General features: G+C 40.3%; 1 protein-coding gene across 1 annotated transcript; it reads left to right on the forward strand.

The window, feature by feature from the left end:
• Positions 1-36,081: 36,081 nt before the first annotated feature.
• Positions 36,082-195,104, forward strand: CNTN1 (contactin 1). Its single transcript, XM_053405202.1, has 27 exons — positions 36,082-36,345; positions 62,765-62,890; positions 81,674-81,725; positions 140,232-140,346; positions 142,153-142,185; positions 142,770-142,805; positions 149,724-149,850; positions 152,114-152,292; positions 155,445-155,540; positions 157,459-157,665; positions 158,233-158,329; positions 160,618-160,799; positions 161,192-161,316; positions 163,189-163,306; positions 164,036-164,186; positions 165,526-165,653; positions 167,151-167,326; positions 172,511-172,631; positions 174,344-174,502; positions 175,890-176,039; positions 179,003-179,073; positions 183,673-183,907; positions 186,854-186,957; positions 187,728-187,914; positions 188,358-188,470; positions 190,304-190,460; positions 192,069-195,104. Exons 4-27 carry the CDS (start codon positions 140,286-140,288, stop codon positions 192,146-192,148), a joined length of 3,093 nt encoding a protein of 1,030 aa, XP_053261177.1. The 5' UTR covers positions 36,082-36,345; positions 62,765-62,890; positions 81,674-81,725; positions 140,232-140,285; the 3' UTR covers positions 192,149-195,104.
• Positions 195,105-217,501: the final 22,397 nt, after the last annotated feature.

Here is a 217,501-nt window from a genome sequence, read left to right on the forward strand (position 1 = left end):
CTCACAAAAAAAAAAGATGATAGCAATATGGTTGCAAAATGTTGAGCTATGGCACTAAACATTATGGGTCAAGCTAGTGGTGATGCTAAATTCATCATAATGAGGCACTATAAGGGTTTTTTTTAAAAAAAAGTTGGAGGCATTGGTCATTGGGACCGCAGTACATAGAGAGGAGAGACTTAAACTTTCCCTCCCCATCCATGATTCTGACTATCTTCCCACCCTCCAATAAGAGCCCTAAGAGGAAAGCTCTCATTCGCAGTTGCCATTTTCATTTCCCATAATTCCCTTAGGAATTATACTAGATGATGGCAAGCCATTTCCTGCTGCACCTTATTACAACCCTCCTTCACTACCAGTGAATGAACAAAATTGGATTGGGCTTTGTATGGGCATTGTATGTGGCTTCGAAACACAGATCAAAATGTTGTGGGGAGTAGGGGGCTGTTGCTCTCCTATATGGGATGTTGGGGAAATTATTCAGAGCAGACTTGACTGAAGATGAAGGAATCATGTGAAAGCTATGTGGGGCCAGGCACATGGGACCATTATTGACCATTTTGGGAAATAACTCTTATATACTGACCCCCTTCATGTACTCCTTGTCCTGATAATTGCTAAGAGCAAATCTTTCAGCTAAGATCAGAGTTGAGAGATGCTTCCCATTTAGATCACAACATTTTTCTAGGAATTACTTCAATAGACAATTGTTTTTATTGTCAAAGTATAGCACCTTGGTATTCAATGGTAACACTGCTGCATGGAATGAAAAAACATTTCTCTAGATATAATTTAAGGAGGACTTTGACTTTACTGGGGTTACAACAATTGGCCCTGTTAAAGAAGAGTGATATGAAATGCCTTTCAGTCTACATCACTGTGGTTTCACTATGTTTCACTGTTATTTCAGAATAAGTTTCTAAAGAAAGTACCATGACATGTTCCACAAGGAGATTTCTGGTGCTACATTTCCCCTGACAATTGTAAACCTACGACAAAAATGCTTTGGCTCTCATATTGTGATTTGTGACCTTGATTTTGACCTTGATCTTTGCTTGATGTGGGATTGTTTCTTTATGTGTTTCTGTTACGTTGTATGTATTTCTTACTTGCTCATTGCTTAACTTCTTGCTTTCCTGTGTTGCGCTTTGTTTTAGCCTGCAGCTGAAACAATTAAACTTTCAGGAAAGACATAGAAAATACAGTTCCCATCCTGCTCCTCTATTTTTCTTTCCCACACATTTTCCAAGGAGCTCAGGATGGCATATATGAAGTTATCCCATCTTATTCTCTGTGAGGTAAGTTAGGGTGAATGTGACATGTTCACACTGTGTTTCATCTGAATTAAATGCAGATTCCCCTCTCCTGGTCTAAATGCACTGTTCACCCAACTCGCACATTGTAGGTGCCATATGTTTGTTTTTTTCTGAATAAAATGTTTGAGCGCCTGAGATAGCCAAAAGCTGCAAATATCCAGGGAAATTGGTATGTAATTAAAGAATGTGGGTTTGTGGCCAATTAGCTCATATTTTGTGGTTCACTGGAAAACCCCTAACCTCAGACTGTTTCCTTGTAACTGGGTGATACGCTGCTTCAAGCAGAATATGTAAAAATGACACAGCTAAGCTTGTGACATGCCTCGAATCCAAAGTTACACTAGCTAATTTATAGGTCAGTAGTCCATCCTGTTCAGCAATCACACTTCATCTGTTTCAAAATTTGTCACAGCTATTCAGAGGGCAATGGCAAGCATGGAGAGTGAAGCAGCGTTGTAGGAAGTAGATGGAAGTTTAAGTCCCTACTGACACCATTAATGCAGAAACAAAGATCAAAATAGTCTTTGCTGTACCTTCTAGGCTTGCCAACCTTTTATTTATGATTGCTTTTTATTTAGATGATTCATAACCTGTTCTTTAAAATCAATCCCAGAGCACGGTACAATGTGCAATAAAACAATATTTTAAAATATTTTAAAAGATCAAACCGCAGCAATAATGAATTGAAAGTACACATCAGCACTGAGAATGGCAAAGCACCTCCCTCAAATCAACTAACCAACTGCCTGAGTCAATAGAAATGTTTTTACAAGATTTCTAATAACCATCAGGGTTGGTGTCAACTGAATATGTGAAGGGAAGGGCATTGATCCAAGGCTCACATCCTCATAGATCCTCGTGATATTTGCATAGGATGCTGAAGCAATTGCAGTGGTACCTCGGGTTAAGAGCTTAATTCGTACTGGAGGTCCATTCTTAACCTGAAACTGTTCTTAACCTGAGGTACCATTTTAGCTAATGGGGCCTCCTGCTGCTGCCGCGTGATTTCTGTTCTCATCCTGAAGCAAAGTTCTTAACCTGAGGTATTATTGCGGGGTTAGCGGAGTCTGTAACCCGAAGCGCCCCGTAACCCAAGGTACCACTGTACCACCAAGTCATGGAAGACACCTGCCATCACCATTTATGTTTGATGGTGGAGGATCTATCTTTTTGTGCATGTCAGTGTTGGAAAATGATGTAGTTCCATTGCCGAGCATGTAGAAGAAGAAGAGTTTGGATTTGATATCCCGCTTTATCACTACCTGAAGGAGTCTCAAAGCGGCTAACAATCTCCTTTCCCTTCCTCCCCCACAACAAACACTCTGTGAGGTGAGTGGGGCTGAGAGACTTCAGAGAAAAGTGTGACTAGCCCAAGGTCACCCAGCAGCTGCATGTGGAGGAGCGGAGACACGAACCCGGTTCACCAGATTACGGGACTAGTGCTCTTAACCACTACACCACACTGGCTCTCACTGTAGAGCTTGGTGCAGTGTGAGGCCAAACAAACAGAAGAGTCTCTGAGATATGCTTAGTAGAGTCAGCATACGAAGTCAAATCCATTTTGAGGGTCACGCAATCAGCAGTCCACATACTCAGACCATCCAGTGGTCAGGGAATCCAGTGGTCACAAAGTGAAGGGTCCAGCTGGAAAGCACAAAAGAGCAAGGTACGGTAATTTATAGGTCAATAGTCCATCCTGTTCAACAACCACACTTCATCTGTTTCAAAATTTGTCACAGCTATTCAGAGGGCAAAGGCAAGCATGTTTCCAGCATCTGGTTGCTGCTGAGAGCTCTGTTTAAGAAGGCTGAAGCCAGCTGGTTCTCATCAGTGCCTTCTCCTCTGTGTCCTTGAAGGCTAATCAGTTGCAGGTGGAGTCACTCCACCTTCTCCCCCTTCAGGCTGCTGTGCAGCAGCGAAGCTGAGTGCTGGCCCATGGTCTATGATTCTTCAGGTTCAGTCATTGTGGACAGGTATGATCTCATGGTGGTTTTGGGGGGGTGGGAGGAGACACATAAAAGCTTCCTGCAATTCTGCAATTTAAATTGGACCTGTTTTGTGGGATCCGGTGTGTGTGTGTGTGTGTGTTTTTCATGTGGCACCCCATTTCTTCTTGGCCACTCTGTTTTTCTGCTTCCAGGCTTCAAGATTGTTTACCTTTTCCTCTTGTTCTCTCTGTCACTCCACTTTCTGTTTGGCTGCACAGGTGTCATCTGAGCCTTAGAAAGCATAAATAGCTGACAGAGGAAATGGGCAGTCTTTCTCTAACATTTTGACGTGGGAAGGAAAAAATAACTCTCTTCACCACCTCATTGTTGAGAAGCTGTAAGCGCAGAGGGGTGGCACAGAGGTTTCTTGGGTGCCAGGGGAAAGTCTCAAGATTGCCATTGCACACTGGCAACCTCAGATTTAGTCCGTAGGGTAAGTCAGGAGTTGTCCCACCCCTAATGTCATATGTGATGTCAGGTATGAGGCAGGTAAAGGCATGGCTACCAACACTCCAATGTTCTTTTGCAACTGTTTGGTACTGAAACTGAATGGTGGTGTTTTTCAGCCTTTTTCAGCTGATAAATGTTGACAGACATCACATTGAAGTCCACTTTCAAGCTGTTTCAATGCAAACTTCTTGCAAAGGGACATCAAAGGCAGTGCCTATCAGCACCAGACTTCAAAATTATGTCTCTCAGCACCCCTGAATGCTGAAAGGCAATGTCTTTGAAGTCCCTTTGCAAGCACGTTCAAGTTGTCACCTGATGTCATTATGATGGCAGGCAATGGATGTGTGTGACTGCACCTACCTGTCAAAGTTGTACTATAAGCCAGATTTAGCCCTGTGCTAGCCTGTTTACAGGTTCGGGCAGGTGACACTTAATTCCAGATTCCCCTAATGACCACTTCTAACGGTTTCATATCAATGGTAAACAGCCCTGGGGACAAAATACAGTCCAGCACAAATGCTAGGAGACCAAAAAAGCATACTTCCCAGTGCTGCTTTCTGGAAACAACCCTACAGTAGTGCCAGAACCACCATAAAATAGTGTTCCAACACCCAACCCACATAGCATGAGCAGGGGGTCCCCATGGTCAATGGTATCAAAAGCTGGAGAAAGGTTCAATATAAGAAGGAAGCTCACATTCCCCTTGTCCCTTTCCTGACAAAGATCATCTGCTAGGGTGACCGCAATAACCAAGTTAATGGATTAATTAATGTCTGATGTTCTATTATGTTTTTATGTGTTGGTGGCTGGGACAACCCAGCCAGATGGGCGGGGTATAAATATCATCATCATCATCAGTGCTTTTTTCTAAAAAAAATGTTTAGGGGTCCTCTCATTTTCCTACTCATATTGAAATACTACCCCTCAATGAGGCCAAACTTAGATTCACAAAATGTTTAGGGGTATGTGTATCACTGCGTCCCCCCAGAAAAAAAGCACTGATGATGATGATCATTGTCATGTTGTTGTTGTTGTTGTTGTTGTTGTTGTTACAAAGCTGATTTGGTCCCAGAACTAAGTCTACCCCTTTGACACGTTACTTATTACAAGATGCTTTGATAAATGTAGTTTGATAGTTTAAACAGAAGTCACCAAAGCATCCTTTCAGGACGTATTTGTTTAGTTTATTGATATTCTTGTATCTGAAGCACCCTTTATTTGTATCTGGCTGAGAACAATGAAATCAATTTGCTCTGGAATGTCACTTTGTCAGCCTGCATTACTTTCGCTGGCTATCTGCCTATATGCCTTCCTGTCTAAGGGCATCAGAACCCTGCTATTCTCTGCATAATGAGAATCTGTCTCTTGATATTAATACCCCTACTGGCTTTGGGTGATAAAATGTGTCACGGGGACACAACTCTCATGATGCGGGTAAGGAAAACAGGAAAACCTGTTACTGAGAGGGACACCCAAATACAAATTTGGTGCTACTGACAGCCTGATCCTATGTATGTAGGATGATAATGTAATGATTATAATAAATAGGGCTTTTTAGTATTTACAGGATTGAAAACACTATGAGCTATTTATTTATTTATTTGCACATACCTACATGCTTGCATATATGCACATAACTTGCTCATTACTAAATGATTCTGGGGTGAATTACATAAAACATCACAATTTGAAACAATATACCATTCATTAAAACCATTAAAGTAGCTTCACATATACAGTGGTACCTTGGTTCTCGAATGTAATCCATTCGACCTCCGAAACATTTGAAAACCAAAGTGCAGCTTCCGATTGGCTCAGGCATCCCAGAAACAATAGCCAACAGCTGTATCGGAAGTCTGGCTTCTGAAAAATGTTAGAAAACCGGAACACTTACTTCCGGGTTTTCGGTGTTTGGGAGTCGAAATGTTCAAGTACCAAGGCGTTCAAGAACCAAGGTTCCACTGTAGTATTAAGTAATTTTGATCTTACTATAACCCTGTAAAGCAGTTCTTGTTGTCCCTACAATGCAGGCAAGTGGCTGAGAGACACAGTTGCACAATGGAATGCTGAGTTGAAGTGAATCCTAAAGTTCTGGCCCCAGGAAATATGAAGGGGGGCTCCTTGGTTTTCCATAAGTTCTGGGCAATATCTAAATTTTGGGTAGTTTCAAGATATCTTTGAGGGTGTCTATTTTTGTTTGTATCAGTTGTATATCAGTGTCATGAACTGGCAGCACAATGGGGAGAAGCAAGAGGGTACCGGCGAGGGGTGTAGCCGGGATAGGGACACACCGGGGCAAGCTGGGGATGGGGAAGGAAGTACTCACAGGATGACAGAGGATGACAAAGGGATGGGGCTCAGTGCACAAGAATCAGATCAACAGGACCCATCAACAGAGCCAGAGGGATCCCTGGCCGCATGAACATGATGGATTCTGAGTCACAGGGAGAAGTGGAAGTGGCGCTCCAGGAGGGTGAGGCAGGCAAGGGCCCACAGCCCAGCTCCCTAGCTGGCCAAGTGTGGCTCGCTGGGTCAGGGAGGAGGCGTGTGATCCCTGACCTGGAGTAGGCTCAGAACAGGTGAGGGTCACCTGCCTCGTCAAGCCCAGATGGCTAAGTACCAAAGGGGAGCAGAGCTGAGGTGTTGTATCTACTCAACTGCCCATGTTGATGGACCTTGGCTTGGATGCTCCTAGACATTTATGGGACTGTGCTTTGGGTTTAACTCTGGAGTATATGCTGACTGCTGAACTTCAGACTTGGCTTGCTTGGATTGACCTTCGACTGCATTTCCTGACCTTTGGACTTAGAAATTTGCTTGCATGGATTGACCCCTAGACTTTGAACTCTGGATATGACTTACTGACTTGCCACCAGGTAGGCCTGGGGCTCAAAACACCTAACGCAACTAATGTTGGGCTCTGATGTCAGTAGGGCCAAATAGAAGCTGGGAAGGGGAATCCAGAATCAGAAGAATCTTTATTTGCATTGGCCACTAGCCATAGCAATTTTTTAAAAAAATACAATGTACTGAAGATAGAGGTAAAAACTTAACTATACAAAATACATTCTGGAGGTTTACATCAATAAGCTGGGAAGGAGAATCCAAAGGACTCCTAGACACATAAGTATATTTCAGAAACTCCTAGAAACTTTTTGTTAAATGAACACAGTTGAAACTAGTCAGATTTACTTCTTGTTCCTATTCACTCTAATGGGGCTGGGAAAGAAGAATTGCCCTGTGCAAAATGTGTACATTTTTATGGTAAGGAAGATAATTTTTATACATAATAAATTCTACTGGCTTGTTATGAAGGTCTTCAACTGCTCAACTGATTTGTTTCCTAGAGAGGATCTCAACAGCTAAGGATTCATTAATTTTCTGTGTACATTTTCTGTTTCAAGCAAATGTTAAATAATTACTCAGGCGTGTGAATAATTTACAAATGATTTTGAAACTGACACAGAATTAATAATACAATAGGTGGCCCAAGTTATTCCTATTGATCACACAAATGTAATCTGGCATTCCTCACAGCAAATTTCATTCCGAGGGCAAGAGCTACAGATCATGGTAATCTGTAGGGTCACCAAGAGAACTAGTTTCACCTTATGTTAACTATCTCCAACAGCACAGATCAGGGAATTAGGATTGCATTGTAACACGGGTGCTCCACACTGACACTGGAATCAATAAGTGCTCCTAAAAATAATGTAACCATATTCCCCACAATGAATATTGTAGGAGTGAACAGGGTTGGTGGTGCCATACTTTGCTGGCTACAAAATAATAAATTTAAAGTGGTTAGAAAATGCAAAATCTCAGAAGATCGGCTTCTAGAACACCAGCTTGCCACTATTCTTACAAGTTTTCATACTTCCAAGGCATTTCATCTGCCTTATGATCTGCAAGCGCTGATCACTCTTATCCGCACACACCTGGTGTTTTAAATGCTGTTGGAATAGATATAAGGAACATATAGGTCCTGTTGGATCAGGCCCATCTAGTCCAGCATTCTGTTCTCTCATTGGCTAACCGGACTCATCTGGGAAACCCATAAGCAGAACCTGAGTACAAGAGCACTCCCCCCATTTTAGATTCCTCCCAAATGGTATTCATAGGTATGCCGTCTCTGGCAGTAGAAGTGGACCATAGCTATCATGGCCAGTGGCCATTGATTTGCACATCTCATCCCTAATATATGACTGTAGATCTTGGGACATGATGGGTTGAATTTTTGGTTCAAAAGTCCATATGCTCAGTGTTCAAGCTGTTGAAGGCTTACTTATACATTTGCTGATTGCAGCAATCCTATTAACAAGCATGCTGTTTTTGTACAAATGTAGTACCAGAAAACTATTTTTTTTAAAATATATGTCACGAAACCAACAGTCTTAGGGCAACTTTGTACATATCTACCATTTTTATTCTATGCACAGCCTTTCCCACCATCTGAGTCCACAAAAGCTGGTTAGAAGAGCACTTAATCGTTTCTATCAGCGTCTATTATTGATCCAGAATTAAGGGGAAAGCATTTAAGCATTTCCTTTGTAAGAAATCAAATGTCCAGAAACAAAACTGGTTTCTTAGCTGCATCAGAATATACCCAGTGGGAATTTTTCTGCCATTACCACTGAAAAATTCAGTCGACATCATGCAGCGTATACGTGCTACAGAGGGGAACAGGACACATTAAACAGCTCAGGACAATATCCTGCCCAGAAGGAGACTCACATCGTTGCCAAGGAATAAGACCTTCCCATCTTTAGCAACACACACACACACAAAATCCCCTTCATAGAAATAATGTGTTCATCACGAACATTTTACAACTTCGAACCAATAAAATAACATTTAGGGCAATAATATATTGAGAGAAATATTATTACTCTCAAGTGGGAAGAGTAATTAAAGTCTTAAAAATAGCAATCCTTCCCAGTAATTATTTTGGGCCTCTGGGTATACATGATCCACCAGAGAAAATCTGCACACACTGAGGGGTGATATGTTGCCAAGGGAGACTCCTTTGTTGCTGTGGCAACCACCTAAACAGAGCAATGCTGGGCAGGCACAATCAGTAGCAACATATTTCTAATTTTCTCTTTCTAAGCACTATATATATAGAAGATAAGGGAGATTCTGGAGCCTAGTGGCTATGTAGCGTTTTGCTAGAATCTCCTGTTTAGGATAACTGAGCAAGATGATGTGATGGCCCCTCCACCTGGATGCCACAATTCAGGCCGCTGTTAGAGCACAAAGCACCCATTTATATTGTCACCTCTTTTGATTAATTTATCTGTTCCATTTGGAGCAGCTTACCGTATTTTATTATTGTAACGATTCTATCCATTTCTGTAACTGTCGTTTTGTATTGCAGTAACTGCAAGGCCTTGGGACCTTGCAGTGAAGAGAAATGGGGGGGGGGAATATTAAAAATAAATAAATTCATACATAGTTAATCCAGGAAAAGCTCATATATTGTGCCAGTGCATTATACTTGGCTATCTTCCCAGATGATGATAACATAGTCATATCAAGGCATACAAACTAGACTTCCCACAAATACTCATTTGATCAGTGCAATTATCCAAGAAACATTCATTGCTTATGCTTAACTTTACTGAAATAATTGGGATGGAGCTTAATGTGCAAGGACAGGATCTCACATTAGGTGTGATGGTGTGCAGTTGTTGGCCTCCCATGGTTCCAACACATGCTATTCTGATAGCAGGGAAATGTGACTGGTGGTGGCAACACAGTCAGTGAATTAGCCAGTTGAAAGCCACGCCATTAATAAACTTTAAAATCAAGGGGGCTACCTCTTTGTTTCATTCAGTTGTTTCAACTATTTGTAGCCACTGGTTGCATGCTCTTTCCATGCTGGGGGGAAAGTCGGGATCTAAATATAATTATATAATTAGAACCCCCCATGCACACACATATAGTCAAAAAAGAGCAGTGGTAGCTGACTAAAAGCATATCTAACACCTTAGTTTAGGATTTTTTTTCAGACAAACTCAGTACTAAGCCTGTTGTGATCAAAATAGTCGCTTCCCCTACTTGGGGGTGGTTAGCAGTTGTGGCCCGTCACGGGCTTCCCCTCCGTTCCTAGTGGGGAGAAATCCTATATTCATGGCAAGCTGTTGGGTTTTCCCCTGGCCAGTCACTTTGGACAGCGGGATAGCCTGCCAACTCTGAAAATTTGAACTGCCCAATCAGGGGCAGGCAGGGAGGTGGAGCCTAGGTGGTGAACCAGAGTCGAGAAGTCTTCAATCTGGTCCACCACCTGGGAATAAAAGCCAGCTGCACCTGAGTCTCAATACTCAACACTCAGCCTGTGGTGATCAAAACACATCCCCTTATTATTGTCAAATATGAAGAATGCATAAAGACTTTTCAGGTGTTCCCTCATTTGATTTACAGTTATGCTCCCTGTGAGGTTGTGAGGGTCAAGTTTGTTGAGAGCTGTGCCACACACACACACACACACACACACACACACCAGCCACAGGGTGAGTGTGTTGGTGGAGAGATGTGGAGTTGTATTACCCCAGGTGTTTTGCGGAAGTGAGAATTGGGTGGATGGACTGATGTGATGGGTACAAGGAGAGTCTGATTGTTGAATGAGTGGGTGCGACAATACGGTTCTTGAATTCCTGATATGCCGTTTTTTGGTATATAAGTCAAAACACGTGAGGAGTGCTGTGCTGTGATGTGTGGGCCACTCTGCCCCATTGCGTCCCCTTGCCAGCCCTGCCCCCTGTACACCAACACACTGGGGTAATATCTGAAATTGAGAAGCTCTCTTCATGATCTTGAACCCTACACAATCAGAGTCCCAGAGAGACCCTACATTTCTCTTTGCCTGGATGGAAGTGAGTGGGGCTGGCAGTAGACATGTCAGTGGGGCTGGGCCCCATCAGGCAACCAGTGTAGTCCAGCTCAGTTATCCTCAATGTGTGATTGCAAATTGGATGAGGGAACTCGCCTAAGGAGGACTTCAGATTTTCTTAATTTGTAGCACTTCTCGCAACCTCAGATCAGAACAGTGTCTTTAAAACTAAAAACGCACATTCTTCTCATTTAAATTCCATGTCTCCCTCATCTCTCCTCCTTTGATTTTCCTTATGTCCTTCCCTTTCCTTCTGCACCGCCAAAGAAAATCTGTTCAAAGGCCGTCCATTGCTAGAGGGAGATTCACAGCAGTACATCACAGCAACTGTCATCTGATATGTGAGGCAGGCAGAAACCACTTCAAATTAACAGAATATGATGGTTTAGTTTGCAAGACTGGGGGTGGGGGGGGGAATGTTCCCAGAAAATGCAACTGAAGTGTTACGCTTTGTGAATGATCACACAGTAATAATGATAAAATGATGGTGTCAAGAGCAAACACATATGTTGTAAGGTGACTCTCATTTCTTTCCCATGTTTCAAAGTTATATATAGTGGTACCTCGGGTTAAGAACTTAATTCGTTCTGGAGGTCTGTTCTTAACCTGAAACTGTTCTTAACCTGAGGTACCACTTTAGCTAATGGGGCCTCCCGCTGCCGCTGTGTGATTTCTGTTCTCATCTTGAAGCAAAGTTCTTAACCTGAGGTACTATTTCTGGGTTAGTGGAGTCTGTAACCTGAAGCGTCTGTAACCCGAGGTACCACTGTATTGGGAACTGATGACATGTCTATGCAATTTTTCAAACATATGTAAGAATTTTAATAAATCTCTGTTTTTAACCAGGGAATCTATGTTATGACTTCAAAAAGACATCTCAAAAACTTGCACATGGGTTTTGAAAAAACGCACAAAAACACGTAGTGCAATGTGTCAATCTCAAATGAAACATTGCTCCTATTGGAACGACTCCGAAAAAAGAGATTAGTAGTAACTCAGACAGGAAGTAATAAAACCAATTCCGCTCCCCTCTGGGAAAGGTAATATCACAATCCTTGCGATGTTCCTGAGATGATAGAACACCAGGCTGGCAAACAAGCTGATCTGATTGATAAAAGATAGACTGGAGCCTTTCCTTTCAAAAAAATTCATTTTGACTAAAAAAAAAAGAAAGAGAAAGAGAAAAAACATTTCTAATGAAGTAGCAGAAGAGTGCAGCTGTTGTGTCAAAATCTTATCTTACCGGTTTAAAACACAAGCAAAAAGTTCCATCATTATTTCAGTTGTGAATGCTTTCTAAAAGCATGTTCAGACACTAGATTCTAAATTAATTCAAATCATCTTAATTTAAAAACTAACAGTGTCTGCTGTGAAGGATCTCCCAGTTTATTTTTCTCAGTAACTGTGGCCCCGTGAGCTTGTCAACATCATCTGCTGGAGTGTGATGGTTACCATGGCAGGACTATGGAGAGGAGCATCACCCCCTACTTGTAAGGCTTTGGGGAATCGACTTCCTTCCCCATGGCCGTAAATGAGCAGATCAAATGAAAGGGAATTCTTACCAGTTAGTTTCTTTAATAAACACAGAAAAGGATAAAAGATAGCCTCTAACCAGAATGGTGGTGCTCCTAAGTAAGGATCCCACCCCCTTCTATCCCTATTAATCTACGTCACTTCTAGGTCTTGTAAGAGTTTGTACCCTCTGTGCTTTCTGCTCTGTCAATTTCTGAGCTCTCTGTGACTTTGGAGAAGGGGGGTGAATGCTGTCCTGAGACTGTGAATCTGTTAACCCCCTCTATTCCAGTGTTTCTTTTGCTAGCTGTTCCCCATCCAGTATTTCCCAGCTTCTGCCTTCTGAACTATGCCCCTCTGCAAACCACTGTTCCAAATCTATACTGTCCTCCTGCTCCTGGGAAGATTCAGGATCAGGAGGAGGGGGTGGCTCCCACCATTCTTCCTCAGTGCAGCCCTCCTCAGCACGGTCCCTGACATTACAAGATCTCAGCAGGCCCTGCATCTCATGTGGCCTAGTGGGAACTCACCAAGGGACATGTTGATGAGAACCTTCAAAAGGTTCTTCTACCTTCCTGATTTCCCTCTTTGACTCTTCAGCAGCAAGGGGAAACTTTCCCAGCCCACCCCCAGTTCAGAAGCCCCCACTGCAGCTGTCAATGCCTCCTGGTTAACACTGTTGGTAAGGAATTTTACTCTCATCCACAATGGCTTTTCACCCCACCCCCTCACAGTTTCTTTCAATTTTGCCATTCAAGTCCAGTTTTCCACATTTCTGCATCAGTGTGTGTGTGTGTGTATTCCTCATGAAAATTCATCAGCATTTTAATGCAAATTTCTCCTAATATACACATTTGTTGTATAATTTTCCCAATGTAGGCACTTCTGCAAAGCAATTTCCTCTAATATAATAATGATTTGTTTCAGTTTCTTACCTGCCCCACACCATATGGCCCCAGGGCAGGATACAGCAATTTAAAAGTACAATATTAAAAAAAAAAGGTTAAAACAGATTATGGGCACAAGAGTAGGGTTAGTCCTAAATATATAATTATGATAGCTCGACCTGTTCCTCAGGGAATTGAGAAAAGCTGCTGGTGTTTGAAGGCTAATGTGACTAGATCTTTATTTTTAAAAATAAACTTTGTGGCACTTTCATGCCATCAGAGGTTCAACTCAGACTTGAGCATCTCGTCTATTCCCCCTTGGGAGGGGTGCTCCTAAGCAGAAGAATTTGCATCTACCTCAATGTATTTAACTAGAGGGAAGTGAGAGGCCACCAGAAGGAAGCTACAGCCTTTCTTTACCATGGGGACAGACGGCAGGTACCCTGGGGCAAAATGAATTTTATCATAAATTCTTAATGCTGCATAGCAGCACTGTGTTATATATACCAAATTCCTGACACAAACATCTTGGTCTTTCACAATGCTTTTGTTTGGGGCCTATTGCTCTTCCAGAACCCTGCTGCATTCCACTCTATGCTATTTTGCATAACACAAAAACCCACTTTGCTCTTCTGTATTTTAATATTCTGTTGGAAGCCGCCCAGAGTGGCTGGGGAAACCCAGCCAGAGGGGTGGGTATAAATAAATTGTTGTTGTTGTTGTTGTTGTTGTTGTTGTTGTTATCTTTCCTTACCTTTTCAACTGTTCCTGCTGATTTCTTTTTGTACTACTGTGTACGACAGTGGAATTTGCTGCCAAGGAGTGTGGTGGAGTCTCCTTCTTTGGAGGTCTTTAAGCAAAGGCTTGACAACCATATGTCAGGAGTGCTCTGATGGTGTTTCCTGCTTGGCAGGGGGTTGGACTCGATGGCCCTTGGGGTCTCTTCCAACTCTATGATTCTATGATTCTATTCTATGATTACTGTGAAGACTCCACAGTTCTTTAAATGCACATGCCCTTCGCTACCCCATAAAGACTTCATTGGATGTCACCCTTGCTTAATCCACCACCTTCTCACCGCCACAATTTCTACCAATTTCCTTTGCAATAGGATGATCAGTGAATATATTAAGCAGTGTCCTTTGTTGAAGTTCACATGTCTCGCATGGGTTTCTTTCCTGTATTTCTATTCAAATATTTCCTCTGCTTTGTTTTAAAAAATGTATATGCCATTTTTTATTTATACGTTATAAATCTCAAAGTAGTTCACAATATAAACATGATTAAAATCAATAAATAACCATGATTAAAACGTCCAGGTAGTTGTAAAGCGTAACACATAATTTCAGGAACAGGAACAGCCAGAGCAAGCAAGTAAACAAAAAAGAACTCGAAGTTAACTGTCAGCAAATTCCAAGTGTAAACAGAATGAGTGGTCTTTGGTAGATAGGGGAAGGGGAAGGGGAATTTGTTGCTGGACTCCAACTTCCATCAGCCCTGAACACTGGCCATGTTGGCTGTGGTTGATGAGAGATGAGGTCCAACAACATCTGAAGGACCACAATTTCCCCATCCTTGACTACTTCCCTCCTGATGCTTGAGCTCTGATCTTGTTGCCACTTGGGATGCCACCACAAGCTCCAACAATATGACAGAGGAATGTAGACAGCGCAGAATAATAGAGAGAGAAGCAGGAACTAGAGAACTGAGGTGTTTAAAAGTGAATTGAATGGGTTTAAAAAGAATAGTAGAAGAAAGAGGGAGCTGATGTAAAGAGGAAGGAAGACTGAACATGGGCTCAGTACAGACAAGCAGCTTAACAAATGCAAAGGGCTTCTATCACAATTTTGCCAGATAAGACATCTGTATTAACAAAGTGAAGTATTGTAGTTTTCGTTCTTCTTTTGATCACATGTTCTAATGTGTGGCAAAGCTGGAGGGTCTTTTCGAGTGACAAAGTTTCCTCATACCTATTAGCTATGTTGGCTGTCCATTTTCACCCACGTTTGGTAAGTCAACTGTAGTTGTCTCTTTTCCTCAATTCTCTGTATCATTGTACATTCTTATGTGGCATCATTTTTTCCACTATAAGGGGTGGGTGGTAATAAACAGTAGTTACAGTCCCAATCTGTGTGTGTGTGTGTGTGTGTGTGTGTGTGTGTGTGTGAGAGAGAGAGAGAGAGAGAGAGAGAGAGAGAGAGAGAGAGATGATCTGATCTGCCTGGCTGTAATTTGGATAGTAGAAGCTATGTTCACTATACATAAGGAGGTACTCTCCTCTGCCTATTCACTTCCAATAATGAATTAGCTTTCTGCTTAAAGATTTCCAGGAGAGAAAAATACATCAGAAGTTCACCTAGTATAACCTTGCTCCAGGAAAGATTGCTAAAGAGAAGAGGCTTCAAATACAATTTTAGTATAGGTTGCTGGCAGGAATAACAATAAGAAAATGAATCGTTTTTCCCTATCCCAATGGTGTGCTTTGGGGAAGAGTGTTACAGTTATCAAATTACAGCAGAAAATAAGTACCTAATCACTGTTATTTAGCAGCGTTCATGAAGCTCATGTACGATGGTCCAAGTCAATATTTAAATTTCACACATTTTGGTAAAATGTAGAAAGCTTTTTATTCATAAATGGTTAGTTTGGATTGAAAGGAGTTGGTATGTGTGAAAGGGATAGAGCAGTGTTTCTCAACTGGGGGCCACAGGTGAAAATCGCATAAATGGGGGGCCGGGGCACAAGACTAGGCAGCCACAGAGAATTTGCAGCAGTTAGTGATGAATTGAAAGATGATGAAATAATTTTGTATGTGAATCATTTGAAGCAGCTTTATAACAATATGGAATTTTATTTCCGTGATAATCTGGACTGGGTAGTTGATCCATTTGCTGTGAATGCTGCTGATGTTCATGTTTCTTTGCAAGAAGCCTCAAAGAGCTACAGAGCAATCAGAGTAACTTTCAGTAAAGAAAACACAATTTTTTGATAGAGTACAATCTCAAAAAAGTACCGGTATCCACAGCTTTGGGATAAATCAAAATGGTTTTTCATGGCATTTCCTACTTTGTATTTGGTAGAATTAGGTTTCAGTCATGTGAATTATTTACTCTGCCTAACGTGGAATCACCTTAACATAATGGACAGAAGTGATCTTCGGTTATCCCTCACATCAATCGAACCAGATATATTTAAAAAAAAGCTTGTTTCTGGTCATCAAGAACAAGGGTCACATTGCCACATTAATGGAGAAATAATTAAAGTATAACATTTAAATACCCAGCTTTCTACTGGCAGGACAGAGGGGGGTCACAGGAAGGAAACTAGGTCAGAAGGAGGCGACAGTCAGAAAAAGTTTGAGAAACACTGGTCTACAGCATGGGCTTCTTCATTATTTAGAAGCACTCTGTTGTTTCATGGAAAATTTCTAATGGAAATCAGAAGTATTTGAAGTATTTATGTGTTAAATCTCTAGAAACAGGAGAGAAATTTAAAATTAGAATAACACAATTAGATAAAACATACTTTATTGTTTTGAGCGTAAGTAGACTGGAACAGATGATGTTCTTCACTGTGGTGGCCACTCTGGCTAGTGTTTGGCAACAGAACAGTAGAAGCTGAACAATAGGATTGTCAAGACCAAAGTGGAAAAGCAAATGATCTACATGTAAAAGATACCAGGTTTACTTCCAAGAAATCTCCAGAAGTGACTGAAGATGTCCCTGCCTGAAACTCTGGGGAGGTGCAGTCAGTCAGTGTAGACAATCTGAGCTCAATAGACTATGTACCAATTTGACTCTGCATAAGACATCTTCCTGGGTTCCCAAATTCACTTGGTCTGAGTGATCCTTTAGCTAACTTGACAGGTTAGGAAGATCCAGTAGTTTTCCTATCTCTCTTGTCAAGGAGAGGTAACCGGACACAAGAACTGTACTATGAACTAAGCTTATGTAAAAAATAAATGCACAGGGAAACAAAGGATAAGATTTCAAATTTCAGTGAGAGAAGAGAGCAAATATATTTCAGTCAGGGGAGGCAAGATTCACAGCTTTAAAGGCTCCCTCTTGGATAGTCATAGCATGAACAGTGCAATCCTATACATGTCGATTCAGGGATATAGGATTGTAGTCTATACTGCACACACACCCAAAAAGAATCTGCCAACCCAAACGCAATATATTTTAGCAGCTTTCGATTACCTCATAAGGCAACAGTATCCACAAAGGACACTCACCTTTGAAACAAAGGATTTGCCCAGAGTGCAAAGAGAGTCTGCAAACCTGTGTGGATAATTAAAGCTCAATGTATAGATTCGGTTATGAATAACCACATGAAATTTGAAGCCTCCCAGAGTGGTTCCCTGACAGCTGAAGGGTAGGTATCAACTGGTAGGTCAGTGTGCATGATGCAGTTATCATCCGGGGAACAGCTCCTGGGAGCAAGGACAGAATACAACTTCTGAAGTATATTTTGGTTCCTATGTAAGACTCTTAAGAATGGGAAATGACAGCCTCTGTACCATGCTATAACTTCATTCTCAAACGCTGATGGATCTTCTTATAGATCCAGGGAAATTGCCAAGAAATTATTAGGTTTCTGATGATGTGACTTTTCTGAGCTACCGTTGGGCTCTATTGTGCTTCAGATATAGATTGGAAATATTATGAACCCATGTGTAATTTATGACTAATGTATAATTAAACTTGGTTGGAATGGAGAATATTAAACAGTGCTTACTTATAAATTAATGCCTCATTTTGCAAATTTACCAAAAAGAAAATCATACGATGAGCTAATGATGGCATCTATGTTGGCCAATTGATCTGTGTAGTTAATAACCAACTCTTAATACATTGCAGTCTCCTCTTGATGATAAATCAGGGTTGCTATTATTAGCTTCCTGTTCCAGGGTCCGGGGACATGTAGACCTTTTATGAATATGAACACTGAGGGCTGATTGATAAGATGAGTAGAAAAATTGCTTAAGGCCAGGCGGAGCTATGGCTTTGGAAAAAGAAATTGAACCCTGAATTGATTATATGAATTAAATCCAGCCTAGAGAGCAAAATAATCACGTTCTGTCCCTGTCGATTCAGGTTGTTTCAGGACAGCAAACATCATTTTCTCTGTGGCATGTTCATATTAGCTCCGCCATAAAATGATGATGCCCTGACCTGCTGTAAAACTGATACAGCATCTCTATTAGAATGGCTGTTTGTCAGCCTACTGTTGCAGATCAGATTTCAATTCTATTTTCTGTCTTTAAAAAGTATTTAAAGACACAGTTTTAAAAGTAGTTTAGAATGCTCCAAGCTCATTTGCTTGTCCTATAGTTGTAGTATTATGTTCGGTAATATGGAGACTTTAATTTTCTTGAAATGTCATGCAGCTAGCCTACCCTGCAGGTCTGGCCTAAATAAAGATATTTCTATTTCTATTCTATTTCTATAATTTTGCTTCCTAAGATGAGACAATAAATGATGCCACCACTCCTGAAAGTACCCGAGGTTATTTTGGCAAAGTTACTTTGGCATCGAGGGCAGAAAATCCCACCAGCAGCTCTACCTGGGAGTAAAATATGATAATTATAACCAAGGAAATAATTAACAAACTGCTTTGCTCTCATGACACACAAAATCAGCTGCCTGAGGCAGCCTTCTCATTCTCCCTAAAGCTAGGGCTGGCCGTGCTATCCTGAACTCTATACTGAACAAAGCAAAGATGGCACTTGTATCATTATTTAAAACCTTTCTTCTTCATTGCAAATGCAATTCCAGAGCAGGCTACGGTATAAAATACAAATACATGTAAACAGGTTACAATATGAACTACAAATCCATGTAAACTGCACAATCAGATTAAAGGAAAGCAAATACAGTGGTACCTCGGGTTAAGTACTTAATTCGTTCTGGAGGTCTGTACTTAACCTGAAACTGTTCTTAACCTGAAGCACCACTTTAGCTAATGGGGCCTCCTGCTGTTGTCGTGCCGCCGCTGCACGATTTCTGTTCTCATCCTGAAGCAAAGTTCTTAACCTGAAGCACTATTTCTGGGTTAGCGGAGTCTGTAACCTGAAGCGTATGTAACCTGAAGCGTATGTAACCCAAGGTACCACTGTAAATTACAACTAAGCAGTAAAAATGCACATCCATCCTGGAATGGAACACCATCAAAGGCCTTGGTGAGCACCCAAAGACTATGCAAGTTTTTACTGCAGAGGGAGTGCAACCCCACCCAGTACAAGCATCTTCCCAATTCCTGAACCCAGGAGCCACCCACCAACAGAACCTCCATCTTGTCAGGATGCAGGTTCAGCTTACTGGTCCTCATCGAGCCCCTGCTACACTGATCTAGAACTTCCACAGCTTCACCTGACTCAGCTGAAACAGAAACAGAGGGGGTGTCACCAGCAGAGTGATAACACATTGTTCCAACACCCCCCCCCACTCCCAATGGTTTCATAAACAGCATTGGGGAATAATGGCACCCCATGGCCTCAAAGCCAAGGAGGTTGAGCAGGTGTCACCCAACACCACTCTCTCATAGTGACCATGCAGGTCAAAAAAACAACCACCTCCAACTCTGATCCCATAGAGTCACTCCAGAAAGACACCGTGCCGGTTGTCCCAGGGTATATTGCAGCCTGTTTAACTAACATGCTCACATGCTACCAAAAATGAAAAAGCAATGCATTGGCAGAAGATGGTGCTATTGTCTAATGGTGATGTTTAGGCTCAGTCAAAAGGGTGCTCTGCTGTGAGCATCCCTTCAGGCAGTGACTGTGATGAATATATGCTTGACGGGTGTTGTAGAGTCTGCAGAGAACAGTTCAGCTAAAAGGATAGCTTTGGAGACAGAGGGAAGACTGATTTTAGTCTTGCGGCATGCAGAGATAATCCATTTTTTATGGATTCTACTTTTAAGTTACAGAAGTAATTACTACTATCCAGATGTGTCATAAAATGATATAGATGTAATTTTACTGTGTTCTTGTTGCAGGGGATGTGCACATTATATCTCCAGGTCTCAAAAATGAAGCAGCGAGTGTCTGTTTAAGTAATATATAGATTGCTCAACTACTCTGAAAATAAGTTGAGAATACATTTTCATATAGCCTTAGCTGCTAGAAAGCTCAGTTCTAAAGTCTTCTGAGCAGACTAGTAAAGACTCATGGAGTTTGTCTACAGCTAGGGTCCCCAAGGTGCCTGCATGATCTCTAGTGTTCTCCAACACCCACCTGGTGCCTTCCATTTTTAAAATGACCCTTTATTTATTTATTTAAAAAGCTTGTTGGCTCTTTTTTTTGGTTGTTTAGTTGGGGGTGTTGCCTGCTTTTTTCTTTTGGTCTGGGCTTTACTTGCCTCCTCCTGTAAACTGAGTATTTTGTGTGGTGTGCACAGCAGTTTTTAGATATCCAAAAAGTCTATTGGTGAACCTGGAGTCCTGCAGTTTCTGGTGGGCTCCAGCAGCTGTAACTATAAAGATAAACACGTGAAAGCTTGAGACACCACCTTGACATAATTGCAAAACCAACATTGTCTATGATATAAGAAAGCCTTGTGGACTGCTTTGAAAGTTGAGGACCACTCCACTTTGTTTCTAGAAATGCACTGCAATATTCCCCTTAGACGAAAATTTAGCAGCGTTTGTAGAACACAACTTGATGCTTTTAATAAGACTTATTGCTGTACAGTTAATAAAACAGCAATCCTTTGGAACTCCCTCCTGCCCACCTAGCAGTTCAAAAGCACGTCAAGTGCAAGTAGATAAATAGGTACCACTCTGGCGGGAAGGTAAACGGTGTTTCCGTGTGCTGCTCTGGTTTCCAGAAGAAACCAGAAGAAACAAGGTCATGCTGGCCACATGGCCCGGAAGCTGTCTGCGGACAAACACTGGCTCCCTTGGCCTATAGAGCGAGATGAGCGCGCAACCCCAGAGTCATCCGCTACTGGACCTAACGGTCAGGGGGTACCTTTACCTTTACCTTGACTGAATTAAACAAACCCCCCTCCCTGTTGAACTTCAGGTGCCTGATGAAGACTTTTCTATTTCAGCAGCAATTTTATCTGTTTTTATAATGGATTTGAATTCCTCTTATTCTTTGTATATGGATTTGTATAATGGATTTGAATTCCTCTTATTCTTATTTCCTTTTTATGTACTCCACTTAGAAATTCTGCATATTAAGGTGCAAATCTGTGTCTTAAATACTAAGGACTAAGCCTTTAACGTGGCAGGTCCTTGCCAGTAGAGGTTCAGCAGGAATAATTCCTGCCTACTTTTAGACATCTTCTGAAAAATAGGGTTATTCAAACAGGCCTCTGAAATGTAAATTTATTTTTACCAACTAGTATTTATCAATTTTTCTATTGATTATATTGTAAAGTTGTTCTTTTTATGCTGTATACCATCTTGCTACATTTTTATGAAAGTGCAGTCTATAAGTATGTAATGTAATGTATTACAATACAATATATCCCATAGTTTGGCTCTAAGTTATCCTAGTAAGTTTGATCCTGGGAAGAGATTTTGACCAAGCACTTCCAAGGTCACACTCTTATGCACGAGAGATCATGGCTACAAAGCCCCTTTTTTTGTGCGTGTCTCCCACGGATTGTCAGATGTAAGTACGGTAGCTTATATACATTGGTATTCAGAAGTCCATTGAGTTCAATGATCTTAAAGGTAATGGTAAAGGGACCCCTGACCATTAGGTCCAGTAGTGGCCGACTCTGGGGTTGCGGCGCTCATCTCAATTTATTGGCCAAGGGAGCTGGCGTACAGCTTCCGGGTCATGTGGCCAGCATGACTAAGCCGCTTCTGGCAAACCAGAGCAGCACACGGAAACGCCGTTTACCTTCCCGCCAGAGCGGTACCTATTTATCTACTTGCACTTTGACATGCTCTCAAACTGCTATGTTGGCAGGAGCAGGGACCGAGCAATGGGAGCTCAGCCCATCACAGGGATTCGAACTGCCGACCTTCTGATCGGCAAGTCCTAGGCTCTGTGGTTTAACCCACAGCACCGCCCGCGTCCCTGCCCTGCAATGAGCTTACTCCTGGATAAATTGGTATAGAATTTCAGCCTTGAACACCTCCACTTCCCACTGAAATGCCTGTTCAGTCATTTCATCTTCTGACATCTGCGGAAATCGTAGGGGTATACAACTGTAGAAAGATCACATCTGCAGCTGGTTGTGTAGCAGCTGTGAGCCGAATAATATTACATCAATTTAATGCCAATTGTGATTAATTTAGCAGTCATTATTTATACCACTATAAATGGCAGGATTGTGAAAAAAGATAGAATTAGACATTAGCCTTCTAACTGCTTGTTTGCGTCCCATGATATTTTTCTATTTGCAATGAATAACATTTTAAAATGCCTTACTATTACTACTACCCACCAGAGTTAGTAATTGCCTTTCCTAGTTGTTTCCAGGTTCCTAAAATGGCATTCTGTCAAGCTAACTAAGGCTTTACTCCTAAACACATTGAACATAGAAAGTCATACTTCTGTTGATAGGATTGCGCTATGGAAATACTTACAGGATTTATGCAGAACTGGACAGTGGTCCAAAGATACTTGCATGGAATTTAGGTTTATTGAATGGAAAGAGTTTTCTTCCTGGTGGCCACCAACTTGGATGGCTTCAAAAGAGGATTAGACAAAGTCACCATTGGACTATCATTGGGTACCAGCCATGATGCTTCTGTTCTGCCACCACTACAGTCAGAATGGACTGATTTAAGTTGCAGCAGCTTGAATTCTTGATTAAAATTGTTAAAATCGTCAAGATAAATAAGTGGTTTAATTAACTCATCTTTTTCCTATAATTTTTATTAAATTTTCTGTTTTACGTTTTAGAATGTGCATTTAAACAACCTTAAAATATCAGTGACTTCCCTTCTTCTCTTTTCATGGTTCATTTTGCATAACATAAATCCCTGCATATTTTACTTAAACTAAACCATTCAGTATTCCATTATTACATCCATCAAATCTTATTTACACTGTTGAATTTATCCTAATGCTGCCCATGTTTTCAAATGTACACAATTCCCCTCCCATATATTCAATAAATATTTTCCAATCTTCTTTAAATGTATATTCTTCTTGTTCTCTTATTCTATATGTTAGGTCCACAAGCTGCACGTATTCCATCAGTTTAAGTTGCCATTCTTATTTAGTTGGAGCTTCGCTCATTTTCCATTTGGGGGCTAACAAAACACAGGCCATAGTAGTGGCATACATAAATAACCTTTTTTGACACCTGGGAATTTCTGTCTGAATTATCCCCAACAACAAGGACTCTGGGGTTTTTTGGGGGGAAGTACTTTTTCAATTCATTATGCATTATTTCCCAATACTCTTTTACCCTTTTACAGGTCCGCCACATATGATAGAATGTATCCTCAGTCTCATTGCATCTCCAGCAATGGCAGGGCTGGCCCAAGACATTTTGGCACCTGAGGTGAACCAAAAAATAGTGCCCCCCTCCTCACCAAAGAAGAAGGGGTGGGTGAAGATCTACATCAGGAACAAGAGGGAAATAAAAGTATCTCAGTCAGTAGAACATGAGATTCTTAATCTCGGGGTAATGTGTCCAAGCCCCACGTTGGGCAGAGGATCCTTGCATGGCAGTGGGTTGGACTAGATAATCCTCATGGTCTCTTCCAGCTCTACAGTCCTATGATTCTATGATCTGCATCAGGATCTGCTGCCCTTGTAGATCCAGCTGCCTGAGGAGGTCACTTAACGTTGCCTCATGTATTAGCATGCATGTGAAGGGATCATCACAACTTCAAGTAATCTGTTCCCAACTAAACAGAGGCTTTATACTAACCACAAACATCTCAAACTCTGTGTGCCTCCTGTGCCTTGTGCAGTGCAGTGGTACCTCTGGTTACGTACTTAATTCGTTCCGGAGGTCCGTTCTTAACCTGAAACTGTTCTTAACCTGAAGCACCACTTTAGCTAATGGGGCCTCCTCCTGCTGCCACGCCACCGCCGCGTGATTTTTGTTCTCATCCTGAAGCAAAGTTCTTAACCCGAGGTACTATTTCTGGGTTAGCGGAGTCTGTAACCTAAAGCATATGTAACCTGAAGCGTATTTAACCCGAGGTGGCTTAGTCATGCTGGCCACGTGACCTGGAAGCTGTACACCGGCTCCCTCAGCCAATAAAGCAAGATGAGCGCCGCAACCCCAGAGTCGGCCGTGACTGGACCTAATGGTCAGGGGTCCCTTTACCTTTACCTACCACTGTACAGAATCTCTGATGCCAAGGCAATCCCCTCAGGACCACAATAGAAGAGGAAAGCATTAAGTTTCTTCTCCCTCCAGTTTCAATACTAATAATTGTCAGCTCCATCCCCACCCTGAGGATGTTATCTGCATTTTTTTTATATAATTTTTTTTTATTAAAGGGTTTTTTTTTTATAACAACAAAAACATAACAATACAATACAGTAAACACAACAAACAAACATAAAAGAAAAAACAAGTACAATTTCATATCTTATTCTCTTATACCTTACTTCTCCGACTTCCTCATGCCTCCCTTTTCTGTATTCCAATTTCTAATCATTTGTTCAGCAAATCTTCCCTTATTTTAATTTAGTTTGATCTTACTTATTCTCCTGTTATCTGCATTTATTATTATGACTTGAGTGTCAGGACTGTGGGTTAGAGCCCCATGTTTCGCAAAAGATTCGTCCTCATGGTCTCTTCCAACTCTACAGTTCTATGATTCTATGAAGTACAATTCTCAGCCTCTCTCTCTCCTAATATATATATATATTTCTATACTTGCTTTTGTTCTTTTACTTTTGACTCCTTACTATTTTACCTACAAATTTAAAATAGTAAAAAGTAATAATAAAAATTGAAGTACATCACTCTTCTTTCCACATTCTGCCCACACCAAGTGAGGATATAAATATTCAGATATTCCTATAGTTCTGATAAATCTATATTCATTTGCTCATATGCACATGCGACACAGCATATGTGACTGTGTTGTTGTTTACAACTTTACATCTTAACAAGAGGATAGCCACAATCTGTGTAATATTTTCACTTCCTGAGTCAGCTGAGAATTAGCACTTGCTGTTCATAGTTCTTCAGAGTTTTGATTTTTTTAAAAAAACAACAACAGACTTTTCCCTTCATGTTTTATTTCAAAGTCCTACATTTTACAAGTTTATTATGTACCAATATCCATGGTTACTTGTGCTCTCATTTCCTGTGACAACAATAATCTTATTTTCTTGTCTGGCTGTAGATTGAATCTCCAAGCATGCACTATACATCTTTACAGCAAGTCACCAGCTGAGTTTTGTTCTGCTGTAAAATATTTTGATTACTTAATAAAGTTCAAAATAAGATAAATAAAATGGACTAATGTTCTGGGTTAAGTTTATTCTTCAGACTTCCGGGTTAGCGCCATCGGCTAATGGCGGATTCCCTCCGAGCTCCGGAGGGAATCGGCTCCGTAGGAGTGGGGTCTTACCGCGGCGGCGACGCGGGGACCCTTAGAAATCACAGGCGGTGAAGCCTGTGAACCTGGGGACTCGGCGGGCACCATTAGCGCCCCCCCGACCCACGAAGGAGCCTTTTTAAAGGCTACGGAACGGGGGACGGGGTGAGTGGCGCGGTGCTGAGAGTCGACTGCTTCTCCTGCGGAGTGAAGCCGCGTTGCCATGGCCGGAGAGCGCTGACTTCTTCTTGTAAATTGGACCTCAAAACAACAACCTGTGAGTAGTACGGAATTTGGATTTGCAAAGAAAATTTTCTTTGAATTAGGCACGATCGGGGAAGGCGTAAACAGGAAGTCCGTCTCCCCGTCTTGTAAACAATCCAAAACAAGGACCTGCTAACTAAGGTCATGAGAATTCCTTCTCTTTATTGGGCAAAAGATACTAATTTCACGATTTGGCACTACAAGTAATTGTACTGGAGGATAAGAGCTAATTTTGGGAGCTGAGGTACCACCCCCCCTCAGACCCGGGAGTGATCCGCGAGAGAGCCTGTTGGAAAGGTATTGAAGATTTTGACAGCTGTCAAACTAGCTGTCAAGACGGAAAAAGGGAACTTTGTTTCTACTGCTTCTGCTGGCTATATCTGTGACAATTTGATTATATTTTGTCGAAAATAAGGAAGAACTGATACAAACTAATTTGATTTTGGGATTGAACTGGAAGGAATACTAAGTAACCAAAATCCCTCTAGAGGGGGTTTTGGGACATTACAAGAATGGCTGAAGGAGGGGAAATTCAAGCTAAGTTGGACAGAGTTTTTGTTCTCTTGGGAAAGCTACAAGGCCAAGTTGATGTTTTGGCTACAAATGTTGCAACTCTGGACTTAACAGTAAACAAATTCATTGAATTTGATAAGGATTCGACTCAGGAAGCTTATGCAGCTGGCCAAGAAGAGAAACTTGAGAGATTTGAGAGTGAGGGGAAAGAGGTATATGTTGTTCCTGAGGAAAAGGAAGGAGGAGCTGCAATGTTGTCAAAGATAAAGGAAGGCCAGAGGCCTGACACGATGGCTACAAAGGAAAATAAGAACTCGATGATGAAAATCTGGTTTGAATTGGGAACTGAAAAATGGAGGTATCTCCTTATGTGGAGATCTGAAGACCTAAGGATTACAAATTTGATTAAGGTGGAAGGTGGAGCTTTGGGGACATTTGGACTTGAAAGGATTAAGAAACAAGATTCAGGCTCCACTTTTAAATATGGAGGTCTGGCTGGAGGAAACATGGATCTTATTGGACTAGAGCTTCTCCGAGATTTGGTGTTTAATACCAAGGACTATAAAAAAAACCGTCAGAGAGGAATTGAGAGAGAATTAAGAGCCTCGGACGTGAGATCTCCAGGCTGATAGTAGATGGACTGATGGACGTTTGTTGGGGATTGAAACCGGGAAAGGGGGGGTGGAGTTTGGGAATCCAAAGGGTGTATAATTTAACCTGTTCTGTTTTTATTTTGTTTGGATATTTGTATGAAAATTGGGGAAATCGTGGAAGGGAATTTAGGCCGACTTTAGAAAAAGGTTTAAAGAATAAGCAATGATGTATAAATATGAAGTCTATAAGGCAAAATTGGTTTTTTTTAAAAAAAGAACTAAATATAAAAAGGTTTAAAAATAGGGACAAGAACTTGTTGAACCAACAATCTGAACTGTAATACAAGAGGGAGAGGTGTGGGGAAGTCAGGAAAATATGTTATAGAAAATAAGGATTGTGAACTTTATGTGTTTTTAAACTTTTTTTGTTTTTTCTCTTTTTTGATTTTTTATTATATTATGGTGAAAATCTTAATAAATATCTTTTTTTAAAAAAGTTTATTCTTCGACAACTAAATAAACAACAAAGAACACGAGTTGTTCGTGGGGGGGGTGTAATTCTGGGAAACGGTATTCCTGGAAAATCAGAAGTAAAAAACCAAAGCACCAAATTCCAGTTAACAAATGATTCAGATTTCAGTAACAGATGTTCTTATAGTCAAATGTGCACTGCAACAATATATTGTGGGGTTTTTTTGTCAGTTCTTATATGTTAATTAAAAACACAGCCAGAATCTTTCCAAATTTCTAGTCCAGGGTTAATAACATGGTGCCCTCCAGATGTTTTGAAATGCAACTTCTATCACCCCTGACCACTGGCAATGCCAGCTGGAGCAGATGGGATATGCTGTCTAAAACATCTGGAGGGCATGATGTTGACTGCCTCTATCTGAGCAGGCAGTGGCTTCTCTGCCAATCTTTATCAACCCTGTTCCATTCCATAAGAGACAGCAAAGATGGAATTTGGGCTTTATGCATGTGCTCTGATGCTATACTATGATGCCAGAACAACAGAACTCTGGTCTCAGAGTAGAGTTTCTATTTGCTATTCCAGCCCACAGTACAGCATCCTAGACCACCTCATGCCCACAATGATTAGAATATGAGTATAACAGCACCCTCTTCACCCTCTGTATTCTGCAGGAACAAGTAGTCAAAGGAATACTGCTTCTGAACTTAGAGTTAATATACAGCCGTTGTTTCCAGTAGTCATAGACAGTCCTATCCTAAATGAATTTGCCCCTTTGAAACCATCCAAGTAGTCAATGCTCTGATAACCTCCAAGTTGGACTGTTGCAATGGGCTCTATGTGGGGCTATGCTGGGCTCCCTTTGTAGGAGGGGTGGGATAGAAATTTAATAATAAAAATGAATGCATCATGGAATCTGCAGCTGCTATGGAATTTGTTGTTTGGAGCAGTGAGGTGATATCATATTATATGGATCCTAAGGGAACTTGTACAGTTGTGCACTTGTACTTCAAGTTGTTGGTGCTAGTGTAGAAAGTCCTTAAGGCCTTAGGACCCAAGTACTTGAAGGAGTACTGAATGTATTACCAACCAATCCAGAGTTTGAGACTTTTTGGGGTTGCCCTGCTTCTGGGGCTGTGAAACACCATATAGCAGGGCCTTCTCAGTGGCAGCACCACATTTGTGGAACTCCCTCCAAGTTAAGGTTCAGCTGTTTCCCACTTTATATTTAGTCAGGAGACAGCTGAAGTCCAATTTCTGCAGGCCCTTCAGAGTATATCAGCAGTGGGCCTATTTATCTGTGTGAAATGTTGCAGTTACGTTATTTTGCAACAGATACTGTTACAACTTTGTTTTTAATGTTGCTTTTTAAGTGTTGTGAGCTACTCTGGACTCTGTATGAGAAACGCAGAGCTATAACTAAGTAGCAAGCATCTTGTGGCAGTGAATCAGCAGAACTCAGTATCAGTGGTACAGATGTCTTGGCTTTTTAAGGTTTACACCCCATTTGCAGTATTCTGAAAGATCGTATGTAAAGGTTTCGAAATGCCAACATACATAATCATGTGATAAAGTGTAAGACATGATGCTGCAAGTGAAACCACACTTTCAAAATTCTTTCCAGGAACCATAAAATGATAAGCTTTGTAAGAGTTGTGTGCCTGTTCTAGTCAGTAAGCAGATGGGCATAACAGAAGTAGAATTAGTCCAATAAAATGCGTCATACTCTAAGAGATTTGACAAGTGCACCTCATGTGCTTTACTGTAAAGTGTCTGTTACTGTAAACAATCACTCATATTCCTGTAGCCATGATGGAGTGCATATGCACTGTTCTTTTTTAATTGCATAGAATGCATCTGGTCAGTGGACGAGAAACATATTTGGGCTGGGGAAAGTGCCTGGAAAAAAAGGACCTAAGATAAAGACCCCTGCTGCATCAGAACAACCTGGTGCCCCCCAGATGTTTCCCATTCCTTCCACCATTGACCACGCTGGCTGGAGCTGATGGGAATTTGAGTTAGCATCATTTGAAAGGTCACAAGTTCACAACTCTGCTCTATATATAGCATGGCAAATTCCATTTCGATCACACTTTAAATGCAGATTTTATTAGGCTTCAATGAACTTCTGCCAGCAAAGCATCCCGAATGAAAGAAGTCTTTATCTGCTGATTGGAAGAAATTGGTTACACTGGAGAGGGGGCAGGAGATCACACTTGGGAGCGTGACCTACATCTTAACAGAGAGGTCCGCGTCCGCTGAGGAACACTTCTGCAGACTTTCACGATCATCGGCATCTCCATGGCAATTACTTTAATTGCTCACATGCTAAAGAATGATGCTGGGGGGGCGGGGTATGTTCAGGGGACATTTTAAACTTCCCCTTAATGGAATTTAACAGTTGGATGTAAAGTGTCATCACTATGTGGCCAGCCAGCTCTCTGCAGACCACACATTTCCAAAGTGCTGTGTGCAGGTAGATGGTGCAAACAAGCAATGATGCCTTCTAGCAATTTTTTAATAAGTTTGATTCTCCCATATATATTTTTCAAACCAAACCTGGAATCCAATTGAATTGGCTTCCTTGGAACTCATTAGTAGATTCTGTCAGCAATAAGGATAAACTCCCTGAGGACCCCAAAGGAACCTCCCCCCCCCTTTTTGGATGGTTTTGGTTTTTCTTTTCTTATCAGTTACATGCTGTCTCAGAGGAAGCCCTGAGGGGTATGTGCTAAAGACTATCCTGAATGCAGAAGGTCATCTGCTCAATCCCGAGTTTTTCTAATGAGAAGGATTCCAGGTACCAAGGATGGAAATACCTCTTTCTAAGACCTTGGAGAGCTCCTGTGAGTTACAGCGACAGTACTGGTCAAGATGAGCCAGTATAAACTATCTTCATATGTTCCCCTTGTAGCAAGAGCAGTTTCATCCAGAACAGAAAGTGGGCGGAAATGTTTTGTGCATACAGTGTTCTTTTATCTTAGTCTGCCTGTATGTCATAGTCCATGAAGCTTTTGAATACATAACAAAATATGAATCTTACAAATATGTGCATAATGTTGCAACAGAAGAGGGCATTTTAGATGTCGTCATCTGCCTAGGTAAGAACATGTCGTGATAGTACTTTTAAGGAAACCAAGCAGTTTTCAAATAATGAAATGTTTGCTTGCAATGTTTACAGACAAGGGCAGCTGCTAAAATAGCAGACTCATTTAGTCAAACATCTAATTGGTTGCCTGTTTTGGATGTGTCCCAGTTATTTAACTTACTATCCGATGTATGTTTCAGTAGATCAAAAGCCTGCATTTAAATAAAATAAAAAGATTTATAGCAAGGGCAGAATCAAAGTTGTCTTGACTTATGCTAATAAGGAATGAGACTGGTCAATGTTTCCAGATTTAAGCCTTTTATTATTTGCATTTGTATTTTGCATCTCTTCTACTGATTTGAAAAGGCAATAAGGCTGGAATCTAATACCCACTGAACTTGGCAGGGCATAATTCTGAGTAAACATGCATATTGCTGCATGCCACCCCACTCTCCGAAGGGTGTGAGATTCCAGGGGTTCCAGGCACTTACCCAGGGTTTGGTTTCCTCAGAATGAGGGACAACGGAGACTGTGGTGTCTTTAGGCTATATGGCTTATTTTTACACACACACACACACCCTAAACCTGCGATGGAGGGGCTCATAGCATCAGCATCCCAAGAGAGCCTTGCTTCTCCCATAGACACAGCCTTGGAATCCAGCAGAAATCGGGCATGGCTTTGTTTTGCAACTGCCCAGCCTGCAGCCTTGCTTCTGCCTTCTAGCTCACAGCTCTGGTCTCTGTCTTTCTAAATACCAGTTGAGTTGAAGGAAGGGAGGGGTGGAACCCATTTGCCGTGAGGACACAGAGCCACTTCCTTTCTTACCATAATGGCCCATTACCTCACCAGGAAGACAGCCTGGCTGTTCCAGGAATTGAATCGGTGCTGGATCCAGGAATTAAAAAGGGGCACAGGCATACAACTCATAACAATATGGTTGCACTGTTTATCTCTTGTGCTTATGTCCACTTCACAAGCTTCCCACAGGCATCTGGTTGGCCACTGTGAGAATAATGCTGGAGTGGATGGGCCATTGTCCTGATCCAGCCAGCTTGTCCTACGTTCTTATTTTTTTAGTGCAACCTGCCGTTACCCCCTCTCTTGTAGCAGTATAAAGGTAAAGGTAAAGGGACACCTGACCATTAGGTCCAGTCACGGATGACTCTGGGGTTGCGGTGCTCATCTCGCTTTATTGGCCAAGGGAGCCGGCGTACAGCTTCCGGGTCATGTGGCCAGCATGACTAAGCCGCTTCTGGCGAACCAGAGCAGCGCACGGAAACGCTGTTTACCTTCCTGCCAGAGTGGTACCTATTTATCTACTTGCACTTTGATGTGCTTTCAAACTGCTAGGTTGGCAGGAGCAGGGACCGAGCAATGGGAGCTCACCCTATCATGGGGATTCAAACCACCGACCTTCTGATCGGCAAGTCCTAGGCTCTGTGATTTAACCCACAGCACCACCCACGTCCCTGCCACAAAAAGGCAATATATATATATCAGATCTGACCTTCAAAGCAAAGTCACAAAGAATATTAATTGTTTCAACATGTATTATCTACACTTAAGAGGAATGACTGCCTGCCCAAGGAGGAAGAGTAACACATGGCTCTGTCTCCCTGTTTACAAGCAAAGTCCCCCTTTCAAATAAACAACCATTAGCGAAACAATAGGGGCTTCTAATCTTATTAATCCTCTGGAAGATTGCAGTGATTGTGTGGCATGAATAAAGCAACTGCTGGCTTGTGTCTCTGTTTTTTTTTCCCCAGTAAAAAAGGGAGAAGAAGCATATGACCCCCTTTCCCATCTCATGTGGAGTGGAGCATGTGAATAGATTTGGTATAGGATGTGTAAAAAGGTTACTGCTTTGAGCTGCTGTCCTCCAGCTAGTGCTGGATAGACAGATCCACATGTTCCCTATGCAGGACTCGCCTCTCAATGGACTGCATCTACTCCTTTCAGGATCCTTCCTAGCAGACAAGTAAGTGCACTCTAAAATATGCATGAGGGTGGCATGTGGTCTCTGTCCATAATTGTCTATAGAATTACAGCGATCTCTGCAGAAATAGCTGGAGTGCAGTGTGGGCATGACGTATATTGTAAATGGCAGATCATTATTCTGAGCACACAATGCACTGTGTGTTGCCTGCTTGTGTGCCTTTTGTGCTTCTCGAACTAGTCCTCACTCTGAAGAGACGGAGAAACTGTTTGGGTTATGCTAACAGATTGGGAGGGAGGCATGATAGTACGCAGTGCAGAGAAAGTCACTGTCACACAAGTGGTAGCAAAAAAAGGAGGGGGGAGATACCAGCCTTATAATATTTGTGTCAGCCATCTTAAGTCCTGGCAATGAAATCTTCCCACTGCAGAACATTCACAGAAAATGTTCCACATTCATTATATTATATTATATTATATTATATTATATTATATTAATTATATTAATTATATTATATTATATTATATTATATTATATTATATTATATTATATTATAATTATTATATTGGCTTAGGTATGACACAGTCTACAGAAAGTGACCACTTTCCTGGAATATTTGAAGGGGAAAACAGGAGGCACTCTTTCAGAAAACACCTACCTTAAAGTTTTCATCTAAAAACCAGTGGAGGGAGCATTTTTGTGTGTGCTATGCTTTGGTGCTTCTGTGAAAGTACACACCCATTATTTTCCACCTTCTCTTTGCCTGTAACATGCATGCCCACAGTGAACATTTTGCTGCAGAATAAACTTCCACACTTGCATATCTCCACACATTAGTTGGCACATTCACAATCAAGAAGTTACAGCTGTGCTTCAGGGCTGCACTTCCACAGAGAAATTTACAGAGATGTGCACAAGGCTTACAGAAGTCACTGGCTATTAAAAAAAACTCCTCTCACTACAAATCAGAAAGGGTAAATGGTTTGGCAAAAAATCAGTGATAGCTTTCCCATTTACAAAGCAATAAAATAGGACAAAAGATTCTACTTCAAGCACATTTGTGAAAGGCGGTTTGGTCATTTCTTGGCACCATTTCAGTCTGGGGTTTGCTTGTTGCTTGCTTCATGATTTGGTAATTTAATTGAAGTTGGGGGTTTGTGGCACAATCAAATTCTGCGGATATGAAAAAGTATGGATTCGTTTTTTGTAAACAGTTCGGTTACGTTTTCTTTGGGGAATTTGGAATCAAATTTGGTTTTGCCTATGCACGTTATATTTCTAAGAGGCACATAGCTTATAATGCAGATTCAAGAACCTAGTCAATGAAAGGGATTGAGGTCACATTTGGATTATTGCACTGTGTGAAATCCATATCATCCATTCATATGGTGGGAGATGTAGGAGTGTTTTAAGTCGGGTAAAGTCGATGGAATGACTCAGTAATGGAATTGGATGGTGCGGAATAGGTCAGGAAGGGAAGACTGGCCACAATGGCTGTGCTGTCTCCACTGTCAGAGGCAACATGTCTCTAACTGCCAATTGCTGGGAATGGCAAGTGGGGATAGTGCTCTTTTGCTCAGGTCCTGCTTATGGGTTTCCTATAGGCATCTGGTTAGCCACTGTCAGAACAAGATGCTGGACTAGATGGGCCATTATCCTGATCCAGAAGGTGGTTCTTATGTTCTTAAGACTGCAAACAAAGTTACAAATAAAAGAAATATCAGGAAGGGATACCAAGAGCAAAGAACAGCCTCCTCCCTTCCCAAAAGTTCCTTCTTGAGAGAGAACACAAAATAAGTGAATGTATGGTGAATGTGAATATGTGTGAAGTCTGTGCATTCCGAATCAGTAGGCTTGCAAGAGACAGCCAAAATCTGGAGGACAAAATTTTTGGATGTGCAAGCTAGAAGTATGCTGAAGTTGGGGGGGGGGAGTCATGGCCATGTACTATTCTCAAATCTTAAGCCAGATCCCTGGATATACTTTTGTCACCACTCCCAAGCACCAGATATACTTCTATGGCAGTGCAATGGCTGGATTCAGGGAGTGAATGCAAAAAGCGAACCTTGCATGTCTGGCTCATTTTGATATCTAAAAGATTTGGACTGGAATCCAAGTCATTTTTTTGTGGTAACTGGAGGCTGGGTATAGAACTTGTGTACAAAGAATGAGCGAACTGTGTTTATTTTATACCTTGGCACAACCATATTTGATATAGATAAATGTTTTAATGGGTCAGACAATACAGGTGAGCCCTAAATTTCCAAAAGAATAATTAGAAGCATGCAGTGCTACTACCTCTGTTTCTCTAGGATGGAGCGGTTAATCTACCAGATTTTGCTGAACTCCATCTCCCATCAGCCCCAACCAGCATTGCCAATAGTCAGACTCCGGAATTGTGGGAGCTGGAGTCCCAACAACATCTGGAGGGCCACAGGGTTCTCCATCCCTGCTCTAGGACATGGGAAGAGAGCCCTCTTGCCACAGGGTAGCTATGGAATCTGAACCTATATGTTGCTGTTGTTGCTACTGTCTTTCTATTGAAATCGACCACTTCTAAACGGTGAAAGAAAACCACGTTTAATACCCACGTTATGAAAATGTACAAATTAGATATGATTAAAAGAGTTCTGGTTCTGAATCCTTCTAAGGTTGAGAGAAGGTTAACTGGTTTGGGTGTCAGTGGAGCTTACAGATCGCAAATGTGGGGCAAAGCACACATTAAATGCGGGTTTGCATTTATTTATTTTTAATCGCCCCTGTATGCTAAATGTGCGTTTAGTATTATGACTGTATGTGTGCGCGCGCCACTAGGGGCATACATTTCTCTGGAAGAGAAGAGAATCTGGAATGCCTTGATGCTATTATATATTTTTGCCCAGGCTCATGGAATCCTCTCCTTAGAAGGGGTAGGGTGTGTTGGGAATGGGGCGGAACCGGACTTTCCTGCAGACTGTGGAATTTTCCCGAGTGGTTGCATAATGATATGCCAGGTTAACTCCCACTCACCCACACTTACCTTATTTTCTTCTCTGGGCATCCTCATTTGCCTGGCCCTGCTCTCACCTCCTGAAGCCTTCCCCCCACCCCACATAACCAACCCTTCTTCGTTATCCCGCTGCTAAATCTTCTGTTCCGCTGAGCATCACTCCCTGGACCCTCGTTTCAAAATCTCTCAGCAGCACCTACACGGACAGCAGCATCCTTTCGCCCTTATCCTTAGAAGCTACTGGCGCAGGCGAGAGCGCCAAGGGAACTCCGGGTAGGGCAGGAGCTTCAGTCGGGCTTCAATTTGGCACTGGGCATGTGCGAGGGGTCTGTGCCCGCGCCAGGGAGGCGGAGCCAAGGCTGCCGCGCGCCGCCTTTGCACCTGCAGTAATGTGTCACCGCGAATAGATAGGCGGGCGCTGCCGAGCGCCGCTTGCCTCGCCTCGTCGTTCTCCGGGGTGTCGCCGCGGAGTGTCCCCCCCCCTCCGGCCGCCGCCGCCGCCGCCACCGCCACACGCCTCCTTCCGCGCCCGCGGCTCCTTTGCAGCTGTGAGGCTGCCGCCGCTTTCCCAACCCGACGAAGCCCTTCCCTGACCCAGCAACGTTTCCCTCGTTGCCAGGCTCGAGAGTGACATCACCCGCGACCAATCGCTGCCCGGCGCTCTCGCGCTCCGCCACCGCCCCCCGGCCCCCCTCCCGCTCTTGCCCCAATCAGCTCGGTTCGCCCACAGCCCCCTCAGGCAAAGGCGGGCAACTGTCAAGGCGTTTTTTGGGGGTGGACTTCGCTGAGAAGGGAGGGAGGTGGGCGCGCGCGCAGGGGGCAAGGCAGCCAAGCCTAGCCAAGCCAAGCAGGGCAGGGCGCTCCCAGGTGCTTGCGGCTGTACGCGGGAAACCTCCAGCTGCGCAGCCCCCTCCCGCCCGCCGCACCTCGCGCGCGTTTTTCCCTCAGCAGCGCGGTCCCCGCACAGGTAGGACTTGGCTTCTTATTGTCATCCGCACCCAGGGAGATTTCGAAGAGCTGGGTTGGGTGTTTAAATCCATCCCTGGGGTGGCGAGTGGAGTGAGGGGGGCTGGATAGGTTGGGGGGAGGGGGCTGCTGCCTGCTGCCGCGAGCTTTTCTGAGGGAGTGTCGCTCTGAGGAAGGAGATGTGCGCGCCTCCAAAAGCGTCCCCAGGTTTATGGGTCGTTTTCAGTCGCCCTCTTATGGGGAGGCAGAACCTGGCCGAGTTGCCGCCGCGCGCGCAAGAGAAGGATGAGGCAAGTTTCCTCTGGGAAGCTCCGCAGCCCAAGCAGCCCGCTCGATTTAGCAGCAGCAGCACTGCAATACCCAGAGCAATTAGCTCGGCTGGAAGGACGCAGCCGGTTTGGGGTGGGGGAAAGACGTTGCTCTGAGATTATACGCTGCCTCATCCAAAGTAGTTGGCCAATATATTTCTCTTGCTTTCCCCAATGTATCTCCCACCCCGCTTCCCACCCCACCTCCCGCGCTTCCCAACCCACCGTCTTGGAATATCAGAAGTTAAAGAGAGGCGATTCTCACCTTTCCATTCCACCCTCCCAGTTCCAGCCACTTCAGTGGTGTAACGCATTTGGCTGCTGCTTCTTTTTCCTTTTTTGCACGGGCTGTGATGATGGGGGGAAAACAAATCCATGTTGCCGGTGCAGATGGCAGGAATGATTTTTATTTCTTTCTTTCTGAGCTTTCCCGTTTTCTCAATTGCGCCACAGCTTTTAGGAGCACCTTGTGGCGATCTGCTGCTGCAGACCGGGAAACACCAAGGAGAAAAGAGAGGGGAGATCCTTTAAGCTGGGTCTCGTAAAAGATCCATGTCGCCCAGGGGTGACATTTTCAGTGGGGGGGGGGGTGATGTTCACACAAGCATTCCTAATTAGTTGTTAATTTACTAGGTCTGAACTCAGGGGAGTGTTTACTGGGGAGACCCAGCAGGAAACTCGCTTAGGATTTTCACCCCTGTAAGGAAATGATCCATTGGGACAATATTTGTTTGATGGGAGGCAGGTTGGTATGAAAGGGTTCGTTAACCAGTGTTAGAGGATACAATGAAAGGCATATTACAGAAATTGGTAAAATGAGTGACAAGGCAGATGAAATGGGCTGTTCGAATTGTTATTGCTACCATCCCTGAAGGGAATCTTCAACACATCCTCATTGCTGCTGTTAACATTTCAACCCTAAAGGAGCTGCATATACAAAGCAGGAACTGGATCATATAATTCAACATAAACTTTATTTTTTAAAATCCTGTTACATAAAATTGGCCTGGGCTGGCACAAAAATAGTTGAGTTGAAGGAGCCTAATACAAGGGATGCAGTTCTCTTTAATGTCTATGATATCCTCTGGTATATAAATGAATGATGCAGCATTAATGTAATTCGCACATCCATTTTGGTACTGCTGTGGTGGTTCTGCAGGCATCTTGTGTAGAGGCTGCTTGCATTCCAGAAGGCAGGTTTGGTCTCTATCTCACTTTTTTTTTGTCCAACGTTTTATATGTCTTACATAATTTGCAATTTGCATTTGGATGGAATTTATTTTCTCCCCCCCACACACTTTTACTGTTACTCTTTTAAAAATTGCCAGTTAGTGCAAACGTTGCAGTGTATATGTTGCAATTCACCTTGATTATAGTAACACCTGCTGGAGAGAACAGAGACATTGCTTCCAGAATCGGCTACTGCTGAATTTCAGCTGCACCACACTCATACTAAATAAGTGCAATACGTAGAAATAAGCTTAAATGGCTTCTGTATAAAACCTTTCCAAATTACTGTTTTCATCTCCAGTCAAGACCATGGGCTGTTAAGGGTTGGAAGCAGTAAATGATGACCTTAGAGACAGGGGGAGAAACACTGTGCCACACAAGAGCTTGTTGTTTTCATATGAAGGCACTAGGACATCCAGAGTCCTTTACCTGGGCCTTCTTCTGCTGGTTGCCAATGTGCTATTCTTTGCCTTTCTCCTCTGGAATTCCTAAGTTCTGTCTTCTACATACAGTTATGACCTCAGAAAACCCAATATTCTCTAGGGCTCTTTAAGGTTTTTGTGTGCCCTGAGAAAAGGAAGAAGTAAGGAATCCTGGGTCAGGGATTCCCTCCCACCATCAGTCCACTGGTGAGGACCTCTTCTGCATTTTATACCTTTCGTTTGTTTGGGTGTTTTAAAATTGTAAACTGCTTTGACGGGAATCTGGTATATAAATGCAGCAAATAATTAAATGAAATGCCATTTTAAAAACATGAAGGGAATGCTTTGTTAGCAGGATTATGCAAGTAATTTTTGGGGGGGAGGGTGTTTCAATTTCTTTAAAAAAAGGAAACCCCATTTCGGATGTTTATTTGAAATTCTGATTTTCTGCATAATGTGTCCTGCAACTTGGAAGCCCTGTAAACAGAACATGTTCCAATCCAAGCTAGAAAAAATGCACACACATGAATCCCATAAATGAGCAAACATTGAAAATGCAATCCTACGTATCTTGACCATTTATGCAATTGCCAATAAGTTGGGTAAGAGTGATCACCTTGGATTCATTATATTGGATGAGAGCTCATAGAGCCATAAGGAAGGATCATTCATGAAGACAGCCAGTGAGGTGTAGTGGTTAGAGTATTTGACTAGGACCTGAAAGACCAGGGTTCAAAGCCCCACTCGGCCATGAAGTTATTAGGTGACCATCAGCAAAATCACTTTCTATTAGCCCAACCTACCTCATAAGGCTGTTGTGAAGATAAAATGGGGAGAGGGGACCATGTGCGCCACGTTGAACTCCTTGGAGGAAAGAAGGGATAGAAATAAAATGAATGAATGAATGCACCAATTCCTTTAACCCCCTCCCCCATCCATCTGTATAATAATAATAATAATAATAGTAGTAGTAGTAGTAGTAATAATAATATTTTATTTTTGCTCAGGGTGGCTAATAATAAAGACTGTAGCATTCTCCAGGTACAGAACAGGGACAAGCAAGGTTATGCACAAGTCAATAATACTGTAACTACTGGTTGAAAGGAAGGTGGCCTTACTAGTCACCTATCTGAGTGGACAGAAAGGGATGAAATGGCAAATAGATCCTGAGCATAAAGAAAAGCCCACATACTTTACCCAGCATTCCAAGGAGCCATACCTATGATAGCTTAATGAAAGTTAACTATTTTTTAAAGTCATCTTGGTATACTTGCAAGCATGGAAGCTGAATGGCAGTTGTCTTCCACACTTCCAGTGCATGCAGATACGTAAACTGGGGGTGGGAGTCTAACCATAACTGATTTGAATGTGGAATTAAGGTGTTATACTTTTTCTGATTGTGTTAATTAACACTGAATACAAGAGTGTGGTTTTTGCATGTAACTTTAGGCCCACTAGCACAAGTCTACCCCACACACAGCACCATGATTTGATTGTATTGAGATTAGAGGGAGAGTTGGTTCTCCTGAGCACACTACTATAACTGCTTGGGTATTACTTCTGAGCATTTTGGAAGGAGTAGTATCCCAATCTGTGTCTTCTCTGCTCATATGACAGCCTGTCTGGGATAGATGGTTTCAGAGGGAACTTCCCACAAAACTCATTCTGTCTTTTGCATTTGTATCTTGCGCTCGGAACGACGTACAGTGGTACCTCGGGTTAAGAACTTAATTCATTCCAGAGGTCCGTTCTTAACCTGAAACTGTTCTTAACCTGAGGTACCACTTTAGCTAATGGGCCCTCACGCTGCCGCCGCACAATTTCTGTTCTCATCTTGAGGTAAAGTTCTTAACCCAAGGTACTATTTCTGGGTTAGTGGAGTCTGTAACCTGAAGCGTCTGTAACCCGAGGTACCACTGTACATTAGTTTCTCCGAGTTTTTACCCTTATAGCAGCTTTGTGAGGTAGTATAGGATGGGAGATGCCAAAAGGACATCTGGTAAGATTTAAACCTAGGCCCCTCTTATCCTAGGTCTAACACTCTTTATCATACTTCTTCAGGCGTTATCAACATTGAATATCTTATAGCTAGCCCCCCTGAACATCATTCTTAAAAGGTCACCTACTTGGAGAATAAGTTCTTAGTTTTGCTATGATGCCCAGATGAAGTGGAGGCGGGAAAAAGAGAAGCGTGAAAAGGATTTGCCCTTGTAAAGTCCCATAATATTAACAGATAACGAAAAGATCCACCTAGTTTGGGTTTTAAGTGTTCAGTCATACAGCCAATGACTCTTAGATATTTTGGAAGGTTCCAAGATTTAATGGAGCTCAGTGCTGAAGCCTAAAGGGATATTGTTGAGGTTTAGAGAAGTTGAAATCTAGATGTAACAATAAGCGAAGCACAGGGCATGAGCCATAAACCCCTAAATTGGATATCGCCTTTAGCATCATCTCACTTGGTGGTCTTGGAAGGCCAGCCTTGACCTTTTTCAATCTCAGTTTGGGGATCATAACAGTCACCAATCACACAAAATCATGTTGTGTGTTTGGAATATTCTAAAGCACCATACAAATACTATGCTACTATGATGACTTAAACTTGTTTTGTAGAGAAGGTGGGATCCTGTGGGATCCACTAGGCTTCTCAGACCACAAACCAAATGGGTTCTGGTATTTTTCAAGAATATTCTTCTTTCATATTCCCAAATGAGACAGGAGTAGAAGATTTTATGGCTTTAATTTAGTGTTTGCAGTTCCATTAATGTAATGCTTTGTTGCCACAGCTTTCAAGGGAATTCCTTGGGTTTTCCATTTTTAATAGTTATAAATAGACATCTCAGAGCCATTACTTCTTGCACTTACTTTGAATGAGCTGCTGATACTAGAGCCATTTTTCTCTTAAATAAATAATCTCTGCTTGCGCTAACAGATTTTATTTCTTCACCACAAATTGTGATCTTGATGTATAACTCCACCCACTTTCCTGTAAATACAGTTAATGTATTCTTATGTATAGTTCCTATGTATTCCAATCCTGGTTACTTCTGAAACTATCATTATTTTCTGCAATTAATTAAGAACTATATCAGATATATTTTGTTTGTGTGATACAGCTGTATCATGTCATAGTATGAGCCCTCTTGCCAAATCTCTTTCATTCCATCTTTATTTTTATTTAACCTTGGCTGGTTTTATTTTTAAAGTTTATATTCTGCCCTTCAAAAATAAATAAAAATAAAACAAATATAGTAAGACCATGGCAATATTAAACATCATAAAATCAGCATATAATTTTAATAAATGAATGCTTGGGAAAATAAAAGCATATTTGTCTGCTTCCTAAGATAGCTATTAGGCAAATCTCCCTTTATGGTCTTCGATTTCCACTCTAACCATCAGGTAAGGTTGATTTGACCCTCTCCTTTCACTTTGTTCCTGATGTAGATCTTCACTGACTCCTTCTTCCCTTGGTGGGGAAAGGCACCTTTCTGTGGTTTGTCTCAGGTGCCAAAATGACTTGGGCTGGCCCTGTTTATTGCCCTGCTGTAAAGAGGTCCATGCCAATTTCTGCATATCAAATAGATTTTTTTGAAGGCATGGGAAGAGGATACGATAGCTTTTGTCTGGCCACTTGGCAATTTAAAACTTCACAGTTACTAAGTAGGATGTCTGTAGGATGAACAGAATCTATAGGTGTTTCTGTAGCTGCTGTTTGATCTGGTGCAGTAGTAAGTTATATAATATTTATCTGCAAGGTGTGAAAGCTTAGCCTGTGAGTTGCAGCAGGTATGGAGGCAGCTACATCCCAGAGCAAAAAGTGAACTCCCAATTGTCTCTTTGCAAGTAGTGCTCCCTGTCAGCACCAGTGAGTGCCACTGCCTTTAAGAGGCTTGCTGTGAACTTAAAAGTATAAGGTATCACAATACAGTGGTACCTCGGTTTAAGAACAGTCCGGTTTAAGAAGGATTGGGTTTACAAACTTTGCAAAACCGGAAATAGTGTCTCGGTTTGAGAACTTTGCCTTGGTCTAAGAATGGAATCTGAACAGTGGAAGGACACCAGCAGCGGGAGGCCTCATTAAGGAAAGCACACCTCGGTTTAATAATGGTTTTGGTTTTAGAACGGACATCCGAAATGGATTACGTTTGTAAACAGAGGTACCACTGTATATCATTTGTTGCAACTGAACAATACAGTTACCAATCTAGAAACTGGTAGGCCAGTTGACAATCTAGCAATCTTACAATCTTCCTTTCCCTTCAATGAACTTCCTGTGGAAGATTATGTAGGGTTGCCATACACCCAGAATTTCCTGGACATAGCCGGGATTTGGCTGTCGGAAACAGTGTCTGGGCAGAAATCGTTGGAATGTCCGGGAAGATCCGGATGTATGGCAACCCATGTCAGAAGTTTAGATTTTGGTGAATTTTCTTTTAAAAATAGCTCAAAAATGTCTTTTTTTGTGTGTCCAGTTTTCACTTTTTGAAATATGGCAACCCTAGATTATGACATTCCATAAGAGATTAGAAATGTTTGCAACTATAGTAGTGACCTGCTCTTAATTGTATAAAGGACACACTGGGGTAGACTTGTAAATTGCAGCATATGTCAAGGGGAGTTTTATTGAATTTGCATAATGAATAGCCTTTAGGAGAAACTGATCATTAAGGTTGTAATCCTAAACAGACTTACTAGGGAGTAAGTGCCACTGAACTCAGCAGTGCGTCTAGATCAGGGGCAGGCAACCTAAGGCCCGGGGGCCGGATGCAGCCCAATTGCCTTCTCAATCCGGCCCACGGACAGTCCAGGAGTCAGCGTGTTTATACATGAGTAGAATGTGTGCTTTTATTTAAAATGCATCTCTGGGTTATTTGTGGGGCATAGGAATTCGTTCATTTATTTATTTTTCAAAATATGGTCCGGCCCACCACATGGTCTGAGGGACAGTGGACCAGCCCACGGCTGAAAAAGGTTGCTGACCCCTGGTCTAGATCTCTGCATTTTTAATGATGAGGGGTAAATATGTATACATGTCTGCATTTTTAAGGATGAGCTGATTTTAAGGGTATTTTTCCTCTTTCAGAAGTCCAAACCAAACCTATTATAATGTTTCTGCTTTACAATATATATGTTTTCCTTTTCAAAACCTTATTATTGTGATAAGCAAAGCAATAGAAATGGAGAGACCGATCTGTACTTCATTATAAGGATGGGGTGGAGCAAAAGGCAAACTGAATGTGACTGAAGCATACTACTTGAAATGAGGACATATTACACATTTCTCTGAATACTGCACACGTTTAAAAGCATAAAGAAAGGTTTGTAACTGAAACAGCCCGGGGTTTGTGATCCAGCACAGCTGTTTCAATTCCATTCATACTCTTGCATTGTCAAATGTTCTTGGGAATTTTGCAAGCAGCTGACCCTGTTCCTTAAGTGTGGTTCATCTGTACAAACCTGTACTGTGTTGGCATATTATACTGAAGAATTCAAAGGAAGTGATGAGCTCTATTCCTTGACAGGTTTTCTCTTGATGAATCTTGCTACAGAAGCCTCCAATGTCAGTGTAGTTTGCTGTGCTGAGTTGCTGCAATTTACCATTTAGAATTACATCAGCATTAAGTGTGCACAGCTGGATAATTATTCCCTTTTTCACACCCTTCAAACAAAATGGTAAGTCAGGATAAGAACAGGGTTTGTGAACAGTTTTAAAGAGTTTTGCACATGATGGTTGTTTTAGGTTTTAGAGTCTAGGAGCTGATTGGAGGAACTACAACCTTGCCTTTATCACCTCAAATCCATCTGAAAGTAAATTAGGCAGGCAGTTGCAAGATAGAGATGAGAGATGGAGGTTAACATTAGGTCCATAGTCAATAGTTTAGACTTCCTCAACCTGGTATCCTCCAGAGGTTTTTGAATGCAACTCTTATCAGCCACAATATCTGTACAAGGTTAGTGAAGGCTGGACTGGTGGCTATTTTCTTGCACTGAAACCTTGGAAATTTAGCTTCCAAAGCTCTTAGGAATGTTGGTTTTCAAATTTCTCATTGGTAGCATTTAGAGAATATTAGTGTCTGGCCATTCCTTTAGGCATTAATTGCCCAGTCATGAACATGTTTACTTGGACCATCAGAGGGACGTGCGTCATTGTAATTATACTTAATATTGTAACCCACAAGTGCCATCAAAAATAATTCTAATAATAACAATTAAATAAAATATAATGTGTTAGAACACATTGCTGAACACATGTTCAGGCAACAGCTCTTCAGATTGCTGTTTGCCCCACTAGGAGAGGATTTAAGTGAAGGATTTATTGGCCCTGCTGGGTGGAAAATGTGGGATGTAACATAAGCAGTCAAGTACAACACTTCCTGTTTGCCCAGAGTGGGCACAAAGGGGGATGTTACTCCAGCCAGGAGGACTTCCTGTCACACCTGGTCTGGAGCATCCTCCCCCTGCGTGTGATCAGGTAGATGGGTGTGACCCTGTGAGACCCTGTAAAAGGGCCAGTCACGCAGCCATCTTCCTCTTTGACTCTTGATCTCGATGCTTTTGCTGTCTGCTGGCTCTCAGCCAGCAGCACATGGGCTCAATCCTCATATGGCATGAACTCAAACTCTATTCTGTAACTACAAGCTAAAGTTTGCCTTCGGGGAACCTTCTGTGAACTGAATATAAGTAAACTTTTTATTACTTTTAAAGAAGACTGTTGTGTCTTTATTCTTTTTAAGAGGGAACAAAGGGGACTTACCAGGAACAAAACCCAATCTGGACAAGCCAGAATGGATTGCTTAAGTAGATTCAAACGAATCTACTAACTAGCTTCCTGCAATATATTGGGGTATGTACTCTGCTACTGACTCACTAGCATGAGTGAGGAAGGATAATATTTAATCAATATATCCTCTCCTACTATCCACAACATTCCCACAGAAAATAAGAAGAGCCTTGCTGGAAGAAGATGCTAAAGAAGCAACTAATTGAGCATCCACAAAGTGACCAGGGGTTTGTGGGAAGCTCACAATCAGGGGAAAATGGGAGTTGTGGTCCAATGACATTTGGAGGGCCACAAGTTTCCCACTAGTATAGTGTATAGTATAGTATAGTATAGTATAGTATAGTATAGTATAGTATAGGGCAGAGGAGAGCAGGAGGAATATTTTGCCTTAAATGCCTGAGCCTAACTGTGATAGAGGACATGATCTGGAATCATTTCTTATATTAATCAGAGTGGCTGAAGCTATCTAAGCAAAGCAGCAACTGTCTATCTAAGCTGGAGACAACTATAAATTTGCCGAAAAGTACAAATAAATGTTGGTTTACAAAACAAAACAAAACCCCACGCGGACTAATTTCTGCTAACATATAGTCGTAGCTAAATATGAATTTTCAATGTGACTGAGTTATTAACTACCAATGGTAAAGACAGATTTAATTTTGGATCCTTTTTTAGAACATTGTTTCTTTGTAGCTATTAGGGCAATGTTCTGCAGTAAATATCCTATATGTGCCCGTGTGATTTTTTAAGAGGGTTGGTTGTTGGTGTCTTTTGGGGGCTTTTGCTGTTCTTAAAAACTGTTTCCCATAATTTGAGTTTCCTATACAAAGCTGCATTTCTGTGCTGTTTTTATTTACCCAGTAGAAATTGGCAGGTGCTTCCTCTTCAAATGCCCAAAGAAGTAAGACTTGTAAGTAATGCTACTTGGGAATTGGCAGAGGATTCGGGTAAGGAAATTACTCCCTTGCCTCATACTACAATATTGTCTTTGAGAGACAAGTTCTTGTTGTGTTTCCTCTTTGGGAAAAGCATCAATTTGTCCTTTCCCCCCCCCCCAAAGGGTAAAGGGAAGATATAAACAGCCATAAGGCCATAGAACTTTATGTGCTCATCCACACCAGCTGAGGAGTGGGTGGTTGCCTCTGCAGCTTTTCAGAAGTAGTTTTTGAAAGAAGAAAGGACTGAAAATACTTTCTCTTGTTCAGGCTTGGTGTCAGGGATTGTCATTGTTAGGCACTTGCCCGGGTCCCCAGTCTAGCTGGCCAACTCTTCCTCTCCCACTCTTCCTCCATTGCTCTCTGGCTGTTCACACTTTTTCTGAGATCATGGAAATAGAGCATCCTATGCTCATCTTGCCCGCTCTTTCTGGGCAGTGGTGCAGACTGGGCTCAGAGGAATAGAAGAAATGAATGAGCTCAGAGGAAGAAGCTCACTCTAGAAAGTGCACCCACTGAAAGAGTCCTTCCTAAGGGCCCCAGAAAACCTGGAGCTGTCAGTGCTCTTGATTTGCAGCAGTAAAGAATGAATGGCAAAACATATCATACACCTTGAGAGGTGCTATTACACAAAGCCCCTTGTGGGGAAAAACTGAAAGGTGGGGGAAGTTGCCAGGTTGGCAGAAGAGGCTTTCCAGGTGGGAGGAAGTAGCTATGATAGTGTAATGACCAGGTGGGTTGCTGTTGCTTACTGGGAGGGGTAAGGTGATGGGGAGGTCTGGTGCTCCTGCTGTTGCATTTGCACCACATCAACCTCCCTGCTGCCTCTCCCACTAAGCAACAGTGACTCATCTGCTGGAAGCTAGCACAGCAGATCTGCCCCACCCAGCAAGCTGTTTCTGCAGGTTGGAAGAGGAGGCAGCACAATGCTAAGAGCATAGTGGTTAATCATCTACACCACTGGTCTTCATTTGATGGGTCACAGCCTGATCCTGTAGTTCACAACAGGAGAACTACTACCATGCAAATATATGGTAAAGGGTTAAGAAATGGGTTTCCAAATGCATGTTTGGGTTAAAAGTGGGCCCTGAATTTGAAAAGGCTGAAGATGCCTGATCTAGACAACATTAAATGCAATAAACATATTTACCCCTTTCTGCTTTTGTGACTAGACTACTGTATCAAGTTCAAAACTGCATTTTTTCTTTTCAAACTATTCTCTATTTGATATTGCCTATAAGTTTATAATGGGCTGTTATGTTGCAAAGGAAGTGTAACTGGGGACTTGCTTATCCAGTTTGAAAAGCTGAGATTAAATTCCTTTAACTTCGGTATCTACGGTATATCTGTTTACAAGCTGCATTTGGTTCTACTAACTTGAATTACAGGGTATGTCATTTGGATGATATGATTATATTATCTCTAGTATGAAAATGGCAAGAGCAAGGTCTCATCATGGGGGCTATGCAAAAAGGTGCTGCTTCCTTTCAGGAGAAGGGAGCGTTTGATTCCCGTACGCATAGAACTTTCTAAAGTGAATGACCAGTAAAACCATAACATTAAAATAAGAGTTAAAAATAAAAGCATGAAAAATTCAGCAGCTCAATTAAAATCTGTAAATCATGAGAGAGCATCAAGGAGAAAGGAAGGAAGTTTTCAGCACCTACTTAAAAGCCTGAAATGATGGGATTTCCCACAGGAACAGAGTTAAGAAGCAGACGGATGTTTAAGTGAAAACAAATTCAGTGGCCTGGTTCTCATGACATAGTAAGCAAAACAATGGCTAATGGGGCTGCACAAATGTGTAAGCTCCTCTCTAGTACCCTACACTTTCGCACTGTCCCAGTAAGCCAAAATTTGGTTTACCAGTGTTCCCTCCCCCAGATGGCTTACCAGTACGTAACTTTTGCAGTCTGGAAATACAGTCGCACCTTGGTTTTCGAACCGCTTAGTTCTCAAACGTTTTGGCTCCTGAACGCCACAAATCCAGAAGTGAGTGTTCCGGTTTGCAAACTATTTTTGGAAGCTGAACGCCCAACAGGGCTTCTGTGACTTCCAATTGGTTGCAGGAACTTCCTGCAGCCAATCAGAAGCCACACTTTGGTTTCCCAATGTTTTGGAAGTCGAATGGACTTCTGGAACGGATTCTGTTTGACTTCCAAAGGTACGACTAGATGTAATTTGTATCTGTAGTATAATCTGTAGTATCAACATTCTATAATGTTGATTTTGCTTTGTTATGAAGGACTGCAGAATTGGATACTGCAATCTTTTATTTAATTTCTCTCTGAGATGCTATCTAAATAGCCAGTATTTGACAGATGGTGTCCTTTGTGGTGTGCCTATGGATGCTCTTTTCACAGGGTTATAATTGAGTTTATCGTGCTGAAAGTGAGAGGATTGTGTTTGTTTTCTTTTTCTGCTCTTTGGGCAGTGATCTATCCCTAGAGAGAAATCTCAGGTTAGCACTAGAAGGAATAAGTGGGGACTATAAGATCTGAAAAGTAGGTCATTTTTTCCTAATGTCCTGCTTTGCATATATCTGCCACTAAAGTAATAGAAAAGTCAATATGTATCAGAACCTGAGGGCATCATTGGCTGTTGCTGATACTGTCAAATGGTGTAATCTCACATGTCCCTGATTAAATATTTGCATGATTGAATTTTATGAGAGAGAAGCTGATAATAATGTGGTTTGCCATTTTTATTTCTATAGAATTCTTACAAAACAAATGTCCATAGTCCTTTACATTTGCAGTCTATAAAAGGAGCAAGCAAATTTTATACAATGGCACCCCTAAGCAAAAATGATTTACAGGAGAGCTGGATATGGCAGTGAATAAATTTCCATAATTTTATCAAATATATTTATAAATTCATTATATTTACTTGTTTTGTGAGTTTATTTGGGACCTATCATCCAGCTAAATTGTATGCAAAAAGATGGGATTGGCCTATGGATTGTTTTAGCTGTGAGATGGATATTTGAATAATAATCTTAGGAAAGTAAAGCAAATTGATATTTTTACAAAGATGGAATTCAGAAGGGCTACAAAATTATTTAAATTTATGTAAATCCTAAATGGACTTTATCTGTTAGGTTTTTCAATTGTGAAAATGTGGGTATCTTATTTTAATTTTATAAATTAAACAGCTTTCTGTTTATAAATTGAGGAAAGTGGCAAGACTGCTGCATAATCTCACTACTTTACAAGCAGGCATTGTTGCCTAGCAGCAAGAAGCCTTATTTAAAAGGTGTTTTATACTTAAGTGAACATAAATAACTCATCACTCCCAAAGTTTTGGGGGGACACACAGTAAATTTTTTTAAGGCAGTTACATTGTTAAAAGCTGAGAGGTGCTTTAAGAAAACCCAGTTCAAAAATGTGAATACTTAGGGAAACAAACCTTTCCTTTTCACATAATTGCTTCAAGCTACATAATTGCTGTTTGTCCAATGAATCGTACAGTATGTTAAAATTTTTGCCCTGAGGTTGTTTTCACACTCTTAGGAATTGATCCCCATAATTTCCAGCAATCGGATCTTTAAAGTATGTTTATTTGCAGAAACACCTTTTGGGCATTCTGAGCATAAATCTCCATGAAGTTAATTTTGAGTAGTTCTGTTTAGTCTAACAAGTTAAGGTAAAACTTGACAGTGATTTGGATCTTAGTGTGTGTATGTCACACCCTTCGAATTGCTTATCTCATGTCACTTTGTTAGCACTGAATTCTTATCTACCCTTTTCTCTTGCATGCCTGAAATAATGACCTATGTCTGTGCTCTTGTTTACATCAGGGCAGGTGTTCTTGCTCACACCAGGGGATCTTTATGTCAGGATGAAAATCAGGTGGCTTGCAGCATGATTCTATTCAGCCCCCAAAACGTGGCCCAGGTGATTTAGATACCATCTCATTGTGAGGCGTGATACACAGAGGAGAACAATGTAAGGGGAGAAGTGCTATAGCTTCCTTTTCCAATCAGCCTCAGTGAGGTTAGGATTCTCCTCAGCTTTTTCTTCAACCTGCTTGTCATTTTCTACTCTGGCTGCATATAAGAACTGGGTCAGATAGTAGAAGAGAGGAAATAACTTATCCCTTGTGGAAGCTGGAGAGAAAGGCAATACATTTTAGCCCTGGTGTACTTGGTGCCTGAGACGCGGGTGGTGCTGTGGTCTAAACCACAGAGCCTAGGGCCTAGACCACAGCACCACCCTCATCCCTGAAATGTAACTAACATTAAGATTATGGAGCGCAGTGATACAAAATCGGAAATGCACCCAAACCATCATGCAGGGAGCCAGTTTAACTAAAATGCATTAAGTGGAAGTTGATTGGCATTTTGATAATTGTATAATTTGGGAATTCATTGATATTGTTATAATTCAGCTATTATTGCGGGTATATTGGAAAACTAATAAAAGTTCTAGTTTGAAATTTCACACTGGTGTCTCTCTTTGAAATTCTTTTAGATCATTGGAACTTGTGAATTAAATTTTACTGAAATTTTGTTGATACTTGAAAGATTTGCTTGTGGGCCTTGCATATCAGATTCTGGTTATAGGAAAATAAAATGAACATGCTGGTGAAAATCAATGGATAAATCAACTGTTCAGTGGGGGCCACAGGTTCTTTATCACTTGCCCAATAGACAACAAAGTTGTCCTATTAGCATAAGGACTCCCACCCGTCCAGTGGGACTTCCTCTTCCTTCCCTCTGCTCATGTTCCGCCTGCAACCTCTCCATCTGTTTTGGAGATCCTGGGAGCATGCAGGGAAAGCAGAGGAAGCCCCATTGCATAAGTCATCCTTGTGCTAAAAGGACGGCCTTTTCTCCAGCTCCAAGGGCTTTCTGGCAGTACCCTCGTTGAGAGAAATGAGACTGCAGGGAACCAGGCAGAGCTCCTTCTTGATAGTCATGCCTGCTCTGTGGAACCTCCTCCCATCAGATGTCAAGGAACCTTTAGAAGACACCTGAAAGCAGCCCTGTATATGGAAGTTTTAAAATAGAAATATTCAAGCACAGTGAACCCTTCGGATACGAATTTAATTTGCTCCGGGGGTCCATCCACAACTCGAAAAGTCTGTAAGCAGAGGCGGCAATTCTGCGCATGCACATGGCACAATTGAGCACTTCTGCGCATGTGTGAAATGCGCAGAGCACTTCTGCACATGCGACGAAACCTGGAAGTATACACTTCCAGGTTTGCCATGTTCATAACCCGAAAGTTACATATCCAGAGCAGTACGTAACTAGAGGGTCCACCGTAAAATGAATGGAGAAGGCAGAATTGGAAAGCATGCACTTATGTATCAGTTGTGAAATGCTAAGTGGTTACGATGTATTGGTGCTGTCTCATGGCATAACAAAATGAATTTCCTTAATGGAAAATGTCAGAAGAATGTTGGTGGGGACCATCTCCTCTCCTCCCACCAGTGGAAACTTCCATCAGATCTCAGTCTCTTTCATGAATGTTAGGAACTCTTCTGCTTCTAGAAAAAGGTATTCTGGATCTAATCAAATGTTTTTTGTTAATTTCGACCATTGCAGGTTTCTGATGTGTATAATTAAAAAACAGAAATATAATTTTGGGAGTGGCAAATGAAATTTATTATTTATTTAGTGTCACCTTTATAGTCCACTTTTCTTCTCAAGGAGCTTAAGGTGGTATGTATACATGGTTCTCCCACCTCTCCATTTTATCCTCACAACAACCCAGTAAAGTAGCTTGGGCTGAAGAATTGTGTCTTGCCTAAGGTCACCCAATGAGCTTCATGGGTGAGTGAAGAGTTGAACCCTGTTGTCTCCCAGAGCCTAGTTCAACACTCTAACCATTAACACTGGATAACATAATACAGAAAGGAATGATTTATACAGGAGCGGTTTGTGTTGTTGTTTTGTCAATGGTGATTGAGCTGTTGGGCAAATAATGTTAATGTCCCTCAGTAAGTAGTACCAGGATAATAAAGAATAAACAGTACATTTTTTTTGTAATTGAAAAAATGTAATTTTGCTGTAAAGATCGACAAAGCCTGATGACTGTAGGCATGTTTAATATGATGGTGATTTAAATTTATTTTTTAAAAAATGCTGTATTTAAAGCCAGTGGCTATGAGGCAATGACAGCAGATGTGAATACTTGTTAGCATACAGAAAATCTTGTCATATAAAATATGCATCTATTTTGAAATAAGGAATAGTTTTCATATTATTCTCTCTCAGTGCTGGAAAATAATTGGAAAGCATACTTGCCCTCCCTGGGCAATTTGAGCTCATTGATGATGATTTTTATCAGGGGTTTTTTTCCCCTCCTTCCTCCCTCTAAATTGGTCACCCCCTGTTAGACTTGCTATAGGGAATATGTTCTTAGGTTTAGGAATACCAGATGGGATTAATCAACATAGTGCCTTTGTTCTTTGTGTTTTTCACTACCAATATCAGAGATGCTGAGTTCATTGACACACGTTGTTTCAAGTCCCTTCAGGCTTTTGGGGTACTGGAAAAAACGCAATGAAAGTCTAGTTAGGGTTTCTTTACTTTTCATGTAAAGCCCTAAAGCCTGGCTGTTGAGCACAGACTCGTATGGGTTTTGGTTTTGTTAGATTTACAAAGGATGAGGATTCTATCTGGCCATGTTACATTCAACAATAACCCTTTGGTCTGAAAGTTAAAAGCCCTGAACATAACTGCTATGTTTTGGCATTTCCGCTTTACTACTCCCTCTAGCTCACATTTTTCTGACCTAAGTGGACTGGCAGGAACATTTTAATTGGGTGTAGATCATGATTCCTATGAAGAGTGTATGCAGTACTTCATCAGATGCCCCTAATGAGACGCACAGATGTTGGGGAAGGCTTGGATAGAAATGCCAATGGGTTCTAAAAAACAACAACCTGATGACATGGTCTGAAAGCAACAGAAAATGAGCTCCTTTATGGAGCTCATACTTCTGCTAATGAATATTGAAATTTCATGACATGACATCGTAGTCTAACAGTGTTACTGAGAATTGCTTGTGAGGAGATATGAAACATGGAAATATGTGACCTATGATGTACATATGAACACTAAATAAACATGCTACATTAAACTTTGTAATATTCCCTGTGCTTTCTGCATTTGTAATTGTGTCTAAGGAAATTGGATTAAAATGCATGTATTGCCTAAAATGCTATTTCTTTTTCAATCAATACCAGTCATCCTGAAAGATGAATGCCTTAAACAATGGCAGAAAGAGATTTTAAGATTTATCTGGGGGGGCAAAAGGCCAAGGATAAAACATAAAATACTTATAGATGTAAAAGATAGAGGCGGGTTTGCCCTCCCAGACCTTAAATTGTATTACGAATCTGCTTGTTTGGTATGGATCAGGGACTGGATGAGATTGGACAAGCAAGAGGCACTAGAACTAGAAGGACATGACAACAGATTTGGTTGGCATGCATACTTAGGGTATGGAAAAGGGAAGATTCATAGAAGCTTTTACAACCATCATTAATGAGAGTTTGGGAGAGATATAAAGACTTATTGGAACAAAAGACTCCGTGGTGGCTTTCACCACATGAAGCATTACTGCTCAAACCACTTGGAAAGAAAGGAAAATGGCTCACATATGCTGATTTATTAAAGGAACATGATGGGAAATGTAAATTAAGAGATTATGATGAGATCAAAGACCACTTTCAGAGTTGGTTGCATTATCGAAAATTACATGAAACATATAAAGAAGACTGTAAGAAAGGATTTAGTTATACTAGATCTAGGTTTCAAACGGAAGTGATTGAAGGGAAAGTGAAATTACTGAAGGCCGCATATAGCATACTATTAGAATGGGAGACAAAAGATGAAGAGGTAAAATCAGTTATGATTAAATGGGCACAAGATGTAGGTCACAATATTATGATGGAGGATTGGGTTAAATTATGGAAAACTGACTTAAAATTTACAGATTGTTCACTATTGAAGGAGAACTACATGAAGATGATGTACAGATGCTATACAACACCAGTGCAGCTAGGGAAAATGTACAAAACTAGCTCAAACATATGTTGGAAGTGTAAGGAAAAGGAGGGAACATTTTATCATATGTGGTGGGATTGTAAAGTAATTAAAAAATTTTGGGAAATGATATACAATGAACTGAAGAAAATGTTCCATTTAACATTTGTTTAAAAACCCGAGGCATTTTTGTTGGGGATTGTAGGGAAAGACCTGCCAAAAAAGTTGAAAAACATCTTCATGTATGCAACAACGGCTGCGAGAGTTCTGGTAGCACAAGGATGGAAGACTGAAGAAACCCCAACTAAAGAATCATGGCAAGAAAAATTGATGGATTATGCAGAACTGGCAAAATTGACACATAAGCTATGGGACAAGGATAACTGTGACTTTAAGGATGAATGGGAACCTTTCACAAAGTATTTGAAGACGCAACAAAGTGAACTGGACTCCTTGGCAGGTTTTGAATAAACATCCACAATTTTTTACTGATAATAATTAGCTGAACAGTTGGAGGATCTATACAACTCTATAACATGCAGAAAATAGCATTATTGGAGAAACCAAAGACTGGAAGTGAGGGAAGTCGGGGGGTGGGGGAGATGGGTTTTGTGGGGGGTGGGGGGAGGAAAAATGGGGGGGGGAATAAGGATATGTTTTTGGAAAATATGTTTTGTTATAACTTTGAATAAAAAAAATTAAAAAAAGGAAATTGGAGACTGACATATTTATACTCTTTTTTAGAGCAATGCTGAAGCTACTGTTGAATTCTAATGTATCATGTGTTGCAACAGTACTTATGACAAACGGGAAAGAGAAAAGTCATTATACTTGAGATCACAACTACTGAAGACTGTAAGAGAAATAATCTCAGATACAGTGGTACCTCGGGTTACAGATGCTTCAGGTTACAGACGCTTCAGGTTACAGACTCAGCTAACCCAGAAATAGTATCTCAGGTTAAGAACTTTGCTTCAGGATGAGAACAGAAATCATGCTCCGGTGGCACGGTGGCAGCGGGAGGCCCCATTAGCTAAAGTGGTACCGCAGGTTAAGAACAGTTTCAGGTTAAGAACGGACCTCCAGAACGAATTAAGTTCTTAACCTGAGGTACCACTGTATTGAAAAGAAAATAAGGTGGCTAAATGCCTATCACCTTGAAAGTGAAATGAGATCACTACAAATAGAGTTGTGGTTTCTACATACCTGTGACACCTGTGACACCATGAATGGCATAGTGCTCTTTATATACATATCTGAATATAGATCGAGAAAATAATTATCAGCCTTGTTCCTCTGTTTTGAAATGGAAAACATAGTTAAAATTTAGCTCTTTCACCATAGTATGACAGTGATTGTATTTTCATAATTTTAGTTGTCACTTCTCCAGGTAAAATAAATATTCAACATTTTATAAGTATAATCCCATCTATATGGTCTAAAGCAGGGCTGAGGAAGCATTGGCCTTCCAGGACTCCAACAACATATGTAGGGTCAAAGATTCCCCATGTGTGATCTAAATCACTTGAGTGCATAGCAGAAAAAAGTGAATGCAGAATGTTGAAAAGAGTGTAATTGATGGGGAGGGGAATCCTTTTGGCACATCTTCCTCCATGTTGGCTCCAAATGCATGTGTAGCTTATTCATTATGGGAAAAATGTACAAGCGCTCTTTCCGCATATTAGCAATAAGTAGCAGAAGCATGAATATACATTCTTTTTTGCTTGAACATCTTCTGTTTGACTGATTGCTGTTTGTATGGGGCAACATGACCTTACCTTGGTAGGATGGCATGATTTTTGGTAAAATGACCACCAAATTTTGGAAGATATTTATTGTATTTTTGTAAAGGAGGGAGGGGCAAATTAAGGTCACAGTAGAGGAACATCTGAATTAAATGAGATTAAATTAAATCTGCAGATTGTGCGCCATAGTTAAAGATAAGGTGTGTTGAAAAGCAGCACTAGTATATTTCTGTTATGCTTTCCTTCTATAATTGCACATAGCTTGGCTGTTTTGGCAAAGCTGGCAACAATTTTAATCTTACCGTACTGAGACTAGCAAGATATCTGATGACTTATGTCATCTGGCGCATATAGAGGCAGCAACCAGAGATGATATTGATCAAAATTTGAAAGAGCTTTATAGGTCAAGACGACATCTTGAATTGAATATCAATCTGTTTGGCAGGCAGTGTAAGTGAGTCCCAGTGGCAATATTTGGTCTTATAAAAATGATCAAGAATTGCATATTGATGTGCTTCTGTATTTGTAAATGGATAGTTTGATTGGAGTGAATATTTGAGCAAGATTTTTACAGATGGAGCTGGGATAATTTATATATATGGAAAGGTTATTAAAGTTGTCAGGGTGTGTAGAATGATATAGATTCCGTATAGAAGATATTTCTTTAGCATCTCTCCTCAGGATGATTTGATGCTCTGCATTGCTTGAGCTGCAGTCTTATACAGTGGTACCTTGGGTTACATACGCTTCAGGTTACAGACTCCACTAACCCAGTACCTTGGTTTAAGAACTTTGCTTCAGGATGAGAACAGAAATCGTGCTCCGGCGGTGCGGCAGCAGCAGGAGGTTCCATTAGCTAACGTGGTGCTTCAGGTTAAGAACAGTTTCAGGTTAGGAACGGACCTCTGGAACGAATTAAGTACTTAACGTGAGGTACCACTGTACTCACTTGGGAGCATATTCAACAGGACCCACTTCTGAGTAGACCATGCATAGGATGGTGTTGTAAGTGATGTCCACTAGAGGGCTTCAATGAGAATTGAAGCAAGAGAGGTGAAAAACACATTTTTTTCTTTGTCTAAAAAAAAAGAAACAAACCATGACTGCATCGACTCATTTAATTTTGTTACTGAGAATTAATCGGAAAAGTCCTTTTAAAAGATTTCTTCTGCTGGTTGCTCTTTTCGATCTGTTCTTTCTCACAGCAACTGTGTATCCATCTAATAGTTTTCAAATGCATGTGCCATTCCAAATAAAAAGAGAACATTATAGTGTCAGGTGAGGTAGCTGGATTATTCATTGTTATGCTTGTTCGCTAAGCCTGGAAATATGCAGTTGTCAGAATTTATATTTTAAAAATTTAATATATGGTAAAACTATTGTAAATGGCTGATGAATTAATTCCAAAATGTTAATGAATGAAGATACTGAAGTAGTTTGACCTTCTAAACCGACTGACTCCTTGAATTGGCTAAGCGTATTGTGCAGTCGGTGTATTTATTTATTTTAAAAAAACCTTTTCGGTTTTGTATCAGTTTATCCTTGAATCTCAAAGCAGCAGGTTGACATGGAGGAAATAACAGCTCTCACACTGGAAAAACCTTTAAGATAAGAGTCTAAATGGAAATTTAAATTACAGAAATGTCTCTTTCCTGCTGGGACTTAAATATACAGGCTTAGTATATTTAAATTCAGCCCAGCCTATAGTTCTATACCTGACATACAGTGGTACCTCTGGTTACAAACTTAATTCGTTCCAGAGGTCTGTTCTTAACCTGAAACCGTTCTTAACCAGAGGCACCACTTTTGCTAATGGGGCATCCCGCTGCTGCTGTGCCGTCGGTGAGCCATTTCTGTTCTCATCTTGAGGTAATGTTCTTAACCCGAGGTACTATTTCTGGGTTAGCGGAGTCTGTAACCTGAAGTGTTTGTAGCCCAAGGTGTTTGTAACTTGAGGTACCACTGTATGTGCCTATAACAGTGTCATAAAGCTGATTCCATCATTGTAATGTGATACTACGGTGACCTTGTGCTGGCACAGGAGTCAGACTGTCTATGTAGAGACACTCCATTCTAAATGGTTATTGCTTGGTTATTTCCATAGGCTTTTTGGCTACAAAGCATTTTGTAGCTTGCTCCTAAATTGTAAGCCTGAAGACGCATAGTGAAAGAAGTATGAACTGTGACTGCATTGATGATTATCCCAAGCATCAGTATTAAAACCCTGTGATTTTTTTTTCTGTGCTGAGTTAAGCCTAAATAACAAAGACTAAATAGCACAACATGAGTCACTCAAGACTGCTAATAAATAAGTGCAAGGCGGCGAAGGACAAAGGCCAGGCTCCTATTTGACAATTAGAAATTGATTAGAAAGTTTTGCACTGACCTGCTAAGTATCTGGCCTGATGCTGCATAGTGTGAGCAGAAATAAAAAAATTGGGGATGCAAGTGAATATCTGTAGCATGGACTGATAACTGGATGCTCAGAGGCAGCCGTTCATGCATTTCTGAAGTGACAGCATAGATTGTTGGTGGAAATAAGTTTACACACAAAACCAGTCCCTATCAGAATGCCTAAGGACTCATTCAGACTTCCTTCTGTGCCATTTCTGTTTCTAGACATAGGTCCCTGCTTAAAAGCTCTGTGTCTAAGGGTTGGGTTTTGTTTTGCTTCCTCTGCAAAAATGCACTCTTTACTGCTGAAAACAACTCCATGGAAAACCCAAGCTGTTGTATGTTCAGCATTAAAGAGTGGGTTTTTCTGGTGAAAGCAGCACGGCAAGAACAAAACAAAACAACAAAAAGCACTTGGAGATGGAGAAAACACAGGGCAGGAGGTAAGTGTGGGTGAGGCCTAAGCAGATTCCTATGTTCATAATACTACGCTGTGAATAATACTATAGTATGCTACTTTGTTGTTGTTGTTTGTTTATGTCCCTCCTTTTCACCTGATGGGATTCAAGGCAGCTTACAGTTAAAAACAAGAATATCTAAAAACACAGAATAATAATAATAATAATAATAATAATAATAATAATAATAATAAATAAATAAATACGAACCAATTTAAAACAATTATATAAAACATTAATCACATGTCATAACTTGCTTAATATGGAGCAGCAGAAACATTAAATCACAGGCCAAGAATTCTCCCATTACGCCAGGGCAATCTAGTTTGTCAGTTCTGTGGGTTTGGTGTTTTTTATTATTAATATCACAAGGCATAGTTAACATGGGTACCCAGATGCTTAGAAAGTCGAGGTAATTTTAATCTGTTTAAGCATTTTAACTTTTGTGTGTTTTAAAGTAGAATTGTGATTCCCCCCCCCTTGATTTCACTGCTTATCTTTTGTAAACTGCTTTGAGATTTTTTGTTTTGTTTTTACAGTCAAGCAGTGTATAAATTTTATGAAATAAACAAATAAAATGAGTAATGTTTGGCCCAACCAGATGTAGTTTGGCACAAAGTGTTCTATTTTGTCGTTTGTTATAGTGGATAACTAGAACTTAATTTTTTAGCAAAGCTTTAGATGTCATATAGAATCCATTCCCTTTTTGTTTTGTTTGCTTAGTTCTTAGATGAATGCTAGTATCTACCCCCCCAAAAAAGGTTCATTTACATTTTATACAAGAGTCCTTGGTATTTTCAGCTTTTAAGAGCTTCTGAGTATGATGAATGACTTCCAATCAATGCACTTGCATTGTGGCTGATTTTTTATTTTTGTAAAGCAAATAATTTACTTAACAGATACTGATTTGGTTCCAGTGTGGCAACCCCATTAAAATGATTGAATACTAAATAATGCTAATATAGAGTCACAAAGAGGGATATCTAAAACATTTACTTTTCACCTGTGTCTTATCTAGTAATTATGGTCATTCCTGAGAAAATTATGGATACCTAAGTCCTATTGACAGCAATGTGGCTGAAGCATCTAAATATGAAGTCTGGTTGTTGATTTCAATGTCAATTAGGCTCACCTAAATTTGTCTGGATTGCACCCTAAGACTGCACTTCTAAACATACTAGAAAATAAGCTCCATTTAACACAGAACTTAATACCTGTAAATACCTTGTATTCTAAATAGTGCTACAGGAGAATAGTATCTTGTGTTTTGTGCAGAAAATTACTTTTCACTGATAATATAGCTTCCATGATACAACTTGTTGGAAAGGATTCAGCATATCTTATTCTTCTTACTCAACCAAATATGATGATGAAATTTTATACATGTACATTACAATTTAAATGGTCATATTCAACTTTCATTGATAACTCTGTTTTCAGCTGAGAACAAAGAAGCCACTATATCCAATTTAGTCATGTGTCTGTAAATGATGAGCTTCTGGTGCCAATGACTGTCTTGTTTTTGTGTTCGTTCATCCATGCTCTAGTATGCTTTAGCTTGTCCTGAATTTACTCAACTAATTGAGAGGTACTCAACTAATTGATAGTTTGTTCTCTACCTCGACCATTTTCAGCAGCTTAAAAACAGGAGGATCTTCAAAGAAATGCGTACTTTTCTTGTTTTCAAAAGAACTTTAAATATTTAAGCATTCATGGTGTTCATTGTCTTGTACTATTCCAATAATGATGCTGGGTTGTTACTACAGCTATTACGCAATAGTACACAGCATCACCCTTTGACCTTGAGCTCAATCTACATTACTAGGCTTTTGTTTTCATTCTACCAAGTTGCCTTCCAAATGATGGTCATGTGTAAGAAAACATGATGAGAAAGATAAGTTGTAGGTGAGTGAATGCCAGTTACAATTCTCCATTTGCCTACCTCTGTCCTTCCCTGTCACTCAGTTATATTTACAGAAAGAAGCTTTCTTGGTTGTTGAGCCTTTCTGGTGTCCACGTCCAGCCTTTGAATAACTGTTCCTAAGACTTTTAAGAATACCACTATTTGCCTCTCTTCAGAGGCGATGTACAGCAGTACCTCGGGTTAAGAACTTAATTCATTCCAGAGGTCCGTTCTTAACCTGAAACTGTTCTTAACCTGAGGTACCACTTTAGCTAATGGGGCCTCACGCTGCCACTGCGCGATTTCTGTTCTCATCCTGAAGCAAAGTTCTTAACCCGGGTTAGCGGAGTCTGTAACCTGAAATGTATGTAACCTGAAGCATATGTAACCCGAGGTACCACTGTACCTGTGACACGTATTCTGTCCATGAATGGCATAGTGCTCTTTATATACATACCTGAATATAGATCGAGAAAATAATTATCAGCCTTGTTCCTCTGCTTTGAAATGGAAAACATAGTTAAAATTTAGCTCTTTCACCATAGTATGACAGTGATTGTATTTTCATAATTTTAATCCGAGGTACTATTTCTGGGTTAGCGGAGTCTGTAACCTGAAGCGTCTGTAACCTGAAGCGTCTGTAATCCGAGGTACCACTGTATTGGCATACCTAAGATATATGTGGAGATAGGAATTGCATCTGCTGGCTTCAGAAAGAAACTTGATTCTCCATAAAGAAGTTGATTTTCCATGCAATTCCTAAATGGGAAGGTGTATGTGTATTGGTGTCTCAGAGGCAACAGGTTGACTAAATGTAAGCTGTTACCTTACCTCCCACTTTTCCAGCAGTACCCCCCACCCCGCTTCATTCAGGAAGAAGAGTTTAGCATAGCAAAGACACTGACTTATAGAGGTGTTGGCCATGATCTTGGAACAGGCATGCACAACTTGTGACCCATCAAAACAAATGTAGCTTAGTAGCTACGTTTTATGGCAAGGGCTACTCCGGAGGGTGCAAGAGGGCATTGATTGCTCTTCTGACCGGTGTTTGTCGCATGCTACACTGTTTCTGTTCTGCTGCCATTAGGCTTCTAAAAAGGCAATGTTGTTCATTTTGCTGTCCACTGGAGTGGAATTTTACTAGATTTATTAATTATGTTCTCATCACACACCTTTCCTTTCTATGCAAAGGAAATGCACCACTTATGGTGGTGCAGGGAAACCACCATCAATTATGCATGGTTTGAGGACTGAAAACAACTGTGAATACCAATCATAATTGGTCATATTGATTTTCGTTCCAGACATGGGGCGAATAAGCAACCACAGGCAATTTCTGTTTCTGTTTCCATCAGAATTGCCCAACATCCCTATGTCTGAGGGCTGCATTCATACTTGGCCCATCTGCCTGTGGGCTACATTACAGTGCTGGGTATGGTCATCCCATACATGCACATACAGATCAGTAGGGGAGGGGAGGGGGTTATTGCAACATCTCCACACATCATATGGTCAATCTGATTACTGAGGGAGGGTATTTGCAGTGTCTGTGTGTCTGCTATTGGTGCTAAAATTGGTGGGATCTGGATAGGTCAGAAAAATGTTCAGGCTGATAAACCGGGAGTTAGGTCCTCAGTTTTATGGCCTGCCAGTTGATTGACAAATCATGCTGTGCCACTTGACAGCAGAACCCTGTGGCTGACAATCTGCATTCAGCCTGGTGGCCCACAGGTTAATCTGACTTTTGTACATAGTGATACGTGCATTTCACTCACTAATTGACTTTTACTTCATTTATATACATTTATATACAATGATTTGTTTAAGTTGTGAACACAGTCTATGATCTATGTTCCCTTTACTGTATATCTTTTCTACTCCAGTTGTGTGTTTTAAACCTGGTGTGCAAGTCATTTTGGAAATCTTACTTTATCTCCCTCCTAAAGCAAACCACTTTAGGTATTGGTTAGAGATAAGCTCTTATTAAAGATTAAACCTCATCTGATAGTTTTGGGACATGATGATCCAATGAAAATGTTGAGCCTGCTTCCAATAATGCTGCTGTATTTATACAAGCATATTTGGTTAAGTGGTGGCTTGGCATGAGTTCATTTCTACTGTCTTACAAAGTTCTGGTGCTTATAAATAGACAGACAATGCGTAATTATAGTACTACAGGGGCTTCTGTATGTGAGAAGAAATGTAGTCATTTGCTAGGGATAATAATTGCTTTCATTTTCAACAGGGTTCCTCACTGTTATTTAGGAAGAAGCGATCGGCACAAGGATTGGAGAGCACCAAGACCAAAAAGAGAAATTGCACTTCTTCGTTTGTAATTTTGAGCAGCTGAAGTCTTATCCATTCACTTTCAGTAAGTTCCATTTGTGTGATTTTTATTATATTATTCCAACTTTCTTTTGAAAAGATTCTGTATATAATACACAGTGTCTTTTTATGAATATTGGGAAATAATACGTAACAAAATTAATTTTCCTGGAAAGTATAACCTTATTTCATAGAAAATTACAGTGTGCAAATTATCTTATCTTCATCTTATTTAGCTTTGAATGCCACATTGAATGTCTAAATCAAATTAGTTGTGATAACTATAATTATTGGACACATGTGTATTTCTTCGTGAATAGCAACAGGAGGAGCCTTTTAAAAATATATCTAGGTAGACTTTTAAAAAGTAAGTGCTGGCTCACACTTGCAGGTTATCCCAGCCACAGATAGGTCTGCCATAAGCATGTGGATATGCTGCCATATGACGTTAAGTGGCAACTTGACACAGGAAATAAATATCTGGTTGCTGAGATTTCCTTAGTCACAGACATGCTGGAGAAATTCGTAAAGGGTTCATCCTGCCTGGAGTTCCCCAAGGGAACACCAGTAGACACAGGCTTAAAGAGAAAAATTAGGCCTTTGTTAATACCAACGTACCTAGGGGGTCAAACAACCCATTGGAACTGCTCTAGTACGAGTAGTTTTAGCTTCTGGAGTTGGCATGCCAAATGGGTCTTACCTCCTCACCCCACACCCCCAAAAGCAACACAGACAACTTTTAAGCTCTCTGCCTTGCTTACCAGATTGTAGGAGGCTCTCGTGAGATCTTGCAGGAGTTTCCACGTTCTTGCAAGAGCTTCCCACAGCCCATAAGCAAGATAGAGAGCTTAAAAGCTCTTTCCACAACAGGGAAACCCTGTGTAAAAAGAGCTTTTAAGCTCACTGCCTTCACTGTGTTTAATTTGTGAGATTTCATTTAGACGGCCATCAAGCGCATAAAGTTGAAACTGCGTAAGTTAAATGTGTAAGTTGTGAGTTGTCTGTAATAGAGGCTTAATTTGCAGTGTTGCAGCATTTTTTATAATATGTTGCCCATTACTAACTGATTCATAAATCCATAACAAAATATAAGCACGTCTTATATTTGGTATATACCTGTTGGATCACAGCATCTCTTTCAATGCCCCACAGGGTTAATCATGCCATAATTCTACAAAAGCACAGAACCACCAGCACCACCCAAGAATCTGATATCAGGGACATGTATCTCCTCTCTCAGACACTCCATTGCCTCATTCTTCTGATATCTCTGGTATCACACTTTCATTCTATTTTCCTCCTCCTCCCAGTCTCCTATTTTCCTCCTTTTTCTTTCTTGCCCTCTCAGTTGATTTGCTTTCTTTTAGCAGCTCTGATGCCAAACTGGGCCTTGAGAAGCATATGAAGCTCAAAGAGGGACTGGGAGAGATAGTTGTTGTTGTTCCTATTTTCTCTTTACCTCTGTGTGCCTTTCAGTGGAAGAAAAAAGAACCACCTTTGCCATCTCAAGGCAAATGGATCTTTTAGTGGGGAGAATGGGGCTGAGGTATTGTGGGCACCAGGAGAAGTCCTCAAGGATGCACAACAACCACAGGTACCACAATGGAGGCCCCTGCTCTTGAATATGCATTAGGGGTGGTCAAGAAGTTCTTAGCTTTTAGGGCAAATTAGATGTTGTGCTGGTCTGCCCTCACCACATACCAAAAGCCAGGAGTAGGTGTACAATTTGAAGGAGTGCACAATTCTCCTTATGCCCACCACTCTGTAGTACCTTTCATTTGTGCCCGTTCTTTGAACTCCACTCTTTGTTTTGTATGTGATTGGTGGAAACTTGCATTTTAAAGAAAGATATTGGTCCGAAGTAGAACAGAGATGAGCTTGGAGTTGGGCTGAAAACTTTTAAGCCCTCATCCAGTCAATATTTAAAGCATTTCAACTATTAATGTTGTCTGATATTGATTTATTTTACACTGTTGGCAGGCGAAGGGGTATGTGATGTGATGTCCTTCCAGCTGGCACACTTTACATTGAATTTTCAATCCTGTATGTTCCTGTACGCACTCCAGGGAGATTGATTTGGGAGTTTGTTACAGACATCTCCTGGAGTGATCTGCACAGTATCTTGTACTCTCTTGGTGCAAAATACAATGATAACACTAATAGGAAATAATGCACCAACAGTCCTTGTCCCCACCCCCCACCCCCAAGAAAAATACTCAGGAAATTGAAATAATAAATGGCATTTAATCATGGGGGCAGGGTTTGACTTCAACCAAAGAGAAGGGGGTTATTACAACCATGTTTCATCTCCAAGGCTCCTGTTTTATTTTCTTGCTTGTTCTCTGACTAGTGTGATGCTTCACCTTTCTCTGTTAACCTTGTTTCTTTTCTCCCTTGACTTTATCATGCATAAGCACTTACTCATGAAAATACTTCTCTTGAGCTCAAGGGTGCTAGCCAACAGGAGAATCTTACCACACACTTCTGCTCATCCCTACATCTTTTTCTCATCTCCAGTTCCTGAACCCTACTCTGGAGTATGGAGGCTTTGGCAACATCGGGATACTGCCTTAAATCACTACACAAAACCTTCCCAATTTTTGCTTATGTCTTTGTACTAATATTCAGGGAAATGTGTGTGTGTGTTTAATTGAAAGTATCCCTTGATTGCTGTTCAGATGTCATTGGAAAAAACTTGTTTCCTTATATCCTTGTTAGTGACAATGTCTGCATTTTCTCTTCTTTAAAAGGATAATTAGGTGGCAATGCAATTAATCTATCACTTCTTGAGAGAAGAGCATGTCACTGAGATAAAATTGAGAACTAATCAATTTACTTCCTGCTTTAAGGATTCACTGTCTTTTATCTGATTAATTGTTCATGATCTGAACAAAAATGATATTTTAAGGGTGGTTTGCAAATACTTTTTGAAAACAAAGGTATATACCATGTAGAAGATTTTTATATTCTGACCCAATCCACATTAGGTATTTCAAATAGTAATATGTGAATTTGGGGTTGGTAGACTGGATTCAGACTAAAATATATATTTTATTTGAACAACTGAATTCATAGTGGTGGTAACATCACTACACTATCTCTTCCTCCCGATGACTATACCTGTTTTGTCTTTGCTTTTCAATCATTCATTCTTCATATCCTGTACAACCAGAGTGCAATTATGTGTTATATTAATGTCTTTCCAGTCATGGAGGTGCAGTGATGGGGAAAGATTCAACAAGTTTTGAATGATTTGCAGGTGCTGAAGCCACTTCTTTTTTGGCAGAGGGTGGAGAGGAGGCTGCAATTCTTGTTTACTATAATATTCTTGTTCTGGCATTCACCTTAGCAAAAATGCAGTGCTAGAGGTTTTTTAAAACTAGGACATTTTCTAATTGTTTCAGAAATTGATAGTATTGCTCAGTGAGGCTTCCATATAAATGTGAATAAGATTGCAGCCTAGATATTATAACTCTTAAGTCTGAAGTGTAAAAAAAAAATATTTCATGGAATATTGATATGATACAGTCCAAGGCCAAGACTGGGCATTTAACCAATTGCTGAGAAAGTTGTCTTGTCCAAATAAAACTTGATGACTCCAAGGGATGCTAAGCATCTTGTTAAACTGGCTAGTGCCATGATATTGGTTCCCCTTTAAACAATAAATTTCAGATTTTCTTGATTTAGCAACTGCAAATGTTTCTGTACTATATGGAGGATCTTGGTCTAATCCATTAGAACAGTTATAACAGAAGAAGAAGAAGAGTTTGGATTTGATAAACCCAAAGGAGTCTCAAAGCAGCTAACATTCTCCTTTCCCTTCCTCCCTCACAACAAACACTCTGTGAGGTGAGTGGGGCTGAGAGACTTCAGAGAAGTGTGACTAGCCCAAGGTCACCCAGCAGCTGCATGTGGAGGAGCAGAGACACGAACCCGGTTCACCAGATTAAGAGTCTACCACTCTTAACCACTACACCACACTGGCTCACAGTCTTCTATCTCCCTGCTCAGTCAAAGCAGCAGATAATTCTTAAGTTATTTGATGTCCAGTGCCTAAGTCTTTTCCTTTAGTTGACCCATAGCTTCTCCCAGCAATTCCCAGTAACTCTCCTTTCTTTACCAGTGCTTAGCATTTATTTTCTCTCTACTCAGCACACACAAGACACCCCAGCTATTTCAGTTTGGATTGAATTCTGTCATCGCATCCCGCCGATCAAAATCAGGACTCTCATTTTTTTGGTTCCAGGCTCTTGCATGAGAACAAAAATTGAGTGTTTTTTGGTTCGGCACTCTGGCGCATGCCAGCTGGACCAAAAAAGGGAACACCCTGGGATCCAATCAGAAGCTAGGGTGGCTTCTGTAAATCTAGGATGTTCCACTTAAATTGGGATGGTTGAACAGGACGCCACATTAGTTTGTGCTATTGTCCAACAGGATGAAGCAAGATGTCTACTGACTGAGAAATTTGAGTTTACCAGCTTCTGTTGCTGGTTTGGCAGATTGAAAGCATGACAGTTTAACTGTCACTCAGGCCTGTTGCTGGCCCACCACTGATAAACCATCTCCACAACTCTCAGCAGATACTCATAGCCATTTAGAGGCACTATATTCAGTTATGTATAAAACCCTTTAAACATTTCAAAATTTACCTCTTAAAAAAACATGATTTCACGACAAATAACATTGCAGTAATACTATAAAAATCCCTTTTTTTGAAAGTTAGTTTTATTTGTTTGTTTAGAGCAGCGTTTCCCAAACTTATGTCTCCAGCTGTTTTTGGACTACAGTTCCCATCATCCCTGACCACTGGTCCTGCAAGCTAGGGATGGTGGGAGTTGTAGTCCAAAAACAGCTGGAGACACAAGTTTGGGAAACACTCATTTAGAGCATTTGTTCCTCCGTTGTTCAGCAAAAAAGGCCCCCAGAGTGGCTTACACAAAATCAATTAAGCCAAGACAGAAATGAAAAGACATGGCACTAAGGGGAAAGAGACAGGGGGAGAGAAGAAAAAATAAAACTTGATTACTTGCATCATTGTTTTTATAATGACCAACTGGGACAGTTCAAATATAGGAGGTTGGACTAGGAATAGGCAGTATAAGACTTATGAGCCTATTGAGTCTGCTAACTTTTCCTTTGCTTGTGTAGGAATGACTTTTCTGTGGGCTAAATGGAGCAGTGGGTTTTTAGGAGCAATATGAGCTAGATATGTGCTGTGTTTTGTTGCTTGCTCCTCATCTAATCCATGCTATTATAACATTTTAAAATGCCAGATAATAGTTAACATATGAATAACAAAGGGTTAACATTAGGAAGCCGGGACTGAAAACTATGTTTGTATAGTCGACAAATGTGGTTTTCGTTGTGTCCTTGAAATATTTATCATGCTTTATTGACAACCTATTATTTTCCTGTCAGGTGCTTCAACATTTTAAGTACTTTTTGAGATCCTCTGGCAGGGTTGTCACAGAAGAAACAGTCGTCTTCTTTTTTTCAATTCACTTTTGGAACACATTAGACCTTGTTTTAAATTTGCTTCCCTTCAATAACTTGTCAAATGACTGCTTCATACAGCAATTACAAGTAAACTACAAGGTTCTTTGGAAGGAAGGGCAATCGTAGCATCAGCAGACTTTGTAGGGTTTCCTATGAGAATGGGAAGAAAATAATTTCTGAGTTTGTGTGCAAAATGCTTTAGGAGTTCATTTCTTCTTTTTTACCTAGTTTTTCCCCACAGGCCAGAGTTACATCTCACAATAAGCCAGGGTTTCCATCTTATTGCCATTTACTTTGAATAAGCAATGCTCTAAACACATGGCCTGATTGCTCCTCCAAGGCAAGCAATAGGAAAAAAACCTGTGAAGTCACAATTAAGCTTGGATTTTCATGACATCCAAATATGAGGTCCTGGTTTGTTGCTTCCAAACAAGACAGGGTTCCTAAGTCATCACTAAAGTATGGCTTAAGGATGGTTAGTAATTCAGGCTTGTTAGGGAGAAACAAGCCAAGATCCCAAGTTGGGCTGTCATGACAAGCGAAACATAGATGTGGTTTCCTGGTTTGTTTCTTCCATTGCTCCAGGAGAGGAGCGAGGTGGGTGGGTTGGGGCTGTGGGTACTGGCATACGGTAAGGCTGCAATTTATACTCATTTAACTTGTGCACATTCAGCTTTATACGCTTGGCGAAAATATTTCTAAAAATTAAAAACGGGGTGGAAAGGGGGAGGGTGTCTAGAAAAAATAACTTTCCACCCACCATTGAATACAATGTGCTTTGATTATAAGTGATTTTGGCTTTAGGTACCCCAGAACGTAACCCCCACATAAGTTGGGAGCTTACTGTACTATTCACTCAATGTAAACCACAGTAAACTATCGATTGTGGCTTATTGCGACATGTGAACACAAGCTATTCTCTTAGTTTTAATAATACATGTCATATGGTTGTCAGTATACTTTATGCGCATTTTCTCTGAAATTCTTACAATACATTTATTCTTGTAAATCAACCAGGATATATTATCCCTCGTATTAAGGGGGGAACTGATGCATAAGAGTTACCACCTAATAAATTTATGCTGATGTAGACTTTGAACCACAGATCTTCTGACTCACTACACCACTTTTTATTATTGAAAAACATGTGTGAATGAAACAAAACTTACAACTCTTTATTAAAAAATGTATGTTTTTGAAATGGTAATGGTAGAATTCTATATGAAGATATGCTGATGGGGGTTGGCGAGAACAGATGAAATAGAGATGAATGAACTTCCTTCCACTCATATTGTATCTATACTACTAATTGTAAACCTCATCCATGAATGATAAACATTTGTTTTATTGATAATTCTAAGTTGGCTCATAATGCTTTGGCAATGCACATTCTTAGAATGCTGCTTTTAGAACTGTACTGTGAAGGCAGACAGACTACTTTAACTTTTCAAAATCTGTCATGCAATATTAATTGTTGCATTGAAAGGGGATGCAAGTTTCTTTAAAATCATTGTTGTGTTTGGCCAGACTTTAAAACTAGTTGGTTGGCTTGTTTAGAAAGGAATGTTTTATCCACCCACCCACCCAATTTGGTCACAGGAAGCCACTAAAATATTTGATTTTTGTAAATATCACTCTGCGCCTTTGCATGAAGCTTGCCCTACCCTACATGACTTTGCCAGGGCCCCATTGATTAGATTGCTGGACTGAAGGTGGGGCTGGGCCAATGCTCAATAAATTATAGTGCCATTTTTAAGAAAGTGAGTTGATTTCAAATTATCAGGAAGGATGGATAGTTTCTCAGACCAAGTAAGTTATTAAAACAATCGAGTTCTGAGCATGAATCTAATAACAGCTTATGGCATTGCTAGTCTGGTCTTATAAGTGCTAATGTGCAGGGGCAAAAGCAGGGCATCAACACAAAATATCAACATAACCAAATAAGCAACAGCTATACCATAACAGGGGAGACACGGGTGGCGTTGTGGGTTAAGCCACAGAGCCTAGGACTTGCCGATCAGAAGGTCGGCGGTTCGAATCTCCGGAACGGGGTTAGCTTCTGTTGCTCGGTCCCTGCTCCTGCCAACCTAGCAGTTCGAAAGCATGTCAAAAGTGCAAGTAGGTAAATAGGTACCACTCCAGCGGGAAGGTAAACAGTGTTTCCGTGTGCTGCTCTGGTTCACCAGAAGTGGCTTAGTCATGCTGGCCATGTGACGCAGAAGCTGTACGCCGGCTCCCTCAGCCAATAAAGCGCAATGAGTGCCGCAACCCCAGAGTCGGTCACGACTGGACCTAATGGTCACAGGTCCCTTTACCTTTTTATATCATAACAGTCAACACTGTTCCTGTGATGGTGTCAAACTATGCTTTCCCAACCTGCGTAGAATATTAAGCTCCTACAGGTGCCTCCGAATTCCTGTAAATATATAGGCTGCCAATGTGGGATTATGCTTTAGGAAAAAAATATGACATGACAAATTTATCTGTCTTTAAGATGGCACAAGACTGCCTTATTGTAAGGGAGGCAGTTGGTTTGGTTTCTACTGATTCAGCCTAAAGACCCACCACACCATTTGGGATTGATAATTCAAGTGAATTTTGGGAAGTGTCTTCTATTGCAAGGTTGCAGGCTATTCTGCTTGTTATTTATATCCATTACTAGGTGGCAATTTTGTTCAGTGCTCTTCAACACCTCCACTTCAAGGGTTTGTGAGAATGAAAACTATCATTTTTAAAATTGAATTCGGTTCTTCAGTGTCCAAACAGTCCCTTGCCATGATTTTCCAGATTTCTGTGTTAAGCACCATCAAAGACACTCTACTTCCAATACTGACATTATCAATCTTGCCCAGATAACTCAGGGTGTTGACTAGCCTATAAACACTGTAAGTAAACATTTCATTTCCAACACAGAGATTTTCACTATGTATCAAAATGTGGTAAAGTAAACCTGAATCAGGAATTGCGCTTTCAAAAGCAAAATGTTTGTGACAAAATAATAATAATAATAATAATAATAATAATAATAATAATAATAATAATAATGGAGAATCAGTGATAACAATTAAAGGAATTTGGGTCAGAATCTGAAATACCAAAAAAGATCAAGAATTAATTGTTGTGAGCCTGCATGATGCCTGAGTCCCTTCTAATCCCTTGGGTCCTGGATCCAGCAAGGGTTAAAATCTAATGGAGGAATCTATTATTGAATTAGCCACGCAAGGGTCTTTATTACCACCTAAGTATGATTATTGGTATAACAAAGTAGTTTGCTCTGGCTGGTAGTGAGGAAGACAAAAGCCAGAGATGTGTGTGATGAGCTGGGTGAAATCTCTGGAATCTCTTACTGCTCAGGCAGTGCCGGATTTAGTATAAGCTAAACAAGCTATAGCTTAGGGCCCCACTCTCTTGGCCCCCCCAAAAAAAAATTTAAAGGAAAAAACCTGGATGTACATTTCCAATTGTATTTCAGTTCAACAATTACTTTGATAAAATATGTATTTTGTTATGTGCAAGTGGCTTTAGATACCTATTAGGTCCATAAATTACCATATAGCATATATAGTATTCAACACAAAAAAACCACGACAATTTGTTGTTAACAAAAGACAGCTCCAGTAGCTTAGGGCCTCATCAAACCTCAATCTGGCACTGCTCAGGGTCTGAGGTGGTGTACAACAGTATTAATATTTGTTTTGGTATTTTGGATCCAGATTTCTAGTTTAACTGTATTTAGGCATCACCACTTCTCCATATCTTTACCACAGCCATTTTACCATGAAAAATTTCAATTCCTAGTTTATAGTTACAGTACTATTTAAATTCTTGGAGGGTTTTTTTATCCACATTTGCAAACCTAGGCTAGTTTTAATCATTCCAGTTACAAAGCCATAATTGAAATAGATTTGCATTCCCCCTTCCCTTTGCTCCAGCTAAAAGTAAATAATTAGGGCATGACTGACTGCTTTTTTAGTTTACCTTTTTGTTAAAACGGATAAAGGTTATTTTCATGTGCAGTCGTTGCTGGCTGATCACTCTGTTCCATGTCAGAGGAAGGCTTGAATAATCTCTTTGAAGGCAGCATTGAGGCAGAGAATTAGCATTCTTTCCAGCTGTACTCCACTGCACTCAGGTTGGTTACTCGTTTGCCATTGCAGAGTTTTCATTAGATCAGCTGAAAAGATGCATGTCCCCCCCTTGGAATACAAAATTAGATGCGAAGAAAAGAAAACAGAGCCAACAAATAAGTGTGGAATAATGTGTATCAATTAACCATGAAAACATCTATATTGTAAATTTTCGAAATGTGCATGCTGCTTTGTTTGCGAAAGCATTTTATAAATACGGGGGCTGCCCCGAACAAAGATTGGCTTGTAAAGTTAAATTGCTATTTGGCTTATAAAAGGCACAGTAATTAAGAGAGTGTTAGAACTAAAAGGCATAGGTAAATTGCTTAAACCCTGCACACTTCATTCTGTTGTAGAGGTATCTGATCATTGTATTTTGATTTAAAATAATAATAATACTGTGTACATGTGGCAGAAGATCTTCAGATCACCTCCAGACTGGATTATTGTAACTCGATCTACGTGGGGCTGCCCTTGAGACTGACCCAGAAACTCCAGCGGGTGCAGAATGCTGCAGCGAGACTCCTTACGGGGTCCTCGCTGCGAGATCACATTCACCCAGTGCTATACCAGCTGCACTGGCTACCGGTGGAGTACAGGATCAGGTTTAAGGTGCTGGTTTTAACCTTTACAGCCCTATACGGCCTAGGACCCTCATACCTATGGGACCGCCTCTCCTGGTATGTCCCACAGAGAAACTTACAGTCTTCAAATAAAAACATCTTGAAGGTCCCAGGCCACAGAGAGGTTAGGCTGGCCTCAACTAGAGCCAGGGCTTTTTCGGCTGTGGCTCCAATCTGGTGGAACACTCTGTCACAAGAGACTAGGGCCCTGTGGGACTTGACATCTTTCCGCAGGGCCTGCAAGACAGAGCTGTTCCACCAGGCCTTTGGCCAGGGCACAGCCTGACTCCCTCCTTCGGCAATCTTCGCGGAGCTCTGGCCCAATGGTTGCCATTGGCTTGATTTGAATTAATTTTAGAATGAATGATTTTAGAGTGTTGTGTTGTGTTGTACTGTTTTATTGTTGTTAGCAGCCCTGAGCCCGGCTTCGGCTGGGGAGGGTGGGATATAAATAAAATTTATTATTATTATTCAGATAACAATATAAGTTTCTGGATGTGATCTACCTTGGGTGGATTCCTTCCCCCACCCCACCCCCACCCCAAGCTCTCACTTCCAGTCTCAGCTGCCCCACAATATAGAGCAGGCATAGGCAAACTCGGCCCTCCAGATGTTTTTGGACTACACCTCCCATCATCCCTAGCTAACAGGACCAGTGGTCAGGGATGATGGGAGTTGTAGTCCCAAAACATCTGGAGGGCTGGGTTTGCCTATGCCTGATATAGAGGCACCTTCTGGTAGGTGGCATTTCATGAAAGGAGTCTGGGTAAGAAGGGAAAATTGGTAACCTGCTCCCCCTCTCCCATATATGTGTGTGTGTAAATATATATGCACAGTATACACAAATACACAACACACAGTCCTCCTGGGATCCCATCTTCCCCCCAGATTCTAATGCTGTGCTCTTGTCTATCTCTGTGTGAACTGACCCCTGTTCACTAACTCTATGGGGCTAAGGACCCTACAGCCCCCTCCCCCCACATGTCCACTGGGTCGGAGCTCAGCTCCCTCAATCGCACAGGAGACCTGGGGGGAAGTCGCCCCAGGTGGCATGGATCATCGTGGCCTGATGGATGAATGTCGCATTTGGGAGGAGGCCTGGTTGGCCTTTCCCAATGCGACAGTCATCACACATGCAATGCATGATACACATGACATTACACGCATGCACATTGCACATGTAACATCGGCTTCCACCCCAATGTCAGGCGCAACTCGGCACCTCTGCCCCTGGTGTACCTTGTCAGATATCTTATGCTGGACCTGGGAATGATTGTTTTTCACTGCTTTCCATTGTTCCTGGTTCATCTGTAAGCCACCATGTTGGAGAAAATAAATATATAATTTTAATAAAATAAATAACAGGAAGCAGACCGACAAGCATGCTTTCTCCAGTCCCTTTTGTTTAGGAGCCGATTTGAGGTCTTGCTGGTTTGCAAAGCTTTGAGGAGCCACGGAAGGATTACAGGATGCTCCCTTCAGTAGCTGAGGAGAACCATTAATTCAACACACACAAAAATGGACAGAGACCATTGTAGAGACCTACTGTACTTATCCATCTGGAAAGGCCTGTTGGAGCAATAAATCTTCATTTGGGAAAGGAAGGAGGCAGGTGGAAGTTTGTTTCCTACGCTAAGGAAAGAAGGAAAGTTTGGAACTCATTTTGAAGGGCATTTTTTAAAGGTGTAACAACCTTACTTTGCCACAAATTTTGTCATTTTAAATCTTTGCTTTGGTTATCTCACCAAAGGGTACTTGCCCCAAACTTGGATCTTGGCATCCAGGAATTCTCCTAGATACAGTGTTTGTGTTTGCACCAACAACCTGGAGCAATGGTGGCAAGAAAGCAAGTGGAAAATTAGATTACATATCAACTTCTATAAGTGGTATAATTCAGTATAGCAGTTATGTTTAGGATGTAACATAAACAGAATAACCTCTTTAAAATATCATAATTCATTCTGCCACATTTAGAATACTGTGTTTACTTTCCATGTCTAGGGATGCTGACAGCCATGCCAGAAACATGTATCTTAAATATAGCTATAATATGCTTAGGCATATTATAAGCATTTATAAACATGCATTTTGTCAACAGATGTTTGTGACATGAACTGATTTTTAGCTTTGTGCAACTGTTTCTATAACTTTCATTCTGCAGTAGATCAAATTATACTTTTATTACAAGATCGAGGAAAAAGGAGTTTGAGTATTACTTAAATCACTTACAGAGTTGGACCCAGAACTTTTGCAATAGGCAAGCAGAACTTTGAGGTAAAAGCAGTTAGTTTCACTGTTGTAGCAGAAGTGACTGTGCCTGAGCCCAACAAGTCAACAAAGGTTTTAAACAGGGTTCTCCATAATCTACATAAACTACCTAATCTAACCTGCAATATGGATCCCCATTTGACCTGTGAATTTGTTTTCTCCTAACAGTCACAAAATATCTATTTGCTAACATTTGCACACACATTTTCTTGTGTTTGCAGGCAGTTTGAAAGTGGGGGAAAACATGAAGGCTCCCTAGAGCTCTTATGACAGCCAAGGAATTGATTTATCTTGGCTTAATTCTTTAATAGACACTTCCCGTCAAAATATGCTCTCCCACGATCTTCTGGCCTTCAGCAGAGATATATAAGCTGGATCAACGTTTCAGAAAATAAAGGTATCTTTAAGAGGTTTAATTAAATCAAAGTTTACTGATAAGCTTTGCAGAAATGGAGTTCCAAGTCTTCCTTTCTCATGCAAACTAGTTTCTTATTAAGCATTTATCTAGTAGCAAATCCAAAAGGAGATATTTATTTAAATTTCTTCCATTTGATGCAAAATCAAAAGGTAATAAAGATGTGTAGCTTGTTTCCTGCACTGTGGTGTTAATAGCCATTAATATGAATTTTCTCTTCCTGCGCAGTGTTCTTAATCTGAGCCAATTTGGCAATGACTTTCTTTTGATAACTGTGAATATGAACAAGCATTGCTTAGGACTTGCAGCTGATTGAAATGCTATGCAACATCTAAACACATTGATAGGCCTGTTTCATAAACCTAACTAGGGGGAAATGTTTTTTTTCTTGCATACAGGCCAGATATCCAAAGCACATTTGTTAGAGTAAACATCATCCAATTGTGTTGTTGTGCTCAGCAATTCTGTTGAGTTTTCCATAGTAACCAAAACCTTTTCTTTGACCTGGTGATTCCTCCACAGGTTTGTAGTGTCAAAAGCAAATTCAAGTGGCTTGAGTTAACTGTGGGGTGTTTTTGTTTTTTAGTTTTGCTTCTTCTATTAGTGCATTTGCTTGCTTCAACTTTAATGAACCTGAAATAACAATATCTTTTTTTAAAATAAAAAACTCTGTTCTCTGTTAGTAATATAAGTTACAGTCTCCACTTTACCTATAAACATGTGTTTAAAAGGCTGGGGGGGGGGGATGAATGCATCTCACACTGGCTAACTACCTTGAGTACAGTAAATTGGTTCATGGGTGCCATTGCAGTGTCTAATTTTATAATTCAATAGCCGTAATCAGTTTGAGATCATATGGGGGGAAAGGCTGCATTTCCTAAAATAATAGTTCAGGCAAATGCTTCCTGTAAAATCACACTTTCACTCTCATGTGTTCTCAGATCTACCCAGTCAGTTTTCCATTTGCGTGGACAGGCGGAGTCCCCAGATCCCGAGCGGTCCCCCCCGTCATGTGAAATAATGACTCAAGACAAGGTGCTATGGGATTAAATTGGCCACAACTTTATTAAATTTCAAATGTGGGTAGACCTTGGCTCAGGCGTTGGGCGTTCTCCCTCCCCAGTCCCCAGCCGGGGACCTAGGGAGCTTCAGGGTTATCCAGTGTGTGTGGGGGGGATGGGCCGGCTCTGGAGAACATATGTTCAAGCAGAGATAGCCGCCCCTGTTACGCCGCCGCCACAGGGGAGAGCAATGACTACCTTTCGGCGTACGGTCAAAGCCTCCCTTCAGAAACCCCTTTAACGGGGAACCCTGGTATCGCCGCCGCAAAGAGGAAGATGAACTAAAGGATTCCACCCAAGGCCTGATACCGCCAAAGTTGTGACTTTTTGCTACGGGAAAGGCAAAACCTGCCAATGTAGGGAAATTCCTTTCTGGCCCTTTAACAGCGACCTTAACGTAGTAGCGCCCGCATACCTGTGAAGGAAAAGTTAACCTGCAAAACCTGTGAAGAAAAGTTAACCTGCGAAGTAAGACATTAACTGAGGGTGGGTAGGGTGGGAGAAGCTCTGGAGCCAAGTGAGGATTCCCAGGTAAGATCCTCCCTCTATTGTGTGGGCAGGTAATCCCTCCCCTACCTGGCCTGATCTCCTTGGCAACACTTCCCCCAGGTGGGATTGGACAACTGACTGGGGTAGGCGGAGACCTCCAGGTATCCCACCTGAGGGAAGGCAAAGCCAAGCCTATGCTGATGGAGCCGCTCCAGATCCAGGGGCTGCGTGCGTCCACGCAAAGGGCGCCCCCCATTTTATGCGGGGAGCGGTCATTCCTCACACTAGCCAGCCAGAATAGCCAGTGGTGAAGATGGAGCTGTGTCTGAAATGCACAGAAGATGCATAGCCTCCAATTGCCACGAAAATTGCCAGGAGCTTCACGAAAACACTTAAAAGTATCATTTTGCCATGCGAATTCTGGAATTCCCAATTGTAAGCCTTTCCTTCCCCTCCCACTCAAAAAACAATCGAAATTCTCTCCACCTTTTCATCCATTGCTTCTTCCATCGCCTGGCCAGGGAAAGAGAGAAGCAGCAACCTACTTCGTGTTCTTGTTTGCTCAGCAACATTGCACACAACAGGGAGTGTCTGCTTTGCATCCAAATTTCTTAGGTCCCTGCCCAGTTTATTTGCATTGCTGCCTTACCTTTTGTTGCCAGTTTCATTTGGGGACCTGAAGTGCCACTGAGCCACTGCCACCTGTGTGTTTAGTGGGCGTTTCCTCTTTGGTGCCTGCTTTGAGAGACATGCAGAGAGATCTGATCCTGGAGCTTGACTTTCTCTATGGCTTAAAATAAACAAGACTAGATTCCTAGAGAGGAAGGGGATTTGGAGAAATGGGGAAGGGGTCCTCTGGAGCAAACACACTTCCCTCCAAAGCCCCTTCCTTCCTGCATGTGGATGCAGAAAAGGCATTTATTTCTCCCATGAGCTGAACTGGTGGCGTCTCCCTGTTTTGTGCATTTGGGTGTCCTAGGGCAGCTGGGGGTGGGGGGAAGCCGAGGTTTGTGTGTCTGTGCAGCTGATCCACCCAGGATTCACCAAAGCACCAGGATTCTGCAGTTGCTTACACATTCCTAATTTGCTCAAAAGTTTTAAACCAGGCTTCCTCAACCTCAGCCCTCCAGGTGTTTTTGGCCTACAACTCCCATGATCCCTAGCTAGCAGGACCAGTGGTCAGGGATGATGGGAATTGTAGTCTCAAAACATCTGGAAGGCCGAGGTTGAGGAAGCCTGTTTTAAACACTAAAAAAAGGAGGTTTTGTATCCCCAAACTCAAAAGTTTATATTTCCCTGTACCCCAAAATAAACACTGGGATGCCCCATATCATACACCTGCACAACCAGCAATAATGGTTGTTCAGAGTTATCATGCTTCCAAAATACTCATAAATGCATGAGTCTCCAGACACACACATAGTTAGTTGCATTAATTGATATGGGCTTTTCATTTTTCCTCAGGCTTTCCTAAATACCATACATAAATTCAAAGATTTCTGTGTTTCAAATTCTGTGGTTTTGTATGATTCCTCTAATAGCTTTTGTACTTGACCATGGGGAAATGTTCAAGCAGTGATACTGATGTATAATAGAACGTCCCTTTTATCATCTGAAGAATATTAGAGAGTATATGATATGCTGGAAGAGACAGATCCCCAGTTAGCTACTTCGGGCACTGGTTTTTATGCCCAGGGATCTGATTTAGTATAAGTCAGCTTCCTGTTTTTCCATATTTATATGATTCTGCAGAATACAAAAAAGGGAGAATATGCGTCCTGTCATGGACATTAATTAAACTTACTAGTCTATAACTATAGGTCATTGAAAACCTGGAAATTGACTGGAGGGTTCCAGATGGAGAAAGTAGAATAGCACTGTTTAAGAGACAGAGTCTGATTAGACAGCCAGGCAGTTTTTGAGATGCTCATCGGTACTTATGAAGAAACCCTGAAAAACAAAAACAAAGGACAAGTCTGAGAAAGACTGAATCTGGAAGTACCATCAGCCAGAGGCGTAGTGAGAGTTCAGAGAGGACCTGGGAACTGAGAAATCCTAGTGGTGGCTGGTATTTTTTTCTTCTTCAAAGGAGGGAGTCAGTGCTTGAAAGCTAAAATCACTGATGTCAGACGCTAAGAAGGTTTACAAAGAGGGGTGAAAGATTCCTGGAGCAGTTATTTGGGATGAGCAGAGGCCAGTGTGCTAGTGATTGGCAGTTGATTTGAAGAAACACTGCATTCCTGACCAAAGATAAGAACTATTGTAAAAGACCTGGTAAAGTCTGAAAGGCAACTGTGGGGAAGAGAAGCTGACCAGAGAGAAGAACCATAGAATCATAGATTTTTAGACTGGAAGAGACCCCAAGGGTGTAGTCCAGCTCCTTGCGTTACAGGAATCCTGCCCACAGCTATCCCTGGTTGGGCTCCAACCACCACCCTTCTAGTTAACAGCTAGATGCACTGGTCCATTGTGCCACAAGAAAGTGAATACTTCAAGTGAATAATTTATTTTGAGTTCACATCCTAATCTCCTGGTCCGCCTTGTCCCGCACCTATACCCAGCAACTAAATGAGAAAGCTATATAAATGTATTATTTATTTGAATCCTAATGGTGGCAGCAGGAAGATAAAAAGGGATTGTGATAGCAGGTACTTTTAATGTATGGTGTTTCTGGCAGGGATCCTGTATATAATATACTGGCAGAAGTAGTGATTTATTTCAGAATGCATAAACCACTCTACATGCAATATTACTCACACAGTGTACAGAAATAAAATATAAAACCTAATAGCAATCAATAACAATATTAAGACTATAAAAACCAGGAAGAATGAACTACAGAAATATAATAGTCCAATTTGGGAAGACTTGGTAGAAGAGAAAGATTTTCAGCAAGCATCAAAAACATAACAATGCGTGGATTTGCTTCACTTCTATGGGTAGAGAATTCTAGAAAACTCATGTCACAACACTGAAAAGACATGTCCAAGTCACAGCATGCTTTACAGCAGGGGTTTGTGGCATCATCAACAGATTTTCATCCTCTGTCCAGGTGAATGCTATGTAAGTCATGGTCCAACACTTGCAAAACCTCATCTGATTTAGAGACAGAGATAGAGAAGGAGACCTGAGTATCATTGGCATATTGATGGCCCCACACACCAAAACTTCAGTTGACTTCCTCCAGTAGCTTCATAGATGTTGGGGAAACAGAATGGAACCCTGTAGGACACCACAGCCCAAAAAGCCATTTGTCGAAGTAGAAATCATCCAACAACACCTTCTGGTACCATTCTCTCAAACAGGAGTGAAATCACCACAACACTGTATTTCTCACTTGCAACCCTCTGAGCTGCTCCGGGAGGTAACCAGGTTGATGGTATCAAAAGCCATTGAGAGATCAAGGAGAATCAACAGGGACCAACTCCCTCCATCCCTGTGAGATAGCTGCAGACAATCTGTTTCTTCCAAGCATATCAAAAGTTAATCAGACACCAGATATTTGCTATCAAGGAGAAAATATGACTTTCAGAACATGTAACAGAACACATTTCAGGTGATTTTTTCTATGATGATTTGCTTCTAGGGAGGAAATATTTTATTTTACTTCATTTGCAAACTATTTGAATTATCAGTTGAAAATATTTTGGTACTTTAATGTCGCAATGTATATTTGCAGGAAACACTTAGCATCAGCAGCAAATTGACTTAATGAAGATTTAATTTACAATCATTACATGAAAGAAATAACATACGGTGCTTTGTGGGTTTTGCTCTATCCAGTGTTTTAGGAGTGTGGTTGGGTTTGGATGGGTCCCAAGGCAGAGTTTCAATTATAATAGGAGATCCATCTTTGATGTGAAACAGATACCATGCTTGGAGGATCCAGGAAGGCCTAATTTTCTGCCCCCCTGTATGTTTTTAGGAGGAATGGGAGGTGTTTAATGTTTCTGTTGCTAAACCTTTTAAGCAAAGTTGTGGCCATAATTTAACCGGCTGTGGTCACTAGGAGACATGTGTGGGAACAAAATGATTGCCATTAATTTTGATGCTGCTTTCTGGTTTATGCCATGAGAGAGATATTTATCCCTTGCTTCATGGGATAGGACAACGAATGATCCAAGATGACTCATTTCCGGACGATGAGCTTTAACTATTGGTTGGCTAGCAGAGCTAGAGCTATGAGCTCTGGATGTAGCTTCAATAATATTGTATTGATTTCCTGCCATGAGCAAATCACAGAGAAGAGAGTGGAGAAGAAAATAAATTTTGAGAGTTTGAAATAATGGCACTGGGATGGAATTATACAATAGATTCTGACTTCTGTACTCTCTCTTCATCCATTTCCAGATAGCTGCAACAGACAAAGAACTTTTAGGCTGCAACATCTGAGGACCATTTGGTAAGTCAGGATTGTGTTAAGTTCATAGACCTTGTTTTTCTCTCTGTGCTGCTGCTACTTGTTGCTGTTATACCATTATTAGCAGTACCATCATCCTTCCATCTTTTAAGATACATATCCTTCTAAAGTGACAGACAAGTAAAATCAATATGCATTAATAAAATCAGAATGAACAATATAAAAATATAGCAAGCCATCAGACCAGTCAGTGGTAGATGGTCCAATGTAGGAGAGAAAACAGTCCAGCTCAAAGGTACTTCACCTGCTTTCCTCTTTCTCCTGGAATTCTTCATGTATTGTTGTTATAATTAACAATACATGAATAAAAAGTGCCTAAAATGCTTTGAAGACAAAAAGTAAAATGAATGGGTCCCTATCCATAAGCACTAATCAACACAATGAAAATTCAAAGCATAGGGAGAGAAGATGAAAACAAATTCTGTGGCATGAAGTTGCAAATAAGGTTGCATAATTACTAAGTGGAATTAGATAGATGGGCAAGAGAAGAATGAAATAGCAGCTAGCTCTTGACAGTATAAATCTGGTTTAGATGTAATCTTAAACTTTGACCTTGGGCTTTTGCTTCCCTCCCACCCCATCTTCCGCTGGAATAGCCACATGGAAGAGAACAAAACTCCACAAACCATGGCATGAAGGTGGCTTGTTTCACTAACCATGGTTAAGACCAGTCCTTTTTTCTGAGGGTTCTCAAGGGTACTCAGTACCAGTACTCCCCCCATGTTAAAAGTATGGCACTTACTGTAACAACTTCATGGTGAGTACCAGGACCTTTTCTTTCTTTTAAAAAAACCACTGGTTAAGACTAAGCACAATTTGTCCTGGTTTGGACACAACAGTAAACAGCAGTTAGTTAAAAATGGAAGTGAAATCTTCCAGTTTCCTTGCAGCAGCACTATGGGTGGAAAGGGAAATGGAAGAGACAAATTCTAGGTTCATTGATGCAACACCAAGTCAATACAGCTGAACACAGCCATAGCGTATTGAATATCAAGTAACAGCTATCCATCCACATATTGTGCCCGCCCAGAATTTTACTGTGTGAAGTTTAGGCTGTTAATTTTATTAGTCCATATTGCCTCATTTACTTCTTCCCCTGAGTCACAACATCTGAATCGGGAGTTGAAGAGACTGTTCTGTACCTCCAGTTCAGACCTGAATGCAGTGGGTGTTTGATGAGGGTGAGATTTGGTAAAGTCTTTGTGACCAATGATGGATGAGAGGATGGTGTGTGGGTGTGGAAATCATTTTTGTAATGATCTAAATGTTTGAATAGATCAGATAGATAGTTTTAATTCTGTTAATGTTTAATTGTTTTTAATGTTGTTGTTTTCCTGTTTTTAGCTATTTCTGTTTTATTTGTAAGCCACTTACAGCCCCTGTCAGGGAAATGAGCGGGATATAAATAAATATAATAATAATCCTTGCCCATCAAACTTGATAATTTTGTAACAAGTATTTTATAATGCATACCAGAGTCCATTGGGGAGACAGATTTAAAGAAAAATCGTATTCAGTCTTCATTGTAACAGACAGCATTTGTTTAATATTTATGACATGTAAGACATAGAAGAGATCTTTGGTTCTGCTCTTATTGTTGATTCCCACAGCATCAATAATTCTCTTTTAGAGGCTGGCCGGATCCATAGATTTGTTTGTTAAAACAGCTTTAATTCATTTGGAGCCTATCTTAGTGGCATCATACCTTTCTCATCTAATAGCTGGCTTTTTGCTTATGGGACATGAGTTCGTTTCAAAATGGGATACAAGTTGGACTACTTCCATAATGACTAAAATATATTTGAAAGTGTATAAAACCCATGGGTTACTAACAGTATAGTCCATTCTCTGCCTCCAGAGAAAGAACCAAGGCAGGCTAAGGCATAAAGAGTGAGCTCTCTACTAACTCTCCCAGAAGACTGATATATTTCAATTTGAGTACAGGGATGTATCCCCTAATACCTGTGCCTTTATCTTGTAGTTTTTTGATTAATAAATGATGAGGTACCTCTCCAAGGAATTTCATGAACATAGGGATTTCTGAAGCAAAAATTGTGTAACGCACAATAGAAAATGTGTCTCTGTGTGTGTGTGCGTGCGTGACATACTACTACATCTACACTGTATTCTCAATTAGCTCAGGTCTAAGAAGTGTTTTGAAAAATGCAGTTACCTTTATATACAGCTGTATTAAGGATATCCAGCTAAGGAATTCAGTGGCTAAGGAGTTACTTGGAAGTTTGACTGAGCATGTCCAAATCAGACTAAGTTGTTTAGAAAATGAAACGGAACATGGATTTTGATAAAAAAAAAATATGTGAGAGAATTCAGTTTGACTGGAAGTAAAATTCCACATTATCTCTCACATAGCAACTTGAGACAAGATTAGGCAGCTGAATGAGAACGGGTCTCAGGAAACAGGAAAACTACAGAAGTGTGTTGCCAAAGGCCAAGAAGTAGGGTGAAAAGTTCTGCAGTGGGCAGAAATCCTGTTTTCTAGTTGCCACTCTCAGGTAAGGTGCAGTGGGTGGAAACTAGAGAAGGACTTTTTCAATGGTGGCACCCTAGCTGTGTAATGCCCTCAACAGAGAGATTCACCTTGATATCATTTCAGTGCCAGACAAGTAGCAGCTCAAATCTGTTTATATAGGCTATATATTTTACACTGCTTTTATTTTTTATTTAATAGTAAGAATGAAATATACTGTACGCTTGTCTGTCCTTAAAGATGGCTTGTAAACTTCTACTGGTCCAGAATGTGTCTGCCTGAGTACCTTTGGGCGCCAGATGGTCAGATCAGGAATTTATTGTTTTTCCAGCTCCAGGAGCAGTTAAACTGGCAGGAACAAGAAAGAGGGCATCCTCTGTGGTAGCTCTACAGCTTTGCAATCAGGGGTGGATGAAACAGCCTTGATCTGGCCCACTACCAGCAAGTCTATCCCATCCCAACTCCATGTAGAAATTATAGGAAAAATCCTAATAAAAGCTACCTGCTCTTAACAGATTGAAATTTATCTGAAGATCTTACAGGGTAGTCCAAGGGCTTTCCTCATAATATCTTTCTTTTAAACCACCAAATATCCCAGTAACTAGAAAGTGTGGCCCTTACTGTGTTTGTTGAAAACATTTGACTAAAAAAAGCCCCTGGAAGTGGTGGTGTGATGTCACCTCTTGCGTAATTGTACACAGAAAAAATGTGGCCGTGGGGTTTGCAGTGAGCCCCTTGGAAAGGGCACTGTCATCTGACAGCTTCATGAAGTTGTCTCCTGATGTCATAGTTGCAGAAGGTGATTGTCCTTGCCTGCTCTTCCAGGAAGCCATTCAATAGAAATATGAGAATTGTGGTCCAGGTCTTTAACCACGTGGTAACTTCTCAATGGATGTGCAGCTATCTGGCAACTAATTGCAGTGGAATCTCCATGGGGACAGTGACACACCCAAAAACATTCTATTCTCTTTTGCTACCTGTTATCTTGATCTGTAAAGCTTGCAGCATTGGACAATATTACAAAGATGATACTGGACAACAAGGTAGTATATTTTCTAATAAAAATCCACCCCATCATAGACTGTAATCTGATTTTCCTTTTTTATTAGTTTACCTTTGAGAAGAAATCTTTGGAAACGGCTACATAAATCATCTGTTCCCAGCATGTAGCTGATTGAAATAGATTTTTTTTCTTGACTTGGGAGAGATTTAAGTTTATAAAGGATAGTCCTTGAGTGAATAAATCATCTTCTCCTGACCACTTTGAAGAGATAGATTTATTCATACAGTCATACCTCATGTTGCGGACACTTCAGATTACATGTTTTCAGACTGCGGACCAAGGGAAACCCGGAAGTACCAGAACAGGTTACTTCCATGTTTCGCTGCTCGCGCATGCGCAGAAGCGCCAAATCACGCCTGTGCAGGCGCGATGCTTCAGGATGCGAACGCTGTGGGTTATGGACGTGCCTCCGTCACAGATTATGTCCGCAACCCGAGGTTCCACTGTAATTCATACATATAAGATTCTTCTATAAGCTTATGTACTGCATCATGTCTTGTCTACCTGTTTCTGAATGTTGACCCAAATAATAAAATTGATGTAAAAAAAGAACCAGGAAAGAAGCACTGCAAAGTCAATCGCTTTCCCCCCCTCTAGTAATAATGAGAGCATAACTTCTAGAAAGAAATCTGGAAAAGTTTAAATTGAAGACTTAGAAAAATGTATTTTATCTGTCAGGAAACTAATTATTAATATCGGCTCTACAGATGTTGTTGGACTACAGGCCCAATCATCCCCTGATCACTGTCCATGCTGGCTGCGCCTGATAGGAATCCAGCAACGTTATCCACAGTGTGTCTGAGGGATGTGAGTGTTCTTTCTTTGAACTTTCAAAGAATCCCTGACCTGCCCTCTAGCACACTGCAGACACTCCCCACCCCTCATCTAGCATGTGTACATGGAATGCATGTAGGAAGAGATCATGGTTTAATGACCACCCTGTGCTTTCCAGGGAATATGCTGGCAAGGGAGGCTGCAGAACACACAAGGACTGGGTTTTAAAAGTTTAAAGGAGGAAGATTCATGCTCCCCTTGGCCAGCTTCATAGTGATTATGATTATAGGAAGAGTCAGTGCTATTTTTCAAGGGGGGGAAAGTGCTAGAACTCACCACGAACACCTCCCTTGTTCTCTTATAATGGCAATGGTACTGGAACTGAGTTCTGGTGAGTTCCAGATGAAAAGAAGCCTTGGGAAGAGTCAACGCCCCTGCGTGTTCCAAAGAATCAGGAGAAATGGTCACCGCTTTCTTGGAAGTGAAAAGTCTCATTAAATTGGTGGATCATGTTTCATAGAATCATTTGTTGTTGTTGTTTAGTCGTTTAGTCGTGTCCGACTCTTCGTGACCCCATGGACCAGAGCACGCCAGGCACCTCTGTCCTCCACTACCTCCCGCAGTTTGGTCAAACTCATGCTGGTAACCTCGAAAACACTATCCAACCATCTCGTCCTCTGTCGCCCCCTTCTCCTTGTGCCCTCCATCTTTCCCAGCATCAGTGTCTTCTCCAGGGAGTCTTCTCTTCTCATGAGGTGGCCAAAGTACTGGAGCCTCAGCTTCACGATCTGTCCTTCCAGTGAGCACTCAGGGCTGATTTCCTTAAGAATGGATGCGTTTGATCTTCTTGCAGTCCATGGGACTCTCAAGAGTCTTCTCCAGCACCATAATTCAAAAGCATCAATTCTTCGGCGATCAGCCTTCTTTATGGTCCAGCTCTCACTTCCATACATCACTACTGGGAAAACCATGGCTTTAACTATACGGACCTTTGTTGTCAAGGTGACGTCTCTACTTCTCAAGATGCTATCTAGGCCTGTCATTGCCCTTCTCCCAAGAAGCAGGCGTCTTTTAATTTCGTGGCTGCTGTCACCATCTGCAGTGATCATGGAGCCCAAGAAAGTAAAATCTCTCACTGCCTCCATTTCTTCCCCTTCTATTTGCCAGGAGGTGATGGGACCAGTGGCCATGATCTTCGTTTTTTTGATGTTGAGCTTCAGACCATATTTTGCGCTCTCCTCTTTCACCCTCATTAAAAGGTTCTTTAATTCCTCCTCACTTTCTGCCATCAAGGTTGTGTCATCTGCATATCTGAGGTTGTTGATATTTCTTCCGGCAATCTTAATTCCAGCTTGGGATTCATCCAGCCCAGCCTTTCGCATGATGTATTCTGCATATAAATTAAATAAGCAGGGAGATAAAATACAGCCTTGTCGTACTCCTTTCCCAATTTTGAACCAATCAGTTGTTCCATATCCAGTTCTAACTGTAGCTTCTTGTCCCACATAGAGATTTCTCAGGAGACAGATGAGGTGATCAGGCACTCCCATTTCTTTAAGAACTTGCCATAGTTTGCTGTGGTCAACACAGTCAAAGGCTTTTGCATAATCAATGAAGCAGAAGTAGATGTCTTTCTGGAACTCTCTAGCTTTCTTCATAATCCAGCGCATGTTTGCAATTTGGTCTCTGGTTCCTCTGCCTCTTCTAAATCCAGCTTGCACTTCTGGGAGTTCTCGATCCACATACTGCTTGAGCCTTCCTTGTAGAATTTTAAGCATAACCTTGCTAGCGTGTGAAATGAGTGCAATTGTGCGGTAGTTGGAACATTCTTTGGCACTGCCCTTCTTTGGGATTGGGATGTAGACTGATCTTCTCCAATCTTCTGGCCACTGCTGAGTTTTCCAAATTTGCTGGCATATTGAGTGTAGCACCTTAACAGCATCATCTTTTAAAATTTTAAATAGTTCAGCTGGAATACCATCACTTCCACTGGCCTTGTTATTTGCAGTGCTTTCTAAGGCCCATTTGACTTCACTTTCCAGGATGTCTGGCTCAAGGTCAGCAACCACACTGCCTGGGGTATAAGAGACATCCATATCTTTCTGGTATAATTCCTCTGTGTATTCTTGCCACCTCTTCTTGATGTCTTCTGCTTCTGTTAGGTCCTTACCACTTTTGTCCTTTATTATGGTAATCTTTGTACGAAATGTTCCTTTCATATCTCCAATTTTCTTGAACAGATCTCTGGTTCTTCCCATTCTGTTGTTTTCCTCTATTTGTTTGCATTGCTCGTTTAAGAAGGCCTTCTTGTCTCTCCTTGCTATTCTTTGGAAATCTGCATTCAATTTCCTGTATCTTTCACTATCTCCCTTGCATTTTGCTTGCCTTCTCTCCTCCACTATTTGTAAGGCCTCATTGGACAGCCACTTTGCTTTCTTGCATTTCCTTTTCATTGGGATGATTTTCGTTGCTGCCTCCTGTACAATGTTACGAGCCTCCATCCATAGTTCTTCAGGCACTCTGTCCACCAAATCTAAATCCTTAAACCTGTTCCTCACTTCCACTGTGTATTCATAAGGGATTTGACTTAGATTGTATCTTACCGGCCCAGTGGTTTTTCCTGCTTTCTTCAGTTTAAGCTTGAATTTTGCTATAAGAAGCTGATGATCTGAGCCACAGTCAGCTCCAGGTCTTGTTTTTGCTGACTGTATAGAGCTTCTCCATCTTTGGCTGCAGAGAATATAATCAATCTGATTTCGATGATGCCCATCTGGTGATGTCCATGTGTAGAGTCATCTCTTGTGTTGTTGGAAAAGCGTGTTTGTGATGACCAGCTTGTTCTCTTGACAGAACTCTATTAGCCTTTGCCCTGCTTCGTTTTGATCTCCAAGGCCAAACTTGCCAGTTGTTCCTTTTATCTCTTGCCTCCCTACTTTAGCATTCCAATCCCCTATAATGAGAAGAACATCCTTCTTTGGTGTCACTTCTATAAGGTGTTGTAAGTCTTCATAGAATTGGTCAATTTCAGTTTCTTCAGCACCAGTAGTTGGTGCATAAACTTGGATTACTGTGATGTATTCGTATTGAGATCATTCTATCGTTTTTGAGATTGCATCCCAGTACAGCTTTCGCCACTCTTTTGTTGACTATGAGGGCCACTCCATTTCTTTTACGGGTTTCTTGCCCACAGTAGTAGATGTGATGGTCATCCGAACTGAATTCGCCCATTCCCGTCCATTTTAGTTCACTGATGCCCAGGATGTCAATATTTATTCTTGCCATCTCATTTTTGACCACCTCCAACTTACCCATGTTCATGGTTCTTACATTCCAGGTTCCTATGCAATATTTTTCTTTACAGCATTGGACTTTCCTTTCGCTTCCAGGCATATCCGCAACTGAGCGTCCTTTCGGCTTTGGCCCAGCCGCTTCATCAGCTCTGGATCTACTTGTACTTGCCCTCCGCTCTTCCCCAGTAGCATGTTGGACGCCTTCCGACCTGAGGGGCTCATCTTCCAGCGTCATAACTTTTATATGCCTGTTGTCTTTGTCCATGGAGTTTTCTTGGCAAGGATACTGGAGTGGCTTGCCGGTTCCTCCTCCAGGTGGATCACGTTTGGTCAAAACTCTCCACTATGACCTATTCATCTTGTGTGCCCTGCTCGGCGTAGTTCATAGCTTCTCTGAGTTCTTCAAGCCCCTTCGCCACGGCAAGGCAGTGATCCATGAAGGGGCATAGAATCACAGAAATGTAGAGTTGGAAGAGTCCACAAGCGTCATCTTGTCCAGCCCCCTGCAATGCAGGACTCTTTTTACCCAATGTGGGGTTCAACCCATGACCCTGAGATTAAGAGTCTCATGCTCTACCAACTGAGCTATCCCACAGGGTAAAGGTGATGTTTGATACATCACTAATTCACACTCATTTTTGGATTAAGAATAGGGACAGGGTAAAAAAACCTTGTTGATTTTCATGAACCCCTGAAGTATAATGGGCTAGAAGTTGAATAAACTAAACAACAAATAAGCAGAAAGACTTCATAGCACATTTGTCTAACAGGCCCTTTTTGCAGTAGGGGTTATCTAGATTCAGTGTGTTCGATCAGAGACATCTGACCTTCCTTTCACATAGTTTCTTTTTGAATTTTAACCGACTGTATCTCTTATTTGGTTTTCCATCCATTATATAAAAGATTCAGATAATTCAATACCATTAGGATCACTGTGTGGCACCATATTAATTTACAACTTGATAGTTTAAACCAGATAGGGGCTGGCTGTAGTCTAAATCACAAAATACTTTCAGTCAAAGCAGGATAAACTACAATGAATGGTAATTTTGTGCGGAAAGATGCATTAATCGCAGGACTATGCCAGATGTTCATAATGAATATTTTTGGTTTAAAAGGGAGCTTTTAAGATGGATAAAATGTTACCTGAATGATATCTAAAACCATATTTGTGTAACACTAGTTTGTTGCTGTTTGTAGCCTTAACCAGCTGTGGCTTTTGTCATGTTGTTTTGTGTGTGTTTTTTGTTTGTTTCCAGTGTATCTTCTTTCTAGTAACAGTGACACCATCATACAGTCAGTAAAATCTGGATATGTAATGTCACTGTAACAGCAAATGAAGCTGATTTTGACATCCCTTGTTTAGCCTGATGAGAATTAGATGCATATGTATGAAGGATTTCTGGGGGTTTTCTGGTTTAGATTAATTGCAGTTTGCCTGGTTGTCCAAAACCAAAATATGGTGGCCAATTTTAACTATGGTTCTTTGGAAATAACCCAGCTTAAGCCCATGGGCAATGGAGTGTGAGGCTAGTGGTTACTAGCCAGAATAGCTAAGATATACAGCTACTTCCGGGGAGACAGCTGTTGTGCTCAGCTCCTGCTTATGGACTTGCCAAAGGCTTCTGGTTAGCCATGGTGAGAACAGGATGCTGGACTAGATGGGCTAGAACTCTTTTCTGTTCTTAAGAAGCTGACTTGTTTAAGCAAACCATAATCAACATTATTTAGAGTTTAGGGACACTGTAAAAAAAATGGTTAATGGTTACAGAAAGGAAAAGCTTCCCAATGTCTCATGGCCATGGTGGAGGAGAAGGGAGGTGGGGATGTGAAAACCTGTAAATTGTTATGTCTTGACCTTGTTGTGCTAAACTATGGTTTAGCAGCCACCTTGACAAAAAGATTGGTCTTCTAAAATTGCTTGCATATCTTCAGGCATCTGAAAATACGACATGGGCCTGTATTTTAAATCCCATAATGGCTTTGAAGTGATGCTAAGCAGCACATGGAAAATTCAATTAGCCCCTAAACCAACCATTTAATTACTAATTGGTGCTAAGAAATGACAAATTAATGTGTCTCTGCTTGTCTACTGCCATTTAGAGTTCTCTGATAGATTCAGATGTGACATTAAGCTTTTTTTCTTTTCTTCTTGTAAGCATCCAAAGCAACCTTGGCAATTCTGGTGAAAAGATACTGAATCTAGTAAAATATATGTTCCTTATCCAACTTCTTTATCCAACTCCTCATGGTGTTGATGCAACGTGGGGTATACAATATTATCAAAATGAGTCGCATTCTCCATTTACACAGGGATTCTAGTAGTTGCTTGGAAATCCATTTGTACTTCATTTTGTAGAATGACCCTTACATTATCAGAATGCTTTAACTGTTAGCCCACTTCCCATGTAAATCTGGGAATTGTAGCTCTGTAAGGGGAATAGCTGTTGAGGGAAATAGCTCTATTGAATTTCAGGCACCTGACAAAGGCCTTTCTATTTTAGCTGGCATTTACATAAAGTGAATTGGTTTTTGAACAAATTTTATCCATTGTATGCTTTTAACTTTTTATGTATTGTATGCTTTTAAATTTTTATGTACACCTCTTAGGTAGCTTTGGTATTTATATATAGTTTAAATAAAAATAAAAAGAGTAAGTGAATAAATAAACAAACAACCCTTTGACTTTAACATCAATAAATCCTGAAAGTTCTATTTTTAAAAAAAATAGAAAGAGGAAAATGAATGCTTAATAAGCAGCCATGAGAAACAAGCACATCCCTTAGATTGATAATTATGATGAGTAATGGCCATCATGCAGTGAAAGGGGCGTTTTTTTGTTTTTGTGTGTGATGCCTGTTTATGAGCATTCCTTACTTTCTCCTTGTTTTAATCCACTGTACATTTAAATGAGTGTTTAAAAATGCCAAGCAAAATTACATTTGATTTTTTTAAAAAAATTATAATTCAAAGATAATTCTATGGAGGAAAAAGGGGTTGGGGAAAATAAATAAAAGGATTGTTTGACATTCATATGCCACAGTTAGCATTCTTCTGTTTTAGAAAGCAAGCCTGACTACCAGCTATATGATTTTTTTAAAGGGAATATCACTTTTTCCTGTGTATCCTGGCTTCTTCAATACATTTAAAAAATAATTACCTTTTTGATGGGGGCTTTATTTTTCCCTAATGTTGTGCCCAGACCATTTTTGCATAAATAGATTCATTATTAAAGATGCACAGCTGTTCAGATTACTTTTCTATAAAGTTATTCTGCTTTAAAACTCATGCTGTATCCGGCAGTGTCTGTATTGGTTGTTAAAATGTGAATTCAATAATTATGACATATCTGACATTCCCACCAAATATTGATGACATCTGTATGATGAACGCTACGCTTCTAACATTTAAATTGTGTTATTGAAAACATCTTATTCAGCCTAGTGGGTGTCAGATACCATTGAAACAGTAACTTATGTAGTGCCTCTTACACCGGCAAACTTAACAATACTCTTTTCACTGAAAAGCACAATATATCTTGTTTTTGTTTCTCAATTGTCACACCAAGATCTCTTTCCCATTGTGTCTTGAATTGTTGTCTGTTCATGCTTAAACTTCTAATTAAACAAATAGTCCTTGCAATTAACCCCTTTACTGCTGTGTCAGTGTTTAATATTTCCATGAAGTCGATTTACTAAATGAATAATTAGGACCACTAGAGTTATAGAAGGAAATTTAAAACATGTAACATATGGGAAATTTTGCATTCCTTATTACTGATGTTAAATAGGGGATTGAGGAACTTGATTTCTCTTTACTTATCTTGTTTATTAGGGAGTTGTTCTGAGATTATCTCCCCCACTTTCTGTTTTCTGATCACCTCTTTTTTCCTGTCAACAAAAGCATCTTAAGGGGGATGTCAAGATTTTGCTATTTTAATATATTGAACTTTCCCTACTATGTATCATTCCTAGATGTAGCCACCATATTTGTAGTTTTCTAAACACTATTCATCACAGAGTTTAATCCTAGCTTGGGTAATGGCCACTCTTCTTTTAGAGTACACTTCTGTAACTTATGACATGTCAAACACAGGCACTTTAATCTTCCAGCAGCAACAGTATGATTTCATGTGTTTTTGGTGTTCAAGGTAGGTGATACAGTGGTCACACCTGTTTGGGAAAACAATCTATTGGATATATTGTTGGAAACTTCTTTCATTGGAAAGAATAATTCCATTCATATCTATATGGATGCAAAGCTAATTAAACCAAAGGTCTATTAATAGTTAAAAAAAAATCAACACATAAGTAAGGCAATAACAATAAATAGCATAAGTTGATTGATGATGATTCAATTTCTATACTGCTTAATATATTAAAAATATCTCTAAGCTGTGTACAGAAAACAGAAGCAACAACAGACTACTTAAATGAAATATTATAAAAATACACAGTTACATATAAAATGTTACATCAATAAAAAGTTACTAATATATAGGTAATATATCAATTCATTTTAATTCAGACACATCCACCCTCTCAGCCACTGAGTTCTTACTCAAGGTCCACCAGACTCCCTGCTCACCCATAAGTTAGAGTATAACAAACCACACTCAGCTGCAGCTTAACTACCCACCAAAACTGAAATGTTTTTAAGAGACCCTAATGCAGCAGTGTAAAAATTCCAGTCTGCAAGCCTAATTAGGCCTGACAATCTTCATTTCACTCATGAAGCTGTTGCAGCCAAGCCTCAGCTACCTGCCTTAACCTGACATCATATATGAAGTCAGCTGTGGGTGATGCAGCTCCTTGCCGAAAGTGGGGTTTGCAGGCCCACTTAATAGCCTGCAAAGCCCCTTGTAAATGCCACAGTGATCATCTGCACTGAAGCTGGTTTCAAAGAGCAACTAGGGTGACACTGATTTGAACACACACAATGTTGGTTTCATTCAACTGTAAAATAACAATAAAAAATCTACTTTATGTGTAACAAAGTTGACGATAAGTTCGGGGGTTAAAATGGACACCATGAAACATAATTTTGAATTGCTGGTGTGCATATGTATTGTAGACTCTTGCGGTGGCAAATTCCACAGAGAGCTTATACACTGTGTGGAAAAGTACTTTCTTTTGTCTGTTCTGCATCTTCTTCCAATCAGCTTTATATAAGGGCCAGTGAAACTCCGTTCTGGTTATCCCTTTCTCCATCTTGTGAAGAGTGGGGAGAGGAGGAAGAATATGCTCTCACTGTTGTGGACTCTATCCAAACATTTGCTGGAAGCTATTTCGGTTTTAACTGAGTACCTCTCAGAGCTTACAATTCCACACAATTGTAAGACCAGTGCTATTTTTCTAGAAAAAGAGGTGCTAGAACTCACCTTGTTCTCTTATAATGGCAATGGCACCTACCTGAAAGTTGCAGTAACTGAGTTCCTGCTGGAAAAAAAAACACCTGCCGCAGACCATGCTATTGAATAAAATTGCACATGCAATAACTGTTGAAGCACACCACTTCCAAGTTTCTGAAAATAATTTCACATATTCCAATTCATTCTTTAAGGTTTGAATATATGAATATATATGAATATATTCATTTATGAATATATGAGTTTGACCAAACTGCGGGAGGCAGTGGAAGACAGAAGTGCCTGGCGTGCTCTGGTTCATGGGGTCATGAAGAGTCAGACAACAATATGAAAGTATTTTGGATATACACAAACAAAAATGGTTATAATAAAATTAGGCAAATGGGGACTGCTTTACTGATTGGTTCCTTTGTAGGCAAACCTGTTTCTGTAGTCCAAAAACTTTGAGATGTATCCTTGCAAAAGGCATAAACAAAGTATAAAAGACACTTTGTTTCCAAATAGTAGATTGATGTTGAAGTATTTGTGCCAGCCAGTACAGAGAGACCAATCGTGTCTTATGCCTCTCAAGAGAGATAAATTACTCAATTGCCTCTCTCCTGCTGCTTTCAGTGTTATCTTTGAACAATATAACAACAGTGTTTTACAGAATTACTCATGTAAAGAATAAATAGAAATCCATTTCTTCTAAGATGATGGAAAATTCGATAATAACACAATTGTGTAACATTGTCATGTGTTAGATCCCATGAGGCTACTTAGGAGGTATGCTATGTTAGCCAAAATTTGACTTTGCTTTGCTCTCAAGAAGTTCCAGTAACTATCTAAAAGCTATATTGATAGAGGATGCGAAAAACACTCTACAACTTCATCAGAGGAGAAATATAAGTGAACCATTCCTCATTCATCCACAGGCTTTCTTAACCCTATAGCTGTCAGTGAAACACTGAGAAATTTAGGTCTGAAATTGTAAGAAATTGTCAGATTCAGATTAAGACTTTGTGCAAACTACACCTTTATTGCATATTCAAAGCATATTCTTCCCCTCAAAGAATTCTGGACACTGTAGTTTGTCCCCACAAAGTTGCAGTTCCCAGTGACCCTTAACAAACTACAGTACCGAGAATATGCTTCAAATGTTTTTTTAAAGGTATAGTGTGTATGCAATCAAAGTTAGTTGAACTTAGTTCCCACTGAAACCAATAGAGCTTAAGTTCAAGTCATGACTGATTTGTCTGGACAACCTAAGGATTTTATTCACTGGAGGGGTAAAATTTTGGAATATTCAGGAACACTTCTTGCAGCCAAGAGTCTCTTTGGATAATAGAGAACTTTGCTGTGAGATTTATTTATTTATTTTAATCATTTTTATTAGTTTTACATATAAGCACATTGCGTAACAACATATCCTCTTATTATATCTCTTTGGCTCTACTGAGCCTAACGACTTCCCTCCCTCCCACCTAATGGTTTACAAAATTAAATTGTGCACCCTTGCATTTCCCTTCCTTTCCTGTTCTTGTTATGACATTTCTTAAAATATTACATTACTCAACCTGAATAGGTAATAATTTCATTTTACAAATCTTCAGATAACCCTGCTAATGATGTTAATTGCTTACAGTTGTCTTTCAAATATAATATAAATTAGTTCCAGTCTTTTTGGAATGCTTGATCTCGCTGGTTCTGGATTCTTCCCATCGGTTTTGCCAGTTCTGCAAAATCCATAAATTTCATCTGCCACTCTTCTTTTGTTGGTAATTCCTGTTGTTTCCATTTTTGGGCTAACATAATTCTTGCTGCAGTTGTAGCATATAAGAACAGTTTTTTATCTTGTGTCAGTATCTCTTTACCCACTATACCCAATAGGAAAGCTTCTGGCTTTTTAACAAAAGTGTTTTTAAACATTTTCTTTAACTCATTGTATATCATTTCCCAGAAAGCTTTTACCTCTTTACATGTCCACCACATGTGGTAAAAAGTACCCTCCTTTTCCTTACATTTCCAATATTCATTTTTTGTTCTATACATTTTAGCCAATTTTACTGGTGTTAAATACCACCTGTACATCAAGAGATTTATTTATTTTTAATTCCCACCTCAAAAATTCACTTAACTTCAAATTGTTTTTTATTTTTGCCACTTTCTTCACAGGGATTGCCACAGTCTAAGTAAAAATGGTTGGTGCACGTATATCTATAAGCAAATCTCTTTTTGATGTGGCTTGATTTAATAGCTTTACATCTGATGGGATATTGTCAGTGGCGACTGTATGCGGAGTAATGAACACATTTACTCAGATTGATTAGGAACTTGTTTCTGCTTTCACCTGCAGTATTTGGTTTGGCTGACTAGCATAAATCATAAGTAACTTTTGCTGTGCTCTGCAAGCACCTGTAAGCTGTTGACTTGTTCTATGTAATTTGGATTGAAAATGAAGATTCCTCACATCAGAGTGGGAATTCCCCCCCCACACACACACTTACTTCTGACATTTTTATTTTCTGCTACAGGGACCTGTTAAAAAAACAGTGCATTTACAGTAATTTTATTTGTAGACACAGTGCTTTCTCCTTTACTATTTTCTGTCATGCATTACCTGACTTAATATATTGAATTTCTCACTGACATTCAAACATAGCTTGGTTAGTCAATCATGGTCATAATGGAGTTGAGACTTAGAATTATGAGCAAACATATGTTAGGAATTCCATATATCAGGAGTTGGAAGCCAATCCATGTATAAATTAAGGATGGATCTACTGATAATTGCTTTTGAGGCAGATTTTCTCTATGTGAGTTGTACTCATACTCTGCAGACACACACTGATTTGTAGCTTGATAGCAGATTCAGCTATGGAATTCTGTCTCTCTTGTGCATCCCACATGGTGTTTATTTGTAGCTAGCACTGATTTGTGTAATTTAAGGCAGTTTTTATGTTCCTATGATTCATTGTGTGGAAATGCCAATATATCCATAACAGTATTTGGGTCATAAACAGAACACAAATATTTGCTTATGGTTATAGACCTTTAATAGAGAACAGGTCATATTGAACTCAGTAGGGGTGTACTTCTGAGTAAACATGAACAGGATTTGGATGCTATAAGGGAAACTTGAATATTGCTTAAGATGCTAATAAATTAAATGCTTGTAAAAATGACATGTAGAATGTAAAATTGCATCTGTAAAAGTTGAAATCTGTTGCAGTTTATGTGTATCTGTCTACATGAATATTCATGGATGACTGTTCACTTGCACCAATGTAATACAAATTACAATGCAGTTTATTAATGAAGTGTAGGAATGCGAATACATACTGTAGATCTTCATCTGGATCTTTGAAAAGTACAGTTTAAATAGAAGAGAAAAAGTTTGAAAAAATGTTCATTAGTCACAATTTCAAACATTAAATGTGTAGTTAGTTCCTGCTAAAGGTAGCTGTGACTAAGTCTTATTGGTGTAATGTATTTACAACTAACCTTAGCTAGAGTGTAAGCATGGTGATTGGTATTCAGTTGAGTTTTATGCAGAGCAGACCCAGTGAAATTAACACACCTAACTTAGTTATGTTGATTAATTTCAATGAGTCTAATATATTAGAATTTAGTAGAATAGCATTCATATTTTTATGATACTCTAATTCCATAATTGTGTGGAACTAATGAAGAAGAATGAGTTTAGGTGAAATAGACTATGGAAGTATTTGCGCTACCACTGTTGGTTCAATTTCAGACATATTCTGTCTGGCATGCTATGTATTTCCAAAAATACATAGGCAAGTCCTCCTTGCTGGCTACTTGATTTTACTTTATTCTAAAGTTTACTAGTAGCCTTTCCTAGAGAATTAGCCTAAGGAGTTGTGGCAAAATTAAAAATGAAAGCAATAAAGATTGACTCCATGACATATGTGGGAAAATGTATTGTAGGAATATGTGGAAGTTTTCATATAACCATGATGGTAAATGTAACTTTTAAAAAAAGTAAGAACAGGCTATATTCGAGGTAAATCCAATAAATTTAAAGCTCATAGGGTTAAAGCTCATAAATTGCAAACATGAATGCGCTCTATTCATCTAACTCATAGATGTGTGAGACATCTTTATATGATATTCTTAATCCGCTGTATTCCAAATTTGCATTACACACCCTTTGTTTTCTTGTGATGTGTGATATTTCTAAATCTTCCACATTATAGCACTGCTTGGAAAACCCTTCCCATTTACTTTAAGGAAAGAACCTGATTCATATCAGCATGGATGGATCTCGTCCCTCTATTGAAATGAATGATGAAATCTCTGAGAATTGCTGTTTGCCTTGACTGTTTCCTTTGAGTTTTTGTTTAATCTTTCTTCATGACATTATAAATAGAAATAAATTCATTAATAAAGTTGTTCTTTTGAAGAGAGCTATGACCAAAAGCTCAATTATATGAGCTATCTTGTCAAAGTTTTGAGTGTTCCAAGGAACTAAATATTTAGGCTACAATCCAGCCAACCACTTACACATGCTTTTAGAAAAACATCATGAGCTGGTGCATTCCCTGCAGTGATTATCTTAATTTACCAAACCACAAAACAGCCAGGTTTCAAGTAGTTAAGCAAATGTTTAATTGCATTCTGTTTTTAATCATGATGTAAGAGCTATGTGTGTGAGTTAACGGTTGATTTTTTAAAATGCATCTGCATTAACATGAAGTCTTTCATAGGGCCAGTGCTTGGCTAATTACAAAACAACAAAGAATATTGTGACACTTTAGAGACTAATAGGGAAGTCTTTAAAGTAGTGCAAGTCTCTCTGTTCATGCTGTCACATATTGACATATATACTTCTCTCTAATTTTACAAGGCGAGACACATCTACTGGACAAATCTTTGCAGCAATTCTTGCATAACTTGTTCATAATGTCATCTCTTAGGCAGTGACCCCTGCATCGATTTAAAGATATGTATCATCCTTCCAAGCACTAAGGGAGATGTTGCTGCATACCAGGTGTGGTCAAACGGTTGACTGTATCTCCCCTATGTGTCCTTTTCTTATTGCATGCCATATTTATTGACGTTTCTCCCAAAAGGCTAATTTACATTGTAGCAATAGTTCATCAGACTGCAAATTCTTTAACAGCCCAGCCAGGTATCATTTCATCATGACAATGTAACTGATGTCTTGGTAACACAGTATCAACAAACTTCACAGCAATTTGGAAAGACAATAACTTTTCCAAGTAAACAGTTACATGTCAAGTTTATTTTTAAAACCTGGACATTTCTTATTGAAGCTGTTAAGTACAATAGGTGGTTTGCTTTGGGAGGTGCGGAGGAAATTGGGAACTCACTGGATCCCACCAACAGCTGTTAAGTCTACAAATAGCATCTGGATATTGAACAAATTCAGCTACAGACTGAGTATATACTATAGAAAGTTATTTGAGAGATCAATGACTTAAATGCATTGGGGCTAAATGTATTTGATAATATCACTTAGCTCAATGCCATTTAGGTAGAGAGAGTGTTCAGAAATAAGCTTCTTAGTCTTTAGTCTGAAAGTGTACCTTGTATTAATTAGCTTATTCTATGGTTGTGTGCTTGCACACATGCCTAAATTGTTCCTGTCCGTGGATTTGACACGACCAGTTTTCCTTACAACTCTTTCAGCACTGGCTTTCTTTGGGTCAGAAAGGACCTGTGCTCATATGCATCCCTCTTTATACATTCACCCATTTGAATCCAACGTAGCAGCGGTTTTATGGGTTTTATGTACCATCTGTTGTTCAGTGTCAAAAGTAGTGGTGACATGAAACAATGTACGCAAATTAGCTGTAGCCATATTTATAACTGGAGGTTAGATTGATTTGTCTACACACAAAAAGACAATCTGGTCTTCTGAGCTTTCTTCCCACCTGTCAGGCTAAGGAAATCGACTTCCTCCCCCGTGGCAGTAGATAAGCAGAACAAAGGAAAAGGAGTCTTCTTACCAGTTAGAAACTTTAATAATCACAGCAATAGAACAAAGAACACACCTGCTAGAATGGCAGTGCTCCTACTAAAGGATTCCACCTCCTTCTGTCCCTATTAATCTACATCACTTCTACGTCTTGTAAGCTGAGTTTGTACCTTCTGTGCTTTCCACTCTGCCAATTTCTGAGCTCTCGGTGACTTTGGAGAAGTGGGGTGAATGCTGTTCCGAGACTGTGAATCTGCTAACCCTCTCTCTTCTAGTGTTTCTTCTCCTAGCTGTTCCCCATCTGCCTTCCGAACTATGCCCCTCTGCAAACCACTGTTCCAAATCTATACTGTCCTCCTGCTCCTGGGAAGATTCAGGATCCGGAGCAGGGGGAGGGGGAGGCTCCCACCATTCCTCCTCAGTGCAGCCCTCCTCAGCACGGTCCCTGACACCACCCCACACAAGGTCTGCCATCATGTTGAGAACCACCCATGGACTGGTTAGCCTAGGTACGCACATACTTTTTTGAGGGGAAAATATTTGCTTTTCCAATAGCCCTATGTCTCTTCATTGCCTATTACTGCTACAGAATACTAATTTATAAAATTCTGCAGGAAGAACTGTCTAGTCATTCTGTAGATGATTAGGGCATCAAATTTATAATACTGTAATTCACTGTTTCTCATACATTTATCAACCTCTGAATTCACTAATCAATTTGTGTTTTGTTTTTTCCATTACAGTCTTTTGTCAGACTGTTCGAGAATTTCATTCATCCCTTCCCCCCCTCCCTCCCTCCCTCCCTTACCTTTTCATTTATAGCCTAAATTTATTTATGGCTTTATGTTTTCTTTAAAATTAAATGAGCACTTTCTACTCTCTTACATTTACATCCATTATTTATTTATCCAGCACAGCCGTGACTCTTCAATCGTGGTGTACCAAACTTCAATAAGTTATTTTAACCATGTTACCTGAGAAGAACTCTGCCTTCCTGGCTTCTGTTTGTTTTCTACAGATTCCAGAGAAAAAGCACATTTTCTAAAGTTTCACCTTCCTCTTACAGTCCTAGTGTTGGTGCAGTCAACAATCAACTTGCAATCAACTTGCAATCAGCACAGTTCATCATCTCACAAATGCCACAGGAACAGCAATCTGGCACACACTGGGTCAAAGCAACACCTTCTTTGAGTTATCCTCCACCACCTCAATAGTTATTCTATAGCAGGAATAGGGAACCCTAGGCCTGGGGGCAACATTTGATACTCCAGGGCTTTCTGTCTGGCCCATAGGAATCTCCCCAGCACACATACCCTCCTGAGTCAGACCCCTCACAAGTCCTGCTTTGCATCCTCCTTGATGGTTTTTGCCTAGCTGGAATGGGTCCTTTGAATTTTGAAAATGCTGGAATGCTGGCTGGAAGACATTTGTGAATGTGGTAAAACTAGCCTCCTATACAAAGGCAAAGTTCAAATTTATTGCTCTTCTCTCTTTCGTGTGTGGTCCTGCCCCAATACTAGGATGTGGTTCCCAGAAGCTTGCCAGGAGGAAATATGGTCCTTAGGCGAAGAAAGGGTTTCTACTCCTGTTCTATGACTTGCAGTGGAATCAAAATCTAAGACAGAAAAGAACCTTGGGAGAGAGGAAAGAATCATAAACTGAGCATTACCAGAAGCTGAAGTTCATATTCTGAGCCAAGGAATGACAAAACTCAGTGAGACCTCCATCACTAAGTGTCTTAGGGCAAGAGTTTTGCAGAAAGATTATTGATTGTAGCTTTTTAGAGGGCTTCCAGAACATTTATGTACACGTATTGCACTCATACAGGATCATTACCTATATTTGGAACCATGAATTCAATATAGTCAACAAAACAACTGTTTTCTCCACATTCATTGTGAATTTAGATGCATGTACCTAACAGGATGGTACAGACATGATAAAAGCAAGATCGAAACACTGCTGTTTTTCCCCCTTTGCAAATTTCTTGGCTTGGGACACTAAACTCACCAGAACAAAGAACAACAGAGAACGAAAACAAAATAATGTGCGTTCAGCAGCCTGAGTGAACAAAAAGGCCTTTCAGTACAGTTGAAATTCTGTCAAACTCCACTTCTGATAGATAAGGCAGCAGGTTCCAAATGAGGCAGCTCATGGCTATTGACTGGGAAAGCTGTGCCATTGCCCTGAGAAACCACAGAGCCAAGCACAAACATCCCAGAGAGGCCAACAGAACTTTTGTGGAGCATAGCGAGGGTTCAGCCGTAGGGTTGTGAAATATGTGTCTTTTGTGCGAAGAGAAAGAAGACAAGATCAGAACTGCTTGTTTAAGAGAGGACAAATAAAGAAAGCTTTGGATAGTGGGATGTGCAGCAAAGGAGAGTTCAGAAAGCATAATCCCTGCTACTTTACATAGATGGTATTCTGATTGACTTCTTGATGAACATCCAGCAGGTGTCATGGAAGACTCAGAAGACACACCAGCCGCCAGGGAGATAGGTAATTACTAATCTTCAAGAAGAACAGTAACAGGAAACTCCTGACTCCTCAGATACAATTATGTTCAGTGCCACCTGCTGAATAGATTATAGCCTTGTTTCAGCATTCTGCTATCTGATTTCATGTAAAATGAGTGGGAGTTGGCATGCTAAGCTCCACCCTCTGTCACCATCCCTGTCACTTTCCCAGCTCATAGACGACAAATGTCTGAAACAGGGAGCCGTATTTACTTATGGAAGGGCCTAATGAGATTTAGAACCCTGCATATTTGATGTGAGCAGTGATGCATATATCTTTTGATGAAATACTTTGCAGCTTTCAAATCTTGTTCCAAGCCTTCTCTAGATGCTGCTTCTAAAGTCTAGGAGAGACAAATGATTTACATTTGCTAAGAAAGCAGAATAGTGATGTCCAGGTAGGCCTGTTCTGGTCTACTGTTTCTTAGAGGTGTTTTGGACATTTTCTTCTTATGCAGAAACTGAGTCGATCTTATTTATATTCTGCACTTCCTCCTAGGAATTTAAGACTGCAGACCTGTTTTCTGGTACATTCTGTTTCTATGCAGAATAATAGAGGGGGGGGGCGGGAACAGCCTTTTCATGTCTCACAATTGCTTTCAACTTCTACAGGCAAGCTAGCAGCTCTGCCTCCTATCTGTATATGCAAAGATTTTACTGCTTGAGTGCCATTCTTATACAGGAGGGGCAAATGTGGGAAATTAACATAGGTTTTTATGCATCAATATACCATCAGAACCTGGTGTCAGACTCATGGCAACAGGCTGGAGCCCCTTCTTAATTCACAAATAAATAATAAATAAATTTGGTTCATTTCTCTGGATGCTATTTGCAGCAGGTTTCCCGGCATGCCGTAATATTTAATAGTCTTGTACCCTTGAATATTCCAAAGGATTCAGACTCCCGCATCTATTTGCAGTCTCCGAAAGCCCAATAATTTCCCATTACTTTGGCGCCAGTCTTCTTTACTTTGAAGGGAGGATGTAATGATGTCACTGATTTATGCCAGATATCACTCTGTATACCAGATAACTGTATTTTGCTTATCTGAAATTAAGTCTTTCTGAAGTAGTCTTTCTGCGGTTCATTTAGTTTTAGTATTTTCATCTAACTGACCACAGATAATGAAAGGCTATACTGTACTTATATTTATCATTCTGTGATGGTTAAACATGTAAAATCTCAAAGCATGCATATTTTTTAGCTCCCCTCGACTGATCACATGATGCTTTCATGTTCATAAGAGCAGAAACGTTTAAATTCAGGTTTGCAATGTGTATATATAAATATGGCTCTCTGATATGTACCAGTGTAAATGCTATACAGTGGTACCTCGGGTTAAGAACTTAATTCGTTCTGGAGGTCCGTTCTTAACCTGAAACTGTTCTTAACCTGAGGTACCACTTTAGCTAATGGGGCCTCCCGCTGCTGCCACACTGCCGCCGCGCGATTTCTGTTCTCATCCTGAAGCAAAGTTCTTAACTCGAGGTACTATTTCTGGGTTAGCGGAGTCTGTAAACTGAAGCGTCTGTAACCTGAGGTACCACTATAGTAAGAAACTGTGTTGGGATGGAATGCTAGACCAAATCCTGTAGGATGGGCTCTCCTCTGCATTTGACTTGTACAGCTTCTAATATTACTTTTGGAAGTGGCCAGGAAGTGACCCTCCCCCTGCACAATGCTGCCCCACTTCACTGATATGGGTCCTACCCACTCCCTGCCCCTGCCATTGTGTCTGTGCTGCCAGCAACCCAACCATCACAGCTGCACCCTGGCCTGAAGCTGCGCCCACACTGCTGCCACAACACAGGTGCAGTGTTAAGGATAATGGCACTGTGCTGATGGCACGAGTGAAGCCCTGGCAGGGTTGGCAGCATTGCAACAATGGGGGACGGAGGGGGGTCAGGTCTGCCACTCAAGACAAATTGCTTCACTTTGCCTCATGCATATTTGCTACAGTTTTTGATTTGTGTCTTCTCTTTCACCTTTCCAATACTTATATAAACACATATGACCCAAAACTCTCACATTAAGATTTCTTGTTATGTTGTATTTTTTAATAATAATAATAATAATAATAATAATAATAATAATAATAAAAAATGCACTAATATGAATCAGTAATCTGCTAGTAGGGGGACAAATGAATATAGGATCTCAAAAATTGTGGTGAACTACAGGCATAGCAGTGGGAACAAAGTCCAACTCAAAAACTGGAGAAAGCTGGGTTGCTAATGATTCAGCACCCCAATAACTGAAGATAAATTTGGATGGTAAACTTTAATAAATGTAGTTGAAATCTGGCTGTTGTGCAGAAACAATGCAGATGTGAGATCTTCTACAGTCCAAATTCCTTGATTAGGTTCCTTGCAAGCATAGACTACTGGATAAATTTTGTTAGTATCTTTACAATGTCTGTTTATTTATAAATATAAAAGACAAGAAGGGACAACCAATCTCAAGAAGAATACATAGTAGGAACCAACTACTGGTAATTAACGCGGGAAAGAAAATAAAGGAGGCGAGGGGAGGGGAGGGAATTAGGGTCAAGTTGTGAAGAAGGAAAAGTTTTCCTTCAATGCAAAATAGCTACATGTTACTAATGTTTTAATTTAACCAGAACCCCCCTTTAAAAACAAAAAGATAAACCTCAATTAAAAGAAGTTTATTTCACAATGCCTATTTTGATTTTGGTTCTCCAATAATAAAGGGTGGATATTCTGTGTCAAAACCAATATTATGGTATTTGCACCTCTCTAATTGACCTGCATTTTCTGAGACATCTCTTATATTTTATACACATCATGCTGTGTTTAGCTGACAGGAAGCTGTTGCTGTCATACTGCATTTAGTTGATAAGGAGCAGTTGCTGTTTCTCATTGTACCAACAAGTGGAGCGACTGTGATTAATTGCCATTTGAGCATCTTTTTAAAGATACTATTGGAATGTGCGACATTCCTTCATTCCAGTTTTCATGTATTTTGTTTGCTTGGTTCCCCCCCTCTTTTTTTACTAGATACTATTTAGTGCAATTCTAGTAACATTTGTCTAAAATTGCTTTACTAAAAAAAAAATCAAAAACCTAGCAGTGGACAAATGTATCATTTCCCCTCTTTAAGTCAAAATAGGAGTCTGTCAAACAAGGCAAGTGATTTCAGAGAAGTGAAGCTTAAATAATGAATCTTAAAACACAATTGGCTACTGTCTTACTCATTTTTTAAGGTTGCGTTGGGTATATTTTACTTTTGCAGTAATTTTGTGTTTTATCTGTAAGCATTATTAAAATGGAAACCTATTGGCTTTTACGGTGATATCCATTTTAGGTAGTATCTCTTAATAATGCACAGGAGCTTTATTTCCTGTTTGGAAACACTGAATTTGTAATTTTCTCTTCCTCCTCAACCGAATCAAGATAGACTGTCCTCCCTGCAGCAATTTTCTGCTAGGGAGTATAGGATTTTTGAAAAGGGTCTCTAAGTAAATATTGTGGAGAAAATCAGAATTGATTTTTCTCCACATTACACATAGCTTCTAATTTAAGACAGCCTTTTGCCAACCAGGTGCCTTCCAGATCTTTCAGGCTGCAACTTCCATCAGTCCTAGGCAGCACAGGTTGTTGTCCAAAACAACTAGTTGATCACGGTGAGGGTTTGCCAAATGTGCCTTCCTCTTAGCACGTTTCTCTCTTTCGTCTTGAGTTCAAGCATCTTCAAAGTCCATGACACCGTTGGTAAAGGCTGTTCTCCAATTGGAGCACTTGCAGACGTTGTCAGTGTTTATGCTACATTTTTTGCCTAGAGTAGTTGCTTTGGAAGACGATCATCAGGCATCTACACAACATGACCAGTCCAATGAAGTTGATGTTGAATAATCATTGCTTTGACACTGGTTATCTGATCTTTGCTTCTTCCGGTACACTAGCATTAGTTTGCCTGCCTTCCTAGGACTTACTAGTCGGGTAGGGGAGCTGAAGTATATATATTTGGCAACCAATGCATCCTTTTGCTTTCAGATAGTATAGCCCTCTAGCAACTATGGTGGCCCATTTACCAGAAGTAATGTATTTAGTGTTAACTCTGGAAATGCATACTCGATTCTGACCCAACTAAACCTCCTGATGTATGTTGTGCCCTTGGAGGCTTAGTTTGGTCAGAATCTAGTAAGCACTTCCAGAGTTAACGCTAAACACATTACTTCTGGTAAATGAACCACCATAGCCACTAGAGGGCCATGAAAATTTGTGTCTCAGACTTTTTGGACTCATCTACCCATGTACTATCTGAAACCAAAGGGGTGCATTGGTTGCCATAAATGAAATATATTGGCATTATTTTCAGCTGTCCTACCCCACTATATAGGAGGATTTCATGTATGGCTCTAGAGACATAGTGATATGAATCTTTTGGTCATAATTTAAAGCTGTAGTTGTATGATTTATAGGGAAATACATGGGCTCTGTTGCTGAAGTGCCAGGTTTATATAGAGACATTGAAGTTTACCATCAAGAGGGTTTGGTGTGAAGGTGCGATGGATTGTTCCCTCCATACCACCTCTATTCTTACCATACTCTTGCCATTCTTACTTGTAAAAGGATGGGTGATAGCTCAGTGTGGAATCTGCTTTGCGTGCCAAAGAATCTTAGTTCAATCCCCAACATATTCAGGTAAAACTGGCAGAGAACCCAGCCTGAAATCTTGGAAAGCTGTCAGTGTAGACAATTCTGAACAGCTTCCTGTGTTCCCAATAATATATTTGTTCTCTTTTTCATACCACTCATTTTAGTAGTCAGTTGAACTGAACTGGAAGAGAAGTAAGTTCCTTCATCATCCTGCATGTCTCATGATGATGATCTGGTGGTTTTTTCAGAAATATATGAAACACCATTACAAACCATGTTTTACAAAGAATATACACTCTTATAATCCCATCCCAAACTATAATCTACCCCAAATGAATATACCGTATGTAAGGGCAATGATTTTCTGTTCTCTTTCAAGGTGGAATTGCTGGGAGTGGAATATTTAGAAATAAAAGGGGGATAAAACACGACTGATCTTTCACTAGTTACTGTCAGTCTGATGGGAAAAGGAATAGTTTAAGGTGGTTTTCAAAGTATTCAGTGAAAGGGCAACTCATTACAGTGAAGTATTCCTGAAAGGTTTGAAGTAGAAAACAAAATATAGTTTGATGATTATGACTATGTTTTGTGATTCCTGGAGGCTGCTATGCTGTGACATTGGACAAGGGAATTATAGGGCCACAGTCTTTGGCCTATGTTAAGGGTGAGTTGGATGAATTGCATTCCATCTTTATGATCAGAAATATGAAGGAGAGGTGATTCTCTAGCCTATAGTTAGAAATGATAGCTTTTGTTAATATTCTGTGGCTGTTTCAGTGACTGAACAAATTTGGGATTTAGGTCCATCTCTCAGCAGAAAAGTTGGATCTAACAACATACCATACCAATACATATTCCATACCAACTATGCCATACCTATATTGCCTGCATAATGCTTCTATTATGGTCATGGCCCTTAACAGCTGTAATTCTGAAGCATGAGTGAACATGGAAAGCCCTTAACACAAATGTTAAACTGTGAGGCTTTCATTAATTGAATCATACATATATCTTGTGTAGTTTAGAGTCAGTACTTGGAATAAACAAAGTGGGAGCAGCAGAAAGCAGTTGATCAGCATTTTTTCCTCTGAAAGAGAGAGTAATAGATCCCAGATGGTGAGGCGAAAATATAAATATACCATTCCATGCATGTTGGCCTCTCATTTCCATAAGGATGCTGTAGGGATAGAAAACTGGATCTGCATCTGAGTCTGGGTGGAACAACTGTTTGCTGCAGTGAGTCAGTTCCTCATCTTGATTATTTTAGTGAGCTGATCAATATATTCCCATTACTGGCTGCAACACTGCCTGCAGGAAGTGCACCGGATATTTTAGTGAGCGTATTATGCATATTGTGCCCATTGTTTTAGTCTCTGTGCTGAGAGGCAAAGATCTCAACATGATGGGATGATCTTTTTCCAGAAAGTGACTGCAGTGAAATGCTTCATATTGCCAGGAGCACAAGGCAAGGCTATGTGGGACCGGCCTGTTTAAGAAGATATAAATCCTTGAGCTTACAGTATGCAGAATGCTTGATTTGAAAGTGTTGCAGCCATCAAGAAAGCCAGTTTCCCTGCTGTCTCGTCTGTTTTCTACAGAAGGTTGGCGGAGAGATAACGGCTGTTCTTTGCTCTGAGGTCACAGCTTGAAATCTCCTCTCTCTCTCCCTCTCTCTTTTTAATATGCTTTCTGCCGCAGGAGAGGATGCTTGAAGTTTATTGGTGCAACCCTTGTGTGTGCGTTTAAAAATATAAACTTGAGGCACTTGTGATGGACAAAAAGGCAAAAGGGAAGTCTTCATCTAAGGTAATATATACATATATATGTTTATATCCCTACAAAATATGACAATTTAGAAAGGTAGAATGTGCCGATACTGGCTTGTGGTGAGGCAGGGTTTGCAACGCTCTTTCAGATCAGATCTCTGTATCAGAATGCAGAGTCAGGTTTTTCAGACAGCTATTGTTTGTGAATGTGAAGGACTGAGTTACTTTCTGAAAATGGCTTATTATGTTATAGGCTTCTGAATGGTGACTGCAGTGTGGCAATCTGCCTCTTTCTTTCTAAAATATGTGTTTACGGTCAGTCTGTGTTTGCTGTTGATGACTGTATCATGGGGAGGGGCAGTCCTGTAGGGCAAAATCAATAGGGAAAAATGATCTACTCATCAGTAACCCATGCAGCATAATGACATTGGCATATCATGATTTCAGTAGCAGTGCCTGTCCTGCTGTATTTTATGCTTTTAGTGTAGACACTAGGTGAGCTCTGAGAATCTGCTGCCAAAATGGCTTGCAATGATGTTCGAACTGGCTAAAAGTCTGAACAGAATAGCATGAAAGGAATGCATATGTTTGAACTGGTTCAGAATAAATAGCTTTGACTGATGATTTTAAAGCATGATATATCTCTTTCTGGTGGATTCTTTGCATTCTTTGGAAGAAATATGAAATAGGTATGAAATTGTCTGCTACAGTATTGCATGACAATAGCACATATGATAATTATAACACAGTGATGTGATGTGATGGGAATAATTCATATATCCATTTATATTGCTCTTTATAACAACTATTAAAAGGCAGCTGTATTTTTCAAAACCATTCATTTATATATAATTGAATTTGTAGGATTAGCAAGGGAATGACCTAGACTGATATTTCAGTACTCAATAATCCATCATGCATAGAAATATGTATTTACCATTTAAAAGATGGAAATGTTACCTATCTTGACATGTAGTTAGTTTTTTTTTAAAGGCTATTATGACAACTAATAAATTTGTGTATTTTCTGTTGTGTGATCTGAATTACTGGGATGTTTGTTGACACTGTTGCTAGATACCTGGTCATTAGGTTTGAATAATAAATTATATTTATTTAAGAATTTATAGTCACCTCCCAAAGTGGTGGCAACAAAATAAGAATTTGTCTTATCCCATCTCCTGGTTGGCATTAGCTGTGTCATTATTATTCCTATCCACATCATAAATCAAAACTCTCATCTAGCTCTTCCCTAAATGTATGCAAATGCACCATTATTTCACGCATAATAAAAAAAGCTTTAAATACATCGAGAAATTAAAAATCACCCTGCAGCTCCAACTTCTGCCTGTTTTCTCCTCTACCTGTTGCCTTCAAATTTCTGGAGGATGCTTTTTTTATTATTTCTGCTCCACTGACTTTCTCTTTCCCAGTTTATCCAACATGGTTTCTACTTCTGCACTCCAGTGGAAGTTATTCATAAGAACCTCTATTTCCCCATCCAAATGTATCTATCCAAAAGTATCTCCATCGTCCTTGTCCTCTCTACCACCTTTGAAACAACTGATGACTCTCGCCTGCTCAATTGCTTTCATGCCCTAGATTTCAGTATTTGTGTCCTTAACTAATGCTCTTCCTGCCAGTATGATCACTTATTCAGTGATTCCATAGGGGAATGTTGATCATCTCTCTCTTGCTTTGCCTCTACACATTGCCACAGGGTGACCTTATCAATTTTAAATTGTGAACCGCCCTGAAGTCTAATTTAATAAATAATAATAATAGTCAGATCCCATGGCTTTCAGTGTTGCCTATATGCTAATGACATTTGGTTCTGCCTTTCAACCCCCAAATCCTCCCCTTATCCAGTTCTACGTATCCAACTACTTGTCTCATACTTCACCGCTGCCTAAAACCCAGTACTGTATGTTCAACGTTGAGCATTTTCTATTAACAGCAATGCTGCTGCCCACTCTTCTGCACAGATCTTTGGGTTTATCTTTGACAGATCTTCTCCCCGCCCCCAATATGAAGTTTCTTGCCAAGTAGAGCTCTTCTCACATTGAAAAGATAGCAGAGCTACAGCCTTTCTCCTCTGCCTCCACCTTCTTCTGATAAAAACTCTGATTCCTGCTTGAGTCATCTCCTACACTTTGTTGCACATGCTCTGGAGCTCTCTCTTCTTTTCATTCACATGTTCTAAAGCTATGCTGTGACATTAAGAAATTTCCAGGGGTAAGCTGCATATAGATCTGTAGAAATACAGGTTATAATTTTTTAAATTAATCACTATGTTTTATGGAGATTTTTTCCATAAAAATGAATATTTCACATCATGTTATGCCCTACATAGTCCCTAATAAGCAGAGCAATGGCTTTATGGTAGTTGCAGTCAGGATTCTTTAAGAGAACCCAAGTCTGGGACTTGTTCTGCCTTGCTTTAATTAATATCGCAACTTGGCCATATTGATGAATATAACCTTTAGATAATGTGTTCATTTGTCTCTTTTCCACATTGGGTTTTTGAGCCACTTGAGAGGTTGGTGACATGCAGCTTTTGTGAAAAAGAATTACTTGCTTGTGTTTTGAAGGCCTCTTCTATGCTGAGTCACTGAGATCATTTCAGGCAATGCTTGCTTGCCTGCTGGCAATATATTATTCAGCAGCTCTTGCAGTGAAATGAGAATTGTTTACAGAGAAAGGGAGTAGGGGAGAAATGTGTGGAAGAAGGTAAGCCCAAGAAATTCTCACCAGCTTAAATAGTATCTTAAATTAAAAGCGGTGGTTTCTAACACTCCCCTGGCTGTGTTATATTCAAATGTTAAGTGAAAAGACATCATCCTGTTGGGCAAACTAAAGTAACATGACTACACAGTGCTGACACAATAATAGTAAATAAAGGGGAACATATTAGTTAAACTGTTTGCTGCTTTTGTCATCCTTCCCTCCACAGACATGCATTTGGGGCAAAAAACTGACAGTTCTGGGTCATAATGCAGTTTTATTTTCTACAGTGTTTTCCAAGGGGAGGTAATGTAAACCATAGGTAATAGCTAAAGGATGGCCCATACTTAAAGCTTTCCTAGAAGCCTATCAGGAAATGACATGTGGGAAATTGGGGCCATATTGAAAGCTACTTGGCCAACACAATGGACATAACTGAAAATATGTCGGTAAGAAAGGCCTGAGCAGATACCAGCTGTGTGCAATGGATGACCAGATTTCCCCCTGACTAAGACAAATTCAGAAACCATCTGAACATACATTCCCCATTTCTTGGTGATGTTGTGTGCCTGTAATCCTTTTTGCTGCCAGACTGAAGCAGAGTAACCAGAGACTATTTCAGGAATAGAAGAAAGAAAAAAGTGATAAGCAATACACAAAATTGTTGGTTTAATTTGGGGGAGAAAGTGCTTGGTCCATGCCTTGAGCAGCCCACACCCCACATCTCGATTATGTTTAGAGCATGGGTAGGCAAACTAAAGGCCCGGGGGCCGAATCCAGCCCAATCACCTTGCAAATCTGGCCCACGGACAGTCCGGGAATCATGTCTTTTTACATGAGTAGAATGTGTCCTTTTATTTAAAATGCATCTATTGGTTATTTGTGGGGCCTGCCTGGTGTTTCTACATGAGTAGAATGTGTGCTTTTATTTAAAATGCATCTCTGGGTTATTTGTGGGGCATAGGAATTCGTTCATTTATTTTTTTTCAAAATATTGTCCGCCCCACCCCCACCCCCAGGTCTGAGGGACAGGGGACCAGCCCCCTGCTGAAAAAGTTTGCTGACCCCTGGTTTAGATATAGCACGCTAGCTAAATATCTCATCTGCCCTCCCTTTCTCTAAGGAATATGTGTATATGCAGAGGCAAATACAAAGCCAAGGCTGCATGTATCTTTACAAGGTTTACTTCTAAGACCAGAAGAACTGTATTATCGCAGATAAGTTCATGATGTACCAGTGTTTCTTAAAGTTTATGTACCTAGTGTGTTTTTGCTTGGCTTGTGCCTTGAGACAATGAATGCTTTATACTCTAAGCTGAACTGAGTAGGAAAGGAGTTTTCTGAACTGGGAACTTAAACTACTGGAAAGCAGAAAAACTCTGATATTCTGCTGGAAGACTCTGCTGGAGCCGTGCATACTCTGCTGATCACACTGGTTGAAGTGTGGTCATGTAGTATCAACAGCAGATGGTGGGCCCAAGTCCAACAGGTTTTGGACCAGCTGGCTGCTACAAGTCAGAACAAAAATGAAGTATCTAAATGGGACTTTAAGGAGACTCCATTGTGGATAAATCTGCAGGGGGTGAAGAGACACTTTTCCTGGGCCTGAAGGTTAGCAGGGCCTGCAAGCTCATTATCACGATAGAAAATGGTGCAATTTTTTAATGCAAAAAACAACAACTCTGTATCTCTGTTGGGTATTCAGATTTTGTCAAGATTTTTGTTAGATATACTAGTGCCAATGAGGCACAGTGTTAGAATGAAACATACATTTATTTATTAAATTTTAAACAAATAACTAAATACATCATTCTGAGCAGTGAGCTACTGGCTCAAGATCTCCTCTTGGATCCAGGTCTCCATTGTGAGGGAGGCAGACCATTTCATAAAGCAGGCACAAGGAAACAGATGTCCATTGCTTCAGCTCTTATCATCTCCAGCCAACATCTCTATTGGTCAGGGATGATAGGAATTGTAGTGAAACAACAGCTGGAGTTTAGCTTCTTCTAGTATTGGACTCCTTTGATGGAAATAATATTGAAACAAACATAGTGCTTTTCTTTTAACTCCCTTATGGTGTTAAACAAGGACATTGTTTAATTCACTGGTGGTCATTTTTATGATGTTTTACTGCTTACATTGTACACTGCCATTATATTTTTTCAATGACTTGGTGGTTTAGGAATACTGCAATAAATAAATGTTAACATGCTGGTGCGAGTGATTCTTGTGCTAGGTAGGGGAGTGTTGCTGTTGAGTTTCTATTTTTATCTGCTGGTTAGTGGGTGGGAGTATTGTTTTGTTTATCGTTAGTGTGCTGCTAATGTTTTCTGTCACTATAATGTGGAAGATTTTTTTTGTTTCTGTTTTCCAATAGGTTGTAAAGAATATGGATGTTGTATGTAACTTTCCCCTCACCCTATGGTACTATATTTACGTATATATTCTCCCCCATGTAAGTTGCTTATAGACGCTTTGGATGAAGAGTGACTAGTAGGTTTAAAAATCAAATAAATAAAGCTGGCCTGAAACTATAATGATAATGATAATGATAATTTATTATTTATACCCTGCCCATCAGGCTGGGTTTCTCCAGCCACTCCGGGCGGCTCCCAACCGAATATTAAAAACACAGTACAGCATTAAACATTAAAAAACTTCCCTAAACAGGGCTACCTTCAGCCCTGAATGCTAACTTTATTTTCCCTTCCCAACCATCCTGCCAAACACCATCTAGGAGTCCTGGTGTCTATACAGCTCATATTATACCTCTGCTCAAACACTGCAACACAGCTATGCAATACACAGCGGTCTAATCTTCGAAGTGCATTCAATTTCCTACCTTAAATCAGATAACACAATTTTAATTGTGTCCGGTTACTATGCTCAGAATGTAATGAAATGCTCCTGGTTTTTATAATGATCATTTCCTTGGAAATAGGGCTTGCATGGGGTAAATTAATCTTAGATTATTTAAGGCTACCTCATTATATGTAATGAATACTAAGCAAGAATTCATGCCTTAATCCCTTGCATATAATTGTATGTATTATGTATGTGGGGGATTTTTTTTTACAGTTCATTAGTATTGCTAAAAGTGGAATGTTCATGCTGTGATGCTGCATTTCACAAGAGGAGCCTGCAATATAGCCAAAAATTAAAACTTGTGGAGATGAGGCAGTTGCACCTGCAGGCATTTCCCAAATAAGCTATTCATTTGGGGATGTAGCAACGAAGGTAGTTCAGATGCAACTCTGAGTATTCAGAATATTCATGTTTCAGAATTTAGAAATGGTGAAGGCCTCATTCCAATGCAATATCACATTTGCATAGGAATTAGATTGAAAGTCTTGATTCTTCTGAATGAAGAAAACGTGGCTCGTTATTTTATGCCTGAGCGAAAATGTAAAAATAAAACATCAAGGGTGCATTAATTTACACCTGGAGTGTTTAATTAGCATTCCTGCACTTTGCATTGAAGGGAAAGGTAGGGGTGTCTGAGATAATACTAGTTCATATGGCAAAGAAAATCCTTTTCTTACTATTTCTGTAGGGAGGGCCTATCTGAATGATGATGGCAGCCAGAAATAATCTGTTGACAAACTGGTATCAAGCCTGAGCTGAAAAATCAAGATTACGGTCGTCAGAGTCAGAGCTGCTCCCAAAACCAATGTGAGAAAAATGAGAAGCATAAGGTGTTACCCTAGACTAGAGCAATTAAGCTAGGGCGCCCTTTCTTTTAACTTTTCTTGTGCTGATATCTTCAGGATTGACACTTACAAATAAATTAACCTTCAATCTCTGACCTGGAGTTGCTGATTTTCGGTGACCAAATGAGGACTAATCTGTTGCATGTGCCAACTTAAATAAGTAAAGTAAAAGCCTGCTAAAACCTGCTCACCCACCCTAAAGATGGGTGAGTTAAAAATGGCAATATGGGTTTAAAAATAGAGACAAGCATAAAAAGAACATTCTTCCAACCATTCCTCTCTGTGTGCAGCAAACGTCATCTCGTTCCCTCATTTACCCTCCCTCCTGAAGATAAATGCTGTGTTTCAGTGCTTTTCAAGGTGACTTTTCACAATATTTTCTTCATGCAGCATCTGTTGCAATCTCATACACCTGACAAAGGCTACTTTTACTTGATCCCTATAGCACTGTAAGTATATAACATTTCTGGGTTATCTCAGATTTGTAATAATCAGGAACTGTCCAGAATGGGGCCAAGGCCAGTAAGGAGTTTACTAGTTGCTGTTTAATGCTGACTTTTCATGTTCTTGAAGATATTGTTTGGATTTTCAGAATGTAAAAACTGTTATAAGAAGCAAATTTGCATTCTGTATGTCTCATGCTCTTTTTTTTTTTTTTTTTGACCAATGTGCTTGCCAGAAGAATAAGGTTAGACCCGTAAGAAGAATTTTTCCATTAGCTTGGAAATCAAAACACACAATTGGGGCCAGTTAGCGGGGTGAGTCCACCACACTATTAATTGGTGGTAAGTGGTGGATCCACTACACGAGGTCTGAACTGGCAGCACTAACTCAGAAAGAGTTCTTGGATCCATGGTTGGATAGCTGAACGGAAGCATAAAGAGGTTTTGAGATTACATCTGCAAGCTCCTTTAGTACCCTTGGTACAGCTTATCAGGCCCTGGATATCTGAATTCATTTAAAGTAGCTAGGTGTTCCCTTACCAGCTCTTTTCCTATCTTGGGCTGCAGCTCCCTTCTTACGTCATTTCTTCTATTTCGACCAGCTTAGGCACAGCTTTCCTTTTGGGTGAAGACACAGGCAGTCACTTCTTTCCTCTGTCACCCAGTGGCATTTATCCTTAACTTCAAGTTACGTGTGAAGAGGCAGGCCTCAAGTAGTTGTACCTTCTCTTCCAGCGAAAAGAAGTGAACTAAGCACTGGTAGAGTCTGGCCATGTGAGAGCACAGACCACAAGACCCTGAGACTTTGCTTCAGATCTTCCTAAGTTGTGCATAGAGTGTTAAATGATGATTTAGCATTAAGTGTGAATGTGGCTAAAAATGGAAGGCAGTCAGAAAAAGGGAAGCTATATGTTTAGACTGTGCTTGTATAACAACTCCATGTATGTTTAGCTATTAAAATCAGAGCCTAATTTAATTACAATTCTGGTGGCCTTCTCTTCCTGTAAGTCTCAGCACAACCCAGATGCTTTACAGGAGTCCATGTCTCATTTTTGTTTCCACTCTACAGGCTTTACTAGAGCAGATAATAATGTGGTTTGATCTACTAACACTTCATTTTTCTCCAAAGAGGAAATGTGGCATTAAATTGTCATGATGGCATAAACAGTTATCTGTACCTCAAAAAACTCTACTGCATGGAAATCTGATTTTAATCAGAAGCTATTGGAATTTAGTGTAATTATTGTGATGCTAAGAGTGGAGTTTGATTTTTAAAAATAGCACGTACTGATGTAAAGCTGTTGAAATAATAATAGCCCAAGAAAGAAACAGTAGAAATTATTTCAAGACATGAAAAAAACACACATTGATAAGAAGATTCCTGACTGATTTGATGACAGACTTAATCAGTTGCTTTAACTAATTTAAATGAATTTGCATATTATCAAAACCTCAGTGTAGGTGCTTTTCTGAGAATATTTCAAGAAGCATGAAATGTCAGATTTGTTACTGATCATTGTTAGATGAGAGTGCAATCTTTTCTCATTTTCTGATACACTGCACAGAATAATAAAGCATATGCCCTTATCAAGCAGTCTTTCCACTTTCCCTTTTACCAGTTAAAAATGGCTACCACCAGTTTTAATCAACTAAGGCTTTAGTTCATTAGCCTATCAATTTAAACAGATTGAAGATTGTACTCATAATTAAAAATGCCAGTGCCTTTGCATTTTAGATCTCCAATATTGACACTTTATTAACTTTAAAATATTTTTGTTTTTTTATTTTGTAAAGTTACCGTTGTGGTTTTGCGGGCTACTGTACTTGGTTTTTATGTCTTAGGGAACCAATAGTACGCCCTGTTTTAAGAGAATGTGTTAAGGGAATAGATAATATAAGGTGAGACTAGGATCTGGGGTGGTTCAAGACATTTTTTGCACCTGAGGCAAAATGTCCTACTGCCGCTCCTGCAATGGGGGCATGTGAGGCTCTGCAATGGCTTTCCTTCAAGGGAATCCAAACTCAGTGAGAAGGGGGCTGTCAGGGAACTGCCATCAGCTCAGAGGCGAGAGGTGGAAGGGCAGTTGTGTTACAGGGAGCCTCCGAAGATCTTGCAAAGCAGTTCTTCCTCTGGCAAGGAGGGAAGCCCCACCTCCAGTGGGGAGGGGGTGCAGGGATCAGAAGATGCTAGGGAGAGCCTCAACACTGAGCCTGAGCAAAGCGGAGGGGAGGCAAGTCCCCCTTTGCCAGCTCCCACTCTGCACAGTAGGTTTGGGCGCAGAGAGAGGAGGAGAAGGATGGGGGTCACACGGCTGTTATGCTGGGGAAGGTATAAGGACCGCCCACTCCCAGATTCTGCTAGCGACTGAGCAGACATGGACTTGCGACGCTCTGCACTGTAAATAGTTTGTACATGTTATGTACTGAAGTTCTCACCCTGGGCCAGCAGGGGGATACTGTAGATAGTTATGCAAATGAAGGATCAAAAGTGACGTTCAGTGATTGGATAGTTTTAGAAAGTTGCTACAGTAACGTTGTACTGGAGCTCTATATAAGCAGGCTGACTGATCCCTTCAGTTCAGTTCTGTTGTGGCCTCTGAATAAAGAAGAGCTGTTTGAAGAGTCGCTGTGTCGTCTGATATGTTCACCCACAACTTAACAGTACAGATAATAAAGTCTGGAAAGACAGGTTGGGGCCTTGCCTGTTTGCTCTCGAGCAACCACACCAGCACCTGACAGGGGCATTTCAAATAACTTTGGTCCTGGTTTCCCTCGGCCCCTAGGGGTGGGGAGAGACCAGTGGCAAAGTGGAGCTCCTTTGGTGGTGGCAGAAGCAGTGGGATGGGAGTGGGAGCCAACTCTTGCATTTCCGCCACCTGAGGTGGCTGCTCCAACCCACCTCATCTGTAGACTGGCTCAGGCTAGAATATTCTGTTTATGTTTTCTGCTTGTCCAGAGTCATTCTTTCTAAGAAATTGCCTATCAAAACTGACTTTACATACCAGCTTCTGTCTTTTGTGAAAATACAGCACATAAGCTGCTTTGTGGTACATTACACATTTGGCTGCAGCTATCACTGAGACTGAAGTCAGTAGTCCCCTGAGGCTTACCTCACACAGAAATTCACTTCATAATGTGAAGCAAACCTAAACATTGCTGGCATGTTTTAGTTTTGTTCTTTAAAAAAGAAAGGTGGAAAAACCTAATGAGTAGGCAGGGAAATAAATGTACCGTACGTACTTTGTATCTAAAACTAGAATTCTGTTGTTGATGAGGTAGCAGCATATTAATCAGAGTCATGTTTTACTAAAAAATATGGTAAATGACAAACCAGTTCACTTGTAAACTAAAGTGGCATGGAAACAGTTTCCATGTGTTTGGGGCCCCATGTGACTTTGGTAGTTTTTTATATATAAAATAATGGTTCTGTCAAAGAATGTTTTTCTTTCTCCCAGTAGTAGTCTGGCCCACACAGTGGACCTTTCCAATTAATCCAGGTCATAAAAGGATGTAGATGAGAAAGAATTTCTTCTGGATCCCTCTGAAATTATGTAAGACAACGTAATGCTATTCAAAACAATAATACAGTGGTACCTTGGTTCTCGAATGTAATCTGTGCCAGAAGTCCATTCGACTTCTGAAACGTTAAAAAACCAAGGCATAGCTTCTGATTGGCACAGGCGCCCTGGAAACAATAGCCAAGAACTGCATTAGACGTATGGCTTCCGAAAAATGTATGAAAACACTTACTTCCAGGTTTTTGTCATTTGGGACCTGAAATGTTTGATTACCAAGGCATTCAAGAACCAAGGTTCCACTGTAGTTGGATCCTATGCATGGCAAAGATAGGGAGCCAATGCAGCCAACAATTTCGGGTTGTCACCAGGTCTTCTGAATGAAAGGTCATGTGAATGAAAGGTTGTGTAACCTATCTATGTTGCCACTGGAAAACAAATTTACACGGCATTTAAACTTTATTAAGCATCAATAACAGCATTACTTTATGGCAGAGAAACACATTTAGATTATGATAATAGGACAATGAATAGCTAGTAGAAAATAAACAGTAATAAGCAGGGCAATATGTGATTGCTTACCTCTTACAGTTGAATTGCATTCAAGTTCATCAACTCAAATAATATTTTTTCTGTTTTTCATTTAATTTCTTCTCAACACATCCTCTTCTCCTTTTTTGTGGGCATTGCCCCTCTACCAGCAGCCCTCTGGAGTACAAAAGCTTACTAATAGGAATACTGCATAGACTAAAGGCATACATAGCTGAGTCAGACCAAAAATTCAGTGTGGTGAAGCACTGTTAAAGCCTCAAGCTAAACTTTGCATGACTGCGATCTTTTTGAAAACAAAAACTATTTGGATAAATGATTATAACTATTTGTTATAGTATACCATACTCTCCTCTGGGAGGTACAGAACAACTTGCATATCTTTTGCTGGTGGTCTCTCATCCTGATACTGTACAGGACCAAATCTTAGTTTCATCAGTTTATGCAGTCACTTCATAGTGTGTACTCATTGTGAAGAAACTTTTATCTTGCAACTTTGTACTTAATGGAGTTTTTGCATGCAGCCTGGTAGCTAACGCACAAGGTGCAATCTGAAGGATAATGTTTTGGATAGTACTTTTCTGTTTTGTAAATCTGACTCAGGGGTTCAGTGTTGTAGAGATGGCTTCAAGATGTCATGTCTGCAAAAGGTCCCATTGTGAACAAAGTGGGGATTTCTATATATACTTGTGGTGGTTGAAGCACCACCATTTCTTCATTGCTTTTTTTTACAATTTCATATGACTATACAGTGGTACCTCGGGTTACAGACTCTTCAGGTTACAGATGCTTCAGGTTACAGACTCCGCTAACCCAGAAATAGTACCTCAGGTTAAGAACTTTGCTTCAGGATGAGAACAGAAATTGTGTGGCGGCAGCGGGAGGCCCCATTAGCTAAAGTGGTACCTCAGGTTAAGAACAGTTGCAGGTTAAGAACGGACCTCCAGAACAAATTAAGTTCTTAACCCGAAGTACCACTGTAAATAGGTGCTGGTAATTGCTCAGATAGTGTCTCTTGTGATTTGCTGCATTAGCAACTGGATGGCAGACAATTGACATGTACTGCATTTTAAAACTTCAGCTATGAGTAAGAAAATCTGCCAAGTTGGTAAGGTGTCAGGAAGGTAAAGCGAAACTGGAACACAAAGCGAAGCTGTCAGTTTTGTCAACGTATGGCAGTAAGCTTACTCTGTTCTATCACCCAGAGCTACAAAGCAAGCCTGGCACAGAAGCTTTCCCAAGCCTTGTCACATGACTTGATATGGCCTAACCATATGCAAGAGGCTTCCTTACTAGATTCCTTGCCAGTGGCCAGAGGTTTGTGTTCTTGAATCCCTCTACCAGGCAGCAGGATCATTCCAAACAGGAAAATGCAACATAGGAGAGACAAAAATAATTTCTCCAGAACCCTCAAGGAAATGAGACATGACTATTGTTTCCCACATTATTACAATGATTTTCTAACTCTCATAGGTTGTCTACTACTACTACTACTACTACTGCAGTGGTACCTTGAGTTACAGATGCTTCAGGTTACAGACGCTTCAGGTTACAGTCTCTGCTAACCCAGAAATAGTACCTCAGGTTAAGAACTTTGCCTCAGGATGAGAACAGAAATTGTGCAGTGGCGGCACAGCGGCAACGGGAGGCCCCATTAGCTTAAGTGGTACCTCAGGTTAAGAACAGTATCAAGTTAAGAACGGACCTCCAGAACGAATTAAGTTCTTAACCCGAGGTACCACTATACTCACAATTTATTGTAGTGATAGTTTTTTTACATACTATTGTTGCAAGCCCTTATTCAAGGATGGGAGGGATATAAAACTATTGACTGAATATGCAACATGAAACACTGAACCCCACATAGAACTGTTTGTCTGTACATTAGGGATGGGAGAATTATGACAGAGCTTTTTTCAGCTGGAACTCACCGGAACTCAGTTCCAGCACCTCTCAGGTGCGCGCCATTGCCATTATAAGAGAACAAGGGAGGCATTCATGGTGAGTTCCTGCACCTCTTTTTCTATAAAAATAACACTTCCCCCAGGTATTGCTGGACTATAGTGCCCATCATACGTGACCATTGGTCATGGTAGCTGGGGCTGATGGGAGTTAAAATCACAACTTCCAGGAGTTCCCCATCCCTGCTGTAAATTGTAAGTAGCACACTGACCATGAACACACTTGCTTTACATCACACTGATTGCACCGAGACTCAATTTCCAGTTATAGTGCACAGAAGTGTAACTCAAATTCTCAGTTTCTACTGCCTTTTATGACCACTTAGTTCATCAATACAAATGAGAACAGTGTTATTCACAGGTTAATGTAAAGCAAAGCTTGTGGCCTCTTCTTTAAATTGTGAAGTTTAAAGACAGTGAAATGTAGTTGTCTTTTGATATAGTGTTTACTGTTATTAAATGCATTGTAAGAGTCAAGGAACATATTTACCAAAATATCCTGGGTTTTAATCTCTGGTTATTTAACGTACATTATGTCACAAAGATGACGGATAGCTTATCCGCTTGCAAGTATGATTACAAAATAGCATTATAGCCTTATGGATAAATATTAACGTTTTGCCCTTGCATTGTACTTCTCTACCGCTCTGTCTAGCACATGCTGTACAACGTGAAGTGACTGGACATGATATTGTGCTTAACAAAGAAAGAAATTAATTTTTTTCCACATCACACACAAAAAATGAAAAAAGTACTGCCAGTTGGGAGAAGCATCTGTCCCCCTACCTTAGAGAGAGCTCTTTGCTGTTTATGGACTACCTTGTGGACCATCACAAAGTCCTGAATTATCTATCACTACAAAGTAGCTGTTGTTGGTATTTAAATACTTCTGACACCCCTATTTTCTTTTCTTTCTTTTTTAAAAGAGCATTTATTCAAAAGTTACAATACAGCTTCGTCCGCCGCCATAATATCACAAAATGATCACTCCATTCCCAAACCCACATCACTGTCATGTTAGCTCGCCGAATATCCTCAATAGGAACCCAACACCCCTATTTTCCAACTTGTTGTGAACTTGAACATAAATTCATCTCAGTACTTTGAATGCTTTAAATTAGGATTGCTTATTGGGCAAAGAGAATTCAGAAAACAATATTAAATCTACAGTTGCAATTGTAATATAGCTTCTTATTTGTATTTTAGACCCAAAAGATTGGCACTGTTCTTAGTTTTACAGCACTTGGATTTCAGTTTGTTGTTGTTGTTTTCTGTGCTATTTTAATGTGTTGTATCTTACACACCCCTTGAGACATATGTGTGGAAGGTAATAAATAATCTACAGCCAATTTGAGATGGCAACATTGACCATACTGAAACCCCACCAATTTCCTCCTTTGAAACCAATTTCCCCTGCCTCCAGTACCCAAAGGGAGAGGAAATGGGAAATATGAACTAAAAATTCTTTAAAAAATTGCATCCGAAGGTGAAACTTAGAACATCCCCCCCCACACACACACTTTTAAGAAATACAGTAAAGCAGGAACTTTGCTATTTGAATCTTTTCAGCCTAGTAAGTGTGTGTGTGTTGAAGCATACTTTCTTTGCTACAGTGACATCCAGTGGCCACTAAGTTTACATAAGGACTATCCTGGGACAATGCTCTGCAGTCATTGCTCTTTTTGTTGCATCTTTGCTTTTCAGACTTGCAAGGATAATTTGTACACTCCACTGACTGGATTCAAAACATGCTTAAAGCATATAGTTGTCTTTGTATTCTGGAAGTCAAATGAACTAAGCAAACAGTACACTCTGGTCCAGAAAGCCATTAAGTCTGCCCTAGGCAGGATCCCCTACAAAACTCTCCATAGTTTAACAAATGTAATCCTAAAGTGTTGCAAAAGCACAGGCCAGAGTAGAACAGTTTGCTAACAGATAAGCTGAGCCATTTTATAACAAAAAGAACTGGAAGGGATCCTGACATTCCATTGCTTTGTTTTGCATAATTAAAGGCTAAAGGAATATCTAATTCAGGCTTCCTCAACCTCGGCCCTCTAGATGTTTTGAGACTACAATTCCCATCATCCCTGACCACTGGTCCTGCTAGCTAGGAATCATGTGAGTTGTAGGCCAAAAACATCCGGAGGGCTGAGGTTGAGGAAGGCTGATCTAATTGAAAAAGAAAACATTATTTTCTTCCATAATGCTTTCTATTTTTGAGAAGCATATTTGTTGATTTATTTATTTTTTGAGAATGTAATTTGAGTAGCAGTAGTTCATAAACAAGTGCAGAGCAAATAATCATTATGCTTTCAATTATGATTACACAATATAATAAAAAGGAAGCTGAGATGATATCAGTTTTCATGCATCTTTCATAATTTAAAAGTGGATTCTATGCATCACAAATAATTTTGTAGCAGGATAACCCTGCTATAGTTCATTTATATTTTATTTACACAAAGTATAAAAGCATAAATCATATCTGATAACTTTCTTTCTATATCAGCCTATTTTTTCTACCGTTTAATTTCTTAAAGTAGATGCTATAATTCCAGAGATATTAGTAAGGAGCTAATCTTCTCACTCAGAGTGCTCTGCATTGTTATGGTAAACAGAATCCTGATAGTATTCCAGAAACACCAGTTGTTTCTACTGAAGTAAACAAGAGTTTTAAGAGGTCAAAGACTTCTCTGCGATTCTGGGAATGCAGTTGATGAGTGGTAAGATTAATATGATTTACTTAGCAGTTGATCAACAGCATTGGTTTCAGAAAACAGCATGTTTCCAAAATCCCCAAAACATTGCTAGGGCCAATATATATCGAAAGTGGTATATTTATCATTAGGTTAATATCTGGAGCTCTGGATGGAAAAATTACATTTTCTACCTAACTTCACCCAAGTGGATACATGAAAAATTGGAGACATTCCATTTGTCCCAAAACATGCATGCAAAGCTACAGCTGACAAGTAGGATATAGGCTCTGCATAGAGAAGGTTCCTGGTCCAATTTCTGGCATAACAGTTCCAGCTTATCAAGAGGAATGCAGATACCAACATCAACTGCCTTAGTATCTTTACTTATTTCATAGATTTTAATTCTTCTAGCTAATGTGTAAACCTTGCACTTGACCTGCCACCCTTGGGCAGCTGCTGGAACCCCAACACGGCTTACCCTTGTTGACACATATTCTAGGTTCTCCCCCCCCCCCCCCATGCCTTAAGCAGCCCATGCTGGGGCATTGTGAGACGCTAAAATGCCACCACTATTTTGGACAGGAAATTTTAAATGGTGACTTGGAGCTGCTTACTCACAGCTGGGGAGGGACAACAGTGCTGGAGGGGGGCCTGTGGTGGTCATAGGGCTGCTTTAAACCTGGAACTACCCCTAGGATTTATGACTAGGAAAAATATCTGGAGTCGTTGGTAAGCTGCTGCCACTGCCAACCAGAGTTGACAGTGCTGGCCTAGATATACTTTGTCTGCATATAAGACAGGTTCATGTGTCCATATTTGCCACATGATTCACCTACAAGTTGAGAGGGATTTTCCTTGGCATGGTGTGCCATGCCAACCAAACAGTTTTAGTAATGCACAGTTGCCTGGTGGTTTTATATATTTTTTAATTTAAACAAAATTAAAGGAGGTCAGTGCATTCTGAAAGAGCTGTTTACCATATTTTTTGCTCTATAAGTCTCACTTTGTCCCTCCAAAAAAGTAAGGGGAAATGTGTCTGCATCTTATGGAGCGAATGCAGGCTGCGAGGCTATCCCAGAAGCCAGAACAGCAAGAGGGATTGCTGCTTTCACTGCGCAGCGATCCCTCTTGCTGTTCTGGCTTCTGAGATTCAGAATATTTTTTTTTCTTGTTTTCCTCCTCCAAAAACTAGGTGTGTCTTGTGGTCTGGAGTGGGCACATTTCCAGCTCCCCTCTCTGGTTCCCTATGGTAGCCAGTGATATCAAGAACTACTCCCAGTATAAAAGAAAGAAATGTTCATAGTAAACTTGCTGCAAGACATATTTCTAGACATATCTCAGGAGGTAGAGCTGAGAGCTGCCAGTGCTCAGACTTCAAAGCTCTGCCTTTATAAATGTTGCAGATCTCAACCAACCTGCAGATAATAGCATCGATGGGAATAGCGTTAGCAGCAGCTTTCTGAATAGTGGCAATATATATATAATTAAATCATGGCAGGGAAATGCAGCTTAAAAGATCTCATGCTTGAGAAATGTATATTGAATCTCTTTCCATCTTTTAATGCATGCATTCTCAAATCATGGTCTTGAAGTGTTACAGATCAGTGCCATTTTATAATGGCTTCTTAAAAAAAAAAACCCTCCCATTTTATACTGCTGTGATATTAAAATACTCAGGGTTAATCTCCAGACCGATTTTCTGTCATATTCAAACTTTAAGCTAGTTTTAATCTTATTAGAGTTAGATTCTGTAGTATACTGTACAGAATATAGTACAGTTGTTCTTTCATTCAGTAATATTATGGATGACACAGGCAGTGTACCCCTATTTAGGTATTAGCCCCTCATGTGATTACAATCACTTAATGGGAGAATGAGGTTCTGCTCAATGGCTTCCTCTTGGCTCATCCACTTAAAATGCATGAAGAGCAGGTAGGAGCAGGCCAATGAGTGGGTACTTGCTTTGTCTCTCATGTGATTGCACGAACACGGCTTGTGTCCTTTCTAAATGGTTACATCAGATTCAATGTAGTTGGAATGCTTTCTCTTTTTGGCTTTGTTAACTTTTGTTGTTGGCACCCATCTGTCGTAAGACACAATGGAGTGTGCCTCCAGGGGTGAAATCAAACTGCTGTGTTAGCAGCACCTAAGTCACCTCCCTGGGGCGCAAGCTTGGGCAGTGTGTATAGAGGTCCTGGGCTGCCTAGACAAACAAGACTCCCCTCCTAGCCTCACTGATGTGGTCAAAAGGAAAGCAGAGCAATACATTTGGCACCAGTTGGGCTGCAGGAGTTGCCAGAAGTCATACAAAGTGCCATCAAACCATGTTAGGGACTCCACTTTGGTTTTGTGTAGAGTTTACTCCTTAGCCTTCTTTTCTAAACATATCCCACAAGGCAGTGGAGATTTAGTATCAGCATTTTCCTTCTCCTAGATGGACTACCTTCCCAGGTTGACAAAACCCATTAGCCCCTCAATTCCCTCTACAGTACATCTACAGTACAGTACAGAAACCATCTTCTTGACTGTTGGACCCACTATTGGTCCCATCCTCTCAACCCACCAGAACCTGTCTTTGTATGCAGGGAAGTACCTAACCCAGCAAAGGTTTGAGACTCATTGGCTACCCTCACCTGGTTTAGCCAACAGTATAAACTGTTTCCGGGGTGTGGTCACTGTCACTTGCTGACAGCATCTAGGAGCCACAGGTGAGAGCTGAATGCAGAGTGGGGACCAAAGGTGGACAAACTACCCCAGAAGGAGCATGACGTGTCCCCCACCAGTAGTACTACTCCTCCCCTAACACCCCATTTATTAACATTGCCTTCCCAATACAGTGGTACCTCGGGTTAAGAACTTAATTCGTTCTGGAGGTCCGTTCTTAACCTGAGGTACCATTTTAGCTAATAGGGCCTCCCACTGCCGCTGCACTGCCGTCACGCGATTTCTGTTCTCATCCTGAAGCAAAGTTCTTAACCCGAGATACTATTTCTGGGTTAGCGGAGTCTGTAATCGGAAGTGTCTGTAACCTGAAACGTCTGTAACTTAAGGTACCACTTGAATACCTGCTTTCACTTCCTTACTCCAAAATAACTCCACCAAAATTGAGTTTGGGATCTTTTATTACCCTGTGCAAGAAGGCAGGGCTGGCCCACACATGAGACAAGGTGAGGCAGCTGCCTTGGGCAGCAGAATCCACAGGGGTAGAAGTACTGGCCTCCCAGGAATGCATCACCTACTGCTGCCACTACAGTGGCAGCAATGGCTGTGGTGCACTCCTTGGAGACTGGATCTGCCACCTCCTCAGCAGTCCTGCCCCCTCCATCTCTTGTCACATAGGAGGCACTGTTGGTCTCCTCCCAGCTCTAGGGGAGGAAATGGTGGGGGCTGTGCTCTGAGGTCTCCTGTGCTCTTCTGTACACATCCATTGTGATTCAGGGTGTGCCCTTTTCCCTCTTACAATGTCCCTTGATTCAACTGTTGGTTGATTTGACTCCCCTTTGTTTCTGATGTAGATCTTCACTCACCCCCCTTTTTCTTTGCTGGACAGGGGACATCATTTTCTGATTCAGCTCAGGTTCCCAAATGTTTGGGGCCAGGCCTGCAAGTAGAGCAAGGCTATAGGTGGGGCAAATAAAGCTATGAGCAGTTTCACTTCTGAATATAAATGCAGTATTCCCCAAAAGGGACTAGATTATTCAAAGGACTATAAATGGATTTGGGGGCAATACACACACCAATACCAAACTAACAAGTTCTGTGTGAATGTAGTGTTAATGGAGGTTTGCTAAATGGACTGTACTTTGTTTAGATGTGCAGAAGAAAAATAACAGATGGAGCAACTGTCTCCTAATCTCCAAAAGGCAAACATTTCTCACTGTGAGCAATATCTGCCAGGCCATTGACGTCATCTTATTCAAATCCTCATCTGTAAGCTCCAAGCACTCTTGAAGCAGTTCCAAGCTGCTGCTTGTTCTTCTTCTATGATCACTCATAGCCGAGTAAGATTGTCTTCCATGAACACAGTCTTAACAGTGAGTCTGTAAGTGGCTTTGGAGGCCAATTCTGGATCCACACATCATTCCACAGTGGGGACATAGGTTTCTGGCTGGGAGTTGATCACTGTGAGGGTTTGCCAAACGTGCCTTCCTCTTAGCACCTTTCTCCCTTTCGTCCAGAGTTCAGGTGTCTTCAAAACCCATGAAAGCTTTGATAAGGGCTCTTCTCCAGTTGGAGCGCTTGCAGGCCAGTGTTTCCCAATTGTCAGTGTTTATACTACATTTTTTTTAGATTTGCCTTGAGAGAGTCTTTAAACCTCTTTTGTTGACCACTAGCATTACACTTTCCATTTTTAAGTTCAGAATAGAGTAGTTGCTTGGAAGATGATAATCAGGCATCTGAACAACATGACCAGTCCATCGAAGTTGATGTTGAAGAATAATTGCTTTGACACTGGTGATATTTGCTTTTTCTAGTACACTGGCATTAGTTCGCCTGTCTTCCCAAGTGATGTGTAAATATTTTTGGAGACACCGTTGATGGAATCTTTCAAGGAGTTGGAGATGGCGTTTATAAGTGGTAGTACAATAGCTTTGTAAACAAGCATTTTGGTTTCCCTGTGAATGTCCCGGTCCTCAAATACTCTGCACTTCAATCATGAGAAAGCTGCACTCGCAGAGCTCAGGCAATGCTGGATTTTCGCATCAATGTTGGCCCCTTATGATAGTCCAGGTATGAGAAGTGATCAACAATTTCCAATATTATAACACTGAGTTGAATTTGTGGCACTGCAGAGGGATTGTTTTGTGCTGGTTGGTGCAGCACTTTGGTTTTTTGGATGTTGAATGATAGACCAAGCTTTTCGTAAGCTTCTGTGAAGATATTTAGGATAGGTTGGAGAACATCCTCTGAGTGTGCACACACTATGTTATCATCAGCATACTGAAGCTCTGTGACAGAAGTTACGGTAACCTTACTCTTTGCTTTCAGCCTACTCAGATTAAAGAGCTTTCCATCTGTTCAGTGTATGATTTCTACTCTGGAGGGGAGTTTCCCTTTGACAAAGTGTAGGATCATGACAATGAAAATAATAAACAGAGTTGGGGCGATAAGACAACCCTGTTTTACCCCTGATCTGTGAATGGTTCACTTTGAGAGCCATTGTTATCGGTGATTGTTGCTGTCATATTATCATGGAGGAGCCAAAGGTTCACAAATTTATCTGGGCAGCCAATTGTCAGAAGGACAATCCACAGGGCATTACTATTCACAGAGTAGAAGGCCATAGTCAGGTCAATAAATGCTGTATACAGAGATTGGTTTTGCTCTCTGAATTTTTCTTGGGTTGAGTTGTGAAAATCATGCCCACCTAGATATTGTTAGGAGATGGTTTGCTAAGATCCTTGCAAGAATGTTGCCTGCCGCAGCTAATAAAGAGATGCTTCGATAGTTTCTACCATCTGTTCTATCACCTTTTTTAAAAAGACTGATAATTTTGGCATCCCAAAAGTCTGCTGGGATCTCCTCGCTCTCCCAGATTTTTTTTGATGAGCTTGTGAAGTTGTATAAATTCAATTTCACCCACTTCGAAGACTTCAGCAGGTATCCCATCAGGTCCACTGGCTTTGTTGTTTTTCGTTTGGTTAATAGCTGTACACAACTCTCCCAGATTTGGAGATACTGCAAGCTCATCTCTAATTTGTTTTTGCAGAATTTGTGAGAGGACCTCAGCAGCTACAGGGGAGTCGCAGTTAAGGAGATGCTGGTTATGTTCTTTCCTGCACAGTGCAATAGCTTCTTTATCTTTTAGAAGTGTGGTACTGACTGTTGAGTGTAGGGGGCATATGCCATGATTTATTGGCCCATAGATGATCTTTGTGGCTTTAAATGAACTCTGTGCATCATGAGTGTTGGCTAAGTGCTGGATCTCCTGAGCTTTTTTATCCACCAGGTGTTCTTTAGTTCTCTGGTTCTTCTTTGAACCTCAGCCTTAGCTTTGGAATAGGTTTTAGTGGTGCAGTTTCTATCTCTTTGCCAGATCTGAAAGGCCTTCCTTTTCTTGTCGATAATGCATTCAATCTCACTGTCATCCTGGTGTTTCTTGGTATGGTATCCAATAGTTCGTTCAGAGGCTGTAATAATGGATGTTTTTAGCTAGGTCCAGTGTTCCACGATGTTATCAGGGAACTCCAAAAGCAGATAGTCCTTAAGAGTCGTTTGGAAGCCATCCCACTTAATAGGATCTTGAAGGGCTTGGGTGTTCATTTTGCGCCTTGGTTTCATTCCTTGAAATCTTCGTTGAGGTCTAACCTTGATAGCCATCTTGGAACATATTAATCAGTGATCTGTCCAGCAGTCATTGCCACTTGTCATAGCTCTGGTAAGGAGCACATCACGGCGATCTTCAGCTTGGACAATTACATAGTCTAAGAGATGCCAGTGATTTGACCGAGGCTGCCTACATGAGGTTTTAAATTTATATTTTGTCAAAAGAGTGTGTTGGTAATAACAAGGTAGTGTGCTGCACATCTTTTGAAAAGTAAGATTATGTTCTGGTTGCTGTTGCCAATTTCTTCTTTCCCAATAGGCGCAGGCCACAGATCAAAATCTTGCCCAACTATTGTGTTAAAATTCATTCCTTGAGTCAGAACGACTGAATCTGTATCCACCACCTATGTGCCGGTTCATGACAAGGGCTTCCAGATTTCACGGTCCTGCCCCCGTTACCATTTGCCGATCACCATGGCACATTTTTGAGTTTGGGTTTGGGATGCAGTTTTGAAAGACACCTGTGCATGAATTTGTTTTATGTGTTTAGGTCAGTGCACGCTGACCAACGCACCATCTTCACAGTAAGGCTCTAATCCAATGGCATGAGTATCACGACGACTGGTAGATTGTTATCTGCTGCTGCCTTCATCTGCCTTCACAGCCGTTGTAACATACCGCTGGTTACCTTCCACCTGTTCTGCCGTTGAGGACTTCTCAGAACATTCTTTGTCTGGCTCCTTCCCTTTGACCTTACCGCCTTGGGTGACCCTGCTGGGAGTACAATACTCCTGACAGCTTCGCTCACAAGAGTCATAGGAACGTGTAAGCTCACTCACCACGACAAGGTGATGATCCAGCAAGTGAGAATTCCAAGCATGCCATCCTGGCAGTCCCCAAATGTAGAAAAGAATGCTATAGTTTGGCACAAGGTAGCTAAAGAGAGGAGATCTGGTTCCTGGTCAGAATCCACTGATGGAAAGTTTCTGAAGAATGATGTTGGGGCTTGATGCATCTATCAAAGCACCTTATTTTATCCATGACCAGGACACAGCCCCAAATAGATGATAAAATGGTAGTCCCCATCTCTGCTTCATAAGTCCCTTTACTCCTCCCTTTGCAGTTTAAGCAATCAGACCAGAAAGTCTAAAGTGTCCTAGTTCAGACAGAATGAGAAATAGAGGACTTATTGTCAGACATTATGGCAAACTCAGGTTAGTTTTACACTACAGTGCACTTGAAGCCAAGGCTCAAGCAGGTTTATTCACATGGTGTTAAATTATGATTTAGCATTACATTTGAACAAGTCAAGAGTGTTTTCTCAGAATGTCCCCGTCACTCCACACCCCCAAAATTAATGCTGTTCTTTTTATATTTTGCAATACCCATATCATAATTATGCTATTACCTCAACCTGTGATACTGGAACCTTCGTTACTAACAATATTTGGTTATTTAGTGTTCATTAAAATGGGCTAGAGTGAGTACTTTTTACTGCGGTAAGGATAATTTCTACACAGCATATACGACTTAAGGATAAGGCTTAGAGCAATAATAATGGATCCTATTAATTGTATCAGGGTAAAAGAGCAGCAAGAAAAAATTGAGAAGAAATGGTTTTCACTTACATAATATTTGAATGAACAATCATATGTTGATATTACTGCAAATTTTCTTCCTTCATTGATCTGATTTTTAATTATACATATAAGCATACCTTATGTTGCTAATTTTCACAACATTAATACCTTTTGAATGGCCCTAAACACAGCGGGTGGCACTGTGGTCTAAACCACAGAGCGTAGGGCTTGCTGATCAGAAGGTCAGCGGTTTGAATCCCCGTGACAGGGTGAGCTCCCGTTGCTCGGTCCCTGCTCCTGCCAACCTAGCAGTTCGAAAGCACGTCAAAGTGCAAGTAGATAAATAGGTACTGCTCCAGCGGGATGGTAAACAGCGTTTCCGTGCACTGCTCTGATTCACCAGAAGCGGCTTAGTCATGCTGGCCACATGACCCGGAAGCTGTACGCTGGCTTCCTCGGCCAGGAAAGCGAGATGAGCGCCGCAACGCCAGAGTCATCCGCAACTGGACCTAATGGTCAGGGGTCCCTTTACCTTTAAACAATCCTAACTGCTACCTCTCTACATTTCCTGTGATTTTTATCAGGCCATCAAATATTGTACAAATATGTGTTATTATTGTAACCAATGGTTGATTAAACAATAAGAAAATAAATCATGTTTGCATATAGGGACTTGTATATCTTGTTTCAAGATACTGAACATACCTATATTTCCTAAAAGGTTTTAAAAACTTTTTAGGGTGGGAAGGAGAGACTATGAATGTCTAAGTCTATGATGGGAAACTGTCTTTTCTGCAGGTAAAGAGAAGTAGAAAATAGAACTTCTAAGGCAAAACCTTTAACAGAAAAGGAAGCTGACGTGTGTGACTTGGTTTGCTACTGCTTACTGTAAGTGGGACAAACTGTTTTGGCACAGTGATGTGTTGGAACTGAGCTGCCCCTGGATGCTTTCATGACACAGGAAGTTTGCCACCAGCATAAAAGGAACAACAATGTTTGGATAACTGTCCTGGTGTTCTGAAATTGGCTTGGCAAGCAGAACTTGACATTTGCTTGGAAGTGAACAATACCTACCCCTGTGCTGGACTTTTCCACCATCCAGAACACAGCATAGTATGCATCTTCTAATATTAAACTGTTTTTCCACAAGCCAGCACATTTTGGATCATATATTATTCAGTCATTTATTATCACTTAACATGAGAACTAACCTGAAAAGTTGGCATGCTATCTGTGGTTTCTATTGCTTTATGGCTATTTCATCATATATGTGTAAGTCTTTTTATAGAGTCAGGGTTTTCTACTGCATATTTGAGTTAAAATATTTAGGAATGACATTTAAATTACATCTAGTATAAAATGTAGGGCTTGTGGAATAAATAAACTATGCTTTTTTAAAAAAAAATCCTGTTAGACTGTGCTAAATGTTATGAAATATGTCAGAAATTCAGTGGATAGCATTTATTGCCAATTCTTAATGTTTTTGGAGGTCAGAATTGACTGTTCATGAAGAAGTACCAAATTTCATCCTCATATTCATGGTTCCTTGGCCAGTGTCAACCTTCAAAGCTACTCTGATGACAGTAACATTTGAAATTTACCCAAAATCTCAAGAATTGTCAAGTAAATGTAATACAGGGGTACCTCGGGTTACAGACGCTTCAGGTTACAGATGCTTCAGGTTACACACTCCACTAAACCAGAAACAGTGCTTCAAGTTAAGAACTTTGCTTCAGGATAAGAACAGAAATCGGGCTCTGGCAGTGCGGCAGCAGCAGGAGGCCCCATTAGCTAAAGTGGTGCTTCAGGTTAAGAACAGTTTCAGGTTAAGAACGGACCTCCGGAACGTATTAAGTACTTAAACTGAGGTACCACTGTATGTGATTCACAGTGTGCTTCCCATTCTCATAATTGGGTGGCTGTGGAAATCACAGTGCAGTTTAAGTTCTACTTGCAGCCGTTCCACTGAAATGTTCCCAAGTTAGTTAAACTAGCTAAATGATGGAATTCACTCTGACAAGAAATAGTGATTGTCACCAACTTACATAAGTAGTTTTACGTTTATCTTTGAACTGAAGCAACCAATTATGACAATGAAACTATATAAGCGAGAAGTCTTGAAGACAGTGGTAGACCAACAAGATGAGCTACATTATTTTGTAATTGTAGTGTTAATTATATAAATAATCATAATGGAACTAACACAAGTTTGATAGAATGAGATCACTCTTTTAAAACACTAATATCTGCCCCTGCATGAATTTCTCTTTGGTAATGACAACTGACACATCCAGGTCATAAAACTTGTTGTGAAGCTATGTGTGGCAAATATTTAAATGACTGGACTTCAAGATATATGATAGATATGCAGCCCAATTTATATGGGTGGCAAATCACAGCTTGAATTCTGACTCTCAGATATACCATATTCATTTCAAGGTTGGGTTTTTATTTATATATTTTATTATATAGATTTATATCTAAACAAAGTGGGTGCAGTTATTAAGCATTTTGGAGCAAGGGTGCACCAGTATGCTGATGAAACTTGGCTCTACTTCTCCATAACATCTGAATCAGGAGAGACTGAAAGCTTTGTACTAATGTCTGGATGCAGTGGTGGACTGGAGGAGCACCAATAAACTGTGCTTGAATTATGGGAACATGGGGGCTCTTTGAATCAGTGATTCCTGTGTTCAGGAAATTGGCAAGTTACCTGTTTTGGATGGGGCTGCAGTCCCTCTGAAGGACTAAGTGCATAGTTTGGGGGGGGTACTCAGGTGTGCATGTTTGTTACTAGAGGCCCAAGTGTCCTCTGTGGCTAGGAATGCCTTTTACCAGCTTCATCTGGTTTGCCAACTATGGCAGTCCCTGTACAGGGATTGCCTGAGCACTGCGGTCCATGCACTGTTAACCTCTTGGCTACGCTACTGCTATGTGCTTTATGTGGGGCTGCCCTTGGGTCTGGTTCAGAAGTTCCAGCTGATGGCTAGATTGCTGATGGCAGCTTCTGGTCAAGAACATATGACATAACTACATTGCCTACCCATCTGCTACCAAGTCAGGTTCAAGGTCCTTGGATTGATTTGCAAAGCCTTGAATAATTTGGGCCCAGGAAATCTCAAGGATTGCCTGATATTCCAGCTCGATCACTGAAGATAATTTGCAGGAGCATCTTTGGTCATTACCCAAGTTGGTGAGGCTCGTTTGACAACAACGTGAAACCAAGCTTTTAGTGTCATTTGCCCAGTCCTGTGAAACACTGCCAATAGAGATTCAGTGGGCACCTTATGTGCCAACTTTTAAATGCCTGCTGAAAACCTTTCTATTCTATCAGGCCTATGCAGGCAATTAAAAGTACCTTCTCCACAATGGTCTATTGATGTTTGTTTTTAATTTCTTTTTTCTTTTAACCAGTTTTTAACATTTTATGGTGTTATTGTTTGGTTTTATATGTTTATATTGTTGTAAGCCACTGTGATACATATTTTTATGACACAGTGAACTGTATTTTTTTAAAAAAACAACTAAATAAACCTCTTAATCAAGATAAGAATGAATTAGGATTGGGATCTTCTAGATTCAGTGATTTGCAAAAAAACAAAACCACCAAATGTGATTACACTGCAGACATGTGTAGAATACTAAAAATGGAAAGAGAAAGGATGTATTATATATGCTTGGTATCATATAAGGTGTCTACTGCCCCACTTCTCAAATATATTCTTCAACTTGCACAAAAATCTGTGCACGCTGGTGCACCTTAACTTTGTCCATAGAGCTGGTGTACTATTCAATAAAAACTATTGTAATAAGTTAAATTGTTATATGTAATATGCTCCACATTTGTGAGCTTTTGTAGATAAATGACTACATAGTTGAAATTAATAGCAAATCTCCAGGTGACAACAAACTGCTCTGTGTGTGAGAGAGGGGAGCATTCACATGGTGGTTGTATAGATCAGTACAATCTATTCATTCTTCCTATAGTCTACTATAAGGCAAGATAAAGACATGGACGCTGATCCCATTTTTATTACTGATAGGTGTCATAAACGAATCTCTCATGACTGTAGAAGCCATTAAGTGTGTCTCTAATTTTTTCAGACACATGTGAACCCATTGATTATAGATGATGAGGTCTTATAAAAAGTAAAATTAAGGAAAACTGGAGCAGCTATTGCATCTATGAGTGTATTGTTGTCTATATGTACCACATAGCTCTACCCTAAAAACAGACCTTAAAGTGATCCTATATTTTCATCAACCCCTGGGGTTAAGTGCTGTGTGCAATATTCTTGATGTAGATATTTAATAGTGGATTGAATCCTTATGAATTTTGCTTAAACTTTCAATGGTAACTGAGGTGAGCTACACAAGTCTTCTTGATGCAATGCACAGCACTCTTTTCTAGTTGTTTAATGATACCTTTACAGTTTTCTGTAAATTGACATCTTTTTAGATAATCACTTGAATAACCTGATCATAAAATGTTGTTAAGGAATTTTAAATTGATTCTGCTTGACAATTAAAAAGAGAGTATGGTATATTTGCATCTGACTTGCAGAATCCAAATTTTTGTTATTTTCTGTCAAAGCAGCATCAAAACAAACAAATAAACAAAATGCCGTTTTAAAGTATTCCAAAAAGAAATGCTGCTCAAGATTCATAGTTTTGTGTAGGCATTGTAGAAGCTAATAAGTCCTTCCATATCTGTTGACCCCTTTCTTCGTAGGACTTGTAGCTCAGGAAAAGAATGGCTAGAGAATGATAAGGAAGTGAGAAAGAGGTCAAACTATTAATTAAATAAGAAGTCTAGAAAATACAAATGCATTAAGGTTTAAAACCAAGTCACAAATACTAGTACTGCAAATCAACTAGAGACCTGGATTGTTCTTCCCTTCTATCTTGCAGCTGCCTTCTGGTCTAATTTGGATTGTTTATTCATTGGATGAAAGAGATTTTTTAAAGCATTCCTAACAGAAGCAAGTGACGGGTTTTTAAAAGGCACCCTGTTCAAGAGTTGCTAGGAAACATGCCATCTAGAAAAAAGAATCTCCTACTGAGTTTGTCCTCGTAGGGAAAAGTTGTGTTGGGTTTTTGTATGTGTAAAGTGTTATGCTATGACCTTGCTTTGAGAGCCTTAGAATAATCTGTAGATGTAGGATTTCAGAATCTTATTTGCAAGAGTTTGTGAAAGCAATTTTCATAAAAAGTACTTTGTAATAGTGGATATTTGAAATTATGTCATTGTTCCAAAGAAACTCAGAACATCATACATGGATTTATTTCACATTATCCTTCTCCTGTGAGATGCATCATGATTGGGTCCTTGGTCAACCACTTGATTTTCATTGGCCTGGGTGGGTTTTCATTTGTTTCACACACTGCCAAAGGAAACCCCAAATTATCTGCCAGTACTGCAGATTTGTTCCTGAGCAGGTCTCAGTGCTCAAAACCTGTAACCCTGGGATGCAAAAAGTGTCCAAATAATGATTGACATTAGCCAGCCTAGTTCACTGTTTGACAACCTACTGCAGGAAGGCAGCACAAGAAATCAAACAGGACAGTTCCCTGTCAATATAGAACTTACCTTTGATAGGAGGTGAAAGTTCAAAGGCTCATTTGAAAAAAGCAAATTTTACATGACACTTACTCATGAAATACCATCTTCCACCACACTGCACATATGGTGCTGTCAAGGGAAGTATATGAAACAAAGCAAAGCTCACTTTCACATTGGATAGCAAGACTTACCAAATTATCTGTAGGTATAAAAGGTGATGAATAAATCTAAACTCTATCACCGCCTTTGATGTCATTGGAGGATCATCAAAAGGTCCTGTTACCCAGCCATCAACCACTTCCTTTCTATTTTTCCCCTCACTTGCCATTCCATGCCCCCAATTAACTTAAGACTGCTTGAAATAAGTAGGTGGTGAGGACCCTGATAAGTGATCCAGAACGCAAACTTAAACCAATCAATGAAATGAACTGCATTCTCCTTGCTCAAGTGGAATGCCAGCACTTAAAAATACTTCTCCTTTAACTTGACTGGGACTCTTTTTTCATACCTTGACCTGATTGCTCTGGTTTCTTCCCACTTGTCCCTTTTCTAACATAAAAAAACTTTATTAAACATTAGCCCTACCCTGAACTAATTGGGTCCAGATTTGGATGGGAGATCCCCAGGTTGGCCCAGGGTGGGTCACCCTGAATGAGGTCCCTTGGATTGGAGCTATGGGTCAGATCAAAGTGTGCTGTGTGCAGTACCCAATACTTCAGGAGCACCCTATACCTCTCCAACTGCTGCTGTATTTCTATAGCCATGTAAGTGAAGAAACTAAGAAGCCAATTAGCCAAAGTTCTGTCACTCCCATCTAATCTTTCCTTGTTGTTTATCCTCTTCCTTGTCTTTATCCTTCTTCTCTGACTCCCTTACTAAGAATGTGAACACATCCATGTATTTACCCCTCCACGTTAACTGCCTTAGCTCCCTAATGAGTTGTTTTGGCAATATTTTGCTTCTGGTTAAGAATCCCTGTGATAGACATTGGGACAGACTTTCGGAATGCAACCTGATTAGATAAAAGATAAAAACCAGATAGATAAAAGCAAAAACCAGGACTGTGTTCCAAAGTTAGTGTCATGCTAATGTCATTAGCCCGCCTCCTTTGTAAGTTACAGTGAAGTGAGTAGGTTGTAGCATCTAATATGTGTTCATAAGTTAATTAACATTTGTTCCCCCCATGGAGTTACTCTATTACCTCAACTATATCAGGTGGTTTCTTTTGTAACAATTTATATTCAAGTTACCATTGTGCAAATGTGTTTTAAGCAGATGTAGAATTAATAGCCACATACAGGCTAACATAATCACAGGGAAGATTTTTTTGGCCAGTTCAAAAAATTTTAATAGCACCTTATTGTTCTGTGAAGTACAAGAGGAAAAAGAATGATGCCATCTCACATGCCTTTTCTGAAAGATCAACAACTGACCAGCGTCATACTATTCTGGTTGGTTGTTTTAAATTCTGTTTATGTCATGGTAATGTGATTTCAGATTTGATGCCAGAATTATCCATTTCCAAGATTTAACAACATTTTAATCCATTGGTTCCAAAGTCGCCCCCAAATGTTGGGTTATGGCCAGATAAGCATATCTTAGAAGTCTTTAATGCAATATAATTTATTATTCTCTATTCTTTTTTATGATCAGCTATTTCCCATGATTTGAAGGTCAGCGTCCTTGAGAATAAACATACTTGTGAAGATGAAGCTGCAGCCCTTGACCAGTCATTTTGCTGCAATCTGTTCCATTTTCTGCCTGGCAGGTAAGATGATCCCTGCATTTAATCAGTTAACCAGTAAATGTAATGCCATTGGTATCTGAGCTACGAAGCTAGAGCAAAACACAGTGTTAATTATTGTCACTTGGCAAGTTATTTAATTTTCATTTTGCTTTCATAATTTGTGTCATTTGTCTTTCTGTTTTTATTAAGTACTAAAATCCAAGTGGCCTTAATTAGGACCCAGCTTTTTCCTATTTCATCCCTGATTTTCTTTGGATTGGAAGCCAAACCAGGAAAGGGGGGGGGGGATAGTATATGGCTGTAATAAAATGAGGAGTTCATAGTGATTTTTGTTTTGTTTTGATTAGGCAATAATGCCTAATCAGTAATGCTTATTTATTATGGGTTGTATTCAACTGTGTTTTAATGGTCCTAACTTAGCCATGTTTGTTTATCTCAGTGGGTTTATTCTGAGTAAAGCTTTGTTGAGTACAGCCACCCTATGAATAAACAAATTCTGCAAAATACACAAAGGCAAAAACAGCTTCTAGAGGAGTAGCTGTGTTGGTCTGCTGCAGCAAAAACATCAAAAAGATATGTAGCTTCTCAAAGACTATCAGATTTATTATGGCATTATGTTTTCATGCACTTGAGCCCACTACCTGTATCTAAAATGAACTCTAAAAAGAAGCACATATTGTAGCAGAGGCATTCATTATTAAAATGCTACAAGGCTCTTTGTTATAACTGGGAAGGAAATAAAGATAAACTTGACCTTGAAAATTAGTGAGCTGTCTTTATTGACTAATGTTTTAAGTCTTAAATGCTCATGAATTACTTGTAGCAGATAATAAAATTAAACATTTAAATATTTAAAAGCAGGAGCAGATTATTATTATAGGATCCGCTATTGTTCCCAGTGAAGTTATAGAGCTAGTGTCACCACTTCTGGTAATTTCTTATAACTGCTTTGATTGAAATATGTGCCCTTTGAAACAACACAGTATGTGGCAATGATGCAGGAGGAGGATAGTCTTCATAGTACTAGCAAAGTAGCGTCTGAAAGGAATTATTCTGAAAACTTCCAGATCAATCTGGAAATATGGATTTGGAGACTTAGCTCTAATTTTCTCTCCGTCGGTTAATATTTCTAATTGAATAGAAACATTTGCAAGTAGATATATTTATCATTTGCATTGTTCAGCCTGGGACCCAAAATTAACACGCTTAGCGTCAGAGAAAGTGTGACACACCAATTTATCATCCCAGCCATAATAGTTTGTGCCTTTTGGCTGCTGCTCTTTAAAGGATCTTTTCAGAGAAGAAGCGAACTGCTGTCCCCAACAGGAAGAATCTAAGAAACCTCTATGCATGCACAGAGCTTTGAATCCCAGCCAAAAATTGTGGTTGAATGAAACAATATTTGGATTTGAGAACCATACCTGTGCTTAGAACAGGCATAGGCAAACTTGGCCCTCCAGATGTTTTGGGACCACAATTCCCATCATCCCTGACCACTGGTCTTGTTTGCTAGGGGTGGTGGGAATTGTAGTCCCAAATTATCTGGAGGGCCGAGTTTGCCTATGCCTGGCTAAGAATTTAGGCTGCAATCCTATGCACAGTCAACCATTGGAGTTAGCACTATTGAAAACGGTAGGACTGACTGCTGCTTTTGCAGGCCATGGAGAAACCATGTCTCTTCTCATGCTTCCCATCCCTTCTCCCTCTTGCCCCATTGCAAGAGAAAATTAAAGCAGTCAGATAACTTTATCCCTCCCCCTTTTAAAAAATAAAGACAGTATTTGATTTTAAGTTACTCAGCATTTACTCTTCTTTCATTGAAAATAGGCCTGAGGTGCTCGAGTGCTGCAGGAACTCCCGGTGAGTAACATGACAAGCAGGAATTTCTTGGTTTGCTTCTGCAGAGATTGATGCATGTGCATGACCCTGAGCCACCAGAGGGACGTGAGAGGGACAAAAATTATGTCAAGATCTCAGTAACAGAACTGGTCTCCTTTTATATCTGCACCTGGCCCACCCATGAGGCAAAGTGAGGCGAGTGAGATCCACAGGGGCAACGGATCCCGGTGCAGATCTTTATTCCCCTCTTGTTCCTGATGTGGATCTTCACTCTTTCTTCCCTGGCAGGGAGGGGACACCATTTTGTGGTTCACTTCAGGTGCCAAAATGTATTGGGCTGGCCCTGATCTGCACCCATGGAATCCCTTTCTAAATTTAAGAACAATAATTGCCTAGCTATAGAAATGTCTGAAAATGCACAGATAGTATCTTGGAAGGTTCTAGAATTTGAGTAATAGTCAGTATAGAACTGACTGCCAAATCACACAGTAATCATTGCATTCTTTCAGACCATTCTTGGCATTTTTAATGTAATAATAGTTCTCATGAAGAAAGCTTCATAAACCCTTTTGGGAAATAATTGTCTCTTTCAACTTTGCTTGCAGTACGTGACATCCATGGAAGTAAAGTCTTTGTAAGAGGTAAGCTGCTACTCTTCAAATGTTCTGCTTAAGTTGAAAACAGGACTAAGGAATAAAAAGAGTATGAAAGTATATTCTTGAATAAATAACCGTAAGGCTTATGCACCACCAAACTACGGACGATCCACATAAATTGGTGTACATAGTTAAAATATTTAAAATAGTTGTATGCTGCTCTTCAGCTATAATGGTTCTCAAAGTGGCTTGCAATAATAATAATAGAACAGAAATTAAGAGATAGCCAATGAAACTAGAAACAAAAAATACAGAAACATGAAAAATAGGTACAATAGTGATACTGTCTATTTTCCAAAATTGTTAGGGAACATTAAACAGAATCTCATTCCATGAACACAACTTAGTTGAATTCTGCCCTGAGTATTTACTGTCCTCTGAAAGAAGAAGCATGTGTGTCAACCTGACTCAAGAAGACAGAATTCTACAGCTTACATGCTACCTGATGTCATATATAATGCAATATGTGGAGCAGATATAAATATAAGGCACAGGCAAAAGGTGTTTTGCATATGCTGCCACACTGCCAATTGGGAATAGCTGCAAAGCCTTGAAAAAAGCACTGGGTAAGATAGTGCTTTGAAAGATGCTACTGGAGATTGACAGTTTACAAAGTTCCATCTTGTCCAGTGATTTGAAAGGTGCTCCAGAAGACCCCTGCAGCCAAAAAAAAAAAGACCACCAGATATCATTGTGATGTTTGGTGATTGGCCGGTGCATGGCTCTGCCCACATGTCAAATATGGTCCATAAGGGATCTGGGAAGATAACAATCTGTCATTTATGGCTATATCCAGTTCTTCATACCTGTATTAAGACAAGCCATGGGTTAGCTTAGTCCAGCACAGAAGGACTAAGGATCAGGAGGAGCAGCAGACCTCTCAAGCTCTCAAATTCAAACAGAAACCAGAATTGGCTTCTGTGATTCCAGGATGCCCTGCTTAAAACGGGTCAGGTGACAGGTATGCCGCATGATTAGAGTATGATTGGAGTAATTTTGTTCCTGCTATTATTGAATGACTGAGAGTCAGAAATCCTGTTGATATACTTCAAATCTCTTAGAGCTCTTACTAATAGATCCAAATCTATCTTCTGCCCTCCCCTGGAATAGAGCAATATCTGCTTTATGAAAAGAACATCTACTGATATTTCAAATATATATTCTGTGTGGAGTTTTTCTAAGGCTACTGCTTTGGAAATAGATATTGTAAAATGGAAGTTGGAATTTTTATCTATTTTTGTCACAAAGCACATAACATGTGGCGACATTAACAGCTTGCAAGAATGAAACATTGTTGCCTCTAAATATAAAGACTATGTGATTATATATGTCCATTGTATCCTACCAGTGCTGCTGTATTTTGCAAGAATACCCCCTGGAAGCAAATACGGCACCTGCCAAAGTTAAAGGATAGCAAATAATGCTGTCTGTTAAATTGTAACCATATTCCCAAACACTGGAATATTCTCTTTTATTCCTGTAAGTCTGCCAAAGCCAGGTGTTTGGTTCTTTGAGAAACAACAAGGAGGATATGCTTAAATTCTAATTGGCATCAGTTTTTGCAAAAACTGAGGAACCATTGAGAGTTTGGAGGTGGGCATCCTGGTTCCTTACCCTTACTTCTAAGTAGTTCAAGGTTGCCAGGGACAGTATCTTTTAGCCATCAAATGCCCCGGTAAACAGAAATGTTTTAAAGTTATTCCAGAGACACTACACCAGGTAGAGCATTTCACAAATGGGGACCCATCGCTGAGGAGGGCCTACACCAGTGGCCAGGGGTGTACGAAGTGGGGTGCATGGCGTGCGGTCTGCCCCAGGGGGTCACGGGGGTGACAAAATGGTGGACAGCACTAGTCACCACAGGGCCTGCAATGTGCATGAGCCACACATCTCAGCACCCGCAGGCTCCACGCTATCCGCCTGCTGCCTCCCCCCCAGCTGTAGGGCGGCTGAGGCCCCACTGCATACCCTGTCCCTATGGGCACTGTGTCTCATCCCAAGGGTTGGCACGGGAAAGCACGGCATGAGGTGCTCAGCACCCATACGGACGGGGCACACTGCAGCACACATAGGGACGACACAGGACACCGTGCCCCCCATCCCGTCCCTATGGGAGCCAGGCATCCCGCCCCTATGGGCACCGCACCCTGCCCTGCCCCTATGGGCGGTTTGCCCCATCCCTGGGCATGCTGCCCCAGGTGCCCGAGAGCCTTCCTCCACCGCTGCCAGTGGTCGTCTCCTGCTGATCTTTTTGAAACTTTAAAATCTGTTAATTTTCCATTTTGTTTTCAGCTGTGACAGCTGCACTGGTTGCTTCAAAGCCCCAGACAGCTTAGGGCAAATATATCATAGGGATTACATCTTCCTATAACCATCAGATCAGCATGTGAGGTCCTCCTCTGTTTTCCACCTAGGGTTGAAGCATGTGTCATCTTATTGATTTCATTATGCACACTCCTCAGAGAAGTTTCTAAATAAATAAAAATAAGTTTTAGTGAGATGAGAGATGGAGGGCCATCTCAGTGGCTGCACTCAAATTGTGGAATACTTTCTCCTGTGAAGTGCAAGAAACCTATTATCTCGCTGCTTTTCACTGTTATTAGAGACCTGGCTGCTTTTTTATTTTATGAAGTCCACAGTGATGCTTTTAAAACCAGTGACTCTGTCTTTCCCCCCGACTCCTTAATTGTTGGGTACTGTCTTTATGAAAATAAGATGTGTATCTGTTGTAAGCCTGCTGAGTGCTGCATTTACTCTTATAATGTTGGATGTAATTGGTCTCATAAAATAAAATTACTGAAACAAATTGATTTCAGTGCAGTGGCTAATATAAATAAAGAGTGGATGAAAATAATTTTTTTAAAAAAATGGAAACGGTTTCTCAGAACATCATTTGTATTCATTCAATTAAGGTGACCTAATTTAAGTGCTGCCTCATTTCAAGTGAAAACATCTTCTTAATCACTGGCATGTAGTGTCCAAAGGGAGGCGAGATTCAGTTGAAAGATCCTCTTTATGGAGCCCAGGAAGTGCTGTCTGGGGTACAAAGCTATTAGTTACCAACCAGCTTCACATTCTCTGATAGATATATTATTGTGAAGGAAAGGAGTAGGGAAAATAAGGAGAAGTGAGTAACCAAATTATTTAAATGCTATACTGTGATCACAGCTTGGGAGGGGTGCCACAGGCTATGGGAATTATTTGTAACAAAAATATATCTATTTCAGTCTTTTATATAATCCTACTCCAGCTTTTATAAAGGCTTAGAAGCTTCTCAGTACAAAGGTCTGGTGTGAACCCTTTTTAGTACTAAAACAAATCCATACACAAAATGAGGTGCTCCCACCATTTGCTTGAAATAGTACCGTATTTTCCCATCTATAAGATGCCCCCATGTATAAGACGCCCCCTATTTGGGGGGACTCAGATTTAAGAAAATGGGGGGAGATGTATCCATGTATAAGATGCCCCCTAATTTTTGACATTATTTTTTAGGGAAAAAACCTAGTCTTATACATGGAGAAATATGGTACACCTGCCATTTTAGAATGCTCAAAGAAGTTCCTCACCTCTCTTTTATATGCTGTTGACAAATTTCTTAAATGCATAAGTAGAATGCAATCCACCAATCATAACAAAGTTATGGCACCCATTGGGACTGTTGGGGTGGAACACATGAAGCCTAAACAGCAAGTGGAATCATAGCCAGTGACAGGCAAACCTGGTTTTCCTCTCCCCTGCCTCCATGCTGACTTCTACAAGAGCAACACTGAGACTAAAGAGGAAGAAACTGATAGTAAGGACAAAGGCAGGCAGGTGGGGGCTGACTGGCTAGCTGTGGGCAGACTGATGTTGGTGAGGCAATGCTGTGATTCTCCAGCAGTTTGACCTCACCTCCGGAGCAGTGGCGTAACGTGGGTTGTCAGCACCCGGGGCAAGGCAAGTAATTTGCGCCCCCTAACCCATGGATTTGTGCCCCCTAACCCTAACCCCCAGATATTGCGCACGGTGTGGCTGGGCCCCCCTGCACCCCCCACTCTACGCCACTGCTCCGGAGGCACACTCCATTGTTTCCCGTGGCAGACAGATGCCAACAACAACAAATAGCTAGATCCTTTTTCAGCCAAAGCGGAACTGTTAGCGAAAGCACTCCTCTTTCTCCAGTTACCAGTATTTCCTCCCCAAGGCTACTATATGCCTAATCGCTGCTAGAAGTAGTGCAAAAAAAGCAGCCAGAAAATGGCCAAATCCAGGGAACATTGCCCTGCTTGCTATACATGCACAAGGAGAAAATCCAGCTGCTGGGTAAGAAACAGAAAATAGAGCAGCAAATAATCACTTTTTTGAGCTTGTGTTGATCAGGGCAGTTCCTAGGAAGTTTATTATAGTTTGCCCCTATAGGTAGTGAGGTGAAGATTGTGCTAGAATTTCTTTTCACAGCTTACATTGCATGTACATGTAAGCTGAACGGAACTTACAGGCATAACAGCAGTGTTTCTGTGGTACTAACCACGAAAAGTGCATTTCACTGGGGAGGAAACAAGGTTATTATCTATCATCTATCTATATCATCTATCTATCTACAGGCAGGTTGTTGTTGTTGTTTAGTCGTTTAGTTGTGTCCAACTCTTCGTGACCCCATGGTCCAGAGCACACTAGGCACTCCTGTCTTCCACTGCCTCCCTCAGTTTGGTCAAACTCATGCTGGTAGCTTCAACAACACTGTCCAACCATCTCGTCCTCTGTCGTCCCCTTCTCCTTGTGCCCTCAATCTTTCCCAACATCAGGGTCTTTTCCAGGGAGCCTTCTCTTCTCATGAGATGGCCAAAGTATTGGAGCCTCAGCTTCACGATCTGTCCTTCCAGTGAGCACTCAGGGCTGATTTCCTTAAGCATGGAGAGGTTTGATCTTCTTGCAGTCCATGGGACTCTCAAGAGTCTCCTCCAGCACCATAATTCAAAAGCATCAATTCTTGGGTGATCAGAAGAAGAAGAAGAGTTTGGATTTGATATCCCGCCTTTCACTCCCCTTCAGGAGTCTCAAAGCGGCTAACAATCTCCTTTCCCTTCCTCCCCCACAACAAACACTCTGTGAGGTAAGTGGGGCTGAGAGACTTCAAAGAAGTATGACTGGCCCAAGGTCACCCAGCAGCTGCATGTGGAGGAGCGGAGACGCGAACCCGGTTCCCCAGATTAGGTGACTACCGCTCTTAACCACTACACCACACTGGCCTTCTTTATGGTCCAGCTCTCACTTCCATACATCACTACTGGGAAAACCATAGCTTTAACTATTCGAACCTTTGTTGGCAAGGTGATGTCTCTGCTTTTTAAGATGCTGTCTATGTTTGTCATTACTTTCCTCCCAAGAAGCAGGAGCCTTTTAATCAACAGGCATAGACTGGATTAACTTTGAGTTTCTCCTCTACCAGAAATATATTTTGAGGAGCTGTTTTGTGAGCTGTCACCTACTGGGGTACAGCCCAGATAGAGATGTGCTAGATTAGAAAGGACAGAACAATATATTATATGTAGTTCCATGATTCTGTTTTCATAAGTCCAGATGAGTGAGCTTTTTAAAAAAAACTTTCTACTACTTTTCTTCCAAAACCCACCCCCAGTTGTTTTTATGCCAACTTGGGAAAAGATTCAGGTCCTCGTTTCTTTTTCCTTACATGGTTAAAAAGCAGCTGACAGTGTTGTGTTGTGTTGTTGTTGTTGTTTCAAGACCTCCTTCTTTCCCCACAAGAACCTCTCATATTTAAATTGCAACCCAGCTACATTTTGTAATGCAAAACAAAAATATGCAAAGAATAAAATTCTCCTTTTCTAAGCAGGAAGCTAGAAATACTATTGTAGTTGAATCCTCAAGGCCCTCAATTGCAGAAAGTGAAGTTAAACTAAATTACCCAGCACAAGACTAATCTTTTCAAAAATTTCTACATTTTTGCTGCTATTGAAGAAGAACCATTTCAGTGGTAAAGCACAGTAATCTTCACATACATACAGAGTTACAAAACTGCAAAATCACATTATCGGTGCTCCAGTAATATCCAGGCTGGACTCCTGCAGTACGTTGTACCGGGGGCTGCCCCTGAAAAGCAGCTGGAAATTGCAGCTGATTCAAAGTGTGGCACTGTGGCAGCCAGACTGTAAACTGGGACAGAGTCCCAGGAGTGGTAGTGTAACTTCAGGGACTAGCAAATTCACTTTCAGGGTCAATTCAAGATGCTGTTTTGGACCTTCAAATGGGTGGAACCTTCATTATTGTGAAGGTGAGGTTATCTGAAAATGAAGCAAGACCATTTGCATATGTTCTTTTGTTTTGTTTTTACTCATCCATTCACTGTGCTTTAATTTTAAACGTGGGTTTCAGGATTGAGTTCTGAGTAGACACCACTATCCTGAAAAGCAGGGTAGCAGAAAAATCAAATGACAGTTTAGTTGCAACATGTGGCAGGTGACTAAGCAGACAGCTAATGAAACTAACCTTTCAAGCTTTGCTGAATATAATGGCCCAAGCCAGAGGACATCAGATGTCATCACCATCTGGTGGCTATTTGCTGGACTGCAGAGGAGATTTCATCTGTCTGTATCTTCCAAACAGACAGATGCACAAGTCACAAACGCTTCCACTAGCTTTGGCACCAGTTGGCAGGACAGCCAGTGGCCTTAAGGGAAATTGTAACTAGTTCACAGGGTTTCCCCCCCCCCACGGTAGGTATATGGACAAGACGTAACTGTAGTAGTGAAAGGGGAAGCGGTAGCATTTAAACTGTTGATGTTGTACTTACTATGCAGACTTACTAAAATGGTTTGTAGTCATTTTAAGTCTGCATTCTCAATATGCAGTAAATAAATATTTTCAAGGGGTAGTTATAATTGACTTGCCATATGTTTTCAGATGAGCAAAAGGGGTATGGACCAATTTTTGAAGAACAGCCCATTGATACAGTCTACCCAGAAGAATCTCCAGAAGGAAGAGTTTCAATGAACTGCAGAGCCAGAGGAGTCCCCGCTCCCACTTACAAGTAACATATGTTAAAGTCTTAAATTGTACTAATGTATAGGGGTTGCTATTCACTTCCATCTTGGAAATTTTGGTCTGGGAAATGCAACTGCAGTGGGTGACCTTGGTAGCTTTGGACAATTCAGAACCATTCAGTTCCTTACAGGAGTAATAGCAACCACAGAGTAAGTGTGGAGGTGAATGAGAAGAAGTCGATAAAGTACTTTGCCTGTGAGAAATGCTGTTAGTGTGCATGAATCTATATGTGAAGAGCAGTTTTTAATCCATAGCCTGTTTATCTCATTGCTCTCTGATTAGTTCATCATCCACAGGTGTAAAACTTATTCAAACTTAAACTGTACTACTCAATTTAGCTCTACCTCACAACTGAATGTCAGTTTGATCAGAATCGGCTTATGTTAGTTCCAGGAGATGTATCAAAATCCTGAGTGATGCCGCAGGTGCTGTAAGATATTTGTATTTGCCCTGATTTCAGCGGCTAGATCAGTCTTCACCAGAACGGTTCCCTACAGATAATTTGGACTACAAGTCCCATCAGGCATAGTCCCCTACGAGGCTAGACTGTGAGGCCTAGAAAGGGATGTTAAGTGATATTTTAACATTCTGTTGCATAATAACTACAGTAATGAAATAAAAAAGCATGAGGGAGTATAGCAGTCATATGTTCAGAGAGCAATTTAGTAATGTATGCTCAGAAGTTTCTTCCACCAGGATTCCTTAGAAAGGTAAAGGGTAAAGGGGATCCCTGACCATTAGGTCCAGTCGTGACCAACTCTGGGGTTGCGGTGCTCATCTCACTTTATTGGCCGAGGGAGCCGGAGTACAGCTTCCGGGTCATGTGGCCAGCATGACTAAGCCGCTTCTGGCGAACCAGAGCAGCACACGGAAACGCTGTTTACCTCCCTGCCGGAGCAGTACCTATTTATCTACTTGCACTTTGACGTGCTTTCGAACTGCTAGGTTGGCAGGAGCAGGGACCGAGCAATGGGAGCTCACCCCGTTGCGGGGATTCGAACTGCTGACCTTCTGATCAGCAAGTCCTAGGCTCTGTGGTTTAACTCACAGCGCCACCCGCACCCCCCGCACCCTAGAAAGGTAGGATTGTGCTTATTCCTGTAAGAGTTTGCCTCCCTCACTTCTAATTTTCTGTACAAGTCAATAGCTATATTCACACACAGTGCTAAACCACAATTTAGCTCTATCTGGGTGAGCTGGAATAAGTTCAAACGAAGGATCAGTCTCACACATTCTCCTCTCCTTCTGAACAGCCAGAAGGAGGACTTCAGCACCATTTAGATTCACTTTTGAAGATCACTGCATTGTTGTTACATTTGAACCAGGGATCCTGGATTCCAACAGGCTTTGGTTAATTGAACAGGTCAGATTCGCACAGCCCATGGTTTGAAGTTGGTTTGTTATGAAACTTACCCGAGTTTTGTTTTAAACCAGGGTCTCTGGTTCAAGCATAACAACAAGCTGGGATTCTATTAATGTGAAGCTAAAGTCCTCTTCCCAACTGTCTGGAAGGAGAGGGGATTGCTTGAGCATGATACCTTGCTGGGGCTTGTTCCAGTTTGTCCAATACAAATGCAGCTGTTGCGTGCATTTTATTTATTTTTCAAAACTATCTTCCTCTGCATCGTGTGTGTGAGAGAAAACTTAACATTCATTCAGAGCCTTCCCTGAGAGACACTACAAGTCTCATCTTGGCCCTGATGGAGGGCCGTAGATTCCTCGCCCCTAATTTGCTTGCTGTGCTAGAGATATTGGATATGAAAAAGCGTGGGCCCTCCCTCTGGTGGTCAAAGTGAACTATTTACATATATTTCTCACACACAGCTGTATAAGAGAGAGCACACAAGGCACTACAAAATACTAGGTCAAGCATGAGTGTTTAAGCATCTGAGAGACACAGTTTTCATTTAGCCTTTTGCTGCCTTTGAGCCACAGAGTAAGCTGGTTGTGTACATGCCAATTACAAAGAATCTTGGTTTTAATATAGTTTCAAGAGCATCAAGACCCTAACCATACTAAATTCAGCATCTTATATTCACCATGCTGGCAGAAACCTGCTGGAAGTTGTCGTGGGCTAACTGAAAACTGGGGCTGCTACAGGCTGAAAGAGTTCCATAATCACTACTGACACAAGTTCTGAGAAGGAATACATTTGTCCATCTGGAAGGACTTTTTGTGTGCTAATGGAAAAGTGCAGGTTATTATATTGTTACTTTTAGTGTGTGATAAAATACCTTCTCTCTCAATAGGTGGCAACGTAACAACTGGGATATTGATATTAAAACAGCAAAGGAGCACCACAGTATGGTGGGAGGTAACCTGGAAATCAACAATCCTGAGAAATCAAGGGATGAAGGAAAGTACGTTTGCCTAGCATACAATGTACATGGAACTATAAGGAGCCGGGAAGCATCTCTAAACTTTGGATGTAAGAAATGTTTACCTTTTTAACATGGATTACATAGATGACTTGTTCACTCTGAACCCTGAGCAGTTAGAATGGGGCAGAGGTTACCTGTAATTCTTCTGGTGGTGGTTGGGTTCCTTAATGTTTCTCATTGCTTGTGTTTTTAGCCCCTGAGTGCAAGGAGTGTAGGTCTGGAGCGTGCACCCTTTAAACTTCTAGCTTGGGGAGGCTGTTCATAGGCAACACATACACTGTAGCCACAACCCTGTTGGCTACAATAGAATGATTCTTTCAAGCCTAAATTTCAGCGGAGGAGGGGTTGGGACAGGGAACCATTTAGGTCCCAGGGAAGTCCTCTGCAGGTACATGTACACCTGTGGCTGCCACATTGGCAAGCCCTGAACTGAACAAAGAGAAGTCCCTTCCCCCCTTTTTTACAATATATTGGCTGATAGTAATGAGAGCCAATGAGACAACCATCTTTTTCAGGGTTGTTAAAACTTGAGGTATTGGTTACCAACCAATACAGAGAATGAGAGAGAATATATCTTATGGAGTGCTGTTCTGACACTGTTTGAGAAACTTCAGTCTAAGAGATTGTTCTCCGTCATCCAAAGTACAAATGTGTCACAGCAAGAAAACAGACACAAATCTATTTGGTTAACAAGATGGCGCAAGCAAATGAGCTGTGCCTTATGCTGTTGAAAGCAGTTCCCAATAAAATGAATCAATTAAAACAGACATACAACACCAATAAAAACGCAACAGAGTGGTTTACAAGAAAATAGTTGCATTGTGATTACTGTAAGCGCTTTGGGGGTAGGAAATTCTCCCTCTTTTGGTTTGCCTTATGTTGTCCCATAATGTGTCATGTCTGACATTTTAACAACAATGCAACAGCCTGAAGTACAGACATATTGACATAACACACACCCCACATACCTTATAGAGGATAAAACTAGTTTGGGTATTTTAGGCTACATTCCTAACCCTGTATGCTCAGAAGTAAATCCTATTGAATTCAATTGAGTTTACTCTCAGGTAAATGTGATTAGGATTGCAACCTAGATATGTGAAATGTTATTGGACAGGACGGAGAACTCAGGGGGAAGTGGCTGAATCAGAGATGCCAAGAGGTTTAAATGAAGGTCAAAATGTTCACATCACTATATGCTAAAGATAGATCTCTAATCCTTGACCCTGGATAGGAAATCCTGCTGAGGACACTACTGTCATTATAAGAGAACCTTATGCAAACATTTTCTGCACATTCAGTGTTGTTCAGCTTTGGAGAAAGGATGAAACTATACAGGACTAATAGCAGTACTTGATTCCCGAACAGAAATAATACCCATTTTTCATTACACATTAACTTAGTGTGAAATATGCTGCCTTTTAGGACTTTAGGGCAAAATCTATAATTCCCATCTTATGCTTTGGTCTTCTCTCCAGTACAGAATGTGAGTTTAGTATTTAATATGTATATACGTAAGCCTCCCCCCCACCCCAAAAAGGAAATTATTCTTCCTGAATAATTTTATTAAATGAATTATCTGTTATGTGAAGGAAAGAACTCGTTGGAATTCATGCCCTCTTTTGTTCCATTGACACATCTATGACAGCACATCTGCATGTAATATGAGAGTCCATTGCCTCCCATATCATGGCTTGAAGCATTACGCTGGTATACTCCATGATAAGTGCTGATATGTTGTCTCAGCGAATTTTGAAATTGTGTTGATCAAGTACATAAAATAGATGCATAATTTAATAACTTCTAAAAATGGGATCATGGTCTATTTATTATTCACTTTAAAGATGAGAACATAAGCTTATCCTCTTCAAGAGAGGATAGCATTAAACAATGTTTCAAAATACGTTTTTCGTATTGAGAGGTTTATCATCTCCACTTTTGAATGAAAGCGGTTTTTTGCTCATCAGAATCCAAAGATGAGTGTAATCCCCGCTGTTGCTGTTAAAGCAGGCACACATACCCTTTGGCATTTATTATTACTAAAATAAAATCAGGCTGGGGGGTAGTACTGCTTTCAAATAGGTCTGTAACATTTGCAAAAAATGATCATAGCTCGAAGATTTGTCTGTCACATGTACCGTGCAGATTTTTGCAAGCTCACCTTCCAACGATGATAAGTCACCCCAACCGCACCCCAAAAGTTTAATATGAATGAAATGTTGGAATAATGTTCAGAGAATTTATTAAATACAGGGTTGTTGTTAAGTGTTATTCGTAGCATCATATATTGTAGAAAAATCCATTGGACCAAGGTAAAGTTGCTGTATAGGGTAACACCTGAGCCTTACAGCTCCTGTTCATGTACTGTGCCTGAATCTATGACTAACTTAGCCTAGGGAATCAGCCCAACTATACATTCCCATGTCAACCTGTAAGTCTCTGCCTGGGATCTGAAATTCACCTTGCCGTTTCCAAGGTGAACTTTCAGTGAATTCTGAGACCCAAGTTCTGATGGACTTCTTCTTTGTTTTTCCACTTGCACCTCAGACCAACACTAGACCCAATGAATTCTTCAGCTACATTTTGCTTGCCTGCTTTCCCCCTTATCATTGCTGGTTCTACAACTTTGCATGAGTGTCCCAATACAGTCCAATACTTCTATAAGAACTTCCCTAGGCAGATACCTAGGGTGTCTTAATAGTTCCAGGAGCCTTATATGCTATTCATATAACTGGCCATGCAAATAATCTATGTTGTTGGCATTTTGCAAACAACTTTAAGTTTTCTGAGACAGATAGCTTTATGCGAGCTTTCATTGTTTTTTCCTAAGCTGTCTCATGTTTATGTGTGCATCTTGGCCCCAGCAGTTCCAAAGGAAAACTCCTGATTTGAAAATACTGATTCCAAGTAGGTAGCCTTGCACCTGTATTCATTCTCCATTGTCTATGATAGAACACAGATAAAAATAATAATCCTTTAACAATTGATGCCTACCCTTTTTGTTACACCATGGAATGATAGAATAAAGGCTTGTACACCCACCATACTCTTTTTTGTGGAAAAATTTGTGGTAAATTACCAATGAATATATGCTTATTTTGTAAATGCCTACTTCACATTTTTGGTGAGTTTATACCTGCAGTTTTAGCTGCATATTATATAATACAATTATATAATACATGCACATTGTCTTGCATAGATTTATATCCATTTACTCCTGAAGAGAGGCATGCAGTAAAAGTGCGGGAAGGTGTTGGGGCTGTCCTTCTCTGTGACCCTCCACCTCATTATCCAGGTAATTAAATCCACATTTTTTCAGCTTTCATTGGAAGAACAGGATAGAAACTAATATGATTACAAAATTCCTAACTTTGAATATGATGGTATAAGCTACATAAGCTGCTTAAAGCCTGTAATAAGAGAAGCACAGATCAACCTCGCTGCTTGACTTTTACTTTTTTTTAGTTCCTTAGAGAGAGGTTGGTTCTCTTCAGATTAAAGAGCGGCTGCATCTGGTTGCTGTTAAAAAGCTTTTGCTGATAAAGCTGGGTGAACTTTTGCGCTTACATTCCCACAAATGGCAAGCATGCTTCAGGCATAATTGGAGCGCTTACTGTGCCATCTCCTAGCATAAAGCCAGCACAAAGCCTGAGTGGAAGTATATTTGAACTAATCGGATGGGAGGAATGGTAGGCAGTTGAAGTGTAGAGCGGGTGGCTCTGGTGTGACAGCCAGCAATCTTGCCATTTGGCGGAGAGTAGAGGCAAGCTATTAGCACTATTCCCTGCGCACCCAACGAAAGCTTTGGCCATGTTCACTTCAGGATTGTCATACTGCATTACAGCTTCCAACTGGGTTAATGTTCTCCTCTAAGCAACCAGAAGGGGAACTTGCAATAACTATTTCCAGCAGCCACAGATACTGTCTGCCAGGAAACAAGATCCTGCCCATTTCCACTGTTGGGTGCAGTGTATGCCTCCAAGTGATAGTTGTTGGGAATCACAAGTGGGGAGAGTGCTGTTGTGCTCAGGTCCTGCTTTCAGCAAAGAGTCAGGCCAGTAGAATGGATGAGATGCTCTGTGAAATATAAGCAGCTTATGATATGACCAGGACAGTAAGTGCGCTCTAGCCACAGATGTGTACAGTGACACTATGGTATTGGCAGTTTAGTTTTCCAAACCCTTTCCTAATGACCCCTAACATCTCGAGGATCACAGGATCCCCACTCCTGATTATGGAAATAAGCAAGGGTGTATTCAGAACTCTACCAAGGTGAACAGCATTGAAGGCAGGACAGCAATGTGTTAGTTAAATAATATAACAGATAAAATAGGTTGTAAGTTGCAGAATCCAGCTACCAGATAGCTAGAGGCCAGCTCATTAGGACTTTCTCCTTCCCCTTTTAAGCTAGAACAACTTTTCAGCCCAGAAGATTTTGGTGTAAAATAATGAAGTGCTTCAAAGATACCTTTCAAGTTCTGAGCAGCCCTCACTGGGTTTTTTTTCCTACACTCACTGATTCTTAATGTCTTTTTAACCCTTTAACATGTCCCTGAAAACCTTACATCCTGGGACAGACCTGGAATACTGCAGTCAGAAGTTGTTGAAATTGGCAAAATATCTGGGGAAATGTATGGCAACCTATGTCGCTTTTGCCAATAGCTCAAAAAGGTCTTCTTATTTTCAATTTTGCCCCAAAGAAAGCTTCATAACTTTGGCCAAAAAGTCACTGAAACGTTCATTTTACATAGGGAAATGCCCTAAGATCAGTGGCAGAATGCATGCTTTACTTTCAGAAGCCACCATATTCAATTCCTAGCTTTTCCCGACTAAGGTTGGAAAACCCCATTCTCTGTAACTCTAGAAAGCCACTTCCAGTACTGAGCTAAACAGTCTTCTAATTCAATATATAAGGCATCTTCCTATGTTACAAGATACAGCAAAGTAATAGCTCAGTGGCAGTGCACTTTTAAGGTTCTAGGTGCAATTCACTAGCATCTCTGATTAAAAGTATATTAGGAAATCAGGGCAAGACCTCTAACTGATACGCTGGAGAATTTTGGTCAGTCAAATTCAATAGTAATGACTATAAGAACCATTTAACCTCATGTCAGGCAACTCATTATATTCATGTATTTGCACAAATTCTTTCTAGAATTGCACACACCTGATCCTTTTACAAATGTCAACAAAAACTTCCCCTTCCTTTCCAGATGATCTGAGTTACCGCTGGGTTCTGAATGATTTCCCAGAATTTATTACTTTGGATAAACGGCGGTATGTCTCACAGACAAATGGCAATCTATACATTGCTAAAGTTGAAGCATCAGATAAAGGCAACTACTCTTGCTTTGTGACCAGCAACTCAATCACTAAGAGTGTATTCAGCAGTTTTATTCCACTCATTCCTCAAGCAGATCGTAAGTATTTATCCAGAATATTAGGTACATCAGTTTGTCTGTTGTTTATTTTTCTTTACATTCTTAGTGCAGTAAAAAAATTTTGGCTATGTGCAATTGAAACTAATACACAAACAGATGTATTTGGTATAGTTCCTTCCAAGGCATTGCCATTTGTGGCTGGCTTCACTGTTCTCGTGGCATTACACTGTTAGATACAACTAGTGTTTTCTGAAGCATCACATTACAACTGGGACATGGTGTGGAGTTTGCTGAAAAACTTCACCCCACAACAAGGCAAGGCTTTGCACAATTAAGGGATTGATCAGAGAGCTTACACAACACTCCTTCATGCTTCTTTTATGTAAACCAAATATTGCATATTCTGTTGAAAAATTATGTCTATACTTTAAAAAAACACATTGGAACCATCGATCCCATGCAGATGGTCAAACTCACACAGAGTGAGTTTAGCTGTTCATACCATCCTGGTACTTCGGGTGTAAATATGTAGTAGAACATGTTTTTAAATGGTTGCCTGTGATTACAACAGACTGGTTTTTAGTTTTTCATTTCTTTTCATGTTAGGTTCAAAAGGCTATCTTCCAGATATCAGAGTGAGCTTCAAAGAGACATACGCACTTTTAGGACAGAATGTAACACTGGAGTGTTTTGCACTCGGAAAGTAAGTATGCTTGAAGTTGGTTCCACTCATGGGCACAGTTTGTGTAGACTAAACTGGGCCTGGGTTATCAGCCCTAATCTGCTGTCAGATGTAATCCTCAAGTCTGCACCTGACAATTGAGAGGTCAAAATATTCCCTTCTTAGACACTTTCCCCTTCCCCTGCCACACTCAAGGTGACTTTGTACATAGATTCAGGTGGGCAGCCATGCTCATCTACATGATCTTCTGTGTGATATGGGCCAAAGATCCTATGTCACTGAAAACCATGGAAGAAAACTGCCCTTGGTGAAAATGGCAATATACATAATAAAAAATGGCCCCTCTGTCTGGATTTGAAATTCCACACTTGGATTTGGACTCCACAGTGCCACCATTATCTTTCTATCTCCCTCCCTCCCTCTCTCCCTCCCTCCCTCCCTCTCTCTATCTCTATCTCTTTCACTCACTCACTCACTCACTCACACACACACACACACACTTTAATTCCTATGCTCTTGTACAGTTCAGTCTTTCTTTTGTATGCTGTTCTGTTCAAAATAGGGAGCTCCAGGTTCCCCTTATGTGAGAAATAATCAATACAGTATTTCAACAAAGCCACTCCGCTTCAGGGAGGGGCAGGGTTGCCCACAGGCCTCGCAATTTCCTGCCCTCAGTGGGGGGGCATGGCAAAACCCCCGCGTCACTGGGGAGTCCCAGCACTCGTCACAATCGCAGCCAGCCAATCCGGCTGGGGGGGGGGCAAGCCGCATTTAAGTGGCCGTGCAGCCGAGAGCTCCTCCTTCTGCTTCCTGGCTTCCACGGATCTCCCGTCCTCCCGCCCTTTCTTCCCATGTTCGACACCTTAACCTTGCTATGGACTTCATTTGGTTGCCTGTTGAAGGGGCCTGGTAGGAATTTTTCCACTTGGCAGATTGGCACCAGCCACTTGGTTTTCACCTACCTTGTAGCAAATCATCACAACTGTGTAAGGTTTGGTGGTTAGGCATTGGAAAAGCTTGGTTTATGGGAGGGGAGGTTGTGGCCATCACCTACCCCCTCCCCTTTAAGGGTATTCTGTTAAAAGAATCCTGGGGTCGTGGTTCCTGTCTGAAGCCCAGGTGGAGGCTAGGGCCATGGTACGAGCTTTCCAGTGACCCTGGGGGAGCTCTGTGTTGATATACATCAACAGGGCTCCCCCTACAGGTGGTTAACCCTTGTGAGGCTACCTGCATGGTGGGCAGGAGTCAGATATAGTCAGTTCGGGTCCAATGCCAAAAGCCAATACCACTCACATTCTGTAACCAATAAAAGTTGTGGCCTTTTTCAGCCCATTAACCTAAAATACATGTGTCCACGTGTTTTTATTCATCAAGGGAGGAGGTGCAGGGCCTTGACACGCAACTCATTTCTGCTTGACAGACCTTAACAATGATCTAAGTATTGTGCAAAATGCCAGGGTCACAAGTGTCTGCCCAATCTGTATTTCACAGACAAAGCAAGGTGTTGTTGTTTTTAATTAATAAGGTGTATAGACTGCTTTTCACTATCCATGTGGTAGGACTGGGGAAGTGGTTGACTGTGAAGATAGTGAGGAAGATATGAGGATTAGCTAAGTAAAGGGTCAATTAACAGCTAAGTAAGGGCTCAGTTGGTTTACAACAGGGATGGGGAAGCTTTATCAGCCCAAGATCCATGTTCCCTTTTCAGCAATATTCTGAGACCCAGGTGCCACCGTTATGTGGCATCAGAGGCAAAACTGAGCAGATCAACTATGGGAACTTTGTCTTTGTACAGTAGGTGAATTACTTCATACTCACACATGCATCTCTATCCTCTATCCAGCCAACCCAAAAGAAAAGTTATCAAGGGCATGTTCCAGCCAGACAAAAACACTCAAGGAGGGTGTTGCTGTTGAGGGGTGTTGTTCAGAGGGTGACAGATAGATAGAGTCCCATGGGCCAGGCAAAGAGGCCTGAAGAACTGTGTTTGATCCCCAAACCAAAGGTTCTCCATTTTTGGTTCATGGTGTATGGTCTGAAGGCAGATGATGCAGCCAGCTTGCTGGAGCTAAGCAGGTCTTGGACTGGTCTGTGCCTGGATAGGAGCCTCATGTACTTTAAAATCAATGGTGGAAGAAAGATGAGCTATAAATTTACAAAAAGAAAACAACTGGGTGTGGGTGTATGAGAAAGTAGTTCTGTAAGTAGAAGGGGAGAGCAGAGGCAGAAGGCTTGGGAAGGAATGACAAAAGACCACCAAAGGGCACCCAAACTTTATTCACATAGGCTCATTTTTCTTCTTCTCAAAGCCCTGTTCCAGAGATAAGATGGAATAAGTATCTTGAACCCATGCCAAGCAGTGCAGAAGTAAGCATGTCTGGTGCAGTCCTCAAGATCTACAACATTCAGTTTGAAGATGAAGGAACCTATGAATGTGAAGCTGAAAATCATAGAGGAAAAGATAAGCATTCAGCAAAAGTTTATGTTCAAGGTAGGTGGGACACTTCTTCATAAATTGCATTGCAGGGGTCACATGGGTTTTTGAGACTTATTTTAGGTTGCATGGTCTTTTCACCTGTACAGAAACATGCAATTGTTTCCAGAATGTGTGTTGTAGAGTTGGTTCATATATATGTATATATGGTTCCTGCTATGCAAATGAGCCATAGTAAGCCCTGGGTTTGCATTCTCCCCTCCCCCATGTCACAGGAGAAGAGAGTAATCATGCACTTTTAAACAAAATACAATTCATAATTACCTCCAAACTTGGGGAGGGGGGTTGTGGTTTGTTTGAACTGCAATTAGCTTGATTCTGGCTACTCTCCCCGCAACTGGTTTCGAACATGCATGAAATGCAAGAGTTGTGTTTTCTTTGTCTTTCAGCGTATCCAGAATGGGTGGAGCACATCAATGATACAGAGAGAGATATAGGCAGTGAATTCCACTGGCCATGTGTAGCTGCAGGGAAGCCTCTTCCAACAATGCGATGGCTGAAAAATGGAATACCGGTAGGCTTAGGTTATGCCCACAGTCATGTCATATCATGTTCTACTACCTTTTTCCCAAGGTAGTAGAAAGCACATAAATAAACCAAGAATGGTCTTTGATAAATAATGCTACCAAGTGTCAAATACATTTGTAAACTTTTTTTTAAAACAAAAGTCTACATACTGGAATGCTATATTGACATCATTTTCATGCAAATGCTACAACACATCATATTCATGCAAATCATGATTTTGAGCAATAGAAATAAAAATATCCTGATTGCTGTGAGTATGTTTTGTTGAATGCTCAAAGATCACCTCTCCCCATATGACCTAGACCCAGCAATCATCATTTGAGGTCCTTCTTTGTGTGCCTTCTCAGTGAGAGGGTGGCAACATGAGAACGGGCCTTTTCTGTAGTGGCTCCCCACTTGTGGAATGCTGTCCCCAGAGAAGCTTGCTTGGTGCCTTCGTTACATGTCTTTAGGTGTCAGGCAAAAACATCTCTCTTTCCCCAGGCCTTTGGCTAAGTAAACAGTATTTTAAACTGGGGAATATTTTTGTTTGTTTGTTACTATGGTATGTATTTTGTGTTTCTTTGGATGAAGGGGGATAGTATAGAAATTTAATTAATTCTACTAGAGTGTTCTTTAAAAGCTTAGAAAATTCTCTTTGTTTTCATTTCCTTTAGGGCATTATTTCCAATTGCAAAATTTACAAAGGAAAAGGAATCAAATAATATTTATTTTAGTAACAAAGGTTATTGTATAATTAACCAATAGATATCAGTCACTTGGGCTGCAAGTATTTAAGCCACGCACCTACTTTGTCACAGTGTTCCATTGCACCAGAAGCAGTTTACCCGTTGACCTGGAAAGCTGTCTGTGGGCAAATGCCAGCTTCCCCGGCCTGAAAGTGAGATGAGCGCCGCAACCCCATAGTCGTCTTTCACTAGACTTAACCATCCAGGGGTCCTTTACCTTTACCTTTACCTTTTACCAGTGTGTGTCCAACACAGAATTCATGTAAGCTCTATTGTCTGAAATAGTTATATCCGCAATGGGAGAAAGAGGTCATTATATCCGCCCTAAGTTTCATACGTGCACAAGTTGATTGTGACTTTTGCATGCAGCAAACTGCTCACACGGACTCCCTTTGCATAGAAATTAGAGTATCCTTTGTTTATCCAGTGACTGTTGCTGCATTGGTTAGCAATACCATCATAAACTAAGAACATAAGAAGAGTGTTGCTGGGTCAGGCCAAAGGTCCATGTAGTCCTGCATCCTGTTCTCTCATTGGCCAGTCAGATGCCATAGGGAAGCCCAGAAGCGGCACCTGAGTGCAAGAAAACTCTTCCCATATGATCCCCACCAATTAGTATTCAGAGGCATACTGCTTTCAACATCAGAATCATAGAATCACATAACCATCATGGCTAATAGCCACTGATAGTATTATCTTTGCCTAATGTCTCTTTTAGAGCCTCCAAGTTGGTGGACTACACCTTTTGGGAGTAAATTCCATAGTCCAACATTCATGTTCATTGGATGGTACCTAGTTCTAGTATTATGGCTGAAGGAGAAGAACTTCTCTTTCTCCACTTTCTATCCTCCACTATCCTCCAAATATTGTAACCTTTCCTTATGGGGGAACCACTCCCTCTTTCTCAACCTTTTCCAGCTCTACAATATCTTTTTTCTTCTTTTTTAATGTGATGACCAGAACTGTAGATAGGATTCCAAGTGCAGTAGCACCATAGTTTTGTATAGTAGCATTTTATATAGGCAGTTTTATTTTCAGTCCCTATTTCGAACAGAAAGGAATTTAGGCAGTTTTTAATCATCACTGCTGCCTTGTGCCTATTATATCTTTATTGTGTCTTTCACTTTTAGTATTGGAAAGGAGATTTGAGATTTTCTAGCCTGAAGAAAGAAGATGAGGGCATGTATCAATGTGTAGCAGAAAATATTCATGGAATGATTTATTCAAATGCTGAGCTGAAAGTTCTCGGTTAGTGAAAACATCATGTTCTGTGTCATTTGAAACCATTTCTAGTAAATAAAACAGATAATGTGTGAGTTTACCTTTTATTGTTGTTACATGTTTGAACTTATTTATATTTCAAGTATTTATTGTGTTGTTATTATGTAGGTAATCCTGGTAATTTTGTCAAGGAATGAAATAAAATTTAAAAAGCAATAAATGCAGGTGTGAAGCTTTCTTCAGCTTCATTGGTTAGAGTAGCCAACCAAAACTCTAGCTGATTAATCAGTGAGTCTGCACAGCTGTGAGTTAAAATAAGTATATCTTAGTTCTGGTGTGTTACTATAAGAAGGATGGAAAAGTTAAAAAAAAATAGACTAGCTTGCCTTGCTATCTACCACTGAATACTAGTTTTGGTTTATTGAATTCATATTGCCTTTGATATCTGAAAAAAAACACCCTATACTGAGGATTTGCTCATATGCAATACGTTTACATTTAATTGATTCATGAATTGATTATCTGGTAAAAAGGCAGATGATTGAACTCATCTTTAATCAGTTGACAGACCTGGTAGATGAGATCTTCTTAATTCTGCAAAACATCATATTTAGATAGCAATCATACATCTGGGATTAAGTCTCATTGATCTTATTGGGACTATCTTCTGAGTAGACATTGTAGTATTGCACTGGTAGTATCTGAAATGAGAGCATAATTTCTAAAAGTATTTATCTTTGTGTGTTTTTCCTGCAGTTTTAGCCCCAACCTTTGAATTCAGCCCCATGAAGAGAGAGGTCTTGGCTGCTAAAGGAGGTCAAGCTATAATTGAATGTAAGCCTAGAGCAGCTCCTAGGCCAAAACTCATATGGAGTAGAGGAACAGAAATTATTAGAAATTCAACCCGGTCAGTATTATTTGGTTAGCACAGCCAGCACAACTCATGAATCCACTATTTCAAGTGCAGCCAGTTACAAAGACCAACCAGGAATTTGACAAGCTGCATTGCTGCTTGTCTGTAGCTAAAAAGGGGGTGGGATGAAGCACCAGCAGGATAGAATGGAAGTCTCTGTTTAGCCTGGTGATTCACATTACCCCCCGTCGTATGAAGGTACTCCGTGCAATTAAAGGGAAGTACAGCTGTACCCATCCTCCTTCCTCCACACCCCATGACCTTTGCACAATAAACAAAGGTCTTGAGGTCCATAGATACAGACATACTCAATGTGTGGTGGCCAGGGGTGGAGCCAGGAGGACAGGCATGATGTTGGGTGGGCCAGTGGTGTGACTCTGCTTCTTTTTAATTGCCTGGAGCCCTTTCACATGAGTAGCACATGAAAGGGGCTCTTGTGTAAGCCTCGGAGGAAGTCATTTGTTTTACAAATGGTTTTACATCATTTCCATTTTGAACTCCATAGGATAATGATGGAGTTCAAAGTCATTTCTTAAGGGAGGACACCTCCAAGTGAGTTGTCTTCTTCTTAATGCTCAGCCTCCTGCTGGACTCCTGTCCTTCTGCACAGAATCATTTGCTTCATCTTTTAGTTAGCTGAAGCTTGTCATATTGTCTGAACTGACCAACTATGGTTAGTATTAACTATGTTTAGCTTAAAACTATGATTTCTAAAGTTGAAGTTTAAACTGGCCATAGTTAATGTTGACCAGATATGTTATGTGGATTGATGTTCACCATGGGAAACTGTGGTTAACTCCTCCCTTCACTTTAACTAATGAACAAGTCAGAATATTTCCCACTGAGTGTAGCTTTCTGTTTCATCCAAACCAGAAAACATCCACACAGCTTTGGAACGAGCCAGAATATTAAGTCAACTTCAAACCATAGCTTCTGATTCATACAAAATGGGAAACATTAGTTAGTGGAAGATTTCCTGGCTTGTTCATTGACTCATACAAAAGGAAGAGCGAAGTAGTTGCTCACTGGTACAAGATTCATTCATATTAAGTCAAGTCTCACATTATGTAAACTTATTGGTTAACACAAGCTATGTATCACTTTCCATACAAATGGTTGTTTGGGATAGGAACTTATTGCATTATTTGGATATTTTGAATGTATTGCCTAAACTCCAACTTCTGGGTTAGGGCAGACCATTTTACTTTATATGTGATGTTGTTATATATTGTAACAATTTAGGTCTAGTTAAAAAAAGAAATCCAATATGTTATCAATTACACAAAGCCATTGTTTCTTCTTATATGTTTCCTAACAATTTCCCTTTCAATAGGATACGGATTTGGTATGATGGAAGTCTGGAAATTATTAATGTCACAGCAGCTGATGCAGGCAACTATACCTGTTTTGTAGAAAATAACAAAGGAAAAGCTAATAGTACTACTACGCTTTTGACCACAGGTAACTGTTGTTTATTGCCTATCAAGTAAAATCAGAAGACACAATGGAAGCAGAGCAAAAAAACTTAATGCTAGTGTACTACTGCCTGCCCTTGAGTCTTATTCAAATCAGTTCAACATAAATACTTCTAAGTCAAATTAGAATAATTTAGAATACATTTATTTAGTATAATTTATAATGTATTGAGCAAGATAGCAATCAAACTTCTCTAAAAGGTGATTTGTACAGGATTTTGTACAGGATTTTAATTGGTGCCTCAATTAAAAATGACACAATTCACACAAATTGCAATTGAGCTGATACTTTTGTTGCAGATTGAGTGGCAGACATGCTCTCACTCTACCCCTCATCCACCCACAACAAAGCAACATTTCTGAGCCTGAGGCTCACAGGGAAACCAGGCAATATCTAGTGAAGGCAAGTCGGGTCAGTGCAAAAGGCAGATAAGAACAGAACCTTGGATAGCTCCAAGGGGGTCCTGTTGCCTGAAAGATTCTCCTCCTAAGGTGGCTAGAAGAAGCTCTTGTCTCTGCAGGGAGCTAGAGCAAACTCAGACTTCATGTTGGTTCACAAGACATGTAGGTTCACTGGAGTATCTGCCTTAATTTGTGGTCTGTGAGGTTGGGGAGATAAAGATTTATGTTCTCTGAGTCAGAACTGGCAGGGTTGTGTCCTTTCACAAAGAGGTCCAAAAAAAAAAAAGGCACTGAGAGGTTCTCTCCACAAGAAAGCAGCCTGAACCTCATCAGAGACCTTTGCCATGCACTGCAAGGTCCTTAAGTTGTGGGTCATGACAACATTGGCATAATTTACTGCATGGACTGTAAATTAAGCTCTCTGGCGCACATACTAGATTTGACATGGATTACATCTTTTTATTATATTTTTATTCCAACTTTTCCCCAGGTGGCCTACATAACTCTTATTTTATCCCCACAACAGCCCTATGAGGTAGGTTAGGCTAGTGACTGGACAATGGTCACCTAGTTATCTTAATGGCTGAATGGAGATTTGAGCCCTAGTCTTGCAGATCCTAGACTAAAATGTTTATAATTACACCACACTCACTCTGAATTCTGTTGAAGTCATAGGAAAAGGACCATCTCTCTGTTTCAGATCCCTCTTTGTTCTACTGCTATTCCTATAATAATATTTGTCTATTGTATGCAGGGTTATATACATATTATTATAGTAGTATATATCTATATCTTAAGACAGCAGTCCTGTGCACAATTGCACGGGAGTAAGTTTTACAGAACTCTGTGTGTCTTACTGCCAATTAAACAAGGCCCAAAACATTACTAAAACACCGTAAGTATCTTTTTTCATTACAATTGAGAGGCCTCAGCAGAAACAGAATGTAATAGGTCTGGAAATGGACTACAGTTGTCATGGTGAGAATAATCCATAGTGAAGTTTTCAGATACAGAAGTTTAGTTGCACTTCTACTGTTTTGTTGATGTGCAAATGTTCTGCTTTCTCTCCTAAACTGCACAGCGGCTACAAAGATTGTTTTAGCACCAACCAATGTTGACGTCACAGTTGGATGGAATGCTACCATGCAGTGTCTCGCCGAGCACGATCGATCTTTAGACCTTACTTTTATTTGGCTTCTCAATGGATATCCAATAGATATTGATAAAGACAATGAACATTATGAAAGGGCCATCATGGTAAGATACAGCACATTTTTATCACAGTAGAATTAGGCATGGTTTGTGTGATAACTTTTCGATTTTCTTCTTTTCCCCATTTTTTTGTGGCAGTGGGGCAGGGAAGAGAACTAATTTTAGAAGGGATGCGGAAAAGCCACCTCCATGGACTAGTAAACTTTTTCAAGCTAGTAGTTTACTATTAAAGGGGGACATGACATTGTTGCATCTTGTAGAAACTGCATTGTTTATCGACAAGATAGCAGAACTCATGCTTCAGAATTAGCTATTCCAAGACATTTCTACTTTTCACTGCTCCTAATATGAAAAAGTTTAACTCCTGATGTCTACAAGTGTGATTGCCTCTGGCACTTACCTTCATTGTTGGGAGTTAACTATTATTTTGTGTTTTTATGAAAAGCAACAAAATATAAATTGAGAAAGAAGACAGTTGTAAATGATATAATCTATAACACAATCCTAACCATGTAGTATACTAAAAAATAAGTCATACTGATTTCTCCTGTACGAAAAATGGGCACAGCTATCCTGAAATGTGGCATTCTTCTTCCTAGAAATGTTGTTTTGCCATCTCATACTCCGCTATTTTAAATCATGCTTATTTTAGATATCCATCAGTAACTTTCCCTCTTTGGTAATATTGCATAGAGCTTACACTCCTTCCATTTGTTTCCATTTATTCATTAAAATAGTAATGTTGCATGAGTAAATTCACAACATCTTAAGACTTATTTTGCCCAATAATTTCTGGTTTAATATATGTGATACAAGGCCCCCATTTGCTACACAGGCCACCTTGGAGCCCAACTTGAAAGGTGTGGCTAGATTAAATAGGTACCGTCATTTTCAAGGGAGAACTAGTTCATGTGTGAAGTCTGAAGCACTCCCTGTCTATGATTCTTTCTTGCAAATGGTTCTACTTTCCATTAACATTCCAATGAGTTGCCTCATGGTGTACAGTTCTATCCTGACAGAGTTGAAGGTGGCACGATAAAGACACAGTTTCTTGTATCCCATTCCAAATCCCGTGAATTGTGGCAATAGTGGGATGTGTGTATCATCTGAGCGTACCACCAGCAAGTTCCTGTAAAAACAACAACATCCCTACAGCCCATATTTAGTTCTGGACAAACACTCTTGGTAGTTTTAAAGCTGGTTTTCAGCAGCTGCCAATTTGTAGTTCCCACCCATAACAATTCTCTCTTTTCAACAGCACTTTCCCCCTATCTTGGAGTTACAGGCTCTGGTCACCAGATGGCAGCTTTGCATAAGGTTTACTGTTCCCAGTTAGGGATGGGAACAGAAATCATGGGCAGATTAATCTGTTGCATCAAAGTATCAGACTGGAGATTACCATAGAGACAAAAAGATTAAGCAACTAAGTATCATAACATTAAATATCTGTTGGCTATTTTGTGTCATAACTTTATGACGCATACCAGATATTTGGCAGACTTTGTTGTGGTTCACAATTATCCTTTTTTCTGGTAGCTGCAATAATATTAATATTCAAGTAAGGAATATGGGGAATTAATGGGGGGAGGGTTTAAGATAGTTGCACTGATCTATGTATTCACTTCATAAAGTCAACAATGAAACTTAAAACTAATTTGCATCCATTAGAAACGCAGGTGACCATCTAAAATAGTGTCAGTTGTTTGCGTTATTTGGTCTTTATTGTTTTGAAAAGCAATTGCTGCTAAGTGGCATACTTTCAGTTGTCAAGAAACAGTAGTGACTCAGCCGCTAGACTCCCTGCTAATCTGCAAGACATGCCTAAAACATCTATTGTCAGAGATAAGAAAGGAAAACATTAGCTTCTTGTGTATAAGTTGCACAATTTTAAAGTAGCAGCTTTGGTAGTTTGTTTTTTAAATGTAGGTCTTTAAAACTTTGATGAGCATTCTGAGTGCTAAATTGCTTGTATACTTGGAACATATCTGAAAGCTGCCATCAAAATTTCCAGTTCATGATTCAGTTCTTCCTGTAGTTTGTAACCCAGCCAAGCTGAGGTTTTCAGTAAAAACATAGCTGGGCATGCTTTTCTATGCTGAGGCTTAAACTTGCTGCTGACCATGCTCATTATTTGCTTTGTAAGCTTTATTCTAGAGAACCAATGTTCCCATGGAGCACTGGAAAGCTTGATTACAAACCGCTAAATGTTTGATTCCATAGAGATTTCATATGCAAACTGGCGCCATCTAGATATGAAGATTATTGCATGTTTTCTTCCCTCAAATGTGCTGCTGCAGAGCTTCAACACAAAATGTATCTGCTACATACTATTTCTATCGGTCAATTCAGTATTTTAGACAAAGTGTAAAGCAAATATTGAACAACGTGCAGCTCAAGGATTTTTTAGTTATATTGGTTCAAACTGGCAACATGATATGATGGGTCCCATTTTCCTAATAATTAATAGAATCTCAGTGTGTGAAACAGAGATGAACAATATCCATATGGGATGCATTGGGTCTTCCCTATGCTTTATTGGTGCATCCGACTGAAGGCAACATTCATATAATTGTCCCTTGTATAGTTCTTTCCAGCATGCATTAAAACAAATCTTTATTGCTGAGAAGCTGGCATTAAATATTTGACTAAATGACCCACCCCCCCTTCCCTCAAAAACATGCTGTAAAATACAGTTTTCAGTACAGGAAAATATTTTTATTTGCAAATTGGTTGGCTTCCTTCAAGACTAATTAACCAAAACTCTCAAAATATTATTGCTACCCTGTAAGACAACTCCTTTATATTATTTTCTAATGGCTTAGTGAACAAGCATCAGTGAATGTTTCTTAGTCACCTCTCAAGAGTTCTTATCTTCCTGGCTCCCCAATCAATACTGGATAGAATGAGCAACCTGGATTGAATTAAGGGAATTAAGACAGTAAAATGTTAACCACTTCAAGATGGTATGATATGAATCCAGCTGTTACTCTCTTGTTACATTTTACCACATATGAAAGTGCTCTAGATATATTTCAAGAGGGTGATTGAGGAGTTTATGGAAATACTTTAAAAGAGGAACACATGTTTAACTCAGTTAATTGATCTCAGTACATTTTCTTAATAAACTGCAAAGTAGATTTATAAAGAAACTTGCCTTCAGCTTACAGTGATGAAATTGGGCTTAGATTTTAATTGCTTGTCATTGGACTCAATTAGGCCTGAGGATATAACTTTTTATTTTAGACAGTGAACTACCCAAATAGAATATGATACTAAATGTAATGATTGATATTTTTTTAATACAACTACAAACACATTACATAGAAAAACACAGCTCTGCATAAAACAGAGCTTAAAAATCAGTCTGATTCGAAGTAACTCATGTTCTTGAATTCCCTGCATTGCAGGCCAAGATTGCAGGTTGTATTATTTATTTAAAACATTTATATTCTGCTGTATGTTCAATTATCAATCATTATATTTTTAATTATCAAGCTGTAGGTGCCATACAATGTATAAAATCCATTAAAAAGAAAAATCAAATGTAGTTTTTAAAAGGCCCTATAAAATTCATATATATAAAGAACAAAAACAACAGTAAACAATAAAGAGCAACAAGCAAGCCTCTCTGAAATGCCTGGTAAAATAAAACAGTTTGGACTAACTAAGCCAACATGACCTGAATATTTGTAGAGAGTGTGTTTCATGGGCTGGATGCCACCATAGAAAAAGCCCTGGATGGCATCTGCCTTACCTCCCAAAGCAGGGGAATCTGGTCCAGGCTTCTAACATTAGCTTTAAAACAGGGGTAGCCAACATGGTGCCTTCCACATGTTATGAATTACAACTCCCATAATCCTTGACTATTGGCCATGCTGGCTGGAACTAACAGAAGTTGTAGTCCAAAATACCTAGAGGGCACCATGTTTGTGACCTCTGTCTTAGAGAATAGGCAGGGTGTTTGTTCGGATACCTCTGACCAGGTTATTTAGATATTTATAAGTAAAGGCAGCACTTCCAACTTCAAATAGAAACAAGTGAACAAAATATGGCCATAAAATGCTTAGCAAATAAATTGCATTGGTTTACTGAGAGTTTATTATCATCAACCTTTGGGGTTTCTACATACAGGTCTTCATCAAATTGAAACTCTTCTATTGATCTATGCTACGTGGATGTACTGGTAGTAAAAGAGTATTACTTTTCCACCATCACAACCATACTGTAGGCTGTAAAAGGTGGTTGCTCAGACTCTGCCCAAGTGGCACATCACTTATGTTCTAAAGGCTGTTCTTGCAGCTTCAGTCCCAGAGATCTGTCTTGACTGTAATCAGTAGAAAGGACACGTAGGAGTGCTTGTGTCAATCATACAAGTTATGACCTCAGCAAGACAGTTTGACTGGGGTTTTGAAGGATTTTTTCAAAAAGAATTGCTGCAAAATGTGGGGAGAACCAAATTTAAGATTGGGTAAACAAGAAACTGAGAGAACCGAAACTGACACCCATTCCATGGTACGACAAATACAGTGGTACCTCGGGTTACAGACACCTTCAGGTTACAGACTCCGCTAACCCAGAAATAGTACCTCAGGTTAAGAACTTTGCTTCAGGATGAGAAAAGAAATCACGCGGCAGCGGCACGGTGGCAGAGGGAGGCCCCATTAGCTAAAGTGGTACCTCAGGTTAAGAACAGTTTCAGGTTAAGAATGGACCTCCAGAATGAATTAAGTTCTTAACCCGAGGTACCACTGTATTCAAACATTGAATTCTGAAAAATAGGAAACCTATAAAGAAAGGGGATTATAAGCAAATCATTTTAGAAGGTTTTTTTAAAAAACATTATGAAATGGAATTATGTTCTGAACATCAGTCAACACCTACATTAGACAGTAAAATCTTGCATGCATGTTTTAAAATACAGCTCAGCATGAGGTTCTTAATCTGAGGGTTGTGGGTTTGAGACCCTTGTTGGACAAAAGATTCCTGCATTGCAGAGGGTTGGTCTGTATGACCCTCATGGTAACTTCCAACTCTACGATTCTATGATGCATATATTTATGGTTTTTTCCAGTGCTGCAGACAAGTCTGTGGCAGGTAATGTAATCATTTTCTGTATTTTTTTTCAGTATGTGGGCACTGATTGCACATAATTTTAGGTCACTAAACTGTAAACATAAAATATGAGTTCAGTGGAGGATTACTGACTTCTGTTGTTCCTCTCTTCCATAGATAAAAAACAACGGTGAACTTATAGTAAAAAATGCCCAACTACGGCATGCTGGAAGATATACATGCGTTGCTCAGTCAATTGTTGATAATGCTACAGCTTCAGCTGATCTTGTTGTGAGAGGTAATTTTTTGTTTAAATATAAAATTTATGGGCCAGAGTCAACTACTTGCACTGATGAAACTGTTATCATAGTGTGACATGGATTTCCACCCTATTTCAGAAAGAATTATTATTAAAATAGTGGCCGCCAAAAGGGAAAAGCTGTCTTCTCCCTCAGAATGGCCTCTAGAACAAATTCACACCAGGGCACAACTTTATTTGGGGCATTACAGGGATTTAAATGTGTCCTGACAACATAGAGGAACCAGAGGAGCACTGGTGAGAACCCTATTCTTGAAATTCAAGCCTATCTTTCAAAACATACTAGAGCGAATAAAGGTTTTACACCCCTTGGCAATCTTCATTTAATTTGAGCCCTACAGCTTTATTTGGGCATGAGTGAGATCTCCTAAAAGCTTAAGAAAAGAACTGTTGCATCAGGTCAGTCTAGTCAAGCATCCTGTTTGGATCTCACAGCAGGTCAACTACATGCTTGAGGGAAACCTGAAAGCAGGACCTAAGTACAACAGCACTCTCCCCAGTAGTGATACCCAAAATTGGTGTTCAAACTGCCTCCGAGTGTGGAGGGTGCCATCCTGGCTAGTAGCCATTGAAAGCCTTAACCTTCGTGAATTTTCCTAAGCTATCCAGGTTGGTGGCCTTCACTCCATTTTGTGGGAGCACATTCCATAGTTAAGCTGTGCACTGTGTAAAGTACATTCTTTTGTCTGTCTTAAATCTTCCAGCGTTTAGCTGCATTGGCTGGCCCCAAGTCTAGTGTTATGAGATAGGGAGAAAAAAATGTTCTTTCTCCACTTAATCCACCATTTTATACACTAATATATCTCTCTGTTACTTGCTCTTTTTCTAAGATGAAGAGCCCAAATGGACTTTCTTCATAGGGGAGCTGCTCCAGCTCCTTGAGAATCCAATTTTCCCCTGGATTCATAAGGAAATGAGCAAATTTCTTTCTGGATAAAATCAGGTCATTTTCTTTCTTGAGCCCATCCAAGTGGCTTAGGAAATGAAAGGGTCTTCTCCCTCTTTAGTTATCCTGATTCAAATTGTGCAGTGGTTCCAGCTAAGAAGGCATCAGGGAGGAAGAACATTTTTCTGTGTCCTTCCTCTTCCCTTTCCGTAAGTCTGATATACTGCAGAGTCCATCAGAGGTCCCAGAGTTGTGCTGCTCAGCTATTTAAGAGCTCTGGGAGTTCACAATTAGACCAGACTCAGATCAAGTCCCACAACATCCCTAATTTTATTAATTGTTGTTGTTTAGTCGTTTAGTCGTGTCCAACTCTTCGTGACCCCATGGACCAGAGCATGCCAGGCACTCCTGTCTTCCACTGCCTCCCGCAGTTTGGTCAAACTCATGCTGGTAGCTTTGAGAACACTGTCCAACCATCTCGTCCTCTGTCGTCCCCTTCTCCTTGTGCTTCTCCAGTGAGCACTCAGGGCTGATTTCCTTCAGAATGGATAGGTTGGATCTTCTTGCAGTCCATGGGACTCTCAAGAGTTTTAACTAATTTTATTAATTAGGCTTATTGTATTAGTTACCGGGTCCTTAGATGTGCAACAACCCCTGAATTTCTGTACAAAACTCTCAGTGGAACATTTATTGCAAAGCTTGAAGAGGGTGCAATTCATTTCTTTAAAATTTTTATTTTGTTGATACCTATCTATTCAATATTAGATTAGGTCATGTCATTATCTTTCATGGAAATGTTTTTCAGGACCTCCAGGCCCCCCAGGAGGACTCAAAGTGGAAGATATTAGAAACACATCTGTAGTTCTTACTTGGAGCCGTGGGACAGACAATCATAGTCCTATTTCAAATTACACTATCCAGTCAAGGAATTTTCTTTCTGAGTACTGGAAGGATGCCAAAACAGGTAAGAGTAATATTAGAAAGATTAACCTATACCTACCAGACTGAATGTAGGTACACATTACTAAAAAAAATACAGAAGCTGTTTAATGGTTGGTGTGAAAGAGAGAAAAACATATGGTGCAGTTGAAGTAGTGCTGTAACACACTTGCCTGCATCACTTTCACAGTCATGGTCTCTAGGTTTTAAATTGTGCTCCATTTTGTGCATTAATATATATGCATCCTGGTGTTTAGCAAAGGCAGGGAGTTCAGCAACAGAATGATGTGGAATTTTACCTTCTGTGCAGAATACAATCTCCCTATTTCCTCTCAGAAATCAGTTCTGACCTGATACTGCAAAATTAGAGGAACCTTTAATAAGTCACGTCTCAACCATTAAGTCAATGTTGTTGCTCTACATCTTGGCAGGCAGTCATAGTATCTTTTGAAACTATATCTAATTCAGGAACAAAAAGTGGGGGCAATACTGAAAATGTTCTGTCTGTCTGTCTTTCTCTTTCTGTCTCTTGCTCTTCTATACTAAAGGTATTGTTATAAAAATGATATAATGTGTTTTAGGGTAGAATGCCTCAGGGTCATGGACTCCTGTCAATGTGATATTAGGGTAGGGGTCAGAAACCTTTTGGTGTCCATGGGTATAATTGCAAACCAGTGAGAGTGTTGTGGGCACACCACACCCACTGTAGCCAAGGACATGCTATGGCTACAACCTGGTCTTTTAGCTACAATATAATGCTACTTACAAGCCTAATTTCACCAGAAGGAGGGAAGGGAACCCTGTGGGCACTGGTGAATACCTCTGCAGACACAATGGCAATCACTGCATAAGTATACAGTAACATACATTTAGAAACCATGTTCACACAATGGTAATTGCAGTGTTTTGTATTGATAGGGCAGCCACATTTGCACACACTGACCCCAACTTAATGTTTGGAAAATGTAACAAATTCCAACATATCTCAATGGAATATGTCAAGAGGCCCCTGATTTGATTTGATTTGATGTTCATTTTCATCATGTTGATGCACTTGATGTTATTGAAATAAGTTTAGTGTCCATGTTGATTGGAGAAACATAGCTGTAGCTGAATGATTCAAGTGGCTCCTTTTCTATTTTTCTTGTGCGTGTTTTGGAAAGTAGAATAGAAATTATGTTTGCATAAAAATGTCTCCATGGTCTCTAAAATATGACAGGCTACACCATTGGAATGGTATCATTTCAGGGATCTTGCCCAACTGCATTTGTTTTCTAGGCTGGTGGCTCTTCATAAATAATTGGACTGACAAGAGAGGCTGTCCATGTGGCAACTGAAATGTGAACATCACAACCTTGGCTGCTATTGTTTGCTTTCACTGTGTATTAAATAATCTTTCTGTTTTCATTTAGACCCTCCAGTTGTTGATGGAAATGTGGAGTCAGCCAAGGTGATTGATTTAATCCCATGGATGGAATATGAATTTCGGATAATGGCCACTAATATTTTAGGGAAAGGAGACCCTAGTATGCCATCACAGAAAATCCGAACAGAGGGATCTTGTACGTACGCACTAATGCCATCTCTGATTCAATTACCAGTTTGAAATCCAAAATAGTATGGTAGTATAAAATACTTAATAGGTAACTATCAAATTGGTGCAAAAATGAGCAAGTTTTCTTTGGATTCAGGTAAACTATTCTTTTTTTCACATTCTGCATCATGTTTTGCAGTTTCTGTGTGGTGCGGAATAAGCACTCACTTTGAATGAGGTTACCCAAAGGAGTCCAATGTATAAAGACAATTGCAGTCACATACATTTCCAGACTAGGCCCACTTGAACTCCACCATGTGGTGACTGCAGAACTCAGTGCATGTTAGGGGGGAAATGGTTGTCTAAATCACCACTTACTCATACCAAAACAGCATATTTCTTTCTTTTCTTTTCTACGGCACTTAATTTTATGTAGATGGTGCTTAACTTAAAAACACAGGATATTTTAGAAGAAGGGAAATATTTGTGCTTATATTCGGTGAATGTTTGCATAATCATGAAGTTTTTGAAAGTGGAGAAGAAGCTGTTCTAATAGTAGCCCCAGCAGACCACATCCTCAAAATTTCCATATGAACACCAAGCCACTGTTTCTAGGTGGAAATTTTCTAAATTTTCCTTTAGCATATTTTCCATTCGTTTCCCTTAAGTTTTCAAGAGGCACTCAATGCTTACCTTTTCTGGAACAATTTTGGGCGCTATCATATCATATAGCAATGGGGATTGCAGAGTCAGTAAGTGGCAGAGTCAGTAAGTGTTACTAGCAATGCACCTGCCCAGCTCCAACCTTGCCACCACCTCATCCCTCCCACTAAGTAGCAGTGAGGAGTACCTACTGAAATTAAACTTCTGTTAGCACCTGCCTGAACATCACTTGGTTTTTCCACATTTGATGGATGACAATGTAATGTGCTGTAAGGTATGATATGCATATAAACACATAATTCACTACCACACAATGTGGTGAAGGCCATCAAATTGGATTTCTGTAAAAGAGAGCTATGCAAAGTTATGGAGAATAAAGCTATCCTTGGCCACCCTTTTTCCAGGTCATTGCACGTATCAGTGATGTGTAAGAGCCTGCCCCACCCCATTATGTGCCTGCTCCGTTACGCCTCTGTTACGCCCCCTTCAGGGACTGAAAACAGTGTGTGTGTGTGCCTTGGTCGCACGCAGAATGACTGTTCCCTGTACTACTACCTCCAGTTTTGGAAGCACTATGTTTTTGAATGACAGCTGCTGGGAAAGACAAACGAGGAGAATGGTTTTGTGCTTGGTCCTGCTTGCAGACTTGCCCGTGCACATCTAGTTAGCCACTATGAGAATGGGTTGCTGGACTTGGATGGATTTTTGGCCTGATCCAGCAGGGTTCTTGCGTTCTTATCCATTATTTGTAATGATCATTTACATATGCAAGCCATCATATTCAAGCATGGCTGAACCAGCTCCTAGAGTTGTAATATGCTGAACAGCTAGACATTTGTACTCTAATCTTCACATAGTACTAATACCCTGAACATCTTAGCTTTACAGATGCAGATGCCTCGGTTTTGGCAAATGGATGTCATAGATGAGGTGCATTATTCTAAACAGCTCTTCAGATGGTTTTTAATCTCCCCTTTTTATATTCACAATGCAACATAATGCAGCTGTTGTTGTGTGTTGGTGCATATGCCCTGGCTTGGCAGTGTAACAATATGGGGGGGGGGGACTAACCAAATTCTGCATTATGATCATAAGAAAACATGCCAAAGTGTTTTTGCATGTTGTACTAGATAATGCTGGTTTACAAATGAGTGAAAGCTCTCAAAACAGTGTCAAAGGCATGACCTTATCCTCCATAGCACACATTCTGCTTTGTCTAAATGCTTAATGTTAGATCTCAGTGCACAGTTGTGCATAATCTTTGGCCTTCAACACACATATTATTTAACTGTGTCTTCTACATGAAGAATTAGCTCTGTCCTTATTGTTGAAGATAATGCATGCTGCTTTGACTGTATGCAGGAGATAACAGCATTTCTCATATGTCACTGCAGAAATGCACAGAAAAGCCTGCATGTCATTCTTCAGCAAATTAGTAGTAGATTATCCTTTTGTGTTGGCCTTTCAGCCCAGATATTGGGCCATTGTCTTGAATGAATGCATATCAGGAGTATAAATGTGAAGCATTTGTACTGCTAAAGAGCCACAACTGGCAGTACCCTGTTGAAACTGGCACTGTTTTAAGGATGAAGGAAACATTAGCTAGGAAAGCCAACTGAAAGAGGAAAGTAAACCTCAATGAAAAAGTATTTCCAACTAAAACAAAATCTAAACAAATAAACAGGACTAGTGTAGCTGACACTTCCTTTTTCAGCAGTTGTTTTAATAAAAGAGCTTAGGTCTAAAATATAGTGTATAAACTTGGAAGATGAATTGATTCCCAAAGAAGTACTTATGATAGTTTGGAGATTTCAGAAAGGCGGAAATATGACAAGTGAGGGAATTAAGTAAAATAATAGAGAAATTGTACCAGTCCTTGTTAGCACTATAGTTTAAGTATTATAAGTGCAATTATGAATATTCTTTAACACTCTGAGTTGTGCAGAGTTTTATTACCATAAGCTACTCGTGGATGTAAATTTTAAGTATGTGCTTAAAGTACATGAGTACAAACTATTGAGGTGAGAGCAATAAATCTTCTGAATGTCTAATTAACACCCCCCCACACCCAAAAATTGAATTACTATATACGTTCAAGAAAAACTGCACGCTATAGCCAAACCTAGATTCAGTCATGTTTCTTCTGGAAACAGAGTTTGCTTTTCATTTGGCAAGTCCCAAGACTTTCTCAGCAATTACAGGCTATCATTACTATAATTGTATGGGCCTTATGGACTCAATGGCATTCTTAATGAGAGGGGGGATTAAATAATGGTTTATTTTATTTTATGAAAGCAGAGAAAACATTTCTCTTTTTCTGTTCTTTAGCTCCAAACGTGGCTCCTTCTGAAGTTGGAGGAGGGGGTGGCAGCAATCGAGAGCTGACAATAACTTGGGTGGTAGGTATAATAATAAAATTATGCTTAATCTTCACACTGTTACAAAAGGACCTGTTCATGTTGCACCAAGGGTGGTAGTGTTAAGATTACAAGTGGATGCCATGTCAATCTTGGTTATAGTCTTGGTGATTTTGTGTACATTTTTAAAGGGTTAAACTCATTTAATCTTTTCTGGGAACTCACCTTAAAGGTTATAAAGCATAAAATGGATTAAGATTAGTAATGGTGCCAATATTTGAAACTTATATATCAGGGATGTCCAACCAGTAGATCACGACCTACTGGTAGATCCCCAGCTGATCCTGGTAGATCACGGGATCCTTATCGTGTACAAAAAGTTACGGGGGGAAACGCTTTAAAACTCTGTGCAATCCTCCCCCCACTGCCAGTTTTTTTATACTGGGAGTAGATCGCAGTCTCTTGGGAGTTGGACATGCCTGTATGATTTATCTAGCTCCTAATGCACAGCTGTATTTTGAATAAGGGCACAATTTACCCAGAGATCTTTTATATATATATATATATATAAGATATTTATTAAGATTTTTTAAAGTATTACAATAAAGTGAAAAAGAAAAGAAAACAGATAAATAACAAAAATACAGAATAAAAATAATTAAAAACACATAAATTTTCCATTGCTTATTTTCCTTTAACTTGTTTCCCGGACCTCCTCATACCTCCCTTTTTTGTATTCCACCACAAATTGTTGGTTCAGCAAATCCTTACCATTATATTATTACCTATTTATAATCCTTTTTTCATATTCTCTTAAAGCATTACAGCTGGAAACCACTTAATTTCAATCCCACATCATTCTAACATTCATTAATTTTACAATATTTCTGTAGATAGTCTTTAAATTTCTTCCAATCTTCTTTCACCGACTCTTCTCCCTGCTCTCGGATTCTGCCAGTCATTTCTGCCAATCCCATATAGTCCATCACCTTCATCTGCCATTCTTCCAAAGTGGGTAGATCTTGTGTCTTCCAATACTTTGCAATAAGTATTCTTGCTGCTGTTGTAGCGTACATGAAAAAAGTTCTGTCCTTCTTTGGCACCAATTGGCCGACAATGCCCAGAAGAAAGGCCTCTGGTTTCTTCAGGAAGGTATATTTAAATACCTTTTTCATTTCATTATAGATCATTTCCCAGAAAGCCTTAATTCTTGGGCACGTCCACCAAAGGTGAAAGAATGTACCTTCAGTTTCTTTGCATTTCCAACATTTATTATCGGGCAAATGATATATTTTTGCAAGCTTGACTGGGGTCATGTACCACCTGTATATCATTTTCATAATATTCTCTCTTAAGGCATTGCATGCCGTGAATTTCATACCTGTGATCCACAACTTTTCCCAGTCAGCAAACATAATGTTATGTCCAACATCTTGTGCCCATTTAATCATAGCAGATTTCACCGTTTCATCCTGAGTATTCCATTTCAACAGCAAGTTATACATCTTTGACAAAATCTTAGTTTTGGGTTCTAACAGTTCTGTTTCTAATTTTGATTTTTCCACCTGGAAGCCAATTTTCTTGTCCAAATTATATGCCTCCATTATCTGATAATAATGAAGCCAATCTCGCACTTTGTTTTTTAGTTTCTCAAAGCTCTGCACAATTTACCCAGAGTTCTTGTCCAGTTCAGAATGTCCAGTGAGGGTTCTACCCATACACATGCAGCAAGGCCAGGTGATCAAAGCCAGGTGATCGGCAAGGGCAGGTGCATGCCCTGGCATGAACATGCACTTGTTTGCACCGCACTGAGCTCACTGCTGCCTCCCCCTCCCCCTTTCTGTCCTGGTATGCAGCAGAATAGAATAGAATTGATTATTTATACCCCGCCCATCTGGCTGGGTTTCCCCAGCTACTCTGGGCGGCTTCCAATAGAGTATTAAAATACAGTGGTCTGTTAAACATTAAAAGCTTCCCTAAAGAGGGCTGTCTTCAGATGTCTTCCAAAAGTCTGGTAGTTGTTCTTCTCTTTGACATCTGGTGGGAGGGCGTTCCACAGGGCGGGTGCCACTACCGAGAAGGCCCTCTGCCTGGTTCCCTGTAGCTTTGCTTCTCACAGTGAGGGAACCGCCAGAAGGCCCTCAGCGCTGGACCTCAGTGTCCGGGCAGAACGATGGGGGAGGAGACGCTCCTTCAAGCAGCAGCAAGGGCAAATATAGATAAGGCAGAGATATTACTCTTGTTCCTCTTAAACAACTATTCTGTATTCACTTGGTGCAGTAATTTTAAAATTGCAAAAGTATTATTTTTACGGATGTCTGCTTTTCATTTGGGGGGGGGGAGTTGTCTATTAAAAACAAAGTTCAAAAAACTTTAAAGTATCTTAAAAATATTGACAAATGTTCACTCCTAAGACCATGAAACCTTTGGGAGGTGTGCAGGGGGATGACACATCTTGTGCTGTATGTAAATGTCCATATCCCTAGCCAAGTTGGCACTGCAAATTTGGATAACTTCCAGCTGTGACTAACTTTTTTTAAATTATAGCCGGGGGGCGGGGTTGTGACTAATGCAAGATCAGAGAGTACCAAAACAAGATCACTTTGTTCTTTCACATAGGCCCAAATAGATTTATATCCCAATTACTTCTCTCAGCTAATGGAAGGCTTTCCCCATCTGTACTGGATGGGGAGGCTCATTTAAACCGGGAAAATGGGTGGGTAGGATTTCCTTCTCAGTAATTCCTTTAGCATGTATGTAAAAGTAATGTTGTAAATGTATCTTGTTTTTAATGTCAGCCTGGCTCAGGGCAAATAGATAGGTTTGTATAAGGTCATGGCATGGTTCTCTAAAAGTTTGCATACTTTGCATTTAATGGTCCAATAATTTCATAAATTACGGCATACGAACAAAATGTATAGCAGGTTGGCACACCTAGATAATTTGCTGTGATTCATAAAGCCTCAAAAGGCGAGATGTTTAGGAGCTAGAGCAGTAGGGATATAAACTTCCATTCTACTGCCCCTTCTTAATGCAGATTCCAAATTATTATCTCATTCCTCCTTTCGAGAACTAGATTAAGAAGCTGGATCTTAATGTTAGTACACATTTTCAGTCTTGCCACCCCCTCTTCTATGGTTACAAAGGATGGATTTCCTCCTCTCAAACATTTGTTAATGTGTGCTGGGATTTTAGGGATTATGTTTGGCTTACTTTGTTTTTATTACTGACTTTCAGTCTCCCTGAATCTTTCTGGAGACTCTCTGTGTGTGTGCATGTCAGCAGAAATCCATTTATCCCTTTGAATTGCAGACATGGCAGAATTGTAGAGATGCCTTGTCTTGTAATGAGGGATTTCTGTAAAAAATGATATTAACTTACAGATTAACTGAGGAAGGAAAGCCAGCAGGAGTTGAGGAGGGTCTGGTTTGGAACAAAATCTCCCCTCTGTGATGAAGATTGTGAAACTGAGGAAAATTTAGATAGGGGTGGTGGAGAACAAGGCATTGTGAGCACAGTGCATAGGTTAGCGCTTCAGAGAGGCTGAAATACAAGTGCCAAAGACACTTGAAGAAACAGACACTAACGTTAGAAGCCTCCAAGCCCAAGATAGGTGAACTGGAGTACTTGGACAGCCTTGTTATAGTAGGCACAATTGAAACCCGGTGGGACAGAGAGAACCAGTGGGACATGGCTATACCTGGCTAGAAACTCTATAGAAAAGACTGACGAGGATGTACTGGTGGCATCACTTTGTACGGCAAAGACAGCGTTGAGCCCAGCAAGCTAGAAATCTCAAAGGGAGAAAACTCCTCCACTGAATCACTGTGGGTGGTGGTACCCAAGCCGCAAGAGTAATTTAGTACTGAGGATGCATTGTGCTGTCACCTTCCTGATCAAAATGCTTAGGGAGATCTTGAGATGAAGAATGAAATCAAGGAGGCATCCAAAACAGGATATGTAGTAATGGGTGACTTCAACTACCCTCACATAGACTTGGCTAAATATGCATTCCAGTCATGACAAAGAGGTAGCATTTATTTATACCCTAAATGGTTATAGCTAAGAACACTTGGCGCTGAAACCCATCAGAGGAGCAACGATCCCAGACCTAATCTTGAGAGGCACCCAGGACCTCCGAGTTAAGACTGACCCCAATTCCTATCAGTTTTAAGGGCCCACTGAAGACCATATTTTCCCTCAAGTGTTTAATGGGTGTTACTAATGTTTTATCACCTGGTTGAGTGGAAAAAAGATATATTTATGGTAAAATTGTATTATATATTTTGTTTTAAACTTTTATGCACTCTACTCTGATAGTACTGTTGGAATGAAGGGTGGATAAAAAACAATTTAAAATAAAGAAACACATAAAATAAAGCACACAGGGCTCTGGCAACCAGCCCTGAATATGAGTTCTTTAGCAGAATATGGACAAGTGGGAGGAAGTACTTTTTGCTTTCCTCCTCCTGAAATACCGTAATCTGATTTCTCTCATGCTCTGAACTGTTCCAGGCTAGCTGAAACCTTGTACTGGAACCCTCCTGTTAGGACCTGGGGATACATGATAGCATTTTGCTCGTGAGTTCTCCTTCGTCCAAAAAATAATTCTCAACCTTTTGTCTTTTTTTTTTTATATAGCCTTTACCACGAGAATATCACTTTGGTAACAATTTTGGATACGTAGTAGCCTTCAAGCCCTTTGATCAAGTTGTGTGGAAAAAAGTTATAGTTCCTCAGCCTGACACTGGTCGGTATGTCCATAAAGATGAATCAATGATCCCAGCATCAAAATATCAAGTGAAAGTGAAAGCATTTAATAACAAAGGAGAAGGACCATTTAGCCTCACTGCTATCATTTATTCAGCAGATGATGGTAAGTAGAAATGATAGAGTAGGGGGAGCAGGGAACTGAGTTGGTATCAATACATTGGCAGTCAAGACTATTCATGACCATCTCAGACTTAATAGATCATTGTTCCATTTTCATGCAAGAAACTTTGTAAATTCAAGCAGAATACTCATTTTGGAGTATTCAACATGTAATTTGTTTGTTTGTTTGTTTTTAGCTCTAAGCCAATTTGGATATATCTAAGTAAAGCATTGTTTTAGGTAAAAAAAAAATCATTCATTTCTATTAATACATTTCTTCACAAGTTTATCACAACAATGACTTTACCTGAAATTTGTGACATCAAAATGCTTTTGAAATCACATTTTCTTAACCTTTCAACCCATAATAAGCCTCATTCTAATTTATATAATGAACAATTGCTGTTCTGCTTTCGGAAAACTTAAGGGTTGGATCCAGACATCATCCTCCTTAGAGTTCAGTTTACTTCAGTTTAGTCCCATTGATTGCATTGCATCTTCTTTAACTATGACAGGGTGTATATCCAACCAAAAGTGTATGTAATTCCACACATGTGATTGTCCCTGGAAAGGTAAGAGACTATAAGAACATAACATAAAAACATAAAAATAGCACTGCTGGATCAGATCAAAGGCTTATCTATTTTGGGATAGAAGATTAAAAGGTTTAGTCGATTAACAGCCCTACATTATTAATATTTGAAGAGTCGCTCTTTTGAAATCTGCAACTGCGCTAGAAATATAAGTGAGCTCCCTGCTTTGACAAATTTTTCTCCATGTACCTAAAGATTGACAATTTCCGGTACAAATTTTACAGACGGTTAATGTGAATTCCACAAAGGCCTCAGCAGAGAGAGAGAGGGAGAGAGAGAGGGAGAGAGAGAGAGAGAGAGAGAGAGAGATAAAGGGTGACTTCACTTTATAGTTTATTATATTTATTTAAAAGAATTTATAAACTCTAAGCAGTATAGACTATGTATGATATAAAAACAATATCCATTAAAACAAAAAATGCAGCCTAAAAACCAATAAAATAAAAGCATAAAATGACACAGGGAATTGGAGGATTTGTACACATAAATCAAGGCCCAATCTTTTATATGTATACTTGCAGGATATTTTGGAAAGACGGGAACTAAAAGTTACACACCTGCCCCCAGCACCAGATGAAGGTTCCTAGGATTATAGACTACATGTAGTTATCTGAAAAGGGTACTGCAAGTTCTGAAAGTTCCAAGAATGACTTTGTGGAATTCACATTAACTCTTTGTAAAAATTGAACTCAGAAAATTTTGTCGTCTTCTGAGAATCCTGTGTCTTCAAGAGAAGATCCTGAAGTAAGAAAGCATGCTTCTAAAGCTTCAGACCATCAGGCCACCAGTCGCTGACTGTAATCCCCATGTGAAAAACCATTTTTCTGGCAGACTGCCTTAGTTTTTAGAAACAGGGGCCATGCCTTTGCAACGGTGGATAATTGATTAAAATTATGAATTTGTTTTAGTAGCTGTCACTCACTGAATGCTAATTTTTAAAAAATAACGTTCCGTACAGGATGGTTAGGTTTTGTTCAATGCCCTTCAACAGATATGTAACTGTTTTTCCCTGTTTTGATGTATAGTTGACTGGGTGCCCAGTTAGAAGATTAAATATATGAAAGGTTTCATGAGCTTAGGCAGCAGCCCCTTGTCTGTTGCAACTTGTTGCTAAGAATCCTCAAAACAGAAGTGATCTGTGCTCGAAAAATTAAATCTTTCATAGACAGTAGACTGTCCTATGTGTCTTCTTTTCACAGATCTGACTGCTTATATAAATTACGGTAATCTTGATTTTTTTCCCCTACACTTAAATAAATATACAAGATAATGTTTATTACTGAAACATTCAGGGTCATACGTTTAAAACTATATGTCTGTATTTATTCTGTCTGCAAAGCAATGTGATACATGTCCAGTGTTTGTGTGCAAGGCATATCCAGCCAGAAAGACTGCCTGGAAGTTGTATGTTCAGATACCTTTGCGCCTTTGTCTAAGGATGTATTCTAAGCACTATGCCTCAGATGCTATATGCTGAAAGTACCATGGCATCCTACAATCCTACACTCTTATCTGCATTAATGAAGAACTTCTGTAAAGTTTATAAGTTGTTTGTGCATTTGTTTGTGTTTGTTTTTCGATTCAATGATTTCAAAAATTAGTTAGCTGCCTTTTGAACCCCCCAGGACAGATCATTTAAGTAAAAACAAATTAAAAACAACACTGAAACACTGACAGAATTACAAAAGCCTATGCAAAACTATGCCAGGAGCTGCTTAGCAGCAGCAGCAGTAGTAGTAGTTGTAGTAGTAGTAGCAGCAGCAGCAGCACCAGCAGTAACAGCAGTATTTTCTATTTTGTAATGCTTGGAGGATGCTGATTCCATTGGGGAAGAACCATCAATATAAGTTAGGGGTGGCTAACCTCTGGTATTTTTCCTGGTAGTGAGAATTGATCCCTGTTGGTATTAGGTGGCTGGTGTGTGTGTGTGTGTGTGTGTGTGTAAAATCCATATGTAAAATCCACAATCTTTATCAGCAGGACATAGGTGACTTCCAAGGGTAATCATGAGGTTGTTGGCGGCGACTATCATTCTAATTTTGCACTATGGCTTGGCAGCCACTTCGTATATTCTAACAACTGCCTCCCCCAATAGCAGCTGCTTTGTGATTCATGCACCCAGCACTTGATCAAAATTCAAAAATTGTCCATTGGTCCCAAACAAGTTGGCAATCCCAGGTTTATCACACTGCTGCCTTTGAGAACAGTGCATTAATGGAGATTCTGGCTACAACCTTCTAAATTAGTTGGTATTTAGAGCTGCCAAAGTAGCTACAAGTTCATTGTAAATCAAGGAATTGCTTGTAGAATATCTCGCTTGTAGCATTTGAAGTGAATTGTATTACTCATTTTTCTAGCTCCTGTTGAAAGACCTAGAAATGTGAAAGTAAGAGTCAGATCATCCACAGAAGCCTCTGTTTCTTGGCAGCATATTCTTAGTCCAGCTATTACAGGGTATGAGGTGAGCTAAAAATATTTATTATTAATTAAAGTATATAAAATGAACCATCTCTGTAATTCTATGTTTTGCCATACTCCCCGTGGAAGCCATTTTGTATTATGTCACACACAGAATAGCAGCTATTTTGCGACTGCACTCTCTCAAAATTAAAAATGAATTCACTGGTCCAAAACGGGTTGGCAACCCTTGGTTGAATGCATTGTGGACTTTGAAAACATTGGGCCATTGCTTATTGGTGTCCTGTTGCTGTTCTCTGTTACCATTTTGAAGGGGAGGTTTCTCCTGTTTCTAGTTTGAACTAGGAGGACTAATTTAGAATCCCTTTTCATAATGCAGTCAACTTACAAGCTGGGCTTTCCTCCTCTGCATGGTAGTAGTAATTAACAACAACAAAAAACAGCTTTTGAATTTAAAAAGGAGATAGCAAGTTTAATTGTTGAAATGAGTCTACTGTCTCATCCCTCCACTCTTTTCATTTCCTATTTCCTGTATAGGTCTAACTATATCTTGCTCTGCTATCCAGTTTCTAATTCTTGTTCAAAAGTCTTGTGCTAAGTAAAGTTTGCCACTGCACATGTTTCCAAATGCACAGAGCACTGCCAGAACTGAACCAGTGTCTTTTGTTGCAAAATTTGAGCTGGAATCGGAGAGCTCTTCTGTTTGCAGACCTTATGTATCATTGTTTTAGGAACAAGTGGCAGTCAAGCGACGAGCACTGTTGTTTGAAATTCATTCTTGTTCTCAGATAAACACATGTCTCATGTTTACAGATCCGCTACTGGCCCAGTCGTGGGAGAGAAATAGAAGCAAATAAAGTACAAGTGAGCAGTCAGAATTTTTCAGTGAGGCTGGAAAACCTGAAGCCTGACACACACTACTACGCAGATGTGGCAGCTTTCAACTTCGCAGGCGTTGGACCTCCCAGTAACCGTTTGGCTTTCATTACAGAAAAAGCACGTAAGTAAAATGGTTCATTTGCTGATTTCCTACTTTCTGTTATCCAGGCAAAGAGGCCTGGATCAATGCTGCAACATGACAGAAGCACAGGTGGTTTGGAACCCAACAGATTCTATGCCAGCCTAGCTCCACCCCAAAATATATCAGGGATTTCTGTGCTTTCTTTGGGGGTTTCCATTGGCTACTGTCAGTGGTGATACCCCCAGCAGTAGCTTCTGCTAGCCATTCAGCCGGCCACTCTCACGAGCGGGACTTCTAATGGAGCTCACCTGCGCATGGCTCAGTGAAGGCACACCTCGGCCTCATCCAAACCCATTCCAGAACAGGGGATCAGGGAGTTGGATTGCTCTGTAACTTTCTCATGTTGTGTGTGTGTGACTGGGTGGTGGTGGGGGATATCTTCCTGTACACACCAGAAATAAAGGTCATGTAATATTTTCCAGCTCCAAGGCAGCGACCAAGAATTATCAGTTCTGTAAGATCTGGTTCGAAGTACATCATAACATGGGACCATGTCAAGTCACAGTCCAATGAATCTACTGTGAAAGGATATAAAGTAAGATCTGTATTAAGATGCTGTGCCCTCATTGCGTAATTTAGCAAATACGGTTTATCACTTCACTTGTCTATTAATTGACTTAGAATCAGCTTCAAGGAGCAACAACAGAATGTATAAACAGCTAACCTCAGTTAGGCTAATATGAATACTTCAGTAAAACTCCTGAAACTGACTTCAATATTACCTTGCTAGTTATGCTGTCTACATACTCCTAGAAACTGTTATCTGAGCATGAGTCTTGGCATGATATGAAAACAAGCTACATAATTCAGAAGTACATATCTCTCTACTCCACAGTTCTTCTCATTCAAACAGGTCTGCAAATCAACCATGGCCAAAAACACAACCCTGTTTTGTAATTTGTGCTCTCATTACCAAGGCAGGCCTAGAAATCATGCTGCCTTTTTTCCCCAGTGACTAAAAAGGGTGGAGTACGCTCTTTTGGACATCAGTGTAGGTGGTGATGATTTGGGATATCTTATGACACTTGCTTTTCCAGCCAAAAGCAAGAATCAGGAACCATAGTCCATGAAGCATAGAAAAAGAGGTGATCCATGGAGGATATGGAGAACCAGTCCTGATTTCTTCTCAGTTATTGCTCAGATGAGGCAGGTGTGGAAGTGGCTCTCCAGCTTCTGGAAACTGTCTCGTGTCACTACCACCAGTGCTTACTACTTACTACTTACTTACCCATGATGAAGGCACTAAGAAGGAAGCCAAAGATTGGTTGTCCTGCTAGAACATCTCTTTTCACTCTGTGTTGAGTGGAGCTAGTAATCATCTCGGGTTCCCATGAATCTCAACCCATTTCCATCTGTATTGACCACCAGAATACAAGTAACAAAAAACATTTAAGCACACATTCCTGTAGTGTGGGTATAATTTGCCAATACCCTCTCACCAGGCGCCCAAGATGTGTTCCGTTTTTGTTCATTTTTTTAAAAGTATTGCTTTGAATACACCTTAAAGGTATCTTGACTGGAAATCATGCTGGTTTATGAAAGCATTCATAATTATTTATCTCACATTTCTTCATAATATGTTATGAATTTTGGACTGGTTGGATTAGCTAAAGTTGAATTTCTTCTTTAAACCTCCATGGTGCAGAGAAGGCTTTTTAAACCATTTCCCTTATGTCATGTAAGGCAAATAGCAGCTCCAGCAGCAGGATTTGAAAACCATGACACAGATGGAAGAATATTAAGAAGATCCTGATTCTGCACTGCAGCTCGGACCCAAAACTCTCCAACTCATAAAATAAACATGGTCTCTCACACATGTGCTTGCATCTGATGTTCTTAAAAACCACACAGAAAGCCTATCATAGATGTCCTGACATTACATCTACAGTGGTGCCTCGCAAGACGAAATTAATTCGTTCCGCAAGTCTTTTCGTCTTGCGCGGTTTTTCGTCTTGCGAAGCATGGTCCGTCGCAACTGCACCTCTTCAAGCGGCTTTAAGAAAAAAGGAAACAAACTCGCAAGACGTTTTTGTCTTGCGAAGCAAGCCCATAGGGAAAATCGTCTTGCGAAGCAACTCAAAAAACGAAAAACTCTTTCGTCTTGCGAGTTTTTCGTCTTCCGAGGCATTCGTCTTGCGAGGTACCACTGTAGTTTGCCCTAAAAGCCCATAATAGTTAAAACTGGGGATCAGGTCAGTTACTTTACGTGTTTCAGCATTTAATTTTTCTACAGTTGAATGAGGGGGGAGTTCATTTTGTAGCTATTTCTTTAATGCTTTTTCTAGAATAAGATACAGCTTGCCTTTTTGTCATTTGATTTATTCTCTGGAGTTACATCCTGTACCGTGTCATATTTTGTCCCTGAAAGGTGCTGTATAGACCAGATGGCCAGTTTAATGGCACACTGTTTAGTACTGGCAAACATTATATAGAAGTTCCAGCCCCTGTTAAAGGTCAATATGTTGTTGAAGTTCGGGTGCACAGCGAAGGGGGAGATGGAGAAGTAGCTCAAGTAAAAATTCCAGGTATGTAGATTTTAAAATACACCTGAATTATATTACAGAATTATTATTTTTCTGCAAGGTGCATGCCATTGTAGTACAATTGTTGCAGAACAAATACTAACAATAATTTATCAGTATACAGAAATAGGTTGCATTGGAATCAAGTTCGGATCTTGTTTTTCAGATTTTTTGCATTTACCCTTTTCCCTATTAAGTAGCAGAATAACATATCAGGGAAAGGAACTGAACTATTATCAAGGCTGGGAAACTGCATAGCCTCTACTCAGTCCCTTTAATACTTAAAAAAAGGATTATGTCCAGTAAATAAATAACTAAACAAGATCACTCTTGACTCACCTGTCCTGTGGCACAGGCTGTACTCTCTAGAGAAGTTGGAATGTGCCCCTTGGTTTTCTTTAATCACTGCAGTCTCTTACAGTGAGCTTGTGAACAAGTCAGGTTCCCTTTCGCTTAATCCTTTGGTTTTTGGGTTCTTTCTAACTCTGCTACTAAATACACATGGAAAGCATCTGTAAAGAAAATCCAGCACAGGACCTCCTGCTTGCAGGTTGGTTCTGCATGCACTCAGGAGCCCCTTGACAAATTACAGTGGTTGGGGAGCTCAATTCTCACTGTAAAGGCAATGTGCAGGAAGAGAAGGCTTATATCTTCACTCCCTGCACTGAGACTTGACAGGAGACACAGACCCAACATATGCCTAGGACCCTTAGGGAGAAATCTCCTGCTGGCACCAATATTGTCTGCCTGTTATGTGTTTAAGCAATGCCTAGCGCTATGCATGTGTTACTCACATGTAGTACAATGGTATGTGAAATCAGAAGTGTGGATGTGGTTTTGGTCCACCTCAATGCTGTCTCTGCTTCTTTCAACAACCACAGTTTAAAAACTCATTTGGATATTTATCCATAGGTTAAAATAGCTGGTTTTTTCCTTATCATTTAATTCATTTTCATTACTTCCACTCATTTTTTTAAATTTCCTGTTGCCTTCCAACTACTACTCCCCTACCTAGAACTTCCTTTCCATCTAATTGGCCTTAAAATTTCAGGTATTCAACTTCTCCCCAAAAGAATTGAAGTTGCCAAACGAGAGAGAGAGAGAGAGAGAGAGAGAGAGAGAGAGAGAGAGAGAAGTATCTCTATATTATTGGCAACTAACAGTGTAATCCCATACTACGGGTTGCCATATTTCAAAAAGTAAAAACCAGGACACCCCGAAAGTTGTTGAGCTTGCGCTGCCTTTTGGAAATTTCCCCTGGACATCAATTTTACCATGTGTATCAGATTGCCACCTAAATAATGTACATGCCATCTAATTGCAATGTAATCTAAAGTGGCTCCAAATTAGTTCAGAATGAACAAGAAAAAATAGGACAGTTCTGGCATTCATACATGGCATTGGTTTCTTCATTAGTAATTTATGAACAAATTGTTCCCATTCATTCTATTTTTTAAATTTGTTATTAAATCAATCCACACCCTTACTTTGGATCACAACCTTCATTGCTTCAGAAAATATTTGTCAAGCATTTTGATGAGCATCCCATTTTATTTTGCATATAACATAATGGCTATCCCTTAACAAAAGCCAAATCTGTTTCATTTACAGGAATTGCTGCTGGAATATCGCCCAGTTGTCTTGGTTTATTGCTGTCTGCTATTGGCATCCTTGCCTACCTGGAATTCTGAATGTAGCTGGATTTAACATGTCCTCAACTGAGTTCAAAGGACCTTCCAACCCGAGAGGATGTCAATTCTTTTTTTTATTATTATTCCTGTGGCACTATCCTAAGCCAAATAAATTACACTTTCAAGAAAATTATCCTCCTGACTTAATCATGGATTTCAGAAGAGAAAAAAAAGACTGAGGCAGGAACTCCTTCATCAAGCAACTCAACTTTTGAAAGTTTGAGGAATGATTTTTAACTTGTTCCAGTTATGCCTTATAAAACACTTGTGCTGATCTGCGGCAGTTGCATGATTCGGTCCAATGGGGCAAGTTACAGTGTTAAAATCCAATAACATAGGCTGTACAGTAAAAGTAAAATCACCACACATAGGTGCTTTAACTTTAATAACAAATCGTGAAAACATAATAGAGATTGAAATGTTGATTGTATGTGGTATATGTAGGAGTAACTACGTCTGTCCGTACTATCCTATCTGTTTTGTGTACTGCATATTTTTGAATGGCCCCTATCAATTATGACTTTTCAGGTTTTTAGAGACACAGTCAAAGCAAAAACATTGCACTCATTTTTTTAAACGCTTTTCTTCTTGAAGTGACTGAATGTGGGCGAAGAACACTGAAATCCAAGTTCAATAGCGATGAATCTTATTTTAGATGGATTCGGAGTTCGTACGAGTATTAACAGTAAAGGATATTCCCGCACCTTAATTTTAAAATGATATTTAAAATCGACACAGTCTTTTAGAAATAATGCTAGTCAAGCCAAGTGTGAATTTCTGCAGTCATATAGAGGTTTATTTTGCTGTAAGTAATATTAATAGTTATATGAGCAAATTTACTTCTAATATTTCATTGCATCCAAATGTTCCTGTCACAATTTGAATTATTCCAATTCTGTCATGAATTTCAGAATTTAAATTCCAACATTATATACAGTCTAATCATTTTTTACTAGCCAGTATAATGGCATGATGGAAATTTGAAAAGCAATTCCACATTTGGATCAATATTTAAATAGTTAAAAGTATTTAAAATGATCTTTAAAAGCTCAAATCATTTTCAATAATAACAAATCGGATATGCAGTGAAAAGACAAATAGCAAATAACAAAAGTTATCCTATTTATTTTTTTGTGACACACATATTGCCTTACTTTAGGGAAGGCCAACCATTAGGAGAATGATTTGCATTTTCCAATAAATTAATATTGTTCTACTTCCTAGAGATGTAAATAAGAGTTGTAAAGGTCTAACATGATTTTCCCTATTAAATGATCCCAGGAGATAGAAAGATGTTATTAAAATTCAGATAGTTCTCAACTGTTCTGTCTGCTTTGAGTATTACTTATGTTTTCAAAACCGGGACTTCCGTAAGAGGTATAGAATGTCTTTGTTCTGACTGTTTCTATGCTGTATTTAAAGCTGTTAAAAAGAAATGCCTATTTCTTTCAGAATTCATGGTGTGCTGGGAATTTGGTGTGAATTTGGGTGGGCTAGGGTGGGCAAACACCATCCACTGCATACTGATTCAGCTGGCTCAAGTAATCGTGCAATGTCTGAGGCTTCAAGAATTATAAGCTTTGACCATATTTTATTAGCACAGCCTTGCTAGCTGCTTTAGAGATAGACTTTAACTTTTTAGGACTGGTACTGTAGATGCCCATGTTAATACTATTTAAATGAAGCAAGAATAGACTTTTCCCCCAACCCTGTCTTTAATTTGTATGATTTTTTGTACTGTAAATTTACATTTTAAAAGCCTAGACCCTTCATGAATATATATCAATAATACCGTTTTAGTTTAATTTTGACTCTTTGTTACAAGTTGAAACTTTTTTTAAAAAAGAAAACAGGTGAAAATGACAATTTGTCTATAGAGGAATTTCAAAAGCTACACAAGCACTGCTGAGGTTCATAAATCATGTAATTGTTTTAAGGAAACTAAGATGACTTCATACGTAAGAAACTAATACCTTGGAAGCCTTCTGTGATATGTTTTAATTTGGTTTGGTTTTTATGCAGTGTGTGACTCATATTTTTGTAACCTACAAACACAATTATTATTTTTTTCTTTTGCCAAACTGCATGATTGCCTTTTCGTTTCTAACGTGATATAAGGAACAAAACCAGATCAATTTTGCATGAAGAGAATTTGGGAAATCAAAGCACACTTTACTTAATTTAATCCGGAAGACAGGTGAGCTAAATTTCATCATTTCATGCTAATTAGCTAATCTCAGATTTACATTGTTCAACACAATTGTACAAATTTAATGCAGACATTAAGTTCCCAGCAGTTGTCAGCACAGCTAACTATATAGTGTATCATCTGCTTTTCAATGCAAGGTTCTTAATTAAAGTTTATATAGATAGACACATTGGCTGTTTCTTTGTATTTCAGGCAATATTGATATTAGTATTATTTGATACTGGTGATTTTTGGATTTTTTAGAAGTTACTTTTTATCATTTTCTTTCCTAATGAGTAGACCAGGACCATGCTCTGTCCGTTTTATGGTTGAAAAATAAATTATAATTAAATAAATGTATTAATGGTACTCCATATGTAACAATTGTCATTTGACTTTTCCAGAGGGTTATATAGATTTGTTTATGAAAGAGAATCGGAGGAACCTAATCCACAGAAAGAAGTTTTGTTCTTCAGAAGTTTGTTGGGTTTTTTTGTCATCACTGGATCTATGGATTAGTTTACACCCTTTTTATTCTAATTAAAGGTCTAACAGATTACGCTTAGAAATATCACCACTTCAAATTTATTGGCATTTTTAAAAAAATGTACAGTTATTGAATACTGCTCCATCAAAGTAAATATCCACGTGCAAATATTGAAATGTTGCATCATGACTTCAACAATATTACTGAGTGAAAAGAAAGACAATGATGAGAAATCATACAATGATATGCCCAATGACCAAATATATAAAAAAATATTCACACTATAGTGTTCAGTCTCCTTTGTATGGCTTTTTAACTTGGCTTGAGCTATAAGAACTCACTGGTTTTCATTAACATATTTCATATCCTCAGACCTGTGTGTCTGGTCTTCCGCCATTTTCCAGTGATTGCTCTAAAGTGTTTTCCTATTTAGAAAATATTATTATCTCTGAATTGGCTTTGCATGGTCGAATTTAATCTGCCAAGTATTATCACAATGTCATCCTGTTAACTGCATGACCTGGTATTATCTGTGTGTCATATTTCAGAAGTGTTGTCTTCACTTCTGATTGGCTTTGTATGTCCTCAGTGATGTCATTACATAGCCGAATCAGATCTACTATGTAGCACAAGCTGTCTTGTTCCAGACATGATTCCCTGAAGGTGGGATCACTAGTGAAATTGAAGAACAACAGCCCGTGAGCAATGCTATGTTATCACACAGAATCATTCAAAGGAACATTTATGGAGAGAGATGGAAATGTTACCCTCATTGGCACTACATGAGAGGCATTCTTGGGAGGAAATTGTATCTGCTAGTGAGTGTTACCATTTTCAGCATCACCCCATTCCCCAGAACTGTCTCTATAAATGGTGCTGAGGTATAGTGTAGCATCATTGATAGTGCCATTGATATGGAGAAATCAAAATGGTGGTTGTCAAGAAGGGCCAGTGTACCAGGAGCAGCCCTGCTGTTGCCATTGCAAAACAAGAGCCAGAAAGTGACAGGAATGAGTAAAGTTCACCACCCAAGGACCCCAAAGTTCAGAGTGAATTTTCAGTTCAGCCCTGCTTTCAATTCAGTGTGGAATAAGGAAATATGTGGCACAACCCTAGTCTTCATCACAATCATTTTCATTCAGTTTGGTTCTGGTATTTATCATCCAAGTTTTCTGTATTCTGTATTCCTTCCTTTCTGCAAGTCTCTACTTGAAGGTGTTGAAGAAGTGATGAACAGTTTTGTTTAAACTTTACAAAGTTAGTTCTAAAACTTCTAGAAGGTTCCAGTTCATGATCTGCATGCTTGCCCTCACCTACATGTGACTGATTGCACAGAGAGTAACAGCTACAGGTAGGCAACTCTGCTTTCTAATAGCTATTGAATCCAGTGTTGTTGTAAGCAATTACTAGACCTTCCTGCAATGTTCATTGGGTGAAATGAAAGAGGAATTCAAAGAGTCCTGTCTAGAAAAAACAACAACAAAACAACAACCCAGTGACATAAAGACCTTAATGCTATCATTAGACCAAGGCTAATACTCCTTGGTGAGATCCCTCTTAAGTGTTTTTATTAATTAGTAGCCTATTTGATTTATTATCTGCTCCCTAAATTGATTCATATTTAAAGGGGAAAACTGCTACTATGTATGTAAAAACTATACTGTACTTCTACTTTGAGTTTTGGTTGGGAACAGTAGGGAATTCCCCTCTTTGAATAGCCTGTGAATCCTGGTTCTTGCCAGACACTTGCTTTGACCGCTCTTCCCAGCATTGTGAAGTTGTCAAGGTACTGCATTGGTTTCCTGGTCCAGGCTGCCCTTCTCTCACATGGATTTATTGTCCATTTAGCACATCCTCCAAAACAGCAAATCAGTACGTTATTATACCCGCAGGTCTCAGGGCAGTTCACAGGAGAAAATAACAATATAAAAACATAAAATACATAATTAAAACAAAAACAAAAAGAACTCAGTAACCCCCTCCAAAAAAAAGCCCACCCCATGTATTAAAAGGGCATTGGATGTGAATCAGCCCAAGGCCTGGTTAAAGAGGAACATTTTTGTCCGGTGCCTAAAGATGTATAATGAAGGCACCAGGCGAACCTCCCTGGGGACAGAATTCCACAGACAGGGAGCCACTGCATAAAAGTTGCCACACTCCAGACTTTGCGTAGTTGCAAAATCTTTCTATATGTTTTATAGGAGCTGCATTGTACCGTAAATAAATAAAACTGAATCTGCCTTGTGCTGTTTGTTAGTCCACTACAACTGTGAGGTGTAAAAATGATTCACATGGGTTAACCCTTCACTCTTTGAAGCTATTCAGAGTAGAGAAGAAGAATCAGCCATTGGATGATAGGGCTAGGTTGCCAAGGGCAAGTTGTGCAAAGGAAGCAACTTGAAATGGACTCTTCTATGTGCTCAGCAAGCTAGGTTATCAGTAGCATTTATAATCATGAAATCCAATATCTGATTAGCTCATTTCCAACAATCCTGCTGCAATGTAGCTAAATCACTTTGGGAAGGTTCACTGGAAGGAATTAATAAATGTTATTAATTGATAGATTGATTAATAGGGATTGGTGCAAACGTGTCTGCAATGTGATACAGGCAATCTTCCCTTCCTAAAAAGACCTAGTCTTGGCACAGGGACTTAGTTAGAATTAATGTAAAGTTATTCTGTATGCCTTCTATTGTGAGATTTCCTGCCTTCCACTTGCTTACTAAATGGTATTTTGATATTCTTGTAGAACTGAGTTAATGGATAAATCCATTTTCACACCTCCTGGCAAATTAATTCCTTGGATGATCTGTATGCAAGTCTATATAAGTCTCTGCCCAGCCATTGGATTAACTAACACACAATCAACCTTTGTAGTTATTGAGGAGGAAGGAAGTTAATTGAACCACAATTTTTATCCTTTTCATCATTTTATTATTATGCTCTCCCTCTCCTTTTTACAAAGGATCACAAGGAGGATAAATTGGATTTGAGCCCACCCAGAGGCGTTCTTAACAGTAGTTTATGATCTGTTATTTTCACTATAAGCAAATGGTTCTTAAAAACTGCAACTTGGCATTTTAAGGCTACCAGGATGTTTCTTTTCTCTGTTTTTTCTTAGAAGCTATTGCTTTCTTGGTGAAGTTCTCCCTTTTTTAACTAAAAAAAGGGCTAACATTGTTGCCTTATAACTGGTCTGGTCTGTTCCTTCAGATGCAGAGAGATGCTGTCTTGGCATCAGCTAAGAAGTTCCTGGGATGAGCTTTGCATTTTGTCTCCTTCTTCCAGCACATCATGGCATTCTTTAAGCTTCTAAACTGATGATAATAGTGCTGTGATTCTTGGTAATCTAATAGAAGGGGCTTTGAAGAGGAGGTTTAAATGAACCTTAATTTCACATTTATAACCTCATGAGGTCTGAACTGGTGGTGACTGACCAGGGCAAAGACCCTGGGGTCGTAGCTCAATAAAGTTTTTTGCCTGGTGTGCAGCAGCTGGGGAAAAGGCAAATTCCATGCTAGGGGTCATGAGGAAAGGAAGTGAAAATACAACAGCTAGTATCATCATAATGCCAGTAGCCAACTATATGGTGCAACCACACTTGGAATATTGTGTACAATGATGGTCATCTCACCTCAAAAGGGATAGTGCTGAGCTGGAAAAAGCAGCCAAAATAATCAAGGAATGGAGCAACTCATTTCCAAGAAAAAAATACATTTGCAGGCTTTTTAGTTGTAAGTCACACACCCTTCCACAACTGCCACTGGCAGAGAAGAACCATCACCATCAGTGTCCATTTCAGGCAAGATTACTCCAATTTGGGGTGAGATCTTGCCCAAAATTGTATGAGATCTTCCACTCTCCACAAGAGTTCACATGATTTCAGTCAAGATCTTGCCCGAGATGGATGTGATCTTGCTCCAAATCAGCACCAAGGGCAGAGGCAGCGGGGAACCCACAGGTGTGCCACTGGGGGGGGGGGTCATCTGCTGCCTGAGGCAGTGGTCTCACCCTGTCCTATAGCTGGGCCAGCTTTGCCCAAGGAGCTAGATCTTTAAATGCCTGTACTTGGTCAAACACAGTAGTGTTCTCACAAGGCAGATGATAAATATGGTTTTGGTGAGACATGATTAGGGCACTCAAAATCAATGTGAGGAAACAGAGAATTTTGTTTCTGCTACATAATGCCAAATCCGAAAGCCATTGGGTGAAAATGAATGTAGTATTCATACAGATAAGCAGGGCTCCCCACAAACTTCAAACAATAGGTAAAACCCAAGTCTCTGGTTAACTTTGCTGTCTCCTTAGATATTTTTGGTCAATTTACTTTTCCATATTCATGAAAGATTTAAGTGCATCTGTACCAATGAAGTTTGGCTCAGTGCCTTGTGGTTGCTTTACAACTTTATCTGCATTATAGCAATGAAAACCTCTCCTGATGGGTCATCATCAAAGTTGCAGCAGCTATGCAATCTGAGCATGACTTTTGACATTTTAATTTTCCTGGACTTCTGTGTTATATGTTAAGCCAAAGTAGCACCATTGTCTTTAAAAAGGTGACTCATCAGCCCCACTGAACATCAAAGATGTTTATTCCATAATGCCAAAGATTGCAGCCTTGATAGACTCTTTGGCTTGTACATCTAAGTTCCTCAAGCTACCCAGCAACACTCATATATTATGCTCTGATTTGCATGAAGTGACAGAACATTGAATAGCATCAAATACATTTGACAATATGGATCATGCCTTAGGTACTCTCCCCAATCTATCTCCACAATTTGGCTGCTCCTATATATGATTCATATGGTTGATTGTTTTCCAGTTCAGCTAAGGAAGTAACACACTTGATGCTGTGAATCACAATGGAATTTGCTACCACTGCTATTTTTGTGGTGTTGGTAAGAACATGCCTAGACCAAATCTCTTAAGTACAGCCTATGCCAAGGCTGTATGCTTACTTGACTCCTAAATATTATGCATGGTACAAATAAGGAGATACTAGCTTGTACAGATGATATACTAAAGAAGAAGAAAAATGCAATGATTTGCTCATACTCATATAAAACAAGTACAACAAAAATGGAAAACACCCTCTTAGCCTCATTGAATGGGGTAGCTACAAAGACCATCATGTCCTTTTGCTATGGGCTCATTAATTTTAATAGTTGCTGCCTGGAGCACAGGATGGGTGTCTTGTTAATTGGAACTACACCTTCCTAGATTTGACAGCATAAATAAATAGCCTATTTGGTAGCATTATAAAGAAGAATTAAAAGATGTCTCATTCAAGTCTTGTCTTAGTCACCATCCAGATAAAGATATAATTTGGATGTGGCAGCTGGAATACGGCCAGACCTTTCGAATGCCAACTTTGCTACAAAATGTGTTTTTACATGCAACATGCAGCATTGTGGTGCTTTAATAATTCTCAGACTTGCTCGGCATTGTATGAACATTATGCATTAACATTTATTTCTTTTAAAATATCAGAAATTAATTAAGAGATGAAATACAGGCAAAAGCTACACCACTAGGGGGAAAAAATGCCGTTGCAAGCAAGGTAATTTAGTTTACTCAAGAGTGATGATGGACCTGAGAATCTTTTGGTGTGAACTGAAATGAGAAGTTGATTTCTGGATGTTTTATGAGAACTCCCATGGGTCATGATATACTCTCTGAAGATTCCTATAAAAGGCAAAAGAGTGGTAGTGGAAAAGGGTAGGGATTGAAATGTATTAGGAGTGCTTCAGATTGGTCTACTTGGAAAAGAAGTGAGGTTGATCTTTGTTACAAATTGCAATCTGTTTTGCCTGGTTACGTTCAACTATTTGGTCAAGAAAAAATACATTTCAACATGCATAAAATGGAAACAGACCACATGTTACAAATGATAAAATTGACTGTTGCACAATTGGATGTTGCATTTACTTCACGATTCTTTCCCCTCTTTCTGGAACCCACAATCTGAAAGGAACATCTACATTCCCTCTGATTATACTCTTGTTGGAGTTGGATATTCCTGACAGACAGGAACTGAAAAAAACGTATTGGGAATATTATGATATATCCTGGTTCAGGATTTGACCATATTCAGGAACAAGGCTGGATACAGTGGTACCTTGGGTTACATATGCTTCAGGTTAAATATGCTTCAGGTTACAGACTCCAGTAACCCAGAAATAGTACCTCGGGTTAAGAACTTTGCTTCAGGATGAGAACACAAATCGTGCTCTGGTGGTGCAGCGGCAGCAGCAGCAGGCCCCATTAGCTAAAGTGGTGCTTCAGGTTAAGAACAGTTTCAGGTTAAGAACGGACCTCCGGAACTAATTAAATACTTAACCCGGGTTACCACTGTATTAGGAGAATGGAGATGATACTAAACTGGGAGCTTCAGACACATGCTAGATTGTCCTCTCTTAATCATCCCAAACCATCACATCTAATGTTCTCTGCTTGGTAACGAGAACAGAAGGAGAATATGGGATGAGCACCCTACCTGTCAGTGAGGGAGAAGGGAGAAAGAAGGCTGATGATCTTTAGCCTGAAAGTGAAAGTGACCCACTACAGAATGCACATTGGCTAGGGCTGATGGAAGTTGTAGTTCAAAATATCTGGAGAGCACCAGACTGCTGAAAGCTGGACTACATACTCCTTTTATGGGAGTACCACATGACCAATTATGCATTATTACTGCAAGGATGCTTCCTTGGCTGGGGAGATTGTTTCATGGTAGCTCTCATGCCATTGACTTCCAGAGAAAAATGTGTAGTCTCTAGTGGTCTTCATTCATAGTGTAGACTGGGTATGTTTCACTGCCCACATATGTGTGGGAATATCCAAATCCCTATTTTCTCATGGGAATTTCAGTTCCCCTTCAAGACCTCTGTTTAAATATACTGCAACAGTGTTATTTTTTCCAATCTTACTTGCAGAAGAATCCTCAAAGTAACTGCCTGAAAATGTAACATATTGCCATTTTTCATTCTCTAAATATCTATGCCTGCTGAAAAAAATGTGTCATTTGACAGCTTACAGCCTTGCAATGATTTAAGTAGCTCTGTAGCTTTCTTTTTAAAGAAATACTGTTTCTTTAAAACCAGATAACAGCAATTTTCTCAATTAATCAGGGCAGTTTCAATACTTGCATTATTTATTGACACACAAAAATAGAAGCTAGTGGTGTGTCTTTTCTGAGAGACCAGAGGTTGGTTTGCATACCAAGGTGTAATGTTTGAGCAGAAAGTTATGATAAGAATTTTGTTGTGCTAAATGAACACTTATGTGACCATTTCTTAAAATAGGTCTGTAATATGGGAGTTGCGACGTGCGGGAAATGCTTCAAAATTATATTTCAGATGATGATGATGATGATGATGATGATGATGGGAACTTCCATCTGCCAATGCAACAGTTTTCCCACCACTAGAATCAATTAGTAGTAAAGGGGGGGAAACTGACCTGAGACTCATTAATACTGCTATTGCATCCTATTAGTCTTCTGAAATGAAGGTATGTTATGTACATTAGTATTTTGGGGTTCTCAAGATTCTGTCTGTCTATCCTAGCAAGTCCCAGTTCTGCCCTCCTTAACTCTTTGTCACACTCTAGCATTACCAAGAAATAGAACCCAAGTTGGGACTCTTCAGTTGGCCTGTGGCTACCAAGACTGGATCAGACTCCATTGGCAGGAGCTCTGTTAAAATTAGACTCATTAGAGGAAAGTTTTCAACAATGTGACTTCCCATATTGATAGAAGAGAAATAAGAAGGATAAGATACTTCAGTTTTTAAACAGTGCCATCCATTTTAAATCATTCCAACTAAACTTTCTTTATGGGACCTGACTCACTTGAAAACAAAATTAGCATCAGCAACAGACACTAGTACGCATTATCTGCACCTGGGTAATGCATTCAATTTCTATTTTGGCTCTGAGAGCAAAATTTTATTTTTAGAAGACGATTGATTTATTCAATAAAAAGGTTAGTCATCATCTATTGAGGGCCAGGACTTACTAGGGCTGGCTGCCAGGTATTTCTCCAGATGTGAATCTTCTGTTGAGCACTCCAGAGTGAGTCACAATCTGTGTGTTCCTGTTGGTTCCTACTCTTATCTTTCAACACAGCTCTGTCAACTCTCCTTTCCCCTTTTCTGCATCCATAATAACACACAAGGTTCTGCTCCTCTGGTCTTTCACTTCTACATAATTTTTAACAGTGTAATCCTCTGCATGTTTACTCAAAAGTAAGTCCCATTGAGCCAATAGGGCAGGCTTCCTCAACTTCGGCCCTCCAGATGTTTTGAGAGTACAATTCCCATCATCCCTGACCACTGGTCCTGCTAGCTAGGGATCATGAGCCAAAAACATCTGGTGGGCTGAGGCTGAGGAAGCCTGAAATAGGGCTTATCACTTGCACCCAATAGGACTGCATAGGACTGCAGTCTAAAGCTTTGTTGGAAGTGCAACGGCAGGGATCATTCAGTTAGCAACCTATGGGTTAATGCTATTTACAGACAGACAGACAGACAGACAGAAAGACAGACAGACAGACAGACAGTCACTGCAGGGGGGTTGTAGCCTAGTAACCAATCTGAGTGGCATACCCTTGCTGAGATAACTTGTGCTCTGAATAACTGTAGTTCTAAGGAAGTTCTTGATATGTTTGCTTGCAGATTTCCTCTATCTTCCCCCCATAATTTGCGCAATAAGGTGGGTAGACTTGCTTCAGACATACTAGATACCCTGGTAATTCATCCCAATTCCACAATGAAAGTAATTAATGTGCCAAGCAAGCTAAACTCTTTTATTCTAATGTGTACCAGTATTGTGTAAGAATCTGGACGGATAACTTCAACAACTCATCCGTGGAGCTGCAATAACTTTTCTAAACAATCCTTCATTTTTACTGCTATGTTATTATGATGTTTAAGCCTGTATTTAAAATATGGTTCTTGTTCCACTGATTTATGAGTTGAGGTGAATAATATGATCTATGTGGTGTTAATTGCACTGGATGGAATCCAGATGCATCAAAAGGTTACTCTTCCCGCTTCGGCTCATTCATTTTGATTTCTGAACTGTCAACAAAGAATTATTTATTAGAGCCTCGTGTTTGCGACCTCCTGCGGTACTTTAAAAACTCTCAGGGGTTGGCATGCTGACACACCCCAGTGCCTCCTCCCTTACATACTTTGGCACATAATAAAGGAAAAAAGTGGAATGTCATCACCTGGCATGGAAGCATGCAATGTAGGAGTTGTTGATATGCTTGTTTGAAGAAGCAAAAGTGATACACCTGTGATACTCTGTTTTAAGACAAGAGAATGGAAGTTTTAACTTTGCCCGTGTCCAATTCAAGAGACAGCTCCTGTGTATTAAGCTGAGGCAAGGAATCTTATTTAGCCTGAGGGCCCCATTCCATTGTGGGGAACCTTCTGAGGGCCACATGGCAGTGACAGACATTGTCATCCGCAAATGCAGATGGAACAATAGATGTGACTCTTACCTTTCAGCCATGCAAAAATTGGGAGCTTCTATACATGCATAGGGACGTGGGTGGAACTGTGGGTTAAACCACAGAGCCTAGGACTTGCCGATCAGAAGGTTGGCGGTTCGAATCCCCGTGATGGGGTGAGCTCCCGTTGCTCGGTCCCTGCTCCTGCCAACCTAGCCGTTTGAAAGCATGTCAAAGTGTAAGTAGATAAATAGGTACTGCTCCGGCAGGAAGGTAAACGGCGTTTCCGTGAGCTGCTCTGGTTCGCTAGAAGCGGCTTAGTCATGCTGGCCACATGACCCAGAAGCTGTATGCCGGCTCACTCAGCCAGTAAAGCAAGATGAGTGCCGCAACCCCAGAGTCATCCACGACTGGACCTAACGGTCAGGGGTCCCTTTACCTTTACCTTTATACATGCATATCTCCATCCTCCATGTAGGCAAACAATAGGTATTATCAAGGTTTAGGGACACATTCAAGCAAGGCAAAAACTCTCAAGTGGGGGGGGAGTAAAACAGAGCCATGGGTTCCCCATCTCTCAGCTAGGGAAAATGTATTTTAGCTTCATGCACCAGCCCCCATTTTGGGCCAAAGGAAACATGAGCTAATGTTTCCTGAATAATTGAGGACCTAACAAAAGATCAATGAATGCTTTCCCCATCAGTTCATTCCATTTGCCAAAAAGTCCCCTTTGATGGCCCAACCATGCAACTCTTGTCTTTCATTAAATTAAGGCAACATATTCCCATACATTTGCATCCTTCCCTATTCTGCTTCAAGCAAATTACCTCCGTAAATCCAGTTGTTGTAAGTTAAAGTTTGATAGAAAATGTCTATGTGCCATGAAGGTTATTGATGGCATGGCTTGTGGTGACCAATCTTCCATCTCAGCTCATCACAAGCAACTCTTATGCATCTAGATCCAGGGATGATCTGCTCTAGCTGTTGACCATTGCTTATTACTCTCCTTGTGTTTCCCTTTGCTATCCACAGACAGGTATGTAACAGGTACAGTAGTCAGGATTTGTCAAACACACCTCAAGGAAGACCCACCACATGATCAGCAGCAGCGACCAGAGCATTTCATGGGTTTTCCAACCCATTACCTTCTATACTCTTGCAAATTCCATGCTGGGCAGCTATATGAGAGGTGATTGGTTTTACCTAGCATGAAGATGAAACCCTGAAACATATGCTCACATATCAGGGCTTCCACCATATGCTATAACCCATCAGCCAGTGTAACTCAAGGATAGGATTATTACCTAAAAGACTCTATAGTAAACAGTATTTTCCATTTGAGTTAATAAACATTCCTTTAACCTCATCTCACACTCAGTCTATTCCCATTTTATTTTTCTTTGTGCCAAGTCCTAAGAGAATGGGAGAAGTATTGCCAGTTTAATATTAAACTTCAATTCTATTCTGATTTAATTAACCCCAATTCATGCCAGAAAGAGAATCATAATGTAGGGCATTACAACAATCTTGCACTGACAGATTTAAAGCAATGGAAATCTCATCTCAGGAAATCAAGGATCCAAAACACATTTATGTGCTTCATTTAATCATTGCTTTAGGCTACAGACTGGAATAAAATGATCTAAATAAGTTTAGCTCCAAGCAATATATGGCTGAATAGTTTTAGTATTTTAATTTGCATGATTGGGGTTAAAGTTCTAAAGAAGTCAGGAACTGTAAGAATATGGTGACTTCTCCTGTAAAGCTTCCTCATAACTTTAGCTGCATAAAAGATCCTAATCTTTTACACACCTGTGCATTTAAGTAACCTTCTTTCTTTCCTTACCCCTATGATAGTGGGTATGGTACAGTATGGTGTGGTACATTATATCAAGATAAAGCTCTGCGTGTTTTTACATGCTTTTACAAGGCCAGAACTTCTGTTTGAGAGCAAATAAAGAGGTTTGATTAACCTATTAATTAATCTGGGGAATCTGAGAAATACAACAAGCTGTTCATACTTTTGGCCTCAGGCAGCATGCCTGTCTCAGACAAGGAATACTTTCCGGAAAGCATAATTTTGCTATAGGATTATATTGGAAGGTGAGAGAAATCTTGTATCATTTCCCCCTGCTTAAGTGGTTTACTAGGAGGTTCCTGCTGGTCTGGGGATGGAAGGGGATCAAATCTCAGGTTCATCCCAACTGTGACCTGAGAGACATCCAGAAATACAGAGGCACAGCAGCTAAGGAATGTGATGGTCGCTTGGATGAATGAGTGGTGAAAGGGTCTCTTTTTTCTTCCAGAAAATAGCTTCCAATTCTCCCTACTCTGCATAAAAATGATTATGTAGCAATCAGGTGTTCCTCAGAGAACTGTGAATGCCCTACAAGAAGTGCAGCTGAAGTGAGTGTTTAATCAGCACTGAATGGAGAGGTCTGGAAGCCTCCATTTTAATTTCCTGCAGCCATGGAACACTGTAGGAAGTAAAAACAGGAGCTCCCAGGTGCTGATCAGAGTTTCTGCCTCCAGGTAAGATGAGATTGTGCATATCTGCGTACAATTTGTAGATACTCATTTATAGGCACAGATGTAAAAGGTGACAAAGGATAACTGAAACAGAAATGCAATACATTTAAATGTAATTGGTAGGGACTAATGCACTAGCACCAAAGGGTTGTTGTAAAGTTTATAGCAAGATAATGTATACAAAGCACTTGGAACACATGGGAGTACTATTGTAAGAATTCATTATTGTGACTTGGTCAAAATGCAGCAACTATAATGGTAATATTGGTGGCATTCATAGGTTCCTCTTTGAATAAACATGCGTATGTGCAGTACCCTGGATTCTCCTACCCCATCCATGTTTTTTATTTTTATTTTTACTGTTGATAGGTACAGCCTTCTGTTGTGTGGGTTTTAACAAAGCCCATTTTATGGCCCAAATTAGTATGACCATAAAAATAATGCCAGCTTTGGCCACATAATTGTGAGGTATTTTTCCATCATGATATGCTAAACTGAAAAGTCAGAATGACTCATCTAAATTAGGCCTTCTTGTATGAAGTTGCTATTAGTGGTTTTGGAAATAAAGTTAACCGAACTGAACTTTCCCCACAGTACCCTAGTGACTGGTGGTGTCTATGGGTCAAACTAAATGTGTTATTAAATGCATATCAGCATTTAACTTGCATGTGTGTGTGTGTGTGTGTATGAGAAATCATTTGGGAGGGGATTGATAATATTTGGGATCTCAACAGATGGGAGAACAGGAGGAGCACAATCCTTTTGGCTCTTCCTGTAATCCTGACGAAAAGCGCTTCTCTACAATTGTTACTTGCATTGAGGAGAAGGGAATGCTGCTGCTGCTCTCTAATGGAAGATGGCACCTTCCTATGAGTCTCAACTTCGGACCCCAAAACTTATTTGGGTTGGTATCCAGTGCTGCCATTCCTCTGGCACAACAGACTTCCACTCGTACAGCGGTAGATGCAACCACATGTCTTTCCCCCAAGCCTATGAAGCACAGCTTGGTGGTGAAACCAGAGCTAGAGCTTTTCTGTAGCGGCCCACCCTCTGGAATGACATGTGAGGTTCACCAGGTCCAGCCCATCAGGGTATTGATTCAAGTGGCTGGTCAAAACATGGGTGTCTACAAGTGCCCTTGACCAACTGTTCTGTGACTTCTGATAGATTAGTTCTGGTGGCTGTTCTGTAAACAACAAGAACAATTTAGGAGATGATCTTTTTACTTAATAATCTGGATGTTTTTATTCTTATTTGGGTTAGAAATGAGGATTGTGGTATCTTTTAATGTCTTTTAAATTGGACTTCTTGATGACAAGGAGTTTCTTTAAAAAAAATAGGTAGGACATAAGGTGCATTTTAAAAAAACAACACCACGTTTCTACCGGCAACCAGCTTTCTCCCTCCTTTCTCATCTAGATCTTACCCCATGCCAACTTTCCTCAGAGTGGTATCTCATGAATTTAAGTCCAGAACGCCTAATTTTAAACTGCAGAAAATAACTATAATACATGCTTCAATTCAGTGGCACACATCTCTATATGATTCATCCTTTAATATGTCAGTCTACCTTGCAGTAGGCATAATTTATTTTTGCTGGCACAACAATAAAGACACGTAATTGCAATTGCTAATTATAATTGTTCTAACTTTCAGCTCAGTAAAAACTTTGATATTTCTTAACAGTCTGGATAGACACGCCCTTCTGCCTTTGGTGCTTCCCAATTTACCAAATTTCACTGGTCGAAAGCCAAGCTGGTATGAGAAGTGATAAGGTTGCAGTCCAGCAACAAGCTTTGCTGAATCTTGTCACTCTAGTATTGGGGCGTTGTGCTCTGTGGTTTGTTTCAGTGTTGTAGTTTTTAGATGTTTTAATTATAAATTATGGCATTTTATGGATTTCCTTTTGGAGGATGGATGGGATATAAATATAGCCAGCAAACAAACAAACAGATAGACTATATCGGACTTCCATGTTGGCAAGCACTGGGTGAAGGTACTTGCATCAGGAAGCGCCACTCAGGATGCTTGGGGCATTAGTTAGAAGTCAGAATTGGTGCATGAATGGTGCAGCAAGACATATTAAAGTATTGGCCTTAATTGGGAGGGGGGGACCATTTGGGCTCCATTTCAGGATGCAAAATATTTTGGTCCACAACTGGGAAAGGAAGTAAAGGAGGAGTTTCTAAGCCTGTTGGTTGTATCACTAGAAAGATTAACATTATTTTTTCCTTGCTTGCTTTCTAAAGGAAAATGGGCTGTCTATTATTGTCATTGTGGTTAAATGTTCATGGTAGTAGATTAAAATGCAGCCATTTATGAGAAACAGTTTACTTGGTCTTCAGTATCTTAGCACCTTACTTAAGTTCTTATTTTGATGTGTGTGACCAAACCACTTATCTAGTCAGCAAAATATGCGAAGCCAGTTTGTTTTGTGATGAATAGCCTTGCATACATAAGGTCCCTTATTTATGTGGTGTGAATGATTAATGCTTCCTTGCTCAAATAAGTACTACATTGAAGGCACCTATGATTTGCTAAAGTGATGAGCAACTCAGTTCTGAAATATTAGATTTTTTCCCCTTCTTTATGCCCTTGCCTAATGTTGTGGGAATTTCTGGACTCATGGCAGTTGCAAATGAACATATTGGAATGGTTGGTTGACCTTCCAACATTCAGCATTATTGACTTCAAAGTGGAATATATATTTAACATTTCCAGACGCAATTCACTCAGCAAGGCTCCAGCACAAGTAAGTGCCATTGAAATAAATGAATCATGCAAAAGCAGTGAACAGAGAAACTCACTTATTAGGATGATTTACCTAATGCCCCCCCCCTTAAGTGTGTATGTCAGTTGCAGGTCCAGGTGTGGTGAATCTGTGGGTGGTGGAGCCAAGACATGGTGAAGTCACAATAAGTCAGCAACTGGTTTTCAGAGACATGCTTCCTCCAACAGTGGAGCCAGAGAAGAGAGCCATTATGGCTAGAAACCACTGATAGCCCAATTAGTCCTAATTACTATTCTCCCTGTTGTGCCTAGATGTACCCACAGAGCAATTATGGGTAGCCTGTGGCCCACCCAGCGGTGGAGCAAGCTGATCAGGTGCCTGGGGCGGCTGCCTGTGGGGCATGGGGCCAGCCGCCCACAAGGCAGGCAAGCTGGGGCAGGATGCTCTGTGGGACCTCCGAGGACTCTGCCTGCCTCCTTCTACTCAGCTGCCCTACAGCTGAGGGGGAGGTGGCGGGCGGACCGTTTGGGGCAAAGCAGAGCTTGTGGACGCCCAAGCCACTGTGTCACTCCCATGAGAGATGCATGGCTCGGGCACGCTGCAGGCCCCACGGTGAGTGCCGCCTGGCATTTTGTCACCCCCCTCAGTGGTGACACCTGGGGTGGACCACCCCTACTGCACCCGCTTTCCTCTGTCCCTGGGTCCCCCAAATGTTTTTGTACTCCAACTCCTATCAACCCCAGCAAGCATGGTCAATGGCGACAGGAGTTGCAGACCAACATGTAGAGCATCTGTTTAATAAATAAATAAATATATTGAATCTATTATTTGTGCATTTTAAAATACATTCAATTAAATATTTTAATTTCGTATATTTAATAATATTAACCCACAGGTTCTATGTAACAGTTTTTTGTTTGTTTTTTGAGGCCTACTTTGTCTAAGAGGTTGAACTGCCCAGATCTGGATGGTAGTAGATTCCCCATTCCTGACTTAGCGTGAAATATGCATTACAGTCTTTTGTTTTGCCTTCTCAGAAGAAAGTCCCATTGAAATCGAAATGTATAAGATTGTACCCTTGATTTCTTCTTTCAGGGTGTATCTTTGTGCAGATGTAAATGTCTTTGTTCCAAACAAGCCTTTTTTCCTTTCTTTTTAAAAACCCAAGCAGAAAACTGGTAATCTAGAAACATTCTTGGAGAAAATACTTGGAGTATATCTTCCAGATCCAATGTCTTTCCAAAACCTCCAAGTTTAGGAACTATGAGTCAGAGGGAGTAAGAGGATTTGTTTTTTCTTGCACTTCCTGCGACATTTCAGACAATGTTTATTATCCAAGAAGCCATATCACAGGATCAGCTTCTTAAGCAGAATTCCTTGTGGGTCCTATATCACACCTGAAATCAGCAATGACACATAGCATTGAGCAATGTGTACTCACTTCACCTCACTTATTAGCATATGGAAAGGATATGCTCCATACATAACTACATAAGGACAGTCCTGCTAAATCAGACTAAAGGTCTATCTAATCCAGCATTTTCTTTCCGATAGTGATCAAATAGATGCTGTAAGAAGCACCCCTGTGAGACACTAAGGTGGTCAATGAACTGCGACAACAACAAAACCTTTTGGTTTAACATGTGGTGTTAAGGGGCTTTCTATGTTCATTTGAGTTCCAAAATGCCAGGTATGTGGCAGTGAAAACTGCCTCATAGGGAATATTTAGACAACATGTATATGCCAGATATGGTATCTTACATTGCTGTTAGTTCCAGATTCACCAGTGTCTTAGAGATGGATGACTGTCAGTGACAGAGCAGTGGACCTCAAGCCCAGATTTCTCTCTTCACTGAAATAGAATCTATGCAGCTGAAGCTGCCAATGCACATTACAAGTACCCGCAATCAGGGGAAGTCTGGAGAAAGTTTACTAACTAGCAGCCCAATCCTGTGTGTGTCTACATAAAAGTAAACCTCACTCTTTATGCCTAGCTTTTAGCCTTGGGCAGCCCTCTGGTTCAGCTTCATGGTTTTCTGCTTCTGTTGTTCTCTGGGTGTGAAATGAGCTTCTTTAAAGAAATGTTGATTGTTTCTAGGAAACATGTGAGCTTCTTCCTCTATCCATGCAAAGCCAGAAATATTTGGTAACTGGAGACCACATTCCTGCCCTTCCCTTTCCTGCCTAAATCCAAGATAGGTTTGGAAGGAATGGCTAACAGGGAAGTAGGGCCTGTCTTTTGCCAGAGAAGGATTGTGACTTCCATGCACTTCCAAGAAGACCATTAGGGCCAGGGGTCAGCAAACTTTTTCAGCGCCGGTCCACTGTCTCTTAGACCTTGTGGGGGGCCAGACTATATTTCAGGCAAAAAATAAATGAATTCCTAAGCCCCACAAATAACCCAGAGATGCATTTTAAATAAAAGGACACATTCTACTCATGTAAAAACACGCTGATTCCCAGACCATCCGTGGGCCGGATTTAGAAGGTGATTGGGCCGGATCTGGCCCCCAGGCCTTACTTTGCCTACCTATGCATTAGGCAGACTCTGCTCTAAATCTCACTTGTAACTGTAGATAGTTATGTCAAAGGATGGAGGAGAAATTTGGTTCACGTTCTATGTTTCCAGTGATTCTTGTTTTTGTCTGTAAGTTGCCTTGAGTCCCATCAGGGAAAAAGGTGGGGTAAAAATACACACACACACACACACACACACACACACACCCCAGGAAGAAATATTTATCTTGGGTAGTTTGTGTAGGCAAATGATCTCTATCGATAGAATGACATTTATGAAGTCCAGACAACCTTTTACCAGGGGAACCTAGGGCTGGGAAAATGGGCTGACAGGGAAATGGCAAAACAATTTCCCTATCTGTACTTTCTCAAACAGAAAAGGCCTATATGAAGATATGTGCTTCAAAGCATCCCTGTCTTCCACCATCATTCTACAAAGAAGAGCTAGCTAAACTAGGTAGGTGCCAGCTAGTTGGATGTGCTCTGAGAAACATCTACATTGGGACCTCCTGGCTGAAAGGGAACCAAGCTCTTCTGTTGGCACAAAGGCAGGTCCATCACATTCTTGACCAGTTGTGGAAAGGTCCACATGTCCTGCTGCTGTTTGGGGAGCAGGAGGGGGCATTACTGGGGCAACTGAGGATCCACAGCAGAATCCTCAGGTCCTCGACCTGCCCCCAAGAGACACCTTCAGCTGTGCCAACCCTTGAAGTGACATATTCCCCCCCCCATTGACAGGTGTGGAAAGGGGGAAAGAACAAATAAAGTTATATAAAAAAGGAACACCCCACCTCTCACCCAGACCACAGTGAGCCAGCAGGACATGGGAACCTTTGACATAGAGTTTGCCCCTCCATACCAAGGGATCGTTGACATTGCAATCCTATGCATATCTTTTTAGAAGCATAATGAGACTATGCAATTGCAACCTTGGTGAGTGTAATTGCATTTGTTCCTGCTTGTCAAAGTTGCATCTCACTTTCCTCCTATCCTTTGGTTGTTTCCTTCGCTGCTGGAATTGAGATGGGGGGATGCTCCTGAAGGGAAGAGCTTGTCTTTTTCTCTCTGCGTGCTTGCCTTTTCCTTATCTTGCTTGTAAAGTGCCATATGCACTGATGGTGCTAAATAAACAATATTTTTACAACCTTTCCAACAGATAAAAGTTCTAAGGTCCACGTTTCCCTAGCGCAAAGTTGGGGGAGGATATTGTCAGTTTAACATGGAAAACTCCTATAATATTGGCAAAGCTATTTTTCCGGTATTTCAGGAAACACCAAAATGTTTGTTTCTCTCCCCACACAGTCAGTTACACTGTTGCCTAACACTTTGAATAACATCTGTGTTTGCAGCAGTTAAAGAGGCAAGTATGTTTTATCAGAGCTATTATAACTTTTTAATTTTTTAATTTAAAAACCTACATTGATATCTAGTCCAGTTTTAGACAGCATTTTACTGTAATAACATGACAATTTATAGGACTGGGAAACAGAACCCCGATACAGGTTGAGTGATACTTCTTGAATCATTGATCTAAATAAAATCCATTTCTAGTTCCAGTGCTGGAGTAAGTATAGAGAGTAGTATTTGACCAAAGGCAGATGCACACCATACATTTAAAGCACATCTGATGTGCATTATTCCTTCCAAAGAATAATGGGAACTGCAGTTCCCCTCTTCTCAGAACTACAATTCATGGCACCCTTATCAAACTATGTTTGCCAGGATTCTTTAGAGGAAGGAACATGCTTTAATTGTATGGTTTGGATCTGCCCTAATTCATACTTAAGAGAACTATTAAAATCACTTCACTGCCCATAAAGACTATCCTGCAGAATTAGGCTGAAGGCCCATCTAGCTGAGTATTCTGGTCAGAAAAGCTCTCATGGGTATATCTGCAGAAGTCCATCCCCACCCCTGGCATTGTCTGTCCTAAGAATCTTCCATACATGACTGCTTCTGCACATGGTGACTGTTATGAAAGAGCTTGAACTTTTTGCCGCTGTTTGTTTTCTGTCTGTAAAGCATGTTTGCAGATGATCCTGTGCATGCTTACTGTAAGGTAAAGGTAAAGGGACCCCTGACCGTTAGGTCCAGTCGCGGACGACTCTGGGGTTGCAGTGCTCATCTTGCTTTACTGGCCGAGGGAGCTGGTATACAGCTTCCGGGTCATGTGGCCAGCATGACTAAGCTGCTTCTGGCGAACCAGAGCAGCGCACAGAAACGTCATTTACCTTTCCGCCAGAGCAGTACCTATTTATCTATTTGCACTTTGATGTGCTTTTGAACTGCTAGGTTGGCAGGAGCAGAGACCGAGCAACAGGAGCTCACCCCATCATGGGGATTCGAACCGCCGACCTTCTGATCGGCAAGGCCTAGGCTCTGTAGTTTAGACCACAGTGAAATCCCATTAAATTAAAGCTTACTCCCAAGTTTCAGACTAAATATCACAAAAGATAAAGTCACCCACATGTCACACATGTCATTCACAGAATACTGTTTTAATGGCTGCCACACAAATCTCTGTGTATGCAATTGTGCCAGGACTCAATACAGAGAGTAACTGGGGGTGGGGGCACATGTTTACTAAATGATTTTTTTGAAGAAAATTGAAAAAAGAGCCTTTGCTTTTTACAGCCAAGTCCTGGGGGCGGGGGCGGGGGCGGGAACTAACCATAATCTTTGTAATCACATGTATTTGGAAACCAATCCCACTAGTGTTAATTTTCCTATTTCATTCCAAACGTTGAACATGCTTTTCTTTTTTCTTTTTGACTTGTTCTTTATATGGAAAACTACCTATTGCACAATTTTAAGGCTGCATAATTTGAAAGGTACAATTTACACCTGCTTTGTACATACACAATGAAATGCATTAATCCTGCAAAAGCCTGGTAACCTGAACATTTGCCTAAAGTTACCCAATTTAGAAGATGGATTCTCTGCCTCCTGTGACAATCTGGACTCTGAACAGCCTTTGATTTTGTTAATGGGGTACATAGGGACAATATTTTTGGTCTGAGCTTTGCTGTGTTTTCAAAGCACCAGCCCCAAAGATTTGGATAGAAGGGAGTATCCCATAATTTGTCCTTGGGTGCTGCCTTGCTCTTCAGGCCTAACTACTGGTTCAAGATGGAAAGCCCTGCCATGAAGACATGATGTCTAATCCTTGCTTCTTACATCATTTTCCTGATCTCAAACAGCTTTCCCTATGGGACAAAGAGCAGCTGGGATGAGAGAGGTGTTGGGGTGTTATATATCCCCTCCTCCCAAGCCACTACTCCAATACAATGGGTGGGGGGCTGCTTAAAATAATATATGCATGAGAACCAGTTCAATTATTTTCCAATGTCTTGTTTTGTTTGGTCCCAAGAAATTTTTATTTACTGTTGGAAAAAACCAATATAGCACAACATGAGTGGTGTCTAGAAAGAACGTGAGGCTGGCTATGTTTTACAGAGCACTTGTTCTACGGAATTTGGGATGTTTCTATCATGACAGAAATTATTTACTATATTCATGTCAGGAAAGGACGTAGTATAACAAGGTAGTCTTATCATTATAACATTTTGAAATGATGCTCTGTGAGCCCATCAGATATTGTGCTTTGTTGCAACAGACATATATTTATCAACCTTTATCATGTTTATATAATTCTCCCCATTAGTAATGTTTCGGGGAAAACATTATGCTTATGGAGACGGCATGGCAGCAGCAGCACAGCAGATATCATTAAGCTCAGAAGAACCGCAAGGTATACAGATGTATTTAACAATATTTAGAATTGGCAACACAGGGAAGAACAAGAACCCAAGTAACTCAGTGAGTGAGCATTTAAGTATGGTCAATGGCTATGGAATGCTGAATTTCCTTTATGGTGGTGGGACATAAAAATTAGAGGTAGGATGGAAGAGAGTATATTGGAAGACAGCATGGCTGGAAGCCTGAACAGGTGAACTCCACACTGCAACATTTTATTGCAGGCCCCACTCACATATTTCAGTTTCACAAGTTTTATTCCATTGCCTGTACTACCAAAAGGCTGCTTGCTTTCTCTTTCTGCCACCTCATTTCCTACGAATCCCTAAAAAATTAGGCTCGTGTTGGATCAAACTCTACAAAACACTGACAATGCTTTCTGAATCGCTCAAGTATGTTTTAGGGTAAATGGAGGCAATATGTCTTTGTGTGTGAGAGAGATAGGGGAAAGCAACATTTCACTGCAAGCACTGTTGAACTTCACATTGCTCCTCTCCAATATGTACAGTTGCCTTGTCTATATCCTGTTAATGTTTTTACAACTATTAACTTTTTTGTTGCAGGAAAAAGCACTTCAAAAGATGCAAACTACTTAGGATTATTAAAACCGGATTAGGCAGCAACCTCTAATGGCAAACTGGTGGAATTGCATTCCTATTCTAGACAGCGGAGTTATAATTTACTTAGCATGTGGAAAGGCCAGTTCTGAAAAATGAATATATCGAGATAGGCAACCTGTTGCAAAAAAATTAAGAAAAATCTTCCCACGTGATCCTACACCCTTCCTCATGGCTCCTGTGTTCCTATTCTGGAGTGTTGTAGGATAAAGCCATCAGGAAATAGCAGTGTAAGAATTGGCCAATAGTTACATTCCATTCCTAAACTCTCAGTAGCATCACGTTAATAAAAAAAATCCCAGCAGTAACCCACAACTGGATCTTCCTCCAGTAATTTTAACTTTGTAAAGAATGAGCTTGCTATACACATTCTCTGTTGTAAAGGCACAACTGTCATGGACTGATTGGACACAGAAGAATGGTGGGAGGCAGCAGCTGGGGACAAAGGCTCAGAGCCTGGAGATTGGTGGTGGGACAATCCTGAGTGGTAAGAGGGAGAAGCCTGGGAGGAAGAGATGTCAGAAGAGGTGAGCAGGGAGAGTCTGTGGCAGAGAGAATTCCAGAATTAGAACCAGAGGCGGAAGCTAAGACAAACTCTCATCCCTACTGGTCTCAAAGGACCAGAAGAGGTATGAAGAGGGAGGAGCAAAGACAGACACATAGTCTCAGATTGCTTGGGAAGGACAGGTGTATGTGAGGAGACTTAGGCAGCTGTGGGTAGGTGGGAACTTTGAGTCTCAACTGCCTCATAGGGCAATATCTACTGAGAATAGTTGCTGTGCACATTTGCCTAGCACTCCTGAGCCAACATTGTTTCTCCTAATAAAGAGTTAACTCACTCCATGTGATTTATTGCTGACCTACTCCTGGCACCTGCTCCGGACACAACTTTCAGAGTGTGATTTGTTTGGCACTGTGATCTTCATGTCAAGCTAGACTACACGGTGAATGGACGTGTATCAGAAATCCCATTCTATGATTTTATTTTTAAAACATGGAAGTGAATGATCCATCTGCAGCTTTTATCATATTAACTTGGAAGCCAATCCACATTCACCTGGGCCTTACCCT

Source organism: Podarcis raffonei, chromosome 10 (assembly GCF_027172205.1).
Source record: "Podarcis raffonei isolate rPodRaf1 chromosome 10, rPodRaf1.pri, whole genome shotgun sequence".
Classification (NCBI taxonomy): Eukaryota; Metazoa; Chordata; class Lepidosauria; order Squamata; family Lacertidae; genus Podarcis; species Podarcis raffonei.

Excerpts from the sequence above, each read along its gene's own strand:
- CNTN1 (XM_053405202.1), top strand. The coding sequence starts at position 140,286 with ATGAAGCTGCAGCCCTTGACCAGTCATTTTGCTGCAATCTGTTCCATT. Across the intron at positions 152,293-155,444 it reads AGCATCTCTAAACTTTGGAT|ATTTATATCCATTTACTCCT; the intron begins GTAAGAAATGTT and ends TGTCTTGCATAG. Across the intron at positions 163,307-164,035 it reads TGCTGAGCTGAAAGTTCTCG|TTTTAGCCCCAACCTTTGAA; the intron begins GTTAGTGAAAAC and ends TTTTTCCTGCAG.